We start from the raw sequence: 276116 nt of genomic DNA, 5'->3' as shown, positions 1-276116 counted from the left end.
AAGATGTCCGACCTTGGCCTTGCTGGTGCTGGGCTGGAATCCAAGGTTTCCCCATCTTCTCCCCCTATGGCAGGCTCATAAATGTCCACATTTGCTGTACTCAGCTACTAGGTGAAGAGATGGTCATCATTCTGAATGAAGACAACTAGCCCAGAGGTGGGAGTGTGGTGTGGGAATGTGAGGAATATAGCATATGAAAAGACCCTGCAAGTGGCCCTGGCCAGTGTGGCTTTGTTGGTTGAATGTCATCCTGTGCTTCAAAAGGTTGCTGGTTTGATTCCCGGTCAGGGCAAATGCCCAGGTTGTGGGTTCAATCCCCAGTCAGGGTATGTGCAGGAAGCAGCTGACATCAATGTTTCTCTCTCTCCTTTCTTCTCTAAAATCAATACAAACATATTTAAAAAAAAAAAAAAAAAAGACCACAGATGGCTACAATAAATAATGGAAAGGAGAAAGGAGGGGTTGCACACTGAGAACCTAGGACCCCAGGACTTCTGAGCTCCGTGGTGCCCATACCTCAAAGATATGCTGAGCCGGGTCCCAGCTTAACGGGATGGAGAGAGGGCATGGCAGGAGGGAGAGGGTAGGGAGGCTATGGATTCTATCCAGCCAGGGAAGGGGCCACAACACATAGTAGCATCTTCCCAACTGGGAAACTGCTCCACCATCCATCTCAGCAACCAGACTCCACCGTCCAGATGGAGAGCAACGTGCTGCAAAGTTCTGGAAGCAGGAGCAGTGTCTGTGAGGCTCAGTGCATGCTCTATTACCATTGACAACAGGTGCTTGCTAAATGTGTGCTGACAGGAACAGTAAGGAGCAGGACCAAATTTTGCTCTGGGGCCTCCCAAGTTTGCCCCTCAGTAGACCTTTCCCACTTACTTTGCTGAATGACTTCATGGATTTCTCTTCTGTCAATGACTTGGTCATCCACTGCTGGGCCCCACTGAGCTGGTCATCACCTTTGATCTCCACAAAGTTGATCTCCTCCCTCCCTCGGTTCCTCTTGCCCTGCAGCCGCTTAAACTGGAAAAGGAGAAAAAATGCAGGAGTCGGGGATTAGGATTAGGAGATGTGGCTAAGGACCCATATGTTATCAAATGGTTTTGTGACCCCCCAATTCCATTGCATCCTCACTTCCCCTCTGTAATATATTATTTCACCCTGCCAAGCTGCCCTGATGCCAGATGCATGGCTACTTCTCAGTTCTCCTGGACTCAGGGAAAGGAAGGTCAAGAGACATTTCCAAACATAAGTGAGTACTGAGAATAATTTGTATGAATTTGCACTATTACTATAAATTGTATCTGCCTAAAGGATAGCATAGTTTTCTTTTTTTTTTTTTTTTAATATATTTTATTGATTTTTTACAGAGAGGAAGGGAGAGGGATAGAGTTAGAAACGTCGATGAGAGAGAAACATCAACAAGCTGCCTCCTGCACACCTCCTACTGGGGATGTGCCCGCAACCAAGGTACATGCCCTTGACCGGAATTGAACCTGGGACCTCTCAGTCTGCAGGCCGACGCTTTCTCCACTGAGCCAAACCAGTCAGGGCCAGGATAGCACAGTTTTCAAATTAACAATTTGGGATACAAAAAAAATCTAGGAATTCTCCTCTGAAAATCAGTTCTTTTTACATGTCTATTCCTCCTTCTCACTGGTTTGGTATCACCAATTCAGCAGACCCCACACCAGAGCAGACATCAGAGAGGGAAAACATGGAGCTGCATAGAGAGGGAGTTTCATAGGAAAAGGCCTGGCAAATTTTCTAGGAAACCGCTCACTACTCTTTCCTCTTCCTCCTCACGAAGCATATACATCACTTCACAGTCACCCAATGATGTCCCTGGAAGGGAGTGTAGGTGCTGAGGAATCAAAACACTCGGACTTTGCCGAAACCGGTTTGGCTCAGTGGATAGAGCGTCGGCCTGCGGACTCAAGGGTCCCAGGTTTGATTCCGGTCAAGGGCATGTACCTTGGTTGCGGGCACATCCCCAGTGGGGGGTGTGTAAGAGGCAGCTGATCGATGTTTCTCTCTCATCGATGTTTCTAACTCTCTATCCCTCTCTCTTCCTCTCTGTAAAAAATCAATAAAATATATTTTTTAAAAAACAACACTCAGACTTCAGTGAGAGCCAGGTCCTTGTCTGAGCATTAATGAGGCCTTTCGGGTCACTTTACCCACAAAAAACTGACTTTTGCCACTGGATGAGCAGCTCCCTGATGCCTCTTAGGCTTAGAACAAAAAGAACCTAACTATGGAACTTGTCAAGATGGACATACAGCCTGGCCGGTGTGGCTCAATGGTTGATCATCGACCTATGAACCAGGAAGTCATGGTTCAGTTCCCAGTCAGGGCACATGCCTGGGTTTCAGGCTTGATCCCCAGTGGGGAGCGTGCAGAAGGCAGCCGATCAGTGATTCTCTCTCATCATTGATGTCTCTAGCTCTCTCTTCCCCTCCCTTCCTCTCTGAAATCAATAAAAATATATTTTTAAAAGCACTATTTAAAAAAAAGAAAGAAAGGAGGTCATACACAATATTAACCACAGGCAGGGAAGTATGCAAAGGTATGCGTACCTTTCTGTGAACAGGTAAGTAGAAACTGGTTTTTATTGTTGTTGCACATGCTGGCCGGGCTAGAAAATTTTTTTTTTAAGAACCTGCATGCAAAGAGGAAGCAGCCTCTATTTCCAGCGCCCGCCCCCCCCTCAATAGGCTATGACATCCCTATAGATAAGACAATACTTTATAACCTGAACATGGCCTGATGGCCACAGGACAAAGGGTTTTTATATTCCCTTGCGCGGAGGTTGAGAAGCTCAGCAGCAGGGGATCCAGTTACATGAAACACAAAGGGTTATTTAGTGTGGCTGCTGTTCCTCCCCAAAATCCATTTTCCCCTTCTCCTGTCATGTGAATGAACCCAACTTTTTGGCTAGATATATTATCACCATTTCCTAGGCTCCCCTACAACCAGGTAAGGCCATGTGACCAGATTCCAGTCAATGAAATAGGAGTGGAAGTGAACTTAGAAACTTTTGGGAAGTCTCCTAAAAGGGGAGGGAAAATGTCTCTCCTCTTTCTTTCCCACCCAACTGCAGAGGGCTAGATGCAATGCAGATGTGGCAGCTGTAGCCTCAGCTGCTATCACTGACCATAAGAATAAAGGCCACAATCCAGAGGTGGCAAAATAATGATCAGAAGGGACTGGACCCCTGACAACTTTGTGGAACTGTCCCACCACTCCTGCCTGGCTTGCCTACCTCTAGTCTTCTTTTATGAGGAAAATAATTACCTTCTCTTATAGAAGCCCTATTATTTGGAGATTCTCAGTTATGTACTACCACACCTAATCCTAACTGAATAGTTTTAAAAGAGAATTTCCTTTAGCTTCAGATTTGCCTGTGGGTCAAAGATGGTCACTTGTGCTTTGTTAACTTACTGCTTCATCATCGATAAAGGAGGCATCTGAAGCAATTTCCTGGGGGGGTACCAGGGTCGGGTCCTGTACAGGATAGTAGCCACCACTGTAATAATCCTGCAGCCAAGGAAAGAAAAAAGCACATCAACTGAGGGCACAGCGGAGAGGGGACAAGGTCTGCCCAGGAACCAAGAAAACCCTCATCAAAGAGGTAATGGTGACGCCCACACTACAGAGCCCTCAATGGACCAGTTAAAGGCACAGATCCTAAGGACCTCTCCCACAATTCAAGAACAATTTCTGCAGCTTTTCTGATATGCGTCATCCAGACAGATGGGTATTGTTAGGAAAGGGTGACAAGAAATAAAGATGTTCTCTCCTGCTTCAGTTTACACCATGCTCCCTCAGCCGCTTCCCAAGAGTGATCCCACCCTTTACAGCTACTGTGCCCCCGGCTCTGCTCCTCCTGCTCATAAGACCCCTAATAAGCTCTGATGTGCGAGGAGGCAGCAGATGTGAGGGCATGTCATTCCTGCTCCTCATCCTATTTAGGGCCTCTGGTCACAGGAAGACTGCCTATAATGAACGGGCAGGAAGGCTTCCGGATCTCTGATGCCAAAAACAACCACTATATGGCGGTATGGAATTCACAAAGCTGGGGACAAAGCAAGTTTGTGTTACAGGATTTTTGGTTCAGGAATCCGATGCTTCTCCCCTTAGGGGTGAGCTATGCAGATGTCGTTGTGGACCCTAGAAGAAGGCAAGGCCCCTGCTGAAGCCGAGCCAGGCAGCCATAGGGCTGAGAAACTGTCTACCCTGCCCACACTTTTTCTAATCCTTCCACCTTTGCCCAAAATTCCAAACAAATGCCCTGTAAGAACATTCATTTTATAGTGAGCTAAATGGGAAATAAGGTTTAATAATGACTAAATCAAAACACTATATAAAAATTCAGAACGATTATGATTTTCCATAAAGTACAGTTGGCCCTTGAATAACAGGAATTTGAACTGCATGGCTCCACTTACATGTGGATTTTGTCCAACACTGTAATGTGTTTTCTCTTCTCTAGCTTACTTTATTGTAAGAATATAGTAGTATGTAATACATATAATATACAAAATATGTGTTAATCAGCTATTTATGTTATCAGTAAAGCTTCCAGTCAACAGTAGGCTAACAGTAGCTAAGTTTTTGGGGACTGGAAAGTTGTAAGAGGACTCTCGACTGTGCAGGGATGGGGGGGGTGTAAGCCCCCTAGCCCCCTCCTTGTTCAAGGATCAACTGTATTCACCAGAAGATATTCACATTACAGGGTCCCCTAGTGTATTAAAGTGCCTTAATTTGCACAGACTGCCTCAATGATGTTTATAACTGGACATAGAACTCCATTTTGTTATTCATTTGCTGGATATAAACAAGAGGTTTCTGATTTAAATAGCATCTTTTTTTTTTCCCCCTAAAGAGGTCAAAACACTCTCATCTTCTTTCCTTCTAACAATGTTTAGGGAAGATAGATTGTCCCTGATTAGCTATGGGATACAACAAGGTTTAACAGCCAATATCTAGGAAACACAACAGTTTGAGTTCCTGATCTGAAAAGGGTCCCCACCCATGCCCAAACCGAAAAGATTAACACTGACCAGTCAGAGAATTACAGTGGTCGAAAGGACTTAAGCCTTCCAACCATCCCAGGCTAGCAGGAAAACTTTCTACAGCTGCCCAGCTGGGACCAGCCTCTGCTCCCCACCCCTGCCTCTGCAAGTCCCCACACCCCTGCCTCTGCTCCCCACCCCTGCCTCTGCTCCCCACCCCTGCCTCTGCAAGTCCCCACACCCCTGCCTCTGCTCCCCACCCCTGCCTCTGCTCCCCACCCCAGCCTCTGCTCCCCACCCCTGCCTCTGCTCCCCACCCCAGCCTCTGCTCCCCACCCCAGCCTCTGCTCCCCACCCCTGCCTCTGCTCCCCACCCCAGCCTCTGCTCCCCACCCCTGCCTCTGCTCCCCACCCCAGCCTCTGCTCCCCACCCCTGCCTCTGCTCCCCACCCCAGCCTCTGCTCCCCACCCCAGCCTCTGCTCCCCACCCCTGCCTCTGCTCCCCACCCCTGCCTCTGCTTCCCACACCCCTGCCTCTGCAAGTCCCCACACTCCTGGGGTCCCTCTCCATCTAAGGAAGCTCTGGTCGCTGGGAAAGTCTTCTTAAACCTATTTACAAGCTGGCATCCTGTACTCTCACTCTCTGAGACCACACAGAACAACCTAAATAGCTAATCCAAATGACATTTGAATAAAAAGTTATAACGTTTATTGAGCATTTACACGTTCCAGGTACCATGTTAAGCTAATGTAATTCTCCCAGCAATCCTATGAGGTTGCCATTGTCATCCCCATTTAATAGCTGAGGAGTCTGAGACTCAGAGACAGTTAAGGATTTGCCCAGACTCATATAGCTTGGGAGTCAAACCCCAAACCACCCTGCCCTCCTTCTCTATCACAGCCCAGCTTATAGCCCCCTAACGTCCCCTCTCCAGGGCCTTACTGGGTCCTTTCAACTTCTCATGACTCAGTCGAGGCCTCTCACCGATCTCCTTACTCCCCTTTGTCATTCAACAATCCAGATTCCCTCCTTCCCTCCCAGTCCCACACCTCCCCTTCCTTTCTGTATTTTCCGTATATTCTCTCACCAGCTCCCACAGTAAGATTTTGTTTTCAGAATAAAGGTGTCCGTTATGTGGTTCTACCTGTCAGACTTTAAGACTTGGGAAATTTTAGCCCAATATGGTTCAGAATAAAAGTAGTATGTTTTGAGGCCTGACAGGTCTAGGAAAACCACTAGAAGATTTTTTAGTTCGGCTAAAGTGATGCCCAGAGGCTGTATCACTGGCTCAAAGCTCTCCCTGACCGCCATGCTCCAACATTCCCTCCTACCCACCTGATAATAAGCACCAGCGGCATTGGCATCGCCATATGTGGAGAACTGACAATAGCTGTAGTCGTCCCCAGGCTTAGGCATCCAAGGGGCCCCACTGGAGCCTGCTGCCATCTTGAACTCGAGGGGCGCGTTGGCTGCGTCATCCTGGAAGGCGGGCTCTGGTTCCGTGCCTGGAGGCAGCTCTTCAGGGACAGAGGGAATGGGGTAAGGGTATGGCTCAACTCCGGGCGGCTCAGCCTTGTCAGGGAGGGAGAAAAAGTTCTCAGGGGCTACTTCCTCGTCGCTGTCGTCCTCCTCCTGTGTGATCTGCTTCGTCACCTGCAGGGCAGCACTCTTGGCAGCAGCCTTGATGGCGGAGGGCGACGGCGTGGTGGTTGTGGTGCCCACAACAGGGGCGAGAGCGGAGGGCTTGGTCTTAGGAGCCTGTCTGGAGGGCTTAGTGTCAGAGGAGCCATCCGAGGGTTTCCGAGAGAAGGCGTGGGGCAGGAGCAGCCTGTTAGTCTCTTTCACAGTCAGGTTCTTAGGTTGGGGGAGCAAGGCAGACAAGCCAGTCCCCTGGCCAGATCCCTGGTGAGCCCGGTTCAGGGGAGCAGGAAAGAAAGATGACAAGTGAACGGTTACGATATGTACGGCTAACGTCAAGAACAAGAATGACAGATATGTGCTCGAGCCTAAAATCTTATCAGCCCTGTTGCCTTCTCACCTTCACCTACTCCAGTGATTCAATCTGGGCCTAACTCCTGTCTCAGACCCTTCTTTTCTGCTGGCTGCTTCTCCCAGGTAAGCTGTCATCCCTGTTCTCCTTGGCTCCACCCCTACCCAGCTCCACTGCTCTGCCACAGAGCCTCCCCTGATTGTGTTTTTGTCAAATATGATGCTCTTAACCTCATCATCCTTCTTCCCCAAAAAGCCCAGGGCTCTCTCCAGCTATTCACCTAACCTCTATCCATGTCCTGAAGGTTCCTCTTAACATGGGAACTTGCTGCTGCCTTTGGATTGCCCTAAAGTCAAGAACAAGGCTCTGTCCAAAAGAGACCTTCATACATGTTGCCAAATGGTCCCCCCTTTGCCCATAGAAAGCCCTAAAGATGTGTTATATTCAGCTCGTTTATGTCAGAGTTAAGCATTTAACATATAGAATCTCTCAGATTCTGCTTTCTGTATGCTATAGGGCCAGCCTGGCCTAACTGTAAGGCTGAGGGAAGGCCAGTTTGAAAAAGGAGAATGGAATAAGGTCACTGGTCTTGGAGGACCAGTGTACTATATCCCTCTCAGCCAAGAAATGCCCAGAACACATAAGATTTGCAGTCAAGCAGGCCAGGCAGAATTTTTCATCCGGAAAATGGGGTCCTTTCCCTGCTGCCTGTTCACAGGTTTGAGTCACTCCAGCCTCACACAGCCCAGAGGCTCAGAGTCCCAGGAACCGGAATGAGGTTCCACATGGAGCATATCCTCAGGATACCTTTGAAGTGTCTGACTTCTCAGATGACACCTGGATTCATGGCTACATCCCTTTGCAATGATGGGTCCCCACTCTGCCGTAACAGTTCAGAGTTTCTCTAACCACTCATCTCTTCTTACCACCCCGAAGACTGCTCTTTACACTGGGGTGCCCTCTGATCTGAGCCAGTGTCCTCCCATCACTCTCTATGCCCGTCCACCTCCCCCAGGAAGCCATGTTGATAGCATAGTCCTAAATGTGAAGTATAACAGGAAGAAAAGCTTGGGAGCCAGAATAAAGAAACTGGATGGGGGAAACAAAGAAAACAGCAGAGAGACCATCTCCTGGGACTGTCTGGTTGAGGACCTCGGGTCTTGACTACGGAGCAGCAGCCAAATATAACAGTTAGGAGCTTGGACTCCATAGTCAGACCACCTGAGTCTAAATCTCAGCTCTCCAGCCCTGCCTCGCCGCCGCCAACCTCCCCCCCCCCCACACACACACACACAACTGTCTGACCTTCAGCAAGTTCTTTAGTCTCTCAGTTTCCTCAGATGTAACACAAGATGATGATAACACTGACAGGCAATATTATAAGGATTAAATCAATTAAATGCTACTAAAGCACTTAGAACAGTGCCTGGTACACAGTAAGTGCTACTGAAGTGTTTATTTTCCAGTTTAAAAATGAGACAGGGAGAAGATGAATAATTTTAAAACACAGATGTTCTCAAAACAAACTCATTAATACAGAGAACAAATGGATGGTTGCCAGATGAGAGGGGGGTTGAGGGGCTGGATGAAAAAGGTGAAGGGATTAAGAAATACAAATAAGCAGTTATAAAACAGTCATGGGGATATAAAGTACAGCATAGGGAATATAGTCACTAATATTGTAATAACTATGTATGATGTCAGGTGGGTATTAGAAAGGTGTGATCATTTTCTAAGTTATATAAATGTCTAATCACTATGTTGTACACCTGAAACATAATACTGTATGTCAACTTTAATGGAAAAATTAAAATTTTAAAAGTAAATTACAAATGTTCCCTAACATCATTTTGACCAATCCATTGATTCTATCTTTCCTAGATAATCCTTTTACCTGAAACATAATGAATCAAATTGAGTTCCAATTCATCTCCCTCCCGCTGCCTGTCCTGTAAGAGGTAACACTACCACACCAAACTGAGGAGAGGGCAGAGAAGCACAAGGTCTGAGGTTATCAAAGAAACAAAATCGTACTGAAATAGTTGGTCCTCAAATGCCTGCGTTTGTTCTAAGCCTGACCTGGAAACTGCTGAGCATCGCCAATCCTGTCCTTTAGGAAGTAATATGGGAAGAGAGAAAAATGGCTGCTGTTGTGTCACGGAGCTTACCTGAAGGACAGTTTTCTTCTTTGTGGGTTCATCTTCCTCGGAATCTGACTAAGAGAAAAAGAAATGGAATAAGGCCTCACTGTTTAAGGACAGTGGGGGACATTACATAAAGCCTGTGTGAGGGACTGTGTCGCACCTCAGTGCAGGGCGCACCACCCCCGGCCCAGGCCACCAGCAGAGCTCTGCCTTCACACGTCTTCAGAGAACCTCCCCTGGCCTTTCATTCTCTTACCCTGCTGCATCAACTTCTAGTTCTTTATATTAAAACTATTTTCTCCCATTTAGTCTTTGATGGAAATAAAAAGCTATCCCCATTCTTCTTCCTATAAATCTGTCCACAGAAGATGGATGGGATTTGGCCCACAATCTCACCTAATCTCAGCTTCATTTCTAAAACCACTTGTATAGACTACATAACCACAGGGCCGGGCAACTCCTGTGGGATTAAGTGGTGTGTTAACTACTCTTCTATGAGGCATTGAAGGTCAAAGCCATTGGAGAAATCCATTCCCTCTCCAAGTATGATCTATTATCTGCTGAACAGTTGTTCGTGTCCAGAAAGAAGGCAAGCAATGATGACTGTGAGAATCTGGGCAAGACAGAAGGTCATCTGAATTATCCCTCTGACTCATCAGAACTGTTTTAAATACAAGCTCTCACACTGAAAAGTATCTTAAACTTTTAACTCAATACTAATTCTTAGTATCTTCAACTACCAGAAAGATGCAAGGCATATGAACAACAAGCTTTAACATTTCATTTTTAAAAGTAATCCCAAACCAAGAACCTTAAACGCTTTCCATTTGATCTCAGGACCTTGATTTGGACATCTATAAATAAAGATGATTAGGCAGGAATCACCTCCAAGATTCTACACAAATTCCAATCCTCTGCTTATCTTTTTCAACTGACCTTCCCATCTCTCTTTGTGAATTTGTCTGCTATCAGATTTTTTTTAAATATGTTTTTATTGATTTGAGAGAGAGAGAGAGGAAGAGAGGGAGAGAAACATTGATATGAGAGAAACATTAATAGGTTACCTCCCTTGTACACCCCAACTGGGGATCAAACCCACAACCTGGGTTTATGCCCTGACCATGAATCAAACTGGCGACCTTTCGGTGGATGAGATGACACTTGACCAACTGAGCCACACCAGCCAGGGCTACCAGGATATTTTAATCATCATTACTGAGAACCTATTACAGGGCCTGACTGAGTAGCTCTGTTGGGAGTATCATCCTGATACGCCCAGTTTGAGGGCTCAATCTCTGGTCAGAATCAAGCAATAAATGCATAAATAAGTACAACAAATCAATGTTTCTCTCTCTCTAAAATCAATCAACCAATCAATCAATAAAAAGAACCTATTCTATGCAGGACTGAGTGCAAGGTAGTGGACACAGGGCTTCCGGACTGGTGTCCCGTGGCCGGGTTAAAGCTGTGATATGGGCCTACTCAGCCCACAGGCACCTGGCAGGGCTTGGAGTACACAGACTACAGAGGCAAACCCTGGCCATTTAGTCCAGTGTGCTTCAGAGGTTTTCTGTACGTGCCATGACATGAAAAAAGTCCCTTCCCGCCGAAACCGGTTTGGCTCAGTGGATGGAGCATCAGCCTGCGGACTGAAGGGTCCCAGGTTTGATTCCGGTCAAGGGCATGTACCTTGGTTGCGGGCACATCCCCAGTAAGGGGTGTGCAGGAGGCAGCTGATCGATGTTTCTGACTATCTCTCTCCCTTCCTCTCTGTAAAAAATCAATAAAATATATTTAAAAAAAAAAAGTCCCTTCCCTCAAGGACCTTCCAGTCTGGTAAGAATAAAGACAAGCACCCAGCCCTGGCTGGTTTGGCTCAGTGGATAGAGCGTCAGCCTGCGGACTGAAGGGTCCTAGGTTCGATTCCGGTCAGGGGCACATGCCCAAGTTGCGGGCTCCATCCCTAAAAGGGGGCGTGCAGAAGACAGCCTATCGATGATTCTCTCTCATCGTTGATGTTTCTATCTCTCTCTCCCTTTCTCTCTGAAATCAATAAACATATATTTTAAAAAATAAAGACAAGCACCCAGATAACTAATAACTAAAGGCAGTAAGAGTTAAGGGCATCAAGTGTGGTTCAAATATGCCTCAAAGAGTCTGTTGTTCTTACATTTGTGCTTTCTTTCATGTAAGTCCCTCGCCTTCTCTCTCCCTGTACCTATATCACTACCACCACCCACTCTCCTGTCTATCTGCACCCTTGTGCTTCCTCATTCAAAACTCCTGAGAAGTCTTCCGGGCGAGTCTCACCTTGTTCTTTTTGACTCTGCGTTATTCATTTGTTGAGGTGGGATCACACTAACCCTATTTATTTGTGCTTGCTTTGGAAATGTTACATTTTTCATGTGCATGTTCTCACCTTGCCTCGCCTCGTCTCTGACAGCCAAGGCCCTATAGTTCAATATTGCCTCACAGTAGTCAGTACATAATAATTTTCTTTTAATTTGTTGATTTGAGAGAGAGGGAGGGGGAGAGAGGGAGAGAGAGAGAGAGAGAGTTAGAGAAACATCGATTTGCTGTTCCACTTATTTATGCATTCATTGGTCGATGGTTGTATGTGCCCTGACTAGGGATCGAACCCACAACTTTGGCATATCGGGACAACACTCTAACCAACTGACCTACCCGGCCAGGGCCATAATGATTTTAATTATTAACTGCTGCCAAATGTATAAAAAAATCTATCTTGGTACTTAATGTGAGGGATAAGATAGGGTGGTGAAGGAAAAGACAGCTATCTGCTGAGTCCCTGCTATGTGTCAATCATTTTACACACAATCCTTCATTTAATCCTTAGAGTAACATTTCAAGGTAGGCATTAGTATCTCAATTTTACAGGTAAGAAAAATAAGGCTCAGAGAGGTAAAATATGACAATCAGCTCTGGCTCCCAGGTTTCTGCAGCAACATCAAGCTGAGCTGACCGTGTTTGTCCAGGTTTGAGATCCACACTGACCAGATCCTACTAGATTCCACACGACTCAGCCAAGAAAGCACCAAGTACAAAATCAGAAATACAGGTTTGAGTCTCCGCTTTGTCACTTACTGGCTGGGAATCCCCCAATAAGCCATTTAACCAACGCTCTAAGCCTCAGTTGGAAATACTTATCCACGTCACAAAGATGTTCTAGAGATTGCAGAGCTGCTCAGAGAGGAAATGTATACAGTAAACTAAAATTCTAAAGAGGTCAAGGATTATTCTCTCTAGTCTGCCAAGATGCCAAACTCAACCAAAGAAAAAGCCTTAAACCCCAAACATGTAAGCATTTTCAACCTTTTCTCTCAGTTCCAAACTCCCATTGCCTCAGGGCTTCCTGATCATCTCCCATCTTTTGACCACGAAGGTTTATCTTCCAGCAGACCACACAGTACCACCCCATTATGGGGTATATGAGGGTCTCATGAAGTCCCCAGACACGTTTAAACTTTAACATCTCAGCCCTAGCCTGTTTGGCTCAGTGGGTAGAGTGTCAGCCTGCGGACTGAAGAGTCTCGGGTTCGATTCCAATCAAGGGCACATGCCTGGGTTGTGGGCTCAGTCCCCAGTAGGGGATGTGCCAGAGGCAGCCGATCAATGATTCTCTCTCATCGTTGACGTTTCTATCTCTCTCTCCCTCTCCCTTTCTCCATGAAATCTATACAATTATATATTTAAAAAGAAAAGAAACAAGTTTAGATACCACTCAAACACTTCTGGGCATGAGTGGGGGCCTGACTGAAAACTAACAGGAAACAGCAGGAAAGCTCAGCAAGGAATTATCCAAATATTCACAAAAGATAATACATTTTGGTTTAGAGTTCCAAAAAGCAGAGAGATGAGTAATCCAAATGATAAAAGATGTGTCATATATTCTCCTGTCACCCTGGGAAGGATGGAGGGAGGAGGAAATACAGCTGCCTTGGAGCATTTTAAAAGAAAATCAATTCAGCTTCTATCAAGAACTGGCTAGAAGCAATGGGCTTAGCTTAGGCCCACAGTACTTAATTTAGACTCAAGGAGAACTTCCTTGATAGTGAGAGGTACAGAAGCATATTGGGGGTTTTTCTTTATCATAGTAAAATACATATAACATAAAATTTACCATTTAACCATTTAAGTGTACAATTCAGTGGCATTAAGTACATTCACAATGTTGTTTAACAAACACCACTATTTCCAGAACTTTAAAAAAAAATATTTTTGTTGATTTCACAGAGGAAGGGACGAGAGAAAGAAACATCAATGATGAGAATCATTGATAGGCTGCCTCTTGCACCCCCCACCCCTCCCGAGGATCGAGCCTACAATCCGGGCATGTGCCTGACCAGAAATCGAACCGTGACCTACTGGTTCATAGGTCGACACTCAGCCACTCAGCTATGCCGGCCAGGCTTCAGAACTTTTTCATCATCCCAAACAGAAACTCTGTACCTACTAAATGATAACTCCCCATTTCCCACACCCCACCCTCCAGCACCTGGTAACAACTCTTCTACTTTCCATCTCTATGAATTTGCCTGTTCAGGTTCCTAATGTAAGTGGAATCATACAGCATGTGTCCTTTTGTGTATAGCTTATTTACTTAGCATAAGGTCTTCAAAGTCCATCCATGTTATAGCATGCATCCACATTTCAATCCTTTTTAAGGCTGAATAATATTCCTTAGTATGTATATACCAGACTCTGTTGATCACTCATCGGTTGATGAGCACTTGGGCTGTTGCCATCTTTTGGCACCTGTGAGTAATGCTACAGTGAACAGTGGTGTACAAGAACCCGTTTGAATCCTTGCTTTCAACTGTTTTCACCAAGGAGTGAAACTGCTAGATCACATGGTCATTCTAATGAACTGTTTGAGGAACTGTCAAACTGTTTTCCACAGGAACGTATTAAATGGAAGTTGTGGAGCCGACTCCTATAGAGTACTAAAGACCAGCGAATGGCAATCTAAGTGGGTCTGTGCCGTTGGACCCAGAGAAACGGGTGATGCTACAAATACCAGAGCACCCAGGCCTGGGAGACGTGTGCAGGGCCAGAACAGGCACTCCCGAGTTTTGGAAGCACAAACTGATTGTGTGTGTGTGTGTGTGTGTGTGTGTGTGTGTGTGTCTGTCTCTCTCTCTCTCTCTCTCTCTCTCTGGCTAATTCTCACTTGAGGATATTTTTCCATTGATTTTTAGAGAGAGTGGAAGAGAGGGGAAAGACACAGAGAGAGAAACATCGATGTGCGAGAGACACATCGAATTGGTTGGCCCACCCCCCAAGATCAGCCTGCAATGGAGGTACATGCCCTTGACCGGTATCGAACCCAGGACCCTTCAGTCCACGGGCTGATGCTCTACCCACTGAGCCAAACAGCTAGGGCTCTTAAGAAGAAAGTACTGTATTTCTTCTTGGCCTCACAAGAGCCTGAACCTCAATGGCCACCACTGTCCTCTCTGTTCCAGCTGCCAAGAGTGACAAGACACACACACCCCGAGACTGCTGAGCAAGAACGGAAACAGACACTTTCCATTAAGCTAAGCCCAGTGGGATCTGCTCATCTATCAGAGCCTCACTCCCCACGGCAGCCTCTCTTATCTTCTCAGGCTCTGCTTCTCCCAGACTGCCTCTCCAAAAAGCAATCACTAGTTGCCGGGGCCAGGAGCCAAGGAGGAAATAAGGGCCCAAGCTCAGACAGAGACAAAGAGACAGACAGTCTCTCTCAGTCTCTCTCTCTCTCTCTCATATGCCACCCCCACACACACCTCCACTCCAGGCTCCAAACTCAGATCACTACTACACTCCTCTCTATTATCCCAATCAGCTTGATTCACCAACGTTTTTTACTCTTTGGTCTGAAATAACTTCTGCTTACATCTGCATTTCAGTTAGGTTATCATTTTCTCTCCCATTTTGCACTCCTCATTGTATTGCTTTCCTATTCCTGTCTGCCCAAGGCTCTTCTATCTTTTCAATAGCCAGACCAAAACCTATCTGGGTGCATATACGATTTCTGCTACCACCAAACTGTGATTTTAGGCAAATCACCGCTGTTCTCTAAACTTCTATTTCCTCATCTGTAAACTAGGAATAATACCTTACAGAGCCACGAAGTGCCTAGCCAATGCCAGATGTTAAGCAAGTGCCCCACAACTGTTAGTGGGGCACTCTTTCCCTTTCTATTCAGGGCTAAAACTTAGCTTAAACCACTGCAGTCAAGTCTTAATTATTTGGTTAACAATCAATCTCATTCATAGCTTCAACCTTTCCACTATTGGAGTAAACAATCTGAAAGTATGGGTAATACTAGTCCAAATAAGCATAAAATTCCTGTTTGCTTTGGAATGCACATTCCATCAGAAAACTCTTCCTTCTAATTTTGGTTTTCTATATTCTATTTTAGAAGTCTGCATCCTCTAAGCCCATGAAATCAACAATCGACCAACGTCTGGAGGTAGCTTGGGTGGGAGCAAGAATAAGATGGGAAAAGAAGAGGACCAAGTATCCACTTCAGGGACCATTCCTAACTCCTCAGATAAATCAAAAGCTGAAATCTGCAACAGCTGGAGACAGAATATGGTACTAACCTATCCCCTGACTGCAGCTAATAGATGAGTGACTGAAATCAAACCAATCTCTCCCGCAAAACCAGAATTGGGACTAAGATTGTAGTCCAATCGGCTGACCACTACAAGGAAGGAAATGAAGAAACAAGAAGGTGTGGGTGGCCATCTTTCACCTGCAGAAGACTAGTAAGAAGCAGAGGGAATGGTCTGCAGATGAATGAATCAAATGTGCAAGAAGCCGTGTGGGTCCCAATTCCTGATCGGAGCCCTTTCTGAGGTACCTCAGTATATTTGATGCATTACTATTTAAAGTAGCTTGAGTTGGTTTTTGATACTTGCAACCAATTAAACCTAACTAATTCCCAATCGGCTCTGCCTCTTTTATTCCCCAAATAAATGGCATCACTACTCTCCCAGTGGGCTGAGCCAAAAGGCAGGGGGTCAACCTTGAATCCTCACCTTGACCCATGATATCCAATCAATGCCCTCCTCTTATCACTTCTACCCCCTAAACAGACCTGGAGCCTCGTTCTTTCCAGCCCTGCTACTCCCTTTTCCAGACGGCCGTCATCTCACACACTGGGTCTCTGACAGTCCTGCTCCCTCCAGGCCTTTCACCATCTGTGATCAGAGAATTCTTGCTCAGCCTTTAAGGGCTCTTCACTACCCCAGAATAGAAAGGCCTTTGCATGGCATCTAAGGCCTATTATCATCTGGCATCAACCTTTCTCTCTGTAACCCCTTCTTTTTTTTCATATATATATATATATATATATATATATATATATATATATGTGTGTGTGTGTGTGTGTATATATATATACATATATATATATATACACACACACACACACACACACATATGTATTATTTCAGAGAGGAAGGAAGGAGAGAGAGAAACATGAATGATGAGAGAGAATCATTGATTGGCTGCCTCCTGCCTACCCCCACTGGGGATCGAGCCTGCAACCCGGGCACGTGCCCTTGACAGGAATCGAACCCGGGACCTTAGTCCCTAGGCTGACGCTCCATCCACTAAGCCAAACCGGCTAGGGCCGGAACACCTTCTCTCATCACTTCCCCTGCCCACCCATGGGCTCCAGCTGCTGTACAGTACTCACTTCTCTCACCTCTAGGCTTCTGTACATTTTATTCCCTCTGCCTGATGCGCTCCTCCCCAGTCCACCGCTCTTTCTCTGGCTACCTCCTACTCATCTGTCTTATCTCTCTTCAGCTATCCCCTCTTTCTGGAAGATTCCCAACCTCTGGACTGGTGTGCTCCCATGGCACCAGCTCTATCCTCTGACTTGACCTAAAATCTATTTCCCTGTTGGGCTCCTCCAATAGACCATAAGCTCCTTTTGAGCAGGGTCTGTCATGTTCACTGCTATACTCTTAGCTCCTGGCAGAGAAGTAGCTCAATATTGAATTAACTTAATTAATAAAAGTTGAGCGTTAATTACTTCTACTTTAGCACCAAACTCTAAAGGGAAATTATTTAAGGAAACCGAATTCATTTATTTAAATGTGTATTGAGAGCCTACTGAGTGTAAGACACAAAGCTTAGATGTAGAGGGGCTGAGAGCTGGAGGGGACACGATTTTAAAGACAAAGGTCACCCTCACCTGATCATCTTGAACACTCAGGCTATCTTTCTTTCCCCAGGAATTACGTGTTCAGAGAACAATAATAACTTGAAGAGAACAAAATGGGAAACGGAGCCAGCTAAAGGCCAGCATGTGACTTAATTTTTACGATCCATGTCACACAGCTCACCTCAGAAATTAAGTGAGTTAGACTTACAAAGAAGGGATAGAGTGGGGAGTCCTCGGAGTGTTCTGCCATTTCGGCCAGCCTAACGGGAAGACTCTGCAGTCCCCACCAGCAACTTTTCCTACTGCTTCCTTCACAGACTACAAAGGAGCCGTCCCACGGCCACTGCGGAAGGAGGCGGGCTGGTTCAAGCGCCACCTTCCCCCAGACACCGTCAGGCTAAGATACAGTTTGGGGAGAGAACTGTGAAGAGGGGACAAAAGAGAATGCCAAGGAAATGAACCTATCTTCCTCTGTCATATTCAGAGACTTTCCTTTGTTTCAGAGTAAATCAAGGTCAAAGTAAATTTCAGTGTGGCAACAAGAGGCTTTTTTGGACCCTAGACTTAAAAATGACAGACTCAGGTGAGAAAGAAGGAGGAAACCATCCAGAAGAAAGTTCGGAACAAGTAGGGAGGGAGATTCTGCAGCCCCCTTTCCATGAATAATCCATATTTATTTGCGTTCATTCACTCAGAAAATACTTAGGAGTACTCACTATGTGCCAAGCATTGTTTTAAACCACTACAGACACAGCGTGAATAAAATAAACCACAAGCCGAGCCTTTGTGGAGCTTGTATACTAGCAGGAGGAGAGAGGCAACGTGGCTCAGTGGTTGAGTGTCAACCTATGAGCCAGGAGGTCACGGTTTGATTCCCGGTCAGGGCACATGCCCAGGTTGCAGGCTCGATCCACGGTGTGGGGCGTGCAGGAGGCAGCCGATCAATGATTCTCTCTCTTCATTGATGTTTCTACCTCTCTTTCCCGCTCCCTTCCTCTCTAAAAAACAAACAAAAAAACTAGATAGTGTATGTTAGGCGGTGGTAAGTGCTATAGAGAAAAATAAAACCAAGAAAGGGGTGGGGAAGAGTGGGTGACAGGAAGTTGCAATTTAAATAGGTAGGCTAGGAAGTCCTCACTGAAAACATGTCTTTTTAAATATATATATATATATATATATATATATATATATTTCTATTGATTTCAGAGACAGAGCCCGCCACCTGGGCATGAGCCCTTGGTCAGAATCGAACCCGGGACCCTTCAGTCTGCAGGCCGATGCTCTATCCACTGAGCCAAACCGGCTAGGGCAGAAAACATGTCTTTTAAGCTAAGAACTGAAAGAGGTGAGGGAGAGAACATTAGGATACCTGGGGAAGAAACCCAGGGACCAGGAAGAACTAAGAATGGAAACGGCCCCTAGGCAGCATTGGAGGTCTGAAGAAAAGCGCTAAGAGCAAGAAGCTTCTCTTGGGGTGGGGGGTGGGGGGCGGTTACCGAAGGTAAGCCAGGGACTGACCAGTTAACTTTTCAGAAGAGAAAAGAAGGAACTCAGGATAACTCTAAAACACTACCTGCCCAGTCCAGCTGGTGTGGCTCAGTGGTCAAGCACCACCCCATGCACCAGCTCGATGACTGGTCAGGGCACATACCCGGGTTTCGGGCTTGGTCTCCGGTAGGGGATGTGAAGGGGGCAGCTGATGGATGCTTCTCTCTCATCGATGTTTCTATCTGTCTCTCCCTCTCCCTTCCCCTCTCTCAGCTCAATAAACACACACACACATAAAAAACACTACGTGCCCCTATCCCCAAAGTATTCCAGAAAAGGCCTTCTAGTTTTCTGCTCTAATATACAGGAAATATAAGCCTGGCTGCCTCTTCTAGAAATAGTCCCCAAGCATCCGAACTCACCTAAGCTTGACAACACCTGAATGGAGAAACTGAGTGCCAGGCCTGGGGTGCAGACAGACCCAGCTCTTAACCACTCTGTCCTTTACCAGGTACGATCTTACATGCTGAACAACTGTTTCTCAACTGTAAACATTCGAGTTCTGTCATACTTGAAGGGGCAAAGCCTTCCGAATGATCTGAACTCAACAAATACTTTCTTCCCTAACTCCCCTCCAAAACAGAATCCAGGACTCCTGCCCTTTTCCTTCAGACCCTGATGCTTTTAAGTTCAGGGGCAAAGGGGGAGACTGCTAGTCCCGAGTTCAGCAAGGGCTCAAGAATCCTCTCTCCTGTCACTTCTCAGGTACCAGATTTCATGCTGCTCTCAGCAGAAGAGGGAAAACAAAACAGAGCAAAAAACCTGGCCCGAGGTAGAAGATGCAACAAGAGGGAGCAGAACCAAGTGTCCCCAGGCCGGAGCCTGGGTCTCAGGGCCCAGTGATGGTACGTGACCCTCCTGCAGGCGGGTCCAGCTTCGAGAAGCCGCATGCACCAACACCTCAACTCCCCGGAGTTGGCAAACTTCAGCTCCATTAATTGCACTGTAGTAGGAAGCCAGTGGTCTGGAATCAATAGAAGCATTCATAGGAGGGCGTCCTTCCTACAGCTGTGCCCATGCCCAAACCCGATGGAGTTTAGGGGTGCCCTCCTCGGATACTCACATCCCCCTTATGCAGCTCCGGCGCCGCAATCTTCACGGGCTCCGTTCTCTTCTTTGGCTTGGGAAGCCCCAGGGGGGGCCCGGCACCGCCGATAGGGGGGGGCAGACTGAGGCCAGGGCCAAGGGCCGGGGGCAGCCCCAATCCCAGACCCTCCCCAACTCCCGCAGCTTCAGCCGGGCTCACGCCTGGAGGTGGGGGGAAGCCTCCCAGGCCGAAGGGCAAGGGGGGAGGAGGCTGGAGCCGGGGGTCTCCGCTGGGTGGGGGCAGCAACAGCGGAGGCGGAAAGGCTGGGGCTAGCATCTGAGGGGGCGGGGGCAGCAGGGCCGGACCCTTGGGTGCGGGCAGAGAAGCGAACAAGCCCCCTAAAGTAGGCCCAGATGGAGGTGCCGCCGCCTCCTCCTCCGGCTCAGCTTCCTCCGGCTCACTTTCATCGCTGCTGGCGTAAGCAACCAGCGACATGGCGCCTCCGCTTTTGGGGCGCCCTTTGCCGGCAGACTAGGCCTACTTGAGACCGGGGATGCCCGGAGGCCTAGTGGGCCCCGCCACTTGGCGGGGCGGGGAGCCGTAAAGTCCACCTTCTCCGTACTCTAGGGCTAGCCCCGGCAGTAGCCCATCGCCACAGCTGATTTCCACCGAATAAGACTTCCCTCTTCACTTAAGCTCCCAGTCCCGGGCAACTACACACAGCTAATGGCCGCCGCGTCACTCCGCCCCCTCCTTCCCTCTCTAAAACACGAACTACAACTCCCAGAAATCTTTGGACATAGCCCCATTCACTGCCGCAGGGAACTCGGTGCAGGGCACGGCGGGAGTTGGAGTCCGAGGAAGGATTAAGGGGCGCGCCGAAAGACAGACTGTCCACCCGCCTCTGGCGCGATGTCTTCTGGGATGAGTAGGTTTTTTTGAGGGGAGAGGTCTCCCGACAATTCCTAGGTGACTACCAGCCCCGTCGGTCACCGCGGTAATCACGGAGGCAGAGAGGAGAGCATTTCGGTTCTTGAAGTTCCCTGGGGTAGCCTCTTGAGCGCTAAGATTTATGGGAGATGTAGTGCTCTTCGAAACGGCAAGTGATGTCGGGAATGAGAGGGAGTCTGGGAAGGTGGCGGGTTGGGGGCAGGAGGAGAATAGCTTAAAGAGAAAGTGATACGGAAATAAACTGAAGTTTCCCCAGTCGGCTGAAACCGGAGTTGGGATCAAACACCCCAAAAAGAGACAGGGCCCGAGAGACCTGTAGGAAATTGGGCTGCGAGCTAGAAAGAGGCGAGATTTCAAGCTTAACAATAAACATCTGAGAGCTGAAATAAAGGTGACCTAAGAGGGAGGAGGTGATCCCCCTCCTCTCGACCAAGGTGCACATCCCGGAGCAAACCCAGCCCTTCCAGCCTGGGGACTGGCCGCCCTCTGCAGCGGCCAGTGAACAGAAAGATGTCAGAGCCGGTATCAGGCTACTCCCTTCCCCTCAGCCCAAAGGAGCCAGCGGCAGCTCAGCCCCCTCCACACATCTGGGGCATCACCTGCGGCCATCTCGGTCTGCCATGACTCCCACCTGCCCCTCGGCACATGCCCTCCATATCGCCTCTGTCTGTGCCTGGTGTTTATCCGGCCTTTGTGTGTGCCCTTTAGGTGCCCACGGTTCTGTACCTGTCCTTCCCTGTCCATCTGTGTGTGACCTTGTGTCCTATTCTTGTTTTCCATCTTTGTCCCCTCCTGTCTGCCTGTGACTGGGTGCCCTGTACTTGTCAACTCTGTCTCGGTGTGTCCTTCACATGCTCATCCACCTCTGCGGGGGCGCCACCTTCCTGCCCCCGGAGAGCAGAAGATTCTACTTCTGTTGAAGTTTGGGAAGGAGGCTAAAGAGGAAGATGGAACCTGGCCGGTGGCACGGTGGTAAGCGTGGACCTATGAACTGGGAGGTCACGGTTCGATTCCTGGTCAGGGCACATGTGGGCTTGATACCTGGTGTGGGGCGAGCAGGAGGCAGCAGATCAATGATTCTCTCTTTCATCATTGATGTTTCTCTCTCTCCCTCTCCCTTCCTCTCTGAAATCAATTATATATGTATTTTAAAGAGAAAGATGGAAAGGATCATGAGGGGGACCAGGATGATGACAAAAACGAAAGGATAGCGGAAGGCCCAAGCTTGAATCTTCCCTAAAGCCTGCTTATGGCCCCCTCTTCTGTACCCTCTCCATGTGTCTAAAGCTCACCCTGCCTATATAGACAAACTCATATGCCACCTTCTCCATGAAGCCTCCTTAAATATGTTTGCTCCCTGCTCTGGATGTCCAGAGCATTTTTTCTGCATATCAAGTCTTAAACTTTAATGCACCTGAGATCACTGGGAAAGCTTCACATAAATAAATATATATATATATACACACACACACACACACACACACACATATATATATATATATATATATATATACACACACACATATATATACAATTGATTTCAGAGAGGAAGGGAGATAGAAACATTAATGATGAGAGAGAATCACCAATTGGCTGCCTCCTGCACGCTCCCCACTGGGGGGGATCGAGCCCGCAACCCGGGCATGTGCCCCTGGCCGGAATCGAACCCGGGACCCCCCAGTCCGCAGGCCGACGCTCTATCCACTGAGCCAAACCAGCCGGGGCTGGGAAAGCTTCTTAAAAAGGAAAATTTCTGAATTGGTGCTTAAGAGATTCTTATTCAGTAGGGGTGGGGTGGGGCCCAGAGTCCATTTTTAAGAAATTAATTGCGAAGCAGAACCACTCTGGGAAACTAGACCTTCCAATCCTGGTGAGCTTTGCACAGGCTGACTTCTAATGCCTGCTTTCCGAATCTAGGTCCCCCAACCTATTTTCTGGTCACCTCTCTTCTCTGAGTCTCACTTTTCTCCTTTGAAAAATGGATAGGGTATTAAGGAGCCCTGTCCTACTTCTGTGAGAAACACCTGCTATTAACACACCGTGAAACGACTTAGAACCCTAAGAGAATAAGAAACTTCTAAAGGGATGTGGCTATCCCTGTTCCGTGTGAACAGTCTGCTGCCCGGCAGAGAAAAGAAGCCCCACAAGGCCAGGGACCGATCTGTGACAAATATTCTCAAAGCGGGTCCTCTTACCCTAAAGATTGATGACTCACCTTATCAGGTATACACCCGGCCCTCAAATGGCTATTTTTATACAAGAAACTGATAATAGAAACTTCAGGGTGCCCTAGCCAATTTGGCTCAGTGGATAGAACGTCAGCCTGTGGACCAAAGGGTTTCAGATTCGATTCCAGTCAAGGGCACGTACCTCGGTTGCAGGCTCCTCCCGGGCCCAGGGCCTGGTCGGGCCTCATGCAGGAGGCAACCAATCCATGTGTTTCTCTCACATCGATATTTCTCTCTGTCTTTCCCTCTCTCTTCCACTCTCTCTAAAAATCAATTGGAAAAATATCCTTGTATGAGGATAAGAATCTGATACAGAAAAGAAAGAAAGAGAGTGAGAGGGAGGGAGGGAATAAAACTTCAGGGCATGGGTAGATGGGAAGGGGATTTATTTCTTATGTGCACTCTTTCATACTTTTAGAAATTTGTAACCTGTACATGTATTATCTATTCCAAAAGTAGTAATAGTAATAGTCTTCCAGTAAAAGATAGTGAATTGAACATATCTAATTGGACTCCGTCCTGGACTCCCTCCTGAAATCCTGCTAAAACTTCAATAAAGAAATTTTTTGTGAAAAAGGCATGAAAGACCATTTTGAAAATGTGTAAACCCACAGAGATGGGATGATGAAAAGAGGAAAGCACAGTTACAACATGTTGGAAGGTGGGAAGCAAATGGCCCAGTGGTAACGGACTTGGCGCATCTAAGAGAGCGGAGACCCGAGTTGGCCATGGGGAACGTGAGGATCGATATGAGCTACTGAAGAGCCTCCGAGGGCGCAGGACCTCTGGAAGCGAATGAGACACCAGACGGGGAGGGAACAAAAATGAGGACTGGTTAAAAGCTGTTTAAGATGCAGCTATAGCCTCTCCCCCACTTCATGATAGTGGGAACAGGCTCTCCCCAACCCCAGACAAGAATAAAAGAAGGCTAGCCCTGGCTGGTTTGGCTCAGTGATTAGAGCCTCAGTCCGAGGACCGAAGGGTCGTGGGTTTGATTCTGGGTCAAGGGCGGGTCAAGGGTACTTATCTCCATTGCAGGTTCCTCAGCCCCGGGTAGGGGCCCCTGCAGGAGGCAACCAATCAACCAAGTGATCTCTCTCTCTCTCTCTCTCTCTCTCTCTTTCTCGATCTTCTGGTACTCGAGATGACACTCCAAAGAACTGAGCCATACCAACCAGGGCAGTGATAACCAATTTTATTAAACACTTACTATGTTCCCAGGCTCTGTTGGAAGCACTTTAAATCTATTAATTCATTCCTCAATACAACCCATTTTACAGACATGGAAACGGAGACACTCCATTTTACAGACATTCAAACTAAGACTCGGGTCAATTAGGTAACTTTCCTAAGTGCCACCGTGTGTCAGTGGTGGAGCAGGTACTCAGACGCTGTCCTCTCTGCTTCCCCCTGAAGTGCAGAACAGCGTGGCTGCTCTTATGTTCGGTGGCTCTCGGGAGAGGGGGCAATAGAGATACTGTTTTGAAAAACCACTGGTCTAAACTACCCATCTTCCTCTCCTAGTGAGGGTACTGGGCGCCAAGAAGTGGTGATGGGGGTAGGTCACACAGCCCTGAGGGTGGGGGCCAAACCCCTCTCTTGGGAGTGTAAAGGGAAGAAACTGACATTTCCTTGGAAACTAATGAATTAGTGAGGTTTTTTTGTTTTTGTTTTAATATATTTTTATTGATTTTAGAGAGGAAAGGAGAGGGAGGGAGAGAGAGATAGAAACATCAATGGTGAGAATCATTGATCGGCTGCCTCCTGCACTCCCCCTACTGGGATCAAGCCCACAACCTGGGCAAGTGCCGTGACCAGGAATCAAACCATGACTTCCTGGTTCATAGGTCGCCGTGGAACCACTGGGCCACACCAGCCGGGTGCGTCTATGAGGTTTTGATACTGATGATCTCCTTTACCACCCCATAACACAGCTATTTGTATTTACATTTTTACAGTGGAAGAAAATTTTGTTTAGAAGGTCAAGTCACTTGCCAAAAGCGAGATTCAAACCTAGATCCCCTGAAATACAAACGCAGGTTGTTGCCACTAGCTCACACTTCCCCTTCCCTAGTACCCTCAGCCCCATCCCTCCTGCTGCTGAGTCAATCTTCCTTCCTGATATGGATAGAGTAAGCCCACCCCCCACCCCCTCCCCCTTCCCTGACCTTGCTCCTTCAGAACCCCACAGCCAGATCTGCACTCACAAGTCCGCTCTGCGCTGGGGCCTCAAGTCCCCTGACTTCTGTCCTGACCTCCCTCCCACACAAACGCAGAAGCAAGCACCAGCATCAACGGCATCATTTCACGGAGACACTTGTGACTTGGTTCCAAGCTGCACGGGCAGTCGGGGGCCTGTGACCTGTGCTCTAAACCTTACTACTCAAAGGGTCCCTTAAAGCAGCCGCGGCACCTTGAGGCTTGTCAGAAATGCAGACACCCCAAACTTCCTGAATTAGAACTGCTTTTTAAGAGGATTCCCAGGTGATTCGGTTGCACATTAAAGACTACACAAGCACTAAGTCGGACCTAAATCCCAAGGGACGCAGGCTTCTGCCCACCTGCCCCTGTAACTGACCCTCTTCTGCTCCTGGCTGGGTTGTTAGGGCAGCTGGGAGTTGGTCGATGTTATTGTAAAGAGAACTTGGATATTAAATTGCACCCAAGGCCGGGGAGATTACGGCAACAAAGGGAACCCTGGTTGGTTTATTGCAACCAGCATCTGCATGGTGGACTGAGACAGGCCCGAGAGATTTGGTGCAAAAAGAACGCAGGATCCTCATTGCCACCTCCAAACGGGATTTGATGACACAACGAAGTGGAGAAATGGATAGGACTCTTACCTAAACTGGTGTGTGCTAAACTGGAGAATAGTTTTAAAATGTGTGTTGCATTGAAACTGTGCCTATTTATAATACTGGCCCGGGCACTGAAAGAAAACCTATTGTGACACTGGGCTTACTGAAACATCTTTACAAATGTGTGACAAGAGTCTCTCTTAACAACAGTACGAACAACAAAGGCAAACACACACTGACTGACTGCATTTCTAAGGAGAATGCATCGCAGAATAAACGCCTACTGGAATCGAGCTGCTCGGTAGCAACAAGTTTGGATTTGCCATTGAACAAATCTACAAGTCCAGGGCTGAAGGCGGGCTCTGGTCTTGCAACAGGACCTTGCAGAGTGCCCCCCACTGTGCCAGCAGCCTGGGGCCCGGAGGGACTCCCAGCACAAGGGGGAATGAACGATGCCCAGGGCACACTGTTATATAGGCAAGACTTGTGCCGCGCATTGCCGTGGGCAGGACAACCAACTGGCAGGAAGGACCGTAGGAACTGCAGGCCTTCGCTGCCGATGATAAGCACCTATTCCATGCCGCTGACGCTGGCAGGGCAGCAATGTTACCCCATCTTACGGTTGAGGACACGGAAACTCCAGGGTTAAGTTCAGGGGGTCGTCCAAGTTCTCATGATGGGTGAACAGCAAGCAGAGGAGGATGTGGACCTGGGCCTTTGGCTACCTCCTGTCCTTCCCTGCAAGGAGACTACATATGCTTTAAAGTAGGATCAGAAAACGTGAGGAAAGAAAAACATGCATATTTTACCTTTTTCCAACCTAGAGTATTTTGTTGCAAAATTTTAAGGATCTGGACACGCTATAGCAGATGATTCAAATGCCTTATTTCTTTTGTTATTAATCCTCACTCTAGGACATTCTTCCATTGATTTTTAGAGAGAGTGGAATTAGAGAGAGAAAAACATCACTATGAGAGAGACACATTGATTGGCTGCCCTCCTGCACACCACCCACCTGCAGGGATCCAGCAAAGGAGGTAGTGCCCCTGAGTGGAATCAAATTCATGATGGTTCAGTCGGTGGGCCTACAACTCTACCCACTGAGCCAAACTGGCGAGGGCACAAATATCTTATTTCTAAGAGACCACAGGTATCTGGAATTTGGGCAAATCCAAGACCCATACAGTGACAGCAAATCAGAATAAAGTCTTGTTTGGCTCAGCGGGAAGAGGCCTGAGTTCAAGTTTTGTTCTATTACTAGGGAAGATATACCTTTGGCTCAAACGTAGTCTCTGGAATCCAGCAAAATCACACTCGTCCTTTAAGGCCCAGCTCTGGTAGCCGCCTCTGTGAAGCCTTCCCAGATTCTCTCCCACTCCCACCCCCAAGAGAGGTCGTGCCCGGCTCCCGGGCTTCACAGCTTACTGAGGATTTGGGACTTACTGGCTTCTACAGCCTCTTCCCGCTGGAATAGAACTCATCTTCGAGGGCTTAGCTAGCGTAGAGCCCAGCTCTCTCCTGCCAGGGACTAGCACAGAGAACTGACATCTATCTAATGCACCCGGAACGCGGCCACTGCCTGCCACAACCCCTCGGCCACCTCCTGGCTACCAAACTCTTCGATCAAGACCGCAGTGAGGAGCCAATCTCCGACGTTCCCGGGGCCCCCGACTGCACGCACGTGGAGGTCCAGAGCAGACCCTCTGCGCGCGCGGCGGCGCGGTGCGCACCCCTGGCCCCGGCGCCCAGCTGGCTGCGAAGCCGGGCGGGCGCCGAGCACACGCTCCTGGAGGGGATGGGGCAGGGGGCAGGGGGCAGGGGGCAGGGGCAGGGAGACGCTGCGAGAAGTCGCCACTTGACTGAGTCGAGGCCACGGCGTGAGCGCCCCGCGGGGCCGGGGGAGGGGCGCCTAGCCGCTCCGTCCAGCCGGGCGCCAGCTCCTCCCGCCGGGCGGGCACCCACCGACCGGGGGCACACAAAGCCTGCTCAGCGCGATCGGCGATCGGCTCCCCACGCCTGTGTCGCCGCGCGCCGCCAGGGCGGCCTCAGGTTGGGCGTCGGGCGGTGGCAGGCCCGAGCGTCCGGAAGCTGCGCGCATCGAACCTCGGCGGGAGGGGGTGCGGCGGGGGAGGAGGAGGGGTGGGGGAGGAGGGAGCGGGAGCGGGGACCGGGCGGGGGGTGGAGGAAGAGGCCTCGCGCAGAGGAGGGAGCAATTTAATTTCAAACACAAACAACTGCACGAGCGCGCACCCACCGCGCCGGAGCGTCGCCCCGGATCGGCGCCCGCCCCGTCCGTGCGGCGCGCGCGGGGAGACGCCGTGGCCGCGCCGGAGTTCGGGCCGGGGGCCGCCATCGAGGCGGGGGCCGCGCGAGGGCCGGAGCGGAGCGGCACCGCCACCGCCACGCGCGCCAACTTGGGCTCGCGCTTCCCGGCCCGGCGCGGAGCCCGGGGCACCCGGAGCCCAGCCATGTCGCGATCCAACCGGCAGAAGGAGTACAAATGCGGGGACCTGGTGTTCGCCAAGATGAAAGGCTACCCACACTGGCCAGCCCGGGTGAGCAGCGCGGCCAGCCGTCCGATCCCCGCTTCGGGCTCGGGTTGCATAACACCGGGGAGGGTGCGAGCGGTCCGCGAGGCGGGTGGGGGCGGGGGTCCGAGCCTCTGACTTTTCCCCCAGCGCCTCCAAGCCCACTCGCGGGTTATATAATGGGGAGGCGACCGGGTGGGGGCGGCGAACACCTGGCAAGACGGCGTCCGAGCGCAGAGGCGTGTGCGCGGCGTGGGGACCCGAGGGCGCGGGTCACTTTCCGACTTGGCTGTGCGTGCCCAGCTCCGCTCCAGGCCCCGTACTCCCGGCGGTTTCGGACCCGCTGCCTCGGTTTGGGCCGGTCTTGTAACTCCTCCCACCCCCCCACCCCCCCAGGCGCCCCTTTGGGACCCCCCTTAGACACCCCGTTTCTTCATTGATGGTTGCCCCAAGCTCAAACTCCTTTCTGGATTAAATGATTAAAGAAGGACATCAGCGGAATAGATGGAGGCGGAGTTCGCTTCCAGAAAACTTTGGTTCAGGGCGTCCTTAAGAGGTCTGAAGTTGGGAGGGTCGAGGAATGGTTGGGGACGGTGCAGGAGGGGATCTCCCTGGTTCGGAAATGATCCGCCAGAACCCTTCTCACTCCCCACCCCACGAAAACATGCCTCCATATGCTGCCAACTCAAATTGGGGCCTGAGGGTGCCCGGCCCCGGCGGGGCAGGGAAGTCCGCTCCATCCTGCCTCTTCGTGGAGGCTGGAGGCGAGGCGACGAGGGTGGAGAGCCCCAGTTGCTTCTACACCTCCCCCCACCTCCTACCCTCACCCCCACGTGAGCCTCCCGTGCCCCAAAGGCCCAATCTGCCATGTGGTGGATCAGCCCGCCAATATGAGGGCCCCTCCCCCCCCCTGTCCAGCACCTGGCCAGGTGGGAGGGTGGGGCCCAAAAGTCCTGGGTTTGTAGTCATGTTTCCCCTGAGGACTGAGGCAGGTGAAGTAGGAGGGAGGGAGGTGGCCAGAGGGAGCTGGGGGAGTTTGGGGATGCCACAGGGGGCAGTGCCTCTGGCAACTTATTTCAAAGTTGGTATGGGGGGGGGGCGGCCTTGGCATTCGGTGGGTGCCTAGAGCGTAGGACTGGTGTAGAGTGAAGTCCAAAGGCAGAGAGGGGTGCAGGCGGGGGAGGGCATCTTCTGGGCCAGGGGGCCACGTGCAGAATCCCCTTAAGGCTGTGGTTGCTCTTCGTGGCGGGAGTCTGTGTGTCTTCATCTGGCCCAGATCCTGCTCGGAGCTTAGGGAGTGACCCCAGGCTCCCTGGTGTCCTGTTCAGAGTGTCAGGCCAACTTTGGGGTCACTCTGAGGAAACCCAGAAGCCCCTTCCTCATTCTGTACTCTCTTTTGAGGAGTCTGCCTAATCCCATGTGCCGTGAGCTCCTTGCTTCCTGAAACTTCTAGATGCCTGGCCTCTGGAATGGGAGTGAAGTACAAAGGGAAGGTCTCTCCCCGGCTCTAGGGCCTCCTGGAGGACTAGGGGAGGCAGTGTGAGGCAGCACCACAGGGGCCTTGTGTGTGCATGTATGTGTGTGGCATGTGAACACTCATGTACTTTACCCTGCACCTTTGATCCAACTGGCTTCTTGGCCTGGATGCCAAGGCCCCGGTGGGCCGGGCAAGAACTGAATCCAGGTCTTGATTGCTCTGCCTGCTGGGGGGGGACAAAGTCCAGAGACCGGGCTAAGGCCTGGGGAGGGGTTACAGCTGGAATGTGGGTTAGAGGACCCCTCAGCATCCGGGAGGAGGGAAGGGATCAGGAGAGACACAGATGGGCCTAGTTGAGGCTGTGAGGAACCTGCAGGTTTTTGGTGGCCATTGTAGTGAGGGCAGTGCCTAGGGCTGGGGATGCCATTTCTTCTCTTCCCACTGGCCTCCAGGGCAGAGGGTGGGCCCCGGAGGCAGAGCCTCTTCCTTTGTTGATGCCTGGGCCTCTCAGATAAAGTTCGGGCTGGGGGAGGAAGACCAGACCAGGGTCCCAGAGCTGGGACTCCGCCCTCTGCCTGTGCTCTGGCTCTTGCCTATCACAGCAACCAGGAATGTGACCACCCTCACATGGGGGGGAGGGGCACTACACCCAAGTTAGTTCTGACATGCATCCCCCTTAAACACACACACACACACACACACACACACACACACACACACACGGGTCTCCTCACCATCCCCTGGATGTGGTCTTAGTCCCTAGAGTGGCCCGGCCCCTCCTGAGAGGAAGAGCCGGGGACCACCCTCTGCTGTGTGAAGGCCGCTGTGTGGACTTTCCTTCTGGGCAGCGTGGCTGATTCTGGGCGAGACCAGAGCAGCCCGGTGCTGGGCGAGTCCAGCCAGAGGGGCCACGTGGTAGCCCTACCTGGAAGGATGGTGTGACTCCATCTTGACCTTCTCCTTTCCCTCCTCCTGCCTGACTTCTTGGGGATCTCCAAGCACTTAACAGTTAAGCTCCAGGACTCAGGGGTTTGCCCCCCCCCACACCCCCCCCCCAGGTTCCTTCCTCCTTTCTCCCTGTTTCACCGTCCCAGACAACCCAACCGAACCTGAGCAGCGGGAGGGCCTCACTCCTCTTTCCTCCCTCTGCCCCTCCCCCCCACCCAGGCACACTACCTTCTCTTTTCTGCCTCTTGGGTTTGCCACACTCTCCCGGCCCCAACTGTCTCCTGCCCCAGATTTTCCGGTTCCTGGGTCAGGTGGGGCCTGGGCCCTGGGTGTGGTGGTGAGAGCCCGGGCCGGCAGGCACCGTGGGCTTGGCCTTCCCTGCTGCTTTCCTCTGACTGCTCAGGCCACCCTGGGCCGGGGTTTGGTCTGAGGCTGGGGGTGAGGTATTCAGGCCTCTCCCTCACTTCTCACCTGGGAACTTCTGATCCCTCTTCATGATTCAGGGAGCCCATGGGCTCTGGGAGGACAGGGTTTCCTGTGCGAGGGCCTGGCCTGAGAGAGAGTAGCTGGCCGGGAGTCTGGGGGGTCAGAGAAGTAGCAGACCCCGCTCCCCTGTTGGGCCAGTGAGGGGGGGGTGCAGTGGGTCTCCAGCACCCATCTGGCCCCACCCACCCTGACCCACTTACCCTTGACTCACTTGTTGAGTCACAGCCTGGATATAAAGATATAAAGGCACCGCCTGGGAGACATAGGTCTGTATTGGGGGTACAGGCATTCTCAGAGACCTCAGATCATCTTCCAGATGCTTACAGGGGAGGGCCCACTATGGAAGGGATTTCTCTGGGCGGTTGGGGGAGGTAGAAATTCCATTTAGTGGAAAGAATGTAGCTCCTGGCCCCTTCCCCACAGGTGTCTGCACACAAGGTGAGGCAGGGGGGTGGGGTGAGCCTTTGGGGGTAGATGCCCCTCTGCCCAGGCCCTGGTCTCTTCTCCTCTAGACCCACCTTTTATTGGGCTAGAGGCCCGCAGGGCGGGTCTGTCTGGTGTGTCTCATTGTCTATTTTTAATTCCTAGCCATTCTTTTATGCCTCTCCCACCCCTGAGGTTGGGCAGCTGTGGCCTCCTGGGTCCTGTCACACCGGTCAGCGGTCAGCGACTTATCTCCAAGTTTGCTTTCCCCGGGAAAGAGCCCGGTGGTCAGGGGAGCTGCTTTGCTGTGGCTGTGCTCGAGAGAACTCGCCCCACCCCCTCTCCTAGCCTCAGTTTCTCTCCTCTCATCACGCATTTCCTAGGAGCATGCCCATGCCCTGGCTCCGGGGTGGCCCTGAAAACGGGGAGCTCAGAGTTCGCTGCCGAGCTCTCGGCTGGGACCCTTAGATCCCACCCCTGCCCCGCTCCCAGTGGGAAGCAGCTTAGGGAGGGGGCTATTGTTGCTATTATTGTACCGGTCTCCTGGGATCTCTAAGCCCTGGAGGCTCTCATTTTGTGGTGTGTTTTTTTGTTTGTTTGCTTTTTTTGCTTCTCCCTCCGAGAAGAGGGTGGGGAGCTAAGCTGGTAACTGGACCCAGGTGTCCTGGCTGAGGACGGGATCCTCTGCCTCCACCCCCAACCCCTCAGGTCCTAACTTCCTGAGAGGCCCGGGCCCTCCAGCCCCGGCTGGAGCTTAGAGCACTCCCTGGGCCCCTGGAGCCAGACTCCGGGCTTGTGGGTGGGGTGTGTGTCCGTCCCCTCCTCCCCAATCCGGAGAGAGGGCCTGGGGGGAGGGGTGGTCACATTCCTGGTTGCTGAGTGGCCCCGGGGGGCGGGGTTGGGTTGTCATGGCGATGGAGATCGTGTGTTTTTTGGGAGGGGGGCGGGGGGAGACAGTGTGCCTTTGCACCTCCTGCACTCACACCTCAGCGTCTCCTGGCCATGGGGAGGGCCCAGTCGGTGCCGACCTTCCTGGGGGGAGGGACTGGACCTCTGTCCCCAGAGGCCACAGGGCAAGGGGAGGAGGTGCCCAGGAGCTTGAGGACTCCATGTCTGGAGCAAGATGCCCCTCAGATTCGTGCCCAGGGCTCCACCCTCTCTCCTGGGTCTATTTTAGCACATTCCCCACCTCCCAGCTTCCGGGTCTCCCGGGCCCTCAGGTGCTCTGTTCCAGTCTTGATGCGTTAATCACAGCCTTGGCCTGTCTGTCTGTCTCTTTCCTATCTGCGCCTGGGGCCCCAGTCAACATGGCCACCTGGCCTCTGTCCGAGGGAAGCCCGGTAGCTGGAGCTGCTGCAAGTGCTGCTGGGAGTTGTAGTTTCTCCTCAGTTCAGCTTGGCCTGGGCTTCCCTGGCCTGATCTGAGAGGCTGGCTGGGCCACTGCCTCTCTGCATTTCCCAGACCTCAGCCCTCTGCACGTTCGCCACACAGTGCTCCAGCACCCAGGACAGGCGGGGCAGGGCACCAAGTCAGGTCTATTTCCAAGCCCTGGCCCTCACTCACTTGCCCTGTTATTTGGGCAAATAACTTTTCAAAGTGTTCCCTAGAAGCCTGTTGTGGCTACTACTGAGGGGGGGGGGGAGAGAAATAGGCAGCTCCTTGGCCTCACCCCTCCACTATAACCAGAGCTGTGTGCTTTGTCTATTTCAGAGACTCCTTCAGCTGCCTTTACTGTGCACCTCCTGTGTGCTAGGCACTGCAGGGGACAAAAACAGACCTCCCTGATCCCGCATGCGTAGTCCTCATAGACATTAATTAGATGGTAACACGAGTAACTAAAATTGGAATTGTGAAGGAGAGGTGCTAAGAGAGTTTTATCTGGGAAGCTGACCAGGTTGGGAGAGATGGGAACTTCCTGGAGGAAGTGATGATAGGGCTGGTCAGGCGTTAGTGAGTACAGGAGGCTGAAGGATCCGTCTGACCGGTTATGGTCCTTTAGTTCTCACAACCCTGTGGCTTAAGTACTATGACTATCTCCATTTTAAAGATGAGAAAACCGAGGCAGAGAGGTGCCATAAGTTGCCCAGCATCGTACAAATATTGGTGGCAGCAGTGGGACTCAGACCCTGACGTTATGGAGAAGAGGTGACAGGTTGATGAAAAGCCATTGAAAGGTTTCCAGCAGGGGCAGGAAATGTTCACTGGGATCCAACACTTCAAAAGGCCACCCCAGTGGGGAGGGTGGGTTGTAGTGGGGCAAGAATGGAGACAGAAAGGACACAGATGCTGTGGTTTTATTCCAGGCAAGAGGAGACCGTGGTTGGACCAGGGTGATAGCAAAGATGCAGAGCGTGTAGATAGGATCTGGGCCTTTGAGGGCAGGATGGATGCTGTTTGGTGTGTGAAGGAGAGGGGGTGACTTGACTCCAGGGTTTCTGATGGGCTGTCATGCCTAGCTTTGTTTGAAAAGTTCCACGGCTAAGAATGATTCCCAAACCACCTTGGTGGTCTCCTGGGTCCCTGGTGGTCTCCGGGGTCCCTCTCAGTCTTACTCAGATGTGCCTTTGAGGCCAGCCCCCCAACCCAAATCTCCAACTCAGACCTCCAGCTCAAGTTTACTTCTCTCTCCTTGCTCGCAGATTGACGAGATGCCTGAGACTGCGGTGAAGTCAACAGCCAACAAGTACCAAGTCTTTTTCTTCGGGACCCATGAGACGTGAGTGAGGGGCAGAGGGAGGGCCACAGGCAGACCGCTCTGGGGAATGGGTGGTGTGGCGCCCCTTCCCCGTTGGGCTGCACCGCTCAGAGGCAGTGAGGGGCTCCAGAGCACAGTCTCCCATCTCTCACCAGGGCATTCCTGGGCCCCAAAGACCTCTTCCCTTACGAAGAGTCCAAGGAGAAGTTTGGCAAGCCCAACAAGAGGAAAGGGTTCAGCGAGGGGCTGTGGGAGATCGAGAACAACCCCACCGTCAAGGCTTCTGGCTACCAGGTGAGCTGCCAGCTGCCCCGCAGACCCCCTGGAGAGAGGGGTGGCCACAGGCTCTGGACGCCCCGGGCCCAGACAAGATGCTTAGTCTTCAGGAACGGGTCTCAGGAAAACCAGGGCTTTCACAGTGGTAGCTCAGAGGGCAGAGGGGCGGGCGGGGTGGGGGTGGGGTGGGGCATGGGGTGCTGGTGTGTGGTGTAGCTGTGAGACAAGGGGGGGGCAAGAACAGGATGGAGGCGGTAAGTGGGGAGGCCTTTGTTGGACCCAGGGTGAGTGTAGAACTTGGCCTTAGCTCTTTCACAAAGGCTTCCTGGAGGAGGTGCACGTGAGCCGGGCAGGACGAGGCGGGAGGGTGGGGGGCGGGGGTTGGCGGGGAAAGGGTCCTAGCTCCCTTTGGGAGAAGTTGACCCGAGGTTTTGCCTCCTGCTCCAGCCCTCCCCCCTCCTGCACAGAGCCCTGCCTGCCCGGCCAGTGGGTTTACCCCGGGGCTAATCCGACAGAGGTGGGTCTCAAATCACTTGTGAGACTGGGCACCTGGGTGGGGGTGGGGGAGAGGTGGGAAAAGGAAGGAGTGAGCGGCTGAGGGAGGGGCCTGGGGAGGGGGCCTGGCATGGCGGCCACTGGTGCCACTCAGCCTCTGCTGTCATGCCACAGTCCTCCCAGAAGAAGAGCTGCGTGGAGGAGCCGGAGCCCGAGCCGGAGCCGGAGGCCGCAGAGGGCGATGGTGACAAGAAGGGCAACACCGAGGGCAGCAGCGATGAGGAAGGGAAGCTGGTCATCGACGAGCCCGCCAAGGAGAAGAATGAGAAGGGGGCGCTGAAGAGGAGAGCAGGGGACCTGCTGGAGGTAATGCCCTCCCTGGGGCCCGGGAGCTGGATTCCAGTCTGAGAGGCCTGGCCCCCGGTCTTGGGGAGGCCCTTGCTGAGAAGCAGAGGGCCGGGCAGGGACTGGGATGAAAGGAAGGAGCCTCTGGAGAAGGGAGGGGGAGGCCCAGGCAGGCGGCTGCCATCCTCCCTCTCGAGCCTCAGCCCACCTCATCCATCTCTACCCATCCTGCCTAGGACTCCCCGAAACGTCCCAAAGAGGCAGAAGATCCTGAAGGGGAGGAGAAGGAGGTGGCCAACTTGGAGGGCGAGCGGCCCTTCCCTGTGGAGGTGGAGAAGAACAGCACCCCCTCTGAGCCCAGCTCTGGCCGGGAGCCTCCTCCAGAGGAAGAGGAGGAAGAGGCTGCCAAGGAAGATGCTGAGGTCCCAGGCGTCAGAGATCATGAGAGGTGCGTGAGCCCTGACCTGGCAGCTGGGCGGGGAGGGCTCAGCCACCTGCAGCAGGAGGAGGTGGAGGTCTGCAGCTCTCAGCCCTCGGGCGGCCCCGGGTGGACATTGCCAGGAGGTGGCACTGGCTGGGGCGAGGCAGGCCAAGGCCTCATCATTAACCCTTCTCCCTCTGACCCTCCTTCACAGCCTGTAGCCACCAATGTTTCAAGAGGAGCCCCTGCCCCGTTCCTGCTGCTGTCTGGGTGCTACTGGGGAAACTGGCCATGGCCTGCAAACTGGGAACCCCTTCCCCACCCCAACCTGCTCTCTTCCACTCACTCTCCCTCCCCAAGCCCAGTCCCTGGAGAGTGACCTGGATGTGGCATGCCGGCCGGCCCCTGCCTCCATGTCGCCTCCACGCCTCCACACCGCTGGGATCTGAGTCAGGGCTATGTCTTCTGCTCCATGGGATGAGATGGGGCTGTTATGCCCCTCCCTGCCTGGAGCTGTGTCCCAGGGTTTCTGGACCCGCTGTTTTCATCTCCTTACACCCTGTTGCCCCTCCCCCAGGCACTCTGGGTCTCTGGGTCGGTTTGGGTCAGAGTTGGGAGTAAAAGGATGGAGGGTAAATAGCAAGGGTGGGCTTCTGGGCCTGAGAGGGACAGTCCTCAGATCGGGGTGGGGAGTGAGCAGGAGGATGGCATCTTGAGCTCCTGTCCCTCCTACGACACCTATTCTCTCAGCCGCCTAGATTCAGGGAAAGTGGGACAGCTCGAGGGGGAGGGACTCCCTTGGTGATTGATCACACCCACTTTTCCCTTCGCTAATAACCCCAGGAGTTCTAGGAGTTGTAGTTATTCATCAAAAGATGTTGGGCTTCCAGTTGTTTGGTCCATGGACTTGGGATCTGGAGGGCTGACGTCACCCAGCTTAGGTGGGAGTGTTGGGGAGTAGCTTTTCCTTTTAGACCATGGGCCAGAGACGTGGTGCCCTGGGGAGATCCCTAGCCGCCCTTGCCCTCTCCCCACAGTGCTCAAGGCCAGCCTGCAGTCACATGTCACCCAGACAGAAAGGAGAAGACACATTTTTTAGGAAATGTTTTTAATAAAAGAAAATTTTAAAAAAATTTAAAGATCCCTATCCCTTTGTGTGGCCCCCACTCTGCTCCTTCCTTCCTCGCTGTGGCCCTCGTTTCTGAGGTGCACTGGGAGGCTCCCCTTCTGCTAGGGCTTGATGGCGTTCCTTTTGTAGCCGGGGCTTTGGTGTCCCTTCTGGTGTCATTTCCCATCCACATGCTCCCCCCTGGCCCCCTCGGCGTTTCACCAGGTCGGATTGTACCCCACCGAGAGGACAGGGAAGTGGGTGCCCGCTCCAGCCTCTTTCTCGTGGTCTCTGCCTCCTCCATCTCGTGTCCCTCTCCCTCTCCCTAGGGCTCTGATGAAAAATTGCTGACTGTAGTTTAGCTCTGAGAACCGTAGACAATTTCAGTTCTAGGAAAATAAACCTGTTGATTACTACATTGGATTCTGACTGATTTTTGGGGGCTGTATTGAAGAGAGGGAGAGGGGAAGGGGAATACAAATGATTTCCAAATTAACTTTCAGATTGAGGTAGGGGGTATCAGCCTCTCCTCCATTCTCAGGCTGTTTAAAATACCCAAAATTCTGCATGAAGGCAAAGTCACAGAACACACTATTTTGTTTGACTTCTCTTGCCCAGTCACTGTTGAGCACAGGTTTCTCCGTAAGCACCTGAAAATGTTAAACAAAAAGTGCCCAAGATGGAGGGGTAAGAGTGTCCGTATCAGTCCAAGCCCACGATGGCCGTGGAAGTGGGGGCGTTTGGGTTGGTTGTAGAAGTGACTGACACCCAAGAGCTAAGTAAACGGGCACCTTTAACTGGGGATTAGAGGTGAGGAGGTTGATAGTGGGGAATCCTCCCAGGTGGGTTAGATCATAGATCATATGCGGTTCCTTGCAGATTTGACACTTTGACTAGATCATGGGCTGGCATTGAAGGGCCCACGTTACTTCCCTCCCTTTATAGAAGACCTATGGCAGTTTTTTAATCTGTCTGGGCCGCCTCCAGCAGAGAAGGGCGTGTGGGAAGAGGATTATCTGTAGCCTCGCCTGGAAAGGGTGGCCCTCTGCTTTAAACTGGAAGCCACAATCCCTAGAAAATGGAGCCATCGTCTCAACTACAATTCCCAGCAGCCCACACAGCATGATCAGGAGCGTGCCAGGTGCGGCAGCCTATCCCGCTTTGCCTCCAACGTCCGTGGTGCTTCACGGTGAACTTACGCTTCCTTGATTCAGCTTGCTTCGTAGCGGCGGACTACAACTCCCAGCATGCAGAGAGGCTAGATTGCTTGAACTTCCGCTCTACGGTAAGACTACATTTCCCAGAAAGCCGAGGGACGGGGACGGGCGGGACTTGGGACCCACGTGCAAGAAGAAACTGGCGGAAGGGCCACGGTGCAACGGGTAGTGGAGGTGAGGCCCGCGCAGCTTGGGGATGTTGTCAGCCTTGGGCTCGTGGGGGAGGTGGGTGCGGTAAAGGCCTCCCTTTTCCCGGGCTGTTGCTCAGTGGTATCGTCTGGATTTGCTCTGCACCGGAAGCTTGGGCGGGTGGGTGCTGCCGACTGCTGGGACATCGCCCGCACCTGGGATGGGGCTGGCGGGAAAGCCTTTGGAGCTGGGGCCTGAAGGGCAGACGTTCCACCAGGCACTGCCTTGCAGGGCGCTTTACTGTGAAAGGGACTCCACCCACGCCAGGGTATGGAGGGGGAAAATGGAAAGGATCCGGGGGATGCGGGGGGAGCTCGCTTTGGGGATCTCCTCCCAGAGCTTCAGATTGAGAATGGCTGAGGCTAAAGGACTTCTTGCAGAAGTCGTGGGTAAAACTACATATGATTAAGAAATGCAAACGTTATGACAAGGAACAGATGGACAGTAACAGCCCCCCAAAGTGTTCCTCTCCCCCAAAACTTGAGTTATTTCCTAATTCCTTCCGATAAATATTTATGCCTGTACCGGAATATATGTACATATATTTTTAATTTACCCAAAAGGGATAATACTATTTACATTATAAGGATTACAAATAATTTGAATGACACCAACAACCCTGTGAAGTTTTATGGATGATGAAACGGGGGCTCGGAAGTTAAGTTGCCTTGGGTCACAGAATAAGACGATGGTGAGGTAGGAACTAGAACCTAGATCATCCAGGGATGTGGATGCCATTACAGTGCACTTTATTTGTACCTGGAGGCTAGGCTTCATTCTTAGCTCTAAAACAAGATTAATGCTACCTCCTTTCTTAAATGATATGATACAGGAAAGCACTTAGCATGGCACCTGGCAGGTAGCAAATGCTCAATAAACAGAAGCACTTATTTTTGCCGTCAGCTCACCACCTTGTCGATTTAGCTCATCATCTAAAGTTGGGAAGCTTACAGTACTTAGTTGGGAAATTAGGACACAATAATCCTAGAGTCTGGCTCTGGGTCCTTTTCTTTTAGAAAAGAAGCTGTCTTAGGAGTAGTCTTTTCCTGACCGAAGATAGGAATTGGAAGTAATGTAGGAACATTTTAATAACAGTTTTTACCTCTGTTCCCTTTTTGTTTGTTGTACTTTATTTTATTTTTTAAAATATATTTCTTTATTGATTTCAGAGAGGAAGGGAGAAGGGGAGAGAGATAGAAACATCAATGATGAGAGAGAATCATTGATCGGCTGCCTCCTGCACGCCCCCCACTGGGGATCAAGCCCGAAACCCAGGCATGTGCCCTTGGCTGGAATCGAACCTGGGACCCTTCAGTCTGCAGGCTGATGCTCTATCCACTGAGCCAAGCCGGCCAGGGCTGTTTGTTGTACTTTAATAACTGCCTGTTTTTTTGGCCTTATGCTAGTGTTTTGTTCCATTACCTGTTCTCTTCCTATCCTGCTGTTTGTGTACTTAATAACTTTTTTAAAATATATTTTTATTGATTTCAGAGAGGAAGGAAGAGGGAGAGGGAGAGAGATAGAAACATCAATGATGAGAGAGAGTCATGGATCGGCTGCCTCCTGCACGCCCCACACTGGGGATCGAGCCCGCAACCTGGGCAAGTGCCCTTGGCTAGAATCGAACCTGGGACCCTTCAGTCTGCAGGCGGATGCTCTATCTACTGAGCCAAACCAGCTAGGGCTTAATAACTTTTTATTGAGTACCTACTATGTGCCAAGCTCTACTGAGATCTGTTGAATTCAGGGGTGAGCTAGATAATATGATTCCTGGCCTCAATGAACTTTTTGGACTTTGAAGTCGGATATATGTGGGTTTGAATGCTGATTCTCCTGCATAGTAGCTTTACAACCATGGGCAGGTCAATTAACCTCCCTGGATCTATTTCCTCATCTGTAGAATGAAGGTAATACTCTGCGGAGATTCAGCGAGATGAGGTCCACTGAACAATGGAGTAAATACTTACAAAAAATTCCTTCCTTTGCTTCTTTGTCCCCTTGTTTCCACCTGTCTACTCCAGAGCTGACTAGGAAGGTTCTGGGTCTTTCCCCGGCCAGGGGATTTCTCCCAGCCTCCAGCCATGCGTCTCTCAGCGCTGTTGGCCTTGGCATCCAAGGTCACTTTGCCCCCCAACTACCGCTATGGGATGAGCCGCCCAGGTAGCATGGCAGACAAAAGGAGGAACCCACCAGGGACCAGGCGGCGCCCCGTGGTTGTGGAACCCATTTCTGATGAAGACTGGCATCTGTTCTGTGGGGATAGGGTGAGAACCTCACAGCGGGTAGAGTGGTGGTGGGGCTCCTGGGGAAGGACCTTCCTCCCTGACCCTCATGTGTTGCCACAGGTGGAGATTCTGGAAGGCAAGGATGCCGGGAAGCAAGGCAAAGTGGTTCAAGTTATCCGGGAGCGAAACTGGGTGGTCCTGGAGGGGCTGAATACAGTAAGTGAAGAGTGGGGTTGCGGATGCTCAAGAAGCCTGTCCCATCCGTCCCTGTCAGTGAGAGCGCCTCAGGGCCTGGTGCTCGCTGAGGGCACGGGGAGGCCACTGAGCCTTGTTTTTCAACGTGGACTGGACGCGCAGAGCTGCAGTAGGCAAGCGGCTTTCATCCCCGTTGGTTTCTGATAACCCCCTCTTTTGGACAGCATTACCGCTATATTGGCAGGACCACGGATTTCCGAGGCACCATGATCCCTAGCGAAGCACCCTTGCTCCACAACCAGGTCAAACTTGTGGATCCCGTGGACAGGCAAGCACGTGGGGTTCTGGTCAGATGGTTTCCCATCGTTTGAATGGTGGTTTGGGTGCTCTGGAAATGGAGAAGGGTCATCTTGTGGAACATGACCCTGTAGGCAATCCCAATACAGAGGTAGCAGTGAGACAAGATGGTGACCTTAGTGTTTGCAGCCATTGAATTTTAGGTTTCAGAGTAGCAGGGAGACCTGGCTCCCAGGCCAGGCTCACCTCTTCCATCCACTAGGAAACCCACTGAGGTGGAGTGGAGATTCACCGAGGCAGGCGAGCGGGTCCGAGTCTCCACAAGATCAGGAAGAATTATTCCCAAACCTGAATTTCCCAGAGCGGATGGCATCGTCCCTGAAACATGGATTGGTGAGGCTGGGTGACGGACAGGAAGATGGGGGTCGGGGTGATAAAAGTGGGAATAAAAGATGTTAAGACCTCCCACTTCTCTTCCTTCCTCAATAGATGGCCCTAAAGACACATCAGTGGAAGATGCTCTAGAAAGAACCTATGTGCCCGGTCTAAAGACACTGGAAGAAGAGGTGATGGAGGCGATGGGGATCCAGGAGACTCGGAGACACAAGAAAGTCTATTGGTATTGAACCTGGGGGAACTTCTCCCCCTCCTAGTCTTCGCCTTCAAGGCTGGGGCCACATCATCTTCGGACATCAATAAAGAGCCATGATTCCTCCTCTCTGCGCAGCTGCTGTCGTCTGGCACCCCTCACCCCACTGTACCTGTTTCAGGGACTGAAGGAAGAGGGCGTCTGTCCAGTGTTACTGTGGAATCCGGAATGGAAGTTAGCTAGCCTTAAGGTGGCCTTCCCAAGGGGCAGGGCTTACAGATTCTGGGATAGAGACCAAAGGGGGAGAGGTTCCCTCCGATGGGGACCTCTGAGCTACAGGAGATGCCTCCTGTTCTGGAGGGCAGTGGAGTTTGGGGGTGTAAGATCTGATTGTTGCACCTCTGCAGGATCTAAGTAGGGAGGATGCACATGTCCTTTTCTATACTGAGTAGAAGTGGAAGGGAAATATTCTAATTCTTTTTTAGTAATCCTCACCCGAGGTTATTTTTTCCTTTGATTATTTTAGAGTGGGTGAGGGGGGGACACATTGATGTGAGAGAGACACATCAATTGCTTCTCACAAGCCTCCTGAGGCTGGAGGTTGAACCTGCAACCCAGTTACGTGCCCTTGACCGGGAATTGAGCCCATGACCCTTTGGTGCGTGGACCAACACTCTAACCACTAAGCAACACTAGCCAGGGCAAGATTTAAATTTTTTAATAAGTTAAAAATAAATTTATACATAATATTACAAATATAACACATGGAGGGAGAGAGTACGAAGTGAAGGTCTGGGACACCGTGATTCCGGGGAGGATGAGGGTGCTGCCTCTGGGTGAGGAGTGCAGACTGCCACCCACTACTGCAGCACCTGGGTGGGTTCAGATGGGGCCCAAGATGCGCCTTTCCTCAGCGTGCATCAGCGTCTTCGGTCTCCAGAACAGAGAGGGCCTGGCCCAGGGGCCTCTTGGTAGCCACCAAAACCAGGTTTCTGGGAGAGAGTTCAGGGCTGAAGATGGGCAGGAGCTCAGAATGGAAGCCTGGGGAAAAGGCAGGACTACTAAGAAGGGTAGAAATGAAGCCCACTCAGCCCCACTTCATGCCCAGGCTGCAGGCAGGCATAGCCCTTCCCCCATGGAGGCTCCAGGAGACTAAGGAGACCGGTTCTCTACCAGGAACACCGGTGCCTGAGGCACTGACTTGGGAGAGGGCAGTCCTCAGTACTGCCTGCCATACTCGCTTAAAATACACCTCAGGAATGCACGCCAGAGGCTGATTCAGTAGGAATCTCTTTACAAGTCCCACACCCCACTTCCATCCCGCTGGTGACTCTGAAGCAGGTGGTCTAAGAATCACCACAGTGATGAACTGTGGGACCTGAAGGAGGAGCCCCAAAATCCAGCCCCTCTGGCCCTAGGTCCCCGCTGTAGGCCACCCTCACCCTGCTCCTGAAGGTACAGCAGCCGGTCCAGTAGAATGAGTGTCTCCACCAGGGGGGCCAGCAACAGGGCCAGGCTGTAGAAAGCGACCACGCGGTTCTCCTGGGCCTGGTGGGCCTCAAGAGCAGCCAGACTCAGCGGCAGCTGGGGGTCCAGCCCCACCCGCTGCAGCCCCCGCCGGACATACCTGTGGGTCAGCCACACGGCACTCAGCTGGTTTTAGAACCTCCACCTCCCACCCAAACTGCCCACTCCTGATTTGATCCAACTTTGCTTGATTTGCTACCCTAATTTGTATTTTTCTTTTTGTTGTTAATTGATTTTAGAGAGGGAGGCAGGGGAAACATGATGTGACAGAGATACATTGATTGGTTGCCTCCCAGACTCACCCCAACTGGGTGGGGATCAAACCCGCAACCTGCGCATGCGCCCCAACCGGGAATAGGACCAGGGCTTCGGCATATTCCGGGGCACAGGACGACCCTCCAACCAACTGAGCCACACCATCCAGGCAGGGCCTAATTTGCACTTTTAAATGTTTCTCTGGCTATGAGTTGTCTATCCAATAACAAATTGATCCAAAAATGTATTTTCAGCCAGACCTGGCTGAAAATGTCCAATTATTTAGCCATATTCTTAACATTTAAGAGTCTTGATAGTCGCCGAAACCGGTTTGGCTCAGTGGATAGAGCGTCAGCCTGTGGACTGAAAGGTCCCAGGTTCGATTCCGGTCAAGGGCATGTACCTTGGTTGTGGGCACATCCCCAGTAGGGGGTGTGCAAGAGGCAGCTGATCGATGTTTCTAACTCTCTATCTTTCTCCCTTCCTCTCTGTAAAAAATCAATTAAAAAAAAAAAAAAGAGTCTTGATAGTCTACTGATAAAAGAATGACAACTTCCTTTTAAAGAAATGTTGAGAAGCTGGCCCAGTCAGAGAACTCCATCACTCCCCAGGCAGCATTCACTTCACTGTAGGACTTGCTAACAAGCGAGGGTGGGAGGGGAATCAGACCTCCAGTGGGCTCCCAACACCCCCTCCCCCAACCTCCTCCGGCCTCACTCTTCAATCTGGAGCTCGTGGACCCTGGGGATCCCCTGCACGCCTGGCCGTCGGAGCTGGGGCTGGACGTGCCGGATGACCGTCTCCAGTGCTGCCCGGTAGCAGTGGGTTCGGAGGCCAGGGGCGGCTTCCTGCAGCCTGTCGGCATAGTCCTCCAGGGCATGGCAGGCGCCCTCCCGCAGCCTGTAGGACAGCTCACAGCCAGGCAGCGCCGCCACCCACTGACTCAGGGGGTAGCCGCCAGGGTCACTCAGCTTCATGTAGCAGCAGCCCACCGAGGCCAGAGCCGCCACCTCAGGGCAGGACGAGAAATGCCTCAGCAAGGCGACACTCAGGTCCCCACAAGCATGGAGCCCTGTCAGCAGCAAGCGGGCCTCACTCCGAGGTGAGGTCTCCAGCGGAAGCAGAACCTCCTCACACAGGGTCCTGGGGTCTACCCACTGAACCACATGGTGCGGGGAGCGGGCAGTGTGCATTTGCACCACCTGTGGAGGGAGAAAAGGACAAGGCAGCTGGGAAGTCTGTTTGCTGTCCCCGTGCCACCTCAGGCTGCAGGAGGGGTCTGCCCTCTGTGTTCCCCCCTAAGGAAGAAGATGGAGAAGCAGCTGGGGCAGGAGAGAGAGCTAGGCCTTGAACCAGAAGGGATAAATGACGGATCTGTCCTTATAACTGCAAATTTTTCATGTCTGAGTTCCAATTTCCTCATTGGTGATGAGTCTAATACCCGACTGGCCACTTCACAGGTGGCTGTGAGATGGACGCACCCGTGTGGAAAGCACTTTGGAACTAGAGCGTGCCTCTAAGATGCGGAGAGGCTTTGGCGAAGGGGAAACCTGGGGGAGGGGGAGCGGAGATAGGGACCATGAGAAACTTGAAAGAGGGAATGTAGCCAGGCAGACCCCTCCGCTGCAGTAAGGGCAGGCCTACCTGTGGGTTCCTCCTCTCCTCTTTCTCCAGAGCCTGCAGGAGCTCCTGGTCCAGGTGCTGGGCTCTCTCCACCAGTCTCTGATCCCCTTCGATGCTCTTCACCTTCAGCCCTAGCCCCAGAGACATGAAGCGGGAGAGATGGCCCTGGAGTGAGAGGGAGGGTGGAGACAGCCCTGTTCAGTGCTCTTATCTGCTGTCACCCCTTTCAGTGGCCTAGACGCCTGGGTCCCAGGCGCCCAGAAGGCTTAAATTCTACCCCGTTTACTTCTATCACTCCTTGGTGCCTGCCGCCCTGGGCCTAGGCCTGACCACCTGTTGCCTTCCAGCTGTTCCATCCCCACGACTCAAACACCCTACACACACACACACACACACACACACACACCACCACCACCACCACCACCACCAACAACAACAACAACAACAAAAATAAGAATGTTAGCATCTGTCTGGCTCACCTGGCCTGAGCCTACATCCACAACCTGGGTGCAGCCTGTAAGGTCACTCAGCTTTCTCACCAACTGGAAGAGAAGGGAGCAAAGGTCTGTTGGCCATTGGTTCTTGGTTCCCGGGACCGTCAGCCATAAGGAGGGTGGAGAAGGTTAAGCTGGCAGAGGAAGAGGGGCAGAGGGTGCCCTGGGAGAGATGAGATCGGGAAACCAGAACAGGGTGCTGACCCTGGGCTCCGGCTGCTCTCCTCACTCCCATAAGGTCAGTGATTCAACCTCCCCCAGAGCAAGAAGAGCCCCTCAGTGAAGCCAGGAACAGACTAAGGAGGTGTGAACACAGGGATAAGACAGCAAAAGGATGAAAAACAAAACCAAAACCCACAAATCCCCTAAACCAGCATCCAGCTAGGATTTTAGCATGCCTGCCCAGGAAGGGACCGGCAGATCATAGAAGGTGCCCACATCTCTAACCCGCTGGCTTCAGGCCCCAGGCTCCCGGCTACCACCTACGCCCCAGGCATCGCCTCACCTCGCCCAGCCGCCGGATCTCATGCTGCTTCTTGGGCCTGACATGTTTTCGGAATGGAGCTTTAAGTCGGGAGCTCTGGCTGGGGTTCTCCCGAAACTCTGAGGGGGTCTGAAACTTAGGTGTCCGGGTAAAGGCCAAGGCACAGGCTGTGGACTTCAGGGCCAGCAGGGTGAGTGGCCACACTGACCTGTACCTGAGACAGCCCGGCCCAGAACCCCAGTGAACAGTCCCATTGTGTCCTGGGCGCACCCGTTTACAACCCAGGAATCCCCTGGGAGACCCTCTGAGCAGTGACTGGCTACAGGGTTCAGTGCCAAGTCCCCCAGCACAGGGCCCCCCGTGCCCATACCTGACCACGTCCCCCTCCCCAGGCATCCCCAGCAGCAGGGTGGCCAGCTGCGGTGGGTTCAGTCCATCCAATGCTTCCTGCCATGAGCGAGGGAGTGTGCCCCACAGGTTGTCTGTGAAAAATTCCTGCAGAAGGGGAGAAGCAATCAACAGGCGACTACCTTTCCCATCCCTTCCCACCCCACCCCCAACACAGGCACAGGCTGCAACCAGCCGGTACCGACCACTCATCCGACCACTCATCCGAGTCACCTCTTCCCTAAAGCCCGCTCCAGCCTCCCACTCCCTCCTAGAGCCCAGACTGCATTCCGAACACCCCTCTCCTTTTAGCAATTTCCCACTTATTGTCTGTTTCTCCACTCAACTGAATGAAGCACCTAAGGGCAGGGATGGTGTCTTCACACAATCCCATCCATAACACTGACTAACAGGCAGTGTTGGTATGTTACCATTTAGTAACCTACCCGTATATATGTCAGACACTTGATATGCCAGAATGTATTTTTATTCATTCATTTGTTGAACACAAATTCTGGAGTTTTGGGTATGCACCATGTTCTATTCTAGGCTCTGAGGACACAACAATGAACCAGATAGACACAATTCTTACTCTTGCACAGTTCACATGAAAAAGAAATGTTTTTCAGAACATCACATGACACATGGATAATAAAACATGAACAAAGTAGTAGGAGACGCTGAGACAGTACTACTGGAGGTAAGAGTAATGAGGGAAGACCGGAGTTGACACTTGAGCTGACACTTGAATGATGAACAGGAAACAGGCATGTAAAAAACCATGTAATAGCAAACACTCACTAAATACTTATAATATGCCAGGCACTGTTCTAAACATTTTATATATGTGTATTAACACATTTAATCCCCAAAACAACCCTATGAGGTAGGTACCATTTGTATCCCTCATTTTACAGATAACACACAATTAAGTAACTTGCCCAAATAAAAAAGCTAGTATCAGAGCTGAGATTTGAAATCAACCTAACTTTAGAATTCTTGCTTTTAACCATTCTACTCTATAGCCTTTCAGCTGAGGACAAACATTCCAGGCAGATCTGTAAGAGCCAAGACCCAGATGTCTGCCATATTTGTGGAGCAAAAATCAGGCCACTGGAGCTGTAGCCGGTTTGGCTTAGTGGATAGAGCACCAGCCTGGGGACCAAAAGGTCCCGGGTTTGATTCTGGTCAAGGGCACATACCTTGGTTGCAGGCTCCTCCCTAGCCCAGGCGCTGGTCAGGGCTCACGCAGGAGGCAACCAATTGATGTGGTTCTCCCACATTGATCTTTCTCTCCATCTTTCCCCCCTCTCAAAAAAAAGAAGAAAAGAAATGGAAAAATATCCTCAGGTGAGGATTAAAAAAAAGAAAGAAATCAGGCCGCTGGAGGTACAGTATAGTGAATGTGGGAGAGAACGAAATGCGATTCAGAGACAGCAGGGGACAGATCCCATAGGGTTTCATAGGTATCATAGGTATTGGTAGAGAGTTAGGATTTCATCAAAACACCTAGGAAGCAAGGGACTGCCATGATCAGATTTTTATTTTAAAGAGATTAATCTGGCTGCTTGTGAAGAGTTGATTATGGAGGGGCTGAAGTAAACACAGAGATTAATTAGGAAGCAGTCCAGGAGAGGTGATGGTGGGTTGGCCCAGGATGGTAGCAATAAAATGAGGACAAATGGGTGAATTCTTACAGGTACAGCCCACAGGAATTGTTGAAGGATTGGACTATAGATCAGTGAAGGAAAGAGCTGAATCAAGGATGGCTTCTGGGTTTAGGGGCTGAACAAATTCAGTGGATGCTGGTGCCACAAACACATCATCTCATTTATTCTTCACAATGACCCTTCAAACAGGAGTCCATTTTACAGCTGAGCAACCGGGGCTAGGCGGAATTTTTATGTCATACCATGTAAGTTAACACAGTAGCGGGGGCAGGATTCTAGTTGGAGCCTGCCTAATTCCAAAGTTTAAACTGTCCATTACATTACAAAACCAGGAATTTATTCAAAGCGTGGATGAATGAACTTGTGTGTTCTGGGACTATCTCACATGTTCCTAGGACAGTTCAACGAAGCTGCAGCACGCATTTTATTATTTTTGTTTTGGAAAAATAACCTAGATATTAGAAATATTAATGTTTGTGTCATCTGCCCCCCCCCCAAAAAAAGGAAGGGTCTCCCCAGTTTTAACCCCCTCTTGTAAAGACAGGTTGAAAATCATGAAAGAAAAGCGATCAGACGCTAACTCTCCAGATTCTCTCCCTGTCGTGGGCACCCAGCCAAGCACACAACCAGGAGCACCCCGTCCCCAGCCCCGGGGCCTCACGATGATGTAGGCGTCCAGGATGGACCGGTAGAGAGACAGGACACGGGTGAGATTCACAGCTAGCTGCCTCCTCTCCTCGAGAGAGAGGCCCCGGGCGGAGACGCCGGGCATCGGGGTCCAGTCGGTGGCGCCTGGAGCGAGGACGCGGTGCGGAGGGAAGCGGGGTCAGCACCGCGCGGATCCAGGACCCGGGCTGGGCTCAGCTCTGCAGGCGGGACGAGGAGAAAACCCTCCGCATGAGCCCGAGACGCTGCCTTCCCCAGGTCCCCGATGGAGGTTCAAGAACCTGAGGTGTCCTCCTGACATCACAGGCCGCGCCGTCCACAGCGCGAAGGTGTCGGCACGGAAAACAAGTGGGGTGGGGTGCCCGGCTGTGACGCCACAGAGGCGGGCCGCGGCGTCCAGGTCCCGCCCACCCCGTGCACTTCCCGCCCATCCCGGAAGTGGGGCTCGGGGCCCTAGCGCGCGGCAGTCGCCGTTTGTCTGGGCCTCCCCACACCTCCGAGCTGTACCTCCGCGGGGCTAGAGGGGTCGGGGAGCGTACCCCGCCCTCGCCGCGCTGCCGCCGCTCCAGCACCCGGAACCCCCGACCTCGCTCCCAGGGGCAGGGGGCCTACGACCGCGGGCACGTTCCAACCCGCGCGCCTGCCGGCCGGCCCCGGACTCGTCGGCGAGCGCCGACTTCCGCATCCGGTTCCCAGCGTTTCCGTTCTTAGTGGGCACATCTGGGAGGTAGGTGGTGATGGTGAGGAACGGGCTTCTAGACCGCCGAAGTGTACTCGCCGAGGTAACTGCCCCCGGCCTCGGCCTCCCCCCACTCCCCCGCTGCTCTGTGTTGTAAACGGTCCTTTCTTGGGAGAAGAACTTGGGTGAGAAGCACGTGGAGGTGGCCTCCACCCGGAAACGGGGGAAAGGGGTACCTGGAGGTGTACCTATTCGTGGGACCCGCACTGGGGATGCCTGGCAACTAGAGATGTCATCTACGCCGTACTCATCACTGGTTTCGAGCCTACTTATATGTCTCCCTGGGCCGATGTAGAGCCCACCTGTTCTGGCTTTCCAGCCTCGGAAAGAATCATGCTGGTTGGCCCTCCAACCCCCTCCGTTTACAAATGGGACAGACCTAGAGAGGGGGATATGACCTGCCTAGGCCATAGGACTGGTGAATTATGGGCTTGTCTCAGACACTGTCCTTCCGTCATTTCACGTTACAGATGTGTTCCCCCCTCTATCTGGGAGGTTGCTCTGATTTAGTTCCTACCTTGAGTTCTATGGAGATGGGTCTTACTGTTCTCCCAGGCCTTTGGGATCTGTTATCAGGTTCGCTCTCTTCCCCAGGGCATACTGCAAACCTTCAGATGCTGGCCTATGGGATTCAGCAGAGGATGAGTCCTCTATCCTGTCATTGGTGAGCCACTCTTCCCAACTGCTCTCCTACCACCCACCATCCTCATGTCTACCTTACTCCTCAATCTGGATTTTGGCGAACCTCCCCCCAAAAAGACTTTAGAAGGGAATGCCAAGCACCAAAAATTTGTCAAGAAGCGGCGGTTCTTAGAAAGGAGAGGCCTTCTAAATAAGAAGAAACAGCCCCCTAACAATGTGCCTAAGTTGCACTCGGAACCTGCAAAGAAAGGGGTAACTCCTCAGGTGGATGGCACCTGGAAAATTTATCCCCTTCCAAAAAAGAAGAAGACTGCAGACTCGAGCTGTGGGTCAGAGCGGTCCCTGGACAAGAAAGTGTCTGTGCCTTGGCTGACCCCTGCCCCTTCACAGAAGACTGGTTCTGTTGTGGCTAAAGCAGATTTGCTGGAGGAGTTCCAGAGTTCCCTTCCAGAGATGAAGAGCCCCCCAACTCGCCCTCAGAAGAAGAACCCCCAGAAGAACCCTATTCAGAAGAATCCACCACATAACTCCACCCTGGCTCATTCAGAGAACAAATGCTCTGGAGCATCCCAGAAGACACCAAGGAAGATGGTGGCAATTGACTGTGAGATGGTGGGCACAGGACCCAAGGGGCATGTGAGTTCCTTGGCTCGATGTAGCATCGTCAACTACCATGGGGATGTGCTCTATGATGAGTACATCCTTCCCCCCTGTCACATTGTGGACTACCGCACCAGATGGAGTGGTATCCGCAAGCACCACATGGCGAATGCTACACCCTTCAAGATTGCTCGGGGCCAGGTGAGAGTCATGGGGCACAATGATAGCAGCCAGGTGGGTGGGGAGAGGTCCAGCTTAAGTGTGGACCCTGTTGGTGGTTTGAGAAGGCAGAATGTTTTCAGGAGGAGCTGGGGATTATTTGTATAACTGGGACAGGTAGCCTGCAGTGAAGGGGATAAAAGACACAGGGTTGAGGTGTCAGACTTTTAATTTCACCTACTGAGCAAACCTGCTCATTGTAGCCCTGTGCTGGGTTCTGGGAGCACAACAAATGAACAGGAAAGGAAGATGAACCAGGCGAGGCCTGCAGAGGGCGCCCTTGGTCCACCGCTTTGTAATTTCAGCTTCACATTCTTAGCCTTAGACACCCTCCTCTGTTCCAATGATGGCTTATATGCCAAAACAGTCCGTTGGAGGAAGCTTATCAGAGGTGAAACAGTGAAGATTTTTTTTTTCAAACTGTAAGGGAAAGTTTAATTAGGAATTCATAGAGGTGAAGTGAGTGTTAGAAGAAATGGGCTCAGAAAACAAGTTCAGAGGCAAAAAAAAAAAAGTGTGGGGGGGTGGTCCTTGGAGCTTAGGAGAGAGAAGGGTAAAGGAAACATGCCTGGGGGGGGGGGGGGGGGGAGAGGAGGAGAGGAAAGGTGTGGGTGTGCCCCAGGAGGGGAGAGCGTCTAGTCTTCAGAACAAACTTGAAGAGTTGAAGAACATTCTCTTCATTAGGGGCACAGCTGAACAAAGGCTTGGGAGAGGCAGAAGGTGGGGTGGGTCTGAGACAGCAAGTCCACTCAGCTTTAACAAGGGCTATGTGTTGAAGTTAATGCGAAGTAAAGGTGTTGGTGGACAATAAACTGGAGGTGAAATCAAGAGCAACTAAATACTTAGTTGATTACACTACACCTGGTTTTCATCATGAATCACTTCCCCAGTGCCCAAGCTGGGTATGAGACTAAGGTCTATCCAGTATGGCCCCTCTCAAGAGGTCCTGTTGGGAGGCCATGCACTGATTTTTCTAGGACTATTGCCCGTGCTCACAACCTATTTGGAACTCCATTTTGGAATGGCCTTCAGAGCCCATGGCAGAGTTTTTGGTTGTCCTCACTGGTAGTATGTCATACTTTAGGATCCTGGAGTCATGGGAAGCTATTTGGTTGCAAGTCTGGTGTGGATAAGTTTTCTGAACAGCTGGTAAATACCCTTTGGTTATGAGCAGGAGGAGCTATACAGCAGTGAAACTGACTTTCTGTTAAAACAGCACAAGCATGGCCTGGCTGCTGTGGCTCAGTGGTTGAGCATCGACCCATGAACCAAGAGGTCCCTAGTTCAATTTTAGATCGGGGCACATGCCCAGATTGCAGCCAGATCCTCAGTCGGGAACGTGCAGGAGGTAGCCAATTGATGTTTCTCTCATCGATGTTTCTATCTCTCTATCCCTCTCCCTCTCTCTCTCAAAAAAAAATTTTTTTTAATAAAAACATTCAAAACAAAACAGCACAGGCATGGGTCACCCACTTCCCTCTACAGCCTTAGTCTATAAGTGATTCTTATTTAAAAAATATAAGTTTTTATTAATTTTAGAAAGGGAGGAGGGGAGAGAGGAAGGGAGAGAGCAACATCTATCTGTTACTCTCATATGCTCCCCAACTGGGGACCAAACCCGCAAACTGAGGACCTGGAATTAAACCAGTGACCTTTCCATGCACGGAATGACGCTGAACCATCTGAGCCACACTGACTAGGGCGATAAATGATTCTTAATCTTTTATGGTTTATACACCTTTTGAGAATATGATGAAAGCCATAGTCTCTCCCCGCAAAAAAACAAACTCTCTCTCTCTCTCTCTATATATATATATATATACACACACACACACACACACATATATATATATATATATGCCTATAATTTGGGGCTTCTGTCACTCCCTGGAGCCCATCTTTGACTCCCTTTGTCCCAGCCTCTGCCTAAGGTCAGCATAATGATAATGTTTAAAGAACTTCAAGTAGCAAGCCAACACTGAACTATATAGTTACATAAACATCTTGAATGTGAGTGTGATTTAAGACTGTAGCAAGTTAATCTATCATTGGAGTGGAAATTGATGAGAAGGTAAGGAGCCGCTGACGATGTAAGCCCAAAAAGGGTTACACTGAAAAATACCTACTTTCAGGGAAGGGGGTTCGGGGACTGGGTGAAAGAGGTGAAGGGATTGAGAAACACAAATTGGTAGTTATAAACTAGTCATGAGGATATAAAGTACAGCATGGGGAATGTAGTTAATGATATTGTGATAACTATGTATGATGCCAGGTGGATACTGGAAATATCAGGCAGAACACCTTGTAAAGTATATGATTGTCTAACCACTATGCTTTCACCTGAAACCAATACAAAATAGTATTGAAAATAAACTAATTGAAAAATAAAAATAATATATACACACACACACAAATATCTACTTTCACTTTGTGGGGAGAAGGTAGATTTCAAGTGAAAGAAAACTTGTGGGAGAGGGCATTTCAAGGAGGAAGGAGGTGGGCACCTAATGGGAAGAATCTGAAAGGACCTAGGACCACGATGGACTTTTAGGATGCAGGGCTCCACCTGAGTCCTACTTACCACCTCTTCCACGCCGATTTCAGATCTTGAAAATACTCACAGGGAAGATAGTGGTGGGACATGCCATCCACAATGACTTCAAAGCCCTTCAGTACTTTCACCCCAAGTCTCTTACCCGCGACACCTCCCATATCCCTCCTCTCAACCGGAAGGCTGACTGCCCAGAGAATGCTACCATGTCTCTGAAGCATCTCACAAAGAAGCTGCTGAACCGGGACATCCAGGTAACATCTCCCCAAATGCTGCCAGGCCCCTTGGTTGCACACTGGGGGGGCCTTTCTTACTGCTTCTCCAGGCTCTGAGCCCAGAATTCCTTTGTAGAGAAATCCAGGCAGGCTGCTCTTACAGGAAGAGCTTTGGGCTAAGAGGCCCATTGATCTCTCCATGTGTACATAAGGATAATAATTCCTGTTCGCTGCCAGTGTTCCAAATTGTACTTGGGAAAGGAAAAAAAAGCCTTAAGTGGGTGTAAAACCCTAAGAAACTAGGAAAGTAGGTAGTGGTGGTGGTCTAAAGACCTCAGAGTGGATGCAAGGACCTCTCAGGTATTTTACATATTTGGCATTCAAGAAAAGGGTGACCTGCCTGGTAAGAGGGTATAGACACATGTCAGAGAAAGTTAAGGAACTGGGGAAAATGGAAGACTTAGAAGGCCTGGCTATGATCTAGATGTCTTGTCTCTACAGAATGTAGAAGAATATGGCATTCACATGTTGCCAGAGAAAGGATTGAGGCAGATAATAGCAAAGACTTCCTAGGAGTTGAACCCTTGAAATGAAATAAGGAGTAGTGCCCTACCATAGTTCTACCTTTGCAGCCTACTAGCTCTGCAGAAATAACTGCTTATATAAGGGGTTAGGAGGAGCTGGTAGGGAAGGGGAAAAAACACTTTTATTTTAATCTTTATTGTTGAAAGTATTACATATGGCCTTTTCCCCCCCATTGCCCTCTCCAACCCTCCTCCCCCCCAAACCTTCACCACCCCATTGTCTGTGTCTATGGGTTATGCATATAAAACAACACTTGCTTATAGCCCAATGCTTTCCTCTTCCTCCCTCATTCAGGCTGGAAAAAGTGGGCATTCCTCTGTGGAAGATGCTCAGGCCACCATGGAGCTGTACAAGTTGGTTGAAGTTGAGTGGGAACAGTACCTGGCCCAGAATTCCCCTAAAGATTTAGCAGCAGTGGGGACACCGGTGATGAAAGGAGAAACCGGGCAGTGAACCAATGGACGGCTCTACCTGCTCCGCACCTTTGGAAGCTAAAGTTGTTGGGGGAGAGAGGCTCTACCCCAGACTTAATATCCATTGAAATCTCACCTCAGGTGTTGTGTTCTGTGTCTGGTTAAGTATCCCGTGGAAGGAGGAAGTTTCCATGCCAGCACCCAGCCCTATACTGTTTACCTCTTAAATGGTGCTAACCACAGGTCCCAGAGTGCTTTGTTCTAGTCAAGCTTTTTTACTTTCAAGGGCAGGGCATACTGGGAAATTTAGTCTCCCAAACTGCCTTATCCAAGGGTGTTGTATGCCTTTTGTTCTCAAGTGGTTAACAGCACCCCTTTTCACTCTCAGAAGTATCCTGGTTGGATGATAAATTATATGATCACATTACATATCAGAGTCTACATCTAGTTTGTGTCAGGATGTTGCCTGTTTATCCCACCCTGACTTCCAGAGAAGCCATCCCTGGTGAGGTTTAGTTCGTAGGATTACAAGGCAGTAGAGGTAAGAGTGTGACTTGGAAGTCAACTTTTATGATTTAGGAAAGCTATCTCTTTCCTAAAGCATGAGAGGATTTATTTAACTTAGATCCCATTTGGTAGGTTAAAAGATTTAAAATGTTTAAATGGTCTTAGTCTTTTTTTTTTTTCCCTGTCAAGGGTAAAAATTTTATTTTTTATTTTTAAATATATTTTTTATTGTTGGTGGTATTACAGATATCTCCCATTTCTCCCCTTACCCCCATCCTCCCAGCAGTTTTTAGTCTTTTACTTTGCTAAACCAAGCCTCTAAAAACTCAGATTATTCCCTTGATAAATATTTTTCTTGATAAATTTTAATAATGGAAAAACAATTATGTGGTGTTTTATTTGTTTTTTGTTTTGTTTTTTTAGAGAGGAAGGGAGAGAGAGAAAAACATCAAAGTGAGAAACATCGATCGGTTACCTTTTGTATGAACCTTAACCAAAGATTGAACCCGCAACCTGGAACTGTGCCCTGACTGGGAATCGAACCTGCCATCTTTTGTTGTACGGGACAACACTCTAACCCACTGAGCCACCCAGCCAGGGTGTGGTGTTTTCTTACTAGCTTCACATTAAACTTTTGTCACGGGTCTTGTAGGGCTATAATTCTATAAGGGGGTTCCAGAGTCTCTGGGTGGCACTAACTAGGCCCTTGTTTGCTGGAAATCATGGGGAAGCACTGGCCAAGCCTTCTGTGTAGCCCGTGTGCTCTGGCGCCTTGCCCTCACCCTTACCACATGTCAAGGACTACACCTCAAATCACACCCCAAGCCATTGGAGTACCTTTACATGGAGAGCCTGTGACCGGGAAAGCGGCTTGGAGAATGGGCACATGGGAGTGATGGGGCAAGAGAGGAAGGGTGCTTGGTGATGCCAGCCTGGCTGCTCCTGCTAGCTCTTCCTTGGTAGTTGCACACCCTCATTTTGGGAATGTGAGTCACAGGTCTAACCTTGTGTCTGGGATCAGTCTTGAGGAAATGCAAACTCCATATATACACCAGGACTTGTGCCCTCCTGAGTGGCTGGTTTGGCTCCAGGGGCCAGAGTCACGGTCATAGCTGCTTGTAGCAAGGAATTTGCCGCCGCACCAGACTCGACATGGTCTTGTCACGCCCTGTGCTGCAGGATCTGCTTGCACAGGCAGCTGTTGAGTTCTGAGCAAGTTGGTTCCTGCTGAGCCCAACACGAAATGTCCATGACACCTTATAAAGAGGTGCCAAGTGTCCTATACACTAGGAAAGCCACGCCCCAAACTGGGAATACACATGAAAGCACATTACATTGTGCTTACATATGCATTATGTTGTGATCAGTAAACTAGGAAATTCTCATTTGAGGTCAGTTTTTATAGAGTACCTGTTGGCTGAAACCTGCCTTTGTGTGTATCTCGGTAAAGTAGCAACTGGCTTTTATGCTTCATCCCCTCACCCCATGTTCTGAAGGGTCCCTGGTGTCAGTCTAAGGTTGGGAAGAACTCAGTCTTTGCTCACCAGGAAGAACCTGGGGGGACTAAAGAACCTTATAACCATTTCCTCACTTTTGTCTCTCACTTTCTGGTCAGAGCCCAGCTTGCCCTGCAGAGTGCCTGGGGATGTCCTGTCGTTCAGTCCTCTTCCTTCACCTCTCTGTCCCCAGGATCCTGGCTTCAATTGATAATAGAAGAGCCCCATTGCAGATTTGCTGCCTGAATCTCTGTCAACAAGCCCTGTTTGGCAGAGTGGAGCACATGCATGATAAAACACAAGCTCTTCTAATATTCTCTTCATGGCATAATGATGTTTTCTAATGCTAAGAGGTCCCCTACTGCAGGTGAGCATGGGAAAGGGCAAAGATAGAGAACTGTATATGCCAAACGTAAACTTAATAGTCTAAAACTTCATGTAACCAAGTGGTTCTCAAAATAGGAAGGGGGACCCAGGCTGGTTAGCTCAATTAGAGCACTGTCCGAATACACCAAGGTTGCAGGCTCCCGGGTTAGGGCACATACAGGAGTCAACCAATGAATGCATGGGTAGGTGGAATGGCAGGTTGAAGTTTCTCCCTCTCTCTAAAATCAATTTTTTTTAAAATTTCAGATGATAGCACTGTCCCTCTCTCCACCTTAAAGAACCAGGGATCTAGTGAAGGCTCCAAGGAGGAATCATTTAATTCCTAGTTTAACAGATGATTACAGCTGACAATAGGAAAGATCAACAGTACTGTAATTATGAACTTGCCCCAAGGCATATTAGCCCAAGTCCAAGTTTAGAGAAGAATATCCATGTATGCAATATGCCAGGTACATCTATGAATACCCTTTATCTATAGTCTGTCTTATTCACAAAGCACTTTCACTTACCTATACTGTAGAGTAAGTTCACCAAACAGCTGTGTCGTCATAAAAAACATACAAACCTGTAGAGACTATGAGTTTATTTGAGCCAAACGGACAACAAATTCCAGAAAGCAAAATCTCAATAAATTGAGAAAATTTTACAGCTTATTTTATACATTAGAATCCAAGGAGGAGACATAAGGGCTGGGGGTTTACATGAAATTCATTACAGATTAGGGAGACAGGAGAAAGCAAAGGGGAGGGAATCTCTGAGATTGTATAAAAAGTAAAACTTACATTGGTGGGTATAAGATAGTTGACATTTACAGCACATGGAGATGGTACACAGGGGAAGAAGATAACAGTGAGGGATTCTGTAGGATGCTCTGGTGAGGCGAGTATCCCTGAGATCTGGAAAAGGAGATTGACGTTCCAAGGGTATGTTATCTTAGATGCAAAAAGACAACAGACAGGCTCATTTAAGACTGACCTTGTTGCCTTGGCTGGTGTGGCTCGGTTGGGTGTTGACCCATGCACCGTAGTTCGATTCCAGGTCAGGGCACATGTCGAGCTTTTGCTGGCTCCATCCCCAGTCAAGGCATGCAAGAGGCAGCCAATTGATATTTCACTCTCACATCGATGTTTCTCTCTCTAAAAATCTTAAAAAATAATAAAAAGATTGACCTTTGTTAACAAAGCTACAGTCCTAGGATGTGACTACTGCCATGACTAGCTTTTGGTTAGGAATTTTTATGTTCAGACTACCCTGTGTGGTTACTTTTGCTCTCTTAAGTTTATAAGCCCCCCCCTTGCAGGCCTCCCCTGAGCTTGTCAGGTTTGGTATATGGCCCCTTTTTCATCCACAGCTGTATAGAGTAACAGCAAGTTACCTTATTTGACATTGGGTTTTAAGTTTTATTTTACCCCTTGCTAAATTTGTGACATTGTCACTTTTCTTCTTGGAGCCTAATGGTTCTAGCTTCAAAATCCTGGGTTCCTTTTTTTTTTTTTTTAATATATATTTTAAATTGATTTCAGAGAGGAAGGGAAGAGGAGAGGGAGAGAGAAACATCAATGATGAGAGAATCATTGATCGTCTGCCGCCTGCATGCCCCCCACTGAGGATCGAGCCAGCTACACTGGCATGTGCCCTTGACTGGAATTGAACCCAGGACCCTTCAATCCACAGGCCAATGCTCTATCCACAGCCAAACCAGCTAGGGCCTGGATTCTTTTCTAACCCTTTATGTTTAACTGATGATTGGCAACTCTTTATTGAGTGCTTATCTGCCAGGCACAATGCTAACCCCTTTAGGTTCACTTTCCCATTCTCTGTAAGAGAGGGGGTGGTATTCTAATTTAACAGCTGAGTAAACCAAGGATGACAAAAGGTAAGAAATCTTCCCCAGGCCAAATAGCTGGAGGTTGGTGGTGCTGGCACTCAGACCTGTCAAGTTTGCCAGTCTGAAGCCTCTGCTTTTAACCACGCCCTACTCTGCTATTAACACATCCAGGTGGCATCTGGTGAGACTTGGAATCCTTCCACCCAAATTTTTATGAAGCACCTGCTATGTGCCAGGCATTTTGCTAGGCATTAAGGGAAATAGCATTATCTTTGCCCCCAAGTTGCTTACAGCAACAGGAGAAGAAACCAGGTCCTGCCCACATTCACGGAGAGATTTGAAGCAGGGGAGCGATAGGATCAAATCTGTGTATTAGGAAGATGGCGCTGGCAGCAGCCAAATGGAAACTGGATTGAAGAAGGGCCAGGAAATGAGTTCTTGTTAGAGTAATTGGGATGAGCAATGACGGGAGCCTGAATCAATGAAGTGGGAAGATGCATATGAGCATCACTGAGGAGGTAGAATCAACAGGACCCGGAGATTAGGGCAAGAGGACTAAAGGTAGACTTGATCTTTTTGAATTACAGTGAACAGACAACCATGGCGCCAATCACAATAGAGAATATGGCAGGCAGAAGAGCAGGTTTTTGAAGAAGATGAATTGGGTATTGATTGGGTTGACTTTACGCTGCCTAAAGATAGCCAAAGGGAGATAGATACCCAGCCAGCAGCTGGATACCTGACTGGAACTTAGCAGAGGCAGTAAGTGGCCTAATTGGGGGCAGGTTAATTTTGTACATGCAGATGACCTTTGATGTGGTTGATCCTGAGCCAATGTTTAAATCAGAGTCGATATCTTCGGTCTTTCAACTCCCAACCAAGTTCCTGTACACACTGGCTTCGCAAAGAGTGCTCAGGGAGAGCACGTGTGCCTCAGAAGTGGGGACCCACGTGAGCTTGGGGATGGAGACTTGCTGGGTTGCATGCTCTTTGGTTATCAAGGCAGTAACTGAATAGGTAAGTGACATGTAGTGGCACTGCAGAGGGGAGGGGTGGAGGTAAGCCAGGTCTCACTCCCCAGCCCTCCGTGCACCGGTCCCTGGCCTTTGTGAATTCCTACATAGACCTTTGTTCTGGTGTCTTCTCTGCCCTCCCATCGCTTAACTGTGCTGACTTACTGGTCTTGTTTCTTTCTTTCTTTAATACGTACGACTTCTGGCCTTCTTTAGGGACACCATCAACTATGCTTTCTTTGAAAGAATATATATAACACATAGGACTTTGAGAGGCAGGGTGTGGGGAGAGAGAAGGTGTTTTTAAGAATTTGGCGTGGAAAAGCAAGCATACCTTAATTCTCTTCCGGGCTCAACCAAATTCCATTCTGAAATGTTTAAGAGCAAAGCTTTAGAATCAGACAGACCTAAGCAGCACAAGGAAGGCTCTTGCACAGTGTGGGCTCAGCCACGCCTCTCCTCTCCCAGGCCGGGTATTGAGGGTTGGGCCCTGCGCCTGTGACCTGACCCCTCAGTCTCAGTGCACAGCAGCGCCAGGAACCCAACTTGCCTGGCATCCCTCAGCCAGAGGCAACTTCCCCAAAGGCCAGGCCCTTCATTTCCTACCACCCCGTGGAATCCTGTTTGGTGGCCTCTTTGGAAAGGTTCCATGAGAGGGATCCAAACCATAACCCAAGGAGGAAGAAGGCAGATGCCCTGGCTCTGGGAGCTGGGGCCCACACCCAGGACCCACAGGGAGGCAGAGGCAGATAATCCAGCCTGGCAGCTTGAGACCTGAGGCCGGGCTGACAGAGTGGTGAGATCTGGGAAGCTTTCCTGAAGGAGAGGAGGTGGAGCTGGGGTAGGAGCAAAGGGGCCCGGGCTGGGGGAAGGGTAGAGTATTCTGGAGGCTTCCTCAGAGGCTAGAACCGCTCCCCCACACACAACCCACCTCTGCACACTCTCCACTCCAAGGCAGGGACTGACTCCTCCCAGCTTTGGAATCAACTCCCTGCGTCTCCTGGAAGCTGGCACCAAGGGGTCAGGGAGCATATTAGAGGAGACTGGGCCCACAGAGACCATGATGCCCACAGGCAGTGAGGAGGGCCCATCACAGAGAGGATGCTTCTCTCTATAGGTTGTGAGCTTAGTGGGAAGACTAACCAAAAATCCAGATCATCTGGAAACCTGCGGCTGTCAGTCCCAGAGCTTTGGGATTTAGGAGGTGTGAAACCATGGCCGGGAGGTTGGCAACTGTGAAATCCAGGAGCTGCTATCTCCTTTGATCCCCCAGGGACATGTCCTATGGATTCCCAAGTGCCAAAGCTCCCACTTGGGTGTGTTTCCCAGGTTGGTAGAGGAGACACAGGCCAGGGAGGCTGGGAGCGTCTCAGGGCAGCGCGCCTGCTCAGCCTGGCGAACTGAAGTTCACAGGTGCTAGCCCAGTGCCCTTGGGAATCCAGGCAGGCTGAGAGGCCCTGGTGGCTGGGACCGGGTAGGGGGTCCTGGGCAGTGGGAGGCGGAGACTGTTCAGTCTCTCTTTGACAGCTAACATTTTCCAGAGCTGGCGCCCGCAGGGGAAAGGAAACCGGAGCTTCCCACCTCACACATCTTTTTCCCATTTTGTTCAGGCTGCCCAGGGAAAGCCATTAGGGCTAGGTCAGGCTGGGGCCTCCCCGCCGCCCATCTCTCCAGTCTATTATAAGGAGGGGCTGGGGGGGGGGGGTCACTGGAAGGACAAGCCCTAGCCTGCCTAAGGGGCCAGACTCTGAACCCATGGCCCTTCTTAATTCCCTGCCCGCTCACGATGGAAGGGTGGGGGCAGGGGCCAGGACCTCCCTTGCTCTTCTTAAATCCCCCTGCACCCCTGATTCTGTCTCTAAGGAGTCTGGCCCCAAGGGCCAGGGCCTGGTCAGCAGCAAGAAGGGCCCTGCGGTTGGGGAAGCTGGTCCTTATTACTTCACTCCTAGGCTCCAGCCTCCTCCTGGAGCTGCTAGCACAGCTGGATTCCATCGCCCCTACGAGCCAGGCTGGGGAGCAACTATTGTGTCTGGAAACAATGGCTGCACTTGGGGGCTGGAGAGGAGGAAAATAAAAGCACTCAAGAGCCTTGCAGAGGAGTTCTCCCCTAGCTGATCCTCAGGCTGACCTGCCCTATCAGCTCCTCTTTCCTGGAACCCTCCCCGCACCAACAGTGAGTCAGTCCATGACCCTCTTTTTATCCCTATCCAGGACCTCAAAGTTCAGACTTGGGACCCCTCAGGGTCTTCTCTGGGACCTTGCCTTTCCCCCTTCCCTCCTGCCTCTTTCTTCTTCAGTCTTAGAGTCTGGTTGTCTGGCCCAGTGCCCACCTTCTGCAGTTCAGGCTAGAGGAGGCACACAGCACACACCCAGTCTGCAGCCCTGCTGATTCATCGAGCAACTCCATCCGGTTCATCTCAATGAGGAGAGGGGTTCCTGGACCCCCGGCTCTTCTCCCATTCCCCAGTCTCAGAGAGCGGGAGAGGTGGCATCTGGGCGAAGGCTTGGGCTCCCTAGGCCCGGCACCTTGGGCAACAGTGGCAGGCTTCGAGGCTAGACCGCAGGCTGTCCACCACTGTCCCCAGGTGTCCCCAGACTTGTCACAGCTACAGCCTTCTCCCTCGTGCCCTGGACTGCCAGGGGTTAAAGGGCCAGGGCAGGGCAGGAGGTGGGATCAGCAGAGGAGTCTGGCCCCGTCACTAGATCATAAAAGACAAGAGGAGTTGAACCGCAGGTCATGTTGCTGATTGACTTCTCCATCCAGCAGTTCTGCCCTCGAGGGGAGAAGGAGCCACAGCTGGCCAGGGTCAGGCCCAGGTCTGTCCAGCTTTAGATGTGGACTGCCCCCAGCAGTCCCAGCCACACTAGGTCCCCATCTCTCCCCGGAGGTTCTCTGAGAAGCAGGGAGGCCAGGAGAAAGGGGGGTCAAACTGGTGCCTTTCACTGTAGTAGGAAAGGAAACAGCAGGGGCCTGAGTGGGGAAAAAGATCACACACACACACCCTGATGCCCGACTGGCAAGGAAAAGAGAAGCAAAGACCCCAGGGTCAGAGAATAAGATCAGTGCGGCAGCTGCCAGCACCTGTTTGGGGTCTCCAGGCTCTTCAATGACTACCTGTGTAATGCCCCTCCCACCCCCTCCCACCCCCGCCACCCCCGCCAAGAGGCCAGCAGAGCCAAGGGCCTCTTTCAAGGGACAGAGATTCAGTCCAGACACATCCTTGGTCCGTTCATCCCCACCTCCTTTTGTCTCCCTTGCTCTTCCGTTGGTTCAGCCTGACCTGCTCAGCGTGCTGGCCCAGCCCTGAGGAGAGCATTGGCAGCTGGAGCTGGGAACCAGGTAGCAGAGCCAAAAACAACAGAGGAGCCGCCTGGCTGCCTCGCCCAGATGCTGCGCAGCCCATTCCCAGTCTAACTGTAACACCTCCTATTGCAGCTCCTACCCCCTGTGGTTCTGGCCCTCCCGGGCCACACCTGCCTCCTTTGCCAAGGCCTGGAGCTGGCCCTAGAGGTCGGCCAGGTGTTCTTTGAGTCCAGCTGCCCATACCTTCCCTAGTTCTCATGGTCTCTCCCCAGCACCCAAAGGCTTCTGGGAAATGAGTTGCCTATTTTCTGGATCTCTGGCCCCACCTCCCAGCTTGCACGTCAGCTTGCTGGAAGTTCTTTTTGATCCCATCCATCCTGCTCAATGGCAATTTTATTTGGGAGAGTCAGAGCCTTATCAGATTTGAAAAGGGCTGGGTCCCTGAATCCAGGGAGACAGGGATGGAGCATTCCCATTGGTATGATCAGACCAGACCAGGAGGCAGGATGCTCAAGTCCACACTGTGCTAAGTGAAATACGGAGGGTTTAGGGAGACCAGGAGACACAACTGTTCCGGCCCAGCCATTCCCAACTGTTGGGTTTGATGGAATAATTGAATCAACACCCCTCCCCTGGGAACTGACCTTTAGGCCACTTCACCATGGGCATTCCCTTCCACTTCCATCACGTTCCATTTGCTAAGACCACATTCCACTTGCTAAGACCATTATCCTTCCCCTTTGGACCTTCCTAGGATCCGGACCGCCCAGAGAATGCTCCGCCCAGAAAAAAGCCTGCCTAGAGTCCTTTAAAACCTCTGACTCCCTGTCCCTGGGTGCTGGCGCCATTTGGGGGCTCAGCCCATCTGGTATCCAGATGACCTAATAAATTTAAAATCCCTCACCACGTTGGCTGCATGCGTTCTTCCTTCGGCAACCCTAACACCAACTCCTTTTTTCCACTCTCAGACCTTCTGCCCTCTGTTCAGGTCCTGCCTTCTTTGCTACCCCTACAGGGAGTCCCAGAGACTCCAGGCCCACCCCCACCTGGGTTTCATTTCTACACGACTCCCAGCCAACAAACTCTCTGACCCAACAGATGCAATAACACGGCTCAGGGTGAGGCCCTTCCACAGTGCTGAATTTGGCCAGAGCTTCTCTTTGGCCCCAGTTGGGGGTGAGGGTGAAGGGTACATGACTCTCCCACTCTTCCCATTCCTCCCCCCACCCAGCCTCAAGGGAGTGATAGAGAGGGGTGGGGGCGTCTCCTTTTCCCAAGGCCCAGACCCCTTAATCAAGCACACAAGATATCCACTCTCCCTCACACTTCTCCAGCCATGCAGATGCCTGCTCACCTCCATTCCTTCTGCTGCAGAACCAGCCACCTTCCTCTTAGCCATACTGCAATGGAGCAGTCCCAGAATGTTCCTTTCCTAATTCTCTCTCTAGCCTGTTTCCTCCTCACCCCACCCCATCCTGCCTCTGTTCCCCCAGCTTTTCTCACCAACTTTGCACCTTCCCCAACTTGAGTCTTCAAATTCCTGGGAGAGCCCCAAGAGGGATATGGCCAAGGCTCCCAGAAAGGGGGAGCGGGTTGCCCCCACCAGATCTGGTCGTAATTAAAAGACCAGCGACATTGAGAAATTCCTTATTGATCCCGGCCGGAAATTAGAGCCAGTTGTTTGGGACTGAGCGACTGATGCTGACTAAGCTCCTCCCCATTGCCAGGTTCCCTGGCTCCTCTCTCCTAGGCTCCCCCCACTCTCCATTCTCCTTCCATTAGCCCCCTTTCCCCTTACCACCCCCACGCCAGCCGTCTCATCCCATTCCCTTTCTTTGACTCCCTTCCCCAGCATCTTCCCTAAGCTCCACACCCACCCACCCCACCTCACCCCTGCACTTTACAACGGGTTAAGGGTTAACGGGGCTGCTGGAGGCTGAGACCTCCAGCCTAGCTTGCTCAGCACCCTCCTCCAGACCCCTGGACCACCTCCCTCAGCCAAGGTTGGGGTGCAGGGGCTGGAGCTCAGGCCCAGAGCTGCCAAACCACAAACACATCTGGAAAAAATTCCCTTCCCAGCCCGACTTCCCTTTGTCTTCTGTCTTTTTGGAAATTCTGGCCGGCTAGTCAGTGGGGGGAATGAGGAAGTAAAGGGAGGGGAGTGGGCCCAAGGCCTCCCTGCCCCCACCCCAGGGAGCTCCTGTCCAGCCTCCCCAGTGTCCTCAGCCAGACCACGTCCCTCCTTCACGCTACGGTAGGTCTCGGCTCCCTGGTCCAGGGGATCATCTTCTGGGCGAGGTTTTAACATCCTCAGTGACCAGGCTTGTGGGGGCGTGGGCCGCCCCGGCCCTTCTCTTCGCAGTAGGCTGTCTATTGAGCAGGAGACTGGACTGTTCTGGCTGGGGGCTCAGGAGGGCTGGCGTGGAGCGGAGGTGGACACAGTGATTTGGGTGGAGGAGGTAGGGGGCAGTGAGGGGGAGGGAGGCGGTGGGAGTCTGGTTTCAGCCATGTTCCCTCCCTTTGGCTGGGAGCCCGATTTCACTGTCAGAACCTAATCCCTCTCCCTTTACCTACAGCACTGCTGGAGCCGCGGGCGGGGGAGGAGCAGAGGCAGAGCCTGCAACTCCGGGGCCAAACATCCCCCCAGGGACGCCCCCTCCTTGCTACCACCTCGGCTTTTGTCTGTCCTTCCTCGGCGATCTCTACTTGCTGCCCTCCGCCTTCCAGAAGCCCAGCCCTCCCCACCCCAAAATAAGCTCCTCCGCCAAAACCAGACCCCTGCACCAGGCTGAAGCCTCCAGCTCCCTTCTTTAAACCCGACAAGTGTGTGAGGTACCGCTGCGCGAGGCCCCAGCCAAGAGTCCTTTCTACAGTCTGCCCTCCATCTCTCTTGCTCCAGCGTCAACTCCATGCATTTCCCCCTGCACATCCATTATTCGGAGAGTCCCCTCCTTCGGGCACAGAGGCTCCACCCCCCCAGTGCGTCCTCCAGTCCTTATCCTTTGGCTCTAGGCCTCTGGACTCCCCCCAGCTAAGGCCCCCCAACCCTCTAGACGGGCCCAGGGCTCAGAATCTCAGAGCCTGTCCTCTGCTCCACCCACGGCCACGCTGGCAGGGAGAGACCAGGGCTGGGGCCAGATGTGGGCTTTCTCGTCCCCGCCTCGGAAGGAGCTGGAGGCTAGTCCAGGAAGGGTGGCGGGGGTGGGGACGCGCGGGCTGCAGGGCCCTGGGCGCCGATTCGCCAAAGGCACCTGAGCTGCAGCGTCCCCCCCGCGCGCGGGACAGACCCCGCCCGCCCCGCCCGCTCCCGGCGCGGCATCCCGCCCCGCTCCGTCCCTCGGCTTGGGCAGTCTCGGGTCTCCAGCCAGGCTCTGAGGCTCCCAGCCTGGCCTCCATTTCTGCTCCCCGGCGCCCCCGCCCGGCCCTCTCCGTGGGGGTCTCTGCGGGAAGCCATGCCCTGCCCCCTCCTTTGATCTCACACTTCAAAGCCTCTCCCTAAGGGGCGGCCGCTCCTTCCGCCCGTTTTACGGCTGAGAATGGTGACACCTGAGACCCTGCTCCGCCTCCTCCCTGGGGCACCCAGCCTCCTTCCCACCTCGGGGCTCCGCGACGGCCCCCGCCTCTCCCAGCGCCTCCTGCGATCCCCTCGGGGGTCTGCGGAGCCGAGCGGCGGAGAAAGCGCCTCCATCCAGAGGTCGTGTCCAGCGATCGGCTGTGACCTCTGCCCTCCCCAGCCCCGCGCCGGGGGCTCCTCCTTAACCCTTGGATGCGCGCCCTGCACTTGGAGAGGGACGGGTCTCCCTGCGCCAACTTCCAACGTCCCCAGCTGGCACCGGAGCCCGAAACCCCGCGGGGAGGCGGAGGGGGTGCTGCCCGCTTCCAGCCCCTTCGAGTCGTCCCAGCAGGGGGCGTCGTGGCCTCAGCGAAGAGCCTACCCAGAACCCCCGGGGCCCCTAGCGGGTCTCTGAGTTCCGAGTGGTCACTGGGGATCCAGTTCAGGCTTCACGGGAGCCGAGCTAGGGCGCGCCTTCTCTCCTCCAGCTCCCGCTCGCGAGCAGGATGCCTCCAGGTTCCGACACCAAGGAGTTGGGGAGATGTGGGGAGCCCGCAAGACACGACCCTGGGGTTCGCCCTGCAAGACCTGAGACCTGAGCATCTGCGCCCGGGGCCTGGCGCCCCACGCCCCCCCTGGGCTGAGGGGCCAATCGGAGTCCTCGCTCTCCGTCCGCTTCCCCATCCAACCGCGGGCGCGGGGCGAGCGACCCCGGTCCCCAGCCAACCCTGGTCCCGCCCACGGGGCCAGACAGGAGGCAGGGGGCTGGGGGCTGGGGGCTGTGATGCGGGGCCAGGGCTCGGGGCCCCCCAGGTGGGGTGGAAGGCGGGGCGGGAGGAGGGGCCACCTCGTTTTTTTGGGCAGGGGCGGGCCCGCACCGGCTATAAAAGCTGCCCGCGCGGGCACCCCGGCCAGCTTCGGGGTTGTCCTGGGACGTGTCCTGCTGCCCGAGCCTCACGGTCCGGCGAAGGCGGCGGCCGCATCTTCGGACTGAAGGGCTCACCGTCCAGGGCTCCCGCAGAAGAACCGAAGGGTCCGCCGCCAGCGCCGCCGCCATGCCCAACTTCTCCGGCAACTGGAAGATCGTCCGATCGGAAAACTTCGAGGATTTGCTCAAAGTGCTGGGTAAGGAGATTTTCAAGGGCCCCGGGAGAGGAGAGAGGGGGTGAGGGAGTATTCGGAGGTGAGTAAGAGGAAGAAAGGAAGGGGGGGGGGGCAGAATCAGGGCTCAGGAGGCTAAGCCCCTGCATCCCCCAAGAAAAGGGGCCTGACCCCTGGGTCCCGGGGTGCGGGGCCGGGACACCTCACTCCTGCTCTCTCTGGCGGGGCGCCCACCGGTGCCAGCTCCTGCAGTGACTCAGCCTGTGAATCAAGCAGAAACCAGAAGCACGAGGTCGGTGTCCCTTTGGGTGGGGAAGAGGGGCTCTCCAGTTCAGAAGCTGCAAACCCTGCATCCAGGCAGGGAGCCTGGGGCCCTCCCCCCCCTCCCCCGCCCCAGCCCCTCGGAGACATCCTGGCCTCCTTCCCTTGTCCCCACTGGTAGCCCAGCCCAGGCAAGTTCCTCCCCCACGTGCTGCTCTCCACCCACAGGTGACCGCCAGCCCCCGCGCCCCCCTGATCCTCCTTCCTTCCCCCTTCAGCACTTTCCACTCTGCTCCCTCTTCACCCCCATCTGTGAGACAAATATTTTCCTACAGCGAGTTCCAGAAACCTAAAATTGCTCTAGATAATTATCACTTTCTTCGATTTCAAGAAATGGCTTTGTGTGGAACTCTCCCCTCGCCCTCCCTTTCCCCCAATCTGAGTTCTCGTCTCCCTTCTCCCTGGATACCCACGACGGCCCAGCTGGCTGTGCTGGTTAAAGGCAGGGAAAACTGTACCCACCCAGAGGGCCCTGCCCAACTCTTATGTGCCCTCTGTCTGGGGAAGGGGTGAACGCTAGGAAATGGCTGGAGGGGGTGGGGGGCTCTGGGAAGAGATGGAGATTCGCTAAGCAACTGGGGAGCCCTGGAGCCATCCATTTCAGGACTGAACAGAGAAAACCCAGTTGGGCTGGGTGGGGAGGGGCACCTGGTGTGGGGCCAGGAGCTGTAGGGGTGAATCTGAACCTAGGAAGGGTCCGGAATGTTATCCGAAAAGCAGGGATTTCCAGCATTCCTTGCTGTTGGTTCTTCTTGCAGTCTAACCACAGTACTTCTGGTCATGTCAGTCTTTCTTGATTCGCCCTTGCTGCAATGAAAGACCAAAAGGATAGGAAACTTCCCTTCAGAAAGCCTAGGGGTCATTCCCTCCCCAGCTCCGGATTTGGCTCCTCTCCCCAGTGGACGAGGCACCCCCAGGACCCAGCTGGAGAATAAGACCCAAAGCCCAACCCTGTTGTCCGTCTATCTTCGTCTGTTTGTCCTCCCTGCAGGGTCTCTCAGAGCCACGTGCCCTCCTCGGGTCCTGCTGGGAGACAGATTGAAAACAGACCCATTAACACAGTCCTGAGTCAGCCAAGGTTGGCCGAGGCTGGGCCCAGCTCCACAGGCAGCAGAGGCTGGCTGGAGGGGCGTCTCCCCTGAACCCCGCAGCCTTGCCTCCACAGGAACCTCCGTCACTTCTCCCCCTCCTTTGCCCTAGCCAAGGGTCCCTCTCCTGTGAGGGATGCTCAGGTGCTTGGAGGATAACTGTCCCATGCAGTGTGATGGCCATGGCATGTAGGAGGCTCTGCTCCTGTAACAGGAAAGATGGGTGTTAGATAGCAGGATGGACTTCCCAGGCAGCAAAAGAGTGAAGTCGTCTTGGTGCAAGAAGATGGAGTGGGACGTGCCTCCTCTCCCCAGGCAGCTGGACCTGGGACCTCAGCCATTTCTCCCCGGGCCTGAGACCAGCAGTCAGGATCTGGGCTCCTGGGCTCCTGAGGGCCAGGGCTCTCTCCCTCCAACTCCCTCTTTCTGGCCCAGAGTGGGTGTGCCGTGGTGCCAGGGGGAAAGAGGATTTGTTTGTCTAGGAACCCAGGTCTAGAGGAGGGACAGGGAGTTTGGGCCGGATCAGGGGTAGGGGAATCCCGCTCACCGGGCCCAGCCCAGCTTGGCCCCCTCCTTCCCACCAATTGCTTCTCTGAGGGATTCTGCTCCAGTCAGGGCAGGAGGCTAGGCCAGGCAAAGTGGTGTGAGGTTCAGACCTGGGCCCTGGCCAGAGGTGCCTCCCCGCCTGCTTGTCTTCTGTCAGGGGGGTGCTCTCTCCTGGCTCCCCCACCCCTCTTAATAATTGGGGAGCAGAGAGCAGGGGTCCAGTCTGGGAAAGGATATGCGGACAGGCACGGGGACTCTGAATGAGAAGCACTTACCACTGAGGTGGGGAGGGTGATCCTGGAGTCAGGGACACATCAGGGGAGCGGAGGGCAGTACCCCTTTCTGTCCCGTGAAGGGTGAAGGGCGAAGGGCAGGCGTGGGAGCCTCCCAGGAGGGCAGGTGAGCAGGAGTCTGGTGCAGAGAATGCCTGCGCCCCAGCTTCTTCTTTGCCTTCCTTTTATCAGTGAAAGTACCTGCAACAGTAAGACTGTTTCTTAAAAACTCAAAGGTGTGCCTGGCACTGGGTGCTAGGTCCTAAACACACCTCCCTCATCCCACTTGCCAGGCTTTGGAAGAAACTATTGTCTCTGTTTTACAGTTGAGCAATCTAAGGCTCAGATAAGTTAAGCCATTTGCCTAGGGTCACCCAGCCTACAAAGGGAGGCCGAACCAGGTGGAAATCAGGCCCAATGGATCTTACTCCAGAGCCTTTCGCTCCCCAGCTGTGGCTACCTCTTCTCCTGCTGAGAATCCCTGCCCCTTCTCCTGTTGGGGAGGGACAGAGATTGGGCCAATGAAGGCCCACCTAGCGCCAGACAGGGGAGGGGGTAGCACAGCGGGGGAAGTGGTCCCTCCCTCCAGTACAAAGTGGGGAGGCCTGGCCTGGGAGGGCCTGTCCTGCACACGGGCAGCGCTGAGGACACAGTGGCTCTAATGAGCCTACCCAGCAGCGGGTCTCAAGTAGGGTAGACAAAGGGCCAAAACGTGAGGTGGACAGAGCCAAGGTGAGCCCATAGCAGGATGCCTGCTGGGTGAGGGGAATGGGGAAACGTGCCCCTGAGCTGAGTCTCGGGGGGGGGGGGGGGAAGGGGGCTAATCTAGGACTGCTGACTCACCCAGGTGGGGTGGCTGCTAGGAGCAGGATCCTGAAGGGCAGGCACTGCCTCTCTGCCCTCCTCCCTAAACCCCACCATTCCTTAGGGCTGCACCCCCTGCCCTGTCCTTCATGAACTTTCTTGGAAACTAGCCAGACTGCTCCAGCTGTCTCATGGGGAGGGTGTAACAGAGGTGCCCGGAGCACCCCAAAAGGCGAGCCTCTCTCTCCTCTGCAGGGGTGAATGTGATGCTGAGGAAGATCGCCGTGGCTGCCGCATCCAAGCCCGCGGTGGAGATCAAACAGGAGGGAGACACTTTCTACATCAAGACCTCTACCACCGTGCGCACCACGGAGATTAACTTCAAGATTGGAGAAGAGTTCGAGGAGCAGACTGTGGACGGGAGACCCTGTAAGGTGAGTGCCAGGGAGGAGTCCCTCAGGATCATGGCTTCCAGTGCCCTGCCTCTCAGCATGCCGTTTTCTAGTCTTTTCCTGGATCCCTTTCTCTTTTTCTAATGGAGAAAGTCCCTAGGTAGTGGTGGTGGGTAGAAAGGGGGTACCTTGTCCCTGATGGGGGCGCAGCTCACTTGGCCACGTCTCCCTTGCAGAGCCTGGTGAAATGGGAAAGTGAGAACAAGATGGTCTGCGAGCAGAGGCTTTTGAAGGGAGAGGGCCCCAAGACCTCCTGGACCAGGGAACTGACCAATGACGGGGAGCTGATCCTGGTGAGTCCGGCCTCCTCCCAGCGAAGCGCAAGCCCTCTGCTGCCTCGGGGGATGTTCTGGGGCGCTCCGGGGTGCAGAGGGTTCGAGGACAGTCATGGTTGGTGTCCCACGTCCTGATGGGGCTGCTGGGGTGTGAGCAAGCTGTCCCTGGCCACACAGTGCCCTCACGCAAGTGAGAAATGGCGCCCCCTCTGAGTGGAACAATGGACCTTCACTGAGAGGTGCCAGCAGTTCTCCAGGGGAGCTCCCTGGCTTAGGGATGAGGATATAGGGTAGACCCCTCGGGCTCTGGTGCCATCTTCCCTCCCATGATGCCCAGGCATTTTGGGGACCAGCTTCTGACTGTTGGTCCTGAACCAAGACGCAGGTTTGGGCCTAGAGACAGAGTTCCTTTGTTCAACCCTCCTCCTCTTCCCAAGCCACAGGGCCGGGGGCCTCCCAGGCTAACAATGACTTCTGTCCTCCTTCCAGACCATGACGGCGGATGACGTGGTGTGCACCAGGGTCTACGTCCGAGAGTGAGTGGCTGTGGGTCTGACAGCCCATCCCCAGCCCACGCTCCTGCTTCACTGCCCAGTGGGCCGCCCCTCCCCCATTCCTTCTAGGCTAGCTCTCCCCTTCACCCGTGCCACCTCCCCAGGGTGCTGGGATGCCTCCTGCAGGGGCTCTGCTTTGTTTTTGCCCCTCCTCCGCTCCCCTATACCAACAAAGAGGGATGGATTGCAGGGGCCCAGATCACCCATTTTGGAATCACTCCCCTCACCCCCCAAATAGGCAGTCCCAGCCCCAAACCAGCCCAGACCATCTCTTTCCGTGAGGGGACCTGAGGGCCTGAGAGGGAAAGACAGCCCTCTGGCTTCTACTTTGTCCCTGTAGCCTATACAGTAGAGAATATTTATTGGTTAATTTTATTAAAATGTTTAAAAAAAATATAACTTGTCTCTGGCTCATTGGAAAGATGTGTGGGAGCTGAGGTTTCAGTAGCAGGGATATGAGTTATGATCCTTCCCTTCATTATTCTCACCACCACCCCTTCATTTGCTGCTGAATCTATGACCATCACCCCCACTTCCCCTCCTCCAACCTCCTTGGTCCCCTCCCCCCTGACTTCCAAGGTCACCAGGGCCTCATCCCCCTGACCTCTCAGAGGGGCGCTTGACCCTGAGGAGCTGATTCCTATCTTCTCCCACCTTCTCCACAAAGGTGACCCAGTTTCCTCCTCCTCCTTCAATTGTTCCTTCTCTCTCCTCCAACCTCAGTCTGTGGGCGACCCCAGGCCTGGCCTCGGCCTCCCACACATTCCCGATGAGCTCATCGATGGCCCCAGGCTGGCCTTGCTCATGCCCGGGTAGGTCTCTGTGTCGGAGACAAGCAGGTCTCTGCCTTGGGATCTCTCACATCCCCCTTCTGCCCTGGCTCCTAGACCTCCCAGGCCTCTTGGATCCTTCTCCCGCCCGTCTTCCTGAACCTTCACACTCAAGTCTCTACCGCATCTTCCCAAATTCCATCCTGATCTCAAATGCCTGCCCTCCTTCCCAGGCCACGATGTAGAGAAATGAGCACAGGTGTTGGAATAAGAGAGCTTTGGATCCTGGTTCTGCCACGTGCTATTTGCGTGACCTCAGACAGGTTAGTTGCTCTGAGCCTTAGCTCTTCGCACAGCCTGAAGTGGCCTCTCCCGGCCTCCGTGCTGGTGCTGCCGCCAGCCAGCGGGCACGCTCCGCAGCCTCTGTGTCAGCAGGTGAGCTTCCTCTCCCTGCAAGACTAAGCTGCCCTGGGGCCAGGGCCTATGGCTTCTGCCCCATGAGAGGCCACATACCGCAGCTGAGGGCAGAGGGTCAGGGCCAGGAAGGTGGGGAGACAGAGTCCAGAGTCTCCTCAGAATGTGGGGTGGGGGAGGTGAGGGGTCCTTCCATTTATTCATCCAACTATCACTTGCTGTGTGCCTCCTAGGAGCTCGTACCCTGCTCGGTGCTGGGAACACAGATATGAAAAAAGGGACAAGATCTCTGCCCTCAGGCGGCCTGTAAGCGGGGAAACAGACCTTTAATGGGGAAAGATAGACAATTAAAAAATAAATGCACCAATAAATAATTGTATATTGTGCAGGTTCTATGAAGGAGAAAGGGGGAAGAGCATGATAGACTGGGGTGGGGCGGAGATGGAGAAGAGCAGGTGTTTTGGAGGACAAGCATTTGGGGGAGGGGGACCCTCAGCACCTAGTGGGACAGAGCAGAGGAAAAGGTGCTCCAGGCACAGGGCACAGCAGGTAAAGGCCCTGAGGACAGGTTGGGGCTGTCCAGGTCCTGTGAGGAGTGCAGGGCGGCTAGGGCTGTCAGGGGCTGGATTGACCTGAGGGCCACAGTATTTCTTATTTTATTCTAAGTGCAATGAGAAACCACTGAAAGGCTTTTTAAGGGGGGGAGGGGGGCATCCCATTTGTGGGTTCTTTGTTTGTTTGTTTTTGTTTTGCCTTGCCAAAGCAAGGCCTCCAAAAATTAGGTTGCCTCCCCCCCAAAAAAGTGGGAGAGAGAGAGTATACATTTGTGTTTTTAAGCGGTCCCTCTGGCTGCCAGTGAAGTCAGAGAAAAGGAGGAGTGAAGGGAAAGCAGGAGGCTGTGAGATGCTCAGCAGGGGATGGGGGCGCAGAGGTGGAGGGTGCAGCCTCAGTGAGACAGTAGATGGGAGGGGAGGGGAGTGCGGGAGAGGGAGGTGTCAAGGTGGCCCTGGGCTTCTGGCTTGGGCCCCTAGGGGAGTGGTAGTATTTTCAGAAATGGAAAAAATAAATCAGGCCGGGCTTTCTGGGTGTGCGTTTTCTGTTTGTTGTAATCCACAAGAACCCTAACTCCTGGGCCTGAGCCCCTGCTTCGTCTCTTTGCTGCATCACCTCCTCTCTTCTCACCCACCCTTGACTCCAGTTCTGTCTGACCTCCATCCAGGCTGCTGGCTCCCAGCCTAACCTTCCCACCTTCACTCGACTCCCTCCCCATCCTGGAGAGACCTTTCTTCGGGCCCTCGGGCCCCTGCCCAGCTCCTGGCTGGAACTGTCTCCAGTGTGCTCCGAGCACCTGCTCATTTCTCTGCCTCGTTTGTCTCTTTCTGGAACCAAGATGTTGAGGAAGGCAGAGAGAAGAGGCAGATTTCTCTTTCTCAGGAGATCCCAGAGGGCAGGAGCTGGGTCTACCCCATCAGAGGGGGAGAGGGGGGCTCCCTGAAGGCAGTGGCTCCCTGTAGGCAGGGCCTTTCCCCTTGGCTCTGCTTCTCCAGTTCTTCCTTGCCCAGCAGCCTGAGATGACAAGGAAATGACTGTCCTGAACCTACAGATTGGATCAGGGAGGGGCGCCTCACCCATCTGATCCATCCCGGCCCAACCCTGGAAAAAGTCCCTGCAGCCCCGGCCGGGTGGCTCAGTTGGTTTGAATGTCATCCTGTACCTACACCAAAAAGGCTGAGGGTTCCATCCCCAGTCAGGGCATACGGGGAGGCAACTGATCGCTGTTTCTCACATTGATGTTTCTCTCTCTCTCTAAAAAAAAATGAATAAACACATCCTCAGGTGAGGATTCAAAAAAGAAAGAACAAGTCCCTCCAGCTTCCCTCCCCACCCCCAAGTCCCTCTTGGGCTCTCCTGCTTCCCCGGTCTTCCTTACTCAGCAGCGCGTTTGGAAGAAAACGCACAGGAAACCCTATCCCCTGCCTACATCCTGGACATTCTGTGCGAGCTCCACGGGCAACCTTCTCTCACGGCCAGGCTTCTCAGAACCCAGCCACTGGAGGGTGAAGGGTGAAGGGCAGCAGAGATGCCCAGGCCACTGAGGCCCAGGGCAGGAAGGCAAAGACAAGGGAGGGGGCATGTGTGATTCTGCCCTGGGGTTGGGGCTGGCAAACACGGCAGGGGCACCAGCAGGCACGGGAGAGTCGGCGCCAAAATCTGAGGGAAGCAGGTGCCTCCGAAGCACACGCACCCTGGACGCAGGAGCGTGGAGCTCAGACAGACAAAGGCCTGGTAGCATCCAAACCAAGAGGCCACGTGATCGCGCGCGAGAAGTCACGCGAGGACGAGGGAGGGGCCGCGTGAAGATTGAAGGGATGTGGCCAGGAGCCCCCAGAAGCTGAGGAGGCAGGAAGGACCCTTCCCTGGAGTCCTTCCAGGGAGCACAGCCCCAGACACCCTGATTTTAGATTCTGGCACCCAGATGGGGAGAGCACTTGTTCCTGTTGGTTAGGGGCCCTAAACTTTAGGCCAGTCTGTAGTCATCAGGCAGCAGCCTCAGGAAATAGTCCCCTCCTTGCCCCTCCTTTTGGGGCTTTGGCCAGGTTCTGGGAACAGCTGGGCCCTGTGCCCCTGCAGGGGAGACCCCCTAGACCTCTCACTGCAGGGCTCACAGGGAGATCCATCCCTGTGTCTGTGCCTCGGCCCTGTCTCCTGCTCCTTGGAGGGAAGGGGGTGCTCCTTCACAGTGACAGTGTCGTGGGCACACCAGGCAGGCTGCTTGCGGGGAAGCGCAGCCCATGTGGCTCAGGGACTCCCTGCTGCCTAGCCCAGCCCCCAGCTGCAGGATGATGCAGGGCACTCCCCAGCCCCGCCCTTACCTCCCAGGCCCGCCCTTACCTCCCGGGCCTTCCCCTAAGGAATCAAACCTGGGCCTGGGCTTCCTGAAGCATCTGGGTTGACAGGAGCCCACAACTGGGTTGCTGTGCCCATATTCTAGATGCCAAGACTGAGGCTCAGAGAAGGGGAGCAGAGGTCCCTACCCCCAGCCCACCTCCCCCTCGACTCAGCCCAGCTCACAGGTGGCTTCCCCAGCTGCCTCCCGGTTGCCATGGTGTCAGAGGAGGGTGAGGAGGAGGGGGAGCAGCAGATTTCTGAGAAGCAGTCCCAAAACACACACCCGCTGGCCCCTCCTTCCTCACTCCCTCTCTCCAATGTCAAAGCATCCATTTGTGCAGCTGGGCCGGGGCCTCTTCCTAGCCGGAGCAAAGGAGGTCAAGAAGGCAGAGGGCCCAGGGAGTGGGTTCTGGGAGCCCAACCTCACCCAGCAGATTCCCTGGACCCGGGCTCCATCGCCCTCCCACAGTTCCCAGGCCAGGCGGGCTCTTTCCTGCCTCCCTGCCTTCGTGCATGCAGTTCCCTCCACCTGGAATGCCCTTCCTCAGCCTTCAGGTCCCAGCCGGCTCTAACTCCCCTGGAGAATCTTCCCCGAGTCCCCTGGGGCTGCCCCTGCATCCTGCACCCACCGCGGTCACAGCCATTTTCTTGATGATGCTCTCACGGGGCGGTGAGGTCTTGGGGATGCTAGCTTTGCCTTGTACCCCAGCGCCTGGCACAGACAGGTGCTCAGTAAAGCGGGAAGGAAGGGAAGGAGGAAGGGAGAGAGGGAGGGAGAGAGGGAGGGAGGGAGGGAGGGAGGAAAGAAACACCTCTCATGGGATTGGAAAGGACCTGGGCCGTGAGCACCTGGCACAGGGCTCGGCACGGAGCAAAGCCCACCCCCTTCCTGCCGCCTCCACTTGAGCCTGGGCTCCAGCACCTTCTGCCTCATCCCATTTGGAGCCGGCTCAGGGGTCCTCTCTACACCCACAGGCCTGTGTCTGTCGTCCCTTTGGAGGCAAGGTAATCACACCAGGTTGCAGGCGTGCACTTGACTTCATAAGGAGCTCCGAGTGTTTGGGAGAATTGAGAGAAAGGCCTCCATTCTCCCAAATCCAGGACCATGCAAGCTTGCAAGGCCCGAGGGCTGACCTTGAGCAGGGGACTTCAGAGGGTTTTCACACTGAGTACTTTCTGCAAACAATGCCTTACCTGATGGCCATGACATACAACAGAAGGAAACTAAGCTGCTTGGGGCGAAGTTGTGGTGTTGAAGGCACTGGGAGATGGGACCAGAGTCCCCTTTCCCCTGTATCTCTGGGTCCCGGGGAGATGGGGGTTGGGGTTGGTCCTGGCGGTGGGATGGGGCGGCCAGGGGAGAGGGGGACCCTGGGGAGAGTCCAGTGGCTGACATTTTCTAACGGGTACAGAAGGGCCTCAGTATCTTCAGAACTGCGTGTTCATGCCAGTGTGGCTGGGCCAACGCACTCATCCTTCACAGCGAGCAGTCAGTCTATACAAACAAAAATGGAAATATGTCCTTGGAACAAATCATGACTTCAATCTTCTATGTTCTCAGTTGTGTGTGTGTGTTTTTTAAATCTTGAAGGGATATTTTAGGGGAAGTATCTCTAGTCTAGAGGAAATATTGATATAAATTCAGCCATTCCATCAACTTCTCTTTTTCTTTTGTGAAATTCAAGTAACATTAAATTTAAAATTGTATCCGGAAAAAAACAAAAACAAAACCCAAGAAATTCAGGGCATAGCTGAGACCTGAGAAGAGAGCCTGGGGGGAGCCCAGGGCCCAGAGTGGCTTTGAAGCTCCCAGAACCCAAGGGCAATTCCATGCCTCTATGTGGCAGGAAGAGCCAACTTCCAGGGACCCACATGGGAGGACCTGGCAGGAATCTGGGCAGAGACAGGGAGAGAGAGAGATACGGAGGGAGAGACCGGGGAAGGAGACACGGGGAGAAAGTTAGTGGGAGGGAGGGGGAGGAGACCCAGACCAGAGAGGAATGGAGGAGGGGGAAAGAAAGGGCCGGGGGGGGGGGGGGTGCGGGGTCAGAGGAGAGGGGGTCTGCTGGTCAGGCCCTCTGACCCCAGGTCCCTACAAAAAGCCGCCTCAGGACCTCCACAGGCACAAGATGGATGGGACCGCCAGGCCCTTTGTGGTGGGAGGAGGAGGGAATGTAGGAGGTGAAAGGGAGCAGGCTCTGAGACGAGTCCTCTCCAGGGTCCCCCACCTCTCGTTGGCTTCCTTTTCCCTCCCCACGGTGACCTCCGGAGCCTCCCAGAGTTAGTGGGGGATGGGGGAGAGCCTCAGGGGGGAATGGGGAGGAGGGGGAGGAGTGGAGTCCAACCAGGTATTTCTCCTGGCTGGGCCAGCCATACCTGGGAAAGATGGGGGACAGAGTAGAGGGACAGGAGGGACCTGGGGGGCGGTGGGGGCGGGGGGAGGTCACTTAGTCTATATAGAAAGTGAATCAGAGCGTCCTCCCAATGCGCCAAAGTTGTGGGTTTGATCCCGTCAGGGCACATGTAAGAATCAACCAATGAATGCATAAATGAATGGAACAACAAATCCCTCTCTCTCGTCCTCTCTCTAAAATCAATAAATAAGGAAAGTGAATCAGCCATGTGCAATAAGACACAAACCAGTGCCTCCACGGCCCAGCAGCGGTGGCTGAGACTGTTGTCTGAGTGCTGGGCAGGGTCCCCTGTCGGGTCCTCCCACCTCTCCTTCAGGCCTGCCACTGCCCTCCTGACCTCTTGGCTCCTTCCTGCCCCGGCCCCTTGGCACTGCCAGCTGCCAGTCGAGAAACCAGTTCTGTTTCTGCCCCGGATAAGGATCTCTGGGCTGGGCTCTTCCCAGGCAGTGGCAGAAACCTGGCAGGCCAACAACACCCCGCCCCTGCCCAGGGCTGCCAGCCTGCCCCCCTCGAGGCCCACCGAGGCCTTGCTCCTTCCTCACGTCTCCCCCCTGTCCACACCCCTTGCTGTTGCCTTGGTCTCCCCTGACTCCCTCCCCTGCCTCCGAGGGCTTTGTGTCTTACAGAGGGACCCTGAGGAGCTCCCGTCCCCAGGAAGTCTCCAAGCCCCTTCTTCTCTTCCAGTGACACCTGGGCCCTCCAGAGTCCCTCGCCTAGCCCATTCCCACTGGAGGATCAGTTCTCCGAGGCGACGTCCGTCCCTCGGCTTCCCCCTGGGTGTCCACCCCCACCTCCATTTGTTTCCCAGGGGTCTGCATGGCCTGCCCCCCTCTACCCCTCCCAGCCTGCCCCTGGCCCCCCGCAGCGCTCCGACAGTGGCTCCCACAGCAGGGTCAGCCCCCTGCACAGTCACTGGCACTGAAGGGGGAGGGGGAGACAGGGGTGACCCCACTTAACCCCAGTCTATGGACTCCTCTGGAACCATCATTCATTCCCCGGGACATTCTGGTCCCTTTCTCATCCCCTGGAGCTGCAGCCACTGACCCCTCCACCGAGAAGGGCCTTTAAAAGGCCAGCTCCTCCATTCTTCTGCTTCCTCGCGGCTGCCTGACCTCTGCCTGTGCCCAGTGCCCCAGAAACCTCAGGCTGCTCCTTGTCCCTGTCCCAGCCTGCCGTCGGGTTGGCCAGGCGCTCCCAACCACTCGCAGGGTTGGCCAGGGCTCCAGCCACTTGCAGGGCGCAGCGAAGGTCCAAAGGCAGAAAAGAGGGCAACCCTGGCAGCCACCAGGGGAGATCTGGGGGTGCCCAGAGGAGGCTGGACTCAGACCTCAGCTCCTACCTCCACCCCTGGGAGTGAGCAGGTGTGACGAGCCAGGCTGGGATCCAAGCAGGTGACTGAAACTGGAGCTGACACGGTCTCAGTCCTCAGCAACGAGCCTCCCTTCCGGCCATCCCTGGTGGGTCCTTAGAAGCTGTGAATCCTGAGACCAGAGAACAGAGTCCCCAGAGAAAGGGCCCTCAGGGATCACCCCTCTCCTTCGCTCCAGAGGAAACTGAGGCCCCAAAAAGGGTGTGGCTTGCCTGGGGTGGGGGGTGGGGTGTCACTGAGATTGCAGGGACAGAGAACTCACTGGTAACATGAAGGGGCTGCTTGAGTTCCCCACAAACGGGCATGGTCACATGGCTGTCAGCTGGATCCCTCCGACCCTCGGCTCCCTAGCGAGAGCAGCAGGTTTGCCAGCGTGGAGAGAAATGTTAGCTCTCCCACCGTCCAGCTTCCATCTCTCAGCCCGGAGGGGGCCCAGCCTGGGCCCCTCTGGCCCTCTCGTTATGAGGCCGGAACAGGTGCGGGCCCTTCAGGTCAGGTGGGGATTAGGGGCTAAGGTTTCAGCAGGGACCTAAGGCATGGGATCCTGCGCCCAGCCGGGGAGGAACACTGAAGGAGATTCTTTGCAGGGGTGGGGAACCTTATTTCTGCCAGGGGCCATTTGGATATTTATAACCTCATTCTTGGGCCATACAGAATTATCCACTTAAAAATTAGCCTGCTATATTTGGTCAAACATTTAGTTAACTCACCCCTCATGCCTTGGCAGGGCCAGACCAAGTGACTTCGCAGACCTTATATGCGGGCCTGTGGGCCAGACGTTCCCCACCCCTGCTGGAGCCTTCACCTAGCCCCTAACCCACTTCAGCCTACACAGGTATGAGCCCGCGCATAAGGAGAACCAAGGCCAGGTCACTGCCTACTTGGCCACACGGGACACAGGCGTCATCACGGCTTTCGGGGTGCCTATGAAGGCAGGACCTGGCCCTGGACAGAGGGGCAGCTTTTGTTCCCTTGACTTAACATGGACAGAGCATCGATTATGTGCCGAACACTGTGGTGAGCGGGGCCAGCGCAGTCCCTGACACAGAGCGCCCATCTGTCCTTCCATCCAGGGAGGAAATAGTCACCAGTCACAGAGCTCCTATCATGTGCCAGGCACGTCGCTCCACACCTGCCCTCCATTCCAGAGCCGGGACCGGACCTGCACAGCCAGCTCTGCGGGACACGGTGCCCACGAGGGCCCTCTCCCTCTCTTACCATCGCCGGCCTCTGCCGTCGGGCTGCTCAGCCTCGGCCCCAGCCCCTTTCCTCATCGCTGTGTACAGAGGCTAAATCTTTCAGCGCAACTTTCCTGTAATTGTCCCGTCACCGAAGCTGGACTCAGAAGCCAGCCAAGGAGCCGTAGGAACACAGACAGGAGAGTGAGGTCATCCCGTCTGGCAGCCTGTCTCAGGGCAAGAGCATGTGCTACCACCCAGCGCGTCCCAGGACTTCGCAGAGAAGGAGGGAACCCACCCTCCCACGACCTTCCCCTGGTCCCCTTCCTCCCGTTCCGCCGGGAAGTCCTTGCGGAGGGCTGACTTCTTTGCCTCCTGCTGTAGCTTTAGCTCCGCGGGAGGACGGAACCCAGAAGACAGGCCCTTTTCCTCAAGTGGCTTCGGGGACCAGGAAGGGGAGGAGTGTGTGGCACCAGGTGGGGCGCTTTCTCCAGCTCGGTCACCTTTCTTTTCTTTTTCTTTTCTCCGCCCCTCATTCTCTCCCTTCCCTCCTCTCCCCTCAGTCGCCTGGCTGGAAGCCAGCATTGTTCCTGCCTGGCTCCCGCTCACTCCTCCTTCCCTCCTTGCCCCCTCTCTCCAGCCAGCCCACCAGCAGGCCCAGGCCCTGATGCACTAGCCCCGGGCTGGAGGGGAGGACGGAGGAGGAGGGAGGGGGGACTGTAGTTCCACCCTCTGCTTCCACATCACTCGGCTCTTTAGTCCCCACGGATGGCCTCCACCCCAACATAGAAAGCTGGGAGCTTGGGTTACTCAGGGCTCTGGTTATTTTTAATGCCACCAGCTCAGAAGATAAATTTACCACCCCTTCCCCCCAGCTGTCCCGGGCACCCCCCACGCCCCCTCCCCCACACAGATTCCCTTCTTCCAATCTCCTCAGACTTTCCTTGCCTCTAATCCTCCTCACATTCCCTCCTGATGGGTTCCCCTGGACACTGGACTCCCAGCAGGAAAACAGCTTGACCCCCAAATCCCATAGGTGAGGCGGAGGTGTCCTGGTGTCCTGGCTCCACCTAGTGCCATCTTGAGACATCACAGCCAACAAAAGGCTCTGGTGGGCGCTTCCCCTTCCATGGCCCAGGCTGGGGCAGACTGGTCTGCCTCCTTGGCCCCAGCCTCCGTTCTGTTCTGGGTCCCACTGTTCCTTGGGCAGGGAGGGGCTGGTGGTAGAGAGCACACTGCCTCTTCCTCTCCCTTATCCCACTCCACTTCTCTTTGATCCCACAATGCAAGCAAGTTCTTTCTGGAATTAATTCCCAGGCCCAAAGAACCCTCTGGCAATAATTCAGGGCAGGAACTGCAGCTCTCCAGGGAGGACAGAAGAGGGACAGACCCTGGGGTCAAGATGTGTTGTTCATTCCTAAATTGTTGGAGTCCCCAGGTTTGAAGAAGCCACCAAGATCCACTAGGATGGCTCCAAAAATGAATCAGCCTGGAGTGGGCAGCCGGCCTGTGCTCCAGTAATAGAGCATTCCCTCCACCAGGGGGCAACCTGCTCTGTACAGAGACAAGTCTTGCAACTGCCTCCTCTGGGCTGGCATCTGGGCCCCATCCTTCCCACCCATCACCCTGGTTCCGCTTCCTGGATCCACATGAGAAAAGTCTGGGCCCTTTTACCCTAGAACTCTTCAGACACTTAAGATGCCCCAGCCTATGAATTTATTTTCTAATACTTCACGTCCTTTATCAGTAAAGAATTATATTACACACTGTGGCGTGCCACTCCATCCCCCTTGCATCTCCTCCTCCTCCCCAGACAGAATCACGGTGCTCTGTGATTGTTGTCATTACTTTGCCTTTCAACAATATTTTTACTACATATGCACGCATCTCCAAAAAGCACATTGTTTTGCAGGGTTTTGAATGTTTGAGAAACGCATCTGCCGTGCATATTTCCTGCAGCTGCTTTCCTTCTCAACACTCTGGCCTCGAGCCTCATCTGATGTGCTTCCAGTTTTGCTGAACGAACACACTGCAGATTGTGAAAAGTTTAAAAACCGGATCGTTCTTGGTCAGGGCACATGCCTGGGTTGCAGGCTCAATCCCCAGTAGGGGGCGTGCAGGAGGCAGCCGATCAATGATTCTCTCTCATCATTGATGTTTCTATCTCTCTCCCCATCCCTTCCTCTCTGAAATCAATAAAAATATTTTTTAAAATTAAAACACACACACACACACACACACACACACACACACACACCAAAAAAACATTATAACAGTCAGGACTAAGGACAGAACCCAGTGAGACAGCCCAGAGCCCTCCTCGGCTTGCTCATGGGTGTCTCTGGGGACGACTACTGAACTTTGTATCCACCGCTGCAGTGTCACATGACCCATGTGTCCTGGGCCCAGAGACACCAGGAGTGCAGCCAAAGACCTCACAAACCCCCAGTGATCCAAGGCAAGCCCTGGGGGAGGAGAGGAGGACACTTGGCCTAGGAGTGCCTGTTGAGTGCCTGCTGGCCCCCACGCAGGGCCTCATTTTCCTCAGTTTTCCGCTTCAAATACCGGTGATCTGCTTAGAATCCGCTGAGCACTGATGAGGCTCTGCCAGGCTGTGTTTGCTAAAACCCACCTTCTCCTGCCTTAGGAAAAGCAACACCATCCTCTTCTCTAGCATGCTAGATCATCTCTGCTTCCCACGATCCCCCAAACTCACCCAGAGTGGTTCATGGGGGGGCAGTTTGCTCCAGCTAAACGGCTTGGTAGAAAGACACCCCCACACCTGGTCCTGTTTGATACTCAAGTAAAACTTACGGGGATGGGTGTTAACCTCCTTTACCAAACAGGTAAACTGAGGATCGCCCACAGAAGTTATGTGACTTTCCCTCGGTCATTCAACTAGAAAGTTCAAAGGTCAGACCCAATGCTCTTTGCAGGAGACATAGTGCCAAATGTCTCCCCTCTGCAGCAGAGGGAGTGGCCAGGAGAGACATTCACCTCCTTATGCCACCCCACCTCTCCAAGGGACCTCCCTAAGGATTCCAGGGACCCCAAGTATGCAGCACCTCTCTCCCCATAGGGAGAAGTGAAAGGGGAGGGAGAGACCCCAGTCAGCTCTCCTGGACACAACTCTTGGGGAGCCCCCAGCCCAAACCAAACAGCAGAATTTGTGAGGTAATGTGAGGAAGGAGAAGCCTCAGCCTCCCGGTCAACACTAACCCTCAGTCGCTCCCCCCACTCCACACCCATGGGCCCTCCCAGTCTCTGTTCCATATATTGGTAGTGAATTCCAAATCCCAGCCTGCCTGGGGCTGGAGGGAACGGGTAGGCACGGCCTCCAGGTTTTCTGGTTTGCTGGAACTTAGAAAACCCTCTTCATTTTCTGTGCTCCCCCGACTCTCTACAGACACCTTGGGAGCTAAGAGGGGCAATAACCTTACTATGTCCACTTCCATCACCAGACTAAGAGCACCCATCACTGGTTGTTGTTGTTTTCTTAAATATGTTTTTATTGATTTCAGAGAGGAAGGGAGATGGAGAGAGAGAAAGAAACATCAATGATGAGAGAGCATCATTGATCAGCTGCCTCCTTCACGCCCCACACTGGGGATTAAGCCCGCAACCCAGGCATGTGCCCTGACCAAGAATTGAACTGTGACCCTTCAGGTTCATAGGTCGACGCTCAACCACTGAACCAAGCCGGCTGGGCTTAATATACTTTTTTGTATATTAAGATGAGCACCCATCACTGTTGCTCTCACATCACCCAGCTCCTCCAGGGCTGGGACTGAATGCTGACACGTAGTAGGTGCTGATTAACACTGTAGAACTCGGTTGGATTTATGTGAGCAGAAATTCCTTCCCTAAGACCCCCCTCCCCTCCCCGGTTTCATGATCCCCGACTCTCCTCCTTGGCCCTGCTTCCCCCTTACTCTGCATATCCCAAGTCCTACAGTCTCTCACTACCCAGGAGGAGGCCCCCTCCTCCTCAGAAGGCCTCCCCAACGACTCCCACCCTCGGTGAGCTCTCTGCTTCCTGAAATGTGGAACCATCAAAGGGAAGTTTGAAGGATTAAATCAGACAATGTAAGTAAAATCGTCAGAGCGTGCTTTGGCACATCATCACAAACGCTCAATCAGTCTGGGTGGTTGTGATAAAGGGAAGAACTGCCGCTTCTTTCTGCTTCCTCTTCTTGGCCAGGCCCGTAGGCCACCAGGGGGCGTGCTCTGCCCAAAAGTCCCTGACACCCAGGCCAGGATGTGGCGCCCTTCCCTGAGACGGGGAGGCCTCGGACGAAGCAACCTGAGCCTCAGGTTTTGTGGAAGAGCAGTAGGAAGCAGGGAGGTGAGTGATGGGGAAAGTTCCCTTTCACCGGACCTTCCCATTTTCTGACGGACACAGCGGCAATGGGGTGTGTGTACATTTGCAGTCTCCCACTACAGCGTGTCTGTTCTTTTTCCCAGGCGGTGTCTCTCTTACCTCTCTTTGCAATTCTGCCTTCTTCTAGTATTTTGGGGTTGGGTTTTTTTTTTTTTTTTTTTTTTTTTTTTTTTTTTTTTTTGGGGGGGGGGGCATTTGCAATTACGAAAAACACACACACACACAAACAACCATGGGATTTCCATCATGGCTCCCATTTTATGGATGAAGAAACGGAGTCTTAGAGGAATTCAGTAAGTGATACCTTTCTTGGGTGTGCTGAGCAACTGAGACTGGAATCCTCTCCCAGGCCCCAATGCCCTGGCACCCCCTGGACCGCTAGTTCGGTGCATCATCTACTTTTATCAGGGGTGATGACCCTTCCTCACGGCTTCCTCCCTCAGAAAGCCGCCACCCTGGGATCAGATTCTCCAGGCATGGCTTTTCCTTTCAAAGTTCCACTTAAAAAAAGAAAAGAAAAAGAAAGTTCCACTTTCCTTCTAGCCCCCCGGGCCGCGGGCACAGACAGAGGATGCCGCTGCTCCCTACACTGAAGGGGTTAAGGCTCGGCCCCGCCCCCGCCCCCGCCCCGGCCTGACTGGCGGGAGTATGAATAGCCTCGCTCCCACTCCCGACTCCCTGTCGCTCCCGCCGCTCCTCGCCCTGTCCTGTCATTGTCCCCATCGGTCTCCCTTTCCCTTTCATCCCGAAGGGTTTAAGAGCCGCTGGCTTCTCCCGGTGCCCAGCGTCTCTCCATCTTTGGTGGGTCCGACGTGCAGGATGGAGGGCTGCCTGGGGGTGGAGTCTTTTCAGATGTGGGAGCTCAACCGTCGCCTCGAGGCCTATCTGGCCCGGGTCAAGGCGCTGGAGGAGCAGCATGAGCTGCTCAGCGCGGAGCTCGTGGGTCTCCGGGCACAGTCCGGGGACGCTGCCTGGCGGGCCCGCGCCGACGACGAGCTGGCAGCCCTGCGGGCCCTCGTCGACCAGCGCTGGCGGGAGAAGCACGCGGCCGAGGTGGCGCGCGACAGCCTGGCGGAGGAGGCGGAGAGCGTGGCGGGCCGGTGCCAGCAGCAGCGGCTGGCCCGCGAGCGGACGGCGGAGGAGCTGGCCCGCGGCCGGCGCGCGGTGGAGGCGGAGCAGTGCGCCCAGGCCTGGCTGAGCCGCCGGGCGGCCGAGCTGGAGCGCGAGCTGGAGGCGCTGCGCGCGGCGCACGAGGAGGAGCGCGCGGGCCTGGCCGTGCCGGCCGCTGGGCCCCCGTGCCGCCCCGGCCGCCCCCGCGCGCCCCCGGCGCCCGGCCCCGAAGTGGAGGAGCTCGCGCGGCTGCTGGGCGAGGCGTGGCGCGGGGCCGTGCGCGGCTACCAGGAGCGCGTGGAGCGCATGGAAACGGCGCTGGGCGAGGCCCGCCAGAGGCTGGGTCATGCGGTGCAGGGCGCCCGCAAGGGGCACCTAGAGCTGCAGCAGCTGCAGGCCGAGCGCGGCGGCCTCCAAGAGCGCAGGGCAGCCCTGGAGCAGAGGTTGGAGGGCCGCTGGCAGGAGCAACTGAGGGCCACTGAGAAGTTCCAGGTGAGGAGGCGGGGGGCCTGGGTGAAACAAGGCTTCGAAAAGACCCCACGGGGCTCAGAGGCCTTCTGGGGAAGGGAGCGGGAAGTGCTGCCCATCCAGGGACCACTTCTTAGAAAACTCATAGCTGGTGCCAGAGGCCCTAGACTTGCAACTCCCTCTAGAATAGGGTGGACATGGTAGGGGTCGGAGCCTCTCAAATCAGACCCCCTGGAAGGGCAGACGGGTGGGGGGGGCGGGGGGGGCCAAGACGGGTGTAGCACCTCCCCACTCTGATGGCCTCTGGGCCTCTCCCTAGACCCGCTGTCACTGGCAAGATGCCCAGGACTTTCCTTCTCAGTGCTGCTGAGCCTCATGTCCTGCTACTCAGAGTCTTCAAAGTTCCTAACCGCCCTCATCCCCCTGACAGGTGGAGGTGAGGGGCCCTGCATGAGGGACCAACAGCCCTTGTCCCATGTCATGGCTTCTTAACGCCCTGAGCACATTCCAGAAGCCTGGGACAGCTGCTCCCCCTCACACTGCACCAGCAACTGAGAAAACAGCTCCCTTCCCGGGCCAGACAGAGGTCTCACCACCTCCCCAACCCTCCTCTCAGAGGAGACAGATTCCAGAACATGTGGGGAGTGGAGGGGGTGGGGGTGAGGAGCAAAAGACAGTGATTGGGACTGGGGCAGTTTTGGCTTCCAGTGCTGCGGGCTCCAAGCTTCTTGATTAATCGTTTTTCCTTCTGCTTCCACTCCCCGTCCCCTCTCCTCCTCTCTGTAACCATCTCCTCCCCTCCCTCATGTCCCCCTTCCTGTGGCAGTTGAATTCTGAGCAGCAAGTGCAATCATTTAATCAGCATCCTCAGAGAAGGAGCCCCATGGGAAACACCCTTGTGCTCCTCTTGGAGTCTCCAGAAGGGGTTCTCTGGGCAGGGAGTGGGGTAGGGAGGCAGGAATCTGCTCAACAGGGAAGTCAGGAGCTGAAGGTGCTGTTGCAGCAGCCGTGGGGGGTGCAGGTTAGTCAGCAGGCAGGACCCCACCCTTTACTGACCGCCTCTGGCTTGCTCTGCAGCTGGCCATGGAGGCCCTGGAGCAGGAGAAAAAGGACCTACAGAGTCAGATTGCCCAGGTCCTGGAAGGTCGGCAGCAGCTGGCACGCCTCAAGATGTCCCTCACCCTGGAGGTGGCCACATACAGGTACAGGTTGACCCCGACCCACCCAGATGAGGCAGAAGGGCCTCAGCTGAAGGGGTCCAGAGCCATGGGTGGTGGCAGCTCTACCACCACCAGGTTCTATGACTCTAGGCTGATCCCTTTCACACCAGCATATTTCCCACCTGAGCCCACTTAATCCCCTATGGGTTCAGGACCGGAGAAGTATCCTGTGCCCAAGAAATCCCCCAAGGAGAGGTGATATTGCTGAATAGGAGAGAGGGCTGGGCACATGTGGGGCATCTGCATCCAGACTCTTACCCCAGGGGGCTGAAAAAGCCTTGTCTGTGTGTGTATGCTCACACCGAGGAGGTAAGTTCCTTGGGCAGCCTCAGAAAGGAGGGTCTGCAGGTGTGGGTAGGGGGCACTGGTTTGCACCGGCAAGTCTCCTTGTCTGGAAGATGGAAGATGGGCTGGGTGACCTCCAAGGCCCCGGTCCATCCTGAATGTCATGGGGCCTGGCTACTCTCAAATCCTCGTCCCTGGGCCCTACCCAGCCCTGCTGCTAGCCACATGTCCTGGCCCAGGAAAGGCTGAGACTCAGGAGGTGCTGCTTCTCTGGCTGGGTGGCCTTGGGTAAATTTACAGCCTCTTCCCGGAAACTGGCCTGGTTGGCTGAGGGTTCGGTGACAGAGCCTGTGGAAGGGGCTTTGCTACCATGAAGGGCTTCGTATACCAAGCCCACAGGGAGGGCCAGGGTCAGACACGCTATGAAGACAGTGCCCCCAGAGTCCACAGACAAACCAAGGCAGGGGTCCTAGGACAGGTTCTGGAGGGGAGGGGAAGCAGGGCCCAGAAAGGAAGGTCAGGGAGGAGCCAGGGATGAGGAAGGGAGCCGTTGCGTGAGATCAGAGGGCAGGATGCTGCCAGGGGAAGGATGGAGGTGCGACTGCAGACAATACTAACCGGACTCAGAGATCATGAGGAAGAGCTGAGAGCTGATGTTCAGCATAACCTGTGGAATTGATTGTTTCTCCCTCCTATTGGTCTCTCCTCCTCAGTCCCCACGGGGTATTGAGGCCAGGGCGTGAGCACAAAGACCTCCATTGCCTTGAGAGGCTTGGGACCCAGAGCCCTTAGAGATCCCAAGATGAGGGCCTTCACCCTAATCAAATCACTGAGGGAAAGGGTCTGGGGAAGGCTTAACCTCTGGGGTTTTGAGGCCTGAGAAGGATTTAGATGGATTCTTTTATTTCTTTCTGTGACTAGCTCCCGGGGCCCTGGGGGAGGAGGAGGGAGCCTATCCCATGGGAACAGCCTGAGAATTCCCACTTCCCCCGGGAAGCCCCTCCTCAGACCCTCCAGACGGTGGTGTGGACAATGGCATCGATTAGCATGAGAATGGGCACCACACACAGAGGATGAGGTCATTAGCCGGGGTGGGGAGGGGGAGACTAGTCTAAGCTATAGGTGGGGGGGTGTACATTGTGTCTGCTGTGTGGGAATCTGCCTGTGTGTCTGTGAGCTCATCTGTGTGTCCCAAATATGTGTGTGATGCTCTGTGACCGAGTGTGTGATATCTGGATATGTGATTATGTGATTTCATGTACACAGCCACGTATCACCCCACCTGTGGCTTTCATGTGATAGTGCTAAAAATGAAAAGGAAGCCTGCGATGTTAGGGTTTTTTTTGTGTGTGTGTTTTTTTTTTCTGGCTGGTTTGCCTACTGGCCTGTGGACAGAGGGCTGACCCAGTTTTCCCTCCCTCATCCCCCAGGACCCTCCTGGAGGCTGAGAACTCCCGACTGCAGGTACCTGGCGGCGGTTCCAAGGCTTCCTTCAGCTTCCAGGGTAAGAGCTGGGGCCAGGTTTCCCCTCCTCGAAACGCTACCCTTTTTTGCTTTTCATACCCCAGAGCAATTCCTTTCTTGAGAGGCACCAGTCTAAGTCTCAACTCCTTGGCTCCCAACAACCCATACAGTAGGAGGCAAGGATAGGGCCCATGGACACTCTTGCCAGAAATGGTAACTGCTCTGTGGCCCCACCCGCCCTGCCAGTACATACTGACACCGTTTCTTTTCCTCCATCTTTCCAGACCCCAAGCTGGAGCTTCATTTTCCTGGTACTCCAGAGGGCCAGCGTCTGGGACCTCTGCTCTCTGTCCTCAGCCCTACTCCCCTCTCCTTGCCCTTACCTGATACTCTTCAGACACCTGTTCCAGCCTTTCTGAAGAGCCAGGAATTCCTCCAGGCTCGTACCCCCACCTTGGCCAGCACCCCTATCCCACCCACAGCTCAGGCTCCCTGCCCTGCTGCAGATGGAGAGATCAGGGCCCAGGATGCCCCTCTCTCTGTGCTCCAGCCAGAGGTTGGGCGGCAACAGTTTCCACAGGCCATGGGGGCTGAAGCCAATGTAGCCATCCCTGCCAGCATCCTGCCAGGACCAGAGCAACCTGGGGGCCAGCAGCTAAAGGCCAGTACAGGCCAGTCCCCTGAGGATCATGCCTCCTTGGCCCCACCCCTCAGCCCTGACCACCCCAGTTTAGAGGACAAAGATGGAGAACCCAGTGAGACTAGAGTGTCCAGCAGATTTCAGAAGGAAGATGAAGGGGAACTGGCAGAGAAAGAAATAGCCATAGAGGTCAAAGTGGGAAGCAGCCTGCAGCAGCAAACACAGCAAGAAGAGGGGGATCTGGACAGGAAGGAAATCCAGGGCTCCCAGGGTCCTTTGGAAAAAGAAATTCTGAAGTCTCTGGAAGAGGAGGGTCAAGAGCCACTGATGTTTCTGGAAAAACAGAGCCAAGAGACACTGAGACCTCTAGGGAAGGAGAATCAAGAGCTATTGAAGTCTTTAGAAGAAAAGGACATGGAGGTAGTGAGAACTCTAGAAAAAGATACTCTAGAACTATTTAAGCCTACAGGAAAAGAAGATCTGCAGACATTGCAATCTCTAGAAAAAGAGAATCAAGAACTAATGAGGTCTCTTGAAGATAATCTAGAGACATTTTTATATCCAGGGAAGGAAAATCAAGAATTAGTACAGTCTCTAGAAGGGGAGAACTTTGAGTCCTTGAGAGCTCTAGAAAAACAGAATCAGGAACCACCGAGGTCTGTAGAAGAAGAGGACCAGAAAACACTGAGAACTCTAGAAAAAGAAAATCCTGAGTCTCTGAGGTCTCTAGAAGAGAATCAAGAGTCCTTGAGATCTCTAGAAAAAGAGAACCAGGAACCACTGAGGTCTCTAGAAGAAGAGGACCACGAGACACCGAGACCTCTAGAAAAAGAGACTCAACAGCCACTGGAGTCTCTAGGAGAAGAAGACCAAATGACATTGAGACCTCTGGAAAAGGTGAAACCAGAGCCACTGAAGTCTCTTGGAAAAGACCAGGGGATATGTAGACCTTTTGAAAAAGAGAATCAAGAGTTATTAAGGTCCCTAAACGAAGAGAGTATAGAGGCAGTAAGATGTTTAGAAACAGAGAATCTAGAACCGCTAAAGTCTGCAGGAGAAGATCTGGAAATATTAAAGCCTACAGAAATTCAAGGGCCACTGTGGTCTCTGGAAGAAATGAATCCCGAGACCATGAAACCTCTAGAAAAGGAAATTCAAGAATCGCTGGGGTCTGTGGAAGAGAACCAAGAGTCATTGAAATCCCTAGAAAAGGAGAATCAAGAATCATTGAGATCTCTGGGAGAATGGAACCTAGAAAATTTGAGATCTCTGGAAGAGGTAGACAAGGAAAGTCAAAAGTATCTGGAAGAGGAAGAGAACTTGGAGAAGGGAGAGAATCAAGAGTCGCTGAGGTCTCTGGAAGAGGAGGGACAGGAGCTGCTGCTGTCTGCAGATCAGCAAAGGTGGGAAGATATGGTGGTGGGGGGCCAAGAACTGGATCAGGAAACGCCCTCTGGGAGGGCTGGAGTGGACGATGAGGATGCGGCAGAGCTGGACCTGAGGGAATGTGATGGAAAGGAGGGATCTGCAGAGGAGGGAGAACTGCAGTTGACTGTCGTAGGAGGCGCCTGGAGCACAGGTGAGGGGCACCCAGGGAGCCCTGAGCCCAAAGAGCAGAGGGCTCCAGCTGAGGGCACCAGTGGGGAGGGAGTTGCTGAGGGCCTTCAGCAACCTGAAGGGCAGCCAGAGACCGTGGGGGCCCAAGGCCTCCATGCTCCCTGGGGAATGTCAGAGGTGATAGAGCCAGTATTGGAAAATGAGAATAAGGCCCCAGGGGGTGGCCGAGCCTCCCCAGAGGTCACCTTGGGGTTGGAGGCAGCCATGGGTGAGTCTGCTTCAGGAGCTGAGCAGGGACTGGAGCAGAAGATGGTAGGGTTGGAGGACCCAGGCCACCTGGCCAGAGAGGAGGTGATGGAGCCAGTCCTGGGGGAAGAGAGTTTGGAGGCAAAGAGTGTGCAGGGCTTGGAAGGGCCTGAAAAGGACCTAGAGGAGGCAGCTGCTCTGGAGCCAGAGCTTTCCATACTGCCCAGGAAGAGCAGAGACTCTCTGGAGTCTCCTGGATCTGCGGAGGATTTGGAGCCTGAGGTCCCCTCGGGAGAAGACGAGGTGCTCCCTGCTGAGACCTTGTGCCATGATGCAAGTGATACCCCTCAACCCAGGCTCCTGGGGTCAGAGGAAGCTGAGAAGGATGCAGAACCAGTACTAGGGTCCTCCAGCCCAAGGCTCACTGAGCCCTGGTTGCTCACCTCAATCCCTGAAGCTGCCCCTGGTTCCCAGCCCCTAGCAGAGGGGAACCAGGAGGCTAGCTGGGGGCTGGAGGGCAGGGCTGAGGCCCTGGAAAAGGTGGAGGGTGAGAAGGAGGAGTTGGGTCCTGGGGGACTCCCCGAGGGCCTCCAAGAGGAGGAGGAAGAGAGCAGAGATGAGAGCGAGGCTGATGACCTGGGGGAGACCCTTCCTGACTCCACGCCCCTGGCCCTGTACCTCAGCTCCCCTGCCTCCTCCAAGTGGGACCTAGCTGCAGAGCAGAGGCCCTCCCCTCAGGGGGAGGCCAGAAAGGAGGGATGTGATTTTGCTGTCCTGACCCCTGAGGGCCATGGGGACCACCCAGAGGAGGAAGAGGAGGAGGAGGGAGAGGAGGAGGAGGAGGAAGGGGAGGAAGGGGGAGGTGAGGAGGAGGAATGTGGCCAGGACTCTGACCTGTCAGAGGAATTTGAGGACAATGTGGGGACTGAGGCTTCTGTCCTTCATGGGGACCCCGGAGAATTGATGGAACCTCTGGGCCAGGTGTCCCAGGTGCCACTGGAGCCTGCAGCCTGGGGTCAGGATGGGGAGTCTGATGGGTTTGCAGATGAGGAAGAGAGTGGGGAGGAGGGAGAGGAGGAGGAAGAAGAGGAGCAGAAGGAGCCAGGGGGTGGGCAGTGGGGGCCAGGGCCCTCTGTTGACAGCCTTCCTGCCATGAGCAGCCCTCAGAGGGAGGACCTCTTGGGGTCTGAGACTGTGGATGTCAGCATCCCCTGGGATGATGGCTTGAGGGGTGCAGCAGCTGATCCCCCAATGACTGCCCAGGAGACTGAGTCCCAAGACAGCACCGAGCCCTCTGGCTCAGAGGATGAGTCTGAGGATGCTCCCTTGGAGAGGGAAGACCAAGTTCCAGGCCCTCTGGGGACCCTCAGTGGGACAGAGGATACCCCTGGTGTCAATGGCCAGGGCCCCAGCTTGAAGAATGAGTTGGAGCATGTGAATGGGGGGTTGGTGAATGGGGTGGAGCAGTCTGAAGGAGCAGGGCAGGGAAAACTGGGGGCCCTTGAGGGGGACCAAGGGAAGCCTTTGGAGGAGGAGGAGGGGAGTGCCCTGAAGGCCCCTTGGGCAGGGGCTTCTCTTCATCTGGACCCAGGCCAGTTCCTAAAGTTCACGCAGCGGGAAGGAGACGGGGATTCCTGGTCCTCAGGGGAAGATTAGAGACAGTGCTCTTCCCGCACTTAGGACTTGAGTGGGGACATGTCCCCAAGCCCCCTCCCTGCTCAGGGCCAGCGCCTTAACTTATGATCTCCCAACCTGCGGTTTCTGCCCAAGAGGCCTGGCTGGCCAATGTGAAATGAGGTGTGGGAAGGGGACCTACCTGTTCCGAAAATGGAGGCTCCAGGAATGAAAACCAGCCTCTCGGACCCTGCAGAGTGGACATCATGCCTGCACTGTCCCATGAGGTTTTAGCCAACTGAATCCCTATAGGACTAGGCCCCTTTTCCTTGCACCCCCTTTCCTCCCATCCTTTTGGCTGGAAAAGGCCTGGGGCGCGGTGGCTCCTCCAAGAAGAAGGTGGCTGTGGTGGTCTTTGTGTGTGGGGGTTCACCAGCCCTGTCCCTCCTCACTGTACCCTCATGGGATGTCCGGTCAGTAAGGGGGTGCTCCTATATCCTGACCCCCCATATTCCTGCCCTGTGTGACTGCCCTGCCCTCTCTGGCTCATCCCTGCTTGAATAAAGTAATGCTTCCACCTACAAAGTCTGGACTCTTTCTTCCCCAGTTCAGGGAGTCCTCGGGGCCAGCACAGGAGCTGGGGAGACCGGGAAGCATCAGGAGATGCTGGTGTTGGGGAGGGGCTGTTTCCTGAGGCGAGGAGGCCCTGGAGGCCTCATGGGGTGGCAGTGCAGACAGACTAAGGCTGCAGGCAGCCGTGCTAGGGCCCTGGGGAGGCCTGGGGGTCCCGATCCAGGTGACCTCAGTGCCTGAGCATGCAGGCTGTCATCCTCTCCGCCACGGGGCTGATTACAGGGGGTAGGACTTGTGCCACCCCCACTCTTGCCTGTCCTACCCCCTCCGGCCCCTCAGTGCCGCCAGCATAATAAGCCCCTTTGCCCCCAAACCCAAACAGCTGTCTGGCCTGTGATGTCTGCATGGACTGGCTGGGTCAGAGGCGGGTGAGGGAAGGGGGAGGCCTGTTCTGCTTTAGTTGGGCTTGTGGCCTCGGGTCAGTGTTTATTCTCTGAAACTCAGACTCGGCCACACAAGAGGGGCACTGGGCTGGGTGAAGTGGGGGGCCTCCCCATGCAGGAAAAGCAGGAGAAAGGCTAGGGGAAGCCCGAGGGCTGCGGCTTTGACCTTTGGTAGCTCTTTACTCACATGCTGAAGCAGGAAACAGGCAAGCCAGACGTGAGGAGGGGAGACACTGAAGTGGCAGGGCTGAGCAGAAGAGCTGGGGGCTGTGTTGATGACTGGCGTAGACAAAGGGTGAGGGGCACAGCCACCGCTTCTCTCCACCCCACCCCTTTCCAGGGTCCCTGTGTGGGGCAGGGAGGGGCCCGAGGTTCCTGGATTAGGTGGGGCCTGAGGCCTTGAAGTCGGGATACCCAAACAGAAGCCCTCCCCAGCTCAGCGCAGTGGGGAAGGCAGATCTGGCGGCACCTCTAAACAAATATACTTGGTGGGGGTGGGAGAGGGGCTGCCAAACAAATGTTCCGCATTTGGAGACAACCTCAAGTCTGGGAACAGGCCGAGGGCCTGGGAAAGACGACAGGATGAAGGCTCCGCCGATCTGGCCCCCACGCATGTCCTCTGGCCAAGGAGGGGTGGGCAGGGGGCCCCCTGACAGAATCCCACTGTTGGTCTCTCTGCCCAGGCTTTTCTCCTTCTCCATCTAGGACTCTCTGTCTTGGGCACTCAGGCCCCCATTTCACAGTCCACCCTGCCCTCGGGGTCCAAGATTCTGTCTCCCCTTCCGGCAGCCCAAGCCTACACTCTCCTTCCTGGACTCACCACTAACAAGGCCCTGTGTGACCCTGCCAGGCTGCCAGGCTGGAGGCCAGCACATTGGCATCCAGGCAAGTCAGACCCACTCCCTGATCCTCTAATGTGACACAGGAGCCCTGTTCGTGATCTCCCCAGGCCCTTGGGCACCCCCGCCTGGGCAAGGGTCCAAGGCCAAGAGCAGTCCTTCCCTGTGCCTGGGTGAACATCCTGTCCCACACCCCAGGTCCCTGGTCCCCCACAGAGTTACCCAAACCGGCTGATTCTTTTTTTTTTTTTTAATATATTTTTATTGATTTCAGAGAGGAAGGGAGAGGGAGAGAGAGAAAGACCATAGATGTGAAAGTGAAACATTGATCCCCCTACCGGGGATGGAGCCCGCAACCTGGGCATGTGCCCTGGACGATGCCCAGCTAGTTGAGCCACGCTGGCCAGAGCCAGGTTTGCATTTTAAATAAAACCTTCTGACTGCTGTGAGCACGGCCTGGAATGGGCAGGCGTGCGTCAGGGAGGCTACTGCAATAGTCCAGGCGGGGGAGATGGTGGCCGGGGGGTGGAAAGGAGGCACAGAGGGCAGCAGAGTCTCAGGACTTGGGATCCGCTGTGGGAGAATTGGGGCTATGGCCGTGGAGGCTCCCAGGGTGTTAGCCTGGGCGGCTGGGAGACAGTGGTCCCCTCTCTGAGCTGAAGAATCCAGCAGGAAATTGTGAGCGCCAAGAGAGGCTGCTCTGGGGGAGGGTGTGTGACGCTCAGGAGAGAGGACCAGGCTGGAGACAAGAATTGGAGGGTTGTTGGCTTAGAGGTCCCCCAGACAGAGTCCCCAGGGAACTCCTGGCAGAGAGGAGACACTTGGGCAGGGGCTGGAGGAGAGACCAGAGAACAGGAGGACCAGGGGACTATGGCCCCTGGGGAGACCCTGTCATTGTAGAAGGCCTTGGTCCAGCCCAGTGCCTGGGGGCTCGGGGCAGTAGGGGGGGGGGGGAGGATGCTCAGTGACTTTGGATTGGATAAATGAACTAATGAAAGAATGAGTGGCTGATGAACTCTGACAACAGGAAGCCCTTGGGAGGGTGGGGTCCCCTCCAAAGGAGGGAATGAAGAGGCTGCACCCTCCCCCCACCAGCAGGACAAGTGGGAGGTTATTCTGGGCCTCCTCTGGGTAAACATAGCCTCTGAGTGGGGTGGGGGCAGGGTGGGCCCCCCCAGGTGGCTTCCTCATTTGTTTGGGGCACTTCCTTATAAGGCTGTGCAGGCTGAGGGCCATGGAGGGTGAGGTCAGGGCTGAGCTCTCCATTCAGCCCAGCCCGATGCTGTCCCTGTTGTCCCTGTGGCTGCCAGAGTCTCAGAGGAAATCAAAGGCTGAGACTTTGGGCTGCAGCCAAGGAGCTCAGAGTGGGGCCTCTTAAAGGGCCCCTGAGCCTTCATGTCTGCTGTGGGAGCCCAGTTCAGGGCTGGGGAGAGGGTGTCCTTCCAGGGTCCTCTCGGAAGGTAGTGCTGGGGACCCTGGTTTCCCATCTGTATGATTGGCTCACCCTCTGAAGCTCCGGTCGGCTCTGACACCCTGTGGTCCCACCTTTGTCCCTTCTGCGGCAGGGTCTGCCCCACTTGCTCTGATGTCTTGAGAGCAGACTCATTCATTGCTTCCAAAGGCCCTGGTTCCTCAGCTCCCCCTTCTCAGCCCCTCTTTGGGGGACCAGCTGCTGCCACTTGACCCTGTGGTGTCACAGCTGCTGTCAACAATGCCATCCTTGCTAGGCAGGGAAGGAGGAATGTGATTTAATTTCAGCTGGAATGTGCCCTCTGAGGCTGCCCAGAGAGAGGGGAGGGGATGTAGACCAAGCCACCCAAGCTCAGGAAACCCACGAGGGCTCTGGGCTGGGGACAGGCTCCTGTGTCCTGTGTCCTGTGTCCCATGGGGGAGGCTAAGTTCCAGGGGGGCCCTGCAGCAGGATGGGTCTTCATAGCAGTGGGAAAAGAAAGGGTTTCTGGTGAATGTCCCTGAGTCCCCAGGCCCCCCTTAGAAAGGTAGGAGGAGAGTCTCGTCACCCAATCGGGGAAGGGATGACTGGCTCGTGGGCGAGAAAAGAGACAGAATGGCCTCGGTTGAGGGCCCACAGACTGCAATGGAGAGTAGAGGAAGGTTCTGAGATCTCACATGCTTTCGTTCACCCTGGGGACCCCATTCCCTCTCCCCTCTTTCTTTAAAAAAAAAAAAAATATATATATATATATATATATATATATTTTTTTTTATTCATTTTTTACAGAGAGGAAGAGAAAAGGGTAGAGAGTTCGGAACATCAATCAGCTGCCTCCTGCACACCCCCTACTGGGGATGTGCCCGCAACCAAGGTACATGCCCTTGACCGGAATCAAACCTGGGACCCTTCAGTCCACAGGCCGACACTCTATCCACTGAGCCAAACTAGTTAGGGCCCCTCTTACTTTAAAAAAATTTTTTTTTTTTTTATTGATTTCAGAGAGGAAGGGAGAGGGAGATAGAAACATCAATGATGACAGAGAATCACTGATTGGCTGCAAACCCCACACTGGGGATCAAGCCTGCAACCCGGGCATGTGCCCTGACCGGGAATCGAACTGTGACCTCCTGGTTCATAGGTTGACCCTCAACCATTGAGCCACACACACTGGCCCCTCTCTCCTCTTTCTAACCCAGCACCCCAACACCAGGTCGAGCTTGCCTCTTTGCCGACATTTTAGGAGCAGTAGACTCTGCCTCCTGCTCCCCACTTCTTCCCCAAGCCCATTATTCCAGGCTCTCCAATGAGGATGTCTCTCCTATCACCTAACACCTGTTCTGGATGCTATAGCACCAATCCCCCTTGCCCCAAAAGGGCTGGACCTTTGGCCCCAGAGTCCCAGTTCTAGAGCCCTCTTCCCCTAAGTCTCCTCCTCTCCCAGCTTCAAAGTCCCCCCCTTCCCTCCAGCCCCACTCACCCTCCCCACCCCCATGACTCAGCTGTGACTCCAGAAATAAACGGAGGCAGGAGCCAGGGGGCCACTGTCGAGGAACCATGTCCCAGCAGCTGTGGGCTCAGCTGCTGCTAAGCCGGAGCCACGGGGTCCCAGGAAGGGTGGCTGGGAGACTTCAGCGGTCGGGTGATGCCCAGCTGGCTTGGCCCTCTCCTGGGACCCCATCCTCCCTGCTAAGGAGAAGGCTCCTCCCTGGCAGCCTCACTCTCCACCCATTCTCCTTCCCCGTCACCTCTCCTCTGTCTTCCACCTACTTTTCTCCCTCTTCTCTGGTCTCTTCCAACTCCCGAGTCACTTGGTGTCTCCTGGATCTCTTCCTTCTCGACTCATCTCATTTGTCAGGAAGTTGTATGTCAGAGCTTCAGCTCACGGTGATGGGGAACTGAGGCACCAGGAGGCAGCCCTTGTCAGGGATACTAAGAGTCCCCAGATGCCAGCTGGAGTCCACAGAACATGGGCCAAGTGGCTGTGGGTTGCTCCCCTTAGGTGCCCCAGTCCCAGGTGGCCAGTAGCCTTCCCTCGCTAACAAGCTACCTAGAGACTAAGGAAGGGCCCCCAGGAAGGACCCCCACACAGGGGCCACAGAGCCACCCGCCCGGCGATTAAGCAGAGCCGAGTCTCTCACAGGGGATTTTCTCACATCCTCTTCCTTCCTCTTTTTTCCTCTTCTCCTCCCCAAGCCCTTCCCTGTGCTCGGCCCTGAATCTTTTCGTTCCTCCTTCCCAGGAGGAAGGCGGTTGCTTGGAGCAGGCAAGGTGGCAGTTAGATCCCAGGGAGGACCTCTATTCTGGGGAATAGGAGAGGGATGACTGTAGCCCCAGGGAATCCCCCCGCCCCCCCACAGGGGTCTGACAGGCGGAGCATTTTTGGAAGTCTTTGGGAGCTGCTGTGTCACAGCAGGCAGGCAGGACAATGGGGCCCTTTTCCTCCCTGCACAGGGGCAGGCCCACAGCCGGCCTCAGGGCTGGGACAAAGGCCCCAGTGAAGTCAGGGCAGTGTGTAGGGTGGGGAGGTGGGAAGGAATAAGGTGCTGGGGTGTGGGTCAGAGCAGCCTTGGGGGGAAGCTGGGGACCCTGGCAGTTGAGGACCTCGGCAGGCCCAGGTCACCGGGCTCTCAGGCTCCTCTGCAAGGCCCAAGCCCTGACTTCCACCCAGGCTGGACCTCGCCCTCCATTTATTCCAATGCACCCTCTGACCTCCCTCTTGTCCTTCATCCCCAGGGGACCTCACTTTAGACATGTGTGAAAGGCTGAGGGGCTAACCACATAGCCAGGGGCTTGCAGGTCTGTGCTGTGTCCCGGAGGCGGAGGCAGATACAGGGCTACCCCTACCCCAGCTTCCCAAAGAGAGACTGACACTCCATGAGGGGTCAATTCCCTCTCCCCTGGCCAACACGGGCCCCTTTCTCATTTCCCCCGCCCTGGGCCAGGGTTGGATTCTCTGCAGGGTGTTGAGTCACCCCTGGTCCAGCTCTCCCTTCCCCAGGAAGCCCAACAAAGCCAGAAGGCTTCCGTTTTAGGCAGTCATGCCCAAGCAGCCCAGCAAGTGTCCGGAGGGGAGGAGGAGGGTTCTAGTTCCAGCCTGTGTCAGCCTCTGGGCCGCTCCTCCTGCACAGAGAAGATGGCGGCACCCTGCCCACTGCTGTGGGGAGACTCGGTGAGAATGTGTTGACTAAGGGGCTGGGACCCCACAGCCCCTTCCAGCTCACCACTAGGGTCTCCCTGGGAAACACAACCTGCTTTCTAAACTCCATCTCTGTGGGGGCACAGTTCTCAGAGAACCTCCCTAAGAACCCAAGGACAGACACTGTGCCCGCTCAGCCTTCTCTTCTCGGGGTGCTGTGTTCCAAGGCCCACCTTGGTCTCGATCCACTCATGATTCCAGCTAAATTCCGTGACATGCCTAAAACGGCTATTGAAGGGTAATACAGGATAAGGGGGAGGGGTTCCCTACTCGGGTCCCTAAATCATCCTCTTCCCTGTAACTCCTTAAGAAACAGCCTTACTCCCTAGCTATGCTTGGCGGGGTTGTCTGGGGGAAGGCAGAAGGTGGGACAGGTGAGCCCTGGGGTGAGGAGAGGAGTGTGGTATCTCAGAGACCCGCTGGTTTGGGATTTGTATGCAGGGTGGAGAAGGTCCAGGAGCTGGGCAGGGATGGCCTAGGAGAGCCCGTTTTGCTGTCTTGCCTCGCTGTCTCTGGGTCTTTCCCTGTCACTCTCAGCCTTCTGTTCCTCTGATTCTGTCTCTGTCTCTGTGTCTTACAGGTTTTAGTAACTTGCACATGTGTGGTTAAATGTGAGGATCTGCAGCAAGAAGATTCACCCCCATCATGGAAACAGAGGGCATCCCGACACACACTCTACCATAAGGTACAATTGTGTGACACACACACACACACACACACACACACACACACACACACACAGCTGGTCATTCTCTCTCCAGTTCTCAGAGTGACCTCACTGTCTCATCTTCCGCTGACTCACAGCCCCCAGGCCAGCTCAGGCAGGCGGAAGTCTTACCCCCCTTTCTCCCCCCTACCCCTCACTCCAGCCAGCTGCCAGACTTCCTCACCCTGGACAACTGGGGGGGTGGGGGTGGGGGGGGGGGTGACACCGCAGCGCCCTCTGGCGGTATCCTACGGCTCCTCCCGCCTGGCTCCACTCACGCACGTGCACACAGCGCCTTCTGCTGGCTACAGCCTATGAGACCTGCAGGTCATTCCTCAGAGCCCAGCCCACAGCAGGGCTGGGGATCCCTCCTCCGCCCTGATCACGTGCCCCTATTCCTGCATCTCGGCCTTTTCTGCTAGAAGTACGCTATCCTGCAATCTAAACCCCAGACCTGCATTCCCTTCCCCCTCATCCCCCCTGCCCAGTGAACCCCCTCAGGAACCTCAGAACTGGGACACCTCTCTGCTTTCCTCTCTGGCCCTCAGCTCCCGCCCAGACTGAACTCATCCAGGCCTGTTTGGGCACACTCTGGGCACTCCAGCTCCTTTCTTTCTTTTTTCTGTTTATTGATTTCAGAGAGGATGGAGAGGGAGAGAGATAGAAACACCAGTAATGAGAGAGAATCACTGATCGACTGCCTCCTGCACACCCCCTACTGGGGATGGAGCCTGCAACCCAGGCATGTGCCCTGAAGGGGAATCCAGCCGTCACCTCCTGGTTCATAGGTCGATGCTTAACCACTGAGCCACATCTGCCAGGCTCCAGCTCCGTTCAAACACCCTTATGCTGTCCCCACAACCTCTGAGGGCTCCTTCATTCCATAAATACTTACTGGGCAGCTATTCTGTGCTAGTCACTATTCTATCCCCTGACTTCTCTGACCTTCAGAGACCAATAAATCCAGAAGGCATATTTATCCTGTAAGGCTCATTCCTATCCCACCTCTCTCTCTCCCTCTCTCTCTCTCTCTCTCTCAGAAGCATCAAACTTGCTTGGACTCAAATGCAGCTTTATTTCCTGCTGGTTTTACAGGTATGCCATCCTGAAAACTCATTCTCTTAGAGAATGAGGGGACACAGAGCCCCCCAGGGGAATGGAGGGGACAGGATGGCTGGCAAGGAGGGGGCAGTTGAGGCACTTAGGGACAACTCGAGGCCCCGAGGGAAAACCTGATGCTCAGTGTGGGGGTGAAAGGGCCTAGGCTGGTCTGCAGCTACCCAGGTATTTCCCAGAAGCCCCTTCAGGCACCGTCACCTGGACTCCAGCTCTACCCCTCTCATGTTGTCACTTCCCATGGTGGGGCATGGGGGCAGTGCTGGGGGCAGCAGTATCCAAGGCCTTGCTTCTTAGGGAGCTGGAACAGGACTGGAAGGAGGGGTCCAGCGCCCCAGTAGCCTCCGCTGACGTCCTTCTAGGGCCTTCATGGGGCGCAGAGCTCGAGACTGGGGAAGACACACGCACACTCACCCTCGCCCTGGGCTCTTCCCCCTTCTCTTCTCAGAGCCCCCTCTGGTGTTCTTGCTCCTTGATGCCTGATCTCGTCAAACACTTGCCCTGGCTCGGCCCTTAAGGGCCCAGAGCTTGGCCAAATGTTCTGACGTCAGCACCGAAGAGAACCCAGCGCATCCAGCCCTCCTTCCCCTGGTCCCAGAGACGGGCAGCGATTACTCCGAGGTCACATCGCCAGTGACTGGCAGGACTAGGATTGGAGCCCAGTGCCACTGTTAGTGAATGCCCCCCACCTGCCTCCTCCTGGCACTCACAGGCCTGCGGGGCACACAGGAGATCTGTGGGGGCTCCCAGCGACCATTCTCTTGGCAGCGGATCAGTGGCTGGTTGCGCTGGGCCAGCCCCTCCAGGCACCGGTAACGAAGCACCGTGTCCACCTCATAGCGCAGTCTCGGGCGGCCAAACAGTTGAGCCAGGGGCAGCTCTGGTGGGGACCCACAGGACACTGTAGGGCAGACACAATCAGAAACCGAGAGCCCGGCTCTATGAGTGACAGTTCCCAGAACTGGGATGAGGAGGAGAGGAGTGGGCCACAATCGGATACAAAAAAGAGCAGGGGTTCTGAGTGGACCCATCTGATTTGTTATCCCTCCTGTGCTCATTTCTGATTGAGCAATTTTGCACCTCCTTCTATTTGCACACCAGTCCCAGCATCCCGAGCCCCCACCCCTCCTCTCCCTTGTCCACCCTCACCCAGCCCCATCTTGCAGGTGTAGGACAGGTGGTAGTTGCAAGGCACGTCGCTCCATTGTCCCTGGTTATGCCACACCATGACCACGCAGTTCTCTCCAGACAGGAAGTAGCTGTCCGGCTGCCCAGGGTTCCAGTTCTCATAGAGCTAGGGGGTGGGGGTGGGGGTGGAGGAGGTGGTGAGGAGCTCCAGTACTGGAGACTGAGAGGAATGCGTCTGAGGGCCTGGGAGGAGGGGTAGCAGGGGCACAGGAAAGGGCGGGTTAGGGGGATGGGGAGTAGGGGACCCCAGGGGAAAGGAGAGGTCAGGGGCTTTGGGAGGAAGGATAATGGCAACCAGAAGAGAAGCCAGAGAGGCACAAAGATGGGAAGAGGACCCAGGGAGACCGAGGGCATGGGGAAGGGAAGGAGCCAGAAAAAAGGAAGGGAGGGTTGGGGTCACTGTGGGGTGGAGGCGGAAATGCTTCGAAGAAGCAACCTAGATAGCTTGAGAGGCAGCGGGAGCCTCTCACCAGGGGGACGCCATCTGACCACAGGAAGTCGCCTTCGATAGTCCTGTCATTGAGCCCAATCCACTGGTACTCCCGGTATCGATCTGGGAAAGAACCGCAGGGGAGAGGGTTGCAGTGAGCCCCGCTGCCAGCAGATGGCGACCATTCCCCAGGATCGAGCGGTCGGTGGGTGACCGCGGAGCAGTCCTTCCCGCCGCTCAGGCTCCGCGTTTTCCTCACTCCAACCTGGGTACGTGGGCCTGGGGCTAGAAAGGGGAAACTCTAGAAAAAGGGTAAAAATGTTCAATGAGGTCAGAGTCGGGGAGAGCAGGGAGGGGGGCGCTCTGAAGGTGGCCCCTGGGCCCCCGCCAGGCCGAGGCAGGGGTGTTTCCTGCTCTAACCTCAGCGGCCTCTGTCTGCAGCCCCACCTCCCAGGTGTGGCGTGGGAAGGAGGGAGAGAAAGGAAACGTGAACTAACAGGATGAGGTAAACCAAGTAATAAGTACCCGAACTAAGGAATAAGGGGGTTAATGAATCGGCATACTCATTAATTAGTTGGTTAATGAGTGAGTGTGAGTGGCAGCAGGTGGCAGGGGCCCCGCCCTCCCGTCCCAGCCCACTGTTGACGAAGCGCTGCTCCTCGGGCGTGCTGATGCTGGCCAGGTGCGCGCCGTACATCCGACAGTGGGTCTCTGCCTCCTCCCAGCTCCTCCGAGTAGAAAAGTGCTTGTAGCAGGCGCCCTGGAAGGCGTCCCAGCCGGGGCTGCAGAAACGGAGGCCTGGGCGCAGAAGGGCGGGCAACTTAGGCGGGGGGGGGGGGGGGGGGGAAGGGGGGAACCCGAGAACCCCAAGGGGCCTGATCACCTGGAAGGGGTCCCACTACCGCAGCCTGAGAGGGTGGGGCTAGGGGCAGGAGGGCGGGGCCAAAGAGCTAAGAGGGAAGGAGGAGCCTGGAGGAGCCCTAGTGCTGGGGACATTCATGCCTCCCTTCTCTGGGGACCAGGGTGAGGGCTGCGAGTCCCAGCCTGGGTCTCTGCAATCCTCCATCCTAGAGAAGAGCTGTGCGCTCGCCTCTCCCCAGGAGAATGGAAACGGGCATGCATTGACTCCAAATGCCAGAAGCATGCTAAGCCGTCCTCTCACACGGAACCCCTGAGAGAGGCATTTTTGGTTCCTCTTAACAGATGAGGAAATTGAGGGTAGGGCTCAGACAGGTTATGTGATTTGCCTAAAATGGGATTCATCAGTGGCAAAGCCAAAACCAGTGCCCCCCCCTCCTTCCTCTGGAACCAGCACGCTGTGGCAGGGCCCAGGCTTCAGATCTACCCCCACCCCACCCCAGTCCCTCAAACGCACTCACCAACATCGCACAGGTCCCCCCCATAGCCAGGCAAACATAGGCATCGGACCCCCTCCTCCTCCTCCAAGCATGTCCCACCATTGTGGCAAGGGCTGGGGACACAGTTACCTGGGGGGGGGGAGAGAAGTGAGGTGGGGGGGGGGAGCAGGGAAGCACAGCTCTGCTGCCTGAGTCCTGGAGAGGGTTCAGAGGGCCCCCAGCCCCAATCCCCTTGTCCTGGGAGCTAAACAGCACTCTCCACGTTCTCCCTGGAACCTGCCTCTGGTTAGAGCCCAGCCTGAATTCTGGATTTTTCTCCAGTCTCTGGGTCCCCTCGACGTCCCCCACTTCAGCACTGGTTCACCTCTCTGCTGGCCATTGTCATGCCCGCCAGTGTGAGCCAATCTAACAGGGCCTGGGAGGAAGCGGCAGGGAAGGCCCGTGGGATCCAACCCCACACACGGGAACGATGGCGTGAGACTGGACTCTTGTCTGGCTCCCAGCCCTGCTGGGTGACGCTGGGCGGGCCATTTACCTCTCCGGGAGTTTAGTCCCCCACCCCCTGGTCTTTGTGTCAGGTCCAGAACAGCTCTGTATGGTCAGGTGGGCTACTTGAAAGTGGGGGAGAGTCCCCACAGCCACTGGGGTCTGATATGGGGGGCGGGGGGGTTCAGATGGGAGCTAACCATTCCTCCTCTGTCCACGGGCGCTGTGAATGAGGATCCAACACACTTCCCTCACTTTAAGCCCTACCCACCCCCTTCCTCCCTTCCAGGCTTCCCGTTCGCCCTCTAGTTCAGGCTTTCTGCAGAGTCCTTAGCCTAGAAACCCTTCCGCTCCATCTTGCACCCCTCCTTTTGGCTCTCTCTTCTCCAGGCAGCCAGTCTCCTTCGACTAACACACTTCCCTGAAGGCATGCAATCTGCTGTCTGGATCCAGCTCCACCCGGCCAGGCCAGCTGCCTTCTCCTCTGTACTCCGGATGCGGAGGTAGGGGGTGACTGGCTGCCTAACATGGGCTGAACCTGGGTGCTGGAGGAGCTGTCAGATTCTACTCTTTCTGGTCCTGAAGCACCAAGGGACGATAACCCCACAGACTGATAGCACGGGTCAGGGCTCTCAGCCCTGGGCAGTAAAACCATCCTCCAGGCCAGGGGTCACTAACTGGTGGTCCACGGACCACTGGTGGTCCATGAAATCCGAAAGGTTGGTGACCGCTGCGGCCACGGCATCCACCCCTAGCAGCCAAGGCCAAGCTCACATGCTTTACTCTGGCCCAAGATCCCAATGCCTGGTCAGGATCAGAGCAGAGGTGGGGGGAGGAGAAGCTGGAGTTGACTCAAAATTTTTTGCTGTGGTGATCTAGCTGTTTGGGGTAAAATGAATCAGCTGTTCCAGCACCATTCTCCCTGTCATTTCCCCTCTTGCCAATAGTTTTACCTAACCCCCAGGGTGAAGGGGGAAGGGAAGATGTTTTATTTAACCCTTTAAGCACCTGACCCCACAGAGGGTAGGAGTCCTGAACTGCTCCCCATTCCTCACATTTTCCTGTTCTTCCTGTTGTCCTCTCTCTCCAACCCTCCAACCCTGGGGAATAGAAACTCTCAAACTTGGTCCCTGATGCCCCACCCAGACCATAGGTTCCCCCCACCCCTCCATCCCTACCCCTATCCCACCCCCACCTCCAGCTAAACCTGAGCCAGGACAGGCAAATTGGGGTGAAAAAAACTCCTCTTGAGACTTTCTGGTCTTCCTTCCTCCGCCTCTTTGGGCCAACTACTATAAGGACCAGAACATCGTTCCTTCCATTCTGCCGCAACGGCAGGCCAGGAGACTTTCCTCAGCCTCCTAGTGGGCAACTAAAACCCTGCAGATGGTGTGCCTCTTCCCACCAAACCCCTCCGCACCCACCAGCGCTGAACTCCAAGGTCAGCTGGGAGGGAGCCAACAGTTGAAATGTGTGAGCCTGGATGTGCTGCAGGGGCCCCTAGACCACCCTGGGCCATCTAGTGGAGGGGGTCCTGGGACTGAGGGCATCCGGCCTTCTGTAGGGGTCTCCATTGGGAAGCTCAACCTTCCCTGAGCAGGTAGGGCTCCTCTCAGACCCCAGAAGCTCACTCCCCATGCCCCCGCCCTCTACATTCCCTCCCTCCCCTTGTCTCCTGATCTGTGTCTTCTCCAGCATTTGGGACTTTGGCATCCTTTGGGTGTAGGGAGAGTGAAACCATTCTCCCCAAGGGGTGGGGCACGTCATTAGTGTAGGCGTTAGTGGAGGACAGGAAGGCTGTGGGAGTAGGATGAAAGTTAGATACCATCCCCCTGCTGAGATGCCAGGGGTGGGGCATGGGCTCTGGGTCACCTGGATGCCAGGGAACCACATCTAGGCTAAGAGGGACTTTTTCATCACTACTCTGTATATGTGCCTCTATATGGGAGCCATTGAGATGGACCAGAAATGAATACAAATGCACACATACACACACTCCAGGCTGTGGAGGTTTCTTCCCGCCCGCCCCCCCCCCCCCCCAAGAGTGAGGGAGAAACCTTCCAACACTCACACAGACTGACGGACAAGGACTTTTCTGGGGAATGTGCACAGTCAGATTGGGGATCTCAGCAGTCAGGAAGGAAAGTGGAGACAGGCCTGAGAAGGACAGGATGAGAGGACAGCAAAGGGCTATTAGATGGCTAGGACTGGATAGGTTTAGGCTGAAGATGAAAACAAACGCAAGGCAAAGAGACAGAGAGGGGGAAGGGAGGGCAGATGGAAGGGGAGAGAGAGAGAGAGAGAGAAAGAGAGAGAGAGAAACAGAGAGAGAGAGAAAGAGTCAAAGAGAAGCATCAAAGAGCTACCCATGACATGGAACTATAGAATGCAAAGGGCAGACAGCTGGGGGTGGAGACAGAGGGTGCCAGAGTTTTGGTTATAAAGCAGTTTAATAGAGATTTATTTCCAAGGCTTGTTTTCCATGAAACAAATGAAAAAATACTTCACAGAAGTAGTCGCTTAAGGCTCTGTGGGATTAAGGGTCTCCTGGACCCCAGAGGGTGAGAGGTGGGGGTGGGGTCCCAGGCTTCCCTGATATTAGTGGGAGGTGGCTGAAGGGGGTGGCACACAGGAAGAGCGGTGGGAGGCCAGCCTGGGCCGTGAAGAGGGCAGCAGGTGATGAGGGCATCCGAGTGCGTGAGGCATGAGGGTGCTCTGTGGGGCGGTGAGATGTGAGTCACAGGTAGAGAGCCCAAGAGGAGGAAAGAGTCTGAGGCAGTCAGTGATGGGGCTGGGGTGACAGAGTGCACATTTCAGAAACAGGGAGAGGGTCTTAGAGTGAGGGTCAGGGTGTTGGGGGTCCATAGGGCGAGGAATCAGAGCTGGGATGGAAGTCACATGATGGGGTATCCAAAATAGGAAACCCACAGGTAGAGGTGGGTAGGAGAATAAAAGCAAAGGACAGGAGATCTGGGGCAATGGTGGGTTAAAGGACTACAGGTGAGGTGACTCAGAGTTGCAGGGGGAGAAAAAGGAGGAGGAGAAATAGGGAAGCTGAGCTTTGGGCAAAGTTACCTGCAGAGGGGGCCACGGCCACTCCACCATGGCTGGTGCTGTCAGTGGGCAGAACTGGCTGGGCCTGCACTGAGGTCCCTGCTGGGACAATTCTTCCAGAATTCTCTTTGGAGGGGGCCTCCAGCTCCCTGGTACCCCCAGGGGCCTGCGTGGCTGGGAGCAGAGCAGGAGCATCCTCGGAGCTCCCTGTCTCCTCACTCTCTCCTCGAGGGACCCCCGACAGCTCAGGAGCCCCAGTCTCTTCCCCCACCTCTCTTGCCCCAATGGGAGTGAAAGGTGAAGCCAGGTTCCCCTCCCTGGGAGTGGGCAGAGTCTCAGTGGGTGGTCCTAGGACCCTTGGTGGCCTGGGAGCCTCTGGCTCTCCATTGGGAGGTGGTGATGCACCAGGGTGTAGGACTGCCGATGACTGGGATGTCTGGGAGAGTGAGTCCTCTAGGGCCAGCTCACTGGGGAGAGGGACTTCTGGGTCCGGGCTGCTGAGCTCGCTGGGCCAGGCCCACAGGTCCTCATCCTCCACATCCTCCTCTTCTTCCTCCTCCTCTTTCTCTTTTTCATCCTTGTATTTCTCTTCTTCCTCCATTGCCTTGCCTTCCTCTTCTGATGACTCCATGGGAGGTACAATGGATTGGGGTTCGAATTCTAGGCAAAGCACAAATGATTCAGCACCACGGACAGCGCCCGTCAGAGGATGGGAAAGGGGAAGGGAAGGGGGCGGAAGGGGTTGGAGAGGACTGGGGAGAGGAAAGAGCCTGCACTGGGGAGGAGCTGTCTTTGCTCCACACCAGAAGAATTGCAACAGGAGCTGCAGTGTTGAAGGCTCTGTGAGCTGTCATTATCCCAAGAAAACATGGTCATTGCATCTCCCTCTCCTAGTCTGTTAAAATTCTCTAGTCTAGTGTGGCTAGGTGAGGGAGAGGAGAGACCAAACAAAAGAGGACCATCCTTTCCAGAGGGAAGCACCTTAGTCCAAACAGCTCTAGACTCAGAGAGTTGGGAGTGGAATTTTCTGGAAAAGCAAATATTGGAAGAGGAACAGGTGAGATGCCTTGCACCACTGAGCTGCTGAGAATGGACAGGACTGAGTCCTGCCGCCATAACCCCAGCATCAAGCTGGGCTTATGCCCCCAGTATCTCATGTGCAGACCTCTCCAGGATAAGGGATTTGCATTACCTTGAAGGGTCCTAGGGGCCTCTGCTGGGTCTTCTGGAGTGGAGCTTGCACCTCCTCCATCCTCTATCATGGGAATGGAGTAGATGGCTCCTCGGGACTCACTCTCCACAGCCTCCTGAGGCAGCTGCAGTTCCTCCAGGGTCTCTGTCACTGTTACAATGGCCTCCAGTCCATCAGAAGCTGGGTCAGAGGATGGGTTGGAGTCCCCAGGGATGGTAGAGGGCTGGGCAGAGTCTGTGGAGGGAGTTAAGTGCCATGGGGGGTGTTAAACAGGTAGCTCTGTCCTCTCAGGTCACAGCCTACATGTGAGGGTTTGGGGTTAGACTCAGAGGCCATGGAATTCTCTCAGTTCTCTCTCATTTTCCCTGCGGAGCACCCATGGGGCCACAGGAGCACCCTAGGACTTACCACTTGCTCCTCAAGCATTAATCAAGTGCCCAGTGTGTGTCATGCCAAGCATTCCCCAGGGCATCGAGAATACAGCGAAGAGCAAAATAGCAAGCTTCCTGCCCACAAGGGAATTTGTATTTCAGATAATAAACAAATTAACATGTATTATAATGTTCACATATAAGGGGGTGGGATGGGAAGTACTACTTTATATGGAATGGTAAAGAAAGGCTCAGGGGAGAGATCTGCCCTTGAGTAAAGGATGGAGGCCGGATGGACAGAATGGCCTCCGCACCTTGGGTTTGGGGCAAGGCATGAGGGGCTCAGGCATCCCAAGACTTCTGAAATGGAAGGGGGCAGGCTGCCATAACCACAGGAGAGCTGAAGGGCACAGGACAGGAAGAACATTCCACAGGCAACACCTGAGGGTCTCAGCACTGAGACAAGAGCGCAAAGGCAGGAGCCACCCTATCCTTCGGGGTCTGCTCCCTTCAAATAACAGTTTTAGAATAGATTACCTTGTCTCTAGGGAAGTAAACCAAGAGAAGAAAACCAATGAGGTGACGGTGGAATTGGGCTAAGGAAAGCCCAGAGGGCCATCTGTGCTCAGCCGGATGAAACAGGACAGCATGTCCTGCCCTCGTCACCTGCTCCAGTGAGCCTTGCTAATACGAGACCAGCAAACCTGTGCCCTGCGTGCCTCTGTCCTCCACCTGCTCACAACCATAGTCATCTCCTCTTCTCCCCCTCCTCCTGATTCAGTTTCTCTCTCCATTTTCCTCCAGAATGTGTTTGAGACATAATCATAATCAGTGAATAGAAGTGCTAGCTATCACCATCATTGTCACCATCATCATCATCATCATCACCACCCCTGTTCCAGGAAATCTTTTCAGATGGACCTGTCTTCCTATGGGCTTCACTTCCCTATCCATCCCCACATCCATGCCAGGTCAAACACGTTTGGGGATCGGTCTCAGTGAAAGTAATCCTTGTCTCTCAGTCTCCATCTTATTGAGAGCAAGCTGTCTCATCTTCCTTCAGGCTGGGGGCTTCCATGTCAAGAGCTGTGCCTTCTGCTCACATTTCTGCTTCCAGCCCTTGTACCAGTACTACAGGCTCACAATTGGAGCAAGGACTCAGACACCTAACAGCAACTCCTCCCTGATTTTCAGTCACCCTTAGCCTGGGCCCTGTGCCTCTAGGGGTCCCGGGCACTGCTCCCCCCATCTCCCAATATATGATGTGGGCAGGAGGCCATCTCTACATCCAACTATCCTTAAGGACCTGCTCTCTGTGGGTGAACCTGTGTCTGTCCATCAATATTTGGTGGTTAAAGATATGACACCTTCAAGCTGAAGGTTCTGGAAACCCCTTTGATGGCTCTTAAAGGGCATTGGGTTAACTAGAGCGAATCATTCTTTGGATTCAGAGACTGTCAGTCATCTCTGCTCTGCTAATGAGCTGACCAGAAATGGAAACATATTTGGTAGCCCAATATGGGAGAGGCAGTTTTGAAACTGGAAGAGAAGGCATGGGTTACTGATGTGGAGGGAGGTGGGAAGATACAGAGACGTGAGCACTCCTGGAGGCCACATAGCCAAGCCAGAGGATGTGACCAGAATGAGAACCCTAGCGACAAGCTGAGCATCACCTCAGCCTCCTTCAGGCGGATGGCAAAGACCTGAGAGGAAACGACCAGAGCTGGGGTAGGACTTCCGGGCTGCTCTGTCTCTGTGAGGTTGGTCTCCGTCCCTGCAGGAAGGTGGGCTCACCTCGGAAGCAATAGACGTTGAAGCGGCTGTGCTTGTTAGGGAAGCCGGTCTGGTTGGGGAAGAGGAAGAGAGTCTTGACACCGGGCAGACCCCCACCACAGCGCTGGCTGGGTGTGATGATGGGGTAGCGCACACTGCCATCGGCCAGCCAGCCTGGGCTGCAGCGGTCCAAGCCACCATCCCAGGCTGCATATAGCTGGCCCGTGGTGGCAATCTCTGCTCCTCGCTCCTGGCAGTATGCCCGGGCCTCCTCCAATGTCAGCTTGTCTGGGGGGGCACCCAGGAACAGCTCTCCTGGTAGGGCAGAGGAGGCTGGGTTACCAGGAAGTTAGTAGCCCCTTCTACCCTGGATTCCAACAGGGACCCTGGGCAAGCTTCTCTAGGCCTCCGTCTCCTTGTCTGTGCATGGAGTCAATTATCCTACTTCATAGGATCGAAGTCTGCACAGAAGCTCAGGATGGATGTTATTGCTCAAAGGGACCTAGCCCAACTTCCTCATGCTGCAAAAAACGGAAACAAGGCCTAGAGATGCTAAGAGGCAGAGATGCACCGCAGGTAACAGCAGAGTCAAAGCACAAACTCAGTCTCCTACCACATGCCTTAGGCTTTGACCATGAACTTGCCTCTATGACAGTATTTGGAGGGAGGGACATCGATTGTTTCCTTCCCCCTAGATCCCCCCTTAAACACATGAAGGGCAATAAGGTCCAGCAGAGACCCCAGTGGGACCCAGGGGCAACACTAGAGAAGGGGCTTGTCCCTTGGGAGCCCCTCATCCCCAATCACCATTTAGGTCTTCAGCGTAGCAGTAGACATCATAGAGGTCACTCGGGTCCACCACGCCATAGTTTCGGACACCAGGGAAGCCATCCATGTCTCCGTAACAGGCCTCTCGCGGAGTCTGGATGGGATACCTGGGGACGGAGGACGGTCGCCTTCACTAGGGAGCCATCCCACGGTGACCTTCCCAAAGCACATTGCCTTCCATGCAGCCAGCTGTCCTCCCAGCTCCGGGGGGGACAAACACCCCCCGGGCAGATCCTCACCCATTCTCTGGAGACCAACTTCATTCCCAGGAGGCAGGGAGCCCTGTGTGGCCAACTTGAGGCAGCAGGCAGCCCCTGGCAGAACCGGAGGCCCCAGATACCCCAGAGACGACTAGAAGCCCCTGGTCCACAGCCCCAGCTTACCTCACAGTCTGGTCGGACAGCCAGCCAGCATCACACTGCTCATAGCCCCCAAGATAGGCCGCGTAGAGCTGCTCTGGGGTGGCGATGCGGGCTCCGATGCGGGCACAGGCCTCCTGGGCCGCAGTGAAGGAGAAGGCATAGCGGGCAGAGCCCTCCCGGTAGAGAAAGACGACCCCTGGGGGGCAGAGAGTACTCCTGGAGGCCTGGGCGTCCTGCACACTGACCTCCCCTCCCCCTTCTTGTCACTCATCTGTCCACACAGGGTCAAGTCCACATTGCACTCACTGCGGAGTGAGGGGCTTACGTTAGACTATAGGTAGCATTTCCTCCCCGTGAGAGAAAGGCCGTAGCAAAAGCCTTTCCCAACTCAGTCTGTCTTCCAGGTGTTTGCTCCCCCCTCAGACTGTGGGCTCCCTGAGGGCTGGAGTCCTTCCCTCCCCTTGGGGTACTGCTCTCTCTGTCCCTGCCCTCTCACCTTTGACCTTGACCTCCACAGCATCGCTGCTGTCGTCTATGCCGTGCTGGACCTCGCAGCGGTAGATTCCTGAGTCGTTGGGCCTCAGCTCACTCAGCGCCAGGGAGACATCGGTGAGGGACGCCGGGTAGGCAGGCAGGGCCACGCGGAACCGGTAGGCCTCGCTCACTTTGACCCGCAGCCCCCGCGCCACCAGCACCTCGGCCTCCCGGCCGCGGGACAGGAAGGTCCACTTGACCCGCGGGGAGCCCAGCACCGCCCGACGGCCAGACGGCGGCCGCGAGTAGTGGACGTGGCAGGGAATGGTGAGGGCGCCGCCCAGCACGCCCTGCAGCGGCGGGGCGCCGGCGATGCGCACGCTGAAGGCCCGGTCCTCTGTGGGGGGACCGGCAGGAGCTTCACCCCGGTTTCCAAGCCCTGCCCCAGGATCCTTCCCGCCCCACCCCAGGACTCCCCGGCCTGGCCTTTGGGTTTTCCTAAACCGTCCCCAACAACCTGGGCCCCGGCCCCCAGGGTCCTGCAAACCCACTTCTTGATCCCCAGACCGGTCCCCAAAGTCTCCTAGTCAATCCCGCCTCAGAGTACCGCCCCAGGATTTGTGGGCTCCACCCACAGTCTTCTAGCCACGCCCCCTGGGTCCTACCGTCCGGTGCTCCAAACTTCTGTCTGTTCAGGATCTCTCCCAACTCCACCTCTGTTCTGCCTCCCAGCCCCCCACCTGGTCCCGAGGGTCCCCCACCCTCCATCCTAAAGGCTGGCAACTTCCCCAGCCCTACCTCAAGCTTCCACACCCTACAGGGACCCACACCTCATCTCTTTTTTCAAAGGGTCCCAGCCCAGACCTTTCCCCATCGTCCTCCAAATTCCGTCTCCTCCTCCCTGAGTCCCCCAGGCTGGGAGAGGTTGGTTAGGGCCGAACAAGAGGCCCTTCCCTACCACAGGGAAGAGGCAGGAGACAGAGAGAGTGACCCCAAGCAGGTTGCTTACCTGAGCTGTCCCTTTCCAGAGCACCAGCTAAGGCCTCGGGGACCCCAGCCAGGGTCAGGGCTGCCAGCAGGGACAGGAACAGTGGGGCCATGCTGCAGACTGACGGGGGGACTTGAGGAAGAAAGATAGGGTTAGCCCTAGCAGGTCTGGCTCAGTGGGTAGAGCGTGGGCCTGCAGACTGAAGGGTCCCGGGTTTGATTCTGGTCAAGGGCACATGCCTGGGTTGCGGACTCGATCCCCAGTGTGGGGCGTGCAGGAGGCAGCCGATCAATGATTCTCTCTCATCATTGATGTTTCTAACTCTCCCTCTCCCTTCCTCTCTGAAATCAATAAAAATATATTTTTTTAAAAAGCAAGATAGGGTTAGATCTCAGGATGGACTTACCACGACTTCCTAACATATCCACATGGACTCACACCTGGCCCCAGAGCCCACTGCCTCTGCCTCACCATTAACTCTTTTCTGATCCCTGTCTCCCCACCAAGGTGTTCTTCAGAGCCAATACCAGTGCTAGCAAACTCACTGACTTAAGGCAAGTTCCTGACCCTCTCTGGGCTTTTGTTTTCTTGTAAAAGAGCACCATTACTACCCCGCACAGTTTGTGATGAGGCTGTGTGCTCTGAGAACGCTTTATATTCTAAAAAAGCATGTACAGATACCCAGAGTCCAGCACACAGTAGGGGCTCAATAAATGCATATAGCATATAGCGTGAATGGTGGGTACTATAAGCCTGTAAGTGTGTAGAGTTCCCTCTGCCTCTCCCAGTGCCAGACTCCTTCTTTGAACCCAGAGTCTCCCCCCCCCCCACTGTACCCCTCCAACTCCCCTTCTTGTCCCTTCCTCCCTGAGTACCATAGCCACCTGGCCTCCCCCTGGAGGGCCTCCGAGACTGAACCCAGGCAATGTACAACTTCTCCCCAGTGCAACCCCTCCTTGACCTCTCTCCACCCCACCATAACGTATAAGGAAGCCCTTCTCTTTACTCCCCAGCATCTTCCGCCCCCTTCTTGGCCGCCTTCTCTTTTCTCCCTCCCAGTCTTTCCTTTCTGTCTGGCGCAGGCTTTCCCACCGGATCTCCTGGCTCAGAAACCAGCTGGGACAAAGCCCCTGTCTCTGCCAGTCTGGTCTCCATCCAGCCTCTCCCTCCCCCCACCCTAACCCTGGGCTGGGAGGTGGGCTAAGGGGGTGGGTGAGACTAAGTGAAAGAGGCTATCCCCCTCCTGCCCTTGGCTATCAGAAGCTCTGCGAGAACCCAGACTATTCCTTTGAAGATCTCAAAGCGCTTATACTCTCATAATGGGGGGACGGGGCTGTAACATTGAGAAATGGGGCCCAGCGAGGGATAGGGCTGACCTTGAGTCCCCAGTGAAGCCGAGTCAGGCCCCAGGCCCATGTGCCCCTAGGAGGGAAGGCTGCGGAGGAGCTAGTGTCAATGTCATCTTTGAGCATTAGGCTTAGAAGACCATGAAGACCCAAGTCTGCCACGGAACTGACCAGTGGTGCAGCAGGAGAGGTGAAGATCAGGCTGCAGGCACCACTTAGGAGATCAGGCCTATTTCCCCTGGCTACTCATCCCCACTTCAGGTCCATTGTTCCACCTCCATCTTCCCCACCTTCATACACGCGCCCCTTTCCTGAGCCTGAGCTGCTGAGGAATCCCTGTCTTCTCCCAGAGTCTCCCGAGGATACCTCCTCACCATTATGAGCCTCTGCTTCACCTCCCCCCCACCCCCCAACAACGGCATCATTTCCTCATGGTCAGAGCTGGGGGAGGAGTGGCAAGGGTCAGATGCCCAGGGCATCTCTCTGACCTTTGCTGCGGCCAGATCAGAGGTGCTGAGATCGGCTCTGGGCATGGGGGCATCTTGGGGAGACCGTTTTCTGGGGTTGGAGGGACCTTTTCGGATGCGCAGCCAGTGCCTGCGGTGCTGGGGAGACTGTTGACCATGCATTTGAGCTGTGCCAGGTCCTAGGCCTGGCGTTCCCTGGAGCCCTCCCTCCCCTCTCTCTGGGCTGGAGCTGCTCACAGACCTGGCTCCCGGCTCTCTGATGGGTGCCCCAGAAACCCATATAGTTGGAGCCATTCTGGGACCAATGCCCTGGGCCGCTGTGCCCCCCCCACCCCCTTTGCCTCTGTTTTGAAGGTGGGAGAATGAAGGGAGAATATCTGAGGCTGAGGATCTGGCTGCCCTGGAACATAGAAGGTTCCCCACCCCCACCTCTAGCAATGGGAGTCACCGATCAGAGAGGATGGCCCTGGTTGTATGGTTCTCACAGTCAGAGAGCTCTGCCACCCCACCCCACCTGCCCATCACACCAAACTTGGACTTTAGTCCCTTCTTGGTACAGCTAGGAGTCCTGAGAAAACTCAGGCATCCCTCATCAGGCACCAGCCTCAGACCCAGGGAATCAGGCCTTGCCTTCTCCACCCCACATACTCACCCAGCGCCACTCCATCTTCTCATCCTCCAGAGCAGGACACACCGTTCCATCCCTAACCTCGAGAGCTCAGCCGCCTTCCTGTCCCTTCCGCTGATGCCACACCGCCCCTCACTCCAGCTCTCTCTCTCCTGCTCCAGCTTCTGGATTTCTGCCTTTGTCTTGAGTTTCTCAAGCTGTTCAGGAAACTTTCCCCTTGTTACATTATCATTCCCCTCTGACCATGGTCCTCCATCTCCCCTCTAGGCTTCATAGACCCAATTCACCAGGGTGTGTGTGTGTGTGTGTGTGTGTGTGTGTGTGTGCCATCTCCATGCTGAATTCCCACCAGCTGGCATCCAGGGTCTGCTCCATGGGAACCGAGCTCCCGTGCTCAGCAGGATCAGCTGGGCTGCACAGGCCAGAGCTTGGGTCTCCACAGGAGGGAAGCTCTCAGCTACCCCCTTCGTGGCTGTGTGAGCACCAGGAACCTACACAATACAGCCAGGCTTCAAAGGGCCTGCAGGAGTAATTGCAGTAATGGTCTAAATAGTCCTATTTACTGGAAGCACAAGTAACAATACTATTTAGCAACATTACCAGATGAGCTCTTGTGTAGCTCCTCCTAATACAAAATCTGAAATATAGATGATGCTTTTATCAATGGCAAAGTTAGTCATAACAACACAGGCACTGGTAACACTGTGGGTGGGTGTAGGGGTAATTATCCCTTGATTTTACTGGTATTATCTGGAATAGAAGTAATGCAGGTTTGTTTTTTTCAATCTCACCCAAGGACCTGTTTCCACTGATTTTAGAGGGAGAGGAAGGGGGAGAGAGAGAAACATTGATTGGTTGCCTCCCGAACACCCCCACGGGGGAAAGAACCCACAACCTAGGTATGTGCCCTGACAGGGAATCCAACCTGCAACCTTTCCTTACTTGGGATGATGCTTCAACCAAATGAGCCACCCAGCCAGGGCAAAGCGATGCCGATATGAATGATGATAACAAAATTGATGGCCAATCTCTTGGTCCTCTTAGAGCCAGGCGGGCAGAGCTATTCTGAACATACCTGGGGGAGAGAGTTCCCAGCTCCCGGCAGTTCTAGGAAGGAAAGCAGGGGTGGTACCCACGGAGGGCCTCTTGTTAAATGCCTCCCAGGTATAACCTTCACTTGGAGGAAAACGCGGTTTCGGTATGGCACTGATGAGGAACCCGACGTTCAGGGAGGTCAACTAGCTTGACCAAGGTCACAACAAGTAAGTGCCAGGGTGGGATCCCAGCTCCCATGGGCGCCGGGACCGCCCGCTACAGCGGCTCCTATGGGCTGTCCTGCGGGCTTCGGGAGGTGGTACCTCCCAGGAAGGGAGCCGGGGGCTGACTCCCCGTGACGAGGTCGCGGACAGCGCGCGCAGCTGGGAGGACGCGAGGACCCAGAGGGGCGTTCCGGTTAGCCTGCGGACTCCGGGGGGCTGCGGGTCCCACAGCCGGCGGCAGAGAGCGAGAGGGGAGCAGGGGCTGCAGGCGCCCCGAGCTGGCCGGCCGCGGACCTCGCCAGAGCATCAGCGGTCGGCGAGCTGGAAGCGCTGGAACCTCGGAGGCAAGCGCTGCGGGGTAGGGTCGCGTCCTGGGAGGCCGGCGGGCGCTCCCTGCTCTCTCTCCCTCCCCGGTCCCCGCGGCCGGGCTGCCGGCCGGGCTGCGGTCGCGCTCACCTACTGGCGTGCGGCCGAGGGCTGGGGCTGGGGTTCGGCACCGCGAAGTTTGTCGCCTTCTCCGGGGGTCTCCGCCGGGTCCACGGCTCGGTCCTGCAGCTGCAGCGGAGACTGCGGCGGGGACTGCGCGGGCGCCAGCAGAGGCTGCGCCCGCAGGATGCTCGGAAGAGGGCGCCGGCCCGGCGCCGCACAAAACCCCCTTTCTTCCCCCCGTCCCGCCCTGCCCTTCCCCGGGGCTGCCCCCGCCCCCTGGCCCAGAACGCGGGGGGCTCGGGAAAGTCACGGGACCCGTTGCCTTCCCGGCGTCGGTTCCGGGCGGCAATAGAGAGAGCAAGGACGAGTGAAGTAGGACATCCTTCTGGGGATGGAAGCCGAGGGCTCGGAGCAGGGAGGGCGGGCAGGAGGGCGGGGAGGGAGCAGATGATGGTGCAGCTGGAGGGATGGCAGTTAGACGGCCGGGGGACTGGTCAAGGGGAGAGAAGGGGACTCGTCCTTGGAGAGCAGGGAAAGGAAGACGCGAGAAGGGGAGGGTTTGCTCCTAGAGGGACACCGCACACACACAAGAATGGGGGAGGGAAGCTCTGCTCGGGAAGCCGGATGAGGTGCAAAAGCCCTTAGCTACCTCCCTGCCTGGGTTTTGTCTCCTGGGGTGCTCGCACTCCCTAAACGGAAGGGGAGCTGACTTTGCAGCTGGAGGGATGAGGTTAGACAGCAGATTCATGGGTTAGGCAAAGCAAGTCAGAAACTCTCTAGACCTGGGGGAGGCGGGGGAGAGTGGCACTGTGAACCAGCGTTACTGCTCATGCAAACCAATGTGCAAAGTGCAGGGGCTGCTGGGAGCCTGGAGGGCCCCTGGCCAGGGCTCTTGCAGATGAATTGCAGCCTGGTGCCAGGGGGTGGGCCTTGACGGCTGCCCAGCCATCGGGGACCTCTCAGCGCCCAGAATACCAATGACAACCCCCTCCCGGTGCCAGGGCCTCTGCTTCCCTCCTCTTTCCCAGGCTCTCTCCCCTCCCTCCTCTTTCTTCCCTCCTGGGACTCCAGGCACAGCCCCTGGCACCCACAGTGGGCAGGACAGCCAGACGCCGGATTCTCTCCCCGGATTCTCTCCCCGTACGTATACCAGCGGTCGCATCAAGGAGAGCTTGTCTGAGGCTTTGGTCCCCATAATCTTCAGCAGCACCCCCCAAAGATCTCAAAGAAAGTGAGGTGCGGTGCGGGCAATGCACATGCAGCCTAAGAGCAGGTTCCTGTCCTCCCACCTGGACTGCACCCAAGTCCCTCCTGTGCGGGAAATCGGGGCTGCCTTCCACTGGAGACGTCCCAACTGCCCCCATCCTTGAGGAATTCTGGCAACCCCCAGAGACGTGTCTCCTGTAGAGACAGGACAGGAAGACCTAGGACGGAGGGAGGCGCAGTCCCTCAGTAAGAGAAATGCCCCAGGCAGGGAGGTGAGAACGAAGAGGACAGAGCGATGTGCTTGGGATGGTTTAGGGAGGAGGAAACCTCCGTTTACTGATTTTATTAAATAGATGTTAACTGCATGTCCACTATGGACCAGGCACTATTTTAAGCCTGGGAGGGAGTGCTGTCCCAAGTCCTCTAGCGGAGAGAAGGATCTGAGGCCTTTGGGACAGATCCGCACCTGGCAGCCCATGCACCTCCCTTGCCTCCACTCAGACCTTCCGTCCTGCAGGACAGAGTCAGCGTGGCTCAGCCCGACCCCCATGGCTCTTCTCCACAAGGGGCTCAGTGGGCCAGGCAACCAGATGGCTGGAATGCAATCCCGGGGGTGGCTCCCATGTAACCACAGTTTTTACCTCCGGAAAACTTGTCTGTGACCTGGGAAGACAGAGAAAGCGACCTTCCTCACTACCTCCCCTCGTGCGCCCTAGAAGTGCGGGCACAGTTGGTGCCCTGGGGCAGTCCAACCTTGACTGAGGCCAGCAGCACCTGGGTGGGGACAAGGGCTGGTACCAGACAGTCTGTTCCAAGAGGGAGACCCCTAGTGGGAAGCCAGACAGAGTGAGAGAACAGAGCAGCTGCCGCTGTGAAGGTCTTGATGAGAGCCAGGATTTGAGTCATGGCACTGTTTTGCCCTTTGCAGTGGCAAAACCTTGAAAAGGTTTTAGGACGGAGGGAGGCGCAGTAGTAGCATCTACTGTATTGGGTGCCATCTACTGCTCTGGGTGCCATCTATTGTGCTGGGTGATGTCTACTGCTCTGGGTGATGTCTACTGCACTGGGCTGGGTAAAGGAAGCCCCTGGCCCACACGTCAGCAAAATCTACGTCTTTTCCTCTACTTGCCACACACACACACACACACACACACACACACACACACACACCCTAATCTCCACCTGATCTCCTGGCCAGGCAGTCAGCGGGCCACTCCTCTGTGAACGGGATGGGGGCTCAGTATTTGAGAGGGAAATCTTTTCTTGAGGACTTCCTAGGGGAGGAATAAACACCTCCCCAAGACTTTCCCAACATTGCCAGCTCTAACAATTCACACTGAAGTCTAATCATACTTTGAACTGGCAGTTTCTGATCAGGGACTTTCTTTACTGTCTTTACTTACATCTTCACCCATAGCCATGTGACCACCCTCCCGTTTCTATTCACTTGCTGAGCAGAGGCAAAAAAACAAGATCTTCCCTTCTAGGTCTCAGAATAGGACCCTCAGGTCCTGGCTGGAAGCAAACAGAATCAACGGAAGCAGGAAGAACGCAAGTCACAGTTCAAGTAGAACCACTGGCCCAGTAACAGGAGGAGAATGTCTCAGGTAACCTTAGGTATCTTCTGGATAAAGAAACTGAGACCAATGAGGTGAAGTGACTCTCTAGGGTCACACAACAGGTAATTGACTGCCCGTGACCAAAATGAAGTCTCCTGCCTCCCAGGTCAGGGTCTTGCCAGGACCTGGAGCTGTTTCTCTCAGGGGAGAGAAAGCCTGGGAGGGGAGAGAAGACAGAGGGGAGGGAGAGTCGGGGAGCCCTCCTCCCTTCTCCACTGCAGCCCAGCTGGCTTGCCTCCCAGCCTCCTGAGCCCTGGGGAGTTTTCCAGTCTCTCCAGATGAAGACAATCAATCTCCTGCCTCTCCCCTTCAGCTGAGGTCACGACCCAAGTTGAGGAAACAGAATCTCCCCTCCAAGTCCAAGTTCTCCCATCCCAAGAGCATCCCATCTCCAGTGTTAGCCTTGGGCCTTCCTCACCGGATTCCCGACCACAAAGGCCCCTGAGGAGCCGGTCCTTCCCAGCCCCTTGAACACCTGCTTCCACTTTCCCAGACTTGGGGGTAAGGGCCCAGGCAGCTTAGTTCCTCTCCGAGGCCCTGCCTGTCACACAGGCACCTGGGAGCGTGCAAGTGGGGCCGAAGGGGCGGGTGGAGGCCGTGCTGAGCGCTGGCACAGCTGTGTTAGGAGAATGGGGGCTTTGATAGCTTCTGAAAGGGGCCAGGAAGCAGGGGCTGCTAGCCTAGGCGAGGGGGTGGCCGGGAATGGCTGGGTATAGCTCGAAGGGCTCCTGGAGCTGAAAGAGGATGGGGGTGGGAAGGGAAACGGGGGGTGGGGAGTCAGTGGTGAGGCCCACAGACTGAACAGCCCCTGCTGTATGAGCAGGAGCCACTGAACCCTGAGCTTACAGACCCTCGCTTTGAGGGATGCAATCTCTTGTGTTTAGAGGAGACCACCAGCCTGTTCCATAAAGAACAGCTGAAGGCCCTGGAAGGCTTGACCCTGAGTACAACCAAATGTACTTATTGACAAAAAGCCCCTTCCCTCAGGCTCCCTGCAGTCCTGTCTCTGGTTCCTGATGGGGAAGACCACTCACTTTGCTATGATGCTGGGCCAGCTATTACCCTCTCTGAGCCTCAGTTTCTTCACCTGTAAAATGGCACTAACACCTTGTTTTATGGTTTTGATGTTGGAGCCTTGTAAATGTTTTATATAATTAAAACACAAAATTAAATTTAAATAATTAAATTAACTTTAAATTAAATTTTAAAAGAACGAAAGTGCTTCAATCCCTTAAAATCGAAAACTTAAACAAATGCACCTAATTGTATATGAAGTTGGAGGCAAAGCCACCCAGGAGAATTTTCTGATTATAAAACTCAGCATTTTTTTTTTAAACTCAGCATTTTTACTATACATTTCTAAGAGCAAAAGAGCCATGGAGAAATCTTTATGTTGGCATTACTATTTTGAAAAGTTCTATTTATTATGATAAAGCAAATAATTACAGTAATAGTTTTAAGAACTAAGATTTTCAGTGTAAAAGAAAATGAAAGGCCGAAACCGGTTTGGCTCAGTGGATAGAGCGTCGGCCTGCGGACTCAAGGGTCCCAGGTTCAATTCTGGTCAGGGGCATGTACCCTGGTTGCGGGCACATCCCCGGTGGGGGGTATGCGGGAGGCAGCTGATCGATGTTTCTCTCTCATCGATGTTTCTGACTCTCTATCCCTCTCTCTTCCTCTCTGTAAAAAATCAATAAAATATATTTTTTAAAAAAAGAAAAGAAAATGAAAGTTAAGCAATAACTGCTAACCTTTCATCTGAATTTGACATAACAGCATGAACTCATGATGTGTGTGTGTGTGTGTGTGTGTGTGTGTGTGTGTGTGTGTGTGTTCTGGAGAACAGTTATATATAACAGTTTATAAATATTATTTGTGTATACAGTTTATTTAGGAGCAGTGACAACCTGATAACAATTAATATGCCTTGTGCCCAGATTGTAGTCTTGAACTTTCCACTAAAAGGAACCAGAACTCTGGAGAAATTCCAGGCCTGCAGCAGGATAATTTTTCATACTTGAGAACTCAGATCAAGTTCATGTCAAAAGGACCCAATAGCCAACTTGAGAATACTCCCACTGGCCAAACAACTTTAGCATTAAAATGAATAATGACTGTGAGAGATGGAAACATATCAAATAATATAAAAAGTCAGTAAGTTCATAATGCTACTAAAACATGAACTCACTGGTCACCTTTGGACATTCCAAACTCACAAATGTGGAAATCCATAGGGTGCAGCAGATCCTGTTGATGCCCCTGCCCAAATCCTCTTAGCAGCGACCTCAACAAGCCAAAGGCTGCTGACTGCTGAGGATGTTTTTCCGATTGGGGAGGTATGCGTGGCCTAAGTGCATGGTGAGTCAGAAGTACCGGAGGATTAATGCCCCTGGAGACAGCGCGCAACTGGTGGCAGAGGGTGAGTTGGTAGGCGAAACGCCAGCCCCTCACCTCTCAGGCAGGAACTGGGAGGCCAGTTCTCCAGTCTCCAGCTGCCCAGAGTCATAACCTGTTCAATTATTTGGATTACTTATCCATTATTTATTAGATTCCTTCCCTTCCCTGTCTCACTTTCCAGATTTATTAAGATCTGGGAACTTGCAGACCCACAAAGTCATGAGCACATGTGGGTGAGCACAGTATTCCAAAACGGCACATTTGTGACCGGGAATGAGCACGCTCAGAGGGCACAAGTAAGCTGCGTGAGCGGGAAGCCCACGCTCCCACATTGCTTGTCTCTCTTGCACCCATGCCCCTCTCTCCGCTCACCTTATCGTTTTATGGGATTTCTCTGGGGTCATACTCCAGAGGAGGAAAAAGCCTAGGCCTGCTTCTTGGATGGGTCACTTAGATATTTTTTTAAAAATATATTTTATTGATTTTTCACAGAGAGGAAGGGAGAGGGATAGAGAGTTAGAAACATCGACCAGCTGCCTCCTGCACACCCCCCACTGGGGATGCGCCCGCAACCAAGGCACATGCCCTTGACCGGAATCGAACCTGGGACCCTTCAGTCCGCAGGCCGATGCTCTATCCACTGAGCCAAACCAGTCAGGCCCACTTTGATATTTTGATGTGAGCTAACCATGGACTGCTGCCACACAACAGACCCACTTAGGGGTGCCCGTGAAAGACAGTGGTGAGGGAGGATCCTCCCCAGGGGTTTCAGGCAATACACTGGCCGCCTACTTTGCCAGGAGAGGGGGGACTTGAGGGCAGTATATACATGAACTCTTGAACAGGGGCAAAGGGCTTTGTTGGTTGGCCAGGGGCCAGGAAAGGGTAAGCCTGGAAGACTGGAGATAAGAAAGTCTGGGAAGAGCTATATGGGTGGACGTACAGCAGTGGGCATTGTATCTGGTGGCAGTACCATTCAAGAACATTCGCTGCAGAGGAGACATTGAATAGCCAAGGGAACAGAAGGAGTCTAGTGGGTAACAGCCAGCCTCTGTCCTCCACTCTGCCAGGGCTGGCGCCATGGGCCCGTGAATGGAGTGGCTGTGGCAGTCACACGGAGACTATGTGAGGGCTCGGCAGCAAGGGCTCCCTCTCGCCGAGGCTCCTCTAGCGGCTGCTAATGCTAGATGTGTGGCCTGTCCGCAGCAGAGACAGACACTTCACCATGGTACCATCCCTTAAGGAGCCCAGCCAGCCACTGGGCAGCATGGTGATTACAACGTCCCTCATTCAGTCTGGAGGAGAGAGCACTATCTCCTTACTGGGATTAATATTCTGGATGTGGATTTGCCTTCCCTGCCCACACACCTTGGGCAGCACCATTATCCAAGGAAATAAAGGAAACGATTTAGCTTTATGAGACCCCATACAGTATCACCTCTGACGAAGGGGATCCACTTTACTAGTGAAGGAAATGTGACAATGGGCACAGGACCATAGTCTCCATTGGCCCTATGATACACCACATCACCTTGAACTTGCCAGCCTGATAGTCCACTAGCATGGTCTCTTCACAACACATATCAGCTTGGGCCCAGCTGGTGTGGCTCAGTGGTTGAGCATCAACCTATGAACCAATGGCCAGGGCACATACTTGGGTTACAGGCTTGACCCCCAGTGGGGAGGGTGTGTGTGCAGGAGGCAGCCGATCAATGATTCTGTCTCATCACTGATATTTCTTTTTAAAATATATACATATATATATTTTATTGGGTTTTTTTGTTTTGTTTTGTTGTGTGTTTTTTTTTACAGAGAGGAAGGGAGAGGGGTAGAGAGTTAGAAACATCGATGAGAGAGAAACATCGATCAGCTGCCTCCTGCACACCCCCTTCTGGGGATGTGCCCGCAACCAAGGTACATGCTCTTGACAGGAATCGAACCTGGGACCCTTCAGTCTGCAGGCCGACGCTCTATCCATTGAGCCAAACTGGTCAGGGCTCATCACTGATATTTCTATCTCTCTCCCTCTCCCTTCCTCTCTGAAATATACCAGCTTGAGGAAACATCCTCTGGGATTGGACTACTGGCCTTTGAAATACAGTATATATTTTGAACAAGTGGCCATTGTACGATGCTGTATCCCAGTCAGCTAGAAATTATGCGTCAGGAACCAGGGTATGGAAGTAGAATACCCCTTCACAATCAGCCCCATGATTCACGTGGGGAATTTGTGCTTCCTGTTCCTATAAATTTAGGCTCTGCAGAATTAGAAGCCCTAGTTCCTAGGTTGGGAGATGTGTCTACCAGGAGTCACAGTAAGGGTACCACTAAACCCAAAAGGCAACAGCAGCCGCTGGGTCATTTTGGGTACCTCATGCCAATTGACCAGTAGACCAAAAAAAATGTATACTGACAAAGACATTTGGTCTTGGTTATTCCATGTCCAATGGTAATCATGAACAGGCAATTGCAGCAACGTTGGTCTCTCAAGGGCATGGCAATGAAAGGCTGAGGCCTTCAAGGATGAAGGGCTGGGTTTTTCCATTGTGGAAACACCAGAGACCAACAGAATTAATTGTAGAGGAGGGAGATGTTGCATATTGATTCCAGCCTTGGAACCAACTGCAGCAACGGTTATTGTAGTTTGTCCCACTAGTCCTCCTGTTGCAAGACACTTTTTTTTTTTTTTTTTAAGATTTAGAAATTGCAATCAGCCACCACGCTGAAGAATCAGTGACGGGACAAAGTGAATTTAACATGGGACCACAAATGGACCTGAGCACTGCAAAGGGTGGACTGTAGATATGACCCATGTTCTTCAGCATTCACCTCTACAAGACGGCTCTGGGTGAACATCTGTGACTCTGCCTGAGGGCTTTTTTTTCTTTTCTTTTCTTTTCTGGCTGTGGGAACATGTTTGGGCACAGGGCTAGCCTGGAATACTAGAGGGTTAATGCCTCCAGAAGCAACCCTAAATCTTCCAGCAGGAATACCCTCGTTCCATTGCCCCTTGGGTGGGATTCTCTGAGACAGGTTCTACCCTGTCTTCCAGAATTCCCCCAAAGGACTGAGCCTCAGTTGCTCCACCTGCTCTATTACACAGCTTTCAATGGCTTCCTTCCCTTTCCCGTCTCAGTTCTCCACTCCTCTACCAGTGCGTCTTAGCATGACCTTGAACTCAAAGTTTTATACTCAAACTACTTGTACTCAAAGCCTTTTTTAAAAGTATACATTTTTGCCAAAACCGGTTTGGCTCAGTGGATAGAGCGTCGGCCTGCGGACTGAAAAGTCCCAGGTTCGATTCAGGTCAAGGGCATGTACCTTGGTTGTGGGCACATCCCCAGTAGGGGGGGCGCAAGAGGCAGCTGATCGATGTTTCTAACTCTCTATCCCTCTCTCTTCCTCTCTGTAAGAAATCAATAAAAAATATATATATTTTTAAAAAGTATACATTTTTATTGATTTCAGAGAGGAAGAGGGGGAGAGATAGAAACATCAATGAGAGAGAATCATTGATTGGCTGCCTCCTGCACACCCCACACTGGGGTCTGAGCCCACAACCCAGGCATGTGCCCTGACTGGGAATCGAACCATGATCTTCTGGTTCATAGGTCAATGCTCAACCACTGAGCCACGCTGGCTGGGCGCAAAAAATCTTAATTCAACATCTGCTTTTAGGGAACCCCATTGTCTTAGTCAGTTTGGGCTGCTAGAACAAATGACCATAGATGAGGTGGCTTATGCAACTAACATTTATTTCTCACAGTTCTGGAGTCCAGTAGATCTGGTGTCTGGTGAGGGCCCACTTCCAGGTTGGCAGGCAGCAACTTCTCATTGCATTCTCACCTTGTGGAGAGCAGAGGGAAGAAGCAAGTTCTCCTGATTCTCTTCTCATGAGGGATCCACCCTCTGGGCTTAATTACTTCCCAAAGGCCCCATCTCCAAACACAATGGCATTGGGGGTTAGGGTTTTAACATATGAATTTTTTGGGGGTAAGAGAAGCACAAAATATAGTCCACGGCAGCTATCTAAGAAAAATGGAAGAGAATCAAGCATTAAGCTTACATTTCCTGAATGGGTTATATGTCAGGGTAGCAAAATAGTTGATGAGGGAAATTCTCCTTTATAGATGATTACAGAGTACAGGTAATAAGTGAAGGAGGGATGACAACATTAGAACATCTCCATTTTGTACTCCTAATGAAATAATGGCTCTAGACAATGATCATCGGTAGGTATTACATAAAAAGCTAATGGGGGTGAGTTGAATGGTGGCCACAAAAAGATATGTCCACATCCAAATCCCTGAAACTTGTAAATGTTCATTTGTTTTTTAAAAGGGTCTTTGTGGATGTAATTCATTACATGAATTCATTCCCTAAATTCAGTTAATGGTTTTGAGATGAGATGGAGGAATGGGGGAATACCAATGTGTCCCAGAATCTATACTGCCCTCCTTGGTGCTTGTGGTAGACTTGGGTACTGCTGCTGCTACCAAATAGTATTTCCAATTTTGCTTCTGGGCCAAGGTGACTGCTCTTTCCCGCCCCCTTGTGGTTGAGTGGGGACCATGTAATCAGTTCTGGAAAACTGACGTGAACAGAAGGGACAGGTGTCCCTCTGGGCCATAGCTATTATTTTTCACTTCTGGCATAGTAACTTACAGCATTTGAGATGGTGACTACTCTATCAGCCTGGGTCCCTGAATAACTAAAATGAGAAGACCCATCCCCTTGTTGACCATAATGTACATGTAGCCTACCTAAGTGAGAAATTTTTATTTTAAGCCACTGAGATTTGGGGTTTGTTTGTCGTCGCATCATAAGTTAGCTTGTTCTGACTAATACAATGCCATACAACAACCAGTCCTACAAGCTACCTGCTAAGAACCTGAATAATAATAATTGTTCTATTATTGTTATTATTGTTATAATAACAATCATTATTATAGTTACCACTTACTGAGTGCCTCCTATGTGTAACAGACATGTACTACCCAGTACAGGCATTGTCTCAATTCTGCTCACAGCAACCTTGGAAGGTATTATCCAATGACCAAGACAGGAAAATCAAAGCTTAGAACTAGCACTAATATTTCATTTGCTATCTGAGTGAAGGTTATTGAAAATGCTATTCTTTGATCATTCTCTGTCCCTTATACAAATTATCTTTAACAATCATAGCAAGAACCGTCTTGGAATGCAAGTTTACATGTATAAAGTGCCATTAGAAAGTTCATGACCTTTGCTCCTGTCATTACTATTGTCTAGACCAGGCTTTTGTGGTGCAGATAGATTGCTTGAACAGTAAAAAATAAAAAATAATAGCCCTAGCCAGTTTGGCTCAATGGATAGAGCGTCGGCCTACGGACTGAAGGGTCCCAGGTTCGATTCCGGTCAAGGGCATGTACCTTGGTTGCGGGCACATCCCCAGTGGGGGGTGTGCAGGAGGCAGCTGAATCAATGTTTCTCTCTCATCGATGTTTCTAACTCTCTATCCCTCTCCCTTCCTCTCTGTAAAAAAATCAATAAAAATATATATATATTTTTAAAAATAATAAATAAATATATATATATATATATATGAAAAATGAATTAATGGCATTCAAGTTTGTACGTAGAGTTGCTGGTATGCTTCCTTTAGCCAGATGTTAAGAATGCTCCGGTCCAGTTGCCCCTTTTCCCTGGCGGCCATGGTGGTGGTGATTGCTAAACCAAATGCACAATCACCCCAAGTATCAGTCCTGGGGGACGTGCTGGTGTGTTTGCCGCCTCCTCCTTCCATGGGGTTGATTTCCCGTTAGTTGTAACAACGGTATAATTTTCCCTTCTTTAATAGTAGTCCTGAAAACCCTTCTGGGAGACTGGCAGGATACAAACACATTTAGAAATATTTTTAGGTCTCTCTTTTTATTTGTTCTGTGGTGGGGTGTAGGACTAGGGGTTGGAGCGCTTCTGGCAGATTTGAAGTAATCTTAGGTGAGTTTGTGGCGCCCCCTGGTGGTGCTTGGCAAAACACCCTGGGTTCTCCGCCTCTGTACCGGGCTAGGTAAGCTCTCGGCGTCTCCAGCTCCCCCTCGCCTTTGTGCTCTCCTCGCCATCCCCTCCTGCAGGCTCACCCCTAAGCGGCAGTCAGCACGCTTTATTGAGTTCATCCCCTTCACCCTCGACACCTCGCTGCGCTTACAGCTTCGTCCAACACAAAAACTTCCCGTTATTTTATTGCTGTATACAGAAGTCAGTTAATGTCCCCTGGGCGCCCCTCCCACCCCCTAGCAGTGGCCGAGTTGTCTGCTGGGGGCACGCGAACCGCCACGGGGCCTTGATCCGCAGGTCCGGGGGTCGTAGCTACACCCCGCCACCGGGCCGCCGCCACCTCCCCTCCCGACACCCGACCCGCCAGGAGTCCCGGGAAGGCGGGTCAGCAGGGGCTGCTCTTCATCTGGCGGGAGGAGAGGCTCGAGGGAAAGGGCAGCAAGAGACCCCGCCACGACTCCCAGGCGTTGTCGCGCGTGTGGAAGGGGGCGCGGCGGGCCCCTACTCGGAGTAGCAGTAGGTCCCGTAGTTGGCCTGCTGGGGCTGCGGGAAGCCGAAGCTGCGCACTCCGGGGTCAGGGAGGCCCCCGCAGCGCGGCCGCGGCGTGGTGATGGGGAAGCGCACGCTGCCGTCCGCCAGCCACCCGCCGTCGCATTGGTCCAGCCCCGAGAACTTCCAGGCCGCGTACAGGTGCCCGACCTTCGCCACCACGGCCCCGCGCCGCCGGCACGCCGCCTGGGCTTCGGACAGGGTCAGCCGCCCGGGCACGAAGAACACGTGGCCTGGGGACGGAGCGGGTCACTGACTGGCCGCGAGCAGGACGTGCGGGGTGCAGCGGGGATTCAGGCTCCCGTCGAGGGCTAGGCTGCGGAGAGCCGGCCGGGCTGGGTGGGAGGAGTGGGCAGGGGTGCGGATGGGGTTGCGAGAGGCGGGCTGGAGCGAGTGGGCGGAGTGAGGCGGGGGCCTGGCCTCGAAGAGACAGCCTAGCAGGTGCGGATCTCCAGCCCCTGGCGTTTCACTTTCTCCGCGACCATCCGCCAGACCCCGCCCCGGCGCCGCGCGCTCGCCCCGCCCCCTCGGCCAGACCCCGCCCCAGACCCCGCCCTCGGCGCCGCGCGCTCGCCCCGCCCCATCTTCCAGACCCCGCCCCCGGCGCCGCGCGCTCGCCCCGCCCCGCCCCTCACCTGCCTGCGTGGAGGTGAAACAGAAGGCGTCGTAGCGGTCGCGCTTCCGGTCGCGGGGCCCGTAGCTGCGGATCCCTGGCCGACCGTGGCCGCCGCACGGAGCACGCGCGGTAAGCACAGGGTAGTGCACGGATCCCTCGAGCAGCCAGCCCGCGTTGCACCAGTCCAGCCCCTCGGTCCACGCTGGAGGGAGACGAGGGATGAGAGGCGTCCTGGGCAGGAGCCAGACCCGGAGGTCGCCTCCGCTGGGGCCCCGGTTAGCCCGGAGGGGACCTAGGCGGTGCTCGGGGCCGCTCACCCTGGTACAGCTGGGCGTAGGTGGCCAGGCGGCCGTCCTGCTCCTCGCATGCCTGCTTCGCCTCGTAGTAATTGAACTGGTACCTGCCCCGGCTGGGCTGGTACGGAAACACCACACCTGCGGGGTGGCAGACAGCCTGGGGAGGGCCGGCAGACGAGGGAAGGGAAAGAAAAGGCGGGGCAGCCTAGCCGAGAGGGCGGGGGAGATGCTGAGCGAGGAGCCCTGGGGTCCCCGAATCCGCCCCCGCCCCTCTCCCCCGCTGGAGAGGAGGGGCTGGAACCGCCGAGCCTCACCCTCCAGGCGCAGGGTCAGCGCCACGCTCTCGTCCTCGATGCCGTTGATGAGCTCACAGCGGTACCGGCCCTCGTCCTCCAGGCGCACGCCCGCAATGACCAGAGAGGCGTCTAGCCGATGCCCCCTCCGCATCCTGGCTCGGCCCTCCAGAGCCCCGTAGCTCCGGGCATGCAGTCCGTTGGTGATGAGGATCGAGGTTTCCCGGAGCTCCCCTGGCTCCACTTTGCTCCAGCGAACCTTGTAGCTGGGAGGCAGGGTGCCCAGGATGCAGGGCAGCGTGGTCGTGGCGCCACGACGAGAGTGAATGACCTCGTGGATGGGGGGCAGGAGGTAGTGGGGGCCCCGGTAGGATGCTGAGCAGAGGGGGCCACAGTGGCAGGAACCCCCTGACCCCCACTGTGCCAAGTGCCCATCCAGACCCTGTTCCCCAGGCTGCCCCATTCTCTCCTCCACTGCCCACTCAGCAATAACTCGCACTCCCTGGGTTCCTCCAACAGCTGCCTTTCCCACTTTTCCCACACCTGGAGCTTCTCTCCCACAGATTCTGGGCAGGAACTGAGATCTTACCTGGGTCCCCTAGGGCTTTGTGGAAGGCGGTGAAGGCCCCCAGGAGAAGGAAGTGACAGAGTGTGGGGAGATTGAGCCAGCCTTGCATGATGGGGAGTCGGCCTAGCTGGGTCTACAAGGCACAAAGGGTGGGCCATTCTTTAGGGCTAAGGGAAGGGGGACAGGGTGGGGAAGCAGGGTGGAGATAAACTCCCAGCAGGGATCCTCAGAGGGACTGTCCCGCTGGAAGCCACGGGGCAGTACAAGGAGGCTTATGTTCATGGCAAAAGGAAAGGGGGAGGGGGAGGGGGTCCATAGCAACCACCCCCGCACCTCTGCCCATCCTCCTTCCTCTCTCCCATCCCTTCAGTCAGCAGGTCCTCTGCCTATGCCCTTCTCATCACAAGTGCCACTTCCCAAGTCTTGCCATCTGGATTGTCCGCTCCAGTCTCTATCCTCTCCCAACACTCATTACCATCTGAAGCCGGAGTAAATGTGTCCTGCTTAAAACAGTCTCTCCCTGTTGCCCTGAGAACAAAGCCCAGTTGCTCTGTGATCCAGTCTCTCCCTGCACTCTGCCACCTGTGCCTTCTGCACTGCGCTCCACACATGTTGGACTTCTGGCTCCAAAACAGTCCAAGTTCACTCTCACCTCCTCACAGACATCAGTTTGGGCCTCACCTCCTTTGGAAAGCCTTTCTCTTCTCCCCCCAGTTCACCACACTGAGGTGCACTGTGATCCACTTGTCTGGTTCCCCTACTGCACTGCACTGGCTTGGGGATTTTTCCCCCCTTAGGAGTACTTTTATCAGCAGCTAAGTCAGCAGTGTGAATTTGAAAGTAATACATACGTATATGTAGTGAGGTTTCCAGTAATTATAAAGTATAAAGTTATAAAAAAGATTTCAAACACAGTTGTCTATTTCAGTAGTTCTTTTTCTCCTTTATTGTATCTATTCTTCATCACCTTGATATTTATTTTTAAAACTGAGGACCCCTTAACCTAGTTTTATTCATTTTAAAAATTTGATTCCTCCACTTCCTAACTGCATGACTTTCAACAAGTTACTTTTTTAAAAATATATATATTTTTATTGATTTCAGAGAGGAAGGAAGAGGGGGAGAGAGAAATATCAGTGATAAGAGAGAATCACTGATCGGCTGCTTCCTGCACGCCCCCTACTGGGCATAGAGTCCACAACCTGGGCATGTGCCCTTGACCAGAATCGAACCTGGGACCCTTCAGTCTGCAAGCCAACGCTCTATTCACTGAGCCAAACCGTCCAGGGCTGAACAAGTTACTTAACTTCTCTCTGACTCAATGTCCTCATTAGTAAAATATGGATAATAATGCACACCTCCCTTACTGAGTAGTTGTGAGGATTTGATGAAAATAATATACATAAACTGCTTAAAATAGTGCCTGATATGTCATAGTGCTATGTATGTGTTTGCTCATTTCTGCAGCTCCCAGCATAGTTTCTGGCATACAGTAGGTACTAAATTAATATGTGTTGTGTGTTAATGAATGAGCTCATATGTAGGACTTCTGGGAAGGAGAGCTGGGACATGGTGAGAGGGAGGAAACACTGAGGAGGAGCCAGAAAGCTTAGGACCTGAGCTCCATCTTTGTGCAAATGAAGGTCAAAGACGACCTTGCAGAAGGAGAAATGGGGGTTAGGCACAGAAAGGACTTCCCTACGGCTAATACGGAAAGTATCTGGGACAGGGACATGAGCAAGAGAACCAGTTCAGTCCAGGAGAACCTGGTAAGCAGAGTGATAGTGGGGCCGGACTCACCGAGGGACCAATAGTCATAGCTAGCATTCACGTGCCTGAGACGGCTCTAAGCACTTTACATGTGTACTTTCATATTCACACCTGCCAGCAATCCTACACGGTAGGAACGATGATTGAACCCCATTTTATATACTCACACAAAGATGCATGCATTTTAGTAAACTTGAGTGGAGTCAAACAACTTGTAAGAGGAGGGATTTTCTGGGATTTGAATCAGGATCTGACTGACGCTTAATTTCTTAACGACTGATCTGTATTTCTGCATTTTAGAGCAAGTGCCCCCACATCTTCACACTCCTTACAGAGACTGAGAGAGGCCAACAGCAGCTCCACCACCTACCTGTTACAAGCTGGTCTCTTCACAGAGATGGAGGGAGCCGTGACTGGCAGCTTTTTGTCCTGCTGGAGGGAGAGGTTCCCGGTGAAGGAGTTGCCACTGGGAGGTCCAAGCACCTTAGAGCCCTGGACTTAGGCATCTGGTCAGTGCCGTCGCGCCTTTTGCACTTTTGAGCTCACAGAAGAAGCTGAGGGTCCAAGAACTCCACGACCCATTATTCCACTGAGCCAGGCCAAGTGACCCAGGTCCAGCCCTGTGACCAGGCACTATATCCGCAGTGCTCACTGCCCTGGGCCCAGGGGAAAATGCTGGGTGTGGGATATGGGGCAGGGACCCATTAAGGGGTATGGAGAAAAGGAGGCAACCAGAAATGACCGCCTGCAAGAGTACAGAGAGTGAGGTGCCCGGTTCATCATGCTCGTGGGCCAGAGAAGGGTATTGATGGGTGGGTATGAGGATGTTGGACCAATAGGCATAGGGATGAGGCTCAAAGATCCATAGCTGTCAAGCTCCAGATGCCTGCATTTTTCCATATGGGCCTCATCTGCAGGCTAAGCTGCTGGGCCAACAATCTTGGCTTGATGGGCACTAACTCCATAATAGGCCAGAACTTAGACAACCCAGAAGAGCGGCGCGGGGGAATGGAGCACCCCTCCCCTCCTCCTTTCCCAGCAAAGTCCTCACCTCTGCCCTCCGGTGCCTGGGTGCGCATCGCCTATGGGAAGAGGCTCTCAAGGTGGGAACCAGCTGCTTCAAGAAACCTGACCCCTTCTGTCCAGCCCCCCATCTGTCAATCTGTCTGTCCTTTCCTTCTCTGTCCCCACCCCATCAGAAGCACAATTTCCCTTTGTCCCCGTCTTTCCCCCATTGTTGAACAACAGGGGCCCTTTCTTTATCCTCTGGGTAATGGCAATAAACTGTCAACAGCTGGGGATGTGGGGTGCAGGACCGGCTGGCACACGCCACCGGAAAAAGGGTCTGGGTGGGGGTGGGCTTAGCCCAGGAACTGACATCCCCAAGGAGAACAGAATGAAATGGGGGCGGGGGGCAGAGAATGATCAGTGAGAAGGTTGAAATGGGGTCTCCTTCAATAAGAGATCTTGTGTGAGGCTGGGCTCCGTAGAGGGCAGAGTGTGCGGTTAGAATTACAATCGGGGAGATGGAAATTAGACAGCAAGGAGGATTTTTCTGTCCCCAGGAAGGGACATGGTATGGGAATGTCTGAGGCTGGAAGGATTTGGGGAAGCTCTCCAAGAAAGTGGTCATATTATTTTTTCCCTACTTCCCTACCTCCTCTTTCAGCAGAGGTACATAATCTTAAAGTTCTCAAGAGAACTTACGGGGCAGAAATTCACTTCTCTCGAGTCTTTCTTGTTAGGAAGTTTTTTCTGAAGTCTAAACTCCTATTGGAGTTCAAGCTCATTTTAAAAAACCTTTCTAATGAGGTGTAATTTACAGGCAACAAAATGCACAGCTCAATAAATGTTGACATGTGCATACGCCATGTAATTATCCTGCTTCCCCCATCAAGACATAGAACCTTTCCAACACCAGAATAAGCAAGCACATTTCTTTTTTGTTTGCTATCAATGCAGAGGGAGGACTCCCTCCATTAACAGCCATTTGGAAATGTTCTGAGCTTCAAATTGCCTCTCAGCCTTCTTTCATCTCTGCTGAGCAACCACACACCAGTAGTTCTGTGTTTCAGAACTGGAGGGAACTTCAGGATGCTTAGCCTCCTCCGTTACCAGAGGAAGAGGAGATGGAAGGGAAAGGGATTTGCCCAAGACCATGCAGAAGGCAGCTGTTGAGTCAAACCTAGAACTTGCTGCTTTTTTCAATAATCCCTCGTCCACTCCTCTCCTTGACCCTCCAAGTTGGAAGAGCTCCAGGGTTTTGACTGTAGATCTAATAACAGGAGCTCACCCCATGGACTTGATTGACTGTCTTTTCCCTTCGGCTCCATCCCTGTTTCTAAGCCCTTCCCTCCTCCCAGAGCGGACAAACAAAGAAGACAAATAACCCCTGTCTCCCGGGCCAGGACACCCTGAGCCAGCGCATCTGATTGGCTTCCACCCAACTCAAACAAACAGCTTCCCAGAGAGAGGGGGGCGGGTCTAAAGCAAAGGCTCCCCGGCCCGTCCTACCACCGTTCCCGGGCTCCTGCCTCACCCACCCCTCCTTTCTCCCCAGATCACTTCGGAGCTGTGGTTTAGACGTCTCTGGTAGGTAAATCCATAAAAGGCTGAGTTTGGCATGGAGGTAAACCTAGAACTGTTTGATAGGTGCCAAAAGGACCGTTTCAGGATAGAATGAGAAAGGAACAGACCAGGAATAAACATAGTAATAGTCAAAATGTGTTTAGTGTGCTCAAGGTCACTTTCATTCTCAGTTTTTCCCAAGGCACTGCAAAATAGGAAGCCCTAACTGGTTTGGCTCAGTGGATAGAGCGCCTGCCTGCGGACTCAAGGGTCCCAGGTTCAATTCTGGTCAAGGGCATGTACCTTGGTTGCGGGCACATCCCCAGTGGGGGGTGTACAGGAGGCGGCTAATTGATGTTTCTCTCTCATCCTCTCTGTGAAAATCAATAAAATATATTTTTTTAAAAAATAGGAATCGAATAAGACCACTCAGGCTTGAGTTGGCAACTTTTCACTGAACTAGCATCTTTTAAAGAGAGGCTTTTGCCACTTCTGCTACCTACTGACCAGAGGGAGGTGGAATCATCTAGAACAAGCATGGAGTCCTGACACCTCTTCCCCTAACATCACAGGCTCAGCTTTACCCGCTCCGGGCTCATTTGGCTGACTAGTTTTCTTGACCCCTGATGATGGCATGATCCCAGTTTATTACCGGGAATGTCACATGAAGGACTTGAAGAGTTGGCAAAATGGCACTTTAGGGAAAAAAGCAAGGAGGGAACAGTGCCTGACGCATACAACACACTCAGTACATTTTGGCCCTTATTATTGGGGGTGGGGAGAGACACCGAAGAGAATAGAATCAATCAAAACAGACACTAACTGCTTGATTTTAAAGGATCACCTGATTTATAAAAATCACACACAAAAGTCAATGTCCCACTTATTTTTTTATAGCAAAAGTAATACCTACACATAATGAAAAAGAATTCAACCACTACTAAAGGGATAAAATAAAAAGCCGAGTGCTTCTTTCCTTCCTTCTCACTTCCCCCTATAACCATTAAACCATTGTTAAACTTCTCTCTGTCAGAAGTTTTTAAGACTCTACAAGTCCTGGCTGGTTTGGCTCAGTGGATAGAGCATTGGCCTGTGGACCAAAGGGTCCCGGGTTCGATTCCAGTCAAGGGCAGATGTCTGGGGTTGCAGGCTCGATCCCCAGTAGGGGGCAGGCAGGAGGCAGCCAATCAATGATTCTCTCTCATCATTGATGCTTCTATATCTCTCTCCCTCTCCCTTCCTCTCTAAAATCAATAAAAATATATTTTAAAAAGATTCTATGAGAATGCAGATAAGTGGAAACATACAATATGCATTTATTCTTTTTAAAATTTATTTTAGAGAGAGGAAGGAGAGAGAAACATTGATTTGTTGTTCTACTTATCTATGCATTTATTGATTGACTAGAGGTCCGGTGCATGAAATTCATGCACTGGAGGGGGGTGGGCCTCAGCCCGGCCTGCCCCCTCTCACAGTCCGGGAGCCCTCAGGGGTGGGAGGCAACCCAGCGATCAGGGGAAGGCAATGCCCCCATCACACCTCTGCTGCTGCCACTGCCGGCAGCGCAAGCCTTGGCCAGCCCTGGTTACCTGAGTCTCGGGTGGCCCTGGGCGGCTGGGCAGCTGCCATCCAAGGCTTGCCTGTGCCTCGGGCCAGCCCTGGGCGGCTAGGGGGGCTGAGGGGACTGGGGGACTCTGGAGGCAGGCGCGCGGAGCGGCCAGACCCGCCTGGGGGCGGGCCCAACCGTGCTGCACGCCTGCTGCCCCGATGGAGCTGAGGGGACTGGGCGCCACCATCTTGTGGCTGTGGGCACCATTATTGTTGAGGGTGTGGTAGTCAATTAGCATATTCACTCCTTATTGGCTGTGGGCGCCCCCATCTTTGAGGGCATGGCAGTCAATTAGCATATTCCCTCCTTATTGGCTGTGGGTGCCGCCATCTTTGTGAGGTCACGATGGTCAATTTGCATATTCCCTCTTTATTAGAAAGGATTCTTTTTTTTTTTTTTTTTTTTTTTTTAGGATTCTTGTATGCATGTGCCCTGACCAGGGATCGATCCTGCAACCAATGGAGTTACTTGCTCAGGGCCCATATATTCTTTTTAATTCAACTGAAATCATATCATACAAACTGTTCCCTACCTTGCTTTTTTCATCTAATAATATGTTTTGAGAATTTGTCCTATCAGCACATGACATAAAACTTCATTTTTTTTCATCTGCACAGGATTCCAGTGAATGACTTTAGCATAATTTATTTAATGAGATGCCTATTGATGAACATTTTGGATTCTAGAGGTTGGGACAATTAATTACTTGGGAAAAAATTGAGTCCATAACTCATTCCTTAACCAGGGGTGTGGAACGTCATTTGGTCTGGCCCTGCCAAGCTTAGGAGTGAGTTAATAAGGTGTTTGACCAGGCTAATTTTTAAGTTGATAATTCTGTATGGTCCTCGAATGATGTTATATATATCCAGATGGCCCTTGGCAAAATAAAGGTTTCCCATCCCTGCCTTAACTAAATAAATTCCAGGAAGCTCAAAGATTTAAACTTAAGAATAAGTTGCTCATTTTCTCTGGTCACTCCCATGCATACAAGAGGTATACATGCTGTTAAATTTCTGTGTGTTTTTTAACTGAAGCCAGAATGAATTATAGAATAATATTTTGAATACGTTTTTATTGACTTCAGAGAGGAAGGGTGAGGGAGCGAGAAACAGAAACATCAATGATGAGAGAGCATCATTGATCAGCTGCCTTCTGCACACCCCCAGTTGGGGATCGAACTCACAACCCAGACATGTGCCCTGATGGTTCTCTCTTATCATTGATATTTCTATCTCTCTTTCCCTCTCACTTCCTCTTGGAAATCAATAAAGATATATTTTAAATAAAACCAGCAACCTCCTGGTTCATAGATCAATGCCCAACCACTGAGCCATGCCAGCCGGGCTAGAATAATCATTTAAATTAGAAGGCAACTTTTATTGCTTTTTAAAGTGATTACACAATGATGCATTTAATTGTAGACAATTTAACAAACATAAAATCATTTTTAAAAATTATCTTTATTGTTGAAAGTATTACAGATATTCCCTTTGTTTGTTTTCTTTCCCATTGACCCCCTCCAACCCGAACCCGCCCCTTCCAGGCCTTACCCACACTATTGTCTGTGTCCATTGGTTATGCATATATGCATATAAATTCCCCGGTTCATCTCTCCACATAAAATCATTTTTAAAAATAAAAATTCCCTAGCTGGTTTGACTCAGTGAATAGAGTGTCGGTCTGCGGACTGAAAGATCCCAGGTTTGATTCCAGTCCAGGGCATGTGCCTGGTTTGAGGGCTCGATCCCCAGTGTGCAGTGCGCAGGAGGCAGCCGATCAATGGTTCTCTCTTATCATTGATGTTTCTATCTCTCTTTCCCTCTCACTTCCTCTTGGAAATCAATAAAGATATATTTTAAATAAATAAATAAATAAATAAATAAATAAAATGCTATACCTGAGATCCACAGCAGGTGGCGAAAGAAGACTGCGTTACCACTCATACGCTCTAACCACTGAGCAACCAACCAGGGCACTATGTGGCATACTGTATTTTCAAACTAAAATTAATTCTATGGACATAAGGGAGTATGACACATTGAGCAATCATGACAACGCTTTATTATGAAATGGCAGTTTTCCTTTTTGAAGTTCCTAGGAGGCGTTAATTTACCATAAATACTGATATAGGGAGGCAAATGACGGATACTTTTTTCAGGTTTTAGTTCTTGGGTGGCTCGGTGAAGCCTAGGAACAGTTTCGGGGGATGGGGATGCTGACTTTTTTGCATCATCTTTCCCTTTTCTGCCTAAGGCCAGTCCAACCCCCTCATTCTGGCTTGCATTCCGGGATCCTACATCTCTCTCCATGCCCCACCCCTAGTCTCCTCCAGTCCCACTTAGGATCCCAACTTTCCCTGAATAGGCCCTCCTGAAGTCAGGGCTCGTGTCTTCTGCACATTTTATCACCAGTACCAAAAGGACAGGTCCTGGCACACAGTTGTGAGTCAGAAATGTTTGATGGACCTGCTGAAACCTCTAATCTCTAGAGGCTTTTATCAATAACTGTGCCCACGAAATTCACCCCAAAGGTGCTACCTCCTCAGCCTCCACCAATCTCTAGGGCACTCTCTATGCTTTCCCCTAGCGTTTTCCTTCCTCATGTTTGTGCCCGGGGCTGGCTCAGCGTTGGACCCAAAGCTGTGTTCGGTATCTTAGCACACAAGTGCCTTGGTCGCTCAGACACTGCAGGTGGGCAGTGAGTGGAACCCTCCCTCCACCCCCCACCCCCCGCACCCCCGCACCCCAGCACCCCCAACCTCCGGAAATGGGCACGCTCTGGGGCCGAGTTTCTATAGCAACCACACCAGCAAATGGGCCCACCCCCAGACTGTTTCTCCTGGGAGGACCGGGACTTTGGTTCCCGCTTTCGTCTCTATGGTTTCGACAGCCTAGAAGGACCAAAACGATACTTCCGGGAAGGTGGCGGCTCACGAGTCAGCTCTGGCACATGCTTCCGCCGGGAGGACCCCGCAGTGACGGTAAGGGGCTGCTGCCTCCTGAGCGGTGCCAGTTGGAGCCCGGGCTCAAGAGGGTGGTGCCATCCAAATAAAACTGCGGCGGAGGCGGAGGGGGCTGGGATTTAGACCCCGAAGGAAGGAGGCCTAGGGAAAAGGCAGCCGGCTCTTCAGATCCGCGGTAAAAGGAGAGGCCCAGGGCCACTTCTCCAGAAAATCGGGGTGACGGGAGAGGAGAGATTCCTGACAGTGTGCTCGCAGCCTTCCCAAGGACGGCGGCGCACGGCCTGGGACCTAGTTGCTTTCGTCCACAGGTGTCCATTGTAAGCCACAGCAATCCCACCTGTGCCATTCGGTTCAACGAATGACTGAACGCGTTCTCGGTTCCTGGCGCTGCACGAAGCGCACCGAGGTTGGGGATAGAGCCCGTCTCTGACTCCAGGGCGTATTGTTTCGCATTACCGCGACAAGGACAGGCTGTGGTAATGCTGCAGGAAGCACAAAGAGCTGTAAGAGGCTGAGGAATGTGGTCATTAACGCTGGTTCTGATGTGCCTGAGATCCTGGACCCAGGACATGCCAGTTATTTGATTTGGGCAAGTAATTAAACTTCGCAGTACTATTTCTTCGTTTGCGGGTTACAGTAAAACCATGTCCTAAAAGGATTGTTGGGAGGATTAAATGAGATATGTGTTAAGCAATTAGCAACAGGCTGTCATCGAGTAAATGCATAAGTATTATTATATTATTACTGAAATTTGGGAGCTGATAGGTCATAGATAACTTCTGAGAAGAAGCAGAGTTTTGAGGTGGCCTTAAAGACTTCAGTGTTTGAATTTTAACAGTATCAAGAAGCATGATAAGGCCATTTCTTCACTCAATGCTTTTCTTTTTTTTAATATATTTTTTATTGATTTCAAGGAGGGAGAGAATCATTAATTGGCTGCCTCCTACAGGCCCCCTACTGGGGATTGAGCCTGCAATCCACATGACCGGAATCCAACCTGAGACCCTTCTATCTGCAGGCCGACACTCTATCCACTGAGCCAAACTGGCTAGGGCTTCATGCAGTGCTTTTCTGTTGGGACTGTCAAGGTATCTGCTAGGTTTACAGGTAATAGTTCTTCACAGTAGAAATGTGAACAGAAATGTGAGTCATTCTGAATTTGCTATTTTCAAACCTAACCAGACTGGTCATCATTCTTTTTTTTTTTTAATGTTTTTATTGATTTTAGAGAGAGAAGGGAGAGCGGGGGGAGAGATAGAAACATCAATTGGCTGTGTCCTGCATACCCTCTACTGGGGATCGAGCCCACAATCCTGGGCATATGCCCTGACCCGGAATTGAACCGGTGACTTCTTGGTTCATGGACAACACTCAACCAACTGAGCCACAGTGGCTGGGCTTGTCATCATTCTTAAGCCTAATATATAATGTTTAGGAGGGGTGACTTGATGATGTATCTCAGCCCAGCTGGTGTGGCTCAGTGGTTGAGCATCAACCTATGGACCAGGAGGTCACAGTTCGATTTCCAGTCAGGGTGCATGCCTGGGTTGCAGGCTTAATTCCCAGTTCAGGGGGTGCCAAAGCAGCCAGTCAACGATTCTCATCATTGATGTTTCTCTCTCTCTCTCTCTCTCCCTCTCCCTTCCTCTATGAAATCAATAAAAAAATACATATTTTTAAAAATGACGTATCTGATTTTTTTTTAAAGCATACTTACTAGACCTTCCTAAACTCACATGGAAGTTTTACCTTCAGAACTGTCACTTTGGGAGGCTACAGGATTACTCCAATAATGCTATTGATCGGCTTTAAAAATAGTCTGCAGTGCTTGTAATAAACGATCTGTATAAGTTAACTTTAGTGAATCAAGTCAGCAATAGTAGTCTTAGTTTTGAATGCCTTTTGTAATCAGCCATGTTAACCATTCCAGAGGCAAATTTGGTATATCAGTTCAATAAAGCCATTTTGGGGTCCAAAAAGAAGAACAGTGGAATGACTATGAAAATGTAATTAGGCCCTGGCTGGTGTGGCTCAGTTGGTTGAGCATCGCCTGGTACACTGAAAAGTCCCTGGTTCAATTCCAGGTCAGGGCACATACCAGGTTGCGGGCTCAATCCCTGGTCGGGGTGTGCAGGAGGTGGCCCATCAATGTTTCTCTCTCACATCAATGTTTTTCCCTCTCTCTCCCTTTCTCTAAAATCAATAAAAACATTTTTTAAGGAATCACTTTTTTAATTATGTTTTTTTGTTAATTCTCACCTGAGGATATTTTCCCATTGATTTTTAGAGAGAGTGGAAGGGAGGAGGAGAGACAGAGAGAGAGAAACATCAATGTGAAACACATCAATTGGTTGCCTCCTACATGTACCCAATCAGGGCCAGGAATCAAGCCTTGACCAGAATAGAACCCGGGATCCTTCAGTCCACAGGAGGATGCTCTATCCACTGAGCCAAACTGGCTAGAGCAATAACAACAATTTTTTAAAAAGAACATATTAATTAAAAAATAAATTAGTTGGGGATGTGATAGAAAGAGGGCCACTTTAGAGTCGGGCAACCTAGGCTCATATTCCAGCTCCATCTCTTATTAGCTGTGTAATCTCAGGCAAGAAACACAGGTTTTATTTTCCTCATTTGTAAAGTCATGATAATACCTAACAGGACTGTCAGGATTAAATGAAACTAGAATATGGGTAATCCACCTGTTGTGCATTAAGTGCTCAGTAAGAGTGTCCTTCCTGAGCTGGACAATTTCAAGAGGGGTGCTTGAACAAGACAGAAAGACAGTGACAGTGGGGAAGAGGTGTGTAGCGCCCCCACTGAAAGGACAGTGTAAATGCTAGGGCACAGGTATAGGATATGGGCTCTATTAAGTACTGTTATAACTCAGGTTAACAAGCATCTCACTGCTTTGTTCTTACATGGTAATAAACCATGGGAGTTTTCATGTACTGGCAGAGTGGGGACTGCACACAAGCTGCCTGGGTTTGAGTTCTACACACATTAGCTGCGTGACCTTGAGCAAGTCATCTAACCTCTTTAGATCTCAGTTTTCTCATTTTTAAAATAGGGATAATCATACTTTCCGGGAGGTAAAGTTCAGAAAATCTTCCTGGGATGGGAAGATTAAGTGACATGATTCATGTAAGGCCGTAGCACAGCCTGGCAGGCGGTGAGCTCTCCCTAAATGTAGGTATTATTAACTTTTGACACGTCGGCATTGACCTCTCTGTGGTTAGACAGGGAGCTCCCCAAGGACCAGGGCTCCTTCCTCTGTCTCTGCCTCAGTTTCAAGAAAGAATTCTCGTAAGAGCAATCAGGATGGATTTGATGTAGGATGGCTCTCTCCTTTCTTCTTAAAGGGATGATAAGTGACCTCTTCTTCTCTGGTGAGGACCTGAGGACAGTGACTCTTTTCTCAACATGAAGGTCACCCCGGAGGTCAGGAGTCATGGGATGAAGTTTGCTGAGGAGCAGCTGCTAAAGCATGGATGGACTCCAGGTGATCCCCATGGGTACCTTCCACATGACCCCAATTTCCTGCCTACCCTCTGCCCAAGGGAGAGGCATCATCCTGGATTAACCCTATGCAGTCCACTCAATTGGAGGAGGAAAACTAGCTTAAAGGGAAATTTGCAGAAGAAAATTTCTGACTTTCCCAAAAAAGGGGAGAAGAGGAAGAAATTTGACAGTGGGTATTAAGAAGTGGTTGGGAGGACTGGGGCAGAGGGGAAGAACACGACATCTGTCCTGAAAGAATTATAAAGGAAAAGCTCGGGCTCAGATAACGGCAGGGGGACAGCATGGAGAGGTGTCAGAAAGAATGGAACTCGGAGGGCTTCCGAGAGGGATAGAGTTTGCCCAATGCTACCAGTGGCATGTGTTGGGGTGCCTTGTGAGAGCATGGGGCAGGCAGAGTAAGCTCAGTCACTCACTGTCTTCTGCAGGCAAAGGCCTGGGCCGGAAGGAGAATGGCATTACCCAGGCCCTCAGGGTGACACTAAAGCAGGACACTCATGGGGTAAGACTGGGCAGGCTGAGGGAGGTGTGGATGGGGGAAAGGGGGAACCCTTAGGACAGGGAGGCAAGTTCAGAGTTCCTACTTCTTCCTCTGGCAGGTGGGACATGACCCTGCCAAGGAGTTCACAAACCACTGGTGGAATGAGCTCTTCAACAAAACGGCAGCCAACTTGGTAGTGGAAACTAAGCAGGTATGAACTCTAATAGGTGGGCATGGGAAACATGAGGGCCTGGGACATGTGGAGGTGAGGGAGCAGGGGTATGTCACCCGCTCACTGAAACTTCCCCACAGGACGGAGTACAGATAAGGCGCCTTTCTAAGGAGACCACCCGTCATAATCATCCCAAGCCCAACATGCTGTATCAGAAGTTTGTGAAGGTATTAGAGGCTGGGGGTGAGAGGGTTCATTCTTTTTTTTTTTCCTTCCTTGGGGCCTGGACAGTTGACTTGTATGCCCTACATATTCTCAGGATTGTCCTAACAATGGGATCCTGTGACCAACTTTGCTGTTGCTCACTAGTAATTAGACTGCCCAGACCCTAGGCAAGAATTGGGCGGGGGGGGGGGGGGTATGAAAGGGGGCGCAGCAATGGAGTGGGTGGTAGGGCATAGTCAAGAGCTGCCAGAGTGGGGCAGGGAGGGGGTGTCCAATTCAAAGGACGTGGAAGTCAGACCTGAGAGATGATCTGGTCCGTTCTTACTCTGCACATGTGGCCAAAGGTGGGGCAAGAGGGGCTTGCTGAAGAGCCCACAGTTGGCCAGTAATGGCAGACAGGACTGGAACCCAGGTCTTCAGACTCCACCTACTAAGCATGTCAAGAGAAGGGAGCTAATATTTAATGGTCACCTATTATGTGCCAAGGTCTCTACGTGGTATCTAGCACATCTTTCCCATTTCTCTTCATCTCTGTGGCCATCTTCTATCCCAGACCATCATCATCTCCTACCTAATTTCTCTTACAGCCTTATACACCAGACTCATCACCGTTAATCTAACTCCCCACTCCAATCAATTCATCCTCCACACAGCATCCAGTGTCTAAAACAAAAATTTGTGTCATTGACACTTCCTTGATTTATGATGACAGATCAGATGATCAGACTGGCTCATGTGGCCTTGTCCCTGCCACCTTCTCTAGCTCTGTCTCTTGCCACTTATCTCAGGACCTTTATACTTCAGCCAGATGGAGTGATTATTTTTTAAGTTTTTGCACATGCTATTCCTTCTGCCTGGGATATTCTACTCCCTTTCCTCCTCTACCTGATTTGTTTTGTCTCCCAGAGCTCAGCCACTTCTAGAAACTGTTTCCTAAACCCTGAAATCTGAGTGGGTACCCCCCCTCTAGCACAAACTTTCATCATAATTGCTAATGTTATGCCATACTCCCTTCCCCCTCACCATGTAGATTCCATCTGGGCTGGACCCACCATCTCATTCTTATTCCACTCTGTATCCTCCACCCTTGGCCCATAGTAGGTTCTCAATCTGGTCAAGTAAAGTCCTGTGCATAGGTGCTGGGGATGGGGGAAAGGTGCCATCTTTATTGCCAAGATTCTTGGACTATGTTTGGGATGACCACGGGGCACTTGTCCCACTGTGAAGCCCTGATGGCCCTTCCTCCCTTCTTGTGCCCACTAGCCAGGGAGGCCAGGGCTGCTCTCCCCCCACCTCCCACAGCCCTTCACCTGCCCACGCTGAAGTAGGCAGTTCGGTGCACCGCTCTGTGGGTCTGCAAGAGCGCTATTGGGGGCTGGCAAGTTTGTGCCTCCGGGTGTGAGTTCCTGGGGAGGCTTCCGGGAGGGAAGGGATAGCAGTGGTGTGTTGTGGGCCTTGTCCACCTCGTGATTCCTCCTAGACTGCCACACTGACTGCAGATGGGGAGAAGCCAGACCAGGACTTGGAAAGCTGCAGTGACGACGACAACCAGGAGCCCCAGCCTCCAAAAATGTGAGACTTCATTTCAGCGCTGGGGCAAGTGGGAGGAGATGCTGCACATCTCTAGAGAAAGGACCGGGTCTGATAATGCTTGACTGGGGCTTCTTCGGGGTGAACTGTGTTGCACTAATCTTTGTATGTCCTGCACCTAGAAAAGTGCCAGGTCCTGAACAGTGTAGAAGGAATGTTTTAGAGGGGAGGAGAGGTCAAGCTTTTCCACCAGATCTGTTTGTAATTTCTGATCTCCCCCACCCCAACCCTCCACCAGTCTGACTGATGAGATGCTGCTCCAAGCCTGTGAGGGTCGAACAGCACACAAGTAAGTAGTTCCTTGTTAGCTCCTGGGTCTCCCTTTTCTCCCTATCACAAGCCCACCCCTGAGGATGGCCTACACCACTTCTTGACTTTTTCACCCCAGGAAAGTGATTCATACTATCTGCCCGTATCTGAAGCTGCTTTTAAGATAGCTCCTCCCCTACCAGTTTCCCCTACAGTCTCAAGAAGTAGGCTTTTTCCTGATACCCACCCTCTGACTTTGGCCCTATTTCAGGGCTGCCCGTCATGGAATTACGATGAAGGCTAAGCTTGCTCGTTTGGAGGCCCAGGAGCAGGCCTTCCTGGCTCAGCTCAAAGGCCAGGACCCTGGGATCCCTCAACTGCAGACTGAGAGCAAGGCCCTCAAAAGAAAGAAAAAGAAGCAGAAAGAGGAAGAAGAGGCTACAGCAACTGAAAGGGATGCAGACAAGGAGTATCCAGAATATACTGACCAGAGCATCAGGAAAAGCAAAAAGAAAAGACAACTTCAAGATAAGAAAGAGGGGACACCTGTAGGGGATGAGGAAGAGGTCACAGACACAAGAGGGCTTGGGGAACTAAAGAGCAGAGAACAAACTGATCCGTCCCCCAGGAAAAGGAAGAAGAAGAAGAAGAGGCAGCGCCGTGAAGAGGAGAAGCGGGGGGTCTTAGGTAAGGGAGGAGGTGAGGATGGCATCAGAACAGGGAAGGTAGAGAGCCGAGCACACACTGACGCACGTAGCAGAAGCAAGAGGCAGCCGTGCGAGGAGGAGGAAGACTTGAACAGAGAGGATAAAGAAGCTGAGGAAGCTGTTGTAGATGGTGGGACCAGGGAAGCAGAAAGCAGAGCGTGCAGTGGTGAGAAAAGCAGAAGCAAGAAAAGACGGCGGCATCAGGAGGAGGGTGTCTTGGACATAAGCGATGGACATGAGGATGGCAGGACTAGGGAAGCAGAGAGCAGAGCACACCCTGGCTCAAGCAGCAGAGGTCAGAAGAGGAGGCAGCAGCAAGCAGAGGAGGAAAGAGCCACAGTCAGCACTGACCAGAGAGCAAAAAAGAAGAAACGGAAGAAGAGAGACTGAAGGTCAGGTGAGGGTGGTCCTCGATCAGTTTCTTTTCAGGAGTTGTTGAGGCCTCAGAGACCTGAGTTGATCAGGTCTCCTGCACCCTCCCAGGGAGGAGTCCTTCCCGAGGAACCAGCTCTGGATACCAGCATGCTGAGAGGAGAGCAGTAGCACCTGCCTTAGTTGAGGGAATGGGCTTCTTCCCCTTTGCAGCTCCTAACCCAGAGATCATGAACTCAGATGCCCATCGGAGCCAGGCAGCCAAGGGACAAGGAGTGCTGGGGGCTGTGGCAGTAGGAATGCAGGCACCCTTTGAAGGAGCATCCTTGCTGAAAGAGACTGAAAAGGTTGACTTATGTGACATGTCCTGATTCTTAAATATTGTGACGCTAAGGAAAAAACATACAAATCTCGTTCTGTGAGCTGCTTTCTAACACTATGCCAAATGAGTCAATAAACGTCAGCTTGGGCTCCTAGCCTGTCAGTCCTGACTGGCATCTCCATTTCCAGTCTGGGAAGGTCCTAAATACAAATTAAGTTTCCTTGGCACCTTTGAAGAAATTCCTTCTGTTAACCTCCTGGGGTCTTGCTACATTGTTGAATGGGAGGGGAAAGTTTAGAGAACCTCATCCAGTGTCCTGTCTGTGTCCCTAATGGGTAAGACTTATGTGTGTATAAAGGACAAGCACACCTCACTTGGGAGACTTTTTCAGCATCTGAAAGTCAGTATTTAGTGCCCCCAAATGCCACAGCAACTTCTCTTGCTTGTTCTTCCCCAAAGAGGACACCGTATCTCCAGTGTTGCCGGCCACCCATTAACCTTTACTGCCAGAAGAGCTTTCAGGTTTCCACCGTTCTGGGAGAGTGAGGCACCAAGTCTTTATTGGGAAGAACAAACGCCTGCCCTCCCTCACTGCAGACGGTATACACACTCAGTGTCAGGGTACGGTGGCAGATTCAGCTGGTACTTCTTTTCCAGAGCAGGTGGTACGAAACGACCCCCCAGGTAGTGGTAGCGACCAGTAAAGTGGGTGGCAGACTTTTTAGGTGCAGTCAGGGAGATGAGCAAGTCTGGCTGGATCCCTCCAGGGTTTCCCTTCTCCACATCCCATCCTGAAAAGAGGGTTGTATTCAGGAAGAGCAGAAGAGGCCAGATGTCTATCTAGTCTTCCAAACCTTGCTCTACCCTAGTCCTAAAGAAATGGGGAGCCCCATTTAGGACTGCATCCCCACCTGAGGAATTGGCATCCTTGGAGCTCCATGTATCTCTAGGCTTTGGTCTCTTGGAGCCAACATGCAAAGCATACTCTTGAACTCTGCTCCCAGCTGTGTTCTGCACCTCTAGACCAGGGGTCCTCAAACTTTTTAAACGGGACCAGTTCACTGTCCCTCAGACCGTTGGAGGGCCGGACTATAGTTTAAAAAAAACTATGAACAAATTCCTATGCACACTGCACATATCTTATTTTGAAGTAAAAAAAAAACAAAATGGCAAAAACACCCGCATGTGGCCCGCGGGCCGTAGTTTGAGGACGCCTGCTCTAGACTCATTTTAGACTTGGTCTGAGCCTTGGGTCAAGAATCATGATTCCTAGGTACCTACCTCAAAACAGGGCAGGGCCCCAATCCCAACCTCCTTGAACCCAGCACCTGAGGGAATGTCGATGCTGGCAATGGGCACAGTGAGTCCACTCAGGACACTCAGGATGCTGCGGAATGGCTCCCGAACATCTCCCTTGAAGCTGAAGCCAAAGATGGCATCCACCACCAGCTCATATAGCTCGTCGATCAGCTTGGCCTGTGGCGGAGCAGGAAAAGTAAAGGAAGTCAGAGCCAGCAGCTGTACAGAGAGTTCTTCACTTGATCTTAGCCAAAAGGCTGAGAAGCGATGTACAGAGAGTTCTTAATAGGAGAGGGCTGTCCTGTGTACCCACAGAGGCACAAATACAATTTTGTCTAATTCACATGATATTCTGAGAGTTAAGTGCAAGTCGGTCCCTGATTCAGGTCAAGTTGAGTCCAGACACCGAGTTCTGCCTGCCTGCCTGCCATTGGGGAGGCTACAGTATCGGAGAGCCTGAGACTGGGAGTCAGGAGGGCCAGGTTCTGGTCTTGGCTTTGCCATGATCTGGTCTGTGACTTTGGACAAACCACTTTCATACATAAAATGTGTTAAAAATTTTAAAAGCCCATCAAGCTCTCAAGTTTCCCACCCCCTAAATCCATGCATCTGCAGAAAGGGTTTAGGCATTGACTTCAGCTCCTAAGATAATGTGTTGACTGCATCCTAGGGGAAGAGGAATGCCTACAGAGTGAAAGGAGTGACCAGGGGAGGTGAAGGGGAAAGGAAGCTTTCTTTCTTTTTAAAATATGTTTTTATTGATTTTAGAGATAGAGTGAGGGAGAGAGAAACATCAATCGGCTGCCTTCTGCATGGCCCCTACTGGGGATCAAGGCAGCAGTGCAGGCATGTGCCCTGACCAGGAACCCAGTGACTTTGGTGATGGGAGAGAGCTCAAACAACTGAACCACACCAGCCAGGACAAGGGGAAAGGAAGCTTTAGAAGTGGTGATGGGAACTCATAGAGCACACCTTATGGAGGAGGAGAAGGCTCTTACACTGCTTCTATTCAAATAGCATACTTTAGGCCCCTTCTGTGCCAGGCACTATTCCTACCCTCCAAGAGTTTAAGTCTAGAGGAAGATACGCAGATGAGCTCAGCCTAGAAACCTGAGGGAAGAGCAGAATACAATGGTTATTATGGAGGAGGGCACTGAACTGGAGCCACCTACCTCTGAGGGCATTTCACCAAGGAAAGGGATGTGCATTTTCTGACACTGGGTCACCAGGGCAGTGAAGAGTGGCTTGTTAGGTCTTTTGGGGTAATAGATGGTTGGCTGGTAGCCCTAGGAGGAAAGGAAAGAAGGGGTAATTCATGTTCAGATCCTAGAAACCTTACTGCCTCCCCACAGCCCTCCACATACTCACAAAGAGTTTGAGGTGTCGAGCACAGACCAGGCCATCTCCTCCGTTATTCCCAGGGCCACAGATGACCAGGACAGTAGGGGGGCTCCTGGACATTGACGTGGGGGGATATGCCTGAAGGCAGAACCAGAGGGGATTCAGAGTAGGTTTGCGCCAAACGGCCCCAAGCTCGCCCCAACTGTCCCACTCCATAGGGTTCAGGCCAGGGGGCCAGGTGAAGAGTTGCACCACTGACCTTGGCAATGGCTGTAGCACAGCTCAGCCCAGCCAGCTCCATGAGTTGGTCCACGCTGAACTGGTACTCCTTAAACAGCTCCTCGTCCACGGCCTGAGCCTCCTCCTGGCTGAGCACACCCTCTGCTCAAGGGCTCGGTCTCGGGGGCGGCACAGCGCCCCACGTCCCGCACAGCAGGGAGAGCCCTCCGCCCGCGCGCCCGGCCGGAGCCCCGCCTACCTCAAGTACTTCACCAGCGCGCTCGCCATGACCTCCGGGTCCCCGCGGCCGCCCGAGCTCAGCCGCTGCGGCCCCCACCAGGGGGGTCCCACACGACAGGCGTTGGCCTGGGATCTGACGCGCGGCAGGCGCGATCCCGCCACCAGCAGCCCAAACCCGAACAGAGACCACAGCCGGGACATCCAGCTCGCGGGGCGCGCCCTCGGCCCTGCCCGCCGCCCTGGCGCATGCGCAGCGCTATGTCCCGCCCCCGAGAGGCCGGGGCGGGACCACTCGCCGGAAGCGCCTTAAGGCTCCCGCTCGCTGTGCTGCGCGCCCAATTCTTCAAGTTTAGCATTTCAGTGAGCCCGGGTTCCTGCCCTACTGCTAACTAACTGAGTGAATTTGGACACTCCAAGTTTCAGTTTCCTGTTTATAAAATGGAGTAAGGTACATACATTTCACAGGGTGGTAATGCATGCAAAGCGTCGACTGGAGCGGGTACTTGGGACTCAATAAATTGAGCTAGTGTTCTTATGCACGCTGCTACTAAGCGTTTTATATAACTTAGGGCCCTCTCCTCACATTAGCTCCCCCTAACTCTGTTTACCAGGATAGTACAATGTATTTCCTAATCATACAGAATACTTACCTCTTTATCAAAGTAATAGTAATAGAAAGTAGGATGAGTGTGCCATTGTCAAAAATGCTGAAACCATGGACTCCCGGTCACGATAATATTTCAAGAAAAACCTGGAGAGGAAAACTAAATCTCTTACCCAAGAACTTTTAAGAATGTAAGCACACCCTTGCATGGTTAAGGGAGAAGTCTGTGGAATAACAAGTTACCATTAAGGCACTAAGATAATTACTCAGGTGGAATGAAGGTCATTTTTAAGCTAGATTTATTCTTTTCTGTATCATGAAATGCCTCTTGACTAGTTCATTGTGAATAGCAAGGACCCCCTCCACCTTTTAACTTCTCTTCTGATAATCTTCTCTTTACTTATGAGGTTTATCATCTCTTATGGGATGTACCCTTGGTCTCCAGCTATGCTTGCTTTTACATGTTTGTGGTGGGAAATTGAATTTACCAGACTGTGATTGTGGTGGAAAACTTTTTGTTAAGCTGTGTTTATGGTTGGAAATTGGGTTTACAGTGTACATTACAATTGGATAATCTTGCCCAAGACCTCATTAACTTTGTAACTTTACCAGTATATAAATAGCTTTACTTTCATGCCTGTTTGAGAAATTAATTTGGTGATTCTGAAAATTCATTTCTAAAACACGAGGTGAAGCATTTTTCTTTGACATAGATAACATTTTGAATACTTACTAGTATATGTGCCAAGTGATAAACATGAATCATCTTATTTCATCTTCACAGCAACCCTGTTATTATTCCCATTTTACAGAAGAGAAAACTGAGACTCCAAGATGTTGAATGACATGCCCAATAGCACAGTGGTAGCTGTCAGTGGAGCTAGGATTCAAGCAGCTTGACCTAGAGTCTGCAGTATTAAGCATCATTCTATACTGAACGGACTCCCAAATGCATATGTATGTAATTAAAGGCTTGTCACTGCTGATTTCATTTTGATGAGATGTACCTATAAAATAATGGCACAAAGCATCCCATCCCACCACACACACACACAGAATTTACCAAACAACCAAATGACAGCTGTCCCCAGGAAGGCAGTGCCCAAGACCTAATTCACTTTGTTGCTGTTCCTCACTTTTGGAGTTTTCTTTGGGAAATACCTTCAAAGTCAATTTAGAAAGGGCACATGGATTGACCACCTACTGAGTGCCAGATGCTTTACATAGATTATCTAATTTGATCCTGTCAATCCTATGATATATTTTTCTCCTCATGTTATAGATAAGGAAATTGAATGGCAGAGAGAAGTCAAGTAATTTTTCTAAGATAGCACAGCTATTAAATGTAGAGCCAGTGATGGTTAATACTGAATTGGCAATACTCCTGGGTGGCAGACACTGCTACTTATCCCTCAAAATCTGTTCTTTTTCCTTTGATAACAGAATCCCTGAGATCTAGCTGGCCACATGGATGCCCATCTAACACTGCATTGTCCAGTCTTCCTGGCAGCAGCTAACCATACACGTGTGACTAAACTCTGACCAATGAGATGTGAGCAGAAATGATATATGTAACTGATTTTTTCTTCCACTTCCTCTTCTTACTGGCTAGAAGGAAGGTGTTATACTGGAGCTGGAGCAATCTTTAGACCATGGGATGTAAATCCCAGGTTGAGGATGGCAGAGTATCCTGCCTACCTCCCCAAGCTCCACAGAGCACTATATTAGCCCTGGGCTACTGATATGAGACAGGAATAGAGTTCTCTCTGGATAAAGGCTCTGTTATGTTGGCTTTTGTTATATAATTGGTGAAACTGCATCCTAATCAAGACAAAAGAATATACTCCATTTACATAAGGAACATTAACAGATGTGTCCCCAGCACCTACTTCTGTGTCTAGCACATACTGGTAGTAGGTCCTCTACAAATATTTATTTATTTGTTTTAAATACATTTTTATTGATTTAGAGAGAGAGAGAGACAGAGAGTAAGGGAGAGGGATAGTGAAACATCAATGAGAAACATCATTAGCGGTCTCCTGCACGTCCCCTACTGGGCATCTAGCCCGTCGTCCCATGCACTGAGAGGATGCAGATTTGATTCCTAGTCACACTCGTGGCTCAGCAATTTAGTATATAATATTTAATTAAATTACAATAACACATACAACCAGCATAAATACATTTGTTGTCAAGTAAACAATGGCTTAACTGGGGGAGTGGAACTGCCCAGCATTACAGAAGAAGGGGCTCACTACTTAGGTTAGGATCACGGCTTCTCCACTTACTAGTGTGACCTGGGAAGACAAACAACTTAGATTTTTTTGCTCTCTATTCCTCACTGTGAAAGGGATTCACCTGTTGTGATTAAAGGAGAAAATAGTTGTGAAGCACTTAGAACCATGTGTGGGATGTGCTAAGCGATTAAAAACCTGTATTTAATGTCATTGTTGTGGACTGGCAGCCGTTGTCCCACAGGCTTCAGGCCTCAGGGGCCTGCATCCAGCCTCTGCTGTGTTTCATGGAGGAAGTGGAGGGCATTGATTGGTTAAGCTGTACCTTCTATCCTATATAATAAAAGCCTAGTATGCTAAGTGTCCGGTCATCCGGTCGTCCGTCCAACCAATCAAAGCGTAATATGCTAATGATATGCTAAGTCTGCTCAACCGCTTGCTATGACATGCACTGACCACAGGGAGGGCAGTCAACTAGTCGACCAGTCGCTATGATGTGCACTGACCACCAGGGGCAGTCGATCAGTCGCTATGACGTGCACTGACCACCAGGGGGAATACCCTCGACTGGTAGGTTAGCTTGCTGATGGGGTCCGGCCGATCAGGACTTAGCGAGACAGCTGGACTGCCCTGGAGCCCTCCCGTGGTCCCTCCCCGACTGGCCAACCTCTTGCATACCTCCCCAGCCCCAATTGTGCACGGGGGGGGGGGGGGGGGGCGTCTCTCGGCCTGGCCTGCACCCTCGCAATCTGGGACCCCTTGAGGGATGTTGGAGAGTTGGTTTCGGCCTGATCCTGCAGGCCAGGCCAAGGGACCCCACTGGTGCACGAATTTGTGCACCGGGCCTCTAGTAGTATTATAACCCCACTTCCCATATGAGAAAATGGAGGTCTGAAGAGTAATTGCCCTCAAAGCCTCTTGGTCAAGAAGTTATAGTTTTTAGAACTGGAAAGGGCCTAAGTGATCATGAGGTTTGGATCCAGAAGGAACACTCCATTTCCCTTTTCGCTTTTGCCTGTTGAGTCCAAAACTCCCAGCAAGGAGCGAGCAGCCTCAGTGCTGAGACTGCAAAGCCCTTGTCCAGCCTGCTCCGGAGCCCACTTGCTGTCTGTGTTGTAACTCGTGTCTATACAGCACTGAACAACTGGGAAGAGTCTTGGTCCCAGAAACCCCTCAAGTGTGTATGTTGGGGAGGTACCGCTGAGGCCAGTAGGGTGGGGTCACATGATTATGCAGAAGCCAGATGTGGTGGGTCTCCTTGGTGGGTCCCTGCTGGAGGTTTCCCTGGGCTGTTGGAATGACCTGAAGGAGACAGGGCAGAGCTTGCCGGTGGGAGTGGCTATGGAAAGAGCAGAGGCAGCCTGCTCTGACTCTAGCTTCTGTTGCCCTCTAGCCCTTACCTCTGCCGGTGGGCTGCAGAGCAGTAGGGAGGAGATGTAAGCTGCATACCCCCACATTCAGCGGGACTCTTCCTTTCTCTGAGGTCTACAGTCAGGCCGTGCAGGAGGCAGGGGACATGCCAGGCCTCCTGAGCTGGGTAAAAGTCGTTCAGATTACTAAAGAGCAAAGACAAAGAGGCTCAGAGCACTACATATTCCCAAGCACCAGTCCATATCTTCCACCAACTTTAACAGCAATAATGTTCCATTAAAATTGTCCAAAGTCACATCCTCTCCTACTCCCTTTATCCATTCTCCAGGTCTCCTTCCCCCCCCCCCCCCCAGGGACCCACTCATTGGCTTGGGGGCCACTGGGTACCAGGATGCCAGAGCACTCCATTCTGGGGGGGCGGGGTTGGTCTCCAAATGGGAGATGGGCCCTAGGTCCAGGACCTGGATGGAGAGGGACAGACACATTCATTGTAGGCCTCTCTGAACCAAGAACCATCCTGGTGGAAAAGAGAACTCTTTGGGAGAACAAGGAGGGAGGTGTGAGGGAATGTGTTGGTCACTCTAGGTACACCAAGGACTATGGTTTGGGGCAGGTAAGATTGACGAGCCTGGGCCGTCTAGTGGATAGACGTGGGAATGACTTGCAGTGCCTGGAAGGAAATACACTGAAAAGATGTCAGTGAATCCAAGTCAGCAAATAGCAAGGAATTCTGCTGCCAGATTTGGAAGCCTTTGAGGGAAGAGACAGTAAACAGCAAGGTAGGGTAAGAGAAGCACCAGGTACCTGGCACCTAGTAGGCTTCCAGCAAACCCTGGCGCTCTGAGATGCAGCTCTAGAAGGTAGGAAAGCTGTGGAAGCAAGGAGGAAGAGGTGGTCCAGAAAGAGCTCGGGAAAATGGGCCAGGGTCTTGAGAGAGGAGCAAAAATGGGGGTGGGGCTGTTTTGGGGTGTTAGGCCTGGGGTGGGGAAGAGAGGCAGTAAGAGGAAAGAAGGGAGTGGGGGGAGTGCTCCCCTCAGCCGGGACAGCCTACACCTACTCCCACGCCAGTCTCTGCACAAGCCAGCCCAGTCACAGGGAACTTTCCTGAAGCCGTCTTCCTCCTTCTCCTCGTGGCCCTCCTCCAACTCTTTGTCTTTCCACCCACCCAAAGGTCTATAGGGCCAGGTAACGGGGCCAAGGGACACTCAGTCAGGTGCCCTCCTCCCTGGGGTATCTATGAGGCCCCCGACCCCCACGGCACTGCTGCAACACCTCCCAACACCCTCCAGAAGCCACACCCACCCCAGAGGCTCCGCCCCACCCCACTCACCTGTGCTTTGCTTCTGCTGGGCTCCTTCCCAGTCTGGCTGGAGTCCCTGCTGGGCAGGCCCCTCCTGGGGGCTGAGGCTTCCCTGGAGCTGAGATCTGGGCCCGAAGGGGAGTCAAGGGAATCCGTTTCAGAAAAATGGCTGTGGATGTGCACATGAGTGCACGTTCCCTACAGACACATGGCCCCAGAGAGACAGAGAAGTGCCAGAGCAAACTGGGCTATGCCACAGGTCTGAGACTACAATTTCAGGGTGAGGCCTCTTCTGTTAAGGTCCCCACTAGGAACTATCATGTTAGAACTCAGGCTCGTGGACCATCAGATGTGGCCAGGGCCTGGCCATCACCCCATCCTGCTTGAGACCTCCAAAAGCGAAGTCACAGAAAGTTGGTGGCCACCTTTGGATGGAACCCTAGGTCCTCTGACTCCCAATTCAGTCCTCTTTCTGTACCAGGCTGATTAGTGCGTATTTATTCCTTACCCGAGGGCATGCTTAGAGAGAGGAAGAGAGAAAGAGAGAGAAACATCAATGTGAGAAACAATCATTGATTGCCTTCTGTACCCCAGCCCGCAACCCAGGTATGTGCCCTGACCAGAAATGGAACTGGCAACCTTTCGGTGCACAGGACGATGCTCAAGCAACTGAGCCGCTCCGGGTGGGCAGGCTAATTCAGTTTTGCTTGCAAATTGTAAATAGGGTGTCCTAGTCTTTAAAATAAAAGAAGGCATGCCCTGGCCAGTGTGCTCAGTGGTTGGAGCGGGTTCGAGTTCTGGTCAAGGCACGTGCCTGGGTTGCAGGTTCAATCTCCGCCTGGTCGGTCGGGGTGTGGTGGGAGGCAACCAATTAATGTGTCTCTCTCATATTGATCTTTCTCTTTCTCTCCCTCCCTCACCCCTCCCTCTTTTCTGCTCTCTAAAAATCAATGGAAAAACTATCCTTGGGTGAGGATTAACAAAATAAAAAAGAAAAAGAGAGAGAAGACATAAAACCTATTAAATAAATATAATAAATACTAAAGTATAATTTCAATTCCTGGGATGGGAGGTTTCCTGAGGGTATCTCCGAGGGTGAGAGAGCAGGCAGTTGAAGAGGCTGAGAGGTGGAGAGCCAGAGGAGGAGCATGGTGGAGATCCAGGAGAAATGGCCCCAGACAACCAGCGACGGCAGAGAGGGCCTTCCTTGGAGCACTGCCCCCATCCTGTGGCCCTTTTGAGAACTGCAGCCGAAAACTAAGACACCACCTCCTCCTTGGTGTGGCTCAGGGTCCCTAACTGCCCTGAGCTAGTTACCACTCAGCTAAGGCCCTGGCACACACAGCCCTAGTGTTGGACACAGGCCACAATCCCCCGCCCACCTCCCACCCCCAGGCAGCCTCAGGAAGGTGATACCTGTACCTTCTGCTGGCCCAGGGGCACACGAACACAGAAGAGCAGTCAGGCGCAGCATCCCTGAGAACATCAGCTCTGCTCACCTTACCTCCTCCTTCTCCAGGTAGCCTCCCCCCACCCCCAGCTCCTGGTCTCGGGTGTCATCTCACCGGGGAGTGAGTTGGGTCCAGCCCACCCTGAGCCAAGTGGGTCCTCATGGCATCCGCCAGCTTGGCCACCAGCCGTTCTCGCACAGAATCTGGCTCCTTCTGGGGAGAGGGAGGAGAATGGGGTGAGGGGGAGGGCCGGGGCTTTGTGGTTCTCTAGGAATTGGGGTAAGAAAGAAACATCAAAGGGAGAAAGGAAGGGGGTTTTTGTCTCCCTTCTCTTTTGCCCCATCCCCACGCCTTTGCCAGGGTCCTGCCCAGAACTGGGGACAGAGACAAATTCTTCCTCACAGGAATGTCCCAGGCCTTAGCGCACATGTGCCCAGTGCATGTTTGATGCGTGAATGAATGGTGCAGAGAAGACAAGACATGAGGCAGGCCTGTTAGCCGGAGAAGGCTTCCTGGAGGGCTAACCGGAAGGGTGAGATTCTGGGAGGGGAGGTCTCACCTGACACTGGGCCAGCGCTTCCTTGTAGTACTTCAAGGCCTGGTCGTGCTGCCCCAGTCTGGCTGCAGCAGCCCCCAGGCCCTCGCAGGCCTGCCACTGCCCCTTCACGTCCCCTGGGGAAGAGAGCCTGAGGGGCCTTCCGTGGCTCCTGCCTTCCCAACCCCCCCCCTCCAGAGGCACTCCCCACCCCCAACTCCCGGTCTGCCTCCCCACCCGCCCCAAGGACCCTCAGCCTTTGCTCCACCCCCCCAACCCCCCCACGAACCCCCTCACGCTCACCAGTGTCCTGGGCAGCCTGCAGGGCATGTAGGTAGTTGTCTCTGGCGGCCTTGTGGTCCCCCAGCTGGCTCAGTGCAAACGCCAGGCTGCCAAAGCTCCGGCCCTGCTCCCACCGCTGCCCCACAGAACCTGATGACAGAGCACCCCCCCCCTCCCAATTCTAAGAGGGGCCTTGGCCGCTGGGGTATCAGGACCCCACCCCCCAACAACCAGAACAGGGTTTGCAGGAATGCCAGTGCTCAGCCCCAACACTCCTTCAGATGTACCTCAAGGCCCAAACTTTCAGTACCCATATTCAGCTGCTCCTCAGTCCCGAGTTTTGGCCTGAATGCCTCTCCCTGGGTACTCTGAGCCACGCAATGATCTTGTGAGGCAGGCAAGCCAGGTATTAATAGCTCTTTCTTCTGCCCATTGCTGCCTTCCCTAGCCTTTGGGCCCACAACCCTCTGTCCTATCCGGCTAGCCCATCTCCCGCATCTCCAGCCCCCTGCTTCTGGGCTTCCTGACCCCATAACCGGTACTAAAGGTCCACTCACTCTTCAGCCTTTGGGCCCCTGCTGGGACCCCCTTCGTCCCTTAGTCTCAGTCCCATTCCTCAGCCCCTGGTACTCACCATGCAGGTCAGCAGCTTTCTGGTGAAACTCACGGGCTTCCTGATAGTTGCCAAGGGCATTGTGGGCCATCCCAAGGTTTCTCAGCACCGTGGCCTCCTCTCCTGGCCCCCGGCACAAGGGCAAGGCCTGCAGGAAGGCCTCGACTGCTAGTGGGAAGAGCTGGAGCTGGGAGTAGCCCAGGCCTAGGTCATTATAGAGCTGCCCTAGAAGGCAAGGCCAGGGTCACTGGTAGCCAGGCCAGATGGCTATCCTGATGTAGCCCCTGTCCCACTCTCAGAGCGTCCCACCATCCCCTCCCCCAGCCCACAGAAACGCCCCTGCTTCCACCCCACCCCTCAGAGCATCACCAGGTCCGATCCCACACGTCTCTGACCACAGGCCTCACCAAGCAGCCGCCGCTCCGTACTCATCCCCGCAAGCCTCCAGCTCTCCTCCAGCACCTGCACCACTTCACCCACGCCGTGCCGCCCACTCTTCAGCATACACCCCGCCGCAGCCCCCAAAGCCAGGGCGGCAGCCCGGGGCTGCCCAGCTTGGGCATAGGCCTGGCTTGCTCCCTGCAAGCACTGGGCTGCCAGCTCAGGCTGTCCCAGAGCCTGGTAGCAGGCTCCCATTTTCGCCTGGGCTTGTCCCTGGTCCCCGAGGGGCTGATAGTGGTCCAGGGCCCTGTGGTACCAGGCCAGAGCTTGAGGCAGGTTGCCCAGGGCTTGGTAGGCCAAAGCCACATTGAAACACTGGTCACCATGACACCTGCCCTGTGCCTTCTCTTCAGGTTGGGCCCTTAGGAGCAGCTCAAGGCCTCTGGCTGGGTCCCCAGTCTCCACGTAGGCAGCCCCCAGGTTGAAGGCACAGGCCCGGAGCACAGGAGTGTCCCTTTCTCGTGAGGCCTTGGAGGCCAGGAGGAAGGCCCTCTGGAAGCTGGTCAAGGCCTCACGGTTCTGGCGAGCCAGCAGGGCCCTGTGGCCAGCCCTGGTGAGGACCTGGATGCGGGCCTCATGCTGCTGACACTTTCTTTTCTTCTTTTTCTCCTTGGAGCTTGGGGGCTCGGTCTCAGGCTCTTGTGGGGTATCCTCGGGGTTCGGGGAAGACATAGCACTGACAATGGAAAGCACGGGGTTCAGTATGTCACCCTCCGCTGCCTCCAAAGCGGGATCCCTCCCGGGCAGCGATTTTCAACCGTTTTCATTTCATGGCACATGTAAACGAAACATGTAATCACTAAGATTCTGCAGCACACCAAAAAAATGTATTTTTGTCAATCTGACAACAAATAAGTATAATTTTGATTCATTCACACTGGATGGCTATTGTTGACTTGGCTGCTGTCACTTTGTATTTGACAATCTAAGGGAAAAGAGATCAGTGTTCTAAAAATTCTTGTGGCACACCAGTGTGACACAGCACACCGGTTGAAAATCATTGCTTCAGGGCAATTCAGCTCTACCCCTGCCCTGGTGTGAACCTCAGAGTTTTTTTTTTTTTTTCTTTATTGATTAAGGTATTACATATGTGTCCCATTACCCCTCCAACCCCCCCCCCCCACACACACACACACTCATGCCCTCACCCCTCTGTTGTCTGTGCCCATTGGTTAGGCTTATATGCTTGCATACAAGTCCTGTGGTTGATCTCTCCCCCTTAGCCCCGCCCTACCTTCCTCTGAGAACCTCAGAGTTTTAAGAATTTCTCTCTGCCATCTCACTTTGTTTCATCTTTCCCATGGGCATGATATCAACTCTCTCTAATGACCCGACAAATTCTTAGTCCTCCTTCCAGACTCAGTTCAAGTAACAGCTCCCTTCAGAAAGTCCCCTTCCCTCCACCAACTGGGTCTTTCTACACTCCCATAGAACCTTATGTCTTTGGTGGCATTTATCACACTGGGTTAGAGTTGTTAACTTTCTTGTCTGTCTCTCTTATTAGATTTGGAGCAACTTGAAGGGCCTGGCACATAGTAGATTCTCAGTAAATATTTATCACATGAAATAAAAAGGTTATGGAGATGAATGGTCTGGTGGTTGCACAATCTGAGTGTACTTAATGCCACTTATAATGGTTTAAAAGTATAAATTTTTTAAAAATATATTTTTATTGATTTCAGAGAGGAAGGGAGAGGGATAGAAACATCAATGATGAGAGAGAATCATTGATTGGCTGCCTCCTGCACGCCCCCTACTGGGGGGATCGAGCCTGCAACCCCAGCATGTGCCCTTGGCCGGAATTGAACCTGGGACCCTTTAGTCCACAGGCCGATGCTCTATCCACTGAGCCAAACCAGCTAGGGCTAAAACTATAAATTTTATGTTATACATATTTTACTATAATAAAAATGTTTAGTCAATGAATACCATGAATGAATGGACGAATGAACGGAATACACACAGGACCTCTCCTCCATCATCTCTTCCATCCTGTGCCTCCACATACACCCATCCACTCACAATCTAGGTGTTCCCGCTGTCTAATCTCAAGTCAGTTCAGTGAATATCCAGTGACCTCCTGCTATGTGCCAGGAGCCATAAAAGGCACCGGGGCCACAAAGCTGGAGAGGCTATTGAATTGGCAAGGAGCCAACTTCCAGGAATGAGGATTCTGTCTCTCTATTCTCTCTCTTTTAAAATAAATTTCTCCTGCTCCTAAGAACACCTAAGAAATCTGCCTCTTCAAGGCCTTCATCCCTGAGGCATTCCTGGCTATCCTCACCAGGTTTTTTGAGTCCCAGACATAGGACGCCTTACCTCTTTCGATCTTCTCCGAAGCTGGCTTTCTGGAATGGTCCCTCTGGCTTGGGTTACATCCCCTAGCTCCTTGCTCAGAGCTCCCTCGAGTTACCGGACAACCGGGTACCGCCCTCCACTCCTAGGGAATTCTTTGATTGACAGCTTAGGTACCCTATCTTAGTGCTGAACCCTGCTGGTGCTTGGGCACAGAAACTTGAATTTGAATTTCATTGCCCTTCCTGCCCACCTGCCGAGACACCCTCAAGTCTCTCAGTTGAAGCAATGAATCAAAGCATCATGGGCTTGTTACTAGTTACAACTTCAAAGATCGTCTATCTATTCCACACCCTCATTTCAGAGGAGGGGACCAGGCTTGGAGAGCAGGTGTGACTTGCCTGAGGTCACAAAGCAGTCATGCAGCTGGGATTAGACCTCAGGTTTTCTGACTCTGGCTAATTAGCCAAGGGTCGTTTTCACTAACGATGACAGCAAGATTTAATAAGACTTGAGCTGTCCCAGAAGGCAACCCTTTCACACATACATACACGGACTCACACACACTTAACACACGACTTCTCAGTGGTAGTTTCACAGTTGGGAACAGGGTGAAAGGTTGATGGTTAGAAAAGGCCTGGCGATGAGAAGAGCCTTCCTGTCCCCAGACTCCTTTTCCCAGCTCCAATGATCTGAAACCTCCAAGTTCTGCTTCATGAGAGGACAGCAGGCCCCAGGACAATGGGACCCTACTACCCTAATTCACCAAGGTGCCTGCATCAGAAAGCAAATGTCCTCATTTTCTGGGGGAAAGGCCTCTTTTCAGTAGTTAGGGCTTTGCCAGAAACAAAGTGATAAGACAATTGTTGGGCTCACCTGTATTTGCCTGTCAGCCTTTGCTGAGTGCCTGCTGTGCCATGCCAGAGGCAAGCTCTCCCAGCTGCCTGCAGCTTCTGCCCCAGGGCTGGGCCTTCAGAACCATCACAGCCCGGCCAGAACCAAATGTGCAGCTCAGTCTGTGGCTTACTCCTCAGGCTTCCCTTAAGGAGAGAGGATGATCCAGGAAGGGGAAAGACAGAGAGCAAAACTGCTCTCTCCACGGTTCTCAAGATCTCTGAATGATCTAGTGATTATTTTCTGGGATCATTTTCTTGTTTGATTTCCTGCTGTACCTGACATATCTTTGCAGCTCTCTCCTTACTGTGTCCCTGACTCTCTTCTGCTCTGACAATTTCTCTGTCTCCTTTTCTGGGCTCTCTGTCCACCTCTTAAATGCCAGTGTTCCCCAACACTCTGCCCTTTGCTCTTTTCCCCCTTTATATACTCTTCCACAAACATTTTATTCACCCCTCTGATTTTAATACCACTGATAAGCTAATAATTTCTAATTGTATACCTCTCAATTTAGCTTGTCCAAGCAAAATTCCTAGTTCCTCAAATCTACCCATTCTATGCTCCTGGTCTCCAAGCTGGAAACATGGTAGAAACCCATGACTCGCCCCTCTCCTCCAGCTCTCAACCATATTGGTTCTACTTCTGAAACCTCTTTCCAGTGTACCCTCTCCTCTGCAGTCTCATAGTCATAGCCTTGAAAATGGTATAGTATATAGTGATTAAGAACTCAAGCTTGGAGGCTGTGGCTGGGTAGATCAGTTGATTAGAGCATCATCCCAATATGCCAAGGTTGTGAGTTTGATCCCCAGTCAGGGCACATACAAGAATCAACCAATGAATGCATAAATAAGTGGAACAACAAATCACTGTTTCTCTCTCTCTTTAAAAAAATCAATCAATAAAAAAAATAATAACAATCAATAAAAATAAATGAATTTGAAAAAGAAAAAGAACTCAAGCTTAGTGCTGGACTGAGTTTGAATCCTGGCTCTACCAGTTTTTAACTGTGTGACAGTTCTAAGCCTCAGTTTCCTCATCTACACTGTGAAGATCAAATAAGATGGTACTTATAAAATGGTGCTAAATATAGTACCAACCTATGATAAGCACTCAATGCATATTAATGTGATGGTCTATAACTTTGGTATTTGAGACGACATCTCTACTTAGTTCCTGTTTCAAGCTCCTGTCCCACTGGGGTGGTGGAAACAATGTGAGTCCGTTTGGTTTGCCTCCTCCTCTCTCCCGAGGTAGAGTCCAAGTTAGGGGAAGTCCAGGTGCTAAGACGTAAGAGGGGAGGCCCATCTGGTCTTTGGCCACCTATTTGCTCTCCACTGACATCTCCTTTCTTCTCATCTACCTGGCTTTCAGGCTCAGGGACCTCATCACGACCAGAAGAGGGAGCAAGTCTTCTAGGTACTTCCTTTCTGGCTGGGTTGGGTAATTTCTGCACAACAGGCTAAAGCCATAGCTGCCTGGCTGGTTATGCAACTGTTCCTTCTCAGGGCCCTGTGCTCCTCCAGTCCTTCCCAGGAAGCAGGGAGTGGGATCTGTATCACCAGGAGCCACCATCATCTAGATTCTCCCTACTTCCCCCCGGTGCTGGTGGTGGAAGGCATGGGGGAATCCCTTCTGGTCTCAGAGAATACTCACTCTTTTCAAACCCCCATCTCCCAAACGATTTTGTCTCAGCCCTGAGTCTCCTCTGTTTCTCTGAACGTTTGGATAGCCTTTTTTTTTTTTTGCCCCTTCATATTTCTCCCCTGAGACTCTGAACCTAGGCTGCCTAGCTGCTTGAACACATCATGGGGAGAAGGGCAAAAGGAGAAATACCAGATGGTAATATATAAAAAAACAAAACAAAAACCTAACAAAACATTTTTTTTCAGTATATTTGTAGTTATAATTGTTTTTATTTGTTCAGACCCTTATTTTCTCTCACCTGTGCTGTTGCAATAAACTCCCAATTGGTCTCTGTCCTTAGCCTCACTCCCCTTCAAGCCTCTGCTGCAAATCTTTATAAAATATAAATCTGGCTCTGAGCTATGTCTAAAGTGTTTTTTGGCACATGACTGCTCCCCAGACCATGGTGCCCACGGGCCTGCAGGATCTGGTTCTGTGCCTCTCTCTCCTGGCTTACTTTCTGCATCTCCCTGGCTGAGCTTTGTTCTCCTATAAAACTGAACCGATTTTAATTTCCTGAACTCACCTCCTTGCTTTTGCACATGCTGTTTCCATTGACTGAAATTCCTCAGTCTGTTAAATCCGTGTTAACTTTTCAACCCAAATCAGCTGTCACCTCAAGGAAGTCTTCCTCTCCTTCACGGCTCTTCATTACAGCAATTAACTCTTATCCTTTGTGTATCACCGACCTCTAATTTATTTGACTATATTTTTATCACTCATTCCAGAACAGCAAGCTTCTTTAGGGCATTTACTGTGCTTATTTATCTGTGCATCCACACCACCCAAGCAGGTCATCAAGTTAGTGGGACCAAAGAATACTATAGGAAGCGGAGCGAGGTTAATGGAAATACTGGGATGAAATAATAAAGGCGAGGGCAAGGGTAGGGGCTACTTAAGATGGTTTAGCAACTAAGGAGCCCTGGAGGATCAGCAACCCAGGTACCGCTGAGAGGGGAGCATAAGGGTGGTGCGCCTCTGCAACCTAGAACTACAAATCCCAGTGTTCCCTACGCGCATACCGGAAGTGCTCGGTGGGACCGTGGTGACGGTGAGGTGCAGTGGCGGGCGGCGGGAGATTCAAACCTGGAGAAGGAAAAACATGGAAGGGAGAGGAGCGGGCCCTGGCCGGGCGGTCTGTGAGTGTCAGAAGTGGCCGAGGAGGGCCCCGCGGTGGTGTGCCCTATCGGGGACTCCGTGGCCCTGGGAGAGGTTGGGGCGGGGCTGGGCGCGGGGTCTCTCAGTCAAAGGCCGGCGGGACTGTGTTCAGTGGGGAGGGAGCACTGAGTCCAGACTCCTGCGGGCAGGAATGAAGCTCTGAGCAGCAAAACTTCCCCGACTTCTGTGCTTACAAAGGGTTTTCTCCCTTATTCCCAAATTCTAGGGCTCCTACATCTTGAGAAAATGTAGGTAGGGGCTCTGGATGGCACCTTACAATTCAGCAGTTACTGATTGCTGCGCTGCGTGTTAGTCGCTGCTAGGGGGCTGGACGCTCCGGGGCGGGGTGGGGGGGATGAGGGGGAAGAGGTGAGGGAGGCTAGTTTTGCCACCCTAAAATATGCCTTTTGGGATATTGATTTTAAGCTAGTTATTAAGAAACACAAGACTCAGAAAGAACCTATGACCCTCTCTCCTTACCCAATTAAAGAATTCAGAAAAACTTGCTTAATATATAAACTAAACGTGATAGACAGGGAGAAATCCAGGAAAGCCTATTGGTTGGACTCCCCTCTGTGTACCCTTGTTTCTGGGTGGCCCAGCAAGAATTTGTTTACCACATGTTTGCTCTTTTTCATCTACCTGTGACTTGTCTGATTTCCGTTTGCAATCCCAGACCCCTGCCTCCGTCACCTTTGTTGAGAATGGCATATAAGCCTCAACTTTGTTGGGAATGGCATATATATATATATAAATAATTTTTTTAAGACTCTGTGTGTGCATGTACAAAGCCCTGCCCATGTCTCATAGTCCTCGATTCATAACTCTGAGGTGATATCATTCACTTACTGGTTTATTTTCCATGCTTAGCAACCAACACTTATTCCTTATACACCCCACTGGAGGAACTGATGGATTTCCTGCAGTTGGCCAGTGCTTTCAAATTTGAACTTGTGTGTGTGTTTTAACTTGCTTAACTGCCAATTCAAATAAGCCCTGCCCCTCTCCCAAATCATTGCAGGATATACAATATAGAGAAGAAATATGATCAGGAGTGGGAATGACATTAGGTGCTGAATCAAAGACAGATTGAGCCCAGCAGGTGTGGCTCGCTGGTTGAGCTTTGACCTGTGAAGCAGGAAGTCACTGTTTGACAGTTTGATTCCTGGTCAGGGCAAATGCCTGGTGGTTTCTGTTTTGGTCCCAGTGCGGGGCGTGCAGGAGGCAGCCAATCATCATTGATGTTTCTGTTTCCCTCTCCCTTCCTCTCTGAAATCAGTAAAATATATATACTAGCCCTAACTGGTTTGGCTCAGTGGCTAGAGTGTCGACCTGTGGACTCAAGGGTCCCAGGTTCGATTCCAGTCAAGGGCATGTACCTTGGTTGCAGGCACATAACCAGTAGGGCGTGTGCAGAAGGCAGCTGATCGATGTTTCTCTCTCATAGATGTTTCTAACTCTCTATCCCTCTCCCTTCCTCTCTGTAAAAAATCAATAAAATGTGTTTAAAAATATATATATATATACACACACACTAGAGGCCCAGTGCACAAAATTCGTGCACTCTGGGGGAGGGGGACCCTCAGCTCAGATTGCAAGAGGGCACAGGCCAGGCTGAGGGACCCCACTGGTGTACGATCTGGGCTAGGGAGGGACACGGGAGGTTGACCAGTCCGGGAGGAACCATGGGAGAGCTCCAGGGCATGTCGGGCCTTTCTCACTCAGTCCCAATCGGCTGGACCCCAACAGTAAACTAACCTACCAGTTGGAGCATCTGCCCCCTGGTGGTCAGTGCATGTCATAGCAATTGGTTGACTGTCTGCCCCCTTGTGGTCTGTACACATCATAGCAAGCGGTCGAGCAGTCTTAGCATATTATTAGCATACTAGAGGCCCGGTGCACGAAATTCGTGCATGGGGGGGGTGTCCCTCAGCCCAGCCTGCACCCTCTTCAATCTGGGACCCCTCTTGGGATGTCCTACTGCCCGTTTAAGCCCGATCCTACTGGGATCGGGCTTAAACGGGCAGTCGGACATCCCTCTCACAATCCAGGACTACTGGCTCCCAACTGCTCGCCTGCCTGCCTTCCTGATTGCCCCTAACCGCTTCTGCCTGCCAGCCTGATCACCCCCTAACCACTCCCCTGCCAGCCTGATTGATGCCTAACTACTCCCCTGCCAGCCTCTTTGCCCCTAACTGCCCTCCCCTGCCGGCCTGGTCACCCCTAACAGCCCTCCCCTGCAGGCCTGGTCCCCCCCAACTGCTCTCCCCTCCTGGCCTGATCACCCACAACTGCCCTCCCTTGCAGGCCTGATCCCTCCCAACTGCCCTCCCCTGCCGGCCTGATCACCCACAACTGCCCTCCCTTGCAGGCCTGGTCCTTCCCAACTGCCCTTCCCTGCTGGCCATCTTGTGGTGGCCATCTTGTGTCCACATGGGGTCAGTCATCTTTGACCACATGAGGGCAGCCATCTTGTGTGTTGGAGTGATGGTCAATTTGCCTATTATTCTTTTATTAGATAGGAGGATTAGATAGGATAGAGGCCTGGTACATGGGTGGGGGCCGGCTGGTTTGCCCTGAAGGGTGTCCCGGATCAGGGTGGGGGTTCCCTTGGGGCATGGGGCGGCCTGGGTGAGGGGCCTCTGGTGGTTTGCAGGCCGGCCACGCCCCCCTGCAACCCAAGCGGAGGTCCTGGTATCTGGGACTTATTTATCTTCTATAATTGAAACTTTGTAGCCTTGAGCAGAGCCAAGCCTCCTGCTCACTCGTGGCTGCAGCCATTTTTGTTGAGATTTACTTGTCTTCTATAAGTGAAACTTTGTAGCCTTAAGCGGAGGCCAAGGCAGGCCAGGGCTGCAGAAACTTGGCTTCCTCCATCGCCGGGGGCAACTCAAGCCTCCTGCTCTCTCCAGCTCCATGGCTGCTGCCATTTTTGTTGGGATTTATTTATCTTCTATAATTGAAACTTTGTAGCCTTAAGCGGAGGCCAAGGCAGGCCAGGGCAGGTGGAAAGCTTGGCTTCCTTCATTGCCAGGGAAACCCAAGCCTCCTGCTCTCTCTGTGGCCGCAGCCATCTTGATTGGGTTAATTTGCATACTCGCTCCTGATCGGCTGGTGGGTGTGGCTGGTGGGTGTAGCAGAGGTACGGTCAATTTGCATATTACTCTTTTATTAGATAGGAGGATTACGCTTTGATTGGTTGAATGGCTGACCAGATGACCAGACACTTAGCATATTAGGTTTTTATTATATAGGATATATTGAAAAGACATATCTAATTTTGTATTGTCTTCTCTAAGGAGACCAGGGGGATGGGGGAAAGAAGGAAGGAGAAGGATAAAGGGAGGCTGTGGCAAAGGCAGACTATGAATGTTGTCTCATTTAAGGGAGCCCCTATTCTTGAGTTTGGGGGTCAGAGTATTGTCTGCATTTTATTTAGCCTGGAGAGTATTTCCTCCTCACGTGACCTGTACCAAAAAGGAGAATAAAGATACCTTTGTGATCTTTAAAAATTTTTTGTCCTTCCACTTAACCCTTTGCACTCGCTTGCTTTTTTCTCTATTCCTTTATTCTACTCGGGATTTAATTTTTTAAATACCCCAGATTTTACAAAGCGCAACAGTAGAATAAAAAACTGGAGTTTCTTTTCATGCAAACTTATTTATTTGGATTTTTTTATATTTCAAATTATTGATACATTCAAAGAGTATAAAAAGAGCTGCTACCGATGCTAACCGTGTCGAGTCACACTCGACATCCGAGTGCAAAAGGTTAATCCCAAGTGAATGGCCTTTTTCACGTGGTTCTCTCTATTGAAATACCTTTTCCCCCTTTTTACCTGTTCATTCTTTAACACGTTAAGCACCATGTCAGTCACCGGTGACTGGCACTATACTTTCCATCCGGACCAGTCAGGCACTGATGCCGGCAGCATATTGGTGAAATCAGATATCGTGGGCTAAACGGAAAGGAAGACAAAACAGGCTTGGCACTTAATGTGTTAAGATTCTACTCATAGGTAGAATCCTTTGCTCCTCTGCTGCCTGTATAAACTATGCATGGGCTATAATCACACTTAACACATTAGGTTGGAGATTTTTTACTTCCATGTTGTTCTGTTCTAATAATTATATCTGTATTCTTGAGAGTAGTGGTCCACTAGCCTAGTGACTGACATCTAGGAGGCATTGAACGAATGAATGGCCGTTGAATGATGAGCCCTAGTGGGTTCTGTTAACCTAGCCTCAGGAAGAGTACTTAAGGAGGATGACACAAGTCAGTTCTTGGAGAACTGAGAATTAATTAGGGATAAAATAAGAAGCTAATTTGCCAGCCAAGGAGGGATCTGGATATCCCAGCTGGGAGGTCCTGAGGGAAGGTCCATGTAGACTTGGGAAGGAGGAGGTTAGAAAGATTGACGAGGAATGGGAAGAATGCCTCCAATACAGGTCAGATCTCCCTGATACAGGGTTCAAAGGCCATCCTTCCATAGGGTGCTGGCTAGAATAGCTTTACTGGATGGGAGCAGAAGATTGGAGTTGGGTTGTCCTGGGAAATGGGAAACATATTTGGGAGATGCTTCTGGTCTCTGAGCAGAGTTGCTTAAGAAAGTCTACTAAGAAGCTTCACTGCCGTGGCCCTCTGTGTAATGCTCCCTTCGTTGGCTTCCCTTCACTCCTCAGATGAACGCCTCACGGCTGAGGAGATGGATGAGCAGAGGCGGCAGAACGTTGCCTATCAGTACCTGTGCCGGCTGGAGGAAGCCAAGCGGTGAGCAGAGGGACTGCCTCTTTCTGGTCTCCCTTTCCTACCCTGCCCACCCCAGGCACCTGCCCCCAAAGCAAATGCAAAAGGACAAGAGTCCATTCTGTGGGAAAGGGAGAGTTGAAACAGCATCTTTTTTAAAAAGTCTTTATTATTTTTGAGCAGTTTTCAGTTCACAGTAAAACTGAGAGGAAGATACAGAGATTTCCCATATACCTCTTGACCCCACACATGCCCCATTATCAACATCCCCCACAAGAGTGGTACATTTGTTACAATTGATGCAGCTATACTGACACATCATTATCACCCATAAGACCCATTAGGACTTACTGTTGGTGTTGTGTATTCTATGGGTTTGGACAAATGTTTAATGGCATGTATCCACCATTATGGTATCATACAGAATTCTTTCACTGCCTTAAAAGTCCTCTGTGTTCCACCTATTTGCCTCTCCCTCCTCTTTAACCCCTAGTAACCACTGATCATTTTATTGTCTCCATAGTTTTGCCTTTTCCAGAATGTCATATTCTTGTCATCATATAGTATGAAGCCTTTTCAGATTGGCTTCTTTTATTTAGTAACTAGAGGCCCAGCGCACGAAATTCGTACACGGGTACAGTCCCTAGGCCTGGCCTGTGATCAGGGCCATCTTCCCCGGCTGCCCGCAGCCGGCCCCGCCCCCCGCCACCACCCACTCCCAGTTCTCCGTTTGCCATTGGGCAATCAGGCAATCGGGCAATCGGAGCCTGACGGCCGGGGGAAGGGATCGAGAGGCCGGCCATTCCCGCCCGCTCACCGGCCCCACCCCCGCCATGGGTCGCCCTCTGTGTGTGGGGCGACTGGCAGGGTGGGAGCCTTGGCCTGGCACCGCCCGCATCCCCTGCCACCCACCCCTGGTTCTCTGTTCGCCACTGGGGGGACAGACCGAGAGGTGGTCAGTGCGCCTCATAGTGACGGGTCGAGCGGTCGTTCTGGTCGTTCCACCGTCAATTTGCATATTACCCTTTTATTATATAGGATATGCATTTAAGATTCCCAATGTCTTTTCATGACTTGATAGCTGATTTCTTATTATCAATGAATAATACTCCATTGTCTGGATGCACCAGTTTATTAATCCATTCCCCTACTGAAGGACATCTTGGTTGCTTACAAGTTTGGACAATTATGATTAAAACTGTTATAAACATCCGTGCGCAGGTTTTTATGTGGCTGTAAGTTTCAACTACTTTGGGTAAATATCAAGGCGCATGATTGCTGGGCCCTATGGAAAGAGTATGAACTGGGGTGGCTGTCAGGGCGGGTGAGAAGGTGCTCTTGTGCTCTCGTGCTCTCAGCTGGATGGAGGCCTGCCTGAAGGAGGAGCTCCCTCCCCCCGTGGAGCTGGAGGAGAACCTCCGGAATGGAGTGCTGCTGGCCAAGCTGGGCCACCGCTTTGCACCCTCTGTGGTTCCCTTGAAGAAGATCTATGATATGGAGCAACTGCGGTACCAGGTGAGGAACAGAGGTCTCTGCCTTCTACCTTGTTCCCCTCCAATTGCTCCTTCTTAAAGCTGTGAGAGTAGAGTGACCGTATAACTTATTGTCCAAACCTGGATACTTCTGAGGATGAAAAGAGTGCTACTCATCATTGCACTGGGACAACAGGTATCAGTTGACGTCTCCCAGTCAGGCAGTGTACGGTATCCTTGGCAAGGGACACTTGATAGGTGGGCTTTGAGATACCCCCTAGCATGAGAATTTCCAAGAAGACTTTTCTACCTACAGTTTGTGGACAGTCAGAGGCTGGTGGACTTTGCCGCCTGAAGGTACTTCCTGGGCACAGTGCTCCTCCCCATGCCCTGGCTAGCCCAGCCTGCCTCCTTCCCATCCCCGTTCTGCACTCCCCTTTTCTAGGAAGCCTTACAAGATTGTTAATCCCACCCCTGTGCCATCCTTCTCAAACATCCCTCTGGGTCACCCTTTCCTAGTGATTTCTGTTGCTCTGTGTTTCTCTGTGTGGGAAGATGGGGCAGGGACCTCTGGCTCCTCCAGTCGCTTGAATCTCCGAGCTGTGGTCTGAGCTCTGCTCATAGGGAACTCTGACAACGGTGGAAATGGATTCTCTTCTCTTTTTTTCCCTTTCAGGCAACTGGCTTGCATTTCCGTCACACAGACAACATCAATTTTTGGCTCTCTGCAATAGCCCACATCGGTCTGCCTTCGGTAACACTGGGCCTCAAGATTGGGGTTCATCTTTACTGTTCACCAGCGCCCGCGCCCGCCCTCCCCCTCCCCCACCCCCGCCCCGCAACCCACACCATGCATATACACTTTTTCTCCCTGGGGCCCTTTAGCCTTCATCTCCATGTGTTTCCTTTTTAAAATATATTTGTCTTGGTTTCAGAGAGGAAGGGAGAAGGAGAGAGATAGAAACATCAATGATGAGAGAATCATTGATGGGCTGCCTCCTGCGCACCCCCTTCTGGGGATTGAGCCCACAACCTGGGCAGGCGCCCTAACCAGGAATCCAACCGTGATCTCCTGGTTCATAGGTTGATGCTCAACCACTGAGTCATGTTGGCCAGTCTCCATGTGTTTTCTAAACTAACTTAATCTAAGACTTTAAGTTCCTTGGGGCTGTGTGTCTGTGACTGGGTCTTGGCTTAGTATGTGTCACTGTTGCCTTTTACACTGGGCTGGCTGTTAATGGTTGGGGAGACTGACCTAGAAGCCCCAGGCAACAAAGGAGCACACACCCAGGTTGGAGAGGAAGACCCATTCCTCAGCCCCCTCTCTCCATATCTGGTGGTGCTCAAAGGTCCCCAGTGGCAGTAACTGCTAGTTTCCCCTCCAGACATTCTTCCCAGAGACCACGGACATCTATGACAAGAAGAACATGCCCCGAGTGGTCTACTGCATCCATGCACTCAGGTGAGAGACCTCAAACTTCTGTCAACCTGGTTGCTCTAGGTGGATGCAACCAACAACTGACAGCAACAAATGCTGTAGCAGGAAGGATGGAGGGTAGACCATGGGAAGCACATCTCAGGAGAGTAAGGTTTTAGATCTGTGTGTTTGTGTTTAGATTCATGTGCATGTTTGTGGGACACATATGCATGACCTGTGTGGGTGAAGGAAAAGAGCCTCCAGGGAAAGGCCTTCAGCTGGTGACACATGACCCATCAAGGGCAACTTGGTGTGAATGGTGAAGGCTGTTTGGTTCTGTACACAGCTACCATCAGCAGCCAGTTGGCTAAATCATAGAACGTGATTGTCCTTTCAAGCCTCTGAACCTTAACTCAACGGGTCTCTTCGTTATGCTCTTCCCACTCTCCATCTCCATCCGGTGACCCGCTATTGCAGTGTGCCTTTACCTGTGAAGCCTTCCCAATCCCCAGATCTCCACAGCATCTTGTTACCCTTGCCTTGGGCTGACTTCCAACAATCTCTTCCTGTGGATTGGGGGTGACTTGAGGGCAAGCATTGAGTGGTCTTCATCTCCAGGTCTCCTGCAAGCCCATATGGGCAGCATGTCAAAATGAATAGGTCCCAATGCTTTCCATTCTTTCCCAGTCTCTTCCTCTTCCGGCTGGGATTGGCCCCTCAGATCCATGATCTGTACGGGAAAGTGAAATTCACAGGTAAGCCCAGTTCCTTCCCAACCACCACGGTTCTGGGCCGGCTCCTGGGGGTTCTGGGCCTGATGAAGGACACGTGTGGTATCATTGCAGCTGAGGAACTCAGCAACATGGCCTCTGAACTGGCCAAATATGGCCTTCAGCTTCCTGCCTTCAGCAAAATCGGGGGCATCCTGGCCAATGAGCTCTCAGTGGATGAGGCTGCAGGTAGGGACTGGGCTCTGCTCGGCTAAGGGTAGGCTCAGTGAGAACGGGAGGACTCTGAGCCTCACAGCTCTCGGGTGGATTCTGGATACCTCTCATCCTGGTTTGCCTGGCCTTTGTGGATGGAAAAGGGATGATGTCAGAGTAGCTTGCAGCTGGGCTGGGTGTGTTCTGGCCTCCTGACCTTGATTCCGTGCCCCCTACCAGTCCATGCAGCTGTTCTTGCTATCAATGAGGCAGTGGAGCGAGGGGTGGTCGAGGACACCCTGGCTGCCTTGCAGAATCCCTGTGCTCTGCTGGAGAATCTTCGAGAGCCTTTGGCAGTCATCTACCAGGAGCTGCTGGCCCAGGCCAAGATGGAGAAGGCTGCCAATGCCAGGAACTGCGTAAGGAGGAACCTTGGAATGCAGGGGCTAAAAAGCCGGGTGGCTTAGAAAACCTGAGTGAAACCAGGACTCCTGTATGTTCTGTTTCTAGGTTCCAAAGTTGCTTAGAGAAACTAACTTGTCAGTTATTTTAGAGAACTTGGAGAGGAACTTGGGAGAATAATGAGAATTCAGAAGATAAGATAGGAGAAGAGGTTCGGGGGGTGAGGGGGGAGATAGATCTTCAGTGAGGGCTGAGAGAGACTGTGGAATGTAGAACTGAATGAGATTGGGCTGGGGATTCCAGAGGTTGGTTTGACTTAACTGTGTCAGTGCCAGAGGGTTGGACCCCACAATTTCCCCAGATTCCTCCCTACCAGGTTGACTTTTGACCTTGGGAAGGCCCCCAGAAGAAGACATAGGTATAGACAGGGAGGAAGGAGGAGGAGAAATTGGAATCGGCTTTCCCAGGTTCCCCTTTCAATGTAGTATTTGCAGGATGATGGAGAAAGCCAGGACATCTATGACTGCTACCTAACTCAGGCGGAAATCCAGGGCAACATCAACCATGTCAATGGTAAGAGAGCTAGGCCAGGAGGGCCGTAGGGGAATGCTCAGCGTGAGCTCCTGCACTGGGAGGTTTGGGGATGGTTCTCAGGCCAGAAAGCCCTGTGGCCTCACTGGGACCAACTCTCATCTCGGGGAAAGATCAGAGTCAAGGCAGTGTGTGCTCTACTTTACCGCTATCAGTATCTGTCAAGGGGGCTTCTGTTGGAATGAAGATTCATAGAGAGGACCATGGGGTCCTTCAAGGAGGGGATGTGGAGCATGGATGGGGAGGAGAAGATCAGGGCAGGAGGGGTGGGCTCAAGGTCTGGGGTGGGGACATGGAAAAGCTGTGTAGGTCAATCTGCAGAATTTGGGCTGGATTAGTTGGGCCCCAGGAACTCAGGGAGCAGGAGTGGGGGTAACTGGGCCAGCGGGAAGAGGGCAGACTTCTAGGGCTGGGCTGGGGATGGTGGCGGGGGGCTTTTCCACACTGTCCATTATGGAGTCTTGTCTTTTCAGTCCGTGGGGCTCTAGAAGTTGTTGACGATGCCCTGGAACGGCAGAGCCCTGAGGCCTTACTTGAGGCCCTTCAAGACCCTGTCCTAGCCCTGCGAGGAGTGAGGAGCGATTTTGCAGACTGGTACCTGGACCAGCTGAGCTCAGACAGGGAGCAGAAAGCACAGGTCAGGCTCCGTCTATCACCTGCTACTTCCTCTGACTGTAGGATGGGGGAGGGCCTCATACTTAGGTATCACCTCGGTCAATTCTTTGTATCCAGTAAGTGCTGACTACATGTTTAAACGGTTAAGTCACCCCGAAGCTTAATGGACTAACCTGATCAGGTTCTGTTCTCTGATCATCTCCAAGTGACTGGGGGACCTAGGGGCAGTTTTAATAGGTAGTGTTAGGCTCCCCGATTGCTGAATTGGGACCTCAATTTAGTACTCTCATTGTCAATGCTGTTTTGACTTTCTCCCTGGCACTATTTATATTTGTGTTACCTGTGTTGTTATTTCAGACGTTGGCTGGGTAATAAATTGCCAGAGGTTAGAGATGGGTTAACAGGGATGGGTGGGCCAGGCTAGTCTACCTAAACGGGAGCGGTCGCATGGACGGTGGGTGACTGGGTGGGCCTAGGAGCTCACGCTGACCGCTCCTAAAGCGTGTTCATGGTTCCCGGAGGACTCTTTCTACTGCATCTCTTCCTTTTTCAGGAGCTGGGCCTGGTGGGGCTTCTGGAAAAGGAGGAGATTCAAGCTGGTGTGGCTGCTGCCAACATGAAGGGCGATCAAGAACAAGCCAGTAAGTGCTCTCCAGGCTGAGGTCTGCCCGGATGTATCACAGGCTCTTGGAAGCGAAGCTAACCCTTTGCCAGTTTCTGTGTAGCGCAGGGCAGACTGCTGCCTGGTGTTCCATCCTGGCAGGGCCCTTCTCTCCTCTCTCACACCGTGTGCCCTATTCCTGGCTGCTGGGAGGGACACTACAGATAAGTGCATTAAGGCCTTAGACGTAGTGGCAGTGCTGCACCAGGCTGTCCTCCTAGGGTAGGCAACCTTCTAGGCACGTCCCCTTTATTTTGACAGTTTCCACTTGCTATAGTTCCTTTGCCTCCTGAAATGTAGTGATCTCCCAGATGCAGTGACAGCAATGCACTGTGGGTGTTTTTGTATCCTTATTTCTCCCCAGTAGCTTGTGTGCTCCTTGATGCCAGTGCCCATAAGTCCCGGTGTTTCAAAGCTAAACCTACATTGATGCGCCATGCCTCCTTTTTTGCTTACTCCTGCCCTTTACCGCCCAGATGGCTCCACCTCGGAGCTGGTTTTTTATTCCTCTGTTTTGTCATCAAGATTTGATCCACCCTGGAGCCCTTTGACTAACCTCATTTTCGTTATGCTCATAGCCTCCTGTCAGTGTTATGCTCACCACCTAAAGGACTCACCTCTGCCATGACAACCACTCCGAGTTACCTGCTGAGCTCCTCGACTTCTAGTCCTCACATATTGCTTCTTCCAGAGCCTCTTCTTAAAGTGACCCAGCCCCCATTCCTCCTGAACCTTTAGAAACACATTTTGAACCTAGCAGAATAGTTCTTAAGAGTAGCTACAAAGCCATTACCCCTCAGAGATCCCCAGCAGAACCTAATAGGCCAGGAGAGTAGAAACGGCTCTGAATGGCCAGCCTGTGCAGCTCTCTTGTTCCTCCCTGCAGTGCTCCAGGCTGTGCGGAGGATCAACAAAGCCATCCGGAAGGGGGTGGCAGCTGACACTGTGAAGGAGCTGATGTGCCCTGAAGCCCAGCTGCCTCCTGTGTATGCCTTTGCCTCGGCTATGTACCAGCAGGAGCTGGCCGTACTCCAGCGGCAGCAGCAGGGGGTAAGCCCCAGAAATGTGGGTCTCGCTGCTGGGGGGGATCAGGCAGTCAGCCCAGAGCACCCTCTGAGGGTACTCTTAGGGGCCAGTAGAGATTAGGGGAGGAAGGAGGGTGACCAGGCTTGCCCCCTGAGTATAGTATAATAGTTACACCAAGCAAAAACTGTTTTACATACTCATTTAATACTTGGAAGAAACCTATAAGGTAAGTATTATTTCCATTTTAGAGGTGAGGAAACTGAGATGCAGAGGTTAAGTAACTTGCCCAACACAGGTGTAACCGGCAGTGCAGAACGAATGCTAAGCGGAATGTACTGGCAGCCCGTGCTTTGAACAATTCTGCTGTCCCACGTCACCCCAGTCCATATAGCTGCTCTGACAGTGGGGTGATAGGGCCCTTCCTTAGGTGACAGGCTCTTCGCAGTTTGTTAGAGGGTCTAGGCAGAGACACAGGGAGGGAAGAGTAGATGATGTAAGTGGAATAGGACTTCAGACCAGGGAAATGGAGCGAGCAGAGCTAGTAAGTCTGGGAAGGCTTCCTGGACGAGAGGAAGAGAATCATAACCACCCCCCGCCCCCCGCAGGCTTTTATAGAGCATCGACTCCAGGCTTGACTCAGGAAGGGCACAGCCTCAGCACAGGAGACTATAGCCCAAGCAGCAAATAAGGACTAAGGGCAGCATAGTGACTAAGGTTGCGGACTTTCAAGCCAGGCTGCCTGACTTCCATTTAGCTCTGCTACTTCCAGCCTCGTGACCATATAGTAAATGGGGACCGTGATACATTTCATGAGTTAATATGTGCTTAGGAATGAGCCTGGCATGTAAGCGTTGGCTGTTGTTATTATTATTATTATTCACAATATTCTGTTTGTAGAGGACAGGAGGGGTGCTCCAGACAGAGGGAAGAGCATAAGCAGATGTTTAAAAAGGAGGAGGACTGGGCAGGGAAGTGGGCCAGGGCCTTTGGGGTGTGTGGTGCAGGGTGGAGGTGCCCACCGTGTCTTCCTGTCTGTGTGCCCGGGTCTCAGTGCAGTTCTTCATGTGTAGAAGGGACCCGAACGGAGCTGGTAGAGCTCACCGGTTGAGTGTGGGCTCTGGAATCAGGCGGCTGGGTTAACTTACACTACTTGATTATGGGCTCATCTGTGAAATGGGGATATTAATGATACCTACCTCATGGCTTGTTATGAAAATTAAATGATAATATGTGTGAAATACTTACACATTGAGCACAGAGTCAGCATTCTCAGATATTAAGTATGAGTGTCAGTGAATGGGGTGTGGGGATAGAGCCTGGGATATGGCAGAGTCTTGGGGGCAGGATGGCAGGTGGGCCCCGACCTTCACCAGCCCTCCCCTGTTGTAGGAGCTTGGCCAGGAGGAGCTCTTCGTGGCTGTGGAGATGCTCTCAGCCGTGGTCCTGATTAACCAGGCCCTGGGGGCCCGGGATGCCAGCGGCTTCTGGAGCAGCCTGGTGAACCCCGCCACGGGCCTGGCTGAGGTGGAAGGCGAGAATGCTCAGCGGTGAGAAAGGGTCAGCCCCATGTTGAGAGGGAGGGGATGGAGGGAATGGAGCCAAGACGCCGAATTCTACTTGGGGACCAGCCTTCTGCGTGATGGCCTGTTCTTCCTAGGAGTGGGTGGGGGCACAGTCATTCCCCTTCCTCCAGTTAGTCACTCTTGCATCGCAAAGATTTGAGTTCCTGCTCATGTGCCGGATACTGTGCTACGTGCTGGGAAACGATAGTGAACAAAACGAAGTTTTGCTCTCCTCAAATTTACATGTTAGTAGGGGAGACAGACAAAAACCAAACACGTCAGATGATTGGAAGAGGAGAGCTGTGGTGAGAATGGAACAGGACACTGCGGGTAAAGGTGGGGATGTGGGAGGGGCAGTTTGTTTCACATAGTGTGGTTATGGGAGGCCCCTTTGGTAAGGGGGTCATTTTGGGAGGGACCTGTAGGGCATAAGTGAGACTATCAGGGCACAGGCCCTAGAAGTGTACTTGGTGTATCCAGAGCACAGCAGGAAGCCATCTGGCAGAGTAGAGTCAGCACAGGAGAATGGTGGGAGATGGAGTCGCAGAGGCCAGCTCAGCAGAAGTGGCTCAGTGGTTGAGCATCAACCTATGAACCAGGAGGTCACAGTTCAATTCCCAGTCAGGGCACATGCCCAGTTGTGGACTCGATCCCCAGTCCAGGGCATGCAGGAGGCAGCCGATCAATGATCATCTCTCACATTGATATTTCTATCGCTCTCTCTCTCTCCCCTCCTCTCTGAAATCAATAAAAATATATTAAAAATAAATAAATATATCAAATAAAAAGTAGCAGAGACCAGACAAGTAGCTGTGGCCTTACTTCAGTGAGGAAGGAAGCCAGAGGAGGTTTTTGAGTGAGGAGAGAGGCGATTTGGATCCTCTGGCTTCTGTGCTGAGAATGGACTACAGGTTAGAAGGGGAGAAGCCGGGAGACCTGTTAGACATCTGTTGGAGTAATCCAGGCAGAGGCGATGGAGGCTTGGCCTAGGCCAGTAGCAGTGGAAGTGGTGAAAAGGAATCAGATTTGATATATACATTGAAAGTTGAACTGCATATGGAGTGGGTATGGGATGTGAGAGAGAGTGGATCCATATGACTCCCAGATTTTTGGCCTGTGAGGCTGAAGTGAATATTTTCTGAGATGGGAAGGACTGTGGGATACACACGTTGAGCAGGGGGATCAGGAGGTCAGGTGTGAGCTGTGGGATTTGAGGTGCTTATCAGGCTTTCACATGGACATGCCAAGGAGGCAGCTGGGATTTATGCCTGGGCTTGAGGTGTGCTTTGGGGAGTTAGTAGAATCTGGTGCTTCAAGCCATGAGATGAGATGAGGTCACCAAGGGAGAAAGGAGGGCTCGAGGCTGAGCCTGGGGATACTCCAGTGTTTAGAGGTCACGGAGGGACCAGCACAGGAGGCCTAGAAAGAACAGCCGGTGAAGAGAGAAGAGAACCAAGAGGCTGATATCCTGGAGGCCAGGTGAGGGAAGTCGGTCGGGAGTTCCCCCTGATTTCTGGCTGACGATGCCCTTGTTGCCCGCCCTGCTGCCAGTTACTTTGATGCTCTGGTAAAGCTGCGACAGGAGCGTGGAGTGAATGGGGCCTTCTTGAGCTGGAATGACTTGCAGGCCACTGTGAGCCAGGTCAACGCCCAGGTCCAGGAAGAGACCGATCGTAAGTGGAGCCTGGGGCTGGGGGAGGATGGCCTGCCGTGGGGAGCCCGGTCTCTTAGCCATAAGTCTGGGCCCTCTGCCCACCTACATCTCTTTCCCAGAGGTCCTCGCGGTCAGTCTCATCAATGAGGCTCTGAACCAGGACAACCCTGAGAAGACCTTATCTGCCCTGCTGCTTCCCTCAGCCGGCCTGGAAAATGTCAGCCTCCCTGTCGCCCCTCGGTACCATCTCCTCCTCGTGGCAGCCAAAAGGCAGAAGGCCCAGGTGAGGTTTGGGCTGTCTGGGTTGGTCATCAGAGCAGGAAGAACATCCCTTGTGGTTAGGATTGTAGCCAGTATGCATCATTGGAGAACCCCAACTTGATGGACAGTCCCTTCTGGGGAGGGGGTAGGAAGGGTGTGACCTGGCCATGGGAGATGATGGCAGCCAGAAGCTCTGGTTGCCAGCACAGAGCAGTGGGGCCTTGTGCATGGGACGAGCACAGGCCTGGGAGCCAGAGAACTGGGTTAGACATGTCCTGCTCTGACATTAGTGACCATGTGACCTCTAGCAAATCTCTAATGTCTCTGAGCTCCACTTATCCTCCTATATAATAAAGAGCTAATATGCTAATTAGACCAAATAGCTGAACGACCTTCTGGACGAAGCCGGGGCTGCGAGGGCCAAGCCCCTTGCACGAATTTTGTGCATCGGGCCTCTAGTTCATCTATAAAATACTGCATGCCCTGGTCCTATGTACCTCCTGGAATGGGGGTAAAAATAAAATGAATTAAAGAATGTGGCACATGTAACCTTTCTACTACTTTGTGTGGTAGAGAAGGTTGGGAAGGAGAAGGTAAAGGTCAGGATCGGATGGGCCTAAGAAGGTATGAAGTAGGGTAATGGGGAGTAGGGCAGGTACGTGGAGTCTCCAGTGTTGGCTCTCTCTGGACATGGCTCAGGCACAAGGGCAGGAAAGTGAGCTGTTGACTGGGTGGTGGATACTGAGGTAAGTGTAAGAGATGGGGATGCTGTGGCCAAGCTGAGATGATGTTGGACAAGCCTGAAAACAGGGAGGAAGAAACCTTCTGAGGGCAGCAGTCCCAGAGAGCACAGGCCATCCCTAAGCAGGGCGGGAGGAGAGGAGGGGAGACTGCTGTCCCCGTGGCTCCCAGTGTCAGCCTGCAGTTGGGTTCCCCTGGGCGGCTGAACCTGGGAACCAGGGAGACCACCTGGGCTCTTCTATCTCTCAATTTTTCAGGGGACAAGAGATCCTGGAGCTGTGCTGTGGCTGGAAGAGATCCGCCAGGAAGTGGCCAGAGCCAACCAGGACACAAACACAGCTCAGAGGAGTAAATGGGCCGGGCCAGGGGCAGCAGGGTGGAGGGGAGGGAAGGAGCTGTGGGCTCGGCAGGAGCCCAGATAATCAGGGCCTCCCCAGCCACCTCCATCTCCCCTTCAACCTCTTCGGGGAACTGGGCTGGAATCAGAACAGAAGGGTTGCTGCTTGGACCATAGGATGGATTTCCCAGCAGTCACTGGGCAGGACAACCTCAGGGGTTGAGAGTGATTGTCTCCCCACTGCCTCCTTCTATGCGGGCACTTTCCCCGACAATGTGAGCATGTGAAATCAGGTGGGGGCCAAAAATGTGTACTATTTGCTATTGTACCCATCAGCTCTGGCTAGAGAACGTTTAGTCTTGAGTGTAGAGAAGTCTTGGTTTTGAGGAAAAGTAGGCAGGATCAGTGCAAATAGACACAAACATGTTAGTTCTCAGTGTCTGGAGTCCCTTTGTCCATCTGTCTGAGTGACTGGACGGCAGGTGCTGCATCAACCACCTCCACTTCTTGGACTTTATTTTCTTCCTAAGAAACTGTCCTGGGGTTCTGTGCCCATATCCTGGCCTTGACCTTCTGTACCAGCTGACTTTCTTTTACCCAGCCCACCCCACGCTGCCTCTCCAGGAACCTTCCTTGACTGCTGTCTTTTCTTCAAGCACAGCTGCAAACTGCTGCTTTCCTGTGTCTGCATCCATCCTGGGATATTCCCTGTCTTCTCTATCATACGGGGTGTTTTTGTGTCCTCCTCCGAATCCCTTACCGGTGGACAGGACAGGGCCCATGGGAAGGACTTGGGGAAGAATTGACCACTCCTTTCTGATGCCCTTGCCAGTGGCTCTTGGTGTGGCCGCCATCAACCAGGCCATCAAGGAGGGCAAAGCAGACCAGACAGAGCGGGTATTGAGGAACCCCAATGTGGCCCTCCGAGGGGTGGTTCCTGACTGTGCTGACGGCTACCAGCGAGTCCTGGAAGGTGCCATGGCAAAGAAGAGGCGCCCAGGTAATGGCCCTAGCCTGACCCCCCATTCTCAGCCTGCCTTAGCCACCTCTTGCCTCCACCGACCCTTCTCTGCTTACTTGGCTTCTGCTTAGGGGACACAGCCTTCTGGGTTCAACATGACATGAAGGATGGCTCCGCCTACTACTTCCACCTACAGACCTTTCAGGGGACCTGGGAGCGACCCCAGGGCTGCTGCCTCAACACCTCCCACCTGACTCGGGAGGAGATCCAGGTTGGCAGGGCCCCTGCAAGGGAGGAGACCGTGGATGAGGGATCCCCTGCGAGAGAAGCTCCCACCCACAGGCTCTCTCTTCTGCCTCCACAGTCAGCCGTCACCAAGGTCACTGCTGCCCATGACCGCCAACAGCTCTGGAAGGCCAACGTCGGCTTTGTCATTCAGCTCCAGGCCCGCCTCCGTGGCTTCCTGGTTCGGCAGAAGTTTGCTGAGCATTCGCACTTTCTGAGGACCTGGCTCCCAGCAGTCATCAAGATCCAGGTGCCGGGTTCTGGCTTTCTCCGTCTTCAGGGCCTGAACTTACCTGAGCTTCGTGGTTCCCTCTGACTTCCCTTTTTTTTTTTTTTTTTTTAATATCTTTTTATTGATTTCAGAGAGGAAGGGAGAGATAAAAACATCAATGATTAGAGAGAATCATTGATTGGCTGCCTCCTGCACACCCCCTGTTGGGGATTGAGCCCGAAACCCAGGCATGTGCCCTGACCGGGAATCGAACCTCTACCTCCTGGTTCACAGGGCGACGCTCAACCACTGAGCCACACCGGCCGGGCCCTTGCTACTTCCTTTTTGCTGAGTGGGTTTGGGATGGTCTTTTGGCCTCTGAACATACTGGTTAAGAGCATGGATTCTGGGCCCTAGACTACCTGGGTTTGCATCCCAGCTCTATCACTTGTGACAGGTTTCTCCCGCTGTTTCTTCATCTGAAAAACAGAACCTGAAATTGTAGCACCCACCTTAGAGGGTTGTTGTGAGGATTCAGTGAGATAATACCTAAAGTGCTTTAAAACAGTGCCTGGCAGATAGGCAAAAACATGGCATAAGTGCTAGTCACTGTCACCACTATCCCAATCCAGAGAGTATGAGAGCTGCTTGTTAGCTGCCCCACGGGGAAAGTGGAATATGATTTAGTAAGACAACAGGAGGGCTTCCTACTAGAATAGGAGTGGAGAAAGGGCAGTGTTTAAACAGAAAGGGGTGGGATAGCTCTTAGAGAAAGAACTTCTGCCCTTTGTCTTTAGCCAGTCCTTTCCAGTCTTATTCTTGCAACCTACCTAAGGCTGGGGCACTTTACAAGCCAGGAATGATGGGAGTTGAACAAAGAGAGACCTCCCCAGGTAGATGTGACCTGGAGGGCCTCATAGAGGTGTTGGCAGTGTAAAGATACTTTATTTAATGAACATCTCCGAATGCCTGGTATCTGCAAAGGCTGCCACTGGGCACTGGGCAGGGGTGGGAGCTGGGTGTGAGACAGCTCATTGATCACTGGAATACAGCTGATGTTAGACGTTGTGATAGTAGAGGCAAAAAGACATCCTCAGAGCACCCCAGATGCACAGGCTGAGACTGGCAAATGGCCCTCGATTCTGGATTATGATGTAGGGCATGTGGGTGGTAATTGAGAGCTCAGGCTTTGGAGTCAGAGGCTGGAGTTTGCCTCCTGGTCCTACTATTTCTGGGTCCTGTGACCTCGAGCACCCTAGCTCAGCCCTCTCCAGCATTCAGTTTCCTCGTTCATTATGATGGTACTCACCTAATGTGAGGATTAGGTAGGAAAATTACATGTAGCACACCGTTCAGCAGGCGCCCCATCGGGGGTAGCCATTATGAGCTGCTATATTTCAGGGCATCAGTCCCAGAACTCAATACAGAACCTTAGTCATCAACATTTAGTGGTCTGAATCATAGGGATTCCTCCTATGAGCCTGGACTGGAACTTCACACCAACTCTCCAAGGAGCCAAAAAGCCACACCGACAGTGAGAGGAGGATAGAGTCATTTGCTACCAGTACTGGTGCTGTGGGGTCTGGCCTAAGTCCGGGGAGCCAGAGAGGGAGAGGTGGCACAGCCTTGGGCCCCCTGCCTTCCAGCTATGGAGAAAAGGGATTCAGAAGCGAGCCTGCTTGGGTGTGAGACTGTAATCTCTCCTGAACGCTCCGGCCTTGGTCAGGACCCCAGTCCGAGTCCTAAATTCCAACCACCCAGGTCGCGAGGCCCCCTGGTTAAGGAGGAGCCACCTGTGCCTTTTACTGGGCAGCTGTCCAGAGGGTATGCCAGGCAGTACCTGGGATAGGAGAGGAAGGAGTGATGAGGAAAGACATGAAAATGGGGCCTCCTGGCCTCTAGGCTCCAGGAGGGACAGCAGCGGGTGTCACTCCAGCCAAGCTGGCAGAGGGCCAGTGCAATCCTTAGGCTAGGGTAGGCCTGGCCAGGAGAGGTGGCTTTGAGAAGGGCTGGGAGGACATTGGCTGAAAGGGGATGCTCATAACCCACCAGACTATGACATTGTCAGTGGTAGAGTGTACTCCAGGGCTGGAGCACCTGGGAGGAATTTGACATGGGCCCTAAAGGAGGAAGAATTTCAGAGGGTAGAGATAAGGCTGGCGGGGGTGGGGATGGTGAGGGGGAGCATCAGCAAAGATTCAGGGGCAGAAAATCATAAAGCCTAATTAGAAGAAAGTGAAATATCTGGTGTGACTAGAATCCTTAAGAAGGTAGGGACCAATGAAAAATTCAGATGGGGAGTGAGGTCAGATGGATGAGAACTTCTGGGGGCTTCGGGGCTGAGAGAGACATAGTCCAAGTGGTTCTTTAGGAAAATGAATGTCACACAAGCTTGGGGTGAAAGGGAAGAGGCCCCTGGGAAGGAGACCGAAACAGAAGGGAGCCATGAGATTTGTGTCTTAGAGACCAAAGCGGGTGTGATTTATGGAGGAGGGAGGTCACTTGAACCCTTTGTAGCAGACCAGTCAGGGGGAGAGGCCATTAGACTGACAGCTGAATTACTGGGGACCTTGGAGGGAAGGTTTACTGAGAGCTGCATGGTATAGTTGTAAAGAGAAGTGTGAGCTGAGAGTTTCAGTGACCTGTACCCATTGGTAGAGATGGAGGGCACGCAGCTCTGTGCCTGTGCACACTCCACACCCATGCCACCGTATGCCTCCCAGACTGTGCATGTGAGGGATGATGGGGAGTGTGGTGTCTGTGGGCGGACTCAGTGCGTGGGTGAGTGTATTTGGGGAGGAGGTGGTTCATGGTTTGCTGAAGTTGGTGAGTAGGCGTATGCTTTATTAATTTCTTTTAAGCTTGAATCTTAGTTAAGTTTCTGTGAGGAGGTGTTGGTGAGCATGGGTACGTGTGCTTGATTGTATAATGCGAGCTGGTACCAGGGAATGTGGCAGAGGGCCTGGCTGGCTCTGTGCCAGTAGTTGGCCTCCCCCGTGAAATTCAAAGTTCTTGGGGAACAGGGCCAGTGTCCCCCTCTCCCTCCACGTTCCCTGGAGAGCCCAGGACAAGCTTTTCTACAAGCCTCTCAGGCCAACAGGGACCAGCCAGGGTTAATTCTTTTCTCTCCCAATGTGCAGGCTCACTGGCGGGGTCACAGACAAAAGAAGATGTACTTGGAACGGCTGCAGTATTTAAAAGCAAACGTCGATGCCGTCATCAAGGTAGCTGGCATGCTTCGGGAGGTCCCTGTCTCTCTGGAAAGATCCCCCGAGAACAGTCTTTCAGTCCTCTCACCGACTTGTGGTCTTGGGAGATGGCCGAAGTGTCCTGGGTCTGAGGGCAGCGTGTCCCTTTCCCCAGATTCAGGCTTGGGCCCGGATGTGGGCAGCTCGGAGGCGATACCGGAGGCGTCTGGGCTTCTTCCAGAAGAACGTGAGTGCCGTCCTCCTCACCCTGTCCCTATTCCCAGCCGTTACCCAGGAAACCAGGGCAAGGGCGGTCAGTGATCCTTCTTCTGTCTGTGTTCACGGCAGGTTCATGCTGTCGTGAAGATCCAGGCCTTTTTCCGAGCGAGGAAGGCCCGGGACGAGTACAGGACGTTAGGTGAGCTGCCTGGCCGTGCTCTGCATTGTGAGGAAGCTGCCTGGTTCCCCTCCTCTGTGTCTGGGTGTCTCCGCTGTGCGAGTCTGATGGTTTTCAGGGAGAATGTCACCCCACCCCACAATGTGAAAAGTGGGGCCCTGGCGAAGTTACCTGGCCCTCTTGAGCCCTTTCCTCTCATTGACTGCTGCTGTCCCAAACCTTGAGCATGCCTTAGGGCCTGGAGTGGGCAGAACAGTGAGGAGATGCCCCTGCCTTTGGGGGTCCCCCAGTTTGATGGGAGAGATAGGGGTCCCGCCAGAGTCAGGCAGGTCTAGATATTCCTCGTGGGGCTACACAGCAGGTAAGGGGGAGGTACAGGTTGTCTGCAGGAATGTCGAATGGGTGTGGTGACAGAAGTCACCCTGCCCACCCCAGTAACAGAAAGCCTGCGCACGGGGACGGCTCCTCTGATCAGGTGCATTAGATACCAGGCTCTCGTTCTCTTCCTGTTGCTACCGCCAAAGCCACACGAAAAGGAAAGGACCTTCCTCCTCTCCCTAGAGGTCCAGCCTTCTCCCACTTTGCCCTCTCCCTGCCTATGACCCTTCGACCTGCCCACCTCCGTGGGAAGCAGGTGCAGCTCCTGGAGTCCTTTCTGCAGTGCCGGGAGCATGAAGGCGCTGCCCCAGTTCCCAGTGGTGGGTGTGCATTTCAAGCCTTAAAGAAGTCCTTCTAGGCTGCTCTCGGCTCCTGTCCATAGTCCAGAAGCCCAGCCTTGGAGATCCTCCTCCTCCTTGCGAACCATCTCCAGGTTCCCCACTGGACCTTGGGTACCCGAAAAAGTTGGCCCCTTTCCTTTCTGGGCCTGAGGTCACACGCCTGGGCTCCAAGTTGAATAGACTGTTCAAGAGTCATCTCTTTCACCTCCTCTGGCCCTTATCCCACCCTGTCCTGCCTGCGGGGGCACCGCCTGCCCCCTCTGGCAGGGACACTCAGCCCATCTGCTTCCCGGCAGCAGCTGCTTTTCCTCCTCCCTCTCCCCAGCCTGGCCCTTTTTATTTTTTCTCTTGCCGTGCGCTGGTAACACTGCCCTGGCCATCCTTCATCTTCATTTGCTTCTCTTTCGTTTATAGTTTTCCTGGAATAAGTTTCTTTTCCCAGTTCTGTCTCCCAGTTTCATTATCACAAGCTTCACTCGGCACTGCCATCTACCAGCCACGTGGTCCTAGGCAGGTGACTTGACTTCTTTATTGCCTCAGTTTTCTCATTTATAAGATGGGAACAATGGCAGCACCTATCTTGTTTTGAGGATTAAATGAGTTAATGAACTGTATTTCATTGAATCCAAGATGCCATCAGTTGTCTTCGATGTTACCATTCTTCACTCCAAGATCCACCTGCCAGGCAGTAACCAGATCAATCCATAAAACCTGTCCATGTGGCCCTAACTGGTTTGGCTCAGTGGATAGAGCGTCGGCCTGTGGACTGAAGGGTCCCAGGTTCGATTCTGGTCAAGGGCATGTACCTTGGTTGTGGGCACATCCCCAGTAGTGGGTGTGCAGGAGGCAGCTGATCGATGTTTCTCTCTCATCGATGTTTCTAACTCTCTATACCTCTCCCTTCCTCTCTGTAAAAAATCAATTAAAAAAAAAAACCTGTCCATGTGATCTGGCCATTCTCCTACTTCAATCCTGCCCGGGAATCCCATTGACCTGGGCATAAAGTCTGTGTCCTAACCGCAGCTTCCGAGGTGCTCTCTGCTCCAGCCTCTGCCTGTACCTCTCGCCTCACTGACCCCTGGCTGTGTCCTCACCTCCCGCACCCTCTGCTGTGCTCCAGAGGGAGGGCCTTCCGGCGCTTCCTCAAACAGCCCTGCTCCCTTGCTCGCACCTCCTTTTCGGTCATCAGGTGAGAGCCTGCCCTCCTCGGGAAGCCTTCCTTCGCTCCTCTCCTGGGTTTGAGTGGCCGGTTCTGTTTTTCCGAAGGTCCCCACGTTCACACCTCTGAAGACACACACCAACCACACTGTCGTGAATTGTGGTTTCCTTGTCTAGTTCCCTTACTGGACAGGGCCTAGTTTTATTCATCTTCCAAGTCTGACTCTTTTTTATTTATTACTAGTTGTGTAAACTAGGACAAGTTGTTTACCCTCTCTGTGCCACGGTGAGCTCATCAATTGGTCTTAGTATACTGACCCCACAGGGTTGTGGTAAGTGTATAAAGCAGTTTCTGTCCCATAGTGAATATTGTCTGCAGTAGTTTGGTTGTTATAGCCTGTAGCTTAGCTCAGAGGCTTCTCTCTGCTCAAATACCCGTTCCAAAAGAGATTCCAGGAGAAGCACCATGGTTTTTCATAGCTCTGACCTCCCTATAATATAAAACCCACTGGACATCCCTTCTACTCCTGCTCCTCCCTGTGCAGTCTCTCCTGACAGAGGAGGCTGTGTGAGGGGCAGGTAAGGCTGAGTGGAGGCTGATAGGTGGAAATGAACTTGGGATGAAGGATGAGAGCAAGTTAGCTCAGCAGAAGTGGGTAGTAAATCAGAATAGGTGGGCCCAGGGGTATCATCCGAGGGAGCTGGGGCTCTGACTTTGGTGTGGCGATCACTAGGATAGGCCCAGGTTGGGGGTGAGTCCACCGGCATGGGAGGGACAGCTTGTCCTCATCATACCTGGTTAAGGAGGAGGCCAGGGACAGGACCGATTGGGAGGCCGCCCATTGTCCTCCAGCTACAAGCAGAACCAGGTGGGGTCTGGGGGCCTGCTGGCCGTAACCAGAAGGGGGGCTGAGGGTAGCATGACTAGGGTAGGGGGTGGGCGGGGAAGCCTCTGGTGAGCGCATTCTGATCCCGATGCCTCTTTCTTTCCTGCCAGTCCACACGCCCCACCCCCCTCTCAGCGTGGTGCGCAGATTTGTCCACCTCTTGAATCAAAGCCAGCAGGACTTCTTGGCTGAGGCAGAGCTGCTAAAGCTCCAGGAAGAGGTGGTCAGGACGATCCGGTCCAACCAGCAGCTAGAGCAGGACCTCAACCTCATGGACATCAAGATTGGCCTGCTGGTGAAGAACCGGATCACGCTGCAGGTGAGGGGCCTGCCCCCAAATCTGGCTGCTTCTGGAGCAGTGATAGTGACATTCTGTGGTTGCTAATCCACTATTTTTAAATGTCTGGATTTCATCACCTTGCTCAGGGGTCCTCTGCCCTAGTAATTTGTTGGGCACATGTGATATAGTAGAAAGAGCATTGGACATACAATTGGAATGCCTGGCTCTGCTGATGCCAGGCACTGTGGGCTGGTGATTAACCTCTGAGTCTGTTTCCTCGTTAGTAAAGTGGAAATAATGAGAGGGCCCACCTCACCGGGCCAAATGTAGAGAGAGATGGCTCCTTAAACTGTAAATTACCATACAATTACGCAGGGATGGGATAGAAATGATACCTCCGCTTAAATTTGTACAACAGTCCAATAAGAACTAACAGGGGAGCATTTTAGATCTTGCTTCCTGGTAATTATTGTCAGTTTTGGTTCAAATAAATTCAAAGAAGAAGAAGAAGAACTAACAGCAAAACCAGTAGACATGATGCCTCGGCCTGGCACCCCAGTCCTCTCTGGGGACTCCCCCTGTGAGAGCAGGGGTGCCCGGTGGAGTTTTGGGGCAGAAGGAGGGGCCCTTCCTCACCCTGGAACTGCTTAGCTCCCTTGGCTCAGGCCTTGAATACCTTGAACAGCAGAAAGCCCTGGCTCTTCCAGGCGCTGATTCTGGACCATATGTTCTGTGCTCCGGGCTGGCCTGGGCTGGTTGTATCATCCGCTCTGCTCCCCCCCCGCCCCCCGCCCCCCGCAGGAGGTGGTCTTCCACTGCAAGAAGCTGACCAAGAAGAACAAGGAGCAGCTGTCGGACATGATGGTTCTGGACAAGCAGAAGGGATTAAAGGCGCTGAGTAAAGAGAAACGGCAGAAACTAGAAGCTTACCAGCACCTCTTTTACCTGCTCCAGGTGAGCAGAGGACTTTGGAAGGAGATGTCTCCGCCGCCTCCTGAGGGTCTGGGACCTTGAGGCCTGCCGGTGCTTTTGCCTCCGTGTGAGGTGTCCTTTCCCGTAGTCCTAATGCCTTACCCCCTGAGAAAGAGACTGTTCCCTCCCATTTGTCTGAAATGTTTCTAGTGCCCCTGAGAAAAGGTGACAGTGCTTTCTCCATCCCAAGTTCTCATCAGGAAAACCGTCCTTTCTCTGATCACTGGTCCTCAAGGTGCGTGAGCGGTCATTCCCATCTCCCCCATTGCTTGCAGACTCAGCCCATCTACCTGGCCAAGCTGATCTTTCAGATGCCACAGAATAAAACCACCAAGTTCATGGAGTCGGTGATTTTCAGTCTGTACAACTATGCCTCCAACCGCCGCGAGGCCTATCTCCTGCTCCAGCTGTTCAGGACAGCGCTCCAGGAGGAAATCAAGTAGGTTTTCCAGATGCAAAGGAATGGAAAGAGCACAGGTTAAGAGATGCCATTGTTGGTTCCTTCACAAGGTGGCCATTTGTCGAGGGTTGAGGCTAGAAATGGAATCAGAAGACCTCTTTTCTCTGCCTCCTGTGGAGTGACTGTCAGACGTCTCCTAGGACAGCACAGTGGGAGGACATGGGCTGACATCTTCGCACAAAAGATGAGCTAGAGATAGCAGGTCATTTCTAGGAGGAGGGACACCAGAGCAGGCTTCAAAGAGCCAAAATCTCAAAAAGGAAAAGCAACTGTGTGTCCTACACAGAGGCAGGAGGCCAGCTTCAATGACCTCTTGAACTTCCTACCATAGGTCAAAGGTAGAACAACCCCAGGACATGGTGACAGGCAACCCAACTGTGGTGAGGCTGGTGGTGAGATTCTACCGTAATGGGCGTGGACAGAGTGCCCTGAGGGAGATCCTGAGCAAGGTAATCCAGGACGTGCTGGAGGACAAGATGCTAAGCATCCACACAGACCCTGTTCACATCTACAAGAGCTGGGTCAACCAGACCGAGGCCCAGACAGGGCAGCGCAGGTGAGCAGATGGGCAGAGGACAGAGGGAGAGCTCTCTTTGATCAGCTCTGTCTTGGGCCTCACTGGGGAAGCGTGGGTGTACTTTGAAGGTGGCATGTAAATGAGCATGCTGATTATGCAAATACGACACCAGCCCTATAGGTTGAAATAAGGTAGCCTTTCAGACCTCCTCTGGTAATTAACATGGGACTGATGTAAATGACACTGGACCTGGTGTGCTTAACATAGGGCAGCACAGATGAGTATGCAAATTTGTTTAATTGCTGTGTCAGTGCTGGTAAATGATATGTCAGATTTGTTAGGAGTTGGGATATGGACTCCTTATTGATAGGGGTATCGATGAATATTCAGATTTATGATGAATAGGCAAATGAGATAGTGGAGAAATAGGTTGGCCTTACAGATTGGAGGCATCACTCAGAGGCGTAGGTACTAGGGAAGTGGAGCCACTGAGGAGGGCAGGCAGTGCTGGTGGCTTCTCGCGGTGGCACACAGGCGTGTGGGTGGGGGGACTGCCAGGCCCTGGCCCAGCTTTCCCTGTTCTCTGACTGCCAAAGCCTAAGTGCCCGCAGCCCTGGTGTCCTCAGTTCCCCTCGGGAGACTTCCCACAGGCTCCAGGTTCTCCGTTCTCTTCTGCACTTTTCCACCTCCCCGTGGCTATTCCAGCTCTTTCTTTACTTTCCACTCACATGGATCCAGTCCCTTCTGAGTCCTTTTCCTAATTTTGGCCTGATCCCCCTTAAGCATGCTGGGCGGCCCTTAGCATGTGTGTGCATGCAATCCTGTTGTTAGATGAAGAGTTTAAGGGAGAAGACCTTAGGAGGGGAGGCCATGGGAGGGGGACTCTGGCTGATACCTTGTCTCTCTCTGCCCACAGCCACCTCCCCTACAACGTCACCCCAGAGCAGGCCTTGAGCCACCCTGAGGTCCAGAGACGACTGGATATCTCCCTTCGCAGCCTCCTCGCCGTGACTGACAAATTCCTTGTAGCCATCATCTCATCTGTGGACCAAATTCCGTATGTGCAACAGCCCCGCCCCGGCCAGGCCTGGCTGTGATGGGAAGAGCAGAGCAGTCCTGAAGGGGTGGGGCAGGACAAAGGGATGTGGCTGGGGGTGCCCTAGGGCTTCTAGGAGGTGCATGGAGAGAGTGCACGGATACCCTGCTAGAGACTGAGCTGGAATACAGATGCAGGTCTGCATGTGGCCTGTCAGGACTTCACTGGAGCCAGAGAGGAAACATCAAGTGATTATGGGGACATATTATTGTCTGAGAGCAAATGGGGGGGGGGGGGGGGCGGGACGGTAGGACTCTCCAGTTCACAACGTCAAAAATAAGAAATACTTCAAATCAGTAAGCACTTTATAGTTCTCTCCTTTCTTAAAATTTGCCAGTAAGGGTTTTTTGTAAAGCAAATGATTGGAAACGTTGACAAGGTGAGCCTCATCTAGGTCATCATTCAGCCAGCCAGTCTTCCTTGTGCTCAGAGCTGCAAGAGGCAAAGTGGGGATGCAGGTGAGGGACCCACAGAGTTTAAAACTGCTCCCCAAGTGGAAGCTGGATTAAGAGTTTACGGTCTCTGGTACCCTAGGAGATAGAAATAGCTCTTAAACAAATTTAAAGAAATTTGTAGGTGGTCCATCCATGATAAGAATAATAATAATTTTAAAAAATAAAGTCTGCCATGTTGAATAGCATTCCACCATTACTTTCATAGACATCATTTCACTTGATCCTCACAAAAACCCTATGAAATAGAGAGGGCAAGAATAATCATCCCCACCCTGGCTGGGTAGCTCAGTTGGTTACAGCATCATCCCAATAGGCCAAGGTTGTGGGTTTGATCCCCAGTCAGGGAACATACAAAAATCAACCAATGAATGCATAAGTAAGTGGAACAACAAATCAATGTTTCTCTCTCTCTCCCTCTCCTTCTCCCTCCCTTCCTCTCTCTCTCCCTCTCCTTCTCCCTCCCTTCCTCTCTCTAAAATCAATAAATAGTCCTGGCTGGGTGGCTTTGTTGGTTGGATCGTTGTCCCGTACACCAAAAGGTTTCAGGTTTGATTCCTGATCAGGGCACATAAGTAGGTTTTAGGTTTGATCCCCAGTCGGGGCACGTATGGGAGGCAACCGACCAATGTTTCTCTCTCTCTCTCTCTCTCTCTCTCTCTCTCTCTCTCTCTCTCTCTTTCCCCGCTGCCTTCTCCTCCCCCCTTCTTCTCTCTCTCAAGTCAATAAACATATTCTCGGGTGAGGATAAAAAAATTTTTTTAGGAAAATTAAATCAGTAAATTTAAAAAAAAAGAATAATCATCCCCATATTCCAGACCAGGGAACAACTTCCAAAGGGGAAGAAAAGCCTAAGCTGATATCTCTGGTTAGTGGTAGAGTCAGGACTGGAGCTCCTACTCCAGTTCATCGTTGTCCTTGGGCCTGTCTCGCCCAGGCCAGGCCCGTCACGGTGCTGTGATAGCTGGCAAGGTTGGCCACCTTAGAGCCTCCCTGGCTGTCCTGGGACAGCGTTCTGGCTGTGCGGATCAGACACCCAAGGCACAGGCTAAAGGTGCCTCTGTGGGGGGTGGCGGGGTAGACACTGTAGTGTCCCCAGGGGAGACTACAGGGGCCAAAGGAGACTCTGAGGCTCGATGGGAAACTGTGAGAGCCTAGTGGATGAGGGCCCTGGTCTTGGGTTACTGACACAAGGGCATGAGGGAGGGACAAGATCCAGAGAAGTTTGGAGGAGGGCATCAGGGAGCTGGCTGTGGAGGGTCCGTGCTGGTGCTTAACTCTGGTGTGGCTGAGCCTGGGCGGGGAGAGGCAGGCAGGCAGGCACTCCTGACCTGCTGAGCTCTGAACGCTGGTAGAAATGGGCAGGAACACAGCACACCAATTGTTTTGTCCCCAGCTATGGGATGCGGTATGTGGCCAAGGTCCTGAAGACGACTCTGGCAGAGAAGTTCCCTGATGCCATGGAAAACGAAATCTATAAGGCAAGTGTCTCCCCTCCCCAGCCGCCCGGGCTGTCCTTTGCCCCGATGGTGCCTGTGAACCCCTAGACTGAGACAGAGGACAAAAAACCCTGTCCTGTAAAAATGTAGGAAGTAAGATGGACCCTGGCTTACCCTCAGGGCTTCAGGTGGAAGATGGACAGGCAATTGGGACATGAAGTGACAACCCTAGACTTGTCGGGAGATCTGGGTTCTAGTCCTACCTCTTGCTCAAGTTTGCTGTGTGACCTTGAGCACGTTGCTGGCCTGCTCTAGGTCCTGGTGGGCCTTTCTAGCCAAGTGAGCTGGGCAGGTGGGGCTGGGCTGCCAAGGCAGAGCCCGGAGCGCTGTGAGATGTCTCCTCTGCCCTCAGGTGGTAGGGAACCTGCTGTACTACCGGTTCCTGAACCCAGCGGTAGTGGCCCCCGACGCCTTTGACATTGTGGCCATGGCAGCGGGCGGTGCCCTGGCCACCCCCCAGCGCCACACCCTGGGGGCTGTGGCTCAGCTCCTGCAGCATGCCGCAGCTGGCAAGACCTTCTCTGGGGAGAGCCGGCACCTGCAAGTCTTGAACGACTATCTGGAGGAGACGCACTTCAAGTTCAGGTCTAGGGTCCTGGCACCCTGTTCCTCTCTGTCCCCCTTTTCTCCTCTTCTGATCTTCCATGTCCCACTTCCCCTCTCTGGAATCCACGAGGAAGAGAGGCATGAGGTGAAGAGAATAGTTAGTGGGCTGGAGGGGAGATTGCTGGAAGGACACCCCAGTGGAGGGAAAGAGGACTATTGAAGGAAGTGGTTTGGGGGGAACTGGGAGAGAGGGAGGCAGGACAGAGGGTGGGAGCTGAGACTGGAGCGTCAGAGCTGGCTTGACCAGTCCCTGGAGAGGGCCAGAGGCACGAGGAGGTGCTGACCCGCCCCACTCTCACATGCTCTCCCCGTGGAGATAGGAGGTTCGTCTGCCGAGCCTGCCAGGTGCCAGAGCCAGAAGAGCGCTTTGCGATGGACGAGTACTCAGACATGGTGGCTGTGTCTAAACCCACGGTGTACATCACCGTGGGGGAGCTGGTCAACACCCACAGGGTGAGGGGCTGCAACCTGGGGTATCTGGGCAGGTGGGCAGGGCTGTGGAAGTCCACGCTGGGTGGCGGGCTGACCCTTGCAGGAAGGCGTGGCTAAGACCCTGCATCTCTTTCCTGCCTCCATGCTGCAGCTGTTGCTGGAGCACCAGGACTGGATCGCTCCTGATCACCGTGACCCCCTCCACGAGCTCCTGGAGGACCTCGGGGAGCTGCCCACTGTCCCTGACCTCATCGGTGCGTGCTGGGGCCAGCTGGGGGCCTGCAGGGAGGGATGGACAGGCAGGTGAGCAGGGCATGCTCACCTGCCCTCTCTAGAGTTTTTGTTCAGCCAGCGATGTGTGCCAGGAAGCTGGTTACCCACTCTTCCTCCCTCTCCCTCTCATTGGGAGGTGGACACGTGGACACAGACTGATAGGGAGAGAGTGGGAAGACAGTAGAGACACAGTACCATCATATAAATGGCCAATTAAATCACATGAGATAGCCCTGTCCGGTGGAGCTCAGTTGGTTGGGCGTTGTGTCGTGCACCGAGAGGTTGCCAATTCAATTCCCAATCAAGGCACATGCCCAGGTTTCAGGCTCAGTCCCTGGTGGGGAGCGTGCAGGAGGCAGCCAGTCGATGTTTTGCTCAGGATTTCAGGAGTTATGGATTGGGAGAAAGCATACAGATTGGGGTAGACAGAATGGAGGTGCGGACAGATAGGAGAGAGCTAGGAGTCTAGGCTCAGGGAGGTAGAGCCCTGCCCTCAGGGCACCCAAGGCTGGCGCAGTTGGGGAGGCAGTAACACAAGGGTGAGCTCTGTGGGGAACAGCCCTCCCCTTGGTGCTCAGGGCTGAGGGCACAAGGTGGTGCCGGGGTCAGTGTGGGAAAGCTTCCTGGAAGAGGGGTGCCTGGAGCAGTGTCTACTGTGACCCTGTCTGCATGTGGATGTGCATGCTCGTCTCTCCCTTTTCTCACCCTGCCTCAGGGGAAAATGTAGCCGCCGATGGGAGCGTGGACCTGAGCAAGCTAGAGGTGTCCCTGACACTTACCAACAAGTTCGAAGGGCTAGAGACAGACGCTGATGATACCAGTGCCCGGAGCCTTCTTCTGAGGTGAGTGGGCGTGGCCACGGCCCCCTGCTCACCTGCGCTTTCCCCCTCAGGCCAGTAAAATGGCCTGCACAGAAGTGGCCGGTCCCCCTCCTTCCTGGGCTCCCCTGTCCTTCAGAGGGTCCTCCCTGGGCCTCCCGCATTCCCCTGGCTGCCTCTCAGCCGCCTTCCTCCGGAGCCCAGCCTCTGCTCCGTGTGGTGGCTGAAGGCAAAGGAGAGTTAGGACACAGGCAGCACAGACCTTGGTGTGTTGTGGGGCTGTCGGTCCAATGCTTTTTCGTGTTATCATTTGACCTGGGGAACAGGCTGCTTTCCAGCTGCGGAAAGAAACTCGAGGTGAAGCGATTGGCCCAGAGCCCCACGGCCAGTTGGTTGTGGGGCTCGTGTTCTAATTCCTGTTGTTGCCAAGTGATGGTCAGGACATGGGCCTGGAGCTCGGTTCCCCCAGTTCTGCAAAAGTGAGGGAGGCCCTGCCAGTGTGACTCAGTGGTTAAGCATTGACCCATGAACCAAGAGGTCACCGGTTCGATTCCTGGTCAGGGCACATGCCCAGGTTTCAGGTTTGGTCCCCAGTAGGGAGGGTGCAGGAAGCAGCCAATTGATATTTCTATCTCTCTCTAAAATCAATAAAAACATATATTTTTTTTAAAAAGTGAGAGAGGCCTCACAAGGGCTGGGCTGGTCTTCGGGCAGAAGAGGAGCCGAGTCACCACCTCGGTCTCCCTGCCAGCAAGGCGCCCCCCCCTCATTCATTCACCCTGTAAACAGGGAGCTGGTGCTCAGCTCTGTCTTGCCATCCAAGGCCTTGCAGCGGGGTCAGGCTAGGGGTGGACACACAGCCAGAGCCACCAAGAGGGAGGCAGGTGTCCGGTGCATTGAGAGCTGAGGAGAAGGACACCTGGGTTGGGAAGGGTCTCAGAGGAGCAAGGGCGAACTTCAGCCAAGAAACTCAAAGGAAGACACTTTGCGGGAGGGCCCTGCAGGCAGAGGACACAGAAGTGGAAGAGCACAGAATGTTCCCACGGTGGTAGCGCTTCCTGCACCACAGGGGTCTCCCTCCTGATTGCATTCTCCTCGCACACTCCCCCTCACTCTCCTCCCTCCCTAGTGTCCCTGGCAGCCATGATGCTAGGCGGGGTCCACTTACTGTCAGCTCTCTAGCCGCCCCACATCCAGACCCTTCCCCTGTCCCTCACCTCTCCCCCTCCACCTCCTCCTCCTGCAGCACCAAGCAGTTACTGGCCGACATCATGCAATTCCACCATGGGGACTCGGTCAAGGAGATGCTGTCCCTGTCAGTGTCCAGCTCACAGGTACTGGATCGTTCCACCTCACGCCACCAGCACTGCCGACTCCTTCCCCGGGACCCCACCCACAATCTACCACAAACAGACACCTCTGCTCACCAGTAATGAGAACTCTGGTGGGCCAAGGCCTTTGCCCTTGACCCCAGAGACCCACAGGCTGAGAAGAGCAGCCCTAGCTGTGGGGAGCCTCTGGCTGCAGAGTCCGGGGACTCCACCTTCCTCCCCACTCCCTGCTGAAACAAGGCTGAGCTCTGCGGGACACCAGCCCCTGACACCAGGCTGGTGCTGGGGGGTGCCAGGAGGCAGTCTGGGCAGGCGACCTGAACGAGCGCCAAAGGGCTGGTGCTGGGCAGGGGGTGGGCGCTTGAAGGCCTGGGGGCAGGAGAAAGTGCTAAGTGGGTGGGGGGCCAGGGGCTGGAGTGTAGACTAAGCCAGGGCCTCCCAGAGAAAAGGTAGGATGGCAGAAGAGGCACGTCCCAGCACACAGGACAGGAGGGAAATGCCCAGACACCCTGGCGCATCACAGAGAGCCCGTGGTGGGAAGTCGCAGCCAGTGTCTGTCGGATCCTTTCTGCTGCGCTTCCCTTGGGTCTCCCTTGGGCCTCTGCTCCTCTCGGTGACCCATGAGGCCTTCCATGTCTATGATGTTACACCTGATGTTCTTCACAAGCCACCCCCAGAAGCTGGGCTCCGGGGCACGCTCCTGATGATGCCCTGAAGTGCCCCTCTGTTGCTGGTGCCCCTGGGGCCTGCCCAGGCTTGGGGACAGACTGGTCGGGCCAGACAGACCTTTAAGGCAGCATCCGTGCCCCCTAGGAAGCCGCTCACAAGCGGCTGATGTGCTGGCGCCAGGCCTGCGAGGCACAGAACTCGGAGCCCCTTCGACACGGCCGCTCCCTGAAAGCTGACGCCCTCCTGCCACTGGCGGAGAAGCAGCGGCGCGCCCTGCGGAACCTGCGCCGGCTGGAGAGCCTGGGGCTGGTCAGTGCCAACAATGGCTACCAGGGGCTGGTGGACGAACTGGCCAAGGTAACGACCTGGGCCTGGGATCAGTGTGTGTGTGCACATGTGTGCTTGTGTGTGTGCATGCACATGTGTGCATAGTATTGGCACCTCAAGGGCAGGCCTCTCCCTGGGAAGTGCCCACCCCAAATTGTCACCAGCCAGGGGAAGGCCACTAGCCCTCCAAAGGGTCCAATTGGAAAGAAAGGCCTTAGAATTAGTCAGGGAAGGAGGTATGCGTGCAGCTCTCTTTTCCCGAAAATCAGGGGGCCTGGAGACAGTTACTCCTCAGTGGGGAAGGTCCTAAAGACATCCTCTGAAGGTTTGGGATGGCATCCTTGGGATTGTCCCCCTCTCAGGAAAAGTAGCCTTGAAATCTTCCTCTTCCTGCTCTTCCTGAAGGTGCAGTGAGTTGTTCTTGGGCCTGGGTCAGGCCTTGAGGCTCTCCTGCCAGGAAGGGCCAACTCCTCCTCCCTTGGTCCCCCAACCCCAGGACATCCGTAACCAGCGCAGGCACCGGCAGCGGCGAAAGGCAGAGCTGGTGAAGCTCCGGGCCACGCTCCAAGGCCTGCACGCTAAGACCAGCTTCTATGAGGAGCAGGGCGACTACTACAGCCAGTACATCCGGGCCTGCCTGGACCACCTGGGCCCCAGGTCCAAGTAGGTGCTGCCTTCTTCATGTGTGACCTCTCACCCTGCCCATGGCAACCTTGGCCCCACTCTCTACCAGCTGGGAGCGGGGCATCTCCCTCCAGCACAGCATGGCCCCTTCCTAACTTGGGTATTCGGTCTCCCTTGCAGAGTCTTGGGCTCAGGTGCAGCCCCTCCTATGTCTCCCACCAGCGAGAAGTGTCCCTCAGGGTCTAATTTCCTTCCTACCAGCCACAGAAAGTACACTGTCTTTAGTGCTGAAGAGTTTATTGGATTAATTCTCTGGGGCCTTTGTTTAATCAGGAGTTCTGGGAAAGGGAAGAAGCAGCTATCTCTTCATTACACTGCGGCCCAGCTCCTGGAGAAGGGTGTCCTGGTGGAAATTGAAGATCTTCCCACCTCTCAGTATGTTTCTTCGGAGGGCAGAGGTCCTGTCCCATTATCTGGGGGTGGAGCCCTGGGCTGGGGTCCAGGTAGGAGGGGAGACGAAGCAGGGTCCTTGCCTTGAAGGAGCTATTAGAATGGTGGGGAGGTCAGCCATCTCCACACAGAAAGTTAAAGGCAGTGGGCGTAGTCTGGCACAGTTCTAGACACCCCACGGCAGAGGACCCTGGGAAAGATTCCCAGAGGAGAGAACATCTGATTGGGGCCGGGCAGATAGATGCGGGATGGTGATCAGAAGTAAAATTGGGACAAGACAGAGCTGGGCCCTGGGATGACAGAGGGGAGGGCTGGGCTCCGGGCGGCACGGCACTGCCCGGGATGAGGAGCCGTGGGTGGGAGAGTGGGACTATGACCCTGGAAAGAGGCAACAGTCCCCATTTTGAATCCTGTTCCTGATAGCTTTAGAAATGTGATCTTTGACATCAGTCCTGGAGATGAGGCGGGAAAGTTCGAAGTGAATGCCAAGTTCCTGGGTGTGGACATGGAGCGATTTCAGCTTCACTATCAGGTGAGGGGACACTCTCATGAGCCTCAGGCCACCTGCCAGGCTTTAGGTGCGAGCCAAATGACGTGGGCCGACCCCAGATGACATCCGCTCTGTTCCCCACCCAATCAGCATCGTCGGTTCCTGAAGAAAAGGGAGAGGGTCTTTGCTGACCCCCTGCCAAGCATCAGGAGAATGACTGGCTGGCAACGTCCGAAGTAGATTAATACTTGAAGCCCTATCGCAAGTCAGGGACTTGACACGCTATCTCGTTTAATCCTCTCCACAGCTCTGAAGCATTAGGCCTGTTTTACAGGCTCTGAGGATAAAAGGTTAAAAAGCCGGCCTAAGTCAGAGGCCATTCAGGAAAGCAATGGTTTTAAATCCAAATCTTTTTGCTGCCCTGGCCAGTTTTGGTCAGTGGTTAGAGTGCCAGCCTGCTAACTGAAGGGTCGCAGGCTCGATCCCCGGCATCCGTTGGAGTGCGTGTGGGAGGCAACCAATGGATGTGACTCTCTCACGTAGATGTTTCTCTGTCTCCCTCCCTCCCACTCTCTCTAGAAGTCAATGGAAAAAATATCCTCGGGTGAGGATTAACAAAACAAAAAAAATCTTTTTGCTCTGCTGTTTTGGCTTTTATTTTATTTTTTTATTGATTTCAGAGTGGAAGGGAGAGGGAGTGAGAGATAGAAACATCAATGATGAGAGAGAACCACTGATTAGCTTCCTCCTGCACATCCCTTACTGGGGATCAAGCCCGCAACCTGGGCATGTGCCCTGACCAGGAATCGAACCGCGACCTCCTGGTTCATAGGTCGACGCCCAACCATAGAGCCACACTGGCTGGGCTGTTTTGCCTTTTGAGTGAGAAAACTGGTTTCAGGCCCCGACTCTGCTTGAATTGACATTTGGTCATGTCACTGGCCTTGGTTTCCTCATCTGTGAAGTGAGGTGCAGCGCCCCATTGAAGTGGCCAGTGCCACTGGATGACTGTGTAAGGCTCCAAGATGTTTCAGAGACTGGCGGGGCCACAGTAAAGAACCCTTAAACTCTCCTCCCTGCCCCTCCCTTTCTCCTAGGACCTCCTGCAGCTCCAGTACGAGGGTGTGGCTGTCATGAAACTCTTCAGCAAGGCCAAGGTCAACGTCAACCTCCTCATCTTCCTCCTCAACAAGAAATTCTTGCGGAAGTGACAGAGGCAGTGGGTGCCACCCAAGCCCTTATTTCGCTGGATGCTTTTTTTTTTAACACTAACTCACTACTCGGCTTCCCTGCAGACACCCAGAGCTCAGGACTGGACAAGGTTCAAGGAACCTGCACCCCTTCCCTGGCTGGAAGGAATTTGTCTACCTGGCCACAAACGGGGTCTCTAGTTGGCTAAAGTCAGCCTCGCCCCAGAGTCTGGCTCTGCGACTTTTAAGTCCCAGAACCCCATAGTGTTCTAGATGGTAGGGCGTGAACCTGGATGGGACAGAGCCCTGCCCTTTGGCCAGGGAAGACAACCGCACTGTGTCTGCTGCTGCCCTCCCGTGGTCACCCCAATATCACATGCACTGCACTTGCCTCCTTATTTCCTCTCCCTTCTCTGCAGTCCCTGAGGCCAGGGCTGGGCTCCCTATCCCTCCTGCTTCATCAGCAGTGGGTGTTCCTGCCCTGCTGAAGCCCAGGCCAGTCCGCTGCTGTGACACCCCACACCCTCCAGCCTCCCCCGCCCACCCAGGAGGGAGTGGACAGTGCTCGGTAATGCCCATGTGGAGCTGTGGCTCTGTTATCCTCCATGGTGGCATCGGCAAGAAGACCCTCCATTAACCTCAAATCCCAGTCCTTGGTTTATGGGCTGTTTTATGTGTGGATCACTAGGGTATTTATCCTCTCTCTCCAGGTTTACACTTTGGATTGTGGTTTTAATTCTTTCATCTGTTTGAGCTCAGAAAAATAGTTCTCATTTCCCTTATTCAAACTAATATTTATGCCAATCTTTTATACCTTGGATTTAAAGCCACCTGAGGTCAAGGGCAATAAGATTCCCACTCATGTTTCAGACCTCAGTATTTCAGCTTCATGTGGTACTAAGAGCAGTCTTTCCCTTAGAGCTGATTCTTCCAAGGCAATTTTGATAGGCCTACTGTCTTATCTCTGCCACTCTCTCTCTTGTCCCCACATCTACCAACTTCCTGTCCCTGTTGCCCTTCTGATATCATTTTAATAAAAGCAGCTATTACCTCACATCAGTTGTTACCCCTTATTTCATTTGCTGCAGAGCAGGCCTCCATGGTCTTGGACAGATCTTTCCTACAGCCTCCCCAAGCCCCCCTGCCTGCCTCCCACGTGGGACCACTCTGCCCGTCTGAGCTTGTAAAAGCTTAATGAGATGTGGCATTTATGCCACTCTTACCTCCCCAGGGGACAGAGAGGAGGAGGAAGAAATTCTTAGGTTTCGATTCTGCGATTCTGTTTTTATCAGCCACCCTGAAGACTAAAGCCAAGAAGAGGAGAAACCAGTCCGGATTCCACCCCACCCGTTTTGCACACATTTCCAGCAGGTTCTTTTCCGGAGCCTTGGATGACAACACCGAAGGTACTTGAGCGGCAGCTCCTTAGAGATACTGCACAAAACCCTCCCCCCCGTGAGGAAAGCCCCCCCCTTCCCTCCCTGCCCCCTGAAAGGGGACAGGGCAGCCCCTGGTGGGCCCCCCAAGTTTGCCTGCTGCAGCCTGCCTCCCTGCACTCCATCCCATCATGTCACTCGGGATTTGTCTTGCTGTCACATTCAGTCTGTCACATCCTTTCCCCCTCTTAACATGTCACAGCAAATACTTCAAGTACCGCCTTGCTCTGGGTGACAGTGACACATCCCAGTGGATCCAAGTTTCTACACATGATCAGTCATTAGAACTCTCACACCAAATGACTCCAACACCATCCCACTGTGATGCTCCCCCACTGTCACATGATCCGGGCCCCATACAGCACATATAGGAATGTCACAATAGCTACCCTTATTTAGGGCCTGTCATAGAGTGGGATATTTGCATATACGGCACCTCTACAAATGTACGTGGTCACTATCTTTGTTTAATGTAATGCAAATGAGGTAAGTAGGGTTGGTATCGGTCCAAGGTTACACAGCTGGTAAGGGGCAGGGCAGGGCTTTAAATTCAGGCCCAGCCACTCAGGATATATATTCCCCGGCATTTTCCTCTGAAAGAAACATTTCCTCTTTCTTCAACCCACGCTCTCCCAAGCCTACCCCGACTCCTCCACTGTGAGTGAGTGTCCCTGGGGAGCGTCCGTTTATCAGTGTCCTTTCCTGACCTCCAGTGCTCCGTCTGAGATGCAGGCACTTGGCTCCTGTGGGTGGGAGTAGAGCAACCTCTTCGGAGGACAATTTGGCGAGATAAAAACTAAGTGTAGGGCGCCAGGACAGTTCAATGGGGAAGACTAGTCTTCCTGCCAGATGGTGCTGGGACCACTGGGTATCCACATATGAAAGAAGGAAGTTGGGCCGAAACCAGTTTGGCTCAGTGGATAGAACGTCGGCCTTCGGACTGAAGGGTCCCAGGTTCGATTCCGGTCAAGGGCATGTACCTTGGTTGCGGGCACATCCCCAGTAGGAGGCGTGCAGGAGGCAGCTGATCGATGTTTCTCTCTCATCGATGTTTCTAGCTCTCTATCCCTCTCCCTCCTCTCTGTAAAAAATCAATAAAAATATATTTTTTTAAAAAAAAAAGAAAGAAGGAAGTTGGACCCCTACCTCACCATATACAAACATCCATCTCAGATCAAGATAAGTTAATCAAAATGGATCACAGACCTTAAGTAAGAGCTAAAACTAAGACTTGGAAGAAAACATAGATACAAATTTTCCTGACTTTGGATTAGGCAGTGATTTCCTAGGACACTAAAAAGCAAAGTGACCAAAATAAAAGTATTTTTTTTAATAAATTGGACTTGGTCAAAGTTAAGACTATGTGCTTCAGCTTGGCTGGTGTGGCTCAGTGATGGAGCAGTGACCTATACGACCTATGAACCAGGAGGTCACAGTTCGATTCCCTGTCAGGGCACATGCCTAAGTAGCCTCCTGCACGCACCCCAACCAGGGCTGGGGATTGAGCCAGCAATCAAGGTACGTGCCCTTGACTGGAATCGAACCCAGGACCCATCATTCCACAGGCCGACGCTCTATCCACTGAGCCAAACCAGGTAGGCTCACTTTTTAAGGAACAAAAGCTTCTGCTAACACCTTTCACTGAATTTTCTTGGGGGTTCATCTTTTTCTCCTGCACTTTCCTTTTCTCTTGCCTCTTCTTCAGCTTTGTGTTCCTGTTCTGGCACCAGCTCCTCATTAGTCCATTCCTCAGGAACCACCTCTAGGCGCTCCTCAGCCACACCAGGGTAAAGCTGTTTGCCGTCTTCAGTCACAGCCTTGCTGATTTTTGCAACCTTTGTGCTACAACGTTACGATGGCTGATACATACTTTTTGGCTCTGTTACCATCTTATGGAACCACCATCATCTATGCAGTCCATCATGGATCGAAAATTCTTCTGTGGCGCATGACTGTTTCTCACAATATTTGATATTTGCATAGATTGCACCACAATAAGCCTAGTGAACAGCGTCTAGTGGTCACCACACATTGTTACTATTTTTTTCTTGCGATGAGATGTGCTTCTCAGTCTTGAAGGCATGCATTCAAATCACCCATGAATCCTGTTAAAATGCAAGTTGTGATTAGCAGGGCTGGAGTCTGCTGAGCTTCTCGGCAGTGCTACCGTCTCCCGGGCGATGTCCACACTGAGTAGTCAGTGGCCTGCGACCCCCAGCGACTGCAGATGACCCCTGCTTGCTTCTCTAGCTTTCCCAAAGGTGGTGGAGGCTCCAGCCTAGAGTTTTGAAAATCTATCTTTCCCTCTCTTAAAGACTGGAGCCTTCTATTTTTACCTCCAGTCTTTTGACACCTCTTCTTCTATTCTCCAAAACTCTTCACAGACCGGGGGCAAGGCCCCACCGCCATCTGTGCACCCTCTCTCCACGCCGCCGCTGACCTTCACAGGGTGGAGGTAGGAAGTCCTCGAACAAACGGGCGGTAGACTCGATTCTCACCTTTCCAGCACTTCAGATCTCTTCTTCCCACTTTAAATATCTGCCTTAGGAGAGAAATAGCAAGAAAATGCAAGTTGGGAATTGTGTTCCTTTTGTCTTCTGTCACCAGGACTCTACTTGCTTCAGCGGAGGACTCTTTTTTGATACTCTTTCTTGTTCCAAATATGACCGACCTCCCCCTGGCCCCGGCCATGAGAAAGAGGAAACTCAGATGTTCCATAAACCTCTGCTTCCTGGTACTATACCAACAGGTTTGCAACCCCTTGGTTGGCAAACGGTCCTCTTGTTCTGTAGGGGATGGATGGAGAGGGGCTTTGTTGCAAGGCACCATACATACATCCATTTTTACACGATCTACTGTAATTTTTGCAGCACTTCTATTATTTTTTTTATCCTCACCCTAGGATATGCCTTCACTGATTTCAGAGAGAGAGGGGGAAGGAGAGGGAGAGAGAGAGAAACATTAACATGAGAGGGAAACATCGATTGGCTGCCTCCCACACGCACCCAGACTGAGTATCAAACCCGCAACCTGGGTACGTGCCCTGACTGGGAACCGAACCCTTCGGTGTATGCTCCAACCAACTGAGCCACACAGGCTAGGGCTTTGCAGCACCTTATCAGTATTGCCCTCACATTGTCACTGAGGACACTGAGGCTCAGAGAGGATCAATGACATGTCTCAGGTCACAAAGCTAGAAATGACTGAGCTTTTTGTATGTGCCACTTCCACATCGCATCCCATGGGAAGGTCTTCAGAGCCCATAACAGGCATGGCGCTGTCATCTCCTGTGGTAACAGTGCCTTCTTCTGGAACAGCTCCCGGCGACCCGCCTGAGGCCCTTCTTGAGGAGATGTCACTCTTTTCAGAAATACACCTGGGTGGTTTACTTGGATTGTTGTTATTGTTTCATCCTAAATGTGCTTGTGAGTAGATAATGCACCATGAACATTCCTATTAGTGAAAATCTTTCAGTGTTGGGATCCATGCTTTCAAACCTTTTTTAAAAAGGTCAGAAGCAACAAATGAATCCATAGCTAAATGGAACAACAGATATCCCTCCCTTCCTCTCTCTCTAACACCAATAAATAAAAATAATGGAATTCAGTGGAGTACTTCCGCTTTGGGAACACAGACATCCAGGGCGGGTGTGGGACCCCCCTGCCAGGCCGCCTCCCCTCTGTGGAGACTCGGTCTGACTAGGAGGCTGGTGCAGGTTACAACCAGCTTTTCCTCTCTTTCTGGCCCCACCAAGATGCCACCCTCAGGCCTTTGCCTTTCCACTGAGGCTCCTGCCTTTTAGCAGATGGGGCAGGCCCTGGACCCTCCTGTCACTCTGTGAAAGATGCTGAACCTGGTCTTGGGTTCCCTAACCTCCGTCCTCAGAGTCTGATGAGTGTCACAGGCGTGCGCACACACAGCATTCTGAGAAAGGACCACACACTTACTCATTAACATGCCTGCTGAGTGATGGAGACAGCCCTCCTCTGTAACTGTCTTGAGGAAGATGGGAGAGGGAGCCTTGAGCTTTGTCCACCCTGCTCCTTTATACCTTTCTGCCTCTGAGTGTTAGGTGCCAGGGCCCCCTCCAATGCCCTCCAGGTACACAGACTTTGGTTGCTTAGCAATGGTGTGCCTCTTCCCAGACCTCAGCAACTTCCCTTGCAGCTCTCGTAGCAGCCAAAGCAGGGAGAGCCAGGCTAGAGCTACAGGAGCTGCTGCCGCCGCCGCCGCTGCTGCTGCCAGGGAATGTGTGGGAACAAGCCCCCAAAGAGGCCCAAATGTGGAACCCCAGGTTCCTTTATAACTCTCAAGACACTCACTCCTGGAAAGTCCTGCCATGCTGCCCTCTCCCCAGCTTCTGCCAGATTGCTGGCTCCCCCTCCCACATTGCGCTTCTCAATCCCACGTGTCTGCCCTGGGCTCTGGATCTGCCCCTGTGGTCTCTCCTCTTGCCCCTGTCCTTTTGCCCAGGCTATAACTCCAGCTTCTCTTTGGCCCCTGCTGCTCAGACTGTAACTTCCAGTCTCCTCTTCACTAACACAACCCCCTTACACACCACCTCCAAGGGCCATGATCCTATGTTGCCATAGCAACCATGATACACCCCTTGTTACCATCTTTCTAGGAAAAGCCTGTGGTGGGAGGGGGTCATGAAGAGCCCCTAGGGGAATCCTGCTTTCCTCACTGAGCCTGCCCTGGACTTTAGCTTCAATGGAGACTGACCTTAGGCTTCTGGCAACTGAGAAGAGGACCAGGCCCAGCCAAGAAAGCAGGCCCTTCCTGCTGCCCTCTCCCCGTCCTCTCGGCTGCAAGATCAGAGTCTTCAGGAGAAACCTCTGGAGAGGCTCACACCTGACGCCAGGAACCTGCCTGCCCCCAGCTGACAGAGTGCCTCCCGTCTCCCCATCTGTGTCCCCTGACTTGACCTCTTTACCTATACCCCCTGCCACCCCCTTCCTTAGTCCTTGATGCTTGGGTCTGACGACTGTCTCTGGGTTAAGAACCAGGACAGCCCGGCCAGCGTGGCTCAGTGGTTGAGTGTTGACCTATGAACCAGGAGGTCATGGTTCCAATCTGGTCAGGGCACATGCCTGGGCTGCGGGCTCAATCCCCAGTGTGGGGCATGGTGAAGCAGCCGATCAGTGATTCTCTCTCATCATTGATGTTTTTATCTCTCTCTTTTTCTACCCCTTCCCTTCTGAAATCAATTTAAAAATATATTTTAAAAAAATAACCATGACAAGAAAGCATTCAGCAAAGAGACAGCTGAGAGGAGATACAGAGTGAAGAGAGATGGGGTGGAGCTCAGCTCCCAGGTAGGATGGGTTAGGAGAGGTGCTGAAACGAGGGCAGGAGGGAAGCTTGGGGACGGGTGGTCTAGATGCTGCCTTCCAGCAGAGGAAGCAGGCAAACAGCAGATGGAACAGAGGAGGCAGGAGGCCGGACCAAATGACCTCACCCAAACCCTGTTGTCTGCTGCTGTTGCAACCTGGCGAGACTCCCGGCTCTCCTGGGTCCCCAAGTAGGAGAGCTTTTTATAGTTCACTCCCCAACTTGGGTTTGAATAATTAAACAAGATGGACAGAAATAGCAACTGGTCGGCAAAAGCTGTTATTTTGGGGTTTTCTGGAACACAGAGTGCTCCTGGGTGCCACCCCACTCCTGCAGGGGGTGGAGCCAGCATCAAGGCCTATGGGAGATTTTTGTGGGGGAAACCCACCTGCATCTCTCCCACAGCCCCACCCCTATCCTGGCCCCTCAGGAGGGTCTCACCGCTTCTTCCAGGTCTTCAAGGAAGGAGAGGGCTCTTACTACCTCTTGCTCATAGCTCCTCCCCCGGCAGGAAGGCCCTTCTGTTGTCTGTCAGCCCTGGTACTTCAGAGATGGGGACAGATACTGACAATGAGACCAACCAGCAGCTGCAAGACAGGCTGAACCAGGACGAGGTGGCTACTGATCCTCTGACCGAGAAGCTGGAATCAGGTTTAAGAGGTGTTGTGCCTCCTGCCCCCACTATAACTATTGGGAAGCTAGGGAGGGAATGAATGAAGGTTGGGGTGGGTGGGGGGAGGCAGAGTCGGAGAAAGGAATTGATGGGGGGACAGACTAGGCTCCAGAAAAGAAAAGGCCAGAGATGGATTCCTGTCTGACTGAGAAATTTAAAAGGGCAAGAAGCTCCCCTCTCCCTGCTCCCTTTCAGTGTCTTATGTCCCTGGCAGAAGCCCAGCCTGGGTTTCCTGGGACAGGGTTTCAGCAGCTGAGCTGGGGATGGGGAGAGGTGGGGAGGCCCCCTCAAGTCTCCACTGCAGGCCAATCATTTGCAGCTTGTTTGCATAATACTTTTTATTCAACCACAGAGATTAGGGCCTCACCCCAACTCTACCTGAGGCTCCACTACAGAGCTTAAAACCTGGGCACAGAGGGGACATTTCTAATGTTTTCTCCTTTTGGGTAACAACTTCAGGGGTCAGATTTCAGGGAACACTGATATCATTCATTCATTCCTGTTTATTCATTCAGCAAACATTTTTTAAAAATATATATATTTTAGCCCTAACCGGTTTGGCTCAGTGGATAGAGCATTGGCCTGCGGACTCAAGGGTCCCAGGTTCGATTCTGGTCAGGGGCGTGTGCCTTGTTTGCGGGCACATGCCCAGTGGGGAGTGTGCAGGAGGCAGCTGATCGATGTTTCTCTCTCATTGATGTTTCTAACTCTCTATCCTTCTCCTTTTCTCTCTGTAAAAAATTAATAAAATATATTTTTAAAAAATATATATTTTTTTAATTGATTTTTTTACAGAGAGGAAGGGAGAGGGATAGAGAGCTAGAAACATCGATCAGCTGCTTCCTGCACACCCCCTACTGGGGATGTGCCGCAACCAAGGTACATGCCCTTGACTGGAATCGAACCTGGGACCCCTCAGTCTACAGGCCGATGCTCCATCCACTGAGCCAAACCGGCCAGGGCTCAGCAAACATTTTAAAAGCACCAGGTGGTATAAGCCTCCCACTGTATTGATGCCGAGAATAAATTAGTATAGCAAGGTCCTTGACTCAAAAAGCTCAGTTCAGTGCGGGAGATGGCCATCTTAAAACCTACTCCCCACCAGTATTGAGTGCTTGCTATGCAATAGATATCACACAAGAGCTTCACAGAAATTGTCCCATTTAATCCTCATAGCAAGTCTATGGTCTAAACAGCATTGACCCCGTTTGACAGTTATTAGAACTAAGAGAAAGAGACTCGTCCAAAGTCACTTAGCTATATAAATGGAATTGGAACACAGGTGTACATGATTCCAAGTTCGGTACTTTTAACCACTGTCCTATGGTCACTAATGCATGGAAGGAAGATGCAGGTTCATTAAATGCCATGTGTGAGTGTTCAAAAGAGAGTAAGATTGTCTTTAGCTGTGGGTATGTGCAATGCATGCTCAGTGGGGCAATCAGGGAAAGCTTCCTACAGGAGGTGGCTTTGTACTGGACTCCATCCGTATCCCCTACGCGTTTTGTTCTTAGTGCTGAGAATACCAAGTGAACAAAGTCCTTAGACGTGTGGAGGAGAGGCTGAAGTTGTAACAGGGCTAGTCTTCAATGTTGAGTCTTTTTCACCCTCAGAGCTGTCCTGCTCCTTCTGGGTCTCTCTCCTAGGCGCAGCCTTCTGGGGAACATAGATGGACGTCTTTCCTAATGTCTATCCTGCATTTCTTCCCGTTCCAATAGATTTTCCCACCTCCCATTTCATTCCTCTTTTTCAAATCTCACAGCAGTAACCGGGCAGACCCAAAGCTTCTGGCCCTTTAAGGCCACCTTCTTCCCCCCACGTGCCGTCTGGTTGGGTTGGCGACGCTGACGCACGCGTGACGTCAATGGCAGCTGGCGCGGTCTGGGCACGAGGAGCGAAGTTGGAATGGGGGTTGGGGGGCGAGAGCCAGAAGGCGGTCATTTGCATTTAAAGGGGCCATTCCTGGATTAGTGATCAGGACTTGAAAGAAATGTGTATCTGGCAAACTTTACGTCCTGGACTACGGGTAAAGAAAAGGCGCGATGCAGCTGAAGTCGCCGGTGACTGCAGTTTGCGATGTCAATTATGTCCTTCCGCGTAAAGGGGAAATAGTCCTTCGGTGCCCCGGCTGGAAGCACGTGACCTGGAGGGGGCGGATGGGGAGGGGAGAGAGAAGGAGGGAGGAGTTGGGGAGACGACTGTCAGGCTGCGTTTCAGCTGCCCCCACCCCCACATCCTGCCCACCCTCCTGCAGCTGCCACCACATCCTGCCCAGGCAACTTGGGCGGGTGGGGGGGAGCGGGGGACGGGCACTGACCTAGGACGTGGCTGTGGAACCCCTTCCCTGCCCCTTTCAGTTCCAGGGTTGCGCCTCTGCCCTTTGCCCTGGCTGGCCTACCCTCTGGCGCTTTGGGGCACAGCTTTCTGCCTTACTCCTTCCCGCGCCCCCACCCCCCACTCCCTTACTCCCGCCCACTTCTGGCCTGTGGGACTTGTCCCAAACCCAAAATCAGAGCCCCATTCCTGGGCTAGCAGTTATCAATGGACAAATACAGGTGTTCAATACAGTTTTTATAATTTTAACCTAGATGCAGTTACACAAACACTCACAGATTTATATAACAGATATTTGCTGAGCACGTTCCATGCCAGGCCCTGCAAAGCCCCGGAGACCCAAATTTGAGTTAAACTGTTGCCTTCAAGATGCTCAAGATCTCGTGAAAAAGAATAAATTAAAAATCAAAAATAGCACAATATGGTGTGCACTGATGGAGTAGATACACAGAGTAGGGAGCACTATGCACAAGTGGAGGCACAGGTGGACACACAAGTCCACATGAAGAATGTGTGCACAGAAGGACCACCAGTACTCTGCTGATAGCCCTTTCCCTCACAAGCAAGATGTAAGATGTGGGGGGAGAGTGGAGCCTTTGCTAGGATCATTGGAATGATCCACCCAATGGAAGAGTTTATATGGATGGAGGTAGTGGGTGGAGACTGTTCACATGCTTGTGGGGAAGGCAAGAGGGGTCACCAAGCAGCCAAACAGGCTTGTACAGCAATAATGGCTCCCCAGAGATACGCAACAATGGGCAGGAAGAGAAGCAGCTCTTGGGGGTGAGGAAAATCTTTCCAAATTAGGTTGAATTGGGGATGCTTGGGGAGGCATAAATAAAGGGAGCTATTGATGCCATTTGGACTTAATGAAGAGGATACCGTATAGAGGCGTTTACACACACTTCGTAAGACTTTGGATGTCTTTCTGACTCCTTGGGGGCGGGGGTTATAGCAACTTTGGGCTGTTAGATGACTTTTCTCTAGGAAAGATGGGTTGGTAGCCAGAGGAGAAGAAGGAAAAAGGAGACCCAAGCTTCTGAGCCTGCTCAGACATTTTCCGCCTAGAGGATTGTGGGATGGGTAGTCTAGGGGCTAGAAGGAAAAGATGCAGTGAGTCACTTTCAGGAAGTCTTTATTATAATCTGATTTCCAGCAACATTTCTCCCTAGATCCTTTCTTAGTCCTCCCCAGAAATCAAGACCTCATGTTTGTTACTTTTCCTTTCCCATGAAGTTCTCTCTCTCCATATACATATATGTTATATATATATATATATATATATTTCTATCCCTCACCCTCTCCTACATTTATAAATTCTATCCCTCAGCCTCTCCTACTCTGTTCTTTAGTGAATTATCATTTCAGCATATCAGGGTCCAGGACATTCCATCTCCTTTCCTGAGCTAACACCACCTTTAGTTTCTCCCTCCAGCTCCTGGCCCTTTAATACCCTCCCAGGTGACTCACCTTCCTTCCTCATTCCTTTGTTAAGGACTCAACATTCCAAGGCAGGAGGACCAATTGGCCAATCACAGCCCTGGCAAGCCTGCCTCTGGCTTAGATTGGCTGGAGCTATGGTCGGTGGGAGGCTCAACACTCAGATCTATAGAATTTGGGGAGGGGGTTTCTGGGAATCAGCCCTGGGCAAGAATTTGTTCCAGGGCTGCTAATGTTTTTGAGAAAATCCTACTAGTAGAGCTGGGCTAGAGAGGTATCTGGCTTGCAGAATCTCAAAACTGGAGGCTGGCAGAGAACCCAGCTCTCTAGGTCCTCTGGGGACTTGGCTGCCCCCTGCCCACTTGTGTTTTTTCTGTGATTTGGGACCCAATGGTCTGAAGGCTGAGTTCCCAGGCCTGTTCCTAAGAAGTCTTTTTCAGCAGCCCTGGATCTCTCCAGTCTCAACATTCTGCTTTCCCGACATCGGAAACAGCCGGAAAATAAACACCCTGATGACTAAACGGTTTCTCCAGCTAGAGCTTGGGGAAGCACTAAAAATAGAGGCCACAAGCGAGGGGAGGTTCCCCACTTGGGGGGGGGGGGGTGCACTTTCCCATCCTGCTACAGCCACAGCCCCAGGCCTGGCACAAGGCTCTGTTCTCAGAGTCCTTGGGGACAGGGCCCATGGGCTTCCCTTGCCTACCCTATCCTGGCCGGGAAGACTATAACATCTGGTGCCGGGGCCCCACCTCCCAGATATAATGGGGAACTGAGAAACTGCATTTTGGGACAAAGTGGGACACTTTAAATCAAGTTTCCTGAAGGAGGGGCCAGATGGAAGGGTTGGAAACTGAGGCCGAGAAAATAGGAGCCTGCTGGCTCCCTGTCTTAGGACATTTAAGATAAGCCTCTAAACCTTTTTTTTTTAAATATATATATATCTTTTTATACAAATTTTTATTGATTTCAGAGAGGAGGGCAGAGGGAGAGAGATATAGAAACATCAATGATGAGAGAGAATCACTGATCGGCTGCCTCCTGCATGCCCCCCACTGGGATCAAGCCCGCAATCTGGGCATATGCCCTTCCTTGACCGGAATCAAACTTGGGACCCTTAAATCCGAAGGCCGATGCTCTATCCACTGAGCCAAACCAGCCAGGGCAAGCCTCCAAACCTTTCTGCAGAGCAATTCTACTGAGCTTGTCTCCTTTGAGACTTGTATGTGATAATGGGTCTAAAGGGGTCTTTGTAGTCCAGCCCTTGAGTTATTATAATGCAGCATGAAGTACTGTTCTAACCAATCTACTTGTGTGAACTAATTTAATCATAGAGCCAAATTTAGGGGTTAGGTACTATTACCACCATCTCCAGTTTTACCCATGAGGATCATGAAGTACAGGGCAGTTAAATAATGTGCCTCTGTTCACAATTAATAAATGGTGGAATAAGGCTTTGAACCAAGACAGCTTGACTATTTCAAAGTTGATGCTTCCAATCACTGTGACATGCTGCCTCTCTCTGTACATGCTAGTCTTTTCAGCACTTAACCCAGAATCCAGTTTTTGTCCAGTAAATCGAACCCAGCCAGATAGAAATCAGGGGGTATGAAGAACTGAGTGCCCTTCTGTTCTGCAAGGTTCTTTGAGATCTAAGTCAGATTCCATCATTTCCTCAAGCTCGGGTAAAAAGCAGAACTTAGATGTAACAGAGATGCTGGAGAGGAAATCTGGCTGGTATGGCACCCACACTCCTGTTGTAGGGCATGTAAAGATTCACCACACCCTGGAGCAACCAGGAATTTAAAAAAAAATTTTTTTTTTTTTAAAGAGCTACTGCTGCTTCTTTAATAAGAAACTTTTGGGCGTTTCCTATCCTGTAGGGAAATTAGGGTCCCGCCCCTTTAAATTGCCCCCCTTGGCTGTAAGTGCTCCGTGGCCACAGTCACTGGGGATTAGGTCACCCAAGAACTATGAGCTGTCGCTTTAAATTGCTGGGCGTCTGCCGAGCCAGGCCCTGGCAGGGAAGGGGTCTGTCACAGGTAGAGGGAGCAAACGAGCTCCCTAAGGAACCCCCAGAAATGAATGTGTCCCTTTAAGTGAGCTTGGGCACACAGTAAGCGGGGGAGATGGAATCCTTTCTTCACTTAACGTCTACCCTTAATTTATCTATTTAGACTCCCACCTCCCAACTCTCCTGGGGCTTGGGGGGAGCTGTCGAGTAGCGTGTGTGTCTCTGCTCCTCTCTGCGCACAGAGCCTCCCGGAAAAGGACCTCCTTAAGCGCATGGTAGCAGCAGCGCTAGGCAGCGGTCCCGCGAGCTCTGGGGGCCACCTCTACCGCGGGCCGAACCCTTTAAAGGCCTCTGGGTCTCGCCTCCCCACTTTGCCTCGCTCTGTCCCTCCCTCCCTCCCTCCCGGCCGGCGGAGGGATCTGCCGCTCTTGGTGCTACAGCCTAGCTTGGTCAAGCGGAGGGGCGGGGGCTGACCCGGCCCGGCCCCGCGGGCCAAGGGAAGCGAGGGGCGGGGCCGCGTCCCCGGTCCCGCCCCTGCTTGGGCCCCGCCCCCGAGGCACCACAAGTCCCTCCCATTGGCCTCCCGCCTGTCCATCACCACTGTTTCCCCACCCCTCAAGCTAGGCTGAGCAGTGCCTACGTCGGCCTTGACTCCCAGGGGCTGGAGGAGTTACCTTTGGAGCCCGAAAGGAGGAAGGAAGCAAAATATCAACACAGCGGAGGCGAGTCGGGTATTCGGCCCCGGTCCCCCGCCTGCCCGCCGCCCGCCTGCCCGCCCCCCACGCCCACGACGGGGGTCCAGGCCCCTCGGCGCCGCCCAGAGCCCGCGTGGACACCAGCCTCATTTATTATTCCCCCGCCCGGAGCTGCGGCTTCCCGGTGTTAAAGATACCCCGGACTAGAAGCGAGAGCTACCCCTTCTCAGCCGTGACACCCCCCTTTTCCCCAGCGGGACCGGTGAGTAGAGAAAAATAATGTGCCTGTCGCTTTAAGAGGCCCCCTCCCCCACTCCGTCTTGGGGTTGAGGTGGAGGGTGGTCCCGACTGTCCCCCTGAAGGGGTGGGATGGGGTGGCCACCTGGGCCGGGAGAAACTCGCGGAGCGGGCTGTGTTTTCGTGTGGCGTTGGTGGGAGACTACATGGGGGACTGTTTGTGTTAGGGAGTCGGCTGTGGGGGACAAGTGGGGCGGTCTAGGGGGTCGGGGTGGGGACGGGCGGCTTGGAGGCGCGCCGGTCTGTTGGTGTCCGGGGGTTCCAATGGTCTCCGAGTGGACTGGGAAGGGAGGCCATCCTCAGAGGGGCCCTCCGGTGACAGCCGGGAGCGACTGACATTTTAACAGCCGGCCCCCCCTCCTCCCTCCTCGCGCCGCCTGTTCCCTCCTCCTTGGCCCGAAATGGTGCAGAAGGGGGCCTGGGAGGGCGGCGGGAGGGTGGGGGCGGGGGGAGCCGCAGCTGTTTGGGAAGCGGGGGAGGGAGGAGAGATGTTGTTCAGATGACACCGGGGTGGTGGGTTGGGGTGTGTGAGTGTGTGTCCGGGCCCGGGTTTGCCGGGTGCCTATGGAGTTGGGACGCAGAGTCACCACGGAGGTGGACACGCAGGATCCTTCCTTGGGACCTCCTAGCCCGCTTCCGAGACCTCTGATCTGGTTTGTCATCAGCCCCAGCTGGAGAACCCCTGGCCAGAAGTTTGCAGCTGTGCAACATCTGGGCAAGAGTTCTCCAGGCTCTCCATCTATGGCCAGCTGGTTTGGGCTCAGAGTGGGGGTCCCGGGGATAGGGTAGAGGCTTTTGGGGAGGGAGGGCCAAGGAGACTAAGATGCATCTAGTCTCTCCTTCAGTCTCTTTCCAGTGCCAGCCGCCATCCTTTAAGGTTTGGGTCTCACAGAGATGGGGGAAAGGGCCTCCCCTTCCCCAGTAATTCAAACTGCCCTCTTGGAAGCCTCCTGAGGTCTCATGAGAGGAAGGGTCCTGGGTGTGAGCAGTCTTGGAGCCACTGAGTAGGTTATCCCAGGTTTGTCCTGAGTGGGAAGCTCTCTGTAAGTCCCCTTAAGTAGTGCATTGTTGATGGGTTGGGGGAGGGTACCGTGAGTGGATCCTGTGTGTCCCCTACCCTGTGTCCAGCCTCCCTTTTAAGGTTTCCTTATAGGCCTTGTTTTTGGGGGTGGGGTAGTTGGGGGGTGGCCCTCCCCTCCCCATCCCCTCAATGGGCCTCCTAGGCATTTCAGGTGCCAGCCTTGACTGTGGGAAATTTGCCATCTGGGGCAGTGACCTTGGGCTGCTCTGGCCTGGAGATAGGAGGGGAGCACAAGATTGAGTGTTTTGAAGTTAGGGAGCTGTCCACCTCCTGCTCCCCTCCAAACCCCCAGCAGGGAAATCTCAGTGGTCAAGGAGAACATCAAAAAGGCACATGTCATTGTTCACACACGTCCACCCGCCTGCGGCCAAGGGTCACACCCGCTCCAGGTCTGAGCCTTTCTGTTCCAGCTCCCAAGGCCTGCCTGGGAATGAATTTCCTTCCTGTGGTTTCCCAGTGCTGGGCAGGAGGTGGGGGTGGGATGGAATCAATGTGAGATGGCTGAGGACCCGTTTCTATGAAGTCATTGGGGGACACCGGCGCTTATATATAGCTCTTTCCTCACTTGCCTGAGCACGGGTATTTGGACCCTTGGGTCTCGGTAGTCATATTCTCATTGTCACTTCCCTGTCCCCAACACACCTGGTATGTGTGTGTGTGTGTGTAGCTAAGATCACACAGCAAATCTATGTCAGAACTTTAGTCCAACCGCCACTCTCTCAGGTATGGATGGCTTCACAGTAGGAAGAGACCAAAGGAAGGAAGACACAATTCTTGTTCTTGGAGGCCCTGGTCCAAGGAGGGAAAGAAGCAGGACCCAGTCAAAGAGCATCCTAATCCTTGTGTTGAGGGGTGGGTATGGGAGGCTGGGCTAGAGCTTCTTCTGTGTGCTGTACCCAGTGCCTGGAACAGAGTGATGGAAGACGTGGAAGGACGGCGGGTGCTGCCCATTGCTCACCCCACTCTGTACCTGCTGCCCTGCCCTGGAGGGGCCTGGGCTTCCCAGCTCTGCCTCTCTTGGCTACTGGATCCTCTCATCAGCTGGGAGATATAATAGTCTTTCTGGCTGCTGTTATATAATCTCTCTCCAGCAGGTTTTTCTTTAAAAAAAAAAAAATCCTCACTGGGTCTTTTTTGGGAGGTGTGATGGGGGAAAGATGGCGAGTAGACAGTGCAGGTGGGAGACTGGAAGACCAGTAGCAAGGAGGGGTGGTTAGACAAGGGTTTAGACCCTCTTTGATTGCTATCTAGCCCCTCCCCCCCCCTCCTCTGACCGTGCCCTGGGATGGTCTCTTTTGCTGTGGTGTTCCTGGTCCTCTGCTCATCCTGTCAGTCTTCTCCTCCTGGGCAGCTGGGTCCCCGGCCCTCTCTGGCTGGCACTGGGTCCGGAATCTCAGCGCTTACCTTTGTGCTGGCGGGGTGTGAGTGGGCCGTGTCACACACTGTCCCACCCGTTTCTGTATCTCTGGGGACAACGGGGGTCAGGGGCAAATGGCTGGGTTTACCATTTTTCTAGTTGTATTTGGAGCCAGGCCCCCTGCTTCTCTGCCCCTCTCGTCCAGAGGGTGGTGGCCTTAGTGGAGAAGATGAGTCAGTGAGGTGGGTGATAGAGGTCTCCACCTCTTGGCCACACGTCCGAGTTGGGGTTCACCTGGGTTCTAGCAGTTGAGTATGAGGAGGAGATGTCCTAGAACCCATCACCAGGGGTTAGATTCTGGTCTTGTGGCTCTGGGGGCAGGTTCTCCCCACCCCTTGGGACCATGGCCGGAACTCTCCAGGCTTTCGGGGGCCAATGGGTTTGAGGCAATTATCTCCCTTTTACAGGGAAGGAGGAGATGGTGGTGGGGCCAGCATAACCTCAGCATCACTGTAATCACTGGTGGCTTTTATGGGCCAGTCATGGGGTCGGAGTCCGGCCAACTGTCTGTCCTTCTGTCCCAGTTTGGTGACTTACTCATGGGGGGAGGAGGAGGTGTTAGGTGCTAGTAGCTGTGTTCTGGAAGCTGGACACCTTGCTGTGTTGTGGTTGCTGTTGGCCTGTCTGTCCACAATTGCAGCAGGCAGGATGGAACTTAGACCTGGGGAAGAACTTCCCAGTAGATCTAGTTGGTGGAGAGACAGCCGGCTCTAACTGGGCTTGGGAAAAAGGAGATCCCAAAGCACTTTCTTCTTTAGTAGTTCTTGGTGGCTCTGCTGAAAGGCCTTGAACTTTGGCCTAGTGGGAATGGTGCAGTTTGGCTCCTGGAATATTTATTTTCATTTCTCTCCCCCTGCCTGGGGCTGCAAGTATTCTGAGGAGGGTTTGTCCTGGAGCTATGGGATGGGGAGCTTGGGGACCCCTTTCCTCTATCTAGCAGGGGGGCTGGGTGGAGGGTCTGTGCAGACCGAGATGCCCAGATGCACCTGGCAGGTCCACAGCGTTGAGTGGCACACAGGCATGAAGGTGTGCGGTGCATACACGTGGGTGTGTAGCACCCACGGAGCAGCTGCCGCCCTGTAGGGGGTGGGGGGTAGTGAATGGCAAAGATGATTAAAGGATTGGAGACTGGGGATGTGGTGGTGGTGGTGGGGGAGAACTGGAGGTAAGGAGATGAAGGGCATACAAGAACTCTGAAGAGAGAAGGGTTGACTGGAGCATGAGGGATGGAGGTTAGACTACAAACGGGCAGCCCTAGAGCACGGCTTGTGAGTTGTGGAGCCCTGGCTGACTTCCATCACTACCCCTTACATCCCTCCCCTCCCCCACTTACCCTCTGTGGCCCTGGCTTAGCCTGTCTGTGACCCTCGCACTGCTTGTGTGTCCTTGGATAAGTCAGCTTTCCAGATACAGAGGAGTTTCACCCAGCCTTGTGGTGATCAGAGCACCTGGGTGTTTTGGTGGTTTGTCACTGGTTTCTGTTGCCCTCCCCATTCATTCTGATGAGCCCTTCCACTCTGATGCAGCAAGGTTGTATCTGAGCCCTCAGGCATTTGGGGCAGATTCCTGGCTTGGGTAATCTCTGAGGTCCTTCGCATCTGATTTTTCCTTTCCTGAGGCTGTGGCCACAACCTCCCTTTCCTGGGAGCCTAGCCATGCTTCTGGCCAGGCATGGAGACAGGGGGATGCATTCACGAACTCTGCACAGGACCCCGAGAGTCTGGAAGTGGGGTGGAGGTGGGGCAAGGGGGGTGGCTGTCTGATCTCTCTCTCTTGCTGTAGGCTGGGAGGGGAGGGACTTGTCTGGAGCTCTGGCCTGTTGCTGGCCACACCCAGGTGGGACCATATTTACTCATTTAAACTCACCCTCCCAGGAGGCTCTGGGCTCTAGCCTGGTCACTGACCTTGGCTTGGTGCCTCTGGCTGGGTGCTCTGGCCACTCCCTAGGAGTTGGGCAGACCAGGGAAGCATATAGAGAAGGAGCTTTTTTTGCCTCTGGTCAAGAGAGCTTTACCCCACTCACCCTATTTTCCAATATACTTTTGGAGACCAAAAAGCTAAAACTTTTTTAGGTCCTTGGGGACTGGAGGAATGAAACTTCCATTTGTCCTATCCCTGTGTGCCAAGCTCTGTGCTGGGCATGGAAACATATGAAAACGTGTTTCTTTCTCTCCACAGTGTTTTTCATAGTTAGGGAGACTGCATCAGAGGTTTCAGTGACTTGCTCAGGCTCTCCCAGTGAGGAGGGTTAAGGGCGTTTGTCCGAGTGTTACGGGAAGGGCTCTGCCTTCAGGGAGGGCAGTGGGATGGGCGGCCAGGGGAGACCCTGGAGAGGGAGGAGGATGTGCTGAAGGGAAGAGCAGGCCTCGTAGGATTCCCTGGCAGAGGGCAGAGGATTAAAGTCTGGTGGTGAGTGGAGAGAAGGTGCTTTGTTCCCTGAGGTGTTGTCTTTTGATTGAGTGCCACAGGAGAGAGCCCCCAAAGCCGGTCCTTAGGAAGGAGGTGTGTCCTTTTTTCCAGACATCAGGGTTAGCCTGGCCTAGGACTTGCCAGCTAAGGCACCTACCCAGCAAGTGGGGTGGGAGCCGGCAGTGTCCCAGTAGGGACTCGGTGTATGTGTGTAGGGAGCAGGTGAGCAACTGAAGAGGCCCTGAGGGGACCAACAGGCCTAGGGCTTCGTCTGACCCTGGGGGGGGGGGGGGGGGCTTGGGAAGCTGAGTGCTCCCCAGCCAGTTGTCTCCGGATCTCAGAACCCTTCCCCACTTTGCCCCATGAGCTTTCCAAATCCCTCTAGATTCGTGTTCTTGATTTCCCTGCTCCCATCCTGCCAACAAATACTTGGGGTTGAGGGTTGGGAGAATAAGAAATAAGAGAGAGCTCAACCCCATTCCTCAGGGAAAACCTCCTGTGGAGGGATGTGTGGGAGGAGAAGAGGTGTTGGTCTCTTCATGGCGTCTTCCCGCTGCAGTTGGACAAAGTAACTGGAAGCAATGGGATGGAGCAGATGACCTCGAACCTCGAGTTTTTTTCCTTTAACGCATGCATATGTGACGTATTCGGTGAGGGGTCATGGTTGGGGGTAGACCAGGAGAAAGGCTGATTTTGAAAAGGTGCTTCAGGCCTTTCCATTTACATGTCCCTCGACCTCTGATCCCCTTTCCTCCAGCCCCCACAGCTGCCTGCCTCTCCGCTGACTCCCCTATGCACGCGCTGTGGCAGGCCCATGGGGCCCCTGCTGACTGTGGGAACAGGTGTCTGGGACCGGCTGCTCTCTCTCGTCTTGCCCACCTGTCAGCCCAGGGGATAGGGAGCTGATGGGGAGGGGAGGAGGAACCTCTTGGCCCCCTCACCTGCTCCCTGGGGTGGGGCCCTGGTTATAAAGCGTGGCAGAAGGACTGAGAATAGATCACAGACAGGACTTCCCACTTAGAGGAAGGATAGCTCCAGATCATAGCAATGGCAGAGAAACCTTGGTAGGCAAGGGTCCTTGCTGGCAGAAGTCAGAGGGGTCTTTGCACATGTCTTCATGAAAAAGTGAGAAGCTGGGTATTGGTGAGGAGCATGAATTTGCATAGCTGTGTGCAGGTCCTCTCCCCAGTCCCCCGCCTTCCTGGGCCCCCCTCCATCTGGCTGGGCATCTTAGGCTCACCTGGCACCTTTCCTGAAAGCAGCAAGCTAATCCTGTAAGAGCCGCCTGGCTGGCCTTCTCAGCAGGCCCACGCAGCTGTGCTGCCTGCCCTCCCTTGCCAGGGGCTTAGAGGACTGTCCTTCCGAGTCAGAAGGAGACCCAGGCGCCTCCCTGAGTGGCCCCTTTAAATCCTCTGTGGCTTCCCAGGGTCATGATTTCTCTAGGAGGATTTGCTCTCCCTGATTGGATTGGCCTCTTTCGGGCCCCCTGTCTGTAACTGTAGGTGGACACATCACACTCATCCTCCACCTTTTATCCGAATTGGTGCTGTCCAGTCTGAGGGCCCAGGCCTCAGGGCCCCTCCCCTCTCTGCTTGCTCTCACTGTCCCAGCAATGGGGCCTGACTCTGCCTTCATCTGCTTCAGTCAGAGGAGGCCTGCCTTGTTCTGTGGGTGGGAAGACAGGACCTCACAGCTTTAAATACGGGGCCAACCACTGCCCTGGAAGAGAGTGCTCCTCTGAGACTGCCTACTTGCTGCCTGCTTTTCTCCACGTTTTCCTCTTCAGCCTGCTCTTCCTTTGGCCAGGGGCCCGCACTCCATAGTTACCCCCTGCCCTCATTTCCATGGGAAGTCCCTCCCCTGGTCTAACCAACAGCCCATCCGCTGCAAAGGCAGGCAGCCCAGACCCAGCACTGGTATCACTATGCTCACCCCAACGGCTCTCAGGCTGACCCGCCCCCCAAGGTCCCAGCTGCCACTTTCACTTCTGTCTCCTGAGACCCCAGAGGGAAGTTGGGTGGGGAGTGGAAGGTGACACACTAACCGTCCCAACTGCCCCCACCTCTCCTCATCTGAGGAGAGGGATGGCCTGCGTCCTGTCTGCCGGTCTCATTTAGATGACTGAAATGCAGTGCAAGGGTTGGCTGTAGTGAGAGGGATAGTGGTTAGATAGCAGGAAGGACTTCCCAGGATTGGAGACCACTGATGGACTTCATTGTTTTAGAGGGTATGGCTGAAAGTGTAGATAGTATAGCTGGACAAGCAGAGGTCAGTTTGACCTCTCCCATTGGTTGGAATGTAATGCCAGGGCCTTCATGCCCTCCAGGTGTTACCAGCTGTCCATGCTTGGTTAGGTGGCTCCTAACCAGGCAAATTTGAGCCCTAGAGACTACTAAGAGGCAAAACTCTGCTCTGGGAAGTCCTCTCTGTGGTCTTGCCTCTCTCTTGCTTGCTGTACTAGCTATTTCCTCTCAGTTGGCACTCTTGGGAAGGGATTTTTAAAGCAGGGATAGAGGTAGAAGTTTGCCACCCACCCCATCCTCCTGCTGCCCAGCCTCTGCACCGAGGAGAAGAATGGGGCTTTTTCCCTGGGGAGCTGCAGGGCAGTTGTGGAGCCAGCACCCTTCATCTCGTGAGTCTTTTCAAGTTCCTCGGCTTCCCTGTTTGCTAATTCCTCATAACTACACCTCCCCTGCCCCCGCATCTCTACCTTGACAGGGACCTGGACAAGACTGGAGGACCTAGTTGGTTGAGAGCTGTAGACAGTGCAGGGAAGGGGGGTTATGTATCAATTCATGAATGCTTTCGGGGGGAGAAAGATGGGCCTGGAGGCCTGAGGTACCAGGAACTCCATTTGGGGGTCCCTAAGTGCCTAGTTTTGCTGGGTGGCCCAAGACCTGGAATGAAAAGTTGAGCTTGATAGAATAGGTCAGAGACACTAGCAAATCCCCCTGCAAATGTGAGGTAGTGCGTCATTACTGATCGGCCTGCTGGGGTAGAGCATGAAGCAAGACTCAGGCTTGGGTTCCAGAATTGGCTCCACTAATGACCATGACAGTGACCGCGGGCCAGTCACTATTCAGTACCCAGAAGCAGGACCCAAACCCTGGGCCTGATAGGTATACCATGTGTGTGAGGGATTGGGATGACTGATGTTGTCCCCAGGGCCTTGTGGGCCTCAGCTGGCACCTGCCCTGGCAGATCTTGAGCCTCTGTTAACCGTTGGCCATCTATTGTGGGGGTTACTGTTCAGAAAGCACCTCCCTCTTTAGCCCCCTCCTTACTCTTTTCTGGCCTCCATATTGCTCTTCCCTCTTTTTTAAAAAAATATTTGTATTGATTTCAGAGAGGGAGGGAGTCAGAAAAATCAATGATGAGAGAGAATCACTGATCGGTTGCCTCCTGCATGCCCCCTCCTAGGGATCGAGCCCACAACCTGGGCATGTGCCCTTGACTGGAATCGAACCCAGGACTCTTCAGTCCGCAGGCCTACGCTCTATCCACTGAGCCAAACCCGCTAAGGCTGCTCTTTCCTCTTAAGCTGGAGAACAGTGGACCCAACCAGGCTATCTCTGCTGTTCCCTCTCCGTGGACTCACACAGTCCTGACTTTTCTTCCTTTTGGGCCTCTCAGAAGAGCACAGGCCTGAATGTTCAGGCGGGAAGGGCACGTGGGTACCTAGTCCACTCCACCCATCCATCGCACTGACCAGTGGGTGAGGCCTGGAGGGAGCAATGACTTAATTCAGGATCACACAGTACACAGTGACTTAGGGCCAAAGCAGGGACTAGAATTCAGTCCAGAGCCCCCATATTTCCCTGGGATGCTGCCGCCCAACCCTTTTCTACAAAATTCAATCTCCTGTTGCTCCCAGATTCTTCCTGAGATCAGGCCGGGTGGCTCCGGGAACTTGCAGGGGTTTGGTTCCTAGGAACCAGCCCAGAGGCCACCAGGCGAAGGCCAGAGCTGGGGTGGGAGGTGCTGGCGCCAGGGAGGGCAGGCTGGCTGCTCCCTCCATAGGGAGACATACAACCTCACGGCTGCCGCAGGAAGGATGAGAGCTAGACTACAGGAAGGACAAGCTAGGGTGGGGAAGCAGTGGAGGAGGCTCAGGAGACAGACCCTCACTGGAGAGGCATCTCCTGGGCAGAGAACAGGATGACCCCATCCCAGGAGATTTGCCAAGGAGAAGAGGGCTGGAAGCCTAGGGTGGGGCCAGGGAGAGTTGTCCGGCGGAAACCCTCCGGAGGGAGGGCTTTCAGCCTTGCTCCCACACTGGATGCTCCTCCTGGCAAGTCAGTTCCTGTCCCTTAAGCTGAGGCTGTAATGCCCTGCCTCCCTTTGCATTCCTAGGGTGCCTGGGACCTGAGACCACCTCTGCCGCAGGTCCAGCTTCCCTGGACTGGTCCTTTCCCCTTCCCCCCAGCCCACAGCCCGCCCCCAGGTCCCTTGTGGGTGAGTTAAAATTAGCTCAGTGCCCAGGCTAAAAATAGCCCCTGCCCAACCCGGAGGCTGCTGGGCTGGGGGAGGGGAGTTCCCGAGGGAGGGGAAGATGGTGGGAACCGGGTTTGGGTAGGGAGCCTGCCAAACTGAACTCCGAAGGGAGGAGGATCAGGGGTAGGGGCCTGCTTGTGTCTTTGAGAGCAGATCGCCTGTGCCTTTTAGAGTAGATCATATAGAACTCAGGGGTGAATGCACAGAGACTGCCACGTGGGAAAGGATGGGGGAGACAGAATGGAGCCAGTAGTGGGTGGGGATCAGGCAGGGGTGGGGGAGTGGGTGGGTAGGGAGGTGGGGGTGGGGTGAGAATTGGGCTTCGAGGAGGGGCCTTTGCTCAGACTTGGGAGAGGTAATGCCCCACTTGAGGACCCGTCCAGTGTTTGTGAAGAAAAGGCTCCCTGTCCAGGCCTCATCTCCTGGTGCTTGGGGCGGTCGCTGGGTTCACCTTCCTGCCCATCTTCCAGAGCTCTTCCTGTGCCTCTGCTTACAGGGAAGCAGTCCCAGGCCCAGAGTGTGACTGGGCAGCTTGTGAGCCCTGGGCTGGGGTGGGAGTGGGGGCGGTACCTAGGGATTGAGAGTGCCCTTGGGCCTTGTGCTCACCGCTGCTCACTCTCAGGACCTGCCTGCCCTCAAGGTTGGACACAGTCCAAAGCCTCAGGGGCAGAAATGCTCCTTCCAGCAGGGGAGGGGGAAAGTGGGCCCAATGCAGGCCCCCAAGGGCCTCTCCCCGCCCTTGCCCAAGGGGGACCTGCCCTTCTCTTGTCTGTCTCTTGGCTGGACTGCAAGTTTTCAGAGCAGGGATGGTGTCCTGTTGAATTACACCTACGCGCCAGGCCTGACATCAGGGTCTTGTCTCTTGTCTACCCACTTATCTCTGCACCTTCCCCTCTGTCTGCCCCTGCCTCTCCCTCTCTCCTATAGCCCTCTCCTGTCGGCCTCTGCACCACACTTAACCTTCTTTCTGGCCTCTACCTCTTCTCTGTCTCCTTTCCTACAACTGTGTGTCTGTCCCCCTCTGTGTCTGCCTCACCCACGCCTCCTCCCTCATTAGTGAGCAGGCTGCTGGAGGCCCCCTGACTGTGGGGGTGATGGGTAGATTGGATTGCCACCCCCTCCCCCAGCTCCTGCTGCTTATTTCATGCCCTGCAGCCCAGCCACAGGGAAGGGGCGGGAGGAGGGATGACAGCTGTCTCCAGCGCCTCCTACCTTCCCCTTCAGTCCACAGCCTGCCGCCCTGGGCAGCCTAGGAGGGAGGGATAAAAGGCCCACTTAATGAGAACTGCCTTCTCACTGTGTGGAAGAGCAGGGTTGGAGCCATATTGCTCTGTGACAGGGGCTGCTCACTCGGCCTCTCTGGGCATATTTGCCTCATTTGACCAGTGCTGGTGTGGCACTTCTGAAAGCAGGTGCCTTGCATTTTCTCAGAGCCTGTGGGACCGAGGACACATCTGGGTGGAAGGATGTGGGAGAGAGGGGGAGGCAGGTACTCCCCTGACACTAGCCATTGGAAGGCACTCACTTCTGTAGCTGCCTGCGAAGGGCAGTCCTGCTGCAATGGTGCTCCAGGAGAGAGCCCTGACCGCTCCCCTGCCCCCACGGGCCCTAGGCCATCCTCACACAGGAACTGAGATAGCATCATTCTGAAACCCCGAGAATAGTTTGAATATTGCTCAGGTACCAGGAGGTGTTACATTGGAGGAGGCTGAGGCCTGCTACTTCTCCCGTACCCCCTCCAAACCAAGACCCCCTTTAGGGTACATTTTGCATATTATCTGCACCTCATTTGCATGTTAATACCACCCACGTGTTCCTACTGGGTCTGTAGCACAGCTTGGAAAAATGGCTGACCATGGGATCCTTCTGGATCTCCCAAGTCTCAGGTCCCCTCAGCCCCTCCTCCTTGTCCAGAATGTTGTCAGATGAGCCTCCCACCCTGCGTCCTCTCTGCTCTCCATTTACAAAGGCTTCTCTGCAGCCCAGCTGCCCTCCTTCCTCCCTCTGCTCCTTCTGTCTCCAGGGGAAGGCTCTCCCTCTCCCTGCCTCACTCCCCGCGCTGAGGAGGTCCACTCCGCCCATCCTGTCCTGCCAGCACTGCCCCTGAGGGTGAATCAGCGGCAGCTGGAGACCTCCAGAGGGTACTTTTGGTGACACAGATGCAGTCAGCCAAAGAGATCATAGCTGTGGCCTGAGGTCAGGATTGGGCAGGCCCTGGGGCCACCACAGCAAGAAGGCCATCCTAGCTACTCCCCCACCCCCTCCTATCTCCACGGCAGCCCTAAGCCCTCCCAAGCCTGGGGCTCCAGGAGAAGTAGCCCAAAGCCAGTTCTTCTGGGAGGGCTTCCTGGAGGAGGAGCAGGTGGGAAAGGAAAAGAGGAATGGGGCCAGGGCAGGCCAGGGAGGAAAGGCTCACATCTGGAGAACAGATGCTAAGGCCTCTGGCTCCTGGAAGTTGGTTAGGTAATTAGGTAGACTGCTAATTAAGGAGGTCCAGGTGTTCATTAAAATCTCGCTAATTGGTTAGGAGGGAAGCTTGGGCAGGATAGGCCTCTATACCTGCGATAGGATCAGTTTAGGGTCCTCTGTGCCCATTCCGGCCCCAGCCACCCCTCTTCCAAAGTCAGGGGTGAGTTCATGTTCTTGTCCCAGAGCTTTCTAAGACTCTGCAACAATGTAGAATGGAGAGCAGAGAGGAAAGAGATTGGTACTGACCGAGCCTGCTTTGTGGGAGGGCTCCTGGTTAGATAGGAGGAAGGACTGCCCTATCTGGCAGTGGAGGGGCAATGGGGAAGGGGCCTTGACAACATGGAATTCTAAAAAGTGCTTTGGGCTACCGGTGGGGATAGATGTTGCCCTCCTGATTTCCCTGTCAGAGGGTGTTGGATGGGTCTCTGTGGCTTCCCTGTCTTCTCAGCCCTGATCCCTCTCACATCCTAGCTCCCCCAGCATGAGGCGGGGGTGGGGGGGGGCGGTATAGGAGATCAGCCAGGGAGCTGGTTGCCAGGCGACAGTTGCCTAAGCAACCCCATCCTCTCTATCTCCATGTGCTCAGGGCTGCTCCTTAGAAGACTTTAGAGTCTCACCCTCTATACCAGCCAACCCAAGGGTGGAGAGGGTTGAGGACTAGAATGGCAGAGGTGGTCGGAAGGTAGATGGTTTCCAGACGGACAAGCTTCAGGTGCAGCTGGGAGAGGAATGGGGCCATGGGATCCTTCAGCAGGACTGATTGAAAGACCACAGGACTTCTTACAGGGTCACAAAGATGAAACAATCCTCTCTTCCTTTCAACAGATATTCCCTGAGCTTCTCCTTTCAGGGGATAGAGTGGTGAAAAAGACAAATGTGGTTCCTGCCCTCATGAAGCTTGACTCTCATAAATGAGGCAGGCATTAAATAGAAGCACAGAATTATAATAATTTAGAGCAGCGGTCGCCAACCGGTGGTCTGCGGACCACTGGTGGTCCGTGAGGTCTGAAAGGTTGGCGACCACTGATTTAGAGCCATGAGTGCTAGAAAGAAAAGAACAAGATGCCCTGAGAGTAAACAATTGGGGGAACCAAAGGAGTGAGGTTGGCTTGCAGTAATGGCTTTTCTGAGTGTCATGAGAGCTAAGAATGTCTTCTCTCCCAACTTGGAGGAAGACAGTATTGGCCATACATTGACAGAGGTTACATCTCGGCAAGAATTTGCTTGTGAACAAAGGGTGGTGAGAAGGAGACATAGTAAAATGAGAGGGGAAGAGCAGTGAGATGCTCTAAGCCAGAGGAGTGCTGGAGTGACTGCATTTACCAATCTGGATCGGGGTCTCCAAAGCAGGCCAGAGAATCCTTTTTTAAAAAGCCCTCTTCTTAGCCCCACTCCCCTACCTTCAGTGTGCCCTCCTCACCTCCCCTGCCAGGCTCTAGAAAATGTAGCCTTTGGGTTGCACTGGGAGGCAGGGGAGCTGAAATCCTTGGGTTGGAGACTTTGTAGCAGGGGTTTGGCGGAGATTGGGGTTACCGGCAAGGAATGGTGAGGGGATAGAGCAGTTCTGGGCCCGGGTATCTGCTGGGCCACTCAGGGTTGGCTGGGCTTGTGTTGGTGTTGTCCTAGGGCCCTTGTGAGGGCCACAGTGGGAGGCCCAGGTCCCACGGAGCAGGTTGAGAACAAGGAAGAGGGGACGAGAGAGGGGTAGAGGGTCCTTCCAGGAGAGGGAGGGGAATGACATTGCTTTCTGAAGATATAGACGGAACAGAAGCTCTCTTTCCAGCTGGGCTAGGGAAGGCCTGAGGGACAGTCCTGGTAATGGGAAAGAGCGGAGACGGGTATTCCTGGCTCCTCCCAAGTGCACAGATTCCCTGCCTTCCCTCCCCCATGCCAAGATGCTGAGGCTGAGCTTCAGACCCTGCTGTGGAACATTGGGGACCATGGTTGAGTGGAGCTAAAAAGGCTCAGCCATTGACAGGTTCCTAATTACAGGTGTCTATTATCAAACACCTCTCCACGCCTCCCTTGGCTGCAGTGGGGTCTCTGACAGGGGTGCTGTGGAAGGGGAACTCGGGAGGGAAGTGCTGGGTTTCCATGGTCTGGGCTCCTCTCAGGACCCAGTCGGAGAGGCTTTGGAAAGCATGACTCCCACCCTGGCTGGTTTGGCTCAGTGGATAGAGCGGTGGCCTGTGGACTGAAGGGTCCCAAGTTCGATTCCAGTCAAGGGCACATGCCGGGGTTGCAGGCTCAATCCCCAGTAGGGGGTGTGCAGGAGACAGCCTATCAATGATTCTCTCTCATCATTGATGTTTCTATCTCTCTCCCTCTCCCTTCCTCTCTGAAATCAATAAAAAATATATATTTTTTTTAAAAGGGAAAGAAAACATGAGTCCCATGCTCACTGCCCCCTCCACCATCTCTCAGAAGGCTCCATCTCTGATGCAAAGACTCCTGAAATCAAAGAGTTGGAGGGACCCTGGGATTAATTCGTGCCTCTAGTCCCCAAGGCCTCACCCAGCCTGTTGGGGCGCTGCCCACACCTGAAAGCATGCACCTTTTCAGGCTCAGGCTGAGCTCTCATTCCTATGTCCCCTCCCATCCCGAGGTATCTCCAGGATTGTATAGTTCAGGGGCTCCGTTTCCCATTCTGGCTCTGGAATTGGAACTGTTCAGCCGAGGGGCCGTGACGGTTTATACCAGTAGATGTACTGAGACAGAGAATCCCGCCTGGTGCCTGTCCCCCGGCTTCCAGCCGTCTCCTGTGGGTACATCCGTAGGCTCTGTATTTCCTCTTTGTGCTTCAAGGTGAACAAGGTTGGGAAGCACTGTTCAGACTGAACTTGGGTTCTAGACTTGGCCCATTCCTTTAGAGTAGGAATCAGCAAACTGGCCCATGCTTGTTCGTATAGATCTAGTTTCATTAGAACACAGCCACACTCATTCATCTGTGTGTTGTCTACAGCTGCTTTCATGCTACAATGGCAGTGTAGGCCTGCAAAGCCTGAAATATTTATTATCTGGCCCTTCACAGAAAAAAATTGCCAACCCCTGGTCTAGAGGGGTGATTTGTTTGTTTGTTTGTTTGTTTGTTTGTTTATAGCAACAGAACCCTTCAAAAAATTACAGGTTTAGGCCCACTGAGTAAAATGGACTGGTGTGGAAGTGGTTCAAGCGATAGGGGGTCTACAGCCCCAGCCCCACTCTGGAATACCAGGCCCCAGGGCTTCGTGAGCTGGGTTTGAGGATCTCTGCTCTAGACTTGCTCTGGTATGGTCTTTGTTTTTTTTTAAAGATTTTAAAATAAATTATTAATTTTTTTTAAAGATTAGTTTTTATTGATTTCAGTGAGAGGAAGGGAGAGGGAGAAACATCAGTGATGAGAGAAAATCATTGATTCGCTGCCTCCTGCACGCCCCCTGCCCCCCTCTCTCCCCCAGGATTGAGCCTGCAACCCAGGCATGTACCTTGACTGGGAATCGAACTGTGACCTCCTGGTTCATGGGTCAGCACTCAACCACTGAGCCACACCAGCTGGGCTAAATTAATTTTTAGAGAGAAAGGAAGGGAGAGGGAGAGAGAGAAACATAAATGTGAGAGCGAAACATCAATTGGCTGCCTCCTACACGCCCCCTACTGGGGATCGAGCCTGCAACCCATTCATGTGCCTTGACTGGGAATCGAACCAGCAAGCTTTAGGTGCACAGGATGATGCCCAACCAACTGAGCCACACTGGCCAGGGCTCTGGCATGTTCTTGATACAGGGATGCAGAATCACTCCCATTGTGGCACCAGGTAAACTGTGCCAGCTGCATGGACTTGGCAGGTGTGTTCACTCAACACATTCTCTGCACTGAGCTCCTGCACAAGAGCCACTGTTGTAGGCCAGAGGGACAGCTGGTGAGCCCAGGTGTCTCTGTTGTGGGAGAGGAAAGTGACTGGGATGTTCTCTGAGACCCAGACCCTTAGAAGTCAGGGAGCTCCATGTATTCCATCTGACCTGGAACCTGAGGGCAGCAGTGATGGTACAGAAAGGGCCTGGACCAGAGTCCTGGGCTCTGAGTGTGAGGTCCAGCTTGTGCCTGGCTGTGGCATGCCGTCCCCTCAGGTTGCCACCCTGTCCTCATTTTGAGGACGCTGACAGCCTCTCCCAGAGGTGCTGTGGACCTGGCCTGTGTGCCCAAGGAGCAGGGCTGAGGATTGCTAGGACTGACTGTCTTGCCATGACCTTCCCTTCCCAGGAGGCTGTGCAGAAGGTGTCCTGCAGACCATGAACTGAGCACTGGTCCCAGACCGTTCATGAGCACAGTGTGAGGTGTGCCGAGACCTGCCACCCAGCGATCCCCTCCCCTCCCTAGCACTGAGGATCCCCGGAGAAGATGGGGAGGAAAAAGATTCAGATCCAGCGAATCACCGATGAGCGGAACCGACAGGTGAGGAGGTCCTAGGGCCACAGTGTGGATGAGGGCAGGGAGCTGGCCTCTGCCTCTGTTCCTTGCAGCCACTCCATGAGGGCTTCCTGGAGGAAGGGGTCTCTGAAGGCTATTATGGAAGGGGAAGGACTGAGTGGGGAAAAAGATGAGCCCCCATCTCCTTGCAGCTGTTAGAATCCTGTGTCCCAGAGCACCTGCTGCTGATGCAACCACACAAACTCATGCCCAGGAGCCCTGCCCAGAAGGCATACGCCCTGGGCATGCCCCCTTTCCCAAGATGAATCCTTCCCTCTTCCAACCCCAGGGGAAGAGCCAGGAAGTCCTTCTGTTCTCCTTCCCTGACCTCGTTATAGTCCCCAGAACAGAGATGTGGAGGTCGGTGCATCCGAGTCCTCTGCCTTCAGTGAGTTAGCTGTGGGCTGTGCCGTGGCCATGTGTTGGCAGACGGGTGCTGGCCTGTTTCTTCCTCAAGCCAGGGGCTCCTGAAAAGAGAGCTGTGCCACCTGAGATGGGGGCTCCCAAGATGGGGCTGTGTCCAGCTGCCTATAGGTGGGGACTCCTGGGCAGGCCTTGACTGAGCCAGATCTGGCTGCCCACCCACCCACCCACCTGCAGGTGACATTCACCAAGCGGAAGTTCGGGCTCATGAAGAAGGCGTACGAGCTAAGTGTGTTATGCGACTGCGAGATCGCGCTCATCATCTTCAACCACTCCAACAAGCTGTTCCAGTACGCCAGCACCGACATGGACAAGGTGCTGCTCAAGTACACAGAGTACAACGAGCCGCACGAGAGCCGCACCAATGCTGACATCATCGAGGTGGGCCCACGCACCGGACCCCGCCCACCCCTGCCTGCCACCCAACATCACGTGCCCATGCAGCACGCACCCACGGGCCTGGCCTGCCTGTGCATGCGCAGGTGTACACCTGCCCTCATAGCTCCTCACCTGTGTGCACCAACATATAAGCCCACGTCCTCTCACACACACCCTAGGCTGAGGAGGAAGGAGGGGCAGTGAGTACATGTCAGGTGTGGCTGCCCACTCAGCCCACTCCCACTGCAGCCCTCAGAGTCATTGTTGTCTGTCGGGCATGACATGACCTCTCCTCCATCTTTTCTCAAATTCTCTCTCTCGGTGTCTGTCTCTCCCCCTTCTCTAGCTTTTGGTCTGCTACTGCATCCGACTCTTCTTTCTTTGTCTCCCTCTTTGTTTTCATCTCTCCTGCTGTCTCTGTCCCTTTTTGGGTCCCCATAGCCCTATGTTCTGTTTCAAAGAGGGCTGCCGTTGTGAACTGTTGAGAGACATGGGCTTTGGGGTCCAGTTCTGGCCTTTACTGGCCACATGACCTTGGCAGATGGTTTGGCCTCCCAGAGCTTTGATGCTCACCCACCGCCGCGAAATGGGGCCAGTGCCTGCTTTGAAGGGTGTTGTGGGAATTGAATGAGACGGCCCAGTTCTTGCTCCGCACACAAGGTATTCGTGCCTTGGGCATATGAACTTGTGTCGATGGAGAAGGATGCCTGGGAAGGCACAGGCCTGCCTTCCTGTAGTGAGACTTTAACTCAGAGATTTGGAGGAAATCCCCTTATTTTTATATTAGAGAAAACAGATTTCCTCAGGACTAGAATGTAAAATTTGCATTCACTTTAAAAACAAAACAAGTATCTATGAAGATGTTTTGATCCTTGAGAGGGCAGCTTTGAGGTCTACTCCAGACCCACCAGGTATGTCCTTACTTAATGGCCACATGTGAGAAGCTCTGACCTTGGGCAAGGACAGCACGTGGGGTGGTACATAGTAGGAGCCCAGTCAATGCTAGTCCCTTTGTTTGCCTTTCTCTCTCTTGTCTCTCTACCTCTCTGTCTCATTTCTATTTCTCTCTCCTCCATCTTCTAAGCAGAGCCCAGGGATTGAGCTAGGCAAAGCCAGCCTGATTACCTTCCCCTGGGGAACGCTCCGTGCCTTTGTGCAGAGTTGGTCATGGGTGGTAAGGCAGGGGTGGCCAGGGCACCATTCTCCCAACCCCCAGAGCCCTCCCCACCTATCACCTTAGAGGCACATGTCTCTGCACCACGTGCATTCTCTGGGCTGTGCCCACCTTCCACGTGACCCCTGCATGCCGATGCCTCCCCACCAGCCGCATCTTCACACAGTGCCCCATGGGGAGGGTGGCACTGAGGGATTGGGCTGGGGAGGTGCTGGGACCCCTGAGGAAGGAGGTTGGGGAGCCGTGAAGGGCTGAAAGAACTCCGGAGAGGGGTGTGGGAGGACCCTGACCTCCGCTGACGGGAGTGGTGCGGTTACAGACCCTGAGGAAGAAGGGCTTCAACGGCTGCGACAGCCCCGAGCCGGACGGGGAGGACTCGCTGGAACAGAGCCCCCTGCTGGAGGACAAGTACCGGCGCGCCAGCGAGGAGCTCGACGGGCTCTTCCGGCGCTATGGGGTGAGCCCCACTCACTCTCTCTCTGTTGGCCCCCCTTCCGGCCCCTTCCCCCCCAGGCGCTGCACAAGAAGCACAGGGAATGTGAGAGCCCTGAGGTGGACGAGGTGTTTGCCCTGACCCCCCAGACGGAGGAGAAATATAAAAAGATAGACGAGGAGTTTGATAAAATGATGCAGAGTTATAGACTGGCCGTGAGTAGTAGCATGGAGGAGAGCCTCCCTGTGGTGCATGGTGTGGCTTTGCGCCCCGCCCGCCCTGGCCCTCTGCTGCTCTGATGGATGTTCTGCTCTGAGCCATGCTGGGGCTACTGGTGATTCCTAAGGAACCTCTGACCTTGGTTTGATAAACCTGTGACCCTCGCTGAGCCTCACTTGGATGGAGCATAAGCCAGGAGAGGCCTGGAGTGTCCCCCTCACCAGCAAGAAATGTGTAGATGACATGAGATCCTTAGATGACAGGAATGTAGAAATTGCTATCGTCCGGCTCTTTTGGGGGGGAAAGGCCCCCTTGGGCCTGCTCTGACACCCCAGGCTCAGATGTTTAGTAGCATTGTTTAGGGGAGTCAGAGACTGTTAAAGGGAAAGGCAGTGAGTGAGGTGGGGTGAACACCTACAGCAGGCCAGTGGATGAGAAACTGCAAGTGGAATGATGCCCGGACCCATGTGCAGGCCTGTAACAGCTGTGTGTGTGAGTTTGGGTCTGTACTCAGGGCCTCTAACCTGCTCCCCGTGTGTCCTGCCTGGCTGAGGACTAACCCACCTCTACTAGGGGGGTTCCAGGTGTCCCTGGTTCTGTCTGTAGTGAGCAGAGCCTTGTTCTCGTTCTCTGGGCCAGAGCTGGATCCCAGAGCAGTCCCACCAACGCGCTTCCTTGGTGGGAGTGGCAGGCAGGACTCCAAAAGGGCCCAAGGCAGAGAGATGGAGCTGCTGGCCCTAGGTCGAGTGCACAGCCCAACACTAGAAGAACCCTTGCCTGCTTTCTCAGGCAAAGTGGGTCCAAGGGAAGGGGTCACCCTGGCCTGACCCTGCCTCTCCATTTTCTGTCTAGTCAGCTGTCCCGGCCCCCAACTTTGCCATGCCTGTGACAGTGCCCGTGTCCAATCAGAGCTCACTGCAGTTCAGCAATCCCAGCAGTTCCCTGGTCACCCCTTCCCTGGTGACATCATCCCTCACGGACCCACGGCTCCTGTCCCCCCAGCAGCCAGCACTACAGAGGAACAGTGTGTCTCCTGGTCTGCCCCAGCGCCCAGCCAGTGCAGGTGAGTGGGCCGTAGGTGGGTGGGTGAGGGGGAAATGAGGTGTGATGGCGACTTGGGATTCCATTTTCAATAGAGAGTATTTCCCTTCACCTGCACAGCATTCTCCCATTTATGTGGCTCCTGAGGGAAGGAACTATGACTCCTGTCCCGTTTAGTCCCCAAGAATCACTCTGGAGGGGCCGTCTTGTCAGCTCATCACGGTTCTGTTTGTCTTCCAGGGGCCATGCTGGGGGGCGACCTCAACAGTGCTAATGGAGCCTGCCCCAGCCCTGTTGGTGAGTACCGCTGCCCTTGCCGGGGTGCGGGGGGGAGGGGAGGTCCTGCCCAGGAGTCCAGGGACAAAGAAGGACCTAGATTACAGGAGAAGAAGATCCCAGGGCCTGAAATGGAGGATTTCTAAGCCCTGAGATTTTTTTGTCTGTAGCCATGATTGGTGTGGAGCTATAGGCTCCGAGAATTCTGGACAAACTGTTGGAGGTGAAGATTCAAGTTTTTCCAGTTAAGCAGGACATCTGGTTGGGATCTGAAGGATGGGAATATATCTCGTGTTGCCAGTGGGCAATAGGCACAGACTCACACGCATACTTACCTTACATACATACACATAGACATTCTCACTCATGGAAACATCCAGACATTAGATGTACACTGTGTGCACACATCTATAAGCCCCAGAAGATAGGCACACACACACCCCCAGCAGCTGACAGTCCCTCCTGCCCTGTGCTGTTGTCTGGCTGGTTACTATGACTTCGAATGTCACCATTGACGTCACCCTGACATTCCTGCCATTCCCGGAGTGATCTGGGAATTGGGATGGAAGCAGCCACACACTTACAGAGCAGCAGTGTGCTCTCAGGCAACAGAGCAAGATGACACTTCTGATTATGGTTACCCCCAACCTCTGGGCTTTAGAATCCCCCATTTTAGCACCAAGCACCGTATCCTAGCTTGTTGGCAGTAATTGTGTACGGGGTTAGGAAATGGGGGAAATGAGTGAATCCGCTCCCTCTCTAAGGAGAGGGCCAGACAAATGCCTGCAGACCTTAAGGAGGCAGCGATACTTGTGAGCCCTCCGGCCTGGCATGTGGAAAGTGGTGAGGGCCCTAGCTTGGCTTCCAGCCAGCTGTGTGGCCCTGGAGAAGTCATTAATACCTCTGTCAACCAGGCCCTTCTGTAAATAGGGCTAATGACACATGTCCTGACCACCTTGAGGGTTAGTGTGAGGGTTAAATGAGATAATATGCATGTGAAAGCCCCAAGTAGGTTGTGGAGTATGTTATTGTGCTTGTTGTTACCAGCCTAATTATGGTGGTGGCTGGGTTATCAGTCCCCCTGCCAGGAACAACACCACCACTAGTAAATGGTTCATCTTCCCCAGAGCTGAGGGATCTTGTCATGGGCTCATCCAAATCACCGTACCCCCAGCTCATTGCAAAGGGAGCAGCCTGAGTGGTTGATTTGCCCTGCTGAGCAGAATCCTCACTGAGGCCCAAATTCCAGGCTGCCACCCCTTTTCCAACCTGGGTCATGTGGGCCCAGTCAGAGGCAGGTAGTGAGATCACAAGGTGCTGGACTTCCTGCCCATGGGCACCAGGAAGAGAAAAGGTGGGGAGAAGCTTGGCTGCAGAAGAACCTCTTGAACATTGTGGTTTCCATTTCCAATTCTTCCTACCAACCTCAGAACTCCTACCACCCAGTCCCATCACACACAGCTCAGAGCCAGGGAGATGAACCAATGATTCGGTAGTAAAGGGTCTTAGGGGAAAATCAGAGAGCTCAGTGCCCACTCAAAGCCTGGGCGTGGCTTTGAGAAGGGCTGGGTGACCGGAGTACTGGCAAGGGGGCAGTTATCAGGGCTGAGGGGTGGGTCCATGTTTTTCCTTTTACCCTCATCTCTTCTCCAGGGAATGGCTATGTCAGTGCTCGGGCTTCCCCTGGCCTCCTCCCTGTGGCCAATGGCAACAGCTTAAACAAGGTCATCCCTGCCAAGTCTCCACCCCCCACCCACAGCGCCCAGCTTGGAGCCCCCAGCCGCAAGCCCGACCTGAGGGTCATCACTTCCCAGGGAGGAAAGGGGTTAATGCACCACTTGGTGAGTGGGGGTTTGGACGGAGTGAGGGGCGGGGGCTGGGGGATGGGAGCGTGGAGGGAGGAGAGCCGATCTCCAGCGGGAGATGTGAAGGTTACCCAGCAGTTAGGACTCCCCAGGAGAGGTCATGAAGCATGGCTGGGAAGAAGTCCCAGAGGGCTTTACACAAGGTTGGAACACAGAAGTACCAGCCTCCAAGGCAGTAAAGGGAACAGGAGAGAGAATGTTCTGTAACGGGAAGAGATCTGCCATCACAGCAGAGGATGGGAATTAGATTGTGAGGATTTCCTAACTGATGGACATTGGGATGTAGCATCTTGTGGAAATCCATCAGGGCAGGGAGAAGCTCTGTGCTTCTAGGCCGCAGAGCCTTCCTGCTCGCATGCAGAGGTGGGATGGGGTGGGGACCGGGTGTGAGGGGAAGGTGGAGGCAAGAGACTGAACCATCCCTTGGTTTTATTTCTGCTCCCAGACTGAGGACCATTTAGATCTGGTAAGTGAGGCTGTGAGATGTTTGCCGTGGCTTTGAATTCTGGGTCATCCCCTTGCTCTGTGGCCCCCAGCATGGAATATGTGTGTGCCCTTGTCCTTTCGCCTGTGTGTAGTGTGTGTTGTTTATTTGGTTGTTTGCCGGGAGCTCCAAGCAGGATGCAAAGGTGAATGGGGCGGGGTCAGACATGCATGTGTTTGTACATGTGTGTATGTAGCTGTCTTACTGTGATGTTGCATTCATGCAGGCACACCTTTCTCTGTGTGTATGTGGGTGTGCCAGGGGAGTGGGCTAGGCCTTGCCCAGGCCTTGTCCCAGGATGCCTGGATTAGGCCCTTGGACGAGAGGCTGGGCTGCACTTGCCCTTCGACTCTGCTCAGGCCCACCGCATTCTTGGCACCCAGCGCAGGACCTCATAAAAGGGGTACCAACCAGACAATAAAAGTCATTTTCCAGGGAAGCCGAGACTTAAGGCGAGGCCAGAGGTGTCGTTGGTGGGGGCTTCCCCGTTTCCCTTCTGTCTCCTGTGCTCCCTTCTGCACAGCCCGTCTCACAGGCACTCGGAGGCATACCCAGCCGCTCTTTCCCTCACACACACCTACATACTCACCCTCAGCCAGGATGGGGCGGGGGCTCCTCCCTCCCCAGTTCCCTGACGGGAGGCCAGTGAGGCTGGAAAAGGCAGGCAGGCTTTGGCGGCCAACACGGCAGCAGTTTCGGCCCCAGCGTGGAGTTGGAATAAACAAGTGAGTCAGCAGCAGATGGAGCTGACAGCCCCACACACGTGTGTGCATACACGCAGGCACACGCATTCCGTCACAGATGCCAGCATGCCTCTCCCCAGGCATGTGCTGCTGTGTGATAGATGGAGAGCAGACTCCAGAGGCATCAGCCAGGAGAAGAATGGCTCTACCTTCTCTCCTCTGCCCTCGGAGAGCTTGGTGCTGGGCCACAGGGCAAGCATTCCTCTCTGTGTGTAGGTGTGAATGGATTTGTGTGGCATGTTTCTCTCTATGGATCTCAGTCTCTGAATGCAACAGCATGTGTTTGTGTATCTTCGGGGCCTCTGCTGAGGCATCCCATCTGGGCCTTGGGACTCAGAGACCCCAGCTTGGCCTTGGAATGGAGGGTCAGGATCAAGCAACCCGCCTCCACATCTACCACCTCTTGACAGACCATTTTCTCCTGCAGAACAATGCCCAGCGCCTTGGGGCCTCCCAGTCTACCCACTCGCTCACCACCCCAGTGGTTTCCGTGGCAACACCGAGTTTACTCAGCCAGGGCCTCCCCTTCTCTTCCATGCCCACCACCTACAACACAGGTGAGTGTTCAGGTGGCCTGAGCTGTGTGCACGTGGCCTTGGGACGGGAGGGACCAGAGAGGGGACATGAACTGTTCTCTGGGGACACCCTAATCGAAGAAAGGCCGTTGATTTGGGAGAGCCCTACGTAATTAAGGTTGCCAGATTTAGCCAATAGAAACATAGAATGCCTAGTTACATTTAAATTTCAAGTAAAACAATGAATAATTTTTTAGTATGTCTCACAGACATTCTTCTATAAAATATGTCCCAAGATATACTTATGCTAAAAAATTATTCATTATTTTGTCTGAAATTCAGATTTAACTGGGTATTCCTTATTTTTTTATTTTTTTGTTAATCCTCACCCAAGGATATTTTTTCCATTGATTTTTAGAAAGACTGGAAGGGAGGGAGAGAGACAGAAACCGAGACATCAATATGAGAGAGACACATCGATTGGTTGCCTCCCTCACGCACCCTGACCAAGACCAGGGATTGAACCTGTAACCCTTCAATGCTTGGGCCAATGCTCTAACACTGAGCCACACCGGCCAGGGCAAGGGTATTTCTTTTTTCTTTTTTTTTTAATATAAGACCTAATGGAGAATGGAAGCGCCGAAACCGGTTTGGCTCAGTGGATAGAGTGTCGGCCTGCGGACTGAAGGGTCCCAGGTTCGATTCCGGTTAAGGGCATGTACATTGGTTGCGGGTACATCCCCGGTGGGGGGTGTGCAGGAGGCAGCTAATCGATGTTTCTCTCTCATTGATGTTTCTAACTCTATCTCTCTCCCTTCCTCTCTGTAAAAAACCAATAAAATATATTTTAAAAAAGAGAGAGAGAAGGGAAGCCCTGCCCTTAGGGAGCCTCCCATTAGGAGAAGCCCGTACAGAGGTGGGCTGAGCAGATGATTCAGGCCACCAGGGCTGGGGAGTGGGGAGGCAGACATGGTCAGTTCAGTGAGGCTTAGAGGAGAAGAATGAGGGATGAGGGAGAGAAGAGAGAGAGAGGCTGAGCAGGCCAGAGTGCAGGATTCATCCAGGTTCCAGGGAAGGCCACTGGAACTGCCTTGGTGGTGGAGTATTAGGGGGGCGAGGAGGAGGAAGACGGAGAAAGGTTGAGGAGAGAGGTCTGAAGACATGAGCGAGGCCTCTGGGTAGAAGAATTCAGACCGGACACTCCGTGCCCAGGCCGCTCCTGGGTACCCAGAGCTGTCCTGGCCGGTGTCACCCACTCACATTCTCCCAGGAACAGTCTGTGACACTCTTAGCCTCCTTGCCTGCACTACAAGCTGCAGTGTCGGGAAGGACTGCCCGAAGGGAAATGCCTGTCACTTTGTTTCAGAGCATGTGTGTGCCTGGGAACCTGGCCTGTTTCCCTGCTGTTCCCCAGGTTCTTTGACCTGTGAGTGGCTTGTGTTAGGGCTGTTTTGTGATGAGGTAAGACTAGATCAAAAGACCCTTCAACTTCACTCCCCTCTCCAAGCCCCCATTCCAGAGTTGAAGCACCCTAGGTCCCAGACTTCAATATAAATACCCACGAAATCTCACCTCTTCCCCATGTGTATAAATCCAGAACCCAGCCCTGTATGTAGGAAAGCCCCTTGGGGCGGGTAGGACAGCTGTTGCGGAACCAGACTCTGGCATGGTATCTGTGTCCAGATTTTATCATCCGGGTGTCTGTACAGCCCTTTGTTCCCATGTGTTCTCCCATGCATGCACGCACTCTCCGTTTGTTATGTCCTCAGGCAGTTTCAGAGGGGACTGCTTCAGATGGCCGAATCCCTGGGGCCAATCTCTTCATCTGTGAGAATTGTGAGTGGACAGGAGGTCTCTGAGGCTCGTCCGGCCCTGCCAGCTGGGGCTGGGCCTGGCTGGAAACACCAGTTCCCCGAGGACAGCCAAGGGTGCTTGGCAGAGGGCAGCACAGACCACTTTTCAGGAGCTGTTGTTTTTTTGGGATCCCAGGGCGGTGATTTTCTGCCATCTTCTCGGGACTCCCGTCCCTCTGTGAAGAAGGAAGGAGGTTAGCGGGTGTCAGTGAACCTGGGGCAGGTGCTCAGCAGGCCAGACTTGGTCACTGTGGTGAGAGAAGATGCTGATGCTGGGCCTGCCCTTGGAGCCCTGTGCGAGGTGTGTGTGGCCTTCCTCACATCCTCTCGGCAGCCCTGGCTGCGGTTGCTTTGGCTGCAGGAGTAGTTTCAACAGCAGGGTATTCAGGTGACTCTAGATGCATAAACAAAACCCTCACGAGCACATTGCTGTTTAGTTGTTTACTGTACAGTCCTAGTCCCCAGTTCAGGTTCCGGCTGGGGGTGATCTGGCTATGGTAATGTCGTAGTAAGGGACAGGCCTGGCCCCTTGTTAACCCTGGCTGCAGAGGTCTGGCTTGTGGACATGCTAGGAGCAGGCCCAGTGGGTTGCCAGGTGACCTGCAGGCCATGTTCCTCTTACCTAGGAAGAGCAAAGCCTCTTGGAAAGCCAAGTCTCCGGGTAGGTGGGGCTGGAGTGTGCTGGGAAGGTGAGGGACTAGGAGCTGAGTCTCAACCATTCACTCGCTGAGGATGTTGGGCAGGTGATGCGCTTTTCTGTGCTTGGCTTCCTTGTTTATATAAGGAGTGTTTGAAATAGTCGGTCCTAGGGGCCCCTTTCTGCCCTTGCTCTGCTTTTTAAATGTAAGCAGCTCAAAGCTCCTGGCTAACGTTAATGAGGCCAGAGGCAAGCATGGACCATCTCTCCAGGGTGAGATTTAAAAGTCATAAAGAGGCCTGGGATCTTGTCTTTGCTCTGCCGTTGGCTTTCTCTGTGACCTGGGGCGTTCCTCAAACTTGAGGCTGCAGTTGCCTCCTTTGTAAATTAATAATAATAAGTAAATCTTTTGAGTATTTACTATGTGCCAGATACTGTTCTACATGCTTCATGTGTGTTTTGTTGTTGTTGTTTTGTTACTTTTCACCTGAGGATATTTTTTCCATCGATTTTTAGAGAGACTGGAAGGGGCGAGAGGGGAGAGAGACAGAGTCATCTATGTGAGAGAGACACATCGATTGGTTGCCTCCTGAACACACCCCAATCGGGGCTAGGGGATTGAACCTGCAACCCAGGTACGTGCCTTTGACGGGGAATTAAACCCGCAGCCCTTCGGTGCTTGGGCTGATGCTCTAACCACTCAGGGCGTGCTTCCCTGTATATTAACTCAGGTCTCCCAACAGCTGTGTGATATAGGCAGGATTATTGCCTCCAGTTTATGGAGAGTAAGTAGCTTGCCCAAGGTCACATGACCTATAATGGAGGTAGCCAGGAAGTTTGACCTCATCGCTCATGCCTGTAACCTTATTGTTGTGTTGCACAGATAATGCTGTCTTCTAAAGACAGGGCTGGCGCGGATGGCCCCTGAGTAAGCTTGGTGGTACAGGGCTGCTGTGATGGGAGGAGGGGCGTGCGTGCCCTCCCGCTACCACAGTGCAGTCACCTTATGCTCCTTAGGGAAGACAGTTCTAAACTGTTCCAAACAGGATGCAGCATGAAGCATTACAGTGCTGTGTAAATTGTGAAACATCTTGTGGCTCTGTTTGTCCTGTGACAATGCAAATATCACCGTTTCTTTATTGAGACAGAAATTTTAGAAAAGAACAAGCAACATCTCCTGGGGAAACTGGTTAGAACCTGGGCCTGCTGTGCTGCACCGTTTCCCTCCCTGCCCCGCTGCTCTCACAGGCGCTTCTGGGTGGCAGACACGCATCCCCCGTGTTTATGTGGGGGCCCCGCAGCTCAAATCTGGCTGCTACTTATGTGTTGACAGTCTCTAGCAGACTCTGGACTTTGCAGAAGGTGGAATGGCCGTTAACAGTAATTTGTTTCGGGTGTGCTGTTTACCTGGTCTGTCTCTAAAAGGCACTTAAAGACTTGGCAGTTGAAGAGATGACAGGCACATATTAGACCTTCCCTGATTTTTTACCCTTCTTATTAATTGACATTCTAAAGTGATACCTACACACAGTAAACTTTTTAAAAAGTTAAACACTATTTAAGAAGCCACCTCTTGCCCTCCCAGTGTGGCTCAGTGGTTGAGCATCAACCCATGCACCAAGAGGTCCCTGGTTCAATTCCCGGTCAGGGCACATGCCCGGGTTGCCACTCGATCCCCAGTAGGGGGCATGCAGGAGACAGCTGATCTGTTTCTCTTTCCCCCTTCTCACTCGCCCTTCCTTTCTCTCTAAAAATCAATAAAAACATATTATAAAAAGAAAGAAACCACCTCTTTTCATCCTGTTAAAAAAAACACAGCACCTTACGGTTATTACAATTTGCATTTTTTGAACTAGGAGTGCCGTGCCATCTTCCTGGGTTTGTGTGGGTTCTGTGATTGTTCACATCTATCATTAACAGCTCCTTCCCTCTCCGAGTTCCTCCCGGAGGTGCCCCCAGTCTTAGGCCTCGCCCTCCCACCGTGGCTCATTCCCCCTTTCCCACCCTGCAGATTACCAGTTGACCAGTGCGGAGCTGTCCTCCTTACCAGCCTTCAGTTCACCTGGGGGGCTGTCACTCGGCAATGTCACCGCCTGGCAGCAGCCACCACAGCCCCAGCAGCCGCCCCAGCCGCAGCCTCCGCAGCCTCAGCCCCAGCCACAGCCACAGCCGCAGCCACAGCAGCAGCAGCAGCAGCAGCCACAGCAGCAGCAGCCCCACCTGGTCCCTGTGTCTCTCAGCAACCTGATGTGAGTCCCTGGGGATCCGTGCACATGTTTGCGAAGGGAGGGTTGAGGGTGGGGAAGAGGGGGGATCCCTTTAAGGTTGTCTGTCATCAGTGGACAGCATGTGAGGCACCAGATGGCAGTCCTGATATCCCAGGCACAGGCCTGGGAGACCCACCCCGAGCCCCTCCCCCAGCCAGCCGGGGGTGGGGGTGGGGGTGGGGACCCCGCACCGTAAAAGATGGCATGAGATAGAAAGAGAACTAATTTGACTTATTTTCCTTCTTTTCCTTCACTTGGCCGTCTCTCTCCTGGTCTCTGTCTCCATCCACTTGTCTCTTCCTCCCCCTCTCATCCCCATCCCCCATCTTCTCCTTCTCTGTCCTCTCTCACTCTCTGTTTTGTCACCGCCCATCACTTTTTCTGTCACTCACCTTCTCTCCTCTGTTTCTGTCCCCTGTACCCTATCCCCATCCCCTTCGCCTGTTACCAGCCCTGGCAGCCCCCTGCCCCACGTGGGTGCTGCCCTCACGGTCACCACCCACCCCCACATCAGCATCAAATCGGAACCTGTGTCCCCAAGCCGTGAACGCAGCCCTGCGCCTCCCCCTCCAGCTGTGTTCCCGGCTACCCGCCCTGAGCCTGGTGACAGTCTCAGCAGCCCAGCTGGGGGCTCCTATGAGACGGGGGACCGGGATGACGGACGGGGGGACTTCGGGCCTACCCTGGGCCTACTGCGCCCAGCCCCAGAGCCTGAGGCCGAGGGCTCAGCTGTGAAGAGGATGCGGCTCGACACCTGGGTACTGTAGCATCACCCCTCCTGTCTGCCAGTGTCTGCTACACCCAGGGACTGCCCCGTGTGCCCCCAGCCTGTTTTATCTCCTACCTGAGAGGCCTTGTGGCCAGCAAGCCCTTCCATCAGCCCTTTTGGGGCAGCACCATGCCCTTTCACCCCCACCAAAGGCCCATCTCTTACCCTTCCTCCAGCATCAGTCCTTCTGCTCGATAGCATCCTCCCCTCAGAGCTGGCCCTGCCGCTAGCGTCCTGGCCCTACAGGGAGAGGGGCGTGGGGGACACATGCCCTGTCGCCTGGGCCACCCCCCCTCACACCCCCTTCTCCATCTCCTCTCTTCACAGACATTAAAGTGACGATCCCCACTCCCCTCCTCTCAGCCTCCCTGATGAAGAGTTGACAATCTCACCGCCCACCCCCTGTCCTGGGCTCCTCCCGCTTGACCCCCACTTCCTTTCTTGTGCTCCGTGTCCTGTTGACGGTTACATTTGTGTATAATTATTATTATGTTATTATTAATATTATTTTTTTTTAATTTGGGTTCTCACTTTGGAGAGGGGGATGCTCCCATCCCCTTTCTGCACCCCCGCCATTCTCACCGGCCGCGGGAGCTCTTTCTGCGGGAAGGGGAACACTTTGCACGTTGCACACATATGCTGCAGGAGGGGCGGGGGGGCTAGTGGGCTTTCGGGAAAGGACAGGTGCCGAGCCCTGCATGCGGAGCCCTCCCACCCCGTCCCCCAGATAGTGGGAAATAACCAAAAAAACTACCAAACAACAAAACCCTTACAATAGACTGAAACCCCAAAGTTGGCTTGATGGTGGGTTTGTGTTTCAGGGGAGAGCGAGGCAGAGGCTCTGTAAAGGGTTTCTGCCTCTGGGCTGTTCCTGCGGCCGTAGGCACATGGGGCAGAATGCCCAAGCCTGGCCCCACCTGCCCCTGCACACACACGGCACTCGCTCACTGGTTCTGTGTGAGCTGCACCTCCAAGGTGTGGGGGTGCTGGCGGAGCTTTTGGGCTGGGAAGGCTGCCTAGGAATCTGAGGCTGCGGGGAGGCTTTGAGGGAGCGCCCTCCGAAGCACATTTGGAGAGAAAGAGCCATGAGGAGAGAGAAGGCTGAGGAGGGACAGGGCTGGGACAAGGGGTGAGTCAGCATCCCTTCCCTTTCCCAGCGCTTTCTCTAAGACACAGTGCAATAGCTCCCCAGCCCTCGGTGGACACCAGCCCAGGAAAGCTGGCCACAACGTGCAGGGAGAACTGGGGAGAGGAACTTGAGTGAGGTGACTCAGTGGGAGCGGGTCTTGTCACTTTGGGATGCCTGAGGATGGAACCCTTGCATCCAGGGGCGAGTGTGAGTGAGGGGACTTGATCTTCCTTGCACGTACATATTCCCAGAGGAGTGGACGTTGGGATGGGTGAGAGGATGGGAAAGGGGACTGGAGGTCTGCAGGGGCCTGCCTCCCTTCTTTCCTCCTTGGCCCTCCTCCCCCGCCCTCCTCCCAGCTCCTGCTCCTGCCCCCGGATCGGCTCCGGACCCCACCTCCCTGTTCTTGGCGCCCTCATTGTCTGGCTACCTCCTGTCCCACCACCCCCAGGCCGTATCCCACCTTCCCTCTTGGCTACTGTAATTGTAAATAGCAACCTTTGGAAAAGTTAGCAGTGTAACAGTCCAGGAAACTGTTTTTTTTTTGTTGTTGTTGTATTGATATGAAATGAGATTCTATTTTTGTCAAAGTATATTGTAATAATAATGACTCAAACGCCCGTACTGTACAGATGAGGTTCTTCTGCTGTTGTTCTTGCTCCCCTCCCCCAGCCCCAGTCTGCCTCTCTCTGCGCCTCCCCAGGTCCTGAGACCTCAGGCTGGATGACAGGTCAAACTGGAGGGGGCAGGCCCCACGCCCGTGATCCACACCACCCCTCACCCTAACGTGCGTGGGCAGGCAGACTCCTTCACATAAGCCCAGCTCCTCTGCCCAAGGGGTGTAGCACTCCCTGAGGGTTTTATCCTGGTGGGAAAGCAGAGTAGACAAGGCCCAGTTTTGTGCCAGGTGACTATCTTTGCCCACCTGTAGGGCCCAGCCACTTGCAGTATCCCAACACGAGGCAGGGAAGGAACCAGAAGCAGAGGGGGACATGTGGCTGCACATGTACCTGAGTGTATTCCTAAGGGCATCTAGTGTTTGTATGTCCAAGTATTCCTTTGTATTTATGTGTGTGTGTGTGGTTGTGTGGGTCTCTGAGCCTGTCTGGGCATACACATGAATCTTTGTGCGAATTAAGCTCTGAGGGCATCTGTGCGTGCGTGCGTGCGTGCGTGCGTGTGTGTGTGTGTGTGTGTGCGCGCGAGCACGTGCCTGGGTATGTGTTTACAGAGGGACAGGTGGCTGTTGCAGCCACATAGCCCTGGCTTCCAGCTCCGTGACCCTCCTCCCTGAGCCCCGCTCCCTTCTGGCCTGCTCCTTCACCTGTTCTCACCCTCAGCTCTGATATTTTTGTCCTCCCGTCAGAAAGAATCTAGCAGTTGGCCCTCCTTGCCCCTCCCTGCCGCCCTGCCTCTCCCAGGCTCCACGCACAATTGTCTACCAGTACCCACACCTTTACAGCCCCTTCCCTGGAGTACACTCTTTCCTCACCCCAGTCCTGCTTTCAGGGTGACATGCAAGCTCCTCTTCCTCCCTGAAGCTTTTCCCCCACCTGATAGTGAGCCATCATTCCTCACCCCTGAACCCCACCTGCTGGCTGGGCACACAGCATGGCCCATCTTCCTGCAGGTTCCTAGAGGGAGTTTCAAGAATCGATGAGACTTGACCAGGGCCATGAAAGAGGAGGATGTAGTCTTGTGTGGGTGTGCATTTCCAGAGCCTTGCCCGGTGCCTGGCACTCAGTAAATGCTGAATGAGTGAATGGTGAGTGAATGATAGGTGCTCAGTAAACATTGAACGACTGGCCATCCCTTCTCAGGCTATTCCTGCCATTAGTCTGTCCACCTTTCTAAGCTGAGGTTGGCCACCATTAAACACGGGGTGGGGGTGAGGGCCCCTGCAGTTCACGGTGCAATATTTACCAGTTTTGCCCTCTGCCTTGTAATGGCAAACCTGGCTTTTGATTACCATGTGTGGATGTGTGTGTGTCCTTTCTTCTCTATCCCTGGGGGCAGGGGGTGATTTGTGAATGAATGTGTGACATTTCTGCAATTCAGTATCCCAAGATTTCTCTTGGGGGTAGGGGCTCCTGGCCGGCCAGAAGAAGGGTCCCTGGGAACCCACACCTCGAGTGCAGACTTCATTTCTCCCTCCTCTCACAAGCCAAATTTGCCTCCACCCACTCCTTCCTCTGAATAACTGGGCATTTGCCAAAGTAATCACTGGAGTCATCCAATACTCCTCCCCTCCCCAGGTTTCCCACAGCTTTCAGGGACAGTGGGCAAGAGGGCCCCCCACCCACCCCATTTGAACACACCATTTCCTCTTTCCCCAGTAGTGCACTCAATACAGTGAGACTGACCCCTGACCCTTACCCAGCCCTCCCCACCTTGGACAGGAAGGAAGTAATGCACCTTCTCTTGCTGATTATTTATTTGTTTGGAGAGACAGAAATGATGTAAAAGTGTATCTAGAAATATCTATATCTATATATTTTTAACTGACTCTTTGGAATCCCCTGGGGTGGGGTGGGGGATGGATTTAGGCTTTCACGGAGGGAGGAGACATGGAGCCTGGGAACTCCTCTGTTCTTCCCTCTGCCACCTCTCTCCACCCTCTCAACAGTTGGTAGAAGGAATGGGATTTGTATTGGGGGAGGGGCGCTGGAATGTTATATGGAGAATCTGGATTCTCTCTGTCTTCCCCATTCAAGTCCCAGAGGGAGGAAGGGGACAGGGCACGGAGGTGCCTCACCCCCAAACCCGACAATCACCCACACTCCTGGGGCTCCTCCTGGGTCCTGGGCAGGGCGAGTCCAAGTGTGTGGCTGTTGATTTGTTTTCAATATTTCTTTTTGTGCTGTATGGTGATGCTTTCTTAGTATTCTACACAATAAGAAAGACAAAGTCCTTGAGATTCTTATGAGTTTTGTTTGAAAACTCTTTCACTATATTTGTTGTAAAGAGGTTTACTATTAAAAGAAAAAGAATACACGTTTCTGATACTTTGGCTTGGGTTCTGGTTTCTCTGGTGCGGTGGGCTGAGGAGGGAAGGAGGGGCTGTGTGGCCCCACCAGGGTCAGAGGTCAAGCATGGCGGCAGCGGGAAGGAGTGGTACGGTAGCCTTCAGGGCGGGCACTTTCAGGTGACTGACGCGGGGTTCCAGATGAGAGTTTCTCCCAGGTACTCTGCCAGAAGCAGAGGCAGCCCCAGAACTAGGGAGGGTTGTCCTGTTAGGAGTCATAGGAGGGGTCGTAGGATATAAGAGAAAGAAGTTCCACTCAAGGCCTGGTCAGGAGCAGGGTGGTGTTTAATGAGCGAGCCGCACGGTAGAGAACCTTCGACGACTGAGAACTGTTCTGTGGCAGGAACTTGCCCAGGCGCCAGGTTAGGCACAGATGAAGTCCACCTTCACAGGGGTCCCACGGAGCTCACTCGAGTAGGGGCATCTGCCCTTCCCCTCCCTTTTGAAGCACCTAACAGTGCCAGGGAGCCTCTCCCTACCCTCCTCACAGATCCCAGAGGGCCTCCCTCCCTGGTGCCCTTAGGGGCAGGTGACTCTTACTCCTGCCTCCCCACACCCTGCACAGCTATGCTTTGGGCTGGTGCAGGGGCAGTGGAGGGAAGTGCGCAAGGCTTGGCTAACACATTGGGCCACTCCTCTGTACCAGGCCCATGCTAGGTGCTGCAGAGGCAAAGATGGAGTGTGAGACAGGCCAATATACAGTGAGAGAGAGAGGCTTCCAAATGCCTAAAACCCACACTGCACAGTTCATGCTTTGGTTGCTGCCTGTGCAGGTTGGTGCAAGAGTACATGGAGTCAGGCAAATTGCAGAATGTCTTTGTGCCTTGATTTTCCTCATCTGCAAACTGCAGTGATCTGCCTTCCCTCCCAGGGTCATTGCCAACTTCACCTGGCTTCTCCCTCAGCTGCAGCAGAGCTGACAGGCAGCTGAGCAGCAAGTGCTCAGGAAGACACCATCCTCCAGACCAGGCTCCCCCCCTCTGGCTGCCTGTGGTGGCAGCCTCCAGGGTGACATCCAGTGACCTCAATGCGGTACTCATACCCTGTGTGGTCCTCCCACATTGAATCATGGTTGGTATGTGTGTCCAATAAAACTTCCAAATAAAGCTGGTACATGGTTCTCCAAGTGCTTTCCCTGTCGTGGGAACTATGGAGGCACATCAGAGCAGCCTGGATGGCTGAGCTGCCTCAAGGTGTCCAGCACACAAGGGACTGTGTGAATAGGAAACGTGTTAAGCCACAGAGGTTTGGGTGTTGTGCCTGCAATAGAATCCATCCTATCCTGACTAATGGATTATCCATTCACATTCAGACAACCTTGAAGCCCCATCTACTGATAACCCTGTGGTGAGGTACAGATCTCTGGACTTGACATAGTCCAGAACTGGTTCGGCTCCTAGTTCTGCCATTTAACAGCTGTGCGGCCCCGAGTATCATAATCTCCCCAAGCTGCTGTTTCATCGACTGTAAGCAGAGCTGGTAGCTGCCTGTTTTCTCTAATCCCTGCCTCCCCCTTCTCCAATCCATCCTCCTGACTTTGGCACAGTTCTGACCATCTAGCACCTCAGGGTTCTCCACTGCTCACCAGACCACGTGAAATCCCAACGTCTCAGCCTGGCTCCCAGGGCCTTCAAAGAACCAATGTAACCTCTTTTCCAGGCTGAGTCCACACATCCCTGCTGCACAGCCCTTGGACTCTGGACTGGACAAGCAGCCCAGTCCACTCCTGGATAGATCCTTTGTGTCTCTGTTCATGTCATTCTTCTGTCTGAAGTGCAACAAACATTTATTAAGCATGTACTCTGTGAAATCCTTTGTGAGGCACCGGGGATATAGAGAGGAGCGAGGCCGCTCCTGCCTTTCAGCAACTCACAATCTAGTGGGGACAAGAGCCAAGAAATCTTGAGTCAGAAGTCTGTGGTCAGTGTCATAGAACGGATACCAGCAGGCCGTGGGATCGGAGATGAGACACACCCCAATCCAAGCCAGTGGAGATCAGGGAGTCTCCTTCGAGGAGGTGTTTGAGCTGAATTTTGAAGACATGGCGTATCCTAGGCAAATGAGAGTAGGGAAGGCTTCCCCAATAGCAAGTAAGATATGGAGAAAGAATGGTGCATCAGGAAATCCAGTACTGTGGTGCAGGTTAAAGGAATAGCAGATAAAGCTGAGGAGGTAGCAGAAACCTCACTGTGAAGGGCCTTGATTGCCATAATCTGGACTTTATTCTGCAGAAGATGTTTGGTCACCAAAGGGTTTTGAGTAGAGGATGGACGTGACCATATTTGCATTTCAGAAAGCTCCTGCCCGTACACGTTCTCTCTCAGTGCTGCAGAGAACCAGCTGGAAGGAATGCAAAACTGAGGCCCAGTCAGGGTCCTTTACAACTGAGAGGATGAATTTAGTAGATATTTGAGAGGTAGAATTACAGGACTTGGAAACTGCCTGGTGAAGGTGGCGAAGGAAAGGGAGGAGGGTCAATAACTCCCAAACTCGTGCTTGGAGTACTGACTGGATGGATGGTGGTGCTCCAGTGACTCCAGACAGGGCTACCAGGCACCTCCTGAGATTTTAGACAAACTTGAGTTGGAAACAAGGGAAAGCTCAGGGGTACATTCTTAGAGGCCTAAGAGGAGAAGGGGTACTTTGCTCCCCTGGGGTAATTTCAGGGTTAGGGATGGTGGTCAGGGTTGGGGGAGCCTTAGAAAGATCTGGTTCTAAAGGCGAGACACCCAGTGCAACCCTAAAGGTCATCCGTTTTCTCTTGATAAGGGAAGATGACACTTCTTTACCAGGTACCTGGAAGATGGACCTCTCCGTGCCTCAGTTGCTTCCTGTGTAAGTGGGCTGCTGTGAGATTTAAGTAAATGATACATCTTAATGAACCTAAAACCATTCCTGACCCATAGTAAGTGCTCAATCGTGTTATTTTTATTACTGCTACTTGTCAAGGACATGAAAATAAATGAGCTTACTTGGGTGAGAAGATATCTGAAACCCTGCCTTACACCCCTATTTCTATCTTTGTAAACGTTCCTGTTATTCAAGGTTTACTCCTACAACTTTCCCTCCATAAAACTTTTATTCCCCCTGTCCTACCCAGCTGGCTGTGTTATTCTTCTCTAATGGGGTGTTAGGAATCTGCCCCTTCATAGCACCTGCCTCATTTTTCCTGAAAATGTGGGTACTAGTTTCAATTTTCTCTTTAAAATTGGTCTGAAAGCTCCTTTAAAAAAGTGCACTGCCTCACCCCTTTTTGTGTCTGGCTCAGTGCCTGGCACACAGTATGTGTCAGAGTAAAATGAGGTAACGCGTGTAAAAGTGCACCCTGTAAACTACGGAGTGCTACAAACCTGAAGGATTTATTTTTTCCCTTCGCGGGCGTGGTGACTTTCTGCAGCTTCTCTTCTACTTTCCAGCTCCAGGAGCACCAGTGAGGCTGAAAAAAGTGTGGGTTCCAGTTTCCTGGGTTTCACTCTCAGCAGCCCACTGAAGGATTAGCACCTGCTGGGCTCCTGCTCCCAAAAGAGGTAGCTCTTGGGAGGCAGGAAGCAAAGGGTGGATTCTGATTGTTCCAGCCAAGGAGGCCAGGCCAGTTCCCTGTACCTCATGTTCTTCTGACTCACCCCTCCCTCAGTCCCATGGGCTGAGTAACTTTTCCAGCCTTGTGATTGTGGAAACTGGTTTCAGGAACATCTAGCAGATGTCAAAGGGGCATAAGGCGACCCCACCCCAGGCTCCAAAGCGGTGCTCCTACTGGAGCCCATACACACTGCGTGTTTGTTTACAGACCTGAGAGGATTCTGTGTTGCTGCCCAGCCAAGGCACAGGACTGATTGGATAACGATACCCAGCGTCTATTTTACAGTTGGTAAACCTGAGGCCCCAAAGTAAGAGGCAACTCTCAGGTTCTTCCCACGGCGCCTCACGCTGTTCCTGGAAAGATCTAGTTCAAATCAGCCTGGGGGCCCAGGATTAATTGCTTCCCGGATTAAGTGATTTGCATTTAACTTTGCTTTGTACTCGTTTCCACGTGTTTACAGCTCCTGGGCCTCGTTCGGGCAGTTTGGTCTCGTAAAGTGCGGTCCCTGCCTCCGCAGCGTGGCCGCCCAGAGTCACTCCTATTTACAGCGCATCCGCCGCCACGTGCCGAATAAAAGCTGGTGACTACGCCTCCGGGGCGGGGGGGGGGGGGGGACGGTCCCGCCTACCGGGAGGGTCACGCGCCCGCCCAGACCCGCCCTCACGTGACCGCGGCGCCTGTCCTCGCCGGTCACTCCTCTCAGCTGTGAGTGGCTGCTGGCGCCCAGTCCGTGCTGCCGGCCAGGGATGGGCGGGGACGATGGAGCCGTTCAGAACTCGGGAAGGAAAAAAACCTCCATCTCAGGCGAAGGGGGAGTAGGAAGAAGGCGATAAAAGCACTGGTCAAACCTGCCCCTCCAGGCCGTAGGGTCCCAGGGAGCAGAGACCACCATCCCCAAGCGCCTCGCCGTGCCTGGCACAGCAGGGCTCAATAGCTGGATGGCGACTACCCCTCTGACACTGCCGGAAGCAGAGGTGAACCCGCCGCCCTCCACACGGGCCCTTTCACTCCCCATTCACCCTCCGACTGCAACATGACAAAGAAGGCAATGGTTTGGCGGCCGGGAGCCAACGCTGCCGAGCCCGCTGCCCGCGCTGGGACAGACCCCTCCATCCACCGGCCCACAACTGCGTGGGTCCGACAAAGAGCCTATCCCACTCCCAGTGTCCCCCGCCGCGGGGCGTGGTTCTTGAGGCTCATTTCATTGGCTCTTCTAATGACGGATGGGATCGTCAGCCAACCGAAGCCTGGAAAAGACGCATGCGTACACAAAAGATTGAGCCCCTATAAGGTGGCAGGGGGAAGCCCGGCGAACCAGTTTTGGCTGGGTCTCACCAAGACGTAGAGAAGGAGGCGCGCATGCGTGGACCTTAACCTCTTCTCTGCTCAGTTTGAGGGGCAGATAGCGCCCTCTGTCTTCCCGGTAAGTTTTCCCAAGATGTCTAGCCTCCGTCAACGCTACGTCAGACCTGGTTCTGCCTGGAGTCTCCCAAAACGAATCTCTGTCCCTGCCCTGAGGGATGACACACCATCCCCTAACTCAGCCAGAGCCATTCGCTTGGGTCTTTGTGCAGAGATCCCTCTGGGCCAACAATAATAGGAATATTAATTTGAGAACGACACTTCTCAGTTTACCAAGCATTTTGTTGATGTAAGAAACATCCAAATCTGTGGAGAATTTTAATGAGTTTTTTTGAGCCAAACTGATGACATATGCTGGAGAGAAAGATCTCAAATGCTCCAGAGAATAACAGTTTTGCAGCTTTTACTCATTTGAAATTAAGAAGGTGGGAGAAAGCCAGGGAGTGGGGAGGGGTTATAAGATAGTTAACAGGGTTACTCCCTTGGAAGGGTATTACTTCTGGCATTTCAAAGGGGTGTTAACCTAGATGCACGAGAACGATGCACAGGGCTGGACTCAAACCTTTCACTAAAGAGGTTCTAGGCCTGGAACGTGCCCACCCACCATAACCTGCCAGTTAGGAATTTATCTCAGATCACAACTGTGGGCTTACTTTCCATAGAACCCCTTTCTTCATCCATATGTGATATCCATTATCTCAGGAGTTCCTCACAGTTAGGTTAAAGAAGGCTCGGGAAGCTGGAAGGAAGGCTGAGACACTGCCTGTGAGGGTGTAGCCTGGACTGGAACCCAGGCTACCTAACTCCCCATTCAGTGCTGACAAGCTGCCTCCCTGCTCTCCAAGGAGTTTGTCTAGTTGAGGTGATGACACTTAAAGATATAGGAAAAGTGAAGGTACAATTTCAGCCCGGTTTTTATATAGACATTGAGTGCTAAGGGGGAAAGATCATTATGTGCTTCTGTGATCTGAAAAGGCCACGCAAAGAAGATGAAGCTTCAGAATGTATACTTGGATTAGATGAATCTTAGGAACATATTATTGAATGTAAAAAGAAATCCCAGAATGCAAACATTTGAAATAATTTTTGTAAATTTCAAAACAAGCAAAACTAAACAACATATTCTTTAGGTATATATGAGAAAACGTTTTAAAAAGAAGAGGAATAATAAATACAAAATTCATTAGTAGTTACCTCGGAGAGAGGCTGGGGATGGGATGGGGAAGAACAGGTGGATGCTGTTGGTAATGTTCTAGTTATTGGGTTAAAGGTAAGTTTATGGGCACTTTATTATTTTATATCACATATAACAATTATCCTTTTGTATGTATAAAATGTAATTTAAAAGATGAGAGTGGAGTCACTCCCCACCCCAATTATGTATTACATAGTTGGAGACAAGGGAGAAAGCCTTACCTATATTACACTTGGTTTCCAGAACACTTCTACACATATTTATCAGTTGGTCTTCACAACAACCCTTCAAGATATTATCTCCATGTTAGAGATGAAGAAACACAACTGGGAGTTACTTAAGGCCAGTGAACAAAGACAGGAAAGGTGGGAATGCAGAAGGCCAGTGGGGAGCCCTGTGCAGCTAAATCTCCAGTCTCCAAGCACTGTGCCTGCAGCAGAGAATGTGGTCAGTAAACATTGGTTGAGTGGTAAGCGACTGAACTTACTAATTACTTGGGTGTCTCAAAGGAAAACAGCTGTCCTGAGAGTGGTTGAGGACCCTGCACTGTAACTGGCTGAACATTGTCAGGAACAGGAGTACTATTCTCTCTTTGGGTGAAAGTTGGATATAGGTAACCTCTAAGGCTCTAAAGTTTATCAGAGACTGAAGACAAAAGCAGTATTAAGATAATAAGGCTCTCTATCCAGGTAGTAGAAATGGTCACCAAAGAAAGGCCTGGGTAAAAGAGACATTTTGAAGTCAATACGACCTAGTGCCAGAATATGTATGAGGTATGCTGTAGTTGTGTGTATTGTTGTACGTGGCTATTGGATGTTGATCCATCCCAACTGGAAGAATGGTTGTGTGCCCTGGCCAGCGTGGCTCAGTGGTTGGAGCATCACTGAGGGGTCCCGGGTTCGATACCTGGTCAAACGCATACCTGGGTTTCAGGTTCAATCCCTAGTCCCGGGTTAGGGCACGTGTGGGAGGTAACCAATCAATATGTCTACATCGATGCTTCTCTCTCTCTCCCTCCCCCTTCCTCTCTTTTACTCTCTCTAAAAAGCAATGGAAAAGTATCCACAGATGAGGATTAACAAACAAAAAAAGAATGGTTGTGCTACTGATGAGGTAAAACAAGACAGTAGATGGACATTTATTTAGAAATGCCTAGCAGGTAGTTGGCAATACTGGATAGTGCTTAGGAGAAATAGAGCTGACAGTAAACTGAGATGTAAGAGAAAAGGCACCGGGGTTTGAGTTAGGACTGACTTCTAGACCAGGCCTTGTCTTTAACAGTTCACTTTGGACATGTCATTTTGGACAAGTCGCTTAATCTGTTGAGGCTATTTCCTCACATATTAAAAAAAATACACACACAACAAGAATGTGCCAAATCTCCTCAAAATCTAGTTAAATCTACTCATATAGTTAAATAATCAGATATCCATAACTGGAACTTTGTTTTCTTCTGTTGTCTCATATCAAGTTCTTTCTCCATTATATGACTTACTCATCTTACTTCGTGTGCTTTGCACACAGTAGGAGCTCAGTAGATATGTCTTGAATTGCACAGAATTGTGTGGTGAAGTAGAAAGACTATCACTTAATCTCTCTGAGACCTAAACTTCTTTTTTTTTAAAATATATTTTATTGATTTTTTACAGAGAGGAAGGGAGAGGGATAGAGAGTTAGAAACATCGATCAGCTGCCTTCTGCACACCCCCCACTGGGGATGTGCCCGCAACCAAGGTACATGCCCTTGACCAGAATCGAACCTGGGACCTTTCAGTCCGAAGGCCGACGCTCTATCACTGAGCCAAACCGGTTTTGGCGAGACCTAAACTTCTTTATTTGTAAATTAAGCAAGTTCATCTTTAAAGTTCTTTTGAGTTACAGAATTCTGTTATCCAGCTATGTTCTATGGATTGAGAGGACTGAACTATCTGATCTCTAAATTCCTTTCCAATTCCGATATTCAATGATTTTATAATATTGAGTTGCAAGTAATCTCGTAGAAGTGACAGTTGAACAAGTTCTCAAAAAGTAAATGTGTAGAAGAATATTGAGAACAGAAACAAGCCTGGCCGACATGGCTCAGTGGTTGTCCGCCTATGAACCAGGCGGTCACGGTTCGATCCCCAGTGTGGGGCGTGCAGGAGGCAGTTGATCAATGATTCTCTCTCATCATTGATGTTTCTATCTCTCTCTCCCTCTCCCTTCCTCTCTGAAATAAATAAAAATCTATTTTTTAAAAAAACCCTAATCTTAGAGTTGCCATGTATTGAGTACCTGCTGTATGCCAGGTGCTTTCCCTACATAATCAAATCCTATCCTCCCACAGTAATCATGTCAGGTAGATATAGTATTCCCATGGTTATTGTGAGGAAACTACTAGAACATGGTGGTATTCAATGAGTCTAGTTAGTGCTAGAGTCTCTGTGTGGTATTTCATTTGCTTTTGTGTGTTTTTTTCTCCATGTGGTATTTCACCACATAATCTCTTCCTTCCTGCTCCTCTATATACACTGAGTAGCCAGATTATTATGATCTCTGAACGCATAATAATCTGGCCACTCAGTGTATATCCTGTATAATAAAAGGCTAATATGCAAATTGTCCCCTCGACCAGGAGTTCGACCAGTAGGCAAGCCGGCCAACTGCCCATGTCCCCTCCCCCTGACCAGGCTGGCCAGACCCCACCCATGCACGAATTCATGCACTGGGCCTCTAATATATACACTGAGTGGCCAGATTATTATGACCACCTGACGTTTGTAGGCAAATTAGCCGTACACTGCATCGTATGAGATATGGAAGCCGAAGGCCTGTTCAAACACCTTTGCTGTCTGCAGTTAAGATAAAACGTTTCCAATTCACACAGGAACACAAGGATTGGACAGTCGAGCATTGGAAAAAAGTCATGTGGTCCGATGAATCACGTTTCCAGTTGCATCATGCAGATGGCAGAGTGAGAATTTCGCGGAAACAGTATGAAAGCATGCACCCCACATGCATGAGTACAACCCATCAAGCTGGTGGGGGCAGTGTTATGGTTTGGGGCATGTTTTCCTGGCATGATTTGGGCCTTTTAATTCGTGTAGAACAATGTCTGAATAGCACAACATACCTAAGTATCGTTGCTGATCAAGTTCATCCTATCATGTTGATGGCGTATCCCAATGGAGATGGCTTCTTCCAACAAGACAATTCACCATGCCACGGTGCTCGTATTGTGCAGGAGTGGTTTCAAGAACATGAGGGAGACTTTACCTTGTTTAGGTGACCCCCACAATCACCAGATGTCAATCCAATTGAGCATTTGTGGGACGAAGTTAAAAGAGCCATCAGGCAGCTGGTTCCACAACCAAATCAAATCTTACAGAACTGGACAGTGCTATTCCTCAGGCATGGTGTCAGATTCCTCGCATCACCTTTCAACATCTCGTGGAGTCAATGCCAAGAAGAATCGCCGCAGTGTTGATGGCAAAAGGTGGCCCAACGAAGTACTGATGGGGTGGTCATAATAATCTGGCCACTCAGGGTATATCAGCCCATTTCCAGGTCCCTGTCCATCTGCCTCCTCTCTTCCTGCCCCACACCAACTCTTTAGGTGAGGCTCTGCTCTTTTTGGCCTGGTAATTAGCAAACCCTCTTCAACCATAACTGCCAGAGTTCATTCTAAAGCATAATTTTAAATACAGGGGTGAGCAAAAGGAGGTTTACAGTTGTGAGTACCCAACAGGTGATGAGGGCCAGTGGCATGACCGCCACAATCACCAGACCTCTCACCCCAGTGAACTCCTTCTTTTGGGGGTGTTGTCAGAAATAGTCTTTTTACAAAAACCACATACTGTGGATGATATGATTCACTGCCTTAAGAGAAGCATGTCAAGAAATTGATGACAGCCCTGACCGGTTTGGCTCAGTGGATAGGGCGTTGGCCTGCGGACTCAAGGGTCCCAGGTTCGATTCCGGTCAAGGGCATGTACCTTGGTTGCGGGCACATCCCCAGGTGGGGGTGTGCAGGAGGCAGCTGATTGATGTTTCTCTCTCATCGATGTTTCTAACTCTCTCTCCCTCTCCCTTCCTCTCTGTAAAAAAAAAAAAAAATCAATAAAAATGTATATATAAAAAAAGAAATTGATGACAATAAAGAATTCTGTGCCCAAGTGTGCTTGATGTGTACATAATGAAGGCCAGCACGTTGAGCCCTTACAAGATTGTACCTAAGTGCCCTGTACCATTGTGACATTCTTTTGAATGAATAACGCTATTGTAATAATTATAACCTGCATGTCTTTTTCTGCAGGAACAACTGTAAACCTACTTTTGCCAACCCCCCTGTGTATCTCTCCTTGCAAGTAAAAATCCTAAATGTCCCTTGGTGCTGAATGAAATTTAACCCTTGAGCTTGGCATCCAAGGCTCTCCACCCTCTAATGCCAGCCTTTCACCCTGCCAGCGCCCTTTGTGAACCTTATATTCCATCTAGTTGAGAACAAGTCTTCCACATGCCCTGCACCCCTCAACAGACTCCTGGTCTTTGTTCTTGCTATTTCTTTTTTATCTCCCCCCACAACCTCCCCCCCTGAATTTGTGTCTGTTGAAATCCTACACACACTTAAAGCCCAGTTCACAAGCCACCTCCTCTATAAAACCCTTTCAAATCCTCTAGAGAGACATTTGGTTCTACCTCTTTCAAACCCCACTCTTAGAGTATTTTTGCCTTTCTTTATCATACTTTCCTTACCTCAGAGATATTTTTTATAAAAATGTGTGTCTCCCCCACTAGTTTCAGAGGATATGGACTACTTAGCTATCTTTGTATCCTCCCACATCAACGCCCTACTAGACAATATCTAAAGTAGGCATGGCCCGGCCAATGTGGCTCAGTGATTAAGCATCGACCTATGAACCAGGAGGTCAGGTTTTGATTCCCAGTCAGGACACATGCCTGAGTTTTGGGCTCGAGCCCCAGTAGGGCGTGTGCAGGAGTGGCAGATCAATGGTTCTCTCTCATCATTGATATTTCTCTCTCTCTCTCTCTCTCTCTCACGCTCTCTCTCTCTCTCTCTCTCTCTCTCTCTCTCTCTGTCTCTCTCTCTCCCCCCTCCCCTTTTCTCTCTAAAATTGATTAAAAAAAAAAAAGTAGGCCATGTTCTGTGGGTAAATTTTAGTTTGACTGATTTGAACCAATCAAATAAACATTTGATCCATTCTTGTTAGTCCTTCAGCTTCCGCATTCCGGGCTCTGTCAGGTGAGCTGCTGTGCCGTGTTTCTGAAGGAAATTGCCCTGTAGGCAGGAGTCATTCCTGTGAGCTGGAATAGATCAGAGCTAACTCCAAGAAGAGAGATTATTTTTCCACTGGATTCTGACATAAATAAACTTTGCCTGCTTTTACCCTGTCAGCCTATTCCGAAGGAATAGAAGGAAACCATGTACCCTGCTTTGGAGACGGACGGACCTGGGTTCAGGGCCTGGCCCCACAACTTACTACTTGTATGACTCAGCACAATTACTTAATCTCTCTGCAGAGTCTCTGTGAGTTTTGAGGAGTCTGTACAATGCAAGTAAAGCACTTAGAACAGTGCCTAGCAAAGATTAGAGCTTAATAAATGTTAGTTATTATAGTAATAGAAGGGATACATAAAACCAATTCAAAATGGGTTTTATCTATTTATACTTTAATAAGAATGTGCCCACCATTCGGGAAATTCACATCAGTGCAGATTAAATGACACTGCTTGCTTACCTCTCTTCCCAGCCCAGCCCGGCCCCTCCAGCCCCTTTTCTTCCTGTCCTCCCCACTCTTGAGGGCGGGGCGGGGAGCGGGGGGGGGGGGAGACCAGGTTGGGGGGGGAGCGACGACATTGCCATAACCTGGCATGACCACTGGGAGGAGCATTTGTGCCACAGAAGGAGTTCCAACTCTGCAGGAGTAAAAGTCCCTGTCTCCAGGCCACCTGACTCCAGTTTGGAGTATATTGCTCTATAGTGTACATTTGTGTGTGTGTGTGTGTGGGGGGGGGGGGTTGTTTATTTGTTGTTGTTGTTTTTTGAATCCTCACTCAAGGATATTGTCCCATTGATTTTTAGAGACAGTAGAAGAGAGAGGGAATGACAGAGAGAAATATCCATGTGAAAGAAACACATTGATTGGTTGCCTCCTGCAAGAGCCCCGACCAGGGCCCGGGATGTGGAGGAGCCTACAATGGAGGAACGTGCCCTTAACTGGAATCAAACCCAAGACCCTTCAGGCCGCAGGCCGACGCTCCATCCATTGAGCCAAACCAGCCAGGGCTTCAGTGGACATTCTTCATGCCCATCAACCTTGTTTCTCAGGTCGGAAAGCCACTGTTAGGGAGAGAGTGCAGAGCCCCTTGTCTCCACTCCTGCTAGCAAAAGGAATGGGTCTGAACCATAGCTAGAGGGCGTGGATTGGAGTTATCTGTAATACTTAGAGGAGAAAGGCTGGAATCTCTTTAAACAGGGAGAAAGGGACAAGAGGGCAGCATGAAAACAGGGCTACCTAGAAACAAGTGGAGGGATGGGGCGACTGGCCATAATTGGCCAGAGGGAAGACTTAGTCTATTTTTGCCAAAAGATTAAGCAAATCGGTGAATAAAAAAATGAATGTGCTGTGTAAATGAATCTGGGTGAATGAATGAAATGTGGCCCCTCGCTAGGGTGAGGTATTCTAAGGTTTGAGGACACCAGGGGGCAGCATGAGACAACAAACCGAGAGAGGAGTGCCTCTTCCTGGCTGCGAAGGGACACTTCATTGGTATTCGCCTGAATGGCTTTTCTCTGCAAAGGTTCTTTCAAACGATGGCACTCTCTCTCATGGGAAAGACACAGACGCAGGCAGGGAAGAGGAAACCTGAAAGGGAGCCAGAAACATATTACCTGGGGTTGGTTCCAGCTCTCAAAAGGGTATAAGAAAGAGGCAAGTTGACCCTAGCTGGTTTGGCTCAGTGGATCGAGTGTTCGCCGGTGGACCAAAGGATTCCAGGTTTGATTCCGATCTAGGGCACCTACCTTGGTTGCAAGCTTCTTCACGGCCCGGGGAGGAGCCTGCAACCAATCTATGTGTTTCTCTCTCTGTCTTTTCCACTCTCTCTAAAAAAATCAATGGGAAAATATCCTTGGGTGAGGGTTAACGAAGAAGAAGAAGGAGGAGGAGGAGGAGGAGGAGAAGAAGAAGAAGATTGGAATACTGAGGATAAATCTGGATTAGGTTAAGACAGCATTTAGATAGAAGCCCCCACCCCCATCTAGAATGATTGGAGAAAGAACTGATGGCAGGGGTCTTTTTTTTTCTTCGAATAATGGTAACATGAGAAAGTTACTGCCTCATCCATTTCCACCTCAGGACTCCTCAGACATCTCTCCTCCAATTTCCCCATGCAGAAATCAGGCCATCTAGTTCACGGGAAACTCAATATTATCCTTCCATCAAGTATTGATTCTTTGGTAGAGGAAGGAAATCTCTGCCAACACCCAGGGGCTACTGAGAAAAGCCTCATCTCAGCCAGGAAACCCTGGAAAGCGACCCTGGTCCAAAGCAGGGAGTTGATTTTTACCTCCACGATGCAAGTCAAGAGCATAGTTCCAATGGGAAGATCCCGCCTTCACTTTATCTTCAGTCGGCTTGGTTTTACAACTCCATGACCAAATCTCCCTTTATCACTTCCATCCCTCCTGCTGCTCTGTTCACCATCTTATTTTAGCAGCCATCCACAGATGTGCAGCCCACTCATGCCCCTCCCAGGTTTTTTTAGCACAATAGAACCAAGATCTATCTTCTCAAGGTCTCCTTATCCTATCTTCTCTGTCCTTGGCCTATGGCTCCCTGGTCCTTCCTGTGTCCTCCAGACCTCACTTCTTCCCATGCTTTTCCCATCACTGAACTCCTGTAACACTTACTGTCTTTATAATAATGTATAGAAGGCACTTGAACCCTAGCTGGTTTGAGTCAGTGGAAAGAGTGTAGGCCTGTGGACTGAAGGGTTCTGGGTTTGATTCTGGTCAAGGGCACATGCCAGGGTTGCAGGCTCAATCCCCAGTGGGGGGCGTGCAGGAGGCAACCAATTAATAATTATCTTTCATCATTGATGTTTCTATCTCTCTCCTTCTCCCTTCCTCTCTGAAATCAATGAAAATATATTTAAACAAACAAACAAAAAAATAAAGCTCTTGAAACAGAACACAATATCAGCCATTGTCATTGCCACTTCTAACCATCTGCAATATTTTACAGTTTACAAGAAATTTTCCATGCATTGTCTCATTCATTCATTAAACAAATATTAATCAAATGCCCACTATATGCCCAGCACTCCTCTGGGCACTTCATAGAGAAATAAACAAATGAGCATGATCCCTGCCTTCACGGAACTTCCAAGGAAGTTGTAGTTTTCTATTTAAGCTGACATAGCCACTGCTTTGTATTAGAATCTTGGCACTGGGGAGACATGTTAGGACTGGCTAGTTCAACCACTTAACCAAACAGAAATTCCTTCATCTACATCTCTGATGAGTGGCCACTCTTAACCTAGCATTCTCTATATTTGGTCTTTTCCAGGTATTTGTACATTCGTCTTCGTGCCAACCCTAATCTGCTTATTTCCATTCACTGATTCTTCTCCTGCACCATTAAGTAAATCTGCCCCTCTTCTCACAATGGCCCATTCAATAATATTTATTTATTTATTTGAGGGGGAGAGAGACAGAGAGAGGAAGGGGGAGAGAGAAAGAGAGAGTGACATCGATGATTTGTTGTTCCATTTATTTATGCATTCATTGGTTGCTTCTTGTATGTATCCTGACCAGAGATGGAACCTACAACCTTGGCATGTCAGGATGACATTCTAACCAACTGAGTTACCTGGCCAGGGCCTGGCCCATTAAATAATTAAAGACAGATACCATGTCTCAGGCATCCATCCGTTTTTTCACAATGCTTTATTTTTGAAGAATCATTTTAAGTATTTCTCATGTGTAAGGCACTCCTTTAACCTCACCGTGAACCTTGTGCAGTAAATAGCATTCTCATTTTACTGATAAGGAAATCAAAGATGAGGCATGTAAAGTAGCCCCCACTGGTCACACGCCTTGTGTACAGCAGAGCCCCTTCACTGTTTTTTGGCTATCTTCTCAACCCTCTCATGTGTCAGTATCTCACTTCAGATGAAACCTTTTCACAGAATAGTAACAGTTTTCACCTTTCTTGATCTGGATGTGATTCTTCTGCTCATAGAGCCAAAGACACATTCACTTTAAGCAGTTATATCACGTTGTTGACTCACAGGGAGCTGTAGTTACCTAAATGTTGAGGTCTCATTGAGAAGCATTCTCTCTTGTCAAGTGTGGTCTCTCACATTCTCTGCTTTCCCCTACATTCTGCAGGTCCGGGTCTTGTCCATTCAAGGACTTCCCAGCTCATGCCACCTCCTTAATGAAAACTTTCCTGGCTCCACGTTACCCCAAGTGAACATGATCTTTTTCTCTCTCCGTAGAATTTCTGTCTCATTCTCTGAGCACATACCATGTTTTGCTATGTACGCCAGTAACTTGTGTTCTTGTCTTCGCCCTTTAGTCAGGGCATAAGCCTCATTCCCCTGTGTGTTTCTTAGTGCCTTGTACCTAGTGGTATCCAGCAAACACTTGTCAAATGAACACATGTTGTGATTGGGAGTTCATACTTTGTCCCTAAACTTATAAATGCTTCACACATCCCTGTTAAATTTCTTGAGCAAATCCTTTCTAACGTCTCTGTGGTGTGGGGCTCAGTCCCTGCTCTGTCTCGCACAGTTTCTTGTATGGAGCACCCACCAGGAACTGTATAGATCTCCTTGATTTTTCACAGCAGTCCTGTGAGCTAGGCATGGCCTCTGTTTTACAAATGAGGAAATGGACAGTCAGAGACCCAGGATCCAGACCCCAGATCACATAGTAGGTAGCAGAGCTGGGACTGATTCAAAATGACATCTTCCTGACTCCCGTGACTGTGCGGTTTCTGTCACTCTGTTGCTTTTCTAAAGTAAAACGTGCCCCTGCGGAAGACCAGGTGTGTGGGGGCAGTCACCCCGCACAGACAGCTATTTGGCAGAGCTGGGGGAATCTGCAGAGGATCGGACAGGCTGCTGGGACCCCCTTTAAGTTCTTGAGCAGATTAGAAAATAGCTAAGAATGATGGTTAAGGGACAGAAGGGAACAGAAGTGACCAAGACAGAGGAAACTGTGGGAAGGGAGGGCTATTCTTTGAGTGTGAAGCTCTCTTTCTCCTGATTCCCTTTTGAATAACTCTTATCTCCTGTACGTCTGTGCTCGAATGCCACCTTCTCAAAGGAGCATTGCCCCTCACTCCCTTACCCTGTTTTGTATTTCATTTCTTTCCTATGGCGGTTATCATCTTTTACTGATAACTTGCACGATCTCATTCCTGAGCCTCATCTCCATAAGCTTCCCACGAAGCTCCTCCTAAGCCTCCCCGCTCCCCCACATTTATGAAACCCTCATAACAAATAAGAGAACAAATGTGAAAAGCCTCTAGAATAAATGGCTCTTAGATGGAATCAAATTAGTGTTTATGTGGGTTTTTTGTGTCCTTTTCCCCAACAGTTCTGCCCAAGGAGAGAGGAAAGTTAGATTTCAATAATTTTTTTCCTGACAGTCACAGGTGGGAGGAACTCAGGAGAGACTAGAGAGAAAGAGACCAAAAATGAGCTGGGGCTAAGGTGGCCTCGGAGCGGAGAGATGGCAGGACTGTGGGGCGAGGAACAGCCAGTCCCACACCTCCGCAGGGGGCTGATCCTCGGAGACCCCCAGAGCCCCGGCCCGCCCCTCTCCCCGATTCCCATCATCGCAGGCTCCCCAGAAGAATGCAGGTCAGGAGCGTAAGCGACCTTTCACACCTCAGACAAACTAAGTTTGTTTTCTCCTTTTCTGTCCAGCCCGCAGCAGGAGGGAGGGGGAAATGGGATGGGCCTTGTCCAACTTTCTTCGGCAACAATACCCCAGAGGAGCTGAGGTGGAGGGAGTAAAGGATCTATTTATTTTGGCTCAGGGAGGACAATGTAAGCAGATGGTCTTTGATGGGATTAGCGGCGTAATCTCTAAGACCCTGGTAAATTGGAAAATGATCCATTATATTCCACAAACCTTTGGCGGCTTCAGCTTCTGGGGAAGGAGGGGCCGGGCTGGGGGGGCACCTTGTTAGAAAGGATCCCCCTCTGGGAGCAGGCAAATCCCCGCAGCACAGAGAATTTGGGAAGAAGTTCGTTAGCTGTGTGATGCAAGCCTCTCTCTTCTGGAGAGAACACAAAAATCAGAATTCTCCTGTGCCCTCGAGAGCCTGTTTTTTCTCCTTCCTCCTCCCTCATCTGGGTGTGCTGGGGTGTCTTCCCTACCACCCCTGGCCCCCATCCCTTTCCATTCCCAGGGCGTACGGGGGACTCTTCTTTGAGAACCAACTGTAGTGGCCCCCGCCTTGGCCGGTCAGGAAATTCTTCTTAGACTCCCAGTTACAGTCCTGCACTGTCATCTCAGTCCACTTCCCACTCCAGCCCCACAGCTCCGGCGGGCCCCTCCACGCCCCACACACCTGAAAGCCAGGCAAAGGAAGAGCCGGGAGGAGGAGGACTAGGTGAACTGCGACTGGGGGCAGGGATTAGGGAAGAGGGAGAACTGTGAAAGGGGCGGTAAGGTGATAATGAACCACTTTGCCCAACCGCTCCATCCTCTTAACTCACCTCCATCCCCAGAGCCCAAGCGCCTCTAGGCCTGGGATCCCCTCCATCTGGAGGATCTGGGCTGCTGTGTTGGGCGCATATGGGAGACCCATTCAGGATGAGGTGTGGTGCAGTAGGAGGCACTGGTGTAGTTGGATCATATAAGGCAGTGGTCGGCAAACTCATTAGTCAACAGAGCCAAATATCAACAGTACAACGATTGAAATTTCTTTCGAGAGCCAGATTTTTTAAACTTAAACTTCTTCTAACGCCACTTCTTCAAAATAGACTCGCCCAGGCCGTGGTATTTTGTGGAAGAGCCACACTCAAGGGGCCAAAGAGCCGCATGTGGCTCGCGAGCCGCGGTTTGCCGACCACGGAATAAGGTATTTCCAGTATGCGTGATATTTTGCAGCCACCGATCACTTTGTGGTTTATAGAGAAACTGGTGTGCAGGGTATCGTTCAGATCTTGTAACAGTTAAGTGAGGAGGGCATTTGAAAACTTGGAGAGCAGGGGTAGAGAGGGTAACTGACTTGCCTGAAGTCACCTAGTTCAGTGACAGAGCTAGGAATGACATGTAATATCCTTATGCTATGAGATCTGTTCATGTTGATAAATGTAAGTCTAGCCCTGGCTGATGTGGCTGAGTTAGTTGGGGATTCCAGGTCTGGGCACCTGCCCGGGTTGTGGGCTCTGTCCTGGGCAGGGGCCATGCAGGAGGCAAATGATCCATTTTTCACTCATATTGATGTTTCTCTCTCTCTCTCACCCTCACCCTCTCTCTCTCTTTCCCTCTCTCTCTAAAAATCAGTTTAAAAATCTTTAAAAACTATATATGTCTAATTTTTTAAACTACTGCACGTTTTATTTATTCATGTCAGCATTTAAGTTGTTTCCAAGACTTTATTCTTACAGCCATTCTTGAACAAGTACTATCTGATTGGAATTGTATCAAATGTATAGAATTAACTTGGGGGATGAAAAAATACACACAAACTGTCTTAACATGTATTTTTCCCATACATAGTTATCACCATTCTCTGAAAATAAATATAGAAATAAAGGAACTGGGAGGGAGTGAACAGGTAGGAAGGCAGTACAAATTACTCAATTCCAAGTAGAAGTTCCAACACTCTTGAGCCGTTAACTTTCACTGTAAGAGACGTAGCAGGTGGCTGGTGGAGACTCCAGGAGGAATGTGACTTGGGTCGTATTTTATTTCAGGCTATTTCAATGAACTGAGGGATATTTTATTTTATTTTATTTTATTTTAGTGTCATTTTAAAAGAGAGTGGCGCTTTATGTTACATATTTGTTTATTGGAGGTAATTTGAGGCTGACACAGATTTGTAGACCAGAAAACAGGAAGGCACAGTGAAAGGCAGCAAGCTACAGTCATTCCCCACTTCTCAATGTCCCCCCACTTTTGACCCCCCCCCCAATATGAAAATCAAAAAGTCGACATGACAGTTCTAAATCAGAAAAAAAGCTACGTGTTCTTGGCCCCCTCTTTCCTTCTCTCTCGCCTTCCTTCTCCTTGGCTGGCCAGGCTCCCCTCTCACCCCAGCGCCTCCCGGTTCCTAATCGCTCAGCCCCGGGGCCGGGGTCCCGAGCAGCGGCGGGCGGGCGGCCGCGGAGCCGCAGTCCCCGCGCTCTGGGCGGACCGGGCTCCCCCAGGCGCTCAGCGCCGCGGACACGGAGGCGCGTCTGCAAGGGCCTCGTGGCCATGACCACGAACCTGCGGGGAACTGACCCCGCGAGGCGGCGGGGCCGGGGTCGCGCCGGGTTTCATTTCACCGGAACGGCCGGCGGCGGCGAGGGGCGGAGGTGGCCTCTGTGTCTGCGCTGCTGGCGGCGGGAGTGGCCGGGGACCGACCCTCCCGCGGGGCTTTCGCCGGAGCCGGGTCGGCGCGGAGCTCGGCCGCAGCTCCCGCCCTCGCCTCCCGGTGAGGTCCCTGCGCTCGGGCGCCTCGGAGCCTTTTCTTTTGTACTTTGTTTCCTTGCCTTTCCTATAATGAGTGTAACATTTTAAATACCGTTGGTATGTTGCCTTTTTATTTCATTTAGTGTCATTTTATCTCATGTGTTAACATTTGTTTCTTTCCAAATGGATTTTTTTTCTTTTTCTCTGTTGCCGATTCTCTCTTTTCCGCCCGCTGGGTACCTCGGCTCCTCTCCTGCTTCCTTTCCCTCCTGGGCGCCCGTGGTGTCCGTCCTGGAGTGGGAGCGGGAGGCGCCCACACCCGCGGCCGCCCCGCGCCTCTGCCTCTCCGGGCGGCGCGGAGCCGGGGCAGCAGGAAGCGGGAGCGCCGCCGCCCGCCCGGGAGCTCCCGGACCGGACCGGACAGGTGGGCTCCCGCGGGACTGCGGGCCGTTTCAGCCGAGCTTTGGCCTGGCCCAGGGCCAGACAGGGGGACAGCTCTACACACGCAGACGCCTCAGGGGCCGCAGACCATGGTCCTCGAACCCCGAGCCTCCCAGCCAAGTCAAGGGTGTGCGCCCACAGCACGCAGGGACGAACACTGAGATCAACAAACGTCACACATGCAGGCCCCAACCACACACACAGCACTAGGACATATATGTGACTGTAGTACATACACCCCAACCCACACACACATGATGGCACGCTGCAAACAGACATGACCCTACTCGCCAGGTTAGGACTGACATCCTTCTGCGGTCAGCTCAGCGGTGACCTTGCAACAAGCACTGAGCACGGGCAATGGGAAGAGAACCCGCCCGCTTTCACCAGATCAGCCATATACACAGCCACCCAGAGTTCAGTGCCCTCTGCACAAGGTTGCAGGGGCTTCAAAGATGGGGGATACGGGCTACTTGTTTAGCGGAGGGATCCAGCCCAAATCCAAGAGCCTGCGTCCCAGAAATGAGCAGCAGACCTAAGGAAGCAAACAGAAGCCATCGCTGCACCAGGAAAACAGCGCGGTGTTAGGAGCATAGAGCAGGCGTGGATGTGTGTGCCAGTTTGTATTCCGTGGAGCTGCATGTATCACACACAGTTCTGGCGCTTGGCCAGGTGCGCACACACAGACCGTTATTTCTGTGGAAACGAGCGGAGGAGGAGATGTATGTGGTTCCAGGGATAAAAGTAACACGTGTAGACAAATACCAGCATAGGTAACAGCACAAACCCAGGGAGATGGGAAGTAGAAAATCTCTCTCCAGCTCAGGGTATTGTCCTCGAGCTGGTGCACTGGCTCGGCCCTGTGAGGAGGTCTGACCTCCCTTCCAGGGCAGACATGATTGTTTGTGTCATGGGAGCTCTGTGGGGAAAGGCTGGTTTGTCAGAGAACCGTACGTATCTGATATATTATCAATCCACCAAAAGGGTGATTTTGTCAACTTTAGGTGGGGGCGGGCGGGCAGGGGGGGGCACTCTGGGGTAAAAGACTATCTAGACTGCACCCCTGAAGTCCTGGGTCTGGAAGGTGCCATTGGCAGTAGCAGAGCAAGTGGTGGCCAGAGACGCCCGCCTGACGTGGAGCCTGCCTGCACACACAGACCGTGCTGCAGCTCCTGACAACCACTGGGCAAGAGGCAGGCAATGTGTGGTCCCAGATGCCCTGTTGGATTGCCAGGGTGATTAATTTTGGAGGCGAGAAGAGGTATTTATGTGCGCACACGCGGCTCTGTAGGCTTGGAACTCAGTTCTTGCACAGGAGAGCCACAGAGGTAGGGAAGTGCATAGCTCAGAAGAGAAATGCTGGTGAGTCCCCATCACGGAATGCCAGGCCGAGAGGAGAAGGTGCAGTCCTGGGCCTGGGAGGGGGTGGATCCATTGTCCCAATGGCTCCAGCTGAATGCAGAGGGAGGTGCCCGCTGAAGCTGCGGATCTCCCTGCCAAAATCCCGGGCTGAGTCTGGCTGAGGCTGGGGGAGAGACAGGCAGACGTGAGGGCCACATCCCAGGGATGGAGAATGGCAAGCATGGTCCTTGGGGCGGGCGGGCTGTCGGTCTCTGTCTGCCTTGTCCTTGCCTGGGGTTCTGGTGCCTGTCCCCCCTTTCTCTCTCACTCGTGTAGGTGTCAGTGGCTGTGTCTAGGTTTCTCGCTCGGCCCAGGTTGTCTCTTTCACTGCCTCTCAGCTCTTTGACTCTTCTGAATTACACAGCCACAAAGAAACCCAGCCAGACCCAGGAGCTGATACAAATGCAAATGCATGTCGTAGATGCATGGCCATTGGCGAGAAAGCCCATCCATCTTGCTGGTCTGTCTATATATTTATGTGAGCACATTTTCACTTCTTTGTAAAAATCTAAATACAGCCTTGAAATTTCGTTTTTGGCTGCTGTCTTTTTGGGTGTCTGTGTCCATTTCTCCTAGAGACCCTTCCCTCTCCTCATTATACCACACACCAGAGCAGGCGTTTTGGCCCTTGGACCCTGCCACAGGATTAGCAATCCTCCCCGCCCCCCATATTGCCTTCTTTGAAGTTTGCCTCAGGTGGTTTGCCAAAGGTGTTTTTGGGGGACAGAGAGAGCTGGTAGCCACATTGCAAGCGGTACCTGGAGAAAGAGATATTTGAAGCAACGGAGATACAATATCTTGCTCTAGGGGCTTTGGTGCCAGTCACAGAGATTCCTAACCCACCAGGGCTTGGAAGCCTCCTCTGCGTGGGGTGGAGGGAAGGATATAGATGAGGCTCTGAAATCCCAGGAGCTGGTGCCTGGCCACCCCCGAGAGCCACCAGAATGCCCTCCCGCCAGGCAGCTCAGCAGGGCATGTCCTGGGAACAAGATGAAGGACAAGCAGTAACAACTCTCATGGCCCTGCTTCCCAGCCCTGCAGGACATGGAGCGGGAGAGCCCAGGACTGGACAGACCACAGACAATCCTGAGGGAGAGGAGGGCTCCTGCCAGTCCTGGGGGAGAAAGGAGGGCAGAGTCAGACTTGGTCTCTGCAGTTTGTGCTCCCCACGTGGTGCTTGGAATGAAGACTGAACCAAAAGCCCCTTGAGGTCCTTGACCTCTTCTTAGGCGGTGGAAAGAGTGCACAGAGGTGCTAGTGTGGGATGGGCTGGAGTCAGCCGGGACTGAAAGGTCTGCCCCAACCCCAGTGATCCTGGAGCACCCACCGCTCCCCTTCCAGATAAACAGCCTTGTTTTCCCCAGATCTCCATGCTTTGTCCTCTCTCCGTGTGAGTCTGCCGCCCTGTCTCTGGCTTCTCCACTCCCGTGAACTGTGGGGTCTGTCTCTCCCCATCTCTGTGACTGCTTCACAGCTTTTCTGGCTTCCTCTGTCTCTGTTCTCAGGTCTCTGTCTCTCTGTCACCCCCCACCCCTTTGTTAATTCAAAGGATCCTTACTGAGCCCCTCCCCACTCTTCCCAGAAGAACATTGAGTAAAATGAGAGATAACCCGCTGGGAGGTTTTTCCCTGTCCTTCTCCCTTCAGGCCCCTCTTCCAGGCCTACAACCCGCTCTTACAATGTCAGATAATTGCTGGTGTGCAGCTCCGAGGAGCCAGAGCTGATACCAGGGAAGGGGGGGGGGGGGGGGAGAGAAATAAATAATAATCTGCTTCCATTCAGCGGATATAGGTTACCTGATTTGCATATATGCTAATAATGCTATAATTACCCTGCTGTTCTGGCCTATGATCAAGTTCTATAAATACATAGAATAGCAGAGCTAGGCCTAGCAACACCACCCCCAAATTGTAAAGTGTGTGTAAGTATACGCGTACACTTCTGTGTACTCTAAATGCAGGCCCCTCTCTCTGTTAGAATACACCCCCTTACAGATCCTAGCTCTTCTGGCTATCAGAGAGCCCTTCTGTGTGTTGAGGCAACCCCAAGGAAGGAGGAAAGAGATGCCTGAATGAGAAAATGTGCTAGATTATGTTGAATTCTTAGTATTAATATTCTTATGAATAAGTTATTAGTATTTTTAGGAAAATCAAAGACTTCACCAAATTATCAAATTAGTTATTATTACTTGAATGCCAGACACCCCCCCACAGGCCCACACTTTGGGGGTGCAGGTTGGGAGATAAGAAGGGGACACCTCCACCTCCTAGGCCTGTTGAGATGTTTAAGAATGCGCTGTCTATGGGGAGAGGAAGTGGACTCCCTTTCCCCAAATCACCCCCATGCCTTAGTCTCCTAGCACTCTCCCCACGCTCAGGGACCAGGGGAGGTGCTGGTGGAGTTCTGCAGATTTTTGGATGATGGTGCAGAAGTGGGTAGGAAGCTTGGAGGAACATAAAAGACGCAATCCACAGCTGTCTGCTTTTAATTATAATTATCCCCTTTTGCTTCCTTTCTGGCTAATGAAGGGGGATTTAATTTTTTTCTCCCTTTTCGCCCCCCTCCCTCGTTGCCCTAGAATTGAGG

The 276116-nt window shown here is 52.8% G+C and overlaps 14 protein-coding genes across 28 annotated transcripts in view; 8 read left to right on the top strand and 6 right to left on the bottom strand.

The window, feature by feature from the left end:
• The window catches only part of PRCC (proline rich mitotic checkpoint control factor), a 24451-nt gene extending 3769 nt beyond the window's left edge, over positions 1 to 20682 (bottom strand). Inside the window, exons 1-5 of the mRNA XM_079760825.1 lie at positions 19950 to 20682; positions 9181 to 9228; positions 6358 to 6924; positions 3448 to 3543; positions 883 to 1026 (exon numbers count right to left, since the gene is read on the bottom strand). Coding sequence (XP_079616951.1) covers positions 883 to 1026; positions 3448 to 3543; positions 6358 to 6924; positions 9181 to 9228; positions 19950 to 20408 — 1314 coding nt within the window. The 5' untranslated portion in view covers positions 20409 to 20682. The remainder of the gene's footprint in view (positions 1 to 882; positions 1027 to 3447; positions 3544 to 6357; positions 6925 to 9180; positions 9229 to 19949) is intronic.
• Positions 20683 to 28050: 7368 nt separating this feature from the next.
• HDGF (heparin binding growth factor) lies at positions 28051 to 37508 on the top strand. 2 transcript variants are annotated; one of them, XM_079761117.1, is made up of 7 exons: positions 28373 to 28445; positions 34392 to 34468; positions 34603 to 34741; positions 35171 to 35240; positions 35393 to 35584; positions 35800 to 36011; positions 36199 to 37508. In XM_079761117.1, the coding sequence occupies exons 2-7, from the start codon at positions 34462 to 34464 to the stop codon at positions 36203 to 36205; spliced, it is 627 nt and encodes a 208-aa protein (XP_079617243.1). In that variant the 5' UTR covers positions 28373 to 28445; positions 34392 to 34461; the 3' UTR covers positions 36206 to 37508. The 2 variants fall into 2 exon arrangements, with proteins under 2 accessions (XP_079617242.1, XP_079617243.1); XM_079761116.1 differs by lacking the exon at positions 35171 to 35240 and having other exon boundaries at positions 28051 to 28445.
• Positions 37509 to 38414: 906 nt separating this feature from the next.
• On the top strand, positions 38415 to 41931 carry MRPL24 (mitochondrial ribosomal protein L24). 4 transcript variants are annotated; one of them, XM_079761112.1, is made up of 6 exons: positions 38415 to 38483; positions 40520 to 40762; positions 40844 to 40939; positions 41143 to 41246; positions 41478 to 41608; positions 41705 to 41931. In XM_079761112.1, exons 2-6 carry the CDS (start codon positions 40580 to 40582, stop codon positions 41839 to 41841), a joined length of 651 nt encoding a protein of 216 aa, XP_079617238.1. In that variant the 5' UTR covers positions 38415 to 38483; positions 40520 to 40579; the 3' UTR covers positions 41842 to 41931. The 4 variants fall into 4 exon arrangements, with proteins under 4 accessions (XP_079617238.1, XP_079617241.1, XP_079617240.1 ...); XM_079761115.1 differs by having other exon boundaries at positions 38472 to 38534; XM_079761114.1 differs by lacking the exon at positions 38415 to 38483 and adding an exon at positions 38492 to 38618.
• Positions 41932 to 42507: 576 nt separating this feature from the next.
• Positions 42508 to 49558, bottom strand: METTL25B (methyltransferase like 25B). The gene is made up of 9 exons (XM_079761109.1): positions 49418 to 49558; positions 48906 to 49110; positions 46558 to 46682; positions 46209 to 46401; positions 45689 to 45751; positions 45231 to 45374; positions 44304 to 44788; positions 43247 to 43431; positions 42508 to 42845 (listed from the first exon to the last, which is right to left on the bottom strand). The coding sequence occupies exons 2-9, from the start codon at positions 49014 to 49016 to the stop codon at positions 42715 to 42717; spliced, it is 1437 nt and encodes a 478-aa protein (XP_079617235.1). The 5' UTR covers positions 49017 to 49110; positions 49418 to 49558; the 3' UTR covers positions 42508 to 42714.
• ISG20L2 (interferon stimulated exonuclease gene 20 like 2) lies at positions 49500 to 57224 on the top strand. Of its 2 annotated transcripts, none has more exons than XM_079761110.1 (4): positions 49500 to 49637; positions 50244 to 51092; positions 53715 to 53915; positions 54756 to 57224. In XM_079761110.1, the coding sequence occupies exons 2-4, from the start codon at positions 50358 to 50360 to the stop codon at positions 54912 to 54914; spliced, it is 1095 nt and encodes a 364-aa protein (XP_079617236.1). In that variant the 5' UTR covers positions 49500 to 49637; positions 50244 to 50357; the 3' UTR covers positions 54915 to 57224. The 2 variants fall into 2 exon arrangements, with proteins under 2 accessions (XP_079617236.1, XP_079617237.1); XM_079761111.1 differs by having other exon boundaries at positions 49564 to 49692.
• Positions 57225 to 67896: 10672 nt separating this feature from the next.
• On the top strand, positions 67897 to 72688 carry CRABP2 (cellular retinoic acid binding protein 2). The gene is made up of 4 exons (XM_079761647.1): positions 67897 to 68087; positions 71350 to 71528; positions 71723 to 71839; positions 72311 to 72688. Exons 1-4 carry the CDS (start codon positions 68018 to 68020, stop codon positions 72359 to 72361), a joined length of 417 nt encoding a protein of 138 aa, XP_079617773.1. The 5' UTR covers positions 67897 to 68017; the 3' UTR covers positions 72362 to 72688.
• Positions 72689 to 86460: 13772 nt separating this feature from the next.
• Positions 86461 to 94949, top strand: NES (nestin). Its single transcript, XM_079761054.1, has 4 exons — positions 86461 to 87392; positions 88446 to 88570; positions 90304 to 90377; positions 90622 to 94949. The coding sequence occupies exons 1-4, from the start codon at positions 86610 to 86612 to the stop codon at positions 94434 to 94436; spliced, it is 4797 nt and encodes a 1598-aa protein (XP_079617180.1). The 5' UTR covers positions 86461 to 86609; the 3' UTR covers positions 94437 to 94949.
• Positions 94950 to 103013: 8064 nt separating this feature from the next.
• On the bottom strand, positions 103014 to 115351 carry BCAN (brevican; the record flags this gene model as incomplete). 2 transcript variants are annotated; one of them, XM_079761702.1, is made up of 13 exons in its annotated part: positions 115246 to 115351; positions 114259 to 114633; positions 113784 to 113958; positions 113380 to 113507; positions 112594 to 112905; positions 110429 to 110662; positions 109258 to 109896; positions 105718 to 105825; positions 104978 to 105136; positions 104379 to 104461; positions 103870 to 104014; positions 103431 to 103621; positions 103014 to 103109 (listed from the first exon to the last, which is right to left on the bottom strand). In XM_079761702.1, exons 1-13 carry the CDS (start codon positions 115334 to 115336, stop codon positions 103014 to 103016), a joined length of 2736 nt encoding a protein of 911 aa, XP_079617828.1. In that variant the 5' UTR covers positions 115337 to 115351. The 2 variants fall into 2 exon arrangements, with proteins under 2 accessions (XP_079617828.1, XP_079617829.1); XM_079761703.1 differs by having other exon boundaries at positions 112594 to 112887; positions 115246 to 115348.
• Positions 115352 to 131112: 15761 nt separating this feature from the next.
• HAPLN2 (hyaluronan and proteoglycan link protein 2) lies at positions 131113 to 133081 on the bottom strand (the record flags this gene model as incomplete). The annotated part of the gene is made up of 5 exons (XM_079760460.1): positions 132955 to 133081; positions 132387 to 132740; positions 132094 to 132210; positions 131796 to 131978; positions 131113 to 131393 (listed from the first exon to the last, which is right to left on the bottom strand). Exons 1-5 carry the CDS (start codon positions 133040 to 133042, stop codon positions 131113 to 131115), a joined length of 1023 nt encoding a protein of 340 aa, XP_079616586.1. The 5' UTR covers positions 133043 to 133081.
• Positions 133082 to 141780: 8699 nt separating this feature from the next.
• GPATCH4 (G-patch domain containing 4) lies at positions 141781 to 149846 on the top strand. 3 transcript variants are annotated; one of them, XM_079760819.1, is made up of 9 exons: positions 141795 to 141860; positions 142151 to 142431; positions 145205 to 145344; positions 145790 to 145863; positions 145961 to 146053; positions 146155 to 146241; positions 147720 to 147811; positions 148068 to 148118; positions 148350 to 149846. In XM_079760819.1, exons 3-9 carry the CDS (start codon positions 145266 to 145268, stop codon positions 149173 to 149175), a joined length of 1302 nt encoding a protein of 433 aa, XP_079616945.1. In that variant the 5' UTR covers positions 141795 to 141860; positions 142151 to 142431; positions 145205 to 145265; the 3' UTR covers positions 149176 to 149846. The 3 variants fall into 3 exon arrangements, with proteins under 3 accessions (XP_079616946.1, XP_079616945.1, XP_079616947.1); XM_079760820.1 differs by lacking the exon at positions 142151 to 142431 and having other exon boundaries at positions 141781 to 141860; XM_079760821.1 differs by lacking the exon at positions 141795 to 141860 and having other exon boundaries at positions 141898 to 142431.
• A 149-nt stretch (positions 149847 to 149995) lies between these two features.
• Positions 149996 to 152837, bottom strand: NAXE (NAD(P)HX epimerase). 2 transcript variants are annotated; one of them, XM_079760823.1, is made up of 6 exons: positions 152598 to 152837; positions 152379 to 152487; positions 152147 to 152257; positions 151951 to 152064; positions 150808 to 150955; positions 149996 to 150270 (listed from the first exon to the last, which is right to left on the bottom strand). In XM_079760823.1, the coding sequence occupies exons 1-6, from the start codon at positions 152777 to 152779 to the stop codon at positions 150068 to 150070; spliced, it is 867 nt and encodes a 288-aa protein (XP_079616949.1). In that variant the 5' UTR covers positions 152780 to 152837; the 3' UTR covers positions 149996 to 150067. The 2 variants fall into 2 exon arrangements, with proteins under 2 accessions (XP_079616949.1, XP_079616950.1); XM_079760824.1 differs by having other exon boundaries at positions 152379 to 152483; positions 152598 to 152731.
• A 3752-nt stretch (positions 152838 to 156589) lies between these two features.
• TTC24 (tetratricopeptide repeat domain 24) lies at positions 156590 to 162081 on the bottom strand (the record flags this gene model as incomplete). Its single annotated transcript, XM_079762046.1, has 8 exons — positions 156590 to 156718; positions 156817 to 156829; positions 158118 to 158212; positions 159653 to 159751; positions 160098 to 160210; positions 160377 to 160505; positions 160990 to 161193; positions 161376 to 162081. The coding sequence occupies 8 exons, from the start codon at positions 162079 to 162081 to the stop codon at positions 156590 to 156592; spliced, it is 1488 nt and encodes a 495-aa protein (XP_079618172.1).
• A 5238-nt stretch (positions 162082 to 167319) lies between these two features.
• On the top strand, positions 167320 to 208271 carry IQGAP3 (IQ motif containing GTPase activating protein 3). 3 transcript variants are annotated; one of them, XR_013813006.1, is made up of 39 exons: positions 167320 to 167420; positions 172122 to 172209; positions 173544 to 173700; positions 174334 to 174411; positions 175043 to 175119; positions 175762 to 175829; positions 175920 to 176033; positions 176238 to 176416; positions 176894 to 176972; positions 177464 to 177627; positions 178159 to 178246; positions 179153 to 179316; positions 180682 to 180839; positions 182406 to 182527; positions 182628 to 182791; positions 183768 to 183858; positions 184680 to 184847; positions 184940 to 185079; positions 185173 to 185343; positions 188445 to 188528; positions 188668 to 188739; positions 188841 to 188910; positions 191764 to 191972; positions 192735 to 192887; positions 193181 to 193344; positions 193697 to 193921; positions 194799 to 194939; positions 196827 to 196911; positions 197282 to 197514; positions 197856 to 197988; positions 198119 to 198221; positions 198956 to 199082; positions 200305 to 200392; positions 201203 to 201415; positions 201882 to 202048; positions 202343 to 202444; positions 202883 to 202991; positions 204047 to 205545; positions 208183 to 208271. XR_013813006.1 is itself a non-coding variant. In XM_079762188.1 (38 exons), exons 1-38 carry the CDS (start codon positions 167384 to 167386, stop codon positions 204158 to 204160), a joined length of 4908 nt encoding a protein of 1635 aa, XP_079618314.1. In that variant the 5' UTR covers positions 167320 to 167383; the 3' UTR covers positions 204161 to 206499. The 3 variants fall into 3 exon arrangements, 1 of the variants encoding a protein (XP_079618314.1); XR_013813007.1 differs by having other exon boundaries at positions 176885 to 176972; XM_079762188.1 differs by lacking the exon at positions 208183 to 208271 and having other exon boundaries at positions 176885 to 176972; positions 204047 to 206499.
• Positions 208272 to 217992: 9721 nt separating this feature from the next.
• On the top strand, positions 217993 to 257992 carry MEF2D (myocyte enhancer factor 2D). Of its 4 annotated transcripts, XM_079760818.1 has the most exons (12): positions 217993 to 218324; positions 234469 to 234660; positions 235276 to 235479; positions 236970 to 237107; positions 237164 to 237298; positions 238155 to 238365; positions 238584 to 238640; positions 240273 to 240460; positions 242139 to 242268; positions 246728 to 246965; positions 247435 to 247741; positions 248080 to 252769. In XM_079760818.1, the coding sequence occupies exons 2-12, from the start codon at positions 234607 to 234609 to the stop codon at positions 248089 to 248091; spliced, it is 1674 nt and encodes a 557-aa protein (XP_079616944.1). In that variant the 5' UTR covers positions 217993 to 218324; positions 234469 to 234606; the 3' UTR covers positions 248092 to 252769. The 4 variants fall into 4 exon arrangements, with proteins under 4 accessions (XP_079616944.1, XP_079616941.1, XP_079616942.1 ...); XM_079760815.1 differs by lacking the exon at positions 237164 to 237298 and having other exon boundaries at positions 217995 to 218324; XM_079760816.1 differs by lacking the exons at positions 237164 to 237298; positions 247435 to 247741; positions 248080 to 252769 and adding an exon at positions 252778 to 257992 and having other exon boundaries at positions 217995 to 218324.
• Positions 257993 to 276116: the final 18124 nt, after the last annotated feature.

The sequence above is a fragment of the Cnephaeus nilssonii genome (assembly GCF_951640355.1).
Source record: "Cnephaeus nilssonii genome assembly, chromosome: 21".
Taxonomy (NCBI): domain Eukaryota; kingdom Metazoa; phylum Chordata; class Mammalia; order Chiroptera; family Vespertilionidae; genus Cnephaeus; species Cnephaeus nilssonii.
Note: the sequence above shows the minus strand (reverse complement) of the source record. Positions and strands in the feature narration are given on the sequence as shown.

Excerpts from the sequence above, each read along its gene's own strand:
- HDGF (XM_079761116.1), top strand. The coding sequence starts at position 28,359 with ATGTCGCGATCCAACCGGCAGAAGGAGTACAAATGCGGGGACCTGGTG. Across the intron at positions 28,446-34,391 it reads ACCCACACTGGCCAGCCCGG|ATTGACGAGATGCCTGAGAC; the intron begins GTGAGCAGCGCG and ends CCTTGCTCGCAG. Across the intron at positions 34,469-34,602 it reads TTCTTCGGGACCCATGAGAC|GGCATTCCTGGGCCCCAAAG; the intron begins GTGAGTGAGGGG and ends ATCTCTCACCAG.
- MRPL24 (XM_079761112.1), top strand. The coding sequence starts at position 40,580 with ATGCGTCTCTCAGCGCTGTTGGCCTTGGCATCCAAGGTCACTTTGCCC. Across the intron at positions 40,940-41,142 it reads TCCTGGAGGGGCTGAATACA|CATTACCGCTATATTGGCAG; the intron begins GTAAGTGAAGAG and ends TCTTTTGGACAG. Across the intron at positions 41,247-41,477 it reads CTTGTGGATCCCGTGGACAG|GAAACCCACTGAGGTGGAGT; the intron begins GCAAGCACGTGG and ends TCCATCCACTAG.
- METTL25B (XM_079761109.1), bottom strand. The coding sequence starts at position 49,016 with ATGCCCGGCGTCTCCGCCCGGGGCCTCTCTCTCGAGGAGAGGAGGCAG. Across the intron at positions 46,683-48,905 it reads TCCTGGACGCCTACATCATC|GAATTTTTCACAGACAACCT; the intron begins GTGAGGCCCCGG and ends CCCCTTCTGCAG. Across the intron at positions 45,752-46,208 it reads AGATCCGGCGGCTGGGCGAG|TTGGTGAGAAAGCTGAGTGA; the intron begins GTGAGGCGATGC and ends CTTCTCTTCCAG.
- ISG20L2 (XM_079761110.1), top strand. The coding sequence starts at position 50,358 with ATGTCTACCTTACTCCTCAATCTGGATTTTGGCGAACCTCCCCCCAAA. Across the intron at positions 51,093-53,714 it reads TCAAGATTGCTCGGGGCCAG|ATCTTGAAAATACTCACAGG; the intron begins GTGAGAGTCATG and ends CGCCGATTTCAG. Across the intron at positions 53,916-54,755 it reads TGCTGAACCGGGACATCCAG|GCTGGAAAAAGTGGGCATTC; the intron begins GTAACATCTCCC and ends TCCCTCATTCAG.
- CRABP2 (XM_079761647.1), top strand. The coding sequence starts at position 68,018 with ATGCCCAACTTCTCCGGCAACTGGAAGATCGTCCGATCGGAAAACTTC. Across the intron at positions 71,529-71,722 it reads TGGACGGGAGACCCTGTAAG|AGCCTGGTGAAATGGGAAAG; the intron begins GTGAGTGCCAGG and ends TCTCCCTTGCAG. Across the intron at positions 71,840-72,310 it reads ATGACGGGGAGCTGATCCTG|ACCATGACGGCGGATGACGT; the intron begins GTGAGTCCGGCC and ends TCCTCCTTCCAG.
- NES (XM_079761054.1), top strand. The coding sequence starts at position 86,610 with ATGGAGGGCTGCCTGGGGGTGGAGTCTTTTCAGATGTGGGAGCTCAAC. Across the intron at positions 87,393-88,445 it reads GGGCCACTGAGAAGTTCCAG|CTGGCCATGGAGGCCCTGGA; the intron begins GTGAGGAGGCGG and ends CTTGCTCTGCAG. Across the intron at positions 90,378-90,621 it reads GGCTTCCTTCAGCTTCCAGG|ACCCCAAGCTGGAGCTTCAT; the intron begins GTAAGAGCTGGG and ends CCATCTTTCCAG.
- GPATCH4 (XM_079760820.1), top strand. The coding sequence starts at position 145,266 with ATGAAGGTCACCCCGGAGGTCAGGAGTCATGGGATGAAGTTTGCTGAG. Across the intron at positions 145,345-145,789 it reads AAAGCATGGATGGACTCCAG|GCAAAGGCCTGGGCCGGAAG; the intron begins GTGATCCCCATG and ends TGTCTTCTGCAG. Across the intron at positions 145,864-145,960 it reads TAAAGCAGGACACTCATGGG|GTGGGACATGACCCTGCCAA; the intron begins GTAAGACTGGGC and ends TTCCTCTGGCAG.
- NAXE (XM_079760823.1), bottom strand. The coding sequence starts at position 152,779 with ATGTCCCGGCTGTGGTCTCTGTTCGGGTTTGGGCTGCTGGTGGCGGGA. Across the intron at positions 152,488-152,597 it reads GCGCTGGTGAAGTACTTGAG|CCAGGAGGAGGCTCAGGCCG; the intron begins GTAGGCGGGGCT and ends GGGTGTGCTCAG. Across the intron at positions 152,258-152,378 it reads GTGCTACAGCCATTGCCAAG|GCATATCCCCCCACGTCAAT; the intron begins GTCAGTGGTGCA and ends TTCTGCCTTCAG.
- IQGAP3 (XM_079762188.1), top strand. The coding sequence starts at position 167,384 with ATGGAAGGGAGAGGAGCGGGCCCTGGCCGGGCGGTCT. Across the intron at positions 199,083-200,304 it reads GCCCGGAGCCTTCTTCTGAG|CACCAAGCAGTTACTGGCCG; the intron begins GTGAGTGGGCGT and ends CTCCTCCTGCAG. Across the intron at positions 202,992-204,046 it reads GATTTCAGCTTCACTATCAG|GACCTCCTGCAGCTCCAGTA; the intron begins GTGAGGGGACAC and ends CCTTTCTCCTAG.
- MEF2D (XM_079760818.1), top strand. The coding sequence starts at position 234,607 with ATGGGGAGGAAAAAGATTCAGATCCAGCGAATCACCGATGAGCGGAAC. Across the intron at positions 235,480-236,969 it reads CCAATGCTGACATCATCGAG|ACCCTGAGGAAGAAGGGCTT; the intron begins GTGGGCCCACGC and ends GTGCGGTTACAG. Across the intron at positions 238,641-240,272 it reads AGCCTGCCCCAGCCCTGTTG|GGAATGGCTATGTCAGTGCT; the intron begins GTGAGTACCGCT and ends TCTCTTCTCCAG.